Source organism: Dromiciops gliroides, chromosome 6 (assembly GCF_019393635.1).
Source record: "Dromiciops gliroides isolate mDroGli1 chromosome 6, mDroGli1.pri, whole genome shotgun sequence".
Lineage (NCBI taxonomy): Eukaryota > Metazoa > Chordata > Mammalia > Microbiotheria > Microbiotheriidae > Dromiciops > Dromiciops gliroides.
In genome coordinates, this window is record NC_057866.1 from 140,079,254 (window position 1) to 140,367,611 (window position 288,358).

At 37.8% G+C, this 288,358-nt stretch overlaps 1 protein-coding gene and 2 pseudogenes across 12 annotated transcripts; all 3 read right to left on the minus strand.

Annotated features, from left to right (window-relative positions):
- Positions 1–3,187: 3,187 nt before the first annotated feature.
- Positions 3,188–238,268, minus strand: LOC122730830 (UDP-glucuronosyltransferase 2A1-like). Of its 12 annotated transcripts, XM_043970314.1 has the most exons (8): positions 60,696–60,983; positions 54,014–54,019; positions 52,150–52,588; positions 26,954–27,102; positions 20,904–21,035; positions 13,412–13,499; positions 10,858–11,077; positions 3,188–6,541 (listed from the first exon to the last, which is right to left on the minus strand). In XM_043970314.1, the coding sequence occupies exons 1-8, from the start codon at positions 60,972–60,974 to the stop codon at positions 6,262–6,264; spliced, it is 1,593 nt and encodes a 530-aa protein (XP_043826249.1). In that variant the 5' UTR covers positions 60,975–60,983; the 3' UTR covers positions 3,188–6,261. The 12 variants fall into 12 exon arrangements, with proteins under 12 accessions (XP_043826249.1, XP_043826248.1, XP_043826247.1 ...); XM_043970313.1 differs by lacking the exons at positions 52,150–52,588; positions 54,014–54,019 and adding an exon at positions 37,264–37,867 and having other exon boundaries at positions 60,855–60,983; XM_043970312.1 differs by lacking the exon at positions 54,014–54,019 and having other exon boundaries at positions 52,150–52,753; positions 60,855–60,983.
- Positions 13,661–16,983, minus strand: LOC122730831 (annotated as a pseudogene).
- Positions 54,620–58,283, minus strand: LOC122730893 (annotated as a pseudogene).
- Positions 238,269–288,358: the final 50,090 nt, after the last annotated feature.

The following is a 288,358-nucleotide window of genomic DNA, read 5'->3' on the forward strand; positions in this document are numbered from 1 at the left end:
CTGAGGCTGGATTTGAACTTGGGTCCTCCTGAATCCAAGGCCAGTGCTTTATCCACTGCGCCACCTAGCTGCCCCACCTTATGATATTTTAACATTCTCCTGGCTGGCCTTCCTACCTCTAGGGTGGCAGTGTTGTGTGTATACTGGATAAAGTGCTGGGCTTGGCGTTAGGAAGACTTGTTCAAATCTTGCCTCAAGCACTCAGGGAAGCTAGGTGATATGCAGGGAGAGTTAGAGTTCTGGGCCTTGGAGTCAGGAAGATCTGAGTTCAGATTTGGCCATAGATTGCTCTGACCCTAGGCAAGTCACTTAAACTCTCTTCAAATGTAAAATGGAGATATTAAATATCAACCTTGCACCCCCCAGGTTGTGTGAAGATCAAATAAGATAATATTTGTAAAGATCTTAGCACAGTGTCTGGCAAATAGTCACTTAAGAGATACTTGTTTCCTTTATAGAGGATTCATGAAAAGGTATACATAAGAATGGCACAAGATGAGAAGGGTCTCAATTTTTTAATTCAAGTTTGAGGCAAGGTCTTAAGATGTGTAGATGGAGTGAAGGATGGGAGACTTGAGAGAAGAGAATTGGCATCCCCATGGTTACAGCTGTTAATGGTTAATATGCCATTAAGGCAGTGAATCAATGAGAGAAATGAAGGCCCAGTTGAGATTATTTAACAAATTTATAGTGGACAAATCAAAAGGATCTAATGATTTTCTCCAGCTCTTTGGCAGCATATGAATATGTGAAGGGGGCAGATGAGATTAATTCAAAATTGGGGTTTGGCAAGATAGGATCAGTCATTGGACAAGGGAGCAAGAGAGTTGAGAGCAGATAGGATGGAGGGGAACTGGTTCAAGTCAAATCAACAAGCATTAAGTGCCTACTATGTTCCAGACACTGCTAGATACAGGCGGTACAAAGGCAAAAACAAAACAAAGCCCAAGTCCTTGCTCTTAGGGAGCTGACACTCCAATGGGACAGGGAACTTGCAAACAACCATGTACAAAGAATATGTAAAGGATAAATTGAAGATAATCTCAGAGGGACGTTAGAATTAAGGAGGATCAGGAAAGGCTTCTTGCTGAAGGTGATTTTAGCTGAGAGGAAGAAAACTAGCAGGTAGCAATTAGGAGGGAGAGTTTAGGTATGGGAAATGTCCAGTAAAAATGCACAGAACGGGGGCAGCTAGATGGCACAGTGAATAAAGCACTGGCCCTGGATTCAGGAGGACCTGAGTTCAAATCCGACCTCAGACACTTGACTAGCTGTGTGACCCTGGGCAAGTCACAACCCTCATTGCCCCGCAAAAAAGAAAGAAAGAAAAATGCACAGAGCCCAGAGATGCAATGTTTTTTGGGAAGAACAGCAAGGAAGCCAGAGTGTATCAGAAAATATAGAGGCTGTAGAGATGACTGATAGTGTAGGAAGGGGCTAGGTAATGATCTTTGAAAGCCAAATAGGTCTGTCATCTATCTATCTGCCTGATCCTGCAGTAGGGAGCTACTAGAGTTTAACTGAATAGGGAGGTGACATGATTAGATCTTACCTTTTAAGATCAGTTTGACAGCTGTGTGAAGGATGGATTGAAGTAGAGAGACACAAGAACCATCATGCAATAGTCTACATGTGAGGGATGAGGGACTGCACCACAGTCAGTGGTGGTAGTGTCAGAGGAAAAAAAACAGCATATAAGATGTCTCCAAGGTAGAATTCACAGAACTAGGCAACAGATTGTATTATGGGGGTGAGAGAGTGAGGAATCAAGGATTCCACTTATGTTGTGAGCCTGAGTGACTGGGAGGATGATAGAGATAGATAAGGAAGAAAGGGTTTTAGGGGAAAGATACTTAAGGATATCTAAATGGTAGCTGGAGATTCAAGATTAGAAGTCAGGAGAGAGGTGGATAAATTGATCTGAAAAATATTTTCTTAGAGGTAATAATTAAATCCATGGGACCTGATTAGATAATACAGTGAAAGAGAGCTCAAGATCGATCCTTGTAAGACAGCCACTTTTAGCAGGCATGATCTGGATGAAGATCCAGCAAAGGGAATGGAAAATAAAATGGCCAGACAGAAGGAGAACCTGGAGAGAAGTGTGAAAATCCAGAGAGAAGAGTATCAAGAAGTGGGTGATATATCATGCAGAGAGGTCGATAAGGATGAGGATTGAAAAAAGTCCACTAGATGTGTCAAGGAAGAGATCATTGGTAATTTAGAGAGAACATTATCAATTGACTCAGATGGGAAGCAAGCCTGCACAGAGTTTAGAAGAGAGGAAGGGAAGTATTACAGGCATTTTTGATTATTATAGACAACTTTCTCAAGAAGTGTAAGCAAAAAGCAAAAAAAAAAAAAAGTGGGATGATAACAGAGATAGATGGATCAAGTGAGGGTTTTTTGAGGGTAGAGGAGACATGGTCTTGTTTATAGGCAGTAGGTATCCAGTATACAGGGAAAGATTAAAGATAGAGAAGACAGAATGGATTAGGATTTCTTGTGTATATAGAGGACCATAAGAAGGGCCATCTCTGTGAGATGGGTGGAGAAAATAGTGGGGGAAGGCATCTGAGTGATGGGAAATGAGGGGAAAAAAAGGAGCTCTGCTATTGGCCTCATTTCTTCCAGTGAAATGTAAAGTAAGATTCTCATCTTGGGGAGAGGAAGAGACAACTATGGAAGTTTTATGAGGGAAGAAAAGCTTTGGAAGGTCTGCTGTCGGGAGTGGCTAGATTAGGGAAGTATAAAAGGATTGTCTTGCCACAGAGGGACCAAATTTGATCTATGTCAAACACGTTTGATGTCTGTGTCAATCTGATAGTGGAAGTTCTGAAAACCAGGATGTTTTCTGGTATGAATCTATTTTCCACTGGATTTAGGTAGAAACGCATTAGCAAAAGAGGCAGAAATTTAGGCCATTGACTTTTTTTTTTAGTGAGGCAATTGGGGTTAAGTGACTTCCCCAGGGTCACACAGCTAGTAAGTGTTAAGTGTCTGAGGCCAGATTTGAACTCAGGTCCTCCCGACTCCAGGGCCGGTGCTTTATTCACTGTGCCACCTAGCCGCCCTGGGCTAGATAGTCTTAAAGTCACTTCTAAGTTGAATAAGACACATAGGATATCAAAATGTAACATCAATACAAATAACAAAATACAAAAAGCAAAAAAAATAAACACACCACTTAATCAATTTTTTTTTATTTAAAAATCATTGGAAAATGAACATATAGTGCTTATTTGCATATCATCCTAAAATCAGTATACAAAGGATTTGCAGTCATATGTTGCTATTTTCAGTCAAGTTCAAGAAGTAACATTAGCAGTGCCACAATCAAATCAATCATATGAATTGTATGTATGCACTTCAAAAATGAACTTGAAAGTTATGTAGGAATTTACAGTTTTTAACTAAGCCAATAGAGGGCACTTGTCCTCAAAATGTATCATGTGTAGATCTTGAACCCCTACTAGGTAGACATACATATTACAATGGTAAGAATTCCAGTAGCTTGCTCGCTCTCTCTCTCTCTCTCTCTCATATATATATATATATATATATATATATATATATATATATATATATATATATATATATATATATATATATTGGCCCAAGACCTAAATCATATTATCCTTAATTAACATAACATTGATTTACAATCTAAGGAGCATTGTGTAAATATCTGTCCATAAGTAGGAACTGAGTCTCAAAAAAAGCAATATACTTCATTCTTGGTCAGGTATGTTCTGAATGATACTTAAAAATCTACAATGAGATAAAATGCCTTAGACCACATTCATCTTTAACTCTTTCAAAACTCTTTCAAAATTAAGAGAAAATATAAAAGATTTAACTTAGCTAAGGACACTATCAAAAGATTAAACTATAATTTTATCACACCCCATTATTTTTAAGAGACAGGATTTATAGAGCACTAAACCCTAGCTTTCTTGTTTAGATAGGACAGCAATGGCTTAATTTTTAAATAACTAAATTCAATGCTTCCTTACCGGGGTTTATTACTTTGATTATAGTCTAGGAATTGATCAGTACTCATGAGATTTTTATTCTGGTACTATTTTGTTTTACTGAACAATAACTTTTCCTCCTATATTTCTTTATAGTTTCCCCTACTCTAAGACATCCACACTTTTCCCATTAGTGTATTGGAAACAATCTCTCTCCTTGAGAAAAGAAAAGCATTCTGTGTGATTCTTGTTCTTATAAGGTATAGGAGTAATTTTCTTTGAGAAAGCATTCTGTGTGATTCTTGTTCTTATAAGGTATAGGAGTAATTTTCTTTGCTCTAAATTTATGTATTAGTAGTAGAGATGAAATGGGAAAGAAATCCTTTAATAATTCTTAACAGGGACTATGGTCACCACTTATTCTAAGAACATCCCATGAGCTTAGAAATATTTGGTTGGTAATAATTTTGAATGGATGCTCTCTAGAAAGAGAAGTTTTAGATTTTTTTGAAGCACAGAACTACTGAAATGCAGAGCCTTGGAAGTCCTAATTAATTGAATTCTTCAGTGCATTTCAGTTTTTTATTCTGCTAAGTTTGGTGGGTAAGGCCAGTTGGTCTGATGACTGAGTGAGTGCATTGAGGTATTCAGTGTCACTGGTTCCAAGATCTTGTGCTTGTCAGGAAGATGGAGTTGAGAAGAGAACAGGGAAGGGCAGGGTAAGCTCAAACAGTTTACAATTAGGTGAAACTATGCTTATTTTCCAGTCAACTGTACTTGGAGTCTCCAACAAGTTCCTCACTTTTCAGAGAAGATCTGTAAGGTGGGAGTATGCCTTCTTTTCAGGTAGATAAACGAAAGCATATTTCTAGGACAAATGAAAATTCCACTACTCCTTTGGGAAGAAGATAACAAGGAGCTCTGATTAGAGAAATGCTGAACCAAAGCGTTGATGCACATAGGCAAATACAGATGAAGGATGCTTAAGGCTACATGTGAATAGCAATTTGGTTAGTAAAAACTGGGCATGAGCCATTGTAAGTTTCCAGATCTAAGGCACATAATACAAAGAAATGTTTGATGATAAAAGGACAAAGTGTTTTTATGCCCTGCCTTGGTATTAGCTGACAATCACAAAGCTTCTGTAGGAACCTAGAAAAATCTCTGCATATTCTGGATATCCACAAACCGAATAAATACCAAGCTATGCTGAGTGTACAATTCTGGTCCTTTTTTCTTCAGTGAAGGCTGAGATTCAGTAGTATATTGCAAAGTAAACAGACCTTTGGGTCTAAAAATGGGGAGTTAAGACCCTTTGATCTTTTACACTGATGTCATACTATAAGGTGAACATTTTAAGTAGTATGTAAGGACTTTGGTTATAAAAGTAACTCTCCAGTAAGTTTCAACCATGAGCCACTTTGTGTCTTCACAGCCCTAACCCAGCAATGTCATAGAGGTTTTATTGAATCAGTGCCCACACCGAATTCTGAATCATAGCACCAGTTTCACTTTTAGAGCTACAAGGAACCTTTGAGGTTATCTTATCAAACCAGCCCCACTCCCTTCTCATTTTGCAAATGAGTAAACAACCCTAAAACATACAGTCTAATGGTCATTTAGCAAAGTTAGTAGTAGAGCTCGGGTCTCTGAATTAGCAGTCCTAAAGCATCAAACTATGGTCACAAACCATTTGACGCAAGTTGCACTCTTAGATAGACATTACTTCAATGACTTGGAAATTATATTCTAGGGTATAAAATCATAATTTTGAATATGGAAGGGACAGACAGAAGATCAAAATAAAGCAGGCAAACAAGACCAAGTGGAAGATTGAGGAATAATTCCATTCAAATGTTGTTTTTTCCTCCTCAATGTTATTTTCCAATGACTTAGATAATGTAGTTTTCCAAATCTACCTGGGAAAAACTTTAATATCACAAACTAGAGAATGAAAAAGAGAAATTCTTACTGTGCTTCTTTGGGTATGTCTCTTATCATATAATTACCACTCCAATTTTTTTTTTGCACATGTATCTTATCTTTCTAAATTGGTTGTAAACTCATCAAGGACAAGAACTATCTTATTTATCTTTGCCTCTCCTTCCAGACTTACTTACTTTGCAATGCTTTGCACATAATAGTTACATAAATATTGTCGAATTGGGAAAATGAGGAATTTGTCTCAAATCTCATAGTAGCTAGACTAAATTATACTAAGGTAGAGATCTTCCAGGCTCCTTCACCATCTCAATCCCTCATTCTCAGCCTCAGGTATCAGATGAAATTATGCACTCTTTTGTTTCTTTCCTGATTTACCCAACTTCCGGCAGCAAAACAAACAGCATTTGGTGACTATGAAGACAAAAGCTGCCACACAGGCAAGTAGGAAGCCAATCACATCCAAGGAGTGGTACTGGTACCAGGTAAGGTCATGGGCGGCAGGTCTGAGGTGTTTAGCACCTTTGTGACGCATCACAAACTCAATCCAGAAGACAGCTCGGTCTAAGGGTTTCACAGGTTGGTCATGGTGAATTCTTGATAATCTCATAGCATTCTCTTTATATCTAATATGGAAACACATAAACAAAGCAGAAGAGAATAAATCAGTTTTCTCCCCTTAGAATATCTACAAAAGTTTCATCCAGCAGATAATCTTATTTGAAGCTGGTTAAGGCAACTGAGCATCTTTTTAACCTGTCTGATTCTAGTCACATAGTTATCTATCCTTCATTAAAAAGAAACAAGGAAGATGAACTGTGAGCCATATGACTTACTATCTGAAACTCTGAAAGAATTTATTCTTCTCCATCAAATTTTGCAAAACAGAAAATAGAATTCTTAGTGTTTATTGATAAAGTTTTTCTAGGGCATCTGTTATATGAATCACATGTGAAAAACCATCATGGACACAGAACTGGCCAATTTCCTTTTCTAATCATGTGGGAACCATTATGAGAGTTAAGAGGACCAGGCAACAGAGGGACAGCTTCAGGTCTGCATTAGTATTCACAAAATGTCAAAAGATCTAGTAGGACTCTTCCATTGGGTTGAATAGATCCTCTGTGGATGATGTATATGGAAAGATATGAATAGAAGGCTAAGAAGTTGTTGATGTTATGAGTTGTACTTGTGAAGAGATGATAAGGTCATGGCTTACCGAAGTACTAAAGCTGTGATTATATTTGTAAACCTTTGTTTCAAAGGGTAGTTTTAAAAAATTTCTGACCCACAAATATGTTCATTAATTCAATTCATCAAACACTTATTAAGTGACTATTAAGTGTAATATTCTGTGAGTGTCTTATAGAAAGATTCAGTAGCACATTGTATAGGGAAGTAGGAGCCTGAATGCAATAGCTACCTTTCAGATGTCACATTACTTCATTGAAAATAAATGGGTTTTTAGGTTACATATGTACAATCATGTTAAACATATTTTCACATTAGACATGTTGTGAAAGAAGAATCAGAACAAAAGAGGAAAACCACAAGAAAGAAAAAAAAAGTGAAGATAGTATGCTTCAATCTGCATTCAGACTCCATAGTTCTTTTTCTGGATGTGGAGAGCATTTTCCATCGTGAGTCTTTTGGAATTGTGAAGAGCTAAGTCTATCCAGTTGATCATTGTACAATATTGCTGTTACTTTTTATAATGTTCTCCTAAGTCTGCTCGCTTTACTCAGAATCAATTCATCTAAGTCCAAGTTTTTTTCTGAAATCTGCCTTCTCATCATTTCTTATAACACAATAGTATTCCATTACATTCATATATTACAACTTGCTTGGCCATTCCCCAATTGATGACCATCCCCTCAGTTTCCAATTCTTTGCCACCACAAAAAGAGCTGCTATAAATATTTTTGAACATGTGGGTTCTTTTCCCTTTGTTTTTTATGATCTCCTTGGGATACAGACCTAGTAGTAGGTGAAAAGGTATGCACAGTTTTATAGCCCTTTGCACATAGTTCCAAATTGTTCTCCAGAATGGTTGGATCAGTTCACAACTCTACCAACAATGCATTAGTGTTTCAATTTGCCCACATCTTCAACATTTATCATTTTCTGTTTTTCTCATATTATCCAGATAGGTGTGAGATGGTACTTCAGAGTTGTTTTAATCTGCATTATTATTATTATTTTTTTTTTAGTGAGGCAATTGGGGTTAAGTGACTTGCCCAGGGTCACACAGCTAGTAAGTGTTAAGTGTCTGAGGCCGGATGTGAACTCAGGTACTCCTGACTCCAGGGCCGGTGCTCTATCCACTACGCCACCTAGCCGCCCCAATCTGCATTATTCTAATCAATAGTGATTGAGAACATTTTTCTTATGACTACAGATAGCTTTAATTTCTTCATCTGAAAACTACCCACTCATATCTTTTGAAAATTTCTGGACTGGAGAATGATTTGTGTTTTTATAAATTTGATTCAGTTCTCTCTCTATTTTTTTAGTTTTCTATATATTGAGAAATGAGTCCTTTATCAGAAACAGACTGTAAAAATTATTTACTAGCTTTCTGCTTTCCCTTGTGTAATTTAAGATTCTAAATGTGGATTCTAATCTGTTCCCCCAGTTTTGGGGGAAACTGACTAAAATCACTGATAAAACGAGTTTAGGTTTTTAAGGGTTTATTGGAAAATAGAAAAAGATTGAGAACAGAATTCCAACAGCCTGGCATTCCTATCTTTCCTCAAATTTCCTGTGAAGTCCTCTGCCACCACCACCACCATCAAGTCAGGAACCCAAAAGAGTGAGAGCTCTCTGCGCAGGCTCTCTTTCCTCCTTCCTGTCTCCTCCCAGAAAATAGGAGGCTCCTCAAGTTGATTGGCTGGTAGCCTTTATAGACAGCACCCATGAGCAAACGTCATTTCCTGACGCCAAGGAAAAGCCACATGGCCTTGTCCTCTGAGGCATTTTCCTCATGGCGGAGCTTTCCCACAGCAAGTCTCCAGTAGGTGGCATCATTCCAATCATTACACCCTCTAATCTTGGTTGCATTGGTTTTGTTTGTCCAAAACCTTTTTGATTTAATGTAATCAAAATAATCCATTTTGCATTTTATAATGTTCTCTATCTCTTGTCTGGTCATAAATTCTTCCCTTATCCATTGATCTGACAAGTAAACTTTTCCTTCCTTTCCTAATTTGCCTATGGTATTATCGTTTATGGACCCATTTTGACCTTATTTTGGTATATGGTGTCAGGTGTTGGTCTACGTCTAGTTTCTGCCATATTATTTTCCAGTTTTCCCAGCAGTTTTTGTCATACAATGAGTTTTTATCCCAGAAGCTGGAGTCTTTGGGTTTATCAAACAGTAGATTACTATAGTCATTTGCTACTATGTCTTGTGTGCCTAACCTATTCCACTGATCCACCACTCTATTTGTTAGCTAGTACCAAATAATTTTGATGATTGCTGCTTTATAATTTAGGTTTATATGTGGTGTAGCTGGGCCACCTTCCCTTGCATTTTTTTTATTAATTCCCTTGATATTCTTGACCTTTTGTTCCTCCAGATGAACTGTTATTATTTTGTCTAGCTCTATAAAATTTTTTTTGATAGTTTGATTGGTATAGCACTGAATAAGTAAATTAATTTAGGTAGACTTGTCATTTTTATTATATTAGCTCAGTATGCCCAGGAGCAATTGATATTTTCCTAGTTGTTTAGATCTGATTTTATTTGTGTGAAAAGTGCTTTGTAATTATGTTTATATGGTTCCTGGGTTTGCCTTGGCAGGTAGACTCCCAAATAGGAAATAAATTCTTTTAAGCCAGGTATAGCAGGGCACACCTATAGTCCCTGCTGCTACAGAGGCTTAGGCTGGTGGATCATTTGAGTTTGGGAATTCTGAGCTACAAGAGGGTTGAAGCCAATCAGGTATATGCATTAAATATTAGAGGAATTGTGCCCTCTTTTGTTTCTTTCCTATTTTGCCCAACTTCTGGCAGCAAAACAGGCAACATTTAGGGACTATGAAGACAACAGCTGCCATATAGGCAAGTAGGATGCCAACCATGTACAAGGAATAAGATCATGGGTGGCAGATATAAAGTGCTTAGCACCTTTGTGATGCATCAAAAACTCAATCCAGAAGACAGCCGTCTTGGAGTTTTGTGGGTTGGTAAGCATCAATATGGTAAGACATTGGGAAAAGGGGGCCACCAAGCTGTTTAAGAAGAGAAAAACTGAACAAGGGTGGAAATAGACTGTGTCAAACTTTCATGCTAATTAGCAATAGGGCTGATCCTTGAGTGGCCACTGTAATTCTAGCCTGAGCAAGATAGGGAGACAGTCGAGAGAGAGAGAGAGAGAGAGAGAGAGAGAGAGAGAGAGAGAGAGAGAGAGAGAGAGAGAGAGAGAGAGAGAGAGAGAGAGAAGTAAGAAAAGAAAAAGGAAATAAGTGCTTTAAAACGTGACATTTAATTTATAGGATTATATGATCATAAATTTAGGCAGTCCCTCCACACTCCCACACCCCCCCCAAAAATCTTAGAGGCTATCTAATCCAACCTCAGAGAGGTGAAATGATTTACCCCAACATTAAACAAGTTGTCGTTCAGTCATTTTGGTCATGTCCAACTCTTTATGACCCCCATCTGGGGTTTTCTTGCCTAAGATACTGGAGGGGTTTGCCATTTCCTTCTCCAGCTCATTTTACAGATGAAGAAACAGAGGCAAACAGGGTAAAGTGACCTGCCCAAGGTCACATAGCTAGTATTGAACTTATGAAGGCAAGATTTGAACTTATGAAGATAAGTTTTCCTAACTTCAGGCCTGGCATTCTACCAGGATTCAAATTTTGTCTCACTATACCAATTGTGGATACTGATAGGTCAGATTATCAATGGTAAGAAAGCAGTGAATTATGATGCTTACGAGGGGTTATTGATGACTGTCTTCAAAGCATTGAGCATATCTTTAGTTGTCATTGAATTAAAGTCCACCTCAACAGCTGCTCCCTTGGCCTTCATGTGAGCAATGTTATCAGGCTGATCAGCAAACATGGGCACACCTATCATTGGAACTCCATGATAGATAGCTTCGTAGATTCCATTGGTTCCACCGTGAGTGATAAAAGCCTTGGTTTTGGGGTGGCCTAGGATAGAAATGTAAGGAAAAGTAAGTTATGATGGACTTAGAAAGAACAAAAGAAATGGACAGTATAAGTCATTGAATGAGGCAGTAATAGTAACAAATTAGTATAAAAATGGGATCACTTGGAACTTTGACTATGTTAGGAAAGAACATGAAGTAGTGTCCACACAATGATCTCTGCCTAAGGAACTGAAGGTGGACCACAAAAAAATCTTTCATTACATCATTTAATTAACATCTAAAAAGTTTGTACATAGAGAATCAAAGAAGAAAGAGGCCTCTTTTTCAGGAAAGCCACCAAACAATTGCAGTTCCTTTTCATGGACTTGCCTGATAGAATAGTTCTGTAGAAACCCACTCCACTCTGTTTCTTTGATTGCAACAAGAACACACAAAGCAAGTCACTTTCAACTTTCTCTCACTTTAATCAACTGAATTCTCAGTTGTCATCTCAAACCTATGTAAGTAGCCAAATGAGACTTTACTAGATCTGTTTCCCCTCCCTTTTAGTTGTGAATCTCTCATACTTTATTTCTTTCTTCCCCCATTTGAGATGACTGAGAATGTTGAAAGAACCCACAGACTTAATCCTTAGAGTTATGTTTCTAGAAGGAATTGAACCCCCATCTTTTTTGCACCATGGATCTCTTTGGCAGTCTAGTTAAGCTTATAGCTTCCTTATCAGAATAATGTTTCCAAAAGCATAAAATATCAGGCAGAAGATTAGGAAGGAAACTAATTAGATTTAATTACAGTTATCAGATATTAAAAAATGAGTTAAGGGCAGCTAGGTGGCACAGTGGATAAAGCACCAGTCCTGGATTCAGGAGGACCTGAGCTCAAATCCAGCACTTGACCCTTATTAGCTGTGTGTCTCCCCCCCCCCCCCCCCCCCCCCCCCCCCCCCCCCCCCCCCCCCCCCCCCCGCCCCCGACAAACAACAACAAAAATGCTCCTTGAAGGCAGAAGTTTGGGGCAGCTAGGTGATACAGGGGATAAAAGCACTGGCCCTGGATTCAGGATGAACTGAGTTCAAATTCGGCCTCAGACACGACATTTACCAGCTGGTGACACTGGGCAAATCACTTAACCCCAATTGCCTCACCAAAAACAAACAACCCAAATTAGTTAAAGGACACTGTGTCCTTTAACTCTTTACCAAAATGCTCTACCATTTTGACCTGTCCATAGGATCACTGGAAGGGATCTCAGAACTCATTTAGTACAATTCTCTCTCATTTAACACATAAGGAAGAAGAGGCCCAAAGAGCTTAAATGACTTAGAAAGGTCAAAAATCTAGTATATAGGAAGTCAGAATTTAAACCCAGATCCCTTAACCCCAAATTCAGCATGTTTTCTACTGTAAATGCTGTCTTTAGTGCAATCTTCTGTCAGCCTGATCAATTTATTCAGTTCTTTAGAGTGCCCTGGGCTTTTTAGGTGTTACTGATAAATTTGATTAAGAATGAATATATGGGGCAGCTGGGTGGTACAGTGGATAAAGCACTGGCCCTGGATTCAGGAGGATGTTAGTTCAAAGCCGGTCTCAGACACTTGACACTTACTAGCTGTGTGACCCTGGGCAAGTCACTTAACTCTCATTGCTCCACCCCCCAAAAATGAATATAAATTCAAAATTTTTTCATAATCCCTTAGGACAATGCACTGTGTTTAACCTACATATAATATCCAAGACCTATGTTTTCTTAGGTATAAGAATTTCTTCCACCAAAGCAGATGACAGACTTTTTTGTTATTGCTTAGTTATAGAGTTGCTTAAGGTTCATAATGGTAAGTCAGTGGTCCAGAGACACAAAACCAATGTGTTCAGAGGCTGAATTTGAACCCAAATGTCCCTGATTCCAAATCTCTCCACTATGCATTGCCTCTTCTATCAAGGTTTCTTATTAATTGGAAATATTTCATAAAATGAGCCACTTATTTTCTTGCATCAGAGAATATTCATCAATACTTCACTTAGAAAAATGTTCTAGTACTGACAAAAAAGACATTTGTATAAAAGATGGACAACTCCCTAAAATGCCATATCTTTTTCCCCCCATGGAAGATAACCAAGAAGATACGATTTAGGTTTTTTTTTTTTGTTTGTTTGTTTTGTTTTGTTTTGTTTTTTGCAGGACAATGAGGGTTAAGTGACTTGCCCAAGGTCACGCAGCTCATTAAGTGTCAAGTGTCCGAGGCTGGTTTTGAACTTGGGTCCTTCTGAATCTAGGGTCAGTGCTTTACCCACTGTGCCACCTAGCTGCCCCTATTATTTAGTTTTGTACATAAATTTTCAAAAATATCCTCAATATTTCTAGCTTATAGTCTTACCAAGAAGATCATTCTGGGGAATCCAGTCATAGGTTCTGGTATTTGGACCTAATGTGTCTGGCTTCTTTCCTTTGTATCGCCATAGAACCTTTCAAAAGAAAAGGAAAAAAAAAATCATAATGTGAGAATCATAAAACTCTAAAATCAGAAGGACCTTTAATGAGAATCTAGTTCAACCCTCTCATTTTATTTTTTTAATTTTTGCTGTTTTTCTGATTTATTAATACATATTCCACAAGATTTCTTCAATTAGAAATTCTTTGAAACAATACCATCATTTTTTGCCAGTCAGAGAATAGTCATCAGATTCTCCCATTCTACAAATTGCTCCACAAATTGCATAAGTTTTAAATTGACCATTGAATTTGCCTGTGACTTTGTCAACCTCAGCCACGTCCATCATGGATGGATGCGTGGTCCTTGGTCCCATTGATCCTGTTGCTCACGGAGCATTTCCACAGCACGTACAGGTCCACGAACTCGCTGGCGTTATTTTGCATGTTGGCAGCTGAGGGAAACTAGTGCAAACTCAAAAGCAGCAGAAGAGAAAAAGTCCTCTCATTTTTTATAATTGAAGAAAATGAGGCCCAGAGAAATTATGTGATGAGTAGTACTTTTAAATATCAAATAGCACTGCTACTGTGTATCTATCCTTTTCAAGAATTTTTATAGATATCCTATTAAGAATGTCATTATTGCCATTCCCATTCCCACTTAATACATGAGAAAACTAATAACAGATGGGGTAGGGGCGAGGGTGCAGAACCAACACAGAATTTAAGGCATCTTTCTAGAGTCTATTGATAGAACTGGATTAGAATATACAGTACGAATATAAAATATATAGAAATATATTCTCTGGGTCATTCTTCCTCTCAACTTTAAAATTCAGCATTGCCTAGGAAATGGATTTGCTTTAATGTTTGTTAAGAAAAGTTTATTCATATTCACTTTCTTCAGAAAATGTCATTTTTAAACTTATCCAATTCAGCAGGTGTATCCTCTATGTGCAAAACACTGTTTAGGTGCTGTTGAATGAAAAGGAAAAATAGTCTCTGTCCCCAAGGAGACTACAGAAATCTACTGATGGATGGAATGCATATCCAAATTAATAAAAACAAGGAATTAGAGGAAGAAGATAGAAATAACACACTACTAAGGGAGATCAGGGAAGGCCACAGAGGAGGTAGGCCCTGAGCTGAGCCCTGAAAGAAGATAAGGATTCAAAAAGGAGATGATGAAAAGGCATAGGAGATGGCTTGTCCAAAGTCATAAAGGGGCAAGACAGAATGTCAAATTCAGCAGAAAGCTAGAAATTTAATGTGGCTAAAATTTAGCATGTGGGAAGGTAGAAAAGCAGGTTATAACTAAATTATGGGCAGTTTTAAATACCAGGTTGAGGAGTTGGTATTATATCTTAGAAGCAATAGGGAGCTAGTTAAGAATTTTGATCAGAAATGTGCCTTCAGAAGATTATTTTGGTAGCTGTGTGGGTGATGAAGAAGGATAAACTGGAAACAAAAATATAGAGCTAGAATGTGGCACAATGGAAAACTGTTGTACTTGAGCTAGTCAAATACTAGCTCTGACACTAGTTGTGTGACTGCAGGAAAGTCTGAGTCATTTTATTCTATGCAATGAGGGTAATACTTGCACTTTCTATTGGGAAATACCAGAATGAAATTCATCCTGTATAGAAAGATAAGATAACTTTATTCAAAATTACATTATATCTGACAGCATCAGGATTCTTTTTACAATGCTAAAAGGAATCACAAAATTCTACAATCTCATATTTAGAAGGCAATTCAGTGGTCATTTAGTCCAACTTTTACCTGTCTGTCTTCTCTCCAATATACCTGACAATGGCCAGCCCACTTGTGTCTGAAGAACTCTGGTTCTTCAGCAAGCCACCCTCCAAGAAAGCTCATTCAAATTTTGGATAGCTCTTGTTAAGAACTAGTAAAAGAAAAAAAAAATCTTACTTTAAGCACCCATTTGCCTTTTTGCATCTTAGTCTTATCCTCTGGGTTCAGACGGAATGAAGATTTAGCTATGTCATAAGACCCTAAAATTTTAGATCTGGAAAGAATCTTTGAGATTATATAGTCCAACACTCTCATTTTACAGAGGGAGAAAATGAGGTCTAGGTTCTTAAGATCACTCATGTATTAAGTGGCAGAGCCATGATTCAAGTCCCCATAATTTGAATGAGAATCCAGGGCACCATACTGTCTCCTCCCTACTATTTTTTACTTATCATACTGCCTCCAGTGACTAAGCTTGAAAAGAGGGAATCCAAAAGGAAAGACCAAGTAGAATGTAGCTGACATTGGAAAAAGTATAATGTGAATCAGACTCAAGTTAGCTACTGCCCTTTACAGGTTCCATGTCAATGGAATAAAACTGTACCAAAAGCCTAAGCTTTCAAAATCCTTAACACCCAACATCACCTTCTTTTCACTCCTTAAAATATATTTAGTTCTCTACTCTATGCAGAGGTAAAAGTTATATTTGGTAGATTTGGAACACATAAGAAGTCGATTCAGCAATTTCCCCACTCAGTCAAATTTTATTACAATGGAAATCTAAAAGGCCAAAAATTCCCAATGGCCAATATAAAGTAATATTGGAAAAGTAAGTTGGACCTAAATTTTGGACAGCTTTAAATGCTCAGTCTGAGTATGAGGAGGCTGTATTTTATCTTAGAGGCAATAGGGAACTAGTGAAGAATTTTAAGCAGGGGAAATTCCATGACAATAAAATTCTGTGACAACAAAAATATTGAGATAGCTCCTTGGAGACTGTTGTAATAGAATTTATGCTCACCTGCCTTGTTCATTACCCCCAACTAGTGGTAGATTCCAGGAACATTGGAGCTGGAGGGGACCTCATTTTACAGATAAGGTTACTGAGTCAATAGGTTCATTCAGTTGATAATGATGATTAGTTGGTAAAAAAAAAAATCCTTAATTTTTCCAGAGGAACTATATGAAAACCTGGCTGAACAATTCAAAGTTCCCTTATGGTAACAGAGTTTGAACCTGGCTGATATGCAAATAATCAGACATTTCTGAGAACAATAAAAGCACAAACCAGTAAGCTTCTCTTGAGTCTTCTGGGGACATGATTGTCTACTGTCTCAGCTCTCCTAACATCCCTGAGCCAATTGGAGGGTTACATGGATCTTTCTTATCTGTAAAGATACCCAGGGGCTTCTTTTTCATATCCATGTTGTTTTTTGACAATTCCTTGCCATCCCCATTTTTCTTTCCAGTGAGATCCTAGTCACCAAACCTTGAGTTTTCTTCTCCATCTTTATAGGCTTGGAATTCTCTGTGCCATTGCAACACTAGTGGCCCACCCAGTTTCTGTATTCTCTATTCACCCTCAGCATCAGGGGACACCAAACTATTAGTTATGTGACCCTGAGTTCCCAATTTTCCCTAATCTCAGTACCTTCCTTTTGAGATTATCCATAATTTATTATATTTATGTACATAGCATTTGGATGGCACAGTGGATAGACCACTGGGCTTGGAATCAGGAAGACTCATCTTCATGAATTCAAATTTGACCTCAGACACTTAGCTGTGTGACCCTGTGCAAGTCACCTAACCCTGTTTGCCCTACTTCTTCATGTATAAAATGAGCTGGAGAAGAAAACTGCAATCACTCCAGTATCTTTGCTAAGAAAACCCCCAAATGGGGTCACAAAGAGTCAGATATAACTGAAAAAAATAGATACATATAATGTACATATATGTGTATATATCATGTGTATGTGCATATTTATCTGGTTTGTACATAGGTATTTGAATGTTGTGTTTCCCAAAAGACTATGAGTTCCTTGACAGCAGGGCCTGTTTTTTGTGTTTTTTGGTATCCTTAGCACAGTGCCTGACACATAGTAGGTACTTGGGCAACTTTATTTTATTATAACAAAATAACTATTGACTGACTGAGAAAAGGAAAGAACCAAGAAGAGTAAGTTTTAAAGACAGACTTAAAATCCCCTTAGGATTTTCCCTAGTAAACTAGGAGGCTATGTCACTGACTAGTCTGAATTTAAAAATAACCTATTGCTTTGAGAGCTGACAACCTAGCAGCTATATGTAGTCATCGTGCCAGCGAAGAACAGGCCTTATTTCCTACTCCAAAGAGTAGGAAAGAGCACCCAGGGTTCTGTGGAGAGTCAGAAAAGAGCCACAGAGACTCTACTTCATAGCATCATAGATCTAGAGCTAACAGCCTGGCTCATTTTGCAGATGAGGCAACTGAGGCCCAGGGTGTGGTCAAATGTCTTGGCTAAGTCACAGTGTTAAGTAAATGACAGAACAAGGATCTGAACTCACATCTGAGGACTCAAGGATATTTCCACCATGATTGTACTACAATAAAGACTGTTTAACATAGAGACAAGACCTAGGAGAATAGTATGGTGGTGCCTATCAGAGAGTAAAATATATATATATATATATACTTATTTATTTTTTATTTTTGCGGGGCAATGAGGGTTAAGTGACTTGCCCAGGGTCACACAGCTAGTAAGTATCAAGTGTCTGAGGTCAAATTTAAACTCAGGTTCTCCTGAATCCAGGGCCAGTGCTTTATCCACTGTGACACTTAGCTGCCCCCAGAGAGTAGTATTATAGAGAGATTAGAGCAACAAAGAATCCCAACTCAGTGGAGAAACTTATCTGACGACATCCTCAGGTGAAATCACTGGCTCTGCAGAGTTGTAGCTATGAGTTGCTTCAGCTACTCATGTGATTTGGCTACACAATTTCTAACCCTTCATGCAGGATGAAGATGCAGCAGGCAAATAGTGTTGGGTTTGGATGCAGAGAATCTGGCTTCACTTCTGCAGCCTGCTACTTGTTTGACCTTGGGCAAGAAATGTAACTTCTCCAAGTCTCAGTTACCTCATGTATAAAATGAGAATATTGGACCAGATAGCTTCTTAGGTTCCCTCTCACTTAAAACCTTTGTATCCTTTAATTTGTTCCTTATGTTTGTTCTCTCTTCACTTATTTACTGGGTATATGCTCCCTATGTGTATACTCTGTCATCCATATTTCCCTGGTCATACAAGTTCCTGGCATGGGTCCCATTCCCTACTAGTTATATGGTAGACAGTGGAAAGTATACGCCTCTGTAGAGGAGAAATTATTCTTATCACTTATCTTTCTATGCTATTTAACAATTCTATTTACTTAGGTTGTTTTTTTTTTTAAACTTTGAACTATAGTCCTTGGGTTGGGTGGCAAAAAGGAATATGTTGACTGAGGCTCATGAACCATGATTTTTAGCAAATGCTCACTCATTGTGACCTAGAAAGCCACCTATACTCTCTCTGGCATATTATATTATGTATTCAGTAGTACCTGTGTGATGGAGATCTTTGGTACAACCCTGAATATGAGAAAATGATTTGTGAAAACTCTTGGAATGGCACAGAGTCAAACAAAATTTAAGAAAATTTATTATTGTTTTCAGTAAAGGAAACAGTTTCTAAGAATCCTATTAGGAAGAAATTTTTGGCACAAATCTAAGGTGTTATCACAACATCTTAGAACAAGAAGAATGCCCCTGGAATGTAGGGAGTAGATTATGGAAATGAGAAGAGATGGACAGGAATCCTACAGATGAGAAATCCTGGAAGGGCCATTATCTACACCAGTGGATAGAGCAGTCACACTGATGAGATCACAAATTATCAACAAATTAAAGTGCAAATACTATCAGTCAATGAGCATTATTTAAGCATCTATTATGTTACATTATACTATGTTACATATACAAATAAAACGAATGAAACAACCCTCATGCCCAAGAAACTTGCATTTTAATGGGGTGGGGGAAACAACAAGATTATAAAATAAATGCATGCAGAATTAATATACAGAGAATAAATATGAATAGATTAAAAATAGTTAACATAAGGTAATTAGGAAGAGAGGATAATGGGGGGATAATGCAGAAGGTAGAAGGCAGAAAAGAGGGACAAGGAGAGGTAGAAGCAAGTAAGAAGAGCATGCTAGACTTGAAAGACAGCCAATGTGAAGGAATGGAAATAGAAGATGGAGTGTTATGTGTTAGGGGCAGAGAAAAGACCAATTTGGCTCGATTGTAGGGTGTGGGATGCAGACTGATATATAATGAGGATGCAAAGATAGGTTGGAGGCAGATCGTGAAGGGCTTTAAAAACCAAATAAATTAAAAAAAATAAATAAATTTATATTTTATTTTAGAGATGATAGGGAGTCAATGGAGTTTAATGATCAAAGGACTTATATGATCGGATCTACAGTTAAGGAAAATCACTTTTGGTAGCAAGAAAGAATGGAAAGAGATGTGAGCAAGAGAGACTAATGAGGAGACTACTGTAGTGCTCTAAGAGAGGTGATAGGGTCTGAAATAAGATGGTAGTTACATGAGTAGAGAGGTGGAGGCTTGAAGAAAGAAAAGAACATTTGTAATACTTTCTGTGGGCAATGAGACTGGGAATTAATTAGGGAGGAATAAAAGAATTGATTTGCTGTAGTGGAAGCACATTTGAATTTGGATAGCATAAATGTATTCTGTCCCCAGTCCGAATGGTTGTATGGTTTTCCCAAGTGCTATTATTGAGCATCATATAAGTAATAGAGGAAAGAGACAACGAGACTAAGTGAGGCAAAAGGAAAAGATATTCAAGAGTAGTTGACAATGAAATGTAGATTGGTTATCTATATGATCAGTCCTCAGAAGGGAGTCATCACAACACTTACCTTTAACAGTTTTGTGCATATTAAGAGCAGGAGAAATATTTCAAGTCTGAAAACTTTGAAATCTACTTTTTGAGTAATTCCAAAAGCTATTTTGTATTATATTATTCAAAGACAGAATTGTGGTGATGCCAGCATTACAGAATCAGAGTACATTAGCTAATATGCAAATTACTTGATCATGACAATGGGAAGAAACTAAAGGGCAAAAGCTGCTGCTTAGAAAATCCTGATACCAGTCTGAGCCTAGTTACTTCTAGATCCTGAGACCCCATGATACATGGGGGCGAGGTGCCAGTGGGCCCTAGGGATCTGGACCATTTTTCTATGATCAGATCCTATTTTTACTACCTGCTGTGTCAGCACCAGTTTGTTTACAGGTTCTGTGAACTAAAAATAGTCCAGGATCCTTGGAGAAAATACAGCTGTCTGGAACATGATAAATACTCTAAATCAGCTATATGGGTTCGATTTCTTTCTTTTAACCATTAATAATCCTTTGAAAGAGCAGAACAAGAGCTAAATTAAATAAATAATCATATCTCCCACCCTGTTTTCCTAAGGTTTAACACTTAAGAAAATATTTAAGAACTTAGTCTACTAGAACTAAGTTCTATTATAAAGTTGCGCCTGAATTTTTTTTTTTTAGAAAATCTTGATAAGCAAGCCCTCTTTCTAAATTTCAAATAGGCAACAGAAGATGTTTATTCCCTTTTTCTTACCTTCTGTGGAATCTGGGCAAGAGCTGCAGCAATCAGGTTACTCTTTTCATCAGTTAGGTTTTTGACCATTGACCCGAGAGAAAACACCACAATACCATGTTCCCCAGAGCTCTGGACAAATTTTTCCATTTCCTGTAGAGAAGAGATTTATTATCTATTAGATGGAGATCAACAGCATGTGTCACAATACCCAGCTAATACCTGTATTTCAATAAAATTGTTTCCTTTGTAAATCTATGTATTTTATTTTATGTATTTAAAAACATTATCTGAGAAGGGATCGATCCATTGGCTTCACCAGGCTGCCAAAAAAACCTTTACAACATCAAAAAAGGTTCCTAACTCCTGCTATGTAGTTATTTTGTGTGAAGAACTGCAGACTGAAGGGAGTATACATCAGTTGGGGAAATAGCAGAACAAATGATGCCATATTAACATAAAGGAATATTATTGTTCCATAAGAAATTACGAAGTTTCAGAGAAATTTGAGGACATTTGGAAGAACTGATGCAGAATAAAGTGGGACAGGAAAGCAATTTATGCCATAACAACCTCGTAAAGACAATTTTGAAAAACAAGTCTTCTGATCAATGCAATAACCAATCAGGATTCCAGAGGACAAGTGATTAGACATACTACCAACCCCCTGCCACAGAGATGGTTGACACTGACAGAAGAGAAAATAGATTTTTGTTAATTTTAAAAATATATTTTAAAAAGTTAAAGAACTCTTCTTACAGAAATTTATTTGTGGCCAGTAAATTAATTAATCTTTTTACTTTATAGTTGCACTGCATACATACTGAAGTGGCCAGGAATTAAAAATCACCAGTGATTAGAATGTTAACTTTCTGTTTGGTCTCTCTGGTTTGCATTATGTTTGAGATAATTTACCTTTGAATATATTCTATGCATACCCATTCTATATATGATATATAGTTCTATGTCAGGCAAGGTCAAAAGGTCAGGTTTATGAGTAGCAGAGTCAAATGAACTAGGATATTATCAGGATCATGGTGGAGAGTCTCCACTTATGTGAAAATTTCTCAGAGTTCAAAACTAGGTAAAGTTACTTTCATTTCAGCATAGTTTAGTAAAACGAATATAATAGGAGTCACCATTTAAAGAGTTAAGACTTCAGCTTAAATTCTGTCTTTGATATTTCCTAACTGTGTTACCCTCAAAAAATAATTTACCTCATCATCTCTTACCCTGTGGGATGAACCTATTGCTTATGTTTTGTGCTTTTAAAAAGTGCATAGATCATTCTTGGCAGAGAAAATAGGAGCAAAATAAAAACTAAACAATTGTCTTCTCTCTTTGGTCAGTCATCGTTGTCCTATCTATCCACTATAAGCAGTAGTCTATCCCTCTTTATATTCTTTCTATTTTTCCAATATGTGTAAGTACATCTTTTTGTTAACTTTGAGAATTCACTTCTGACATTATTCTTACATGAATTATATATATGTATATATATATACTATGTATATATATACATATTATATATACACACATATACACATATGTGTGTGTGTGTGTGTGTGTGTATATATATATACTATTACCTTCTTTTCTTCTACATTTTGTACATTTTTTTTTAGGTTGGGGGCAATGAGGGTTAAGTGACTTGCCCAGGGTCACACAGCTAGTAAGTGTCAAGTGTGTGAGGCCGAATTTGAACTCAGGTCCTATTGAATACAGGGCTGGTGTTTTATCCACTGCACCACCTAGCTGTCCCGTTTTGTACATCTTTTTAAAAAATCTAAGTTGGTTGGTGCATATGTTACTTTAAATGGCTTCCCCTTTTCCTTGATTTCTCACCATCCCTCATATTCAATTAGTTGCCTAGTCTCATCAATTCTACCTTCACATATTTTTTATTTGTCCCTTTTATCCCCTTTTAGATCCATCAGTCTAGTTCAGATCCTTATTACCCCCTACTTTAACTACTGCAATTGGTGTTCCCTTTTCTAGTCTCTCTCATCTCTAATTAATCACTTTTCCACAAAAGGAAGTGATATTCCTAAAACAGAGATCTGAATATGTCATTCCCCTGTTAAAAAGTGGCTTCCTAGTACCTCTAAAATAAAATAAAGGTTTTGTATTTTGATATTCAAAGTCTTTTACAATCTAGCCTCAGTCTGCTGTTCCAAATTTCATTTCTATCCCTCATATACTTTATAATTTAGCAAGGGTGTTATAGAAGCTGTTTTGAGTTTGAGTTTGAGATCTCCTATCTCCAAGCCTTTGCCTAGAATGTACTCCTTCTATACCTCTTAGAATGTCTTCTTTCTTTCAAAATTCATCTTAAACATCACCTCCTATATAATACTCCAACTCCTAGTGCCTTCCCCCCACCCATTACCTTGCAATACTTTACATGCTTGAATTTAAAGGGTATGCATGTTATTCTCCTGATAGAATATAAACTCTGAAGGCAAGGGTTGTCTAATTTTTGTCTCTGTATCCCCAGCATGTAGCTTAGTGCCTGACACTTAGTAGGCATTTACTTAATAAGTGCCTATTTATTAATTACTCCTTATTGTTTCTCTTTGTGGTTTCAGAATGTCATGGAGGGTTTCCTTTCTCTCTTTGACTAACTGTAGAATTTTAGTCCTTGGGATCTTACCTATCTTTCCCTAAATTCTTTGAAATTTATCCACCCTAAATCTAGAATGCATGCTAGTCTGTTCCTGGATTTCCTTTCCTATATAACAAATCTTAAGATGAAGTATTCATTTTATCTCCAGGTTCCCATGATTTCTATCCCAGAAACCAATTCTTCCTTATTAGTAAGAATGAGATCCAAAATAAGATATCCCATTGTCGGTTTCTCTACTTTTTGAAAGAGGAAATTATCATTAAGATAAGTCAAGAAATTATTAGTTGTTTTGCTTTTTCCTGAGAATGAGAGCTCCAGTAGACATTTGGAAAATTCAAATGTTCCATTACTATTATGTGCCAGCCTGGTGTTTATCATATGAATATACCTTATCTCTCCTTTTACCTAGGCTATTCATTCAGAATAAATCTTTTCTTTTAGAGCCTTTCTGGTCATAGGCTTCATCTCCCTATGCTTCAGAGTTAGTTATGTGGTCAAATTTGCCTTCTTGAATTAGGTCCTTCTTCCTTTTTCCTTTGTGTGACATACCTACACACTCCAAACTTCTTACAGGGGTCAAGATTTATACCTGCCTCTTCAGGTTATTTGTTTGTTTGTTTTTTTAAGGCAATTGGGGTTAAGTGACTTGCCCAGGGTCACACAGCTAGTAAGTGTCAAGTGTCAGAGACTGGATTTGAACTCAGGTACTCCTGAATCCAGGGCAGGTGCTTTATCCACTGCACCACCTACCTGCTCCTCTATTGTTTGTTTTTTTTTTTTTAAAGAACACTTTACTGTCCCTAATTATAGGGGGGGACATAGAGACATTTCTTGTTGTTGTTGTTTTTTTTGTTTTTTTAGTGAGGCAATTGGGGTTAAGTGACTTGCCCAGGGTCACACAGCTAGTAAGTGTTAAGTGTCTGAGGCCGGATTTGAACTCAGGTACTCCTGACTCCAGGACCGGTGCTCTATCCACAATAGAGACATTTCTTGAGTCTTTTCACCCTTTCTTCCAAGAGGGAGATCAGCATGTAATTAAAGAACAGATAGCAGTCACTTAGTTGTGGCAAAAATACAAACACCTCACACAAATCCTCTCTGTTTATTATTCTTTCTGGCATTGAAAAATGAGTTTGAGTTTATTTGGGTATATTCTCAGGTTTCCTCCTTTTCTCTTACCTTTCTCCAAACATTCAGATACCTATGACTTTGCCGAAATAGTCAATCTATAAAATTTAAGTGACAGGCGCTTGCTAGTATGTGCCAGGGTCTGTGCTAAGCACTAGAAACATAAAGCCTTCTCATCATCTAAACATCATTGTGATCCCCGTCCCAAGTTCATTGGTGTGGGAAGATTTCCTTATGAGTAGAGCTGAGGGTCTTTCCCAAGGTGAAGGGTGGGGCAGAGTTGGTGAGAAGATAGCTTCAGTTCTCAGCAACTATGCCTGGGGACTCTCCACATGAGAGTCTTCTTACAGTTAAGTAAGTTTTCGGCAACCTGAAATGCAGTTGGCCTCTTCCATCTTTCCTCTGGAAGATATGAAAGGATCTGGCAGTCTCCAATGTGTTCCTATTCCTAGTTTGCTATTATAGAGATGTTGGGGTGAGATCCAGGACCCTCTCTCTTGGCTGAACTTCTTTTCTCACTCCCAATGTAAGAGCTCCTTCACTCCGTATTGTCTGATATGCATTCTCCTATGTATATGTTTTTTGATTTCTGTTTTCCTTTGATTTCTAAATGCCTTTCTTTACTATTCATTTATGTGTGTTCATTGTGGAATTGGTATTGGTTGGGACTTCATTAGCTTTTAGAAAGGGGGATTTACTAAGACGATGTAGTAAGAACAGTTGCCACAGCCCATTCCCTCCAAAGTCTATGGAATACTCGCTGGCAATTATATCCAAAGTCCAAGAGACAGTGGTCTAAAGTTTAAAGAGCACATGTATCCACAGTTCCTGAAAATCCCTTATGCTGGAGCCCTTGAGACTGTTTCCCTTAGATATGGTATAGATTTTTGTTTGTTTGTTTTTCTCCTGAGCTTTTTGGAGAGCCTTTCAATCTCTGTCAAGTCTGTCCTTGACTCCCAATGTAGACACTGACAGCAGATGTTCTGGGAATCACTGAAAGAAGTTCAAAATCCTTTGAACCCTCTGAGACTCATAAAATACATTACTAGCCTAAAATAGTGAGATCTATGGCAAGGCTTTCTCTTCTTCAAGAGATTATTTCTCAAATGTTGCTCTTCCTCCTCTCTACCACCACTTAGGTCTTGGCTTCTGAACTGGTTTTCTATTTTATAGAAGTTCCACATGGTGTGACCAAGTCTCTGAGCCAATCAAAACAAGTGGTGGAGTGGGTACAGAAATGGGCCTGAAGTCAGAAGGACCTAAGTTCAAATCCAATCTCAGACATTTACTAGCTGTGTGACCTTGGGCAAATCACTTAGCCACTGTGTGCCTCAGTTTCCTCATCTAAAAAATGGGGATGATAATAGCATCTACCTTCCAGGTTTGTTGTGAGGATCCAATGAGATAATATTTTTAAGCACTTAGCATAGATCCTGGCATATAGTAGATGTGATATTTTTATACATCATGATTATTAATAAGTCCTTGTCACACTTAATAAATACTTTAAAAATGTGTCAGAGTATAGCATCTTATCATTTGGTTTAAATGAAGATGATTTAAATGTATCAGAGTTTAACACCTCAGCACAGTTAAATGGCGAAGGATAATTTGATTGATTTCTTAACTTAAAGCTCAGCCGTTGCACTTATTTTATCGCTTTTTAAAAAAACAACATAATTCTGATACAATCTTCCACTTTCCACCTACACCAAAATCCTTTAAAACCTCCTTTGTTATGAAAACAAGCAATCAAAATGCTATGTCTGTACACATTAGCCACATCTAGAATCCAAAACCCTCCCTTTTCTATTTAGGAGAAGGGAGGAAGTAAACTTTGAACTGTGTATGCATATACACAGTACAAAGAAAATCAGAAATATGTGCCTGAAAGTATATAGTGAGGTAGTGACAAAGGAAGAACTAAAACAAGGGTCTTCAGAGTCCCAGCTCAGTACCATTGCCCTTGAGGCATCTGATGGTGCATAGATAGAAAGTTGGGCCTTGAGTCAGGAAGTCCTGAGTTCAAATTTGATCTTAGACACTTGCTAGCTGTGTGACCCTGGGCAAGTCATTTTACCTCAATCCACTTTAGTTTCTTCCATTGTAAAATAGGAATAATACTGGCACCTACCTCCCAGAGTTGTTGTGAGGATAAAATGAGATATTATTTGTAAAGCACTTAGCATAGTATCTGGCACATAGTAGGTACTTAATAAATGCTTGTTATCTCTCTCCACCCCTTGCCTTTGTGCACAGAAAAAAAAGGACATCTTTGTAGAAGACTAAAACTTGGGAAACCACATGATAAATTTACCTCAGGAAGAGGTTTGGCAGGTTTGCAGTGGAGTCCTCCAACAAACTCAAAATTTGGCAAGTATGGCCGAGGAAATTCGAAATCCCAGTATGTTCGGATCAGCCACATCTCAGCTTTTCCCATGGTTTCACATAACGTAGTAGGTCTTCCTAAGGGAAAAAGAAAAAAGGACTTAGCTCTGTCATGGACAGCTCAAAGTTCTAAGTTGAGGATTCTTAGCCTTTTATGGATCATAAACTCCTTTTGGCAGTCTGGTGAAATATTGTATGCATCCCTTCTCAGAAGAATGTTTTTTAATGCGTAAAACGAAATACATAGGATAATAAAGGAAACCAATCATTGAAAAAAATGCTATCAAAATTGGGTTAAGAATACTTGCTCTAAGCTTAATGAAGGCTCTTGAGTTCCTAGGAAGACTTCTGAACTCCTAGGGATTCATGGTGCTCAATAGAAACTTTTCTCATCCTTCTTAAGGCTAGTGCCTCCCTCTGAGATAATGCCTAATCTATCCTGCATATATTTTGTTTGAACACAGTTGTTTGCTTGCTGTATCTTCCCAATTAAACTGTGAGATCCTTGAATGCTGGGACTGCTTTTGCCTTTCTTTTTATCCCTGGTCCTTAGAATACTGCCTGGTATATAATAGACCCTTAATAAATGGTTATTGACTTGACTTGGGGAAAAAAACAAAGCACTCATCCAAGCAATTTTTATCAGAGTGCTATGCACTATTGCTTTTGCTCATTAAGATGATGAGCTTTCACTCGTGCTATTCCTGTCACCTAGAAATAATAGGGTAATCCATCTATAGCTCCAGAGCTAGAAGGGACCTCAGAAGCCATCTTGTCCAACATCTCCACTTTATAAGTGAAGAAACTAAGGCCAGAGAAGTGTCAACTTTCCTGAAGTCAGAGAAATAGTAAGAATCAGAGGTGGATTGGACAATGGTCCTCTGAGATCACTAAGCACTTCATTGATGTGATTGTAATCTAGTGGAGTAGGTAGTACAAATATTTTTATATTAATTTTATTGATGAGTTGAAGTGATTTGCACAAGGCATACAGCTTATAATGTCAAGGATAGGGCTCAAACCTAGGTACTTATTCCGATCTCCCATTTTTCATCAATCTATATCTTACAATTCTACTTAGGGCCCAATTAAGGAATGCTTTCTTTTATGTACCCTAATCTGACTAGCTCTATTTCGTCATTATCATCTCCTCTTATTAGATCTTCTAGGTATTTGTTATCCAACAATAAGTATCAGGCACTTGATTTTAAGGTATCTTGGAGTTATTCTTTGGTTTTTCAGTTATTTGTTACTACCTTTTTTGTAAAGCATACATATTTGAAAGTGATGTGATCAGCCTGAAATTACCATCTAATCAAATCATCCATTTAATCAAACTCACAAATCTCCTGAGTGGGGCCAGAACAGATTAAAAGTAATTGGTAGGGGGGCGGCTAGGTGGCACAGTGGATAAAGCACCGGCCCTGGATTCAGGAGTACCTGAGTTCAAATCCGGCCTCAGACACTTGACACTTACTAGCTGTGTGACCTTGGGCAAGTCACTTAACTTCCACTGGCCCACAAAAAAAAAAGTAATTGGTAACTATTTAACAAAACACATGAAAATCTTATATAACATAGATAATGCTAATTTGTGATTTTCTAAGTTCTCATAGGGGCCTATTTCTATTTGAGTTTGACACTGTTGAAATCTAATGTTCTCATATTACAGCTAAAAAAATTATCTATGCCTGGATAAAAAATGTAGCTGGGCATTAGCAGCCTGCCCATCTGTGACCTAATTTCCTATTGCCTATAGGCAATGATCAGAAGACTATAGGAGCAAAACATGAAGCCTAGAATAGACATCAAGACTTAGAGAAAAATGAGAGATGAAGTTCATAAAAGGATTCCTAGTGATTGTCCTAACAAGAATCTAGTCACATGGATGGGATTAACTACTCACAGGAAATATTTCTAGATGTAACAAAGCTAGATGGTACAGTGGACAGAGCACCTGAGTAAGAAAGACTCCAGTTCAAATCCAGCCTCAAACACTTACTAAGTGTGTATGAGTCCCTGGGCAAGTCACTTAACTTTTGTTGGCCTCAGTTTCCTCATCTGTAAAAAAGGGGATAATAAAAACACCTACAACACAGGGTTGTTGTGAGGATAAAAATAAGATAATATTTGTAAAGTGCTAATATAAAACAAAGCATTATGTGAATGCTAACTATTATTATTATGTAACCCATCTTAACTTATTATTTAAAGACAGTACCAATGATGTTGAGTGAGGTCTACCTAGATGTCATTGTGGAATAGTCCACATTTTTAATTAATCAATCCATTCAATAGACTATTATGCACGTGAGAGGTATGTACTGAAGAAATACATTTGGGAGGGATTATTAGCATAGAAGGGACAGTTGAAGCCATACTATTATTCAAAAAACTTCTGAGTGATTGAATTTAACAAGAGAAAAGCAGAAACTTGAGGACAAAGCAGAATAAATCATGGAAGAGAAAGAAGCCAGTAAAGGAATGACAGAAGATGAAAAAGATGTAAGAGGAAAACTAGGATTGTATACTGCCCTTGAAGGTAAGGCAGGAGAAAGTGTCAAGAAGTGTATGCAATAATGTCAAAGGCTATTGAGAGGATAAGGATAATACTTGGCAAGACAAAGATTTTCATAGGTCAATTTTATTGGAAAGGTGGGAGTAAAAATAGCTCAGATGGAATTCCAGCACCTTCACTAGCTTTAGTGTTAGCAATACTCCAAGAACCACTTGACTTCATTCTCCAGTATAGCTAGCTCTAAATCAGTAGCCACACCATCATGATTGTTGGTGATGTTGAGATCTTTCTTGTATAGTTCTTCTGTATATTCTTGCCACCTCTTCTTAATCTTTTTAAATTCCTTACTATTTTTGTCTTTTATCATGCCCATTTTCACATGAAATGTTCCCTTGATGTCTCTAATTTCCTTAAAGAGATATCTTTTCTTTCCCATTCTATTGTTTTCTTCTATTTCTTTGCATTGCTCATTCCACAACAAGTCAGTGATCAAGGAGGGGAAGTAAGATATATACAAGATAAATAGGAAATAATTAATAGAGGGAAGGCATTATACTTGTGAGGAGTTGGGGAAAGCTTCAGGTAAAACATGGGATTTTAATTGGAACATAAAGGAAGAAGCTAGGGAAGTCAGTAGTCATTGTAGAGGAAGGAGAATATTTCAGGCATGGGTATAGATAAAAGACTCAGAGCTGAGAGATAGTTGTTCATGAACAGCCAGGAGGCCAGTGTCACTGAATTTTAGAGTAATGAGTGAGGGAATAAAATGTAAGAAAACTAGAAAGGTAGGAATGAGCTAGGTTATAAAGGGCATTGAATACCAAACAGAAAAATTTGTATCTGATTTTGGAGGTAATAAGAAGACAGTGAAGTTTATTGAGTAAGGTGGTCACATGATTGGACCTGTGTTTCAGGGAATAAAACCCTTTAGTGGCTGAATGGAGCTTAGATTGGCATGGGGAAAGATATGAGGTAAACAGACCCACCAGAGGGTTATTGAAATAATCCAGATGTGAGGTGCTAAGGTCTTCTATTAGAGTGGTGAGTGTCAAAGGAAAGAATATTTGAGAGGTGAAATCTATAGGCTGTAGCAATATATTGGATATGGGTGGAGAGATATAGGAGTCCAAGATGACTACTAAATTGGGAGCCTGAGCAACTAGGAGGATGGTGTTACCTTCCACAGTAACAGGGAAGGTAATAGTGGAGATGGGGGAGTATTTAGGGAGAAAGTGTGTTCTATTTTAGAAATACTGAGTTTGAGAGGTCTACTGGATATCTAGCAAAAGAGAAAGAAAAGGAAGCAAAGAAGCCATTTAAGTGCCTACTATGTGCCAGGCACTACGCACATTGTCTTAAAAATATTTCATTTTATTTTTCACAACATTCCTGTGAAGTAGGTGTTATTAATATCCCCATTTTACAGTTAAAGAAACCAAGGTAGACAGAGATGAAGTGACTTTCCCAGATAGTATGTGTCTGTATGAATTTGAATTCAGGTCTTCCTGGGCCCAGGCCTAGACCTCTATCCACTGTGCCACCTAGCTCTTTCAGGAGAGATGAATATGTGGTATATATGGTGAGTGTGTGTGTGTGCCTTTATGTGTATACAATATATGTGTCTGTATACAAAAAATAGATATAGGATAATTTTGAGGGTTGGGAGTAGGAATTGTAAGAATCATGAAACACTTCATGTAAAACATTGCCCATGAGATTGAGTCTTAGAGAAAATTAGAGATTCCTAGGCAAAAATGAGGAAAAAGATCATTCTTGGCATGGGGATTAATGAAAAAACAACATGAGGAATGTATCTTCACCAGTGAGGAGAGTCTCATAACATGCCCATGTTTTCTCTATCCTTAAAAAACCCCTTCACTTCGAGTCAGGAGGACCTGAGTTCAAATCTGGCCTCAGACACTTGACACTAGGTGTGTGACCCTGGGCAAGTCACTTACCCCATTTGCCTCACAAAAAACCAAACAAAACTCCCTCACTTGATTCTTCTAATGCTAGTAACTATTTTCTTATATTTATTCTATTTTTTGTACAAACAACATCAAAAAAGATGCCTCCCACAATAAGTGCCTCAACTTTCCTCATTCTCTTTTTAACCCCTTACCATCTGACTTTCAACTTCATTCCACCAAAAGTGCTCTATCCAAAGTCACTAATGATCTTTTGCTTGTCAAATTCAATGACTTTTCCTCAATCTTCATTTACCTTAACGTCTCTATGGACTTTGACACTATCGATCACTCTCTCCTCCTTAATATTCTCCTTTCTAGGTTTTCAGCACACCACTCTCTCCTGATTTTTCTTCTACCTATATCACTATTCCTTCTCTGTCTTCTCTGATGGATCCTTCTTTTTAAAATCTCTTCTAGGAATTCATGTTGGGCTTCTGTCCAATTCACATTTTTCTTTTAGGCTTTGCTTTTATCCATTTTGAAATCAACATCTTTTGAGTTTATGTTTTAATCTTTCCCTGTCACCATAGCAGCTATTTAGTCATATTCTTTTATTTTATTTTTTGTCATTTGCTAAATAATATCATTCTAAAGAATGAATGGGCCAAACAACAAATCATAGAAACAATCAATAACTATATCCAAGAGAATGACAATAATGAGACAACATACCAAAATCTATGGGATGCAGCCAAAGCAGTGCTTATGGGAAAATTTATAGCTCTAAATGCTTACATGAATAAAAAAGAGAAAGAGGAGATTAATGAATTGGGCATGCACCTTAAAAAGTTAGAAAAAGAACAAATTAGAAATCCCCAATTAGATACTAAACTAGAGATCCTGAAAATTAAAGAAGAAATTAATAAGATTGAAAGCAAAAAACCATAGAATTAATCAATAAAACTAAGAGCTGGTTTTATGAAAAAAACAATAAAAGATAAAATTGGTTAATTTGATAAAAAAAAGAAAGAAGAAAACCAAATTACCAGTATCAAAAATGAAAAGGGTGATGTTACCACTAATGAAGTGGAAATTAAATCAATAATTAGGAATTATTTTACCCAACTGTATGCCAATAAATTGGACAATCTAAATGAAATGGATTAATATTTTCAAAAATACAAACTGCCCAGGTTAACTGAAGAGAAAATAAAATCCTTAAATAAACCCATATTAGAAAAAGAAATTGAACAAGCCATTAATGAACTCCCTAAGAAAAAATCCCCAGGGCCAGATGGCTTTAAGGGTGAATTTTACCAAACATTTAAAGAACAATTAATTCCAAAATTATACAAATTATTTGGAAAAATAGGTGAAGAAGGAGTTCTACCAAATTCGTTTTATGACACAAATATGGTGGTGATACCAAAACCAGGCAAAGCAAAAACAGAGAAAGAAAATTATAGACCAATTTCCCTAATGAATATTGATGCTAAAATCTTAAATAAGATATTAGCAAGGAGATTACAGCAAGTAATCACCAGGATAATACACTATGACCTCGTGGGATTTATACCAGGAATGCAAGGCTGGTTCAACATTATAAAATCTATTAACATAATCAACCACATCAATAAGAAAACCCTCCAAAATCATATGATTATCTCAATAGATGCAAAAAAAGCTTTTGACAAAATACAACACCCATTCCTAATAAAAACACTAGAGAGTTTAGGAATAGGTGGAGCTTTCCTTAAAATAATAAACAGTATCTACCTAAAGCCATCAGCACATATTATATGCAATGGAGATAAATTAGAGGCCTTTCCAATAAGATCAGGGGTGAAACAGGGATGTCCATTATCACCCCATTATTTAATATTGTCCTAGAAATGTTAGCTTTAGCAATCAGAGAAGAGAAAGGAATTAAAGGAATTAGAATAGGCAAGGAGGAAACAAAACTATCACTCTTTGCAGATGATATGATGATATACTTAAAGAATCCTCGAGAATCAACTCAAAAATTACTTCAAACAATTAACAACTTTAGCAAAGTAGCAGGATATAAATCCACATAAATCATCAGCATTTCTATACATGACCAACAAAGTCCAGCAGCAAGAGATAGAAAGAGAAATTCCATTTAAAGCAACGGTAGATAATATAAAATACTTGGGAGTCTACTTGCCAAGACAAACTCAGGAACTCTATGAACACAACTACCAAACACTCTTCACACAAATCAAATCAGATCTAAATAATTGGAAAGATATCAATTGCTCATGGATATGCAGAGCTAATATAGTAAAAATGACAATATTGCCTAAATTAATTTACTTATTCAGTGCCATACCAATCAGACTACCTAAAATAACAAAATTCATCTGGAAAAACAAAAAATCAAGACTATCCAGGGAAATAATGAAAAAAAATTCACAGGAAGGAGGGTTAGTGGTACCAAACCTGGAGCTTTACTATAAAGTGGCAGTCATCAAAACTATCTGGTACTGGCTAAAAAATAGAGTGGTAGATCAATGGAATAGGCTAGGCACAGGAAAAGCAATAGTAAATGACACTAGTAATGTAGTGTTTGATAAACCCAAAGACTCCAGCTTCTGGGATAGGAACTCAGTATTTTATAAAAACTGCTGGGAAAACTGGAAGATAGTATGGCAGAAATTAGGCATAGACCAACATCTTACACCTTATACTAAAATAAAGTCAAAATGGATACACGATTAGATATAACAGGTGATACCAGAGGTAAATTAGGAGAGAAAGGATTAGTCTACCTATCAGATCTTTGGAAAGGAAAACAGTTTATGACCAAACAAGAGATAGAGTATATTATAAAATGCAAAATGGATGATTTTGATTACATTAAATTAAATTTTTTTTTGTACAAACAGAAGCAATGATAGTCACATGACTGCACTCACTAGGCTTCCAATCATTATAATTTTGCCAGGCCCATGTAGGGGTCAGTGAGTGGTGATGACATGAGGTGCCAGCGCCATGGCAATGGTTATAACCAGTGGGTGGAGAGACTGAGGTTTACAGAGGCCCAGGCCAGTGCATGCCCCAAGGCATAAAACCTCAAATAACAATTAAGAAGGGAAGCAGAAAGCTGGGAAACAATTTTTGTAGCCAGTACTTCTGATAAAGGCCTCATCTCTAAAATATATAGGGAACTAAATCAAATTTATAAGAATCCAAGTCATTCCCCAATTGAGAAATGGTCAAAGGATATGAACAGGCAGTTTTCTGATGAAGAAACCAAAGCCATCTATTCCCATATGAAAAAATGCTCTAAATCTCTAATGATTAGAGAGATGCAAATTAAACCAACTCTGAGGTATCATCTGATACCTATCAGATTGGCTAAAATGACAAAAAAGGAAATTGGAACACTAATGCATTGTTGGTGGAGCTGTGAACTGATCCAACCATTCTGGAGAGCAATTTGGAAATATGCCCAAAGGGCGATATAGCTGTGCATACCCTTTGACCCAGCAATACCACTTTTGGGTCTTTTTCCCAAAGAAATCATGGAAAGGGACCCACATGTACAAAAATATTTATAGCTGCTCTTTATGTGGTAGCAAGGAATGGGAAGTTGAGGGGATACCGATCAATTGGGGAATGGCTGGACAAGTTGTGGCATATGAATACAATGGAATACTATTGTGGTGTAAGAAACGATGAGCAGGAGGAGTTCAGAGAAACCTGGAGGGTCTTGCATGGGCTGATGATGAGTGAGGTGAGCAGAACCAGGAGAACATTGTACACAGTATCATCAACATTGAGTGTTGATCTGCTGTGATGGACTATATTCTTCTCACCAATGCAATGGTACAGAAGAGTCCCAGGGAGAGGGCAGCTAGGTGGCACAGTGGATGGAGCATTGGCCCTGGATTGAGGAGGACCTGAGTTCAAATCCGACCTCAGACACTTGACACTAGCTGTGTAACCCTGGGCAAATCACTTAACCCTCATTGCCCCACCAAAAAAAAAAAAAAGAAAAGAAAAAGAAAAAGAAGAGTCCCAGGGAACTCATGATAGAAGAGGATCTCCAAATCAAAGAAAAAAAAAAAAGAACTGTGGGGTATAGATGCTGAATGAACTATACTATTTCTTTTGTTTTTGGTGCTGTTGTTTTTTCTATTTTGAGGTTTTTCATCATTGCTCTGATTTTTCTCTTATAACATGACTAATGCAGAAATAGGATTAATGATATTATGTGTATAAATATATATATACATATATATTTATACACACAATAACATATATATCTATATCTATATCTATATATATCAGATTACCTGCTGTCTAGGGGAGGGGGGAGGGAGGGGAGGGAGAGAGAAAAATCTGAAATTGGAAAGCCTGTATAAACAAAAGTTGAGAACTATCTTTACATGTAACGGGAAAAAAATAAAATACTTTATTAATTAAAAAAATGTTTTACCTTTGAGAACCATGATATGGGTTGTCAGCTAACATGCGCTTCATCAAAGTTGATGAAATTCTGAGTCTATACTTCCTCCTTCAACAAGTACTTTTCTTTTTGCTTTTTGATGGTAGTGTCTTGCTCCAAAATCCTAATTTATTCCTTCAGGTGAGAAAGCTGAGCAACTAGCTTCTCCCAGGCAAGGAATCTCTCCTAGCTTCATGGCCTTCAACAACCATCACACTTTCCCAACTGGTTAGGAGCTATTTTTGCATAGAACTCTAAAAATAACCAAGACAACCTGATCCTGTAACTTGTAGAATCATTTCCTCATTCTTTTTTTGTGGTTTTCAAGGACTGACAAATGCCAGATCTTCCTACTTTACTGTCTAGGCAGAGTTTCATGGTATGGAGAGAGTCAGTCTTGAAGAGAAGAAGATGGATGTGCCTCTGGTCCATATAGCATGCACATTCCAGGCTGCTTCAGCCTGGAAAAGTCAGTTTATTCTAGGTGACTCTACCTCTTTAATTTCCAGAGAAGGGGCATTGCTAGAAGGGGTTTACTCATTCTGGAGTTTCCTATAGTAGTGAAGTCACATAAGAGGCACCTCAGTGGGGCAGTACATAGAGCACTGGCCCTGAAGTCAGGATGACCTGACTTCAAATGTCACCTCAGACACTTACTAGTTGTGTAACCCTAGGCAAGTCACTTAACCCCAATTGCCTGAAAACATCCAGGGCCATCTCCAGTTCTCCTGATATATGTCCTGCCACTTGACCCAGATGCCTCTGGAGGAGAGAGGGAGGTTGGTGACCTTACACAGTCCTCCTCACTTAAATCCAATTCATTGCAAGTCATGACATCTGCCACAGTCCTCTTCAGTGCTGAAGGACAAACAACAACTAAGTCAAAGGTCCTGCCACTATTCCCTGCTTTCTGCAGGTACAAGCTGAATCTGTAAAAAAACTGAGAAACTCAGTTTCCATGGGAGTCAGCTGAGGCACTGGCTCATGAGTAGCTACTGTACCTTCAGCTTAGGCTACATACATTAAAAGAGCCTATATCAAATTAGAAAAAAAAATCCTCCCCTCCCCCAATAAGGGTATTTAGCTCTTATTTCTATGAACCTATTTTTTTCCTTTAATGATTTAAATATTAGCTCATAAAAGTACCAGTAACAGGGCACTTGCATATATTTCATAGTTAACAAAGTCATAGTGTAAAAGAAAATTTCCAATTCTCAGAAATACCAACAAAGAGTCCTTATAACTTTAAACACCAACCTGTCTACCTTGAAATATATAAGAAATTGTGGATTGGCTGTATCCTTGTGACATAAACCAAAAAGGAAGCACAAACTTACCTAACACATCACTGTAAAACTGATTCCAATCCTTCACATCAAAATTCTGAAACCAAAAGTCAAAGTAAATGGAGAAAACCATATTTTTCACCCGTTCCATAAATGTCATCTTGCCCGTCAATCCAGTCAAAGGTACAGGCACATAGGAAGGGGGGGATGGGAGTCCTCCACAGTATTTTTCATATGTATTGCCAGTAGTGAACCTAAGAGTATAGACAATAGGTATTCCAAGGATCTCAGCTATGAGCTCACCACAAGGACCAAGAGCATCTGCAACAACAACCTCATATCTGGCTCCCTTCAATTTCTTCATAAGTTTCTTGTTCAAAACAACACTCTCACAATGCTGTTTGACAAGCTTTGAGTAATCATAATATATGGCTTGTATCTTTGTAGCATACTCCCAAGCTGAAACTCTTGGTAGGTCATATATCCATTCCTTAATCCATTTATCAAAAGAACCAACAATAACTTCTTTAGTCAATGACACAGGATAAACTTCAAAGTTGAGAAGAGATGATTTGGTAGGATCAATAAGAATGGAGGCTGTGGATGTGAGCACAGTGACTTCATGGCCCCTCTGGGCAAGCTCATCCAGGATGGTCTTAATATTTATCCAGTGACTATACTCTGTAGGCCACACTAGGATTTTCCCACAGAATCCACAGCTAAAACAACACAGGTGTAGAAGCACAAGAGTTGCATGCCACTTCTCAGATCTCATGGTTGTGCCTTTTAGGAACCACTAGCTTCCTCCTATCATGTGCTACAGTTATATTTTGGAATGGATTGCAAAAGAAGTTAAAATGTAACTGAAATTTCTCAAGTCCATACCTATAAAGAAAACACTGAGTGATAGTTGCTGATGGTAAAAGAGGAGGCTGATTTGGCAAGAGGTCAATGCATGTCATGAACTTTTGTGTCACTGTAGGACAATTAGGTAATTTCACAAAGTTCTTCAGTCCAAACCAATGTGTACAATCACTTTCTTTATTGCCTTTCTAATCACGAATCTTCTTTAGGAACTGTGGAATGGTTTAAATTACTAAGATTTTGAAAGATAAGTGCACCCCCTACCCTTTTCTTTAATAAGAATACCTCTCATAGTGAAAGGGCATGACTGATGAATGAGTTTTGATGCTCCTTTTCCTAGACTGAGCTGATGGAGTAATTGACTAGCAATGACTCTTTGGTATGCCAGAGAATAATTGATGATGAATTCTTTAAGACAACCTTCTGTAGTTCTTATTGGAATAGAGCATTTTGGGATCCAGGGAAGGCGAATTTCTGATTCTAATGGGGATGCTCTTTATGGAAACTCTTTATTTCTTTTTCTCTATTACTTGTGGTCTTTAAGACCTGGTTCTCATAGCCTTCCCATGATTATAATGTGCTCCAATTCATGGACTGTGACCTGACATATAATAGGTTCAAGGACTGAAAGCATTGGGTACAATCGCTTAAAAACATCCCAAGTGATCTTGTTAATAATAATCTCTTATGGTCGCAGCTAGGTGGCCCACTGAATAAAGCACCAGACCTGGATTCAGGAGAACATGAGTTCAAATCCATCTTCAGACACTTGACATTTAACTAGAAGTGTGTTCCTAGACAAGTTACTTAACACTCATTGCCCTAACAACAAAAAAATAATCTTTTCTTCTAGCAGAATATCAGAATATCCATTTCTGCTACAAGTGTTTGCAGTCTAGTTTGGTGTTACTGGGCTTTCAGATAATTTCCCGTCATTCCAAAGGGCATCTGGCCTCACTTACACATAGGGTGGTCTCTGTAGTTATTGCTCATGTTGTTGGAAATATTCTTACTGGCATATTCATTCTTGTTCCACTGGGTCTACCAATACCCTTTATTGTAGGTAATATGTCAGGCACACCCTTTGGGACTGCATCTCATAAGATTTGGAGTCTTGTAGGAACTACAAAATGACAGGCAATCTAAGAAAGACTCTTATGCATGCACACACATGTATGAGATGATTATGGATTTGAGTCAGATTAAACTCTGAGAATGGGGTCTGGAAGATACCCAGCTCCGCCCCAGTATAGTTAGTTTAAAAGTGTATTGCTTGTCAAATTCTCACTGTCTCCTTTAAGTTTTATTGCCAATTAACAGGATTTTTACTTCTGCTCAGTCTCCCCACTTGTCAGCTACATCTTAGTTTTATCTGGAATCCATCATGTGTCAGAAGCCCAGTCCCTGTTGAGTGGGTTGGGGAGTTCACCCACCAATTCAATACTCAGGACTCAAGAAGAAAGGGCAGGCGATCATGGGGCTCAGCACAGGATGCGGCAATTAAGTTGAGACCAGATGTTAAGTGACATTTTTCTTTTTCTCAGAACAGAATCCCCTTGACCCTAGGATCCCAACAATGGATTGTTCTTTTATTCTTTATTCTATTTCTTTGATTTCCCAACATAGCTGAAGATAAATTTTAACCCTGTCATTCTTCTAAAATTAACACGACTACAAAACAATACTGAAACACCTGAGTGACTCTTCCTGTTATTCAAGTTGAATATCTTTAGAGATAGGGGCCGGGAGAGAGGGCGGGGAGTCAGTGGGAACTGTGATTCCTCTCACTGTCACTCCCCCGTTCCCTCCTCCTTTGGTTTGACCTTGTTCCCCTCCCCTTTCCCCCCTTGTTCCTGGAACATGTATGCATGTCTCCATACATTGATCACAAGCTAAATACACACCCTGGGTGAGACATGATTGGATGTTAGATTGTGAACTCACCCTAGTGTGTGTGGGGACTTTCTCCCCACCAACATTACTATAAAAGCTCAAGGCATGTATTGGTTATTGCAACTCAGTTATTGAGTTTGTCCATTCTTGCAAGAATGTAATAAATCTGTCTCTGCTTGACTTGGTGGTCTCCTTGAGTTATTTGGGTAAACTGAGGCAGCTTGCCCCAAACACACAGAAGGGCCTTAAGTATTTGGCTGAACCGTTAATTCCACAGCATCTGTTTGTGAATTGCAGATGGAAGTATAGTAACACTAGAATTTGAAGATCTGCAATAAGTGCTTAAGAGGTGAGAAAAAAAAAATTACCTTTGAGAACCATGATCTGGGTTGTCACCTCACATGCCCTTCATCAAAGTTTATGAAATTGTGACTCTATACTTCTTCCACCAAGAAGTACTTTTTGCTTTTTGATGGTGTATTTTTGCTCCAAAATCATGATCTATTCCTTCAGGTGAGAAAGCTGAGCAACTAACTTCTTCCAAGCAAGGAATCTCTCCTAGCTTCATGGCTTTCAACCACATTCATACTTTTGCATAGAACTCTAAAAAATAACAAAGACAACCTGACCCTGCAACTTGTAGAATCATTTCCTCACTGCTTTTCCTAGTTTTTGAGGACTGACAAGTGCTAGATTTCCCTAGTTTACTGTGTAGGCAAGTTTTACATAGTATTTAGACAGTCAGCCTTAGAGAAGAGGCATTGCTAGAGGGAGTTTCTTCATCCTGGAGTTTCCTCTACTGAAGTCACAGGTCCTGCCACTATTTCCATTCATTATGCAGGTACTGTCTGAAACATATTCTGAAGGATATCCTTTAAATAGACATACTGTCTAGCCTGGTCTATTCCATTTCCCCCAGGACACATTTAGACTCCACAAACATGCTATGCCTTCACTGATGACCTGGAAAGCATGGGTGGACTACTGCTGAGAAAATAGTAGAAGGAATATTGGTTTGATATCCTAGGGACACTGTACCAGCTTTAACAATGAACTGATTTGACATTAAGCAAGGCAATATTTCTAAGGATTAAATTTTCTCAAAAATTAATAGTGGATAATGATTGACATAAATGTCCACCACTATTACATATTTCCATAGCAGCTGATGAATGGCTCTATTCCCCATATACATATAGAAACTCACACACACACAAAACCACATATCCTATATATATATATATATATATATATATATATATATATATATATATATATATATATATATAAATGCATATACATTATAGATATACATATCTTTTATACATCTGTATGTGTATATAGATATCTCCTGAAATTTTAAATAAAATGCTACATATGTATACGTATATATGTACATGAACATAGGTTTTCTAACTAACAAATATGTCCATATATAAAAAGTGTCTCAAAAGTCTTAGTGCAGGTTTAAGCTTTGATAGTTGTTAAATCAAATTTTAAATATTAATAGTTTAAACTTCACTAAGACTTTCAGGACAAGCTATATATAAACATTTACATACAATACCTAAATATCAAACATATCCACATATGTGTGTGTGTACCTCCATAGATTAATATATGGATATGTTTGTTCTTTACATTTTGTTTCCAGTTGTTTTTTCAGCCCTTCTAATGATAATCTAAATGAATTGACGCTTCTTCTTGGAAAAGAATACTCATAAACATCCATTCATATCTATATTGTTATGGATATGCTTTTTCCTTAATTTTTATAGCCTGAAATTATTGGCCTTCCCTTAATCTTGGATAGAATTACTGTGCAGACTTTTAAGAAAAAGGCTCTGGGGGTGGCTAGGTGGCTCAGTGGATAAAGCACCAGCCCTGGATTCAGGAGTACCTGAGTTCAAATCCAGCCTCAGACACTTGACCCTTACTAGCTGGGCAAGTCACTTAACCCCCATTGCCCTGCAAAAAAAAAAAAAAGGCTCTATTTTATGTCGGGGTAAATGCCTTTTCTTACCATAATGCTCAGATACTTTGTTATCTTGTCACAATTCCATCAAGACCACAGGCTCATAGGAAGGGGAGGAGAATGGGAGTCCTCCACAGTATTTTTCATAAGTATTTCCAGCAGTGAACCAAAAAGCATAGATAATAGTATTCCAAGGATCTCAGCTATGAGCTCACCACAAGGACAAATAGCATCTGAAACAACAACATTATATCTGGCTCCCTTCAATTTCTTCATAAGTTTCCTGTTCAAAACAGCACACTCACAATGCTGTTTCTTAACCCTTGAAGATTCAAAACCAATGGCTTGCATCTTTGTAGTATACTCCCAAGCTGAAAGTCTTGGCAGCATATATGTCCATTCCTCAATCCATTTATCAAAACAGCCAACAACATCTTCTTTAGTCAATGACACAGAATAAACCTCAAAGTTGAGAATAGATGATTTGGTAGGATCAATAAGAATGGAGGCTGTGGATGTGAGCACAGTGACTTCATGGACTCTGGGCAAGCTCATCCAGGATGGTCTTAATATTCATCCAGTCACTATGCTCTGTGGGCCACACTAGGATCTTCCCACAGGATCCACAGCTAAAGCAACATAGCTGCAGCAGCAAAACATTTGCAACCCACTTCTCAGATAACATGGGTGTGCCTTTTAAGAACCACGAGCTTCCTCCTATGATGTGCTGTGCTTATATCACGAAGGGAACTGACACAGAAGTTAAAATATAATTGAGATCAACCAAATACTTAACTACAAAGAAATCCTTAGTCATAGCTTCTCATGGTAAAAAAATGGAGGCTGATTTGGTAATTCATGGCATGGATTTTAGTGTCAAAGGAGGACATTTAGCCACATTCACAAAAGTCTTCATTTCAAACAAAGGTGAACATTCACTCTCTTTATTGCCTTTCTAATCAAGGGGTTTCTTTGGGAACTGTGGAATGGTTTAAATTACTCAGGTTTTAAAAGATAACTCCATTCCCTTTTTTAAAAAATAGCAAATTGCATAGTTATTGAGCAAGATAAGTGAATGAGTAGATTGTTTTTGTCCTTGAATGTTCTAATGGAGTAATTGACTAGCAATGGCTCCTTGGTATGCCACAGAAAAATTGCTGATGGATTTTTAAGACATCATTCTATAGTTATTATTGGGTTAGAGTGGGTTGTCATCCAGTGAAGACCAATATCTGATCCCACTGGGGGTGCTCTTCTTGGAAATTCTATATTGCTCCAATGCTTGGGGCCTTAAGACCAGGGCCTGATAGTCTTTCCATGATGATCATGAGTTTGAGTTCATGGACTGTGATTTGGCGTATAATAAGTTCGAGGACTAAAAAATGAGGTCCAACCTCTTCCAAACATTTCAAGTAATCTCATTAATAATAAACCATTTCATCAAATCTGGATATTCTGCTAGAAATGGGTGCAGTTTGGCTTCGTGTTACTGGGGTTTAAGATAATTTCCCATGATTCCTAAGGGCATCTGGCCTCCCTTACATATAGGTTGGCCTATGGAGTTGCTCTTCATGTTGATGGAAATATTCATACTAACTCCTATTTCTCGTTCCACTGGGTCTCTCCATGCCCTTCCCATGAGCTAATACATAAGGCACCCCCTTAGGACTGCATCACATAAGAGTGGGAATCATTTTTTGTAGGAACTACAAAATAACAGGGCACCTAAAAAAGACATTCTACTAAAGTATGCAGAAACAGAATGGCCTTAGGTATTTAGTTGAACCATTCCACATCCTCTGTGAACTGTAGTTGGAAGTATGGCAACACTAGAATTTGAACATCTGCAATACATGCTTAAGAGGTGGGACAAAAAATGTTTTACCTTTGAAAACCATGATATGGGTTGTCAGCTAACATGCGCTTCATCGAAGTTGATGAAATTTTGAGTCTATACTTCCTCCTTCAACAAGTACTTTTCTTTTTGCTTTTTGATGGTAGTGTCTTGCTCCAAAATCCTAATTTATTCCTTCAGGTGAGAAAGCTGAGCAACTAGCTTCTCCCAGGCAAGGAATCTCTCCTAGCTTCATGGCCTTCAACAACCATCACACTTTCCCAACTGGTTAGGAGCTATTTTTGCATAGAACTCTAAAAATAACCAAGACAACCTGACCCTGTAACTTGTAGAATCATTTCCTCATTCTTTTTTGTGGTTTTCAAGGACTGACAAATGCCAGATCTTCCTACTTTACTGTCTATGCAGAGTTTCATGGTATGGAGAGAGTCAGTCTTGAAGAGAGGAAGATTGATGTGCCTCTGACCCATATAGGATGCAAATTCCAGGCTGCTTCAGCCTGGAAAAGTCACTTTGTTCTAGGTGACTCTATCTCTTTAATTTCTAGAGAAGGGGCATTGCTAGATGGGGTTTCCTCACTCTGGAGTTTCCTATAGTAATGAAGTCACATAAGAGGCACCTCAGTGGGGCAGTACATAGAGCACTGGCCCTGAAGTCAGGATGACCTGACTTCAAATATCTCCTCAGGCACTTACTAGTTGTGTAACCCTAGGCAAGTCACTTAACCTCAATTGCCTCAAAACATCTAGAGTGATGTCCAATCTTCCTTATATCTTGTATCTTGACCCAGATGGCTATAGAGGACAGAGAGGGATGTTGGTGACTTTACACAGCCCTCCTCACTTAAATCCAATTCTTTGGAAGTCATGGCATCTGTCATGGTCCTCTTCAATACTGAATGACAAACAACACAACTTAGTCACAGGTGCTGCCACTATCCCCACCCATTCTGCAACCTGAGGCTATAAAGAAATTGAGAAGTTCAAAGTTTCCACACCAGACAGCTGAGTAATCACTAACTTCCTCCTAAAATGCATTTTGATTATATCATGAAAGGAATTGATAAAGAAGTTAAAATGTAACTGAAATCTGTCAAGTTCTTATCTAAAAAGAAAACCCTTAGTCATAGTTGTTGATCTTAAAAGAGGAGGCTGATTTGGTAAGAGGTCATATGCAAGCCATGGAAGTTGGTGTCAAAGGAGGGCATTTAACTAATTTAATAAAAGTCTTCAGTCCAACCAAAGGTGAACATTGATTTTCTTTGTGGTCCCAAATCAAAGTTTGTGAAAGTCGAAGTCTACTTTTTCCTTCAAGAAGCACTTTCCTTTTTGCTTTTTGATGGGGGATTCTTGCTCCAAAATCCTGATCTATTCCTTCAGGTGAGAAAGCTGAGCAACTAGCTTCTCCCAACTGGTTGGTAGGCTTTTTTTTTTTTTTTGCATAGTACTCTAAAAAAGAACCAAGATATCCTGACTCTGTAGCTTATAGAATCAGTTCCTCATTCTTTATCCTGATTTTCAAGAACTGACAAATACCAGATCTTCCTACTTCACTGTCTAGGCAGTGTTACATGGTGTGGAGAGAGTCAGTCTTGAAGAGAGGAGGACTGATGTGCCTCTGGCCCATATAGGATGCACATTCCAGGCTTCTTCAGTCTGGAAAAGTCACTTTATTCTAGCTGACATTGCCTCTTTAAGTTCCAGAGAAAGGGCATTGCTAGAGGGTTTTTTCTCACCCTGGAGTTTCCTCTACTAGTGAAGTCACAGGTCCTGCCACTATCTCCATCCATCAGGAGGTACTGTAAAAAAGTGTGAATCTCAAAGCTTTCAGGCTAGTTTGCTGAGCCATTGGCTCTTGAGTGCCCACTGTACTTTTAGTTTAGGCTACATACATAATAAGAGTCTATACAAGAATTTTAAAAAAATTTCCCCTTTCTCAAATAAGGATATTTAGTTCTTACTTTTATGAACCTATTTTTTGTTTTTTGCTTTAAAGGGTCACAGTTTAGCTCATAAAGTACCAATTACAGGGCACTTACATATATTTCATAGTTATCTAAGTCATATTGTTAAAGGAAATTTCCATTTCTTTTCAGAAATCTCAACAAAGTAACCACATAATTTTAAACACCTACCCATCAATCTTGAGATATATAAGAAAGTGTGGAATGACTGTGTACTCCAGATATAAAACCATAAAAGAACCACAGGCTTACCTAACACATCACTATAAAACTGATTCTAATCCTTCATATCAAAATTCTGGACTCAAAAGTCAAACTAAAGGAAGAAAACCATATTTTTACCCCCTCCATGGATGTCATCTTGTCACTTAATTCTGTAAAGACCACAGGCACATAGGAAGGGGGAGGATGGGAGTCCTCCACAGTGTTTTTCATGTGTATTGCTAGCAGTGAACCAAAGAGTATAGACAATAGGTATTCCAAGGATCTCAGCTACGAGTTCACACAAGGACACATAGCATCTGAAACAGCAACTTCATATCTGGCTGCCTTCAATTTCTTCATAAATTTCCTGTTCAAAACAACACTCTCACAAATCTGTTTGACAACCTTTGAATATTTAAAAATATTGGCTTGCAACTTTGTAGCACCCTCCCAAGGCGAAAGTTTTGGCAACACATATGCCCACTCCCCAATCCATTTGTCCAAATAACCAGCAACATCTTCTTTAGTCAGTGATACAGGATAAACCTCAAAGCTGAGAACAGCTGATTTAGTAGGATCAATAAGAATGGAGGCTGTGGATGTGAGCACAGTGACTTCATGGCCCATCTGGGCAAGCTCATTCAGGATGGTCTTAATATTTATCCAGTAACTATACTCTGCAGGCCACACTAGCATCTTTACATAGGATCCACACCTAAGGTTACACAGCTGCAGCAGCCAAAGATTTGCCACTCATTCCTCAGATTTCATGGTTTTGCCTTTTAAGAACCACTAGCTTCCTCCTATCATGTGCTATGGCTATATCATGAAAGAAATTGATAAATGCATTAAATTGAAATCTGTCAAGTCCTTATCTGAAACGAAAACACTTTGTCATCCTTTCTCAGGGTACAAAAGGAGGCTGATTTGCTAAGAGGTCATTGCATGGCACAGAATGTAGTGTCAATGGAAGACATTTAGCTACTTTCACAAAAGTCCTTAATTTCAAACAAAGGTGAACATTCACTTTCTTTAGTGCCTCCCTAATCCAAGGGGCTACTTGGGTAACTGTGGAATGGTTTTAATAACTCAAGTTTTATAAGATAACTATATTTCTTTTTTAAACAGGAGATTCATAGTGAAGGGGCACGAATGATGAATGTGTCTTTTGTCCTTGAATGTCCAGCTCGAGTAAATGATCCAGTGAAGGGCAATTTCTGATCCCACTGGAAATGCAGTACTTGGAACCTCTTTCTCTATTGCTCCAATCGTTGTGCCCTTTAGAACCTGGGCCTGATCATCTTCCCATGATTATCATGGATCTGAATTCATGGACTGTGACCCAGCATAAAAGTTGAAGGACTGAAATAATTTGGAACAACCTCTTTTGAACATCCCAAGGGATCTCATTAATAATGATCTATTGCCTCTTCTAGAGGTACTTAACATTCTGCAAAAATGTTTGCAATTTGGCTTTGAGTTACTGGGCTTTCAGATAACTTTCCATGATTCCAAAGGTCATCTTTGCTCACATATACATAGGGTGGTCTCTATAGTTGTTCCTCATGTTGCTGAAAATATACTAACTCCTCTTTCTTGTTCCACTGGGTCTCGACATGCCCTTTACAGGAGATAATGCATCAGGCACCCCTTTGGAACTGCAGGCCACAAGGGTGGGAGTCATTTTTTGTAGGAACTACAAAATAACAGGGCATCTAAAAAGGACATTCTACTAAAGTATGGAGAAACAGAATGGCCTTAAGTATTTGGTTGAACCATTCCACATCCTCTGTGAATTGTAGTTGGAAGTATGGCAACACTAGAATGTGAACATCTGCAAAACATGCTTAAGAGGTGGGACAAAAATGTTTTACCTTTGAGAACCATGATATGGGTTGTCAGCTAATATGCGCTTCATCAAAGTTGATGAAATTCTGAGTCTATACTTCTTCCACCAAGAAGTCCTTTTTGCTTTTTGATGGTGTATTCTTGTTCCAAAATCCTGATCTATGCCTTCAGGTGAGAAAGCTGAGTAACTAGCTTCTCCCAGGCAAGGAATCTCTCCTAGCTTCATGGCCTTCAACAACCATCTTTTTTTTTTTTCCATAGAACTCTAAAAAATAACCAAGACATCCTGACCCTATAACTTGTAGAATCATTTCTTCATCTTTTTTTTGTGTTTTTCAAGGACTGACAAATGACAGATTTTCCTACTTTACTATCTAGGCAGAGTTTCATGGTATGGAGAGAGTCAGTCTTGAAGAGAGGAAGATGGATGTGCCTCTGGTCCATATAACATGCACATTCCAGGCTGCTTCAGCCTGGAAAAGTCAGTTTATTCTAGGTGACTCTACCTCTTTAATTTCCAGAGAAGGGGCATTGCTAGAAGGGGTTTACTCATTCTGGAGTTTCCTATAGTAGTGAAGTCACATAAGAGGCACCTCAGTGGGGCAGTACATAGAGCACTGGCCCTGAAGTCAGGATGACCTGACTTCAAATGTCACCTCAGACACTTACTAGTTGTGTAACCCTAGGCAAGTCACTTAACCCCAATTGCCTGAAAACATCCAGGGCCATCTCCAGTCCTCCTGATATATGTCCTGCCACTTGACCCAGATGCCTCTGGAGGAGAGAGGGAGGTTGGTGACCTTACACAGTCCTCCTCACTTAAATCCAATTCATTGCAAGTCATGACATCTGCCACAGTCCTCTTCAGTGCTGAAGGACAAACAACAACTAAGTCAAAGGTCCTGCCACTATTCCCTGCTTTCTGCAGGTACAAGCTGAATCTGTAAAAAAACTGAGAAACTCAGTTTCCATGGGAGTCAGCTGAGGCACTGGCTCATGAGTAGCTACTGTACCTTCAGCTTAGGCTATATACATTAAAAGATCCTATATCAAATTAGAAAAAAAATCCTTCCCTCCCCCAATAAGGGTATTTAGCTCTTATTTCTATGAACCTATTTTTTTCCTTTAATGATTTAAATATTAGCTCATAAAAGTACCAGTAACAGGGCACTTGCATATATTTCATAGTTAACAAAGTCATAGTGTAAAAGAAAATTTCCAATTCTCAGAAATACCAACAAAGAGTCCTTATAACTTTAAACACCAACCTGTCTACCTTGAAATATATAAGAAATTGTGGATTGGCTGTATCCTTGTGACATAAACCAAAAAGGAAGCACAAACTTACCTAACACATCACTGTAAAACTGATTCCAATCCTTCACATCAAAATTCTGAAACCAAAAGTCAAAGTAAATGGAGAAAAGCACATTTTCCACCCGTTCCATAAATGTCATCTTGCCCGTCAATCCAGTCAAAGGTACAGGCACATAGGAAGGGGGGGATGGGAGTCCTCCACAGTATTTTTCATATGTATTGCCAGTAGTGAGCCTAAGAGTATAGACAATAGGTATTCCAAGGATCTCAGCTATGAGCTCACCACAAGGACCAAGAGCATCTGCAACAACAACCTCATATCTGGCTCCCTTCAATTTCTTCATAAGTTTCTTGTTCAAAACAACACTCTCACAATGCTGTTTGACAAGCTTTGAGTATTCATAATACATGGCTTGCATCTTTGTAGCATACTCCCAAGCTGAAACTCTTGGTAGGTCATATATCCATTCCTCAATCCATTTATCAAAAGAACCAACAATAACTTCTTTGATTTTTTTTTTTTTTGGTGAGGCAATTGGGGTTAAGTGACTTGCCCACAGCCACACAGCTAGTAATTGTTCAGTGTCTGAGGCCATATTTGAACTCAGGTCCTCCCGAATCCAAGACCGGCACTTTATCCACTGAGCCCCCTAGCTGGCCCCAACAATAACTTCTTTAGGCAATGACCCAGTATAAACCTCCAAGTTGAGAATAGATGATTTGGTAGGATCAATAAGAATGGAGGCTGTGGATGTGAGCACAGTGACTTCATGGTCCCTCTGGCAAACTCATCCAGGATGGTCTTAATATTTTCCAGTGACTATACTCTGTAGGACACACTAGGATCTTCCCACAGAACCCACAGCTAAAATAACACAGGTATAGCAGCAAACGTGTTGAAACTCATTCCTCAGATCTCATGGTTGTGCCTTTGAGGTACTAACTACCACCTTCTTCCTATCATGTGCTGTGCTTATATCAAGAGGGGAACTGATAAAGAACTGATAAAGAAGTGAAATTGTAATTGAAATCTATCAAGTCCTTAACCACAAAGAAAACCCTTAGTCATAGTTACTCATGGTCAACAAAGCAGGATAATTTGGTAAGAGATATTGATGCTTTAACGTGGCCTCTCATGTCAAAGGAGGACATTTACCTAATTTCACAAAAGTCTTCAATCTAAACACAGGTGAACCTTGTTTTTCTTTGTTGCCACTCTAATGAAGGGCCTTCTTTAGGAAGTGGTGAAGATCAGCAAAATGCCTAGGTATTACCCTACTGAGGATGTGCTTAGAAAGCTGCTAAGTCACTGCAAAAAGCCCTTCAGCCAGGACGTGAAGAGACTGTGATCTAGAATCACCCCAGGCAGGGTTCTGATCATTGGCACTGGCCACCACAGAAGCAAGTGAGTTGTTTCCCTGAAGCAGCTGGCTAGTGGCTTGCTACTGGTGACTGGACCTCTGACCATCAACCGTGTTCCCCTGCGAAGAACCCATCAGAAATTTGTCATTTCCACCTCTACGAGGGTTAAGCTTTCACCTCCATTCTTATCCCCACCGACTGGCTCTGAGATGGTAGCAGGCACCTTCTCTTTCTTTTTCCTCTCAATCCAGGTTTTGGGTGCAGCGTACCTCACTGGGAATACATGTCAGACCTTGAGTATCTGCCGATCCCTCTGTCCAGGACCAGGTTGTGGCTGCAATGCTTTTGAGGCTTTTTCACCACCTTCTAGGCTACATCTTCCCTTTTGGCCTTCTTTTCCTTTTTTGACCTTTTTTTCATTTGGTTCCTTTTGGGTTTTTTTTTTTCTGCCATCTTGAGAGAAGGGAAAGAGCTTTTTTTTTTCCTTAAGTATTTGCTTAAACCATTCCATACCCTCTGTTTGTGAATTTTCGACAGAAGTATGGCAACACTAGAATTTGAAGATTTGTAACAAATTCTTAACAGGTGGGATAAAACAAAGTTCTATCTTTCAGAATCAGATTCTGGGTTTTCAGCTAACATGTCCGCAAAGTTTATGAAATTCTGAGAGTTTACTTCTTCACTCAAGAAGTACTTTTCATTTTACTTTTTGATTGTGGATTCTTGCTCCAATATCCTGATCTATTCCTTCAGGTAAGAAAGCTGAGCAACTAGCTTCTTCCAGGCAAGGAATCTCTCCTAGCTTCATGGCCTTCAACAACTAGCATACTTTCCCAATTGGTTGGGAGTTATATTTGCATAAGCCATACCACAACCTGACCCTGTAACTTGGAGAATCATTTCTGCATTCTTTTTCCTGATTTTCAAGGACTGACAAATACCAGATTTTCCTGTTTTACTATCTAGGCCATGTTACATGGTATGGAGAGAGTCAGCCTTGAAGAGAGGAAAATGGATGTGTCTCTGGCCCATACAGGATGTACACTCCAGGCTGCTTCAGCATGGAAAAGTCACTTTGTTCTAGGTGACTCTACCTCTTTGAGTTCCAGAGAAGGGGCATTGCTAGAGGAGCTTTCCTCACCCTGGAGCTTCTTCTACTAGTGAAGTAACCAGTTCTGCCACTGTCCCCATCCATTCTTCAGGTACTGCTTGAGGCCAGAAAAAACTGAGAAGCTCAAAGTTTCCATGCCAGTCAACTAAGGCATTGGTTCATGAGTGGCCACGTACCTTTAGCTTAGTCTACGTTCATAAAAAAAGTCAATAAAAAATTTTCAAAAATCCTCCCCTCCCCCAAATAAGCATATTTAGCTCTTATTATTATGAACCTCTTTTTTTTTTTTTGGTTTGTTTTAAAGATTCAAATGTTAGGTCATAAAGTGCCAGCAATAGGACACACACACACACACACACACACACACACACACACTGCATGGTTAACTAAGTCATTCTGTTAAAGAAAAGTTCCTATTCTTATCAGAAATACCAACAAAGAGACCTTATAATTTTAAATACCAACCCATTTATCTTGAGATACATAAGAAATTGTAGTGGTTGTATATTTGTGATATATAAAGAAAAAAGGAAGCACAAACTTACCTAACACATCACTGTAAAACTGATTCCAATCCTTCACATCAAAATTTTGAAACCAAAAGTCAAAGTAAATGGAGAAAACCATATTTTTCACCCTCTCCATGAATGTCATCTTGCCCGTCAATCCAGTCAAAGGTACAGGCACATAGGAAGGGGGGGATGGGAGTCCTCCACAGTATTTTTCATATGTATTGCCAGTAGTGAACCTAAGAGTATAGACAATAGGTATTCCAAGGATCTCAGCTATGAGCTCACCACAAGGACTAATAGTATCTGCAACAACAACCTCATATCTGGCTCCCTTCAATTTCTTCATAAGCTTCTTGTTCAAAACAACACTCTCACAAAGCTGTTTGATCAGCTTTGAGTATTCATAACCCATGGCTTGCATCTTTGTAGCATACTCCCAAGCTGAAACTCTTGGTAGGTCATATATCCATTCCTTAATCCATTTATCAAAAGAACCAACAATAACTTCTTTAGTCAATGACACAGGATAAACTTCAAAGTTGAGAAGAGATGATTTGGTAGGATCAATAAGAATGAAGGCTGTGGATGTGAGCACAGTGACTTCATGGCCCCTCTGGGCAAGCTCATCCAGGATGGTCTTAATATTTATCCAGTGACTATACTCTGTAGGCCACACTAGGATTTTCCCACAGAATCCACAGCTAAAACAACACAGGTGTAGAAGCACAAGAGTTGCATGCCACTTCTCAGATCTCATGGTTGTGCCTTTTAGGAACCACTAGCTTCCTCCTATCATGTGCTACAGTTATATTTTGGAATGGATTGCAAAAGAAGTTAAAATGTAACTGAAATCTCTCAAATCCTTACCTAAAAAGAAAATATTTATACGTAGTCTGTTGCTGATGGCAAAAGAGGAGGCTGATTTGGCAAGAAGTCAATGCATGTCATACACGTTAGTGTCAAAGTAGGATATTTATGTAATTTCACATGTTTTCAGTCCAAAGATGGATATTTACTTTCTTTATTGCCTGTCTAGTCAAAAGGTTTCTTTAGGTAATATGGAATGGTTTAAATTACTAAGTTTTTGTTTTGTTTTGTTTTGTTTTTTCCTTTTTTTTAGTTTCTGTAAAGTGTTTATTTTGGGGTTTTGTGAATAGTTGGTTTTGTAGTATTCCAAAGGAAATAAATTTTACAATTTTTAGAATATGCTTGTCTGAATCAGTGCTATAATATTACAAATGTTTTCCCAGAAGGACATCCTGGAAATGAAAAGATGTCACATACCAAAATCCTATGATACAAATGTTGCCAAACTGATATTTCTGTGTACAAGAATCAGTAATAATAAATTTTAGTATTTAGAAATCCTAATACAATTTCAGACTTTCTTTACTTTTACTAGTGGCTTGTGTCTCCCTATATGGGGAATAGTAAGTTCTTTAAAGTCAGGATTACATTGTAATAATTGCCTTTTGAAATTCATGAAGGCTACCCCATATTTTTTTTCTTTTTATCAACCTACCCCCTTTATATTTTATGTAATATATAAAAGACAACCCATTTCCTTAGACTTCAATTCTTTTGCTTTTTGTGTCTTGTTGACTAATTTTTTTTTAGTGAGGCAATTGGGGTTAAGTGACTTGCCCAGGGTCACACAGCTAGTGCGTGTTAAGTGTCTGAGGCCAAATTTGAACTCAGGTACTCCTGACTCCAGGGCTGGTGCTTTATCCACTGCACCACCTAGCCGCCCCTCTTGCTGACTATTAAAGGTGTTAAACTAGGTAGATCTGACCTGGCAAATAATGAAGACTCCCCAAATTTTGTAACTGGTAACAAGAAAAACAACTGCATTTAAGTACTTTATGGAATAAAGTTTGTCAGAATGATTCTGAAGGACTTTTAACTGGTAGTTGTTGTTTTTTTTTTAAATGAAGGTATGGAAACTGTTGCCTATATAGAAAACCAAGAGAAAGTGATAGAGGTTTTTGGAAATTGTCATATTTATCTGTGATATGACATCTGAAAGATAGTTTTCAAGATAATTATTTAAACAAATACTATAACTTTGGGTAAAAGAATGGAATTAATAGTATGTTTTAAATTTTATTTTAGCTACTTAATTTTGGGGCCTCAGAAATTTACTTTTATCACATTCCATTCTGAGGATAATTCCTCAAAAGCCATTAACATTTTTTGGGGGGTGAGGCAATTGGAGTTAAGTGACTTGCCCAGGGTCACACAGCTAGTAAGTGTCAAGTGTCTGAAGCCGGATTTGACCTCAGGTCCTCCTGACTCCAGGGCCGGTGCTCTATCCACTGCGCCACCTAGCTGCCCCAGTCATTAACTTAAAAACTTTAGGTTCTTGGAAATATTTGTTAATGGTATATATATATATATATGTATGTATGTATGTATGTATGTATGTATGTATGTATGTATGTATATGCATGTGTTGTTTTAAAATTTTAACAATTGATCTAAACTTTTAAAAGCACATATAAAATTAATTTTCTTCCTCTGTAACTTCTTATTCATCATCACCCTCTTCAACATCTTGTTGATCTTTTCTTATCCACTGGTAGGAATCTGCTTTCCTGTTCCAGATATACACTTGGCAGAAATAGATCTCTGAAGAGGGGATTTTGAGTTTGCTTGAACAATACCTAAACCAGATGAATAGTCAGATCTTCGTCTTCATCAATTTTCTGTATATTTTGATAGGCAGCAGTGTAGCCTTCTAAAGCTTTGCTATGGAATAGCATTTCAATTGTTATAAATTATGAAAATATATTCTTTAGATCCTTTATTTTTTGCTTTTCAAAATTGTCAATAGTTTCTTCTAGAAGCCGACTCGTTCTGGTGACATCCATTGTAGCTCTCTGTAGTTCGGTTTCTACCTGTGATATAACATGCCGATCTGATGGATTCCGTTGACGTGTCCTTTCTAGTTGAGTTAGCTGCTTAGCTTCTCGATTCTTTGCTGTTAGGGTTGCTTTGAGATCCTCCCGTTTCATTTTCACAATAGTTCCATAAGTATTCAAAGGTTCAACTACTTTGGCTTCAAGTCTTTCAACCTCCGCCTGCCGGTAGTCCTGAAGTTTGGCAAACTCGTCTGCGAAGTTATTGAGGCCATGTTTGAGGTTGGACGTCTCAGTGGAGGCATAGGCGTTGATCTTTCTCACCAGGAGGTGGTTTTGTCCCGCAGCCAGACCGTTTTGCGCTCGTACGCCGCAAAGATCTGGCACAGCTCCCCTAAGTGCTTCTCCCCTTTGGAGACGGCATAGTGCAGGTGTCTGGTCTGGGCGTCCAGGCTTTCCAGACTCCGCCTCAGTCTGTCGCCTCGCAAGAGGCCCGGGACCCCCGGGAAGGAGTCCGCAACGGGCCCTGAGGTGGAGCCGCCGCGGCATGCACCGGGACTGGAGCCCGCGTACCCGCCCGCGGGAGGGAAGGAGAAATTATTAAGCTTTTAAAAGATAACTGCATTTCCCCCACCCTTTTCTTTAATAAGAACACCTTTCATAGTGAAAGGGCATGACTGATGAATGAGTTTTGATGCTCCTTTTCCTAGACTGAGTTGATGGAGTAATTGACTAGCAATGGCCCCTTGGTATGCCAGAGAACAATTGATGATGAATTCTTTAAGATAACTTTCTATAGTTCTTATTGGATTAGAGCAGGTTGGGATCCAGGGAAAACCAATTTCTGATCCCAATGAGGGTGCTCTTCATGGAAATTCTTTATTTTTCTTTCTCTATCACTTGTGGTCTTTAAGACCTGGGTCTGATAGCCTTCCCATGATTATAATGGGCTTGAATTCTTGCACTGTGACCTGACATATAATAAGTTCAAGGACTGAAAGAATTGGGCACATACTCTTCCAAACATCCCAAGTGATCTCGTTAATAATAATCTTGTATGGGGGCAGCTAGGTGGCCCACTGGATAAAGCACCAGACCTGGATTCAGGAGGACCCTGAGTTCAAATCTGTCCTCAGACACTTGACACTTACTAGCTGTGTGACCCTGGGCAAGTCACTTAACCCTCATTGACCCACCAAAACAACAACAACAATAATCATCAATTATGGATATTCTGCTAGAACTGTTGGCAGTTTGTCTTGGTTTTACTGGGCTTTAAGATAATTTTCCATCACTCCAAAGGGCATCTGGCCTCACTTACACATAGGGTGGTCTCTGTAGTTATTCCTCATGTTGTTGGATATATTCTTACTGGCATATTCATTCTTGTTCCACTGGGTCTACCAACACCTTTTATTGTAGGTAATATGTCAGGCACACCCTTTGGGACTGCATCTCATAAGATTTGGAGTCTTGTTTTGTAGGAACTACAAAATGACAGGCAGTCTAAGAAAGACTCTAATGCATGCACACACAGAAGGGTCTTAAGTATTTGGTTGAACCATTCATTCCATACCATCTGTTTGTGAATTGCAGATGGAAGTACAGTAACACTAGAATTTGAAAATCTGCAATAAATGCTTGAGAGGTGAGAAAAAAAAATTTTACCTTTGAGAACCATGATCTGGGTTGTCACCTCACATGCCCTTCATCAAAGTTTATGAAATTGTGACTCTATACTTCTTCCACCAAGAAGTACTTTTTGCTTTTTGATGGTGTATTCTTGCTCCAAAATCCTGATCTATTTCTTCAGGTGAGAAAGCTGAGCAACTAACCTCTTCCAAGCCAGGAATTTCTTCTAGCTTCGTGGCTTTCAACCACCCTCATTCTTTTGTTTGGTTTTTGTTTTGTTGTTTTTTTGTTTTTTGCGGGGCAATGGGGGTTAAGTGACTTGCCCAGGGTCACACAGCTAGTAAGTATCAAGTGTCTGAGGCCGGATTTGAACTCAGGTACTCCTGAATTCAGGGCCAGTGCTTTATCCATCGCGCTACCTAGCCGCCCCATTCTTTTGCATAGAACTCTAAAAAATAACTAAAACAACTGACCCTGTAACTTGTAGAATCATTTCCTCATTCCTTTTCCTGGTTTCTGAGAACTGACAAGTGCTATTTCCCTAGTTTACTGTGTAGGCAAGTTTTATATCATGTTTAGAGAGTCAGCCTTAGAGAAGAGGCATTGCTAGAGGGGGTTTCTTCACCCTGGAGTTTCCTCTAGTGAAGTCATAGGTCCTGCCACTATTCCCATCCATTCTGCAGGTACTGTCTGAAACACATTCTGAAGGATATTCTTTAAATAGAAGTACAGTGTTGCCTGGTCTATTCCATTTCCCCCAGGACACATTTAGACTCCACAAACATGCTATGCCTCCACAGATGACCTGGAAAGCATGGGTGGACTACTGCTGAGAAAATAGTAGAAAGAATATTGGTTTGATAGTCTAGGGACACTGTACCAGCTTTAACAATGAACTGATTTGACATTAAGCAAAGAAATATTTCTAAGGCTTAAATTTTCTGGAAAATGAGTAGTGGACAATATGTTTGATATAAATGTCCACTGCTATTTTGTATTTCCATAATAGCTGATGAAATGTTCTGTTCCTCATACACACATACAAACTCATCCATATACAGACACATAAAACTACATATCCTATGTATACAAACATACATGCATATACATTATATATAGCCATATCTTTTATATATCTGTATGTGTATTTATATATCTCCTGAAATTTTAAATAGAAAACTATATATGTATTTATGTACCTAAACATAGGTTTTCTTTTTTTTTTCTTTTTTCTTTTTCTTTTTCTTGGGGGGGGTGGGGCAATGAGGGTTAAGTGACTTGCCCAGGGTGACACAGCTAGTAAGTATCAAGTGCCTGAGGCTGGATTTGAACTCAGGTCCTCCTGAATCCAGGACCACTGCTTTATCCACTGAGTCACCTAGCTGCCCCCAAACATAGGTTTTCTAACTAACAAATATGTCCATATATATACAGAGTGTCTCAAAAGTCTTAGTGCAAGTTTAAGCTTTGATAGTTATAAACTCATATTTTAAATATTAATCGCTTAAAACTTCACTAAGACTTTCAGAATAACCTGTATGTAAACATATACATACAATTCCTAAATAACAGACACCCACATATGGATATGTGGATATGTTTGCTTCCATATATAATAAATACATGGATATGTTTACTCTTTACATCTTCTTCCAGTTGCTTCTTCAGTCCTTCCATTGCTAATTTAAGTGAATTGACACTTCTTGGAAGAGAACACTCATAAACCTCCATTCATATCTATATTGCTATGGATAGGTCTTTTTTCCTTAATTTTTATATCCTGAATTCCTTGGCCTTCCCTTCATCTTGGGTAGAATGAATATTCAGACTTTCAAGAAAAAGGCTCTATTGTACTCCAGGGTGAATACATTAAACCTTTTCCCATGATAATGTTCAGATACTTTGTCTTCCCTACCTCCCCATTCCCCCTGCCACTGATGCAACTTTTTTTTTTTCCAGTTTCAGTATTATTTAACCTTATGCCCATAAACTACTAGGAAGATCTTTTCTTCTTCCAAAATGATGATGATAATTATCCTAGCCTGAATGAAAATTGTTGTTATTTTTTCAATGATTCTAATTCCTGTAAAGAAGATGTTTTATGCATCATAAGCAGAAAGAGGAAGATCAGGTACCGGATTCTACAGTGGCTCTACTGTACTGTCAGCCATTTAACTTAAAAGTCTGGGCACAAGAAAATTTAAATATCCTGATATTTGTCAGAGATGGAAGCTTCTCTGTATAAAATGCAAAAGTTGGGGAGCCATCTTTGAGGATTCAAACCTCTTGTCCATCATGGATTTGTCATCTCTCACTAGCTGCTGTGAATAAGACCACAAGCCTTTGTTATGTTGAGAGAGCTGTTGTAGAAAGTCGAACTGAGATGAGCCTGCAGAACAACTCACATTATCTCCTCTTCTCTAAGAACTCTGCTCATTGCAAAGGAAGTGTCTGACAATAGATATGAACTCAGGTTTTCATGACTCCAGGCTGAGGGAGCTACACACTGTACCACCTAGCTGCCTCAAAGTTTAGGGGCATCTAGGTGTTGCAGTTGATAAAGCACCTGCCCTGGATTCAGGAGGACCTGAGCTCAAATCCAGCCTCAGGCACTTGACACTTACTAGCTGTGTGACCCTAGGCAAGTCACTTAACCCTCATTGCCCCCTTCCCCGCACCAAATAATTCATTTAGAGTAGGGATTCTTAACCTGAAATTCATGGGCCCCCACAGATTTCAGGGGCTGGCCTATGAACCTGGATGGGAAAAATGCATCTTTATTTCACTAACCCCTAACTGAAATGTAGCATTTTCTTCAGTTATGAATTTGAAAACAGTGCCTACCTCATTCTGAGAAGTACATGGTTTTCACTAGATTTGTCCAGAATCCAAGGCAAAAAATGGTTAAGAATCTCTAATTTGAAGGCCACTGCTGGTTAATGTAAGGAAGCAGTGTAGGCAGAAGAACCTATTTCCCTTTTATCAATTATTTCTTCAAATAATCCTAACTAAAAGTGAGAAGGAGTAAGAAGCTAAAATCATATCTATGGCTCCTACCAGGACCTTGACTTTTCAGATTGGATTAGTACTATTGGAGTCAGCATCCAGCTACTGGTAGTCACCTCCATAGACCTATTAGAAATCACTATGGAATGAACTTGCACTGGTCAGGGAAAAGGGAAATAGTCCACAATAGGTATGCAAGAATATTGGTTAAGAATATTTCCATAAGGATACACAAAACAAGATCAATTCTTCTTTTTAAGAAAAGGCACACTCAAAACAAGGTCATCCTCCATTTAAACAAGACAAGGTAAATTCCCTTCAAATAAAACTAACAAGACTAAGTAGATTCTGGAAACACCATCCAGAACAACAGTAACTCAGACTATAGAAACCTTTTCTCATGTAGTTCTTGTAAACCTGCTTTTCCCCATTTTATATTAATTGAAATTTAAGATCATGAGCAAAAGTTAGACAGATTTCATGGATAACTAAGTCATATTGACTCAAATTTTCCATATCTGATTGACTGCTGACCAACATGATTGCCTCAGGACATTAAACTCCTGCTCTTTTACAACCTTACACAAAAGCCACTGAACAGGTTTGACATGTAAACCATAAAGGGACCACAGACTTACCTAACACATCACTGTAAAACTGATCCCAGTCCTTCGTATCAAAATTCTGAAACCAAAAGTCATAGTAAATGAAGAAAAGCATATTTTTCACCCGCTCCATAAATGTCATCTTGTCAGTCAATACTGTCAAGGGTACAGGCACATAGGAAGGAGGGGATGGGAGTCCACCACAGTATTTTTCATATGTATTGCCTATGCTGAATCGTAGACTATAGATAAAGGGTACCCCAAGTATCTCTGCTATGAGCTCACCACAAGGACATATAGCATCTGAAATAACAACTTCATATCTGCCTTTCTTCAATGTCTTCATAAGGTCTTTGTTCAAAACAGCACTTTCACATTGCTCCTTCACAAGCTTTGAATAACTGAAAAACAGATCTTGCATGGCTGCACCATATTCTAATAATGAAAGTTTTTTCATCTCATAACTCCAAAATTCAACCCAGTCTTCAAAAAATGAAGCCAACTCCTCTGGACTTTTTGTTACAGGAAAAGTCTCAAAATGGAGAGCTGATGAATTACCAGCATCGACAAAAACAGTAGCTGAGGGTGTCACCACAGTCACCTGATGGCCCCTCTGTATGAGCCCATCCAGGATGGCCTTTAAGTTGATCCAGTGACTATACTCCATGGGCCATACCAGGACCTTCCCACAGGACCCACAGCTAAAGCAACACAGCTGCAGCAGCAAAAGAGCCGAAACCCATTTCTTGGGCTCCATGGCTATTCCTGCTTTACAAACTACTAGGTTCTCTCCATCATGAGTTCCTGATTATATTACCAAAGGAATCAATAAAGGTTAAAATGTAACTTGATAGATCTAAATTCCTTATCTGAATAAGGAAACTTTAATCTTGAGACTAGGTTCAAGGAAACCTTAACTAGGCAAAGAGTCAATATGTGGCTTAGCTTTAGTGGCAATGGAGGATACTTAGTTGGTATTAAAAGATGCTGGTTTCCACAAAATGTTAACATTCCTACAATCATACTTTTTGTTTTTTTTGCAGGCAATGGGGGTTAAGTGACTTGCCCAGGGTCACACAGCTAGTAAGTGTCAAGTGTCTGAGGCCGGATCTGAACCCAGGTACTCCTAAATCCAGGGCTGGTGCTTTAACCACTGCGCCATCTAGCTGCCCCCCCCATCATACTTTAACCAGGGATTGTAAAAGAGTTTAATTGCTCTGAGTTTAAATAATTCCACTGTTTAATATTTACACTATTTCATTCTTTGAAGGCATACAGATTTTGTTCTGAAATGAATTCCAAGATCTCTTAACTGTCATTGCTATTAGATTTCAGGGTCGGATCTAACAAGCATTGTCCTCCCAGAAGTAACTGAGAAAGTTGAGTCAATGATTGCTAGTTCATCTCAGCTGGTCTTGTTGAGTTGAGTGTGGTTGGGATCTTTAAGGGTTCAATTTCTGATCCTACTCAAGGAGCTCCTTTTGGAAGATCATCTTCAACCCCTTCAATTCTTGTGGCTTTTTAGACCAGGGTCTGATATTCTTCCCGGTGATTAGTATGGTGCATAAGGTCTTGGGTTCATGGACAATTGACTGTGACCTGGCATATAATATAATAGGTTCAGTGATGAGAAGAAATAGGAATAGACGCTTGTAAGGATCCCAAATGATCTCTTTAATAATTTCTCTTGTTGTATCAGTACTTGATATTCTGCCTGCAATTTGTCTTAATGTTACTAAACTTGAAGATACTTTTCAATCATCTCAAAAGGCATCTGGCCTGTATTCATACTGGCTCACTTTTCTAGTTCCGCTGGGTTTAACCCTGGCCTGAAGCCAGTTCATCCAGAACCCCTTTTGACTTGCATGCCTAAAGAGTTGACCTGATATTTCTAGGTACTACAAAATGAAAAGAGTCTGAAAAAGACATTCTGCTAAGGTATGCACACACAGAATGGCCTGAAGTGCTTGGCTGAACCATTCCACACCTTCTATTTGTGAGTTGTAGATGGAAGTATGGCAAATCTAGATTTTTGTGAATTTGAAATAAAGACTTAAAAGGTGGGATAAAACAGAGTTTTTTCTTTATTTGCTAACTTCTGGGTTGTCAGCAAACATGCTCCACATAAAAGGTTATGAAATTCTGATTCTATACTTTTTTCACCAAGAAGTAGTTTTCTTTTTCCGGTTTGATATTGGAGTCTTGCTCCAAAATCCTAATCTACTCCTTCGTGTGAGAAAGCTGAGCAACTAGATCTTCTCCCAGCTAAGGAATCCCTCATGACCTTCAACAGTCATCACACTTTCCCAACAGGTTTGGGGCATTTTTGCATAGAACTCTAAAAAATAACCAAGACAACCTGACCCTGTAACTTGTAGAATCATTTCCTCATTCTTTTTCCTGATTTCCAAGGACTAACAAATGCCAGATTTTCTTACTTTACTCTTTAGGCCGTGTTACATGGTATGGAGAGACTCAGCCTTGAAGAAAGGAAGATTGATGTGCCTCTGGCTCATATAGGATGCATATTCCAGGCTGCTTCAGCCTGGAAAAGTCACTTTGTTCTAGGTGACTACATCTTTAAGTTCTAAAGAAGGGGTGTTGCTAGAGGGGCTTTCCTCAACCTGGGGTTCTCTATCCTAATGAAGTCACAGATGCTGACACTATCCCTATCCAATTCTTCAGGTACTGCCTGAGGCTGTAAAAAATTGAGGAGCTCAAAGTTTCCAGTCCAGTCAACTGAGAAATTGGCTCATGAGTGGTCAGTGTACCTTCAGCTTAGGCTATATATTAAAAAGTGCCAATATCAAAATTTTACAAATGCCCCTCTCTCCCAAATAAGGGAATTTAGCTCTTATTTTCATGAACTTATTTTTTTTTTGCTTTAAGAATTCAAACTTTAGCTCATAAAGTACCAGTTATAGGGCACTTACATATATTTCATAGTTAACTAAGTCATATTGTTAAAAATTTTACATTTCTTATAAGAAATCTCAGGAAAGCAACCTCATAACTTTAAACACCAACCTATTTTTCTTGAAATACATAAGAAATTGTGGAGTGCCTGTATACTCCTGACATATAAACCATGAAGGAACCACAAGGTTACCCAACAAATCACTGAAACTCCAGGGTGAGGAAATCCCCTGTGCCTTTTCCTTATACATTATGCCACATGTACCTACATAATAAACTAGGAAAACTGTCACTTGTCATTCCTCAAAATCCAGGAAAAAGAATAAGCAAATGATTCTACGAGTTTCATGGTCAGGTTTTCTTCATTATTTTGGGGGGTCCTATTCAAAAAATACCTCCCAAGCAGCTGGGAAAGTATGAGAACCATTGAAGGACATGAAGATAGCAGATAGTCCTTGCTGGGAGAATTGCTCAGCTTTCTTACTGAAGGAATAGATCAAGATTTTGGAGCAAGAATCTACCATAAAAAAAGAAAAAAAACTACTTCTCTATGAAAGAAGTATAGACTCAAAATTTCTTTCTTTTTTTTGTGGGGCAATGAGGGTGAAGTGACTTGCCCAGAGTCACACAGCTAGTACGTGTCAAGTATTTGAGGCCAGATTTGAACTCAGGTCCTCCTGAATCCAGGGCCAGTGCTCTATCCACTGTGCTACCCAGCTGCCCCCAGACTCACAATTTCATAACCTGGGATGAAGGGCATGTTATCTGACAAACCAGGACATGGTTGTCAAAGATAAAATTTATTTTTAATCCTACCATTTAAGCATTTATTGGAGGTCTTCTAATTCTGGTGTTGCCATACTTCTATCTACAGTTCACAAACAGAGGGTATAGAATGGTTCAAGCAAATACTTGAGAACATTATCTGTGTGTACACATCAGCAAAATAGATTTTTCTGATGCCCTGCTGCTTTGCAGTCCCTACAAAATATGGCTCCACCAAAGGGGTGCCTGAGGTGTTAGCTCCTGTGAAGAGCATGGGTAGACCCAGTGGGACAAGAATGAATATGCCAGTATGAATATTTCCAGTGACATGAAGAACAACTACAGAGACCACCCTATGTGTAAGTGAAGCCAGATGCCCTTTGGAATCATGGAAAATCATCTGAAAGCCCAGTAACATAAAGAAAAACTGCAAATAGTTCTACCAGAATATCCAAGACTACTAGTATTGGAGGTTATTATGAATGAGATCCCTTGGTATGTTTGGAACACATTGTTTATATGTCAGGTCACAGTGTATGAACTGAAGCCCATGATAATCATGGGAAGACTATCAGGTCCAGATTCTAAAGGCTCCAAGGATCAGAACAGTAGAGAGTTTCCAAGAAGAGCACCCCCAGTGGGATCAGAAATTGGCCTTTACTGGATCAGTTCCTGCATCTGTACTTTCAAGGACAAAGACATTCATCAGTCATGCCCTTGCACTATGAATTCCCCTATTTACAAATATACATATATATATATATACATACATGCATAAATACATATACATATATATTTCTTTTAAAACCTAAGTAATCAAAACTATTCCACAGTTCCTAAAGAAGCTTCTTTATTAGAGGGCAATAAAGTAAATGTACTCCTTTGAACTGCAGACTTTTGTGAGATTAGTTAAATGTCCTCGTTTGACACTGAGTTCCATGACGTGCATTGAGCTCTTGCCAAATCAGCCTCCTCTTTGACTTTAACCATCAGCAACTATGACTAAGGGTTTTCTTTTTAGATAAGGACTTGAGAGATTTCAATTCAGTTTATTTATCAATTTCTTTCATGATATAACCATAGCACACGATAGGCTCATGGTTCCTAAAAGTCACAACCACGAGATTTGAGAGGTAGGTTGAAATTCTTTTGCTTTTGCAGATGTCTTGCTTTGGCTGTGGGTCCTGCGGGAAGATCCTAGTGTGGATTACAGAATATAGTCACTGGATAATTATTAAGACAATCCTTGAATGAGCTTACACATGGGGACTATGAAGTCACTGTGCTGACATCCATAGCCTCCACTCTTATTGATCTTATGAAATCATCTGTTCTCAACTTTAAGGTTTCTTCTGTCACTGTCTAAAGAATATGTTATTTATTTAAAAAAATATTTTAGGTAATGGTTGTATGTGATGCCAAGACAAGGACATATAGCATCAGAAATAACACCTTCATATTGGCCTTTCTTCAATGTCTTCATAAGGTCTTTGTTCAGAATAGCACTCTCATACTGCCGTTTTATAAGCCTTGAATACTTGAGAAGCAGGTCTTCCACAGCTGCACCACATTCTAATGGTGAAAGGTTTTGCAACTCATTAATCTCAGTCTTTAAAAATGAAGCCAAATCCCCTGGGCTTGTCTCCACAGGAATTACCTCAAAATGGAGAGCTGATGAATTATTGGCAGTAACAAAAAGAGTAGCTAAGGGTCTCAGCATTCACCTCATGGCCTCTCTGTATGTACCCATCCAGGATGGACTTTCAGTTGATCTAGTATCTATACTCCATGGGCCATAAATCCCCAATGGATAGAATTTTTCTTTTTCCTGTTTGATGATGGAGTCTTGCTCCAAAATCCTGATCTCTTCCTTGTGGTGGGATAGTTGAAGGACCAACTTTTCCCAGATAAGGAATCTCTCCTAGCTTCTTGCTCTTTAACAACCTTTCTACTTTCCCAACTGGTTGGCAGGTATTTTTGTACAGAACTCTAAAAATAACCAAGACAGCCTGGCTTTCTAGCTTATAAAATAATTTCCTCATCCTTTCTCTTGATTTTCAGGTGCTAAAAAAGGACCAAAACTTTCCTGTGAATGGTTGGAGAGCTTGTCTAAAGAAGTACGTTTTAGGTCTTTTGCCCAAAGAAATCATGGAAGGGGGAAAGGGACCCACATGTACAAAAATATTTATAGCTGCTCTTTACGTGGTAGCAAGGAATTGGAAGTTGAGGGGGTGCCCATCAATTGGGGAATGGCTGGACAAGTTGTGGTATATGAATACAATGGAATACTATTGTGCTGTAAGAAATGATGAGCAGGAAGAGTTCAGAGAAACCTGGAGGGTCTTACGTGAGCTGATGATGAGTGAGATGAGCAGAACCAGAAGAACATTGTACACAGTATCATCAACATTGAGTGTTGACCTACTGTGATGGACTATATTCTTCTCACCAATGCAATGGTACAGAAGAGTTCCAGGGAACTCATGATAGAAGAGGATCTCCAAATCCAAGAAAAAAAAAAAAAGAAAGAAAGAACTGTGGAGTATAGATGCTGATTGAACCATATTATTTCTTTTGTTTTGGGTGCTGTTGTGTTTTTTTTTTTTCTATTTTGAGGTTTTGCATCACTGCTCTGATTCTTTCTCTTGTAACAGGATTAATGCAGAAATAGGATTAATGTTATTATGTGTATATATATGTGTGTGTGTGTATATATATATCTATATGTATATGTATAGAGATATATAGATATAACCTATATCAGATTACCTGCTGTCTAGGGGAGGGGGGAGGGAGGGGAGGGAGGGAGAAAAATCTGAAATTGTAAAGCATGTATAAACAAAAGTTGAGAACTATCTTTACATGTAACGGAAAAAAACAAAATATCTCATAAGAAAAAAAAAATAAATAAATAAATTAATTAATTAAAAAAAAAAAAAAAGAAGTACGTGCAACAAGAATTCTGTAATCTGGAGTATCCTCAGTACCTGTATCTGCATCTGTAGTCTGAGATACCCTGCCCCCCTCTATCAGCAGCAATATGAGATACCTCATGAACAACATATATGTCTCCACAGATGCTTAGCATAGCATAGTCTAACTCTGCCTGATAGCTTGACCACCCATTGTGAAGTGATAAGGTCTCCCAGTTCCTGCCCCCACCTCCCCATTGCTAGTTATATTAAGTTAAAGGATTGATCATCTTCTTTGGCCTTGAGAAAATATGCCTTTTAAAACCTCTCTTGACTGACTTATTTTTGTTCTATCGTTTCCAGGATGGGCTAAATTCTAGCAGTATATATGGGACCCTCACCAGTCATTGTGTGAAGCTTTTAAAATTATACTCCCTCTTGGAGTCCATTAAATTATACTCCCTCTTGGAGGTGCAGTGAACAGAATGCTAAATGTGATCACAGAAGACCTGGGTTTGGACCCTGAATCTACACTTCAGTAGGAATAGAATGAGCAGGTCAGATCAGATTCTTTTAAAGGCCTCTCTTCATTTTCCCAATGACCCTCATCAAGATAGTTCAAGACTAGAGAATACAAATAAAACAAACAAGCAAAAAATCTAGAAGGGATAATGAGGAAAACTGGAGGGCACCATCAGACATGATCTAGTCTAACCCTCCCTCCTTCTATAAGAGAGGAAAGAGAGAACATGGTAGGTCCAAGGTGACACAGTAGTGAGCATCAGCCATGGAATTCAAACCACGTCATCTGACTCCACAACCTATATGCTTTCCCCTTCAGCAGGCTGCCAGCATGGTAGCCTGAGAAGCCAGGGGATTTTGGATTTAGGACTGGACCATGCTTTATAGGGATTGAGCTAAGATGTGAACCATATCCACTTCCCCTATCAAGAGACTGAGGCAATGCAGGCCAGAGGAGGATTATGCTTCCTAAGTGTTGATGGAGTAAGTTTGCTTATTTGTGATTATACCTTGCAAAGTAAATATTGCTGAGTAAAAGCTAATCTGACTATTTGTAGCCAATAGAAATGGGCTGCAAGGGAAACCTCTTAAAATTGAATGAATGACATCGGTGAGGGCTGGAGTCACTTGCCAATGGGTATAGATACCTTTTTAGTACCCTTATGGATATTGGAGTACCCTGGGGAAGGAGTGAAATCTAATACACCAAGACTTCAGGTGGTGGGGGCAGTGTTAGTTTGTGTTACCATTACATTATTTATTTATTTTTTTTGCAGGGCAATGGGGGTTAAGTGACTTGCCCAGGGTAACACAGCTAGCAAGTGTCAAGTGTCTGAGGTCGGATTTGAACTCAGGTCCTCCTGAATCCAGGGCTGGTGCTTTATCCACTGCGCCACCTAGCCGCCCCCATTACCATTACATTTTAAAGCTAAGTCAAGCACATTAATTTCTTTTGTAGGAAACACACTACCCTATAAATAATACATGTGTATTTGTGTATATATATATATATATGTATGTGGCATGAATCTAATGTAGATTATGTGTGTATGTATGTATGTGTACTGTGAGATTTAAAATTGGATATTAGATCATAAATCTCCCCTACTTAACCCTTCCCTTAATTCATCTCCCAGACTAGTAAATGGAAGAAGCTTCTGGTTTTCTAGATAGAGCCTTTATTGTATATAAGGTGTTGTTGATTAGAAGGATAGGAAAACAGAAATACAGTACAAATCGTCTTAAATCTAGGCTGTCTATATTCCTTATAAAAACTCACCAAACCGATTTAGGCCACCTTTGGAGTGAGTCAGACTGTCTGTGCCGCGCCGCCCGGAGTCCCGCCAAGCCGGCAAAAAAGGCTACTCCCGTTCTCTCCCCCCGGAAGTCAAAAAAACCCGGCAGGCAGTCTGACATGCGCAGCAGGCGCACTGTACCTGGCAGGCAGTCTGACATGCGCAGCAGGCGGACTGTACCCGGCAGGCAGTCTGACATGCGCAGCAGGCAGACTGTTCATCTCCTCCCCAAAAGGGTGGTCCTTGAAAAACTGGCGTCTTTCACTTATCCTAACCGACTGTTAAAAACTTTCATATTTTACCACATTTCCCCCCTTTGCTTCCTCAAGAAACGGAATGTTTCCTTGATGGAACAGTAAAAAGAATATAATAACTTTTGCTGACTAATAATATGCGAACAACAATACAGAAAAGGAAGAGAGGAAAGTTTTGTCCAGAGGGGCGATTTTTTTTTTTTCCTCATGAACCGACGCTTTGACATTAGTCTTGCAAAGGGAGAGCCTCTGCAGAGAGTACATGTTACAGATAGTATATAACAGAAAGGAGATAGTAAAAGCTAATAAAGCAAAACAGTTCATATAAAGTCTCTGAGTTCTCTTGTCTTCTTGAAGTGGTAAGATGTCATCAGGAGGAAACTGGATTCTGGTCTGGAAAACTGGATTCTGGACTCTGGTCTGGAAAGCTGGATTATCTTCTTTAACTGTTTGAATTGCTGTATTTTTAAAACCTTAGCATAGCATTGTCAATGATCAAATTAATAAATTCCATTACATTCCCTCCTTTATATGGTTAGACTTGTAATAGAGGGTTGAGGTAGTTATGCAATGTGTAACACTTTTTACCACCATGTGTCTGGATCAAAGCCAAATTTAGTATGTGTTCATGACACCTGAAAATGTTATGGAAAGGTTATCATACCATATCTCATGGTTCTGAGACAGCCAGTGATTGTGCTAGGCCACAGGTGAATTCAACTGAGTGAGATAAAAAGATAAATAAGTTCAGTTAAATTAGGTTAAATTAGGAGGGAGAGAGGATGAATACTGGACTGTGCCTAGTAATTGTGCTCTACATAGTCACCATCATAAGCAAACCATGGACTTACGTATACCTGTCTCTCCTTTTGTTGCACATATATTCTCTCCAGGGCCTGCGTCAGAGTTCACAGCAAGTTAGTCTCTGAAATGATAAGTTTCCATATTTCTGAAATCTCATTAATTTCACCAAAGACAATATGATGGTAAAAATGTGTGCTATGCTGCATAACTGAGAATATATTAGTGATATATACAATAATTCCAAACCATACCCAGAGTATAATGACATATAAATAATAAACGAATGTAAATAGCTGATTATATTAGACATTGTTACATAATCTTCTTTTAGACATTATTACATAATCTTCTTTTAGCAAGTAGACCACATCATCTTATACATGAATTCTCTGGTATAACAGTAGCAGATACTTAAAGTGGTGATTAATTCATCAAAAAGAAATAAGACTTCAATTAGCAAGATTCAATATTCAATGTTTTCAGTGAGGTATCAAGCAATTTCTGGTACTTTTTAGTTAAACAGAACAACATACAAGAGAAAGGAGAAAAATAAATAAATAAAACAAAACTCATTAGAACTCATGGTTCTCTCAAAAAGAAAGAGTAAATAAAAAAAAAGAAGAATTCTGGTAGCTTCTGAGGCCCGATAGCCTCACCCACAGCATATACTTAAAATGTCTTTGAATAATCACTTAGTTTACAAAATTTAGTTTTAAAGAAAAGCAAAAGAAACAAAAGTAAAAAAAAAAACCAAAGCAAAACCAAAAATAAAAAATAAAAAGCAAAAGATTCGCTAAGCACCCTTTTGTGCTCTTAAAGAACTTAAAGGTGCAGTCAATTCCAGGTCTTTTCAGTGCCTTTCAAAAGTCAAAACAAAAACAAAAAAACCCAAAAATTAATAAAATAAAAAAAAAAAAATAGTTGAGGTAGGCCAGAAAACTAGGCCATGTACTTCAGTGCTTTTGCCTGTAGAAGGAAATGCTTGTTAAATTATAAGGTATTTAAGCTGCTAGAGTTTGGGGTATGCCACATTGTTTTAACTGGTTCCCCAATTCTCTGCATGCCAAAGTGGCAGGGGTTTCTGAATTGTCATTGATCTTTCTAATGCTGTCATAATGTTCTTTATGGTAGAAAATGTGGAGTTCTGTAGCATCAGTTTTGTCTGTGCCACTGATTTTCAATAAAGGCTGATTTAATTGATGAACCACAACATTCAGCTGATGCTGCTTAGCAAATGCTACAATTGTATCATTTCCTCCCCACTTTCCAAATTTCTTTAATTCATCAACATATTCTTCAAAAGGGGAGTCATTTACTATAAAAGACTCAAACTCTTGTCTATGGTTAATCATATAAGAAGCAGCTTCTTGTCTGTGTCTGAGATGATTTCTACAGTGACCTTCTAGCTGGTCTGCTAAAGCCCTAAAAAGGCAATTTCCGTCTCCTGATACTTTACGAAGACTGAGTCCCAAAGCATTTAACTGATCAGTGGGATTCTTAAATGGGAACTTCCTGTTTCCTCTGAACTTTCTTTGCTCTTTAACAGTTGCTATCGTTAGGGTTTTTACCTCTTTAGCGTCTACCTCAGGTCTATCTGAAATCTCTTCACCTATGAATGGTGCAGGCTTTATATGAGAGCAATGAATCCATGAGTCTTTTTCACCAATTTTAATGGCGGTAGGAGTTGTCAATAATACCTGAAAAGGTCCTTCCCAGGCAGGTTGAGTTCCACTGGTTCTCTGAAAATTCTTTACATATATTTTATCTCCTGGGTTGAAGTTATGCAATGAAAAGTCTAATGGTCCTGCCTGGACCACAGCTCCTGCCTCATGGAGTTCACGTAGCCTGGTCTGTAATTCCTGTATATAGGAAGCAACAGAAGTATCACCTCCCACCAGTGATGTATAAACTGGGGAAAAAGTTTTAGCTTGGATAGGAGGGTGACCAAAAAGCATTTCATAAGGAGATATATGAAGTTCTCCTCTTGGTCTACTTCGTAGATAGAATAATGCCAATGGTAGAACATCAGGCCATTTCAAATGGGTTTCAGTACATAATTTGCCAATCATACTCTTAAGCTCTTTATTCATACGTTCGACTTGGCCTGAACTTTGTGGATGGTAGGGCGTGTGGAATTTTGGAGTCACTCCCAAGAAAGAGTAGATTTGGGATAAAATCGAATCAGTGAAATGTGTGCCTTTGTCAGAATCGATGCGGGCTGGTGGGCCAAAACGAGGTACTATCTCTTTAAGAAGAATTTTGGCAACAAAGGCAGCTGTGGCTCGGGGGCTGGGAAAGGCCTCCACCCACCGAGTGAGCTGATCAACTATAACAAGGCAAAATTTATAATGTCCTGCTTTTGGCATAGTAATATAATCAATTTGTAAGTGCTCAAAAGGTGTATATGCTAGAGGACGCCCTCCATAAGCTTTGACCTTAAAAGCATACTGATTATAAGACTGACATGTGGAGCAGCCCGAGCAGATTCGAGATGCTGTATTAGTCACACCTGGTGCTATCCAGGTTCTCTTAATAGAGTCTACAATGCCTTGTGTACCAAAATGGCCTTTTCTGTGAACAGAGAGGCATACCTGGTGGTAGAATTTCCGGGGAAGAAATGGCTTACCTTCCGGAGACACCCAGATGCCATTGATCTGTTTCGCCTTAAATTTCTTTTTCCACTTTTCTACTTCAGAATCGTCATAGGTTAGGTTGGAAGGAATATCCTCAGAAGGTGAAAGGTTAAATACATGTTCAGGAGCTTCTAATGCAGCAAGCTTGGCTGCAGAATCGGCTCGTGCATTTCCCTTTGAAACAGGATCACTATTCCCTGTGTGGGCAGGGCAATGTACAACGGCTAGGGAAGAAGGCAGTTTTAGGGCATCTAAGAGGTCCTTGATAAGGTCCCCATTGGCAATAGCCTTGCCCGAGGATGTTAGAAAGCCTCGTTGACGCCAAATCATACCAATAAAGTGGCATATGCCAAAGCCATATTTCGAGTCAGTAAAAATGGTGGCACTCTTATCTTTAGCTATATTACAGGCCTGTGTAAGAGCCACAAGTTCAGCAGCCTGTGCACTAAAATGGGAAGGCAGAGAAGCTGCCCAGAGGGTGTCATAATCAGAAACTACAGCAGCTCCAGTAAAACGGGTTCCCTCTCTCATAAATGAGGAACCATCTGTATAGAGGACAAGATCAGGATTTTCTAAAGGTGTATCAAAAAGATCATCACGGGGTTTTTCAGCCATATCAACTAAAGAAGCACAGTCATGCAACGGTTCCCCCGAGAATGGTAAGTTAGGGAGTAGTGTTGCTGGATTAAGAACTGTGCAGCGTTTTAAAGTGATATTCTCATTACCTAACAGGGTTATTTCATACTTAGCCAGCCTTTGATCTGAAAAGGCTTGTGTCCTGTGACGTAGTAAGAGAGCCTCCACTTCGTGAGGGCATTGCACAGTTAGAGGGTTACCTAGGACCAAATCAGAGGCTTTTTCTACCAAAAGCGCTGTGGCCGCCACTGCTCTAAGGCAAGGTGGCGCTCCAGCCGCTACAGGGTCCAGCTGAATTGAATAGTAGGCTATAGGACGTTGGTTAGGCCCCAGTGACTGAGTCAGGACTCCAGAAGCCACCCCCCTTTGTTCATGCACAAAGAGAGTGAAAGGCTTACTATAATCTGGCAGTCCTAGGGCAGGTGCTGATAACAAGGCCCGTTTTAATTCTTTTATGGCTGAGAGATGCTGGGGATCCAACTGTAAACTGTCTGGAACAGAACTTTTTGTAAGAGCTATGAGGGGTTTAGTAATTTCACCAAAAGAGGGTATCCATTGTCTACAGTACCCAGCTGCTCCCAGAATGGCTCTCAACTGCCTCTTAGTAGTGGGGGCAGAGAGTTGTTGAATGGCCTGGACTCTCTTAGAAGAGACAGAGCGAGTTCCAGCAGCCAAAATAAATCCTAAATATTCTACCTGGGGCAAACACCATTGTACCTTTGTCTTGGAAACCTTGTGTCCTCTCTTGTGCAGCTCCAGCAGTAAGTGACGGCTATCTTCCTGACAAATTTCAGCATTAGGAGAGGCCAAAAGTAAGTCATCTACATATTGTACTAGTGTGGAGCCCTTAAAGGTAATAGAGGCCAGATCCTGCTGTAAAATTTGGGAAAATAATGTGGGACTGTCTACAAATCCCTGTGGGAGTCTAGTCCAGGTCCACTGTCTATTTTTCCAGGTAAAAGCAAATAAATATTGGAAGTCCTCATGTACTGGTATGGAGAAAAAGGCAGAGCAAAGGTCTACCACTGTGAAACATGTAGATTCATAGGGAATTGAGGAAATTATCATAGCCGGATTTGCGACTATAGAATGTCTAGGAATAACATAATTATTAATCGCTCTAAGATCTTGCACAAAGCGATAAACAGGTTTACCATCTGGCCCAGGCTTGGGTTTTTTAACTGGCAAAATGGGAGTATTGCATGGAGAGTGATGACATGGAATAATAATACCCTGGCTTTTCAAAGCCTCAATTATAGGGGTGATCCCTTCTATTGCTTCCCTAGACAATGGATACTGTGGAATGGAGGGGGGTGGTCCCCCCTTAACTTTAAAGGTAACAGGCATGGCAGACTTAAGGAGCCCCACCTCATTAGGGGATGAGGCCCATAAAGACTCAGGAATGTCAGAGGGGATTTTGGATACCTCCCCTGCTGTTCCTTGAGCTTCTGTAAGTAAAATTGGTAATAAATGAACAGTATCCTCTGGCAATTGTAAGGAGACAGCCCCATCTGGAGCACAAGATATGGTTGCTCTAAGCTTGCAAAGGAGATCACGACCTAATAAATTTACAGGGGCATCAGGCATGAGTAAAAATGAATGTTCCACTGTTAAGGGCCCCATAGATACCATGCGAGGATTCAATTTTGCCACTCTCTGGCTCTTTCCTGAGACTCCCACTACATTCAAAAATCCTACAGGTCTACACCCAGCATCTGGTTTGCTTACTAATACTGATTTAGAGGCTCCTGTGTCTAGCAGACAATCATAATAAGTCTCCCCCACTTTTAAGGTGACATGTGGTTCATTACTCTGGGGAGGTGAATGGACTGGCACAAGTGCATTCAAAAAATCTGGATCTGGGAATATATGGCTTTCATTATCTATGTTCCATTCCTCCCCAAGACACCATCATTCCTGTGTCCTCTTCTGAGGGGGGTCTTGGTTACCATTATTCTGGTACTGCCTTTCTGTATTCCTCCAAAAAGATCTATTTCTATTTTGATTTCGCCTGTAATTAGAATTAGAATTTCTTCTCCAAGTCCTACATTCTCTCAATTCATGCCCCTCCTTACGACAGTAACAACACACCTTAGTGTCCTTGTTCCGGTGTCCACATGGCTGACTAGGAATCGCTGGTGCCAGAATGCTCTGTTTAGGGTGATCTGGATCTTCCTCACGTGAGTCAAAGACATAATTTGCAAGTTCCTTAATTCTATCTACTGAGAGATTTCTCCAGTCTGGACATTGTTTCAGAAAGTATCTGCGTATTTCTGGCAGTGAATTATAAACAAATGTGTTGAGAATGATACAGGAATCTCTTAAATCTACTGGATCCAATCTGGTGTACTGTCTAGCGGCCTCACAAAGTCTATCATAAAATCTGTTTGGTCTTTCATTAGCCTCCTGAGGTAGGCTTAAAAATTTCTGCCAGTTTTCCGGTTTTCTAGAGCAAGATTCCATTCCCTTCAGAAGTGTTTCTCTAGCATCTTTTAATCTTTGGAAATCCCTATCATCATTATAATTCCACTCTGGATCCTTTAGAGGCCATTCCACATCGGCCTTACCTTTCGCAACAAGGGCATTTCCTGCTGAGATAATATCTGTAATCTCAGTTGGGGACAGTAAAGTTTCCAAAAGGCAAGTAACATCAGCCCAACTGGGTTGATATGCATTAAATATAGTCCTTAACTGTGAAATTACAGTGTTTGGATTTTTCTCAAAACTAGGGATGATTGATTTCCATGCGCTCAAGTCACTTGGTCTAAAGGGGCTATATTTTCTGACTTGAATTGGCACTCCCTTCTTACTATGTTCTATAGCTTCCTGCAGAGGGAGTAGTTTCTGCTGATCTGATTCTGAACTTGGATCATCTCTAGTAGAAACAGCCATTTTGAGGTCTCTCTCCATATGTGAGAGTTTCCCCCACATCATAACAATGATAATAACAAAAACAATGATAATAACAAAAACAACAAAAAAACAACAAAAAAAAATAAAATCCTTAGTCGTATGAACTATGGATGTGGTATTAAAAGGTATTTCAATTGCAGGCATAAAATTTCTACTTATATTAAACGTATTTTCCCAAAGATTCTCACGTATACTATTATACAAAAAACTTTTTGCTGCCTGAATGAGGAAAAAACCAATAATGTTATGAAGGACCATTGAATAAACTATTCCTCTAAGTCGGGATGTTATGCTGTCCCAATACATTCCGATGAGAAAAATCAAAGGGATGGTAGAATATTCGAGCATCTTGCCCTTTAAACTGGGCTGGCTTTTCTGTTTAAAGCAAGACTTTTAGAGGCTTAAAGTCTTTAAGGGAGATTAGACAAAGGGAAAGTCCGCGGGGGGGGGGGGGGGGTATTTGGAAAAACCACCGAATTAGCCGGCTTATGGCCAAACTAGGGAGGGTGGGAGGGTCCTTAAGGTCCCTTCGGGGTCGCCAAACTGTGAGATTTAAATTGGATATTAGATCATAAATCTCCCCTACTTAACCCTTCCCTTAATTCATCTCCCAGACTAGTAAATGGAAGAAGCTTCTGGTTTTCTAGATAGAGCCTTTATTGTATATAAGGTGTTGTTGATTAGAAGGATAGGAAAACAGAAATACAGTACAAATCGTCTTAAATCTAGGCTGTCTATATTCCTTATAAAAACTCACCAAACCGATTTAGGCCACCTTTGGAGTGAGTCAGACTGTCTGTGCCGCGCCGCCCGGAGTCCCGCCAAGCCGGCAAAAAAGGCTACTCCCGTTCTCTCCCCCCGGAAGTCAAAAAAACCCGGCAGGCAGTCTGACATGCGCAGCAGGCGCACTGTACCTGGCAGGCAGTCTGACATGCGCAGCAGGCGGACTGTACCCGGCAGGCAGTCTGACATGCGCAGCAGGCAGACTGTTCATCTCCTCCCCAAAAGGGTGGTCCTTGAAAAACTGGCGTCTTTCACTTATCCTAACCGACTGTTAAAAACTTTCATATTTTACCACAGTACATGTAGTATATGTGTATATATGTATATTTACATTGAACAGGCCTCTGTCCAACCGGGAATGCAGATAGATGTCATCGGTTGATGAACCAAAAGCATGACACAACAGCATGGAGAAGAAAATTCCAAATAGCGTGGGAGCAAGCATGCATCCTTGCTTGACTCCGCTGTTTATGCTGAATGCTTCTGAGGTGTTGCCTTCAAACCGTACGACACCCTGCATGTTTCAATGAAAGGAGCGAATGAGGCTATGGAGTTTAGGAGGGCAACCAATTCTTTTTTTTTTAGTGAGGCAATTGGGGTTAAGTGACTTGCCCAGGGTCACACAGCTATTAAGTGTGTGTTAAGTATCCGAGGCTGGATTTGAACTTAGGTACTCCTGACTCCAGGGCCGGTGCTCTATCCACTGTGCCACCTAGCAGCCCCGAGGGCAACCAATTCTCGAGAGAATTTCTAAAAGAAATTTCCAAAACTTCCAAAAGTTTCCAAACTTTAGGCCTTAAATATCCCTAGACCCACAGCCTCCTAGAGTCCAGTTGTGATTTGGCCCATACATTTTAGACTACTTTAGTCCATTTTACCAATTGATAAGAATTATTTGACATCTCCCTGCTCTCCCTCAACTCCAGCCTTCACTGAAGGTAAGAACCCTTGGGAAGAAGAGACCCACCATTCTTGCCATCATCAACATCAATAGATGCTCAATTGCCAACAACAGACAGATGAAGACAGCCCAAGAACTCATAGAGCAACAAAGCCTACCACACTGAATTTACTTCCATTCTAGCTCCCATAGCCATTGTCAAGGAAACTGATTTTTGTGTAGATGCAACCATTTGAGGGGTGATAGCTTGGTGGTGCAATGGATGGAGTACCAGGCCTGAAGTCAGAAACACTCTTCTTCCTGAGTTCAAATCTGGCCTCGGACACTTAATAGCTGTGTGACCCTGGGTAAATCACTTAACCATGTTTGCCTCAGTTTCCTTATCTGTAAGATGAGCTGGTGAAGAAAATGGCAAACCACTCTAGTATCTTTGTTAAGAAAACTTCAGATTGGGTCATGACACGTCCATGGGGATATGATGGAAATGATTCAACAACAACCATACCAAACCTGGTGACTGCTTCTGCAGGTTCAATAAGCCAATTAATAATTATTAAAATTAAAGACTGAGTGGAGGTGTTGGAGTCAGTGCTGCCACTGACACATTATGGCTACATGACTCTGGACAAGGCTTTTTAATGTCTGTATCCCATAGACAATTCTCTAAGACTGGGAGTTACAGACAACTTACCCATTTGCACCAGTAGGAAGAGCTCTCAACATGGATGAAATCACAGGTGTGAACCCCATGAAGAACATGCAGGGCTTTCCAAAAACTTTTAGTTTACTCGCTAAAAAGTGCACAAAGACTCTTTGCACACTTTCTGTGTGTGTGTGTGTGCCTGTGTGCCTGTGTGTCTGTGTGTCAGTGTTTATGGGTTGAGCCAAGTTAATAACTTCTGCTCTGTATGCCTATATGTTTATGTGTATGTATACATGTGTGTATGAATAAGTATCTGTGTAATCATATTTAAACACTATCTTGAAGTTTACTGAGCATTTTCCTTAGAACTATCTTGCATGTATTATAGAGGATAGTAGTATAATCATTATCCTCATTTTATAGATTAAAAAACCAAGGCCCAGGGAGATGAAGTGATTTGGTCATGCAGCAAGTTAGCATTGAATAGAGTGTCTAGCAAATAAAAGGGGGGTGGGGGAGAAATGGTTTTACTGTACTGGTCAGACCTCATCCAGAGTATGATGTTTGAGATGAGAAGTGATGGACAAGGTGTACTCCAACACCTGGAATGTGACCAGGACAAAGACAGTACTGGAAAGTATTGTGTGAGAAATGGCTGAATGATTTTGCTGTGGTCAAGCTGTAAAAGAGAATTCTTAGACTACTGAGTTGTCAAATCCCTATGAAGTCATTAGGCAGAGGGAGAAGATTTACTTGGCGTGGCTCTGGAATAGGGCAGAGATAGGACCAATGGCTGGAAGTTATGGGAATATATTTTCAGGCTCAATAAAAGGAAGAACTGTGTAGCAAAATTACAGGATATAAAATAAATCCACACAAGTTATTAGCATTTCTATACATTTCCAATGTAACAACTGGAATGACGCTATGTGCTGGAGACTTACTGTAGCAAAGCTCCGCCATGAGGTGAAGGCCTCTGAGGGCAAGCCATGTGGTCAAGGTCCTTAGCATCAGGAAGTGAAGTTTGCTCATGGGTACTGTCTATCAAGGCTACCAGCCAATCAACTTGAGGAGCCTCCCATTTCTGGGAGGAGGACACGAAGTAGGAAGCAGACTCTGGTGGAGGGGTTCTGTCTCTCTTTTGGTTCCTGACCTTGCCATGGTGGGTCAGATGATAGGGTCTCTTAAAAATAGTTAGATTTTTAACTTTCTCTCTGATCCTAATACTCTGTAATAAATACTTAAACACTTAAATACTCTTGATAAACTTTATAATTTATTGGCGACCACTCATTAGATTTTAGATATTATAGCTAGAATTTTAGCCCCTTACACCAAGAAACATAGCAGGAAGAGATAGAAAGAGAAATTCTCTTCAAAATAAATGGAAACATTAGAAAATACTTGGGAGTTAACAAGATACACTCAGGAACTATAGGAACACAATTATTAAATACTCTTTCTACAAATAAAGACCTAAATAATTGGGGAAATATTATTTATGGGTAGGTGGAACCACTGTAAAAGGACAATACTATATACTATATTGATGCACTTATTCAGTGCTATACCAATCAAACCACCAAAGAATTACTTTAGATAGATAGAAAAAACAATAACAACCTTCATGTGTAGGAAAAAAAAGATTAAGACTAGCAAGGGAATCAAGGAACAAAACTATGAAGGAAGTGGGGTTAATGGTTCCAGATCTCAAACTATATTACAAAGTGGTAATCATCAAAGCAATTTGGTACTGGATAAGAAAAAGAGCGGTTGATCAATGGAATAGACTATGTTTATAATAAATAGAGGCAAATGAAAATAGTAACCTAGCGTTTTATCAACACAAAGATGCCAGCTATTGGAACAAGAACTTACTATTTGACAAAAACTGCTGGGAAAACTGTAAAATAGTCCATTAGAAAAGAGCCACATGGCAATATCTCATGCCACATGGCAAGGGGTCCAAATGAACACATGATTTAGACATAAAGGCTGAAATAAACAAAGTAGGAGAGGAGGGAAGAAATAACCTTTTAGACCTATGAATAGGGCAAGAGTGTAGGACCAAAGCAGAGACAGAGAAGTTCACAGGAAGTAAAATGGATAGTTTTCATTATATAAAATTAAAAAGGTTTTCACACAAATAAAATCAATGAAGCCAAAATGAGAAGAAAACCAGAACCCTGAGGAGAAATTTTGCAAAACATTCTCTGATAAAAGTCTTCTTTCTCAAATATAGAGAGACCTTAGCAGTATTCTAAATAGAATAAACTGTGAAAGATTTAGTAACACTGATCATTACATTGATCCATCATAATCTCATAGAACTTATAGTATAAAATGTTTTCTATCACCAGAGAGGAAAATGATGGGTTAAGAGTATAAATTAAAGCATTTCCCCCTTTTTTCTTCCTTTTTTCAAAGAAGATGACTAATAGAAAAATTCATTTTGCATGATGTCATAAGTATAATGAATATTGAATTTCTTGCCTTTTCTTTTCTTTTCTTTTCTTTTGTTTTTTGGTGAGGCAAATGGGGTTAAGTGACTTGCCAAGGGTCACACAGCTAGTAAGTGTCAAATGTCTGAGGCCAGATTTGAACTCAGGTACTACTGACTCCAGGGCCAGTGCTCCATCCACTGCGCCACCTAGCTACCCCAAATTTCTTGCCTCTTCAAAAGGCAGGGATGAAAATTAGAATTTGGAACTGAAAATAAAAACCATGTTTTAAAAAAAGAGTTTTCAGTATTAAAAATGAAATAGAAATTTTCTTATTCACCAAGTTTTAGAAAGCCATTCAACATCTGAAGAAACTATTTGAAATACTGGGATACTTTATTCAGAAATGGCCTTTATCAGTCCCTACATTCTAAGGATTCAGACCCATTTTCTCACTAAAGGACCATAGCAACAAAGACTTGAGAGCTGAAAAGGACTTTAGAAATTGTCTAGTCTGACCCCCTAACTGAACACATATGAAAGATGGGAAAACCGACGCTCAAAGTAATGATTTGTTCAGGGTTACTCTGAAGTCCTTACTTTTCACTCTATCTAAAGTGATGTGGCCTTCCCCTAAAATCCTATAGCTTTTGCATATATCTACCACACAGTCAAATGAAATTTCTTTAATTTCTTTATTTCTTACATATTTATTTTTTCTTTCCTTACATTGGTTACAAATCCCCCCCCCCTTTTTTTTGGTCTCTTTTAGGGCTTTGGCATTTACTTAAATTGAGACCATCTTCTTTGATGTTCCTCATCACTCTTCCTCCACAGCTGAAAATTTAGCATATTATTGACCAGTCTCTCCAATCCTCTAAGAATAAATCACTTGAGATCAAGTGATTGATTCTTTCACCAATCATCTCCTTTTTTTCTTTCATTTTCCATTTCTTCTGCTTTACTAGATTGTCCCATGAAGTTAGCTATTTCATTTTTTTTGCTTTTTGTAAATAAACTCTTAGAACAGTTAGCATACATGAGATGATTCTGCTTCTTGCAGTCTCCACTTCATTTCCCATTTCTTCCTCACCTTGCTCTTTTTCCTTAACTCCCTGAAATCTGACTTTTTTCTCTGTTGCTCAATTACATTGATCTTTCCACAGTCACAAAAACTTCCTAAGCTATTTTCACAATGTATTTTAAATTCAATTTTACTCTTATTTTTAGCTCAGAATTCTCTCCTCCCCTGCTCACCCTCCCCTGTTCACCCTCCCCTCCATGCAGAAAGTAAGAAAAACAAAAGCCATTAAACTTGTATATGACATCAACAAAAATTCTTACATTAGCCTTGTCTTCTCCTCACCACCCCACTGGAAAAAAAAATGCTTCAGTCTACACTTTGAGTCAATTTACTCTCTGTCTCCTGGTGTGTAGCATGTTTCATCATGAGTCCACTAGAATGGTGGCTGGGCCTAAGTTTTTCAAAGTTGTTCATCTTTAAAATATTGCTGTTAGGGGCAGCTAGGTGGTGCAGTGGATAAACCACTGGCCCTGGATTCAGGTGTCACTGAGTTCAAATCCAGCCTCAGACACTTGACACTTACTAGCTGTGTGACCCTGGGCAAGTCACTTAACACCCATTGCCCTGCCCCCCCAAAAAACCCCAAAAATATTGCTGTTAGAGCATAAATATAAATTTCCCATTTCTGCTCACTTCCCTTTGCAACATTTCATTAAAGATTTCTTAATTTCCAGATAGAATAGACCTTTCCCAGTTCTTAATCATTTTTATTTCTTCACTGATTTCTTGTCTCTGACTGATTCTTTCTATTTCTGAGGTATGTGTTTTAGGGAATTACAATGAGCAAAACCTTCCCACCAGCCTTTCTAAGCATTCAAGAACCCCTGTTGGAAGGAATCAAAGGGAGAGCACAAAGGGAGATTAATGAGAAATTCCAGTGGCTAAGCTAAAATTTATACAAGTGTAAAAAATAGGTCAGGAGAATCTATTCTGTTCTAGTAACCAGATCTTGGGCCTGGTCTGGGGGCTTTGAAGCTATATTATTGTTATATTAATACTTAGACATATCTTCCAGGAAGAAGACTTTAAACTAGAGTTCTTCATAAGTGAGTCATTCATTTGTTGTTCATAGCTAAAGCAGGTCATTTTAAAGTGCATCCTGATAAGGGGTCCCTTGAACTTGCCCTTTTGAGTTGCCATACTTTCCGCGAACCCTGGACACAGAGCATGAGTCAAAGATGAAACTCCCCATGAGCTCACAAAATTTGTTTTTCTACCTCAAGCTGGACTCCCAGTGTGTCCTTTGGAGGCAAGATGGGTTCCAGCTAGTCTGTGCCAGGCTGGGATAATTCTTGTGCAACTCGGGTCTTTGGCAGATAAGAAGACCCTCCTCTCTTCATAGTCTAGCTGTTCCCAAGGGAACACAATGAGGCTTTTGCCAACACTGTGTTCCTCCCTGTGGGCCGTGGTCTCGTTCTTTTTCATCTCTTTGCTGCACCCGATGTCCTCTCCCCTGTCAGGCCCATTCCTGTTATCCCCTCCTCCCTTTGACCTGGTATCATCGAATTATAAACAGTAAAATTGGGGAACCATTTTGGATCCACGTCCATGTTCATTTCTCAGACAATAAACCTGGATTTCCCATAAGACGGGTGATGTTGTGATTGCCATTTGACAATACCCAGACCTCGGGGTAGCTTGTTGGTGCACTGGATGGAGGGCCAGCCCTGAAGACAGGAAGACTCCTCTTCATGAAATCAAAAAGGGCCTCAGGACCTTATTAGCTGTGTGACCCTGGGTAAGTCACTTAACCATGCTTGTCTTGGTTTCCTCATCTGTGAGATGAGGTGGAGAAGGAAATGGCAAATCACTCTGGTATCTTCGCCAAGGCAACTCCAAATGGGGTCAACAGGGTTGGACATGACAGAAATGACTCAAGAACAACAACCACCCCAAGCCTGGGGACTGCTTCTGCAGGAGCAATAGTCCCTGCTTCCTCAATGGCCAGAGTTATTGAGGACCCTTAGAAGGCAGTTCTCACCAGCAAAGTCCTGCCAGCTTGGTCACCATCACAGAGGCATCTGTTTTTATCATCAGTGGTCGGGACAATAAAGAGGATGCATTGTCATCTGCTTTACCTCTTTGGCCCCACCTCCATCCCACGAAGACTATGAGGCCTCTCTGTTGGATTAGCAGCTGAATCTTTCTCTGTGTATCATCTCCCCCATTAAAATGCTCCTTGAGTGCTAAGGGCTCTCTTGGTTTTCTATTTATACCCTGAGAACACGGCACAGTGTTTCACGTGTAATAGATGCTTAATAAAAGCCTTTACACTCCCTCCTTGATTCATTGTTACTCTGCTTTTCTGTCTTGACTAGATTCTAATTTAAGTCTATTTCACAACCTCTTGATGGCAGTGTTCATGTTTTATGGAAAAGTGAATTATTTTGTCACAAAACTTTCCCTGTCAGTTTGCAATTAAGAACAGGGAGTGTGATTGTTTTTTGACATGAAACTCCTGCCCATTCATACTAAGATTCATCAGGAGGTCAGCAAATTACTGCAATTTGGATATGTAAACCATAAATTGACAAGAGACTTACCTAACACATCACTATAAAACTGATCCCAGTCCTTCGTATGAAAATTCTGAAACCAAAAGTCAAAGTAGGGGCAGCTAAGTGGCGCAGTGGTAAAGCACTGGCCCTGGACTCAGGAGTACCTGAGTTCAAATCCGGCCTCAGACACTTGACATTTACTAGCTGTGTGACCCTGGGCAAGTCACTTAACCCCTATTGCCCCACCAAAAAAAAAAAACCAAAAAACAAAAGTCAAAGTAAATGTAGAAAAGCACATTTTTCACCTGTTCCATAAATGTCATGTTGTCAGTCAATATTGTCATGGGTACAGGAACATAGGAAGGGGGGGGATTGGAGTCCTCCACAGTATTTTTCATATATATTGCCCATGGAGAATCACAGACTATAGACAAAGGGAATTCCAAGTATCTCTGCTATGAGCTCACCACAAAGACACACGGCATCTGAAATAACAATGTCATGTCTGCCTTTTTTCAATGTCTTCATAAGATCTTTGTTTGAAATAGCACTTTCACACTGCTGTTTCACAAGTCTTGAATACTTGAAAAGCAGTGCTTGCAAGGCTGGTACATGTTCTAATGGTGAAAATATTTGCTACTCATTACTCCAAAGTGTGATGAAATTTTCAAAGAATGAAGCCAACTCCTCTGGACTTATTGCCACAGGAAAAACCTCAAAATGGAGAGCTGATGAATTACTGGCATCAACAAAAACAGTAGCTGAGGGTGTCAGCACAGTCACCTCATGGCCCCTCTCTATGAGCCCATCCGGGATGGTCTTTAAGTTGATCCAGTGACTATACTCCATGGGCCATACCAGGACCTTGCCACAGGACCCACAGCTAAAGCAACACAGCTGCAGCAGCAAAAGAGCTAAAACCCCTTTCTCAGACCTCATGGCTATTCCTGCTTTACAAACTACTAGGTTCTTCCCATCCTGAGCTCCTGCTTATATCACCAATAAGGAGGTTAAAATATAACTATTATTTCTAAATTCCTCATCCAAATAATCATAGTGATACCCAAAATGACACCTGAATCAATTTGGCAAGAAGTTAATATGTCACATGGATTTCTGTTCAGGGACAAACAATTACCTGGAGTAGCATCAAAGTCTCTGGTTTCCACAAAGTCTATAGTCTTATCTCTTACTAGCATTGTAACAAGGGGAATTCTTCTGGGACCAGAGAATCATTTTAATCACTCTGAGTTTAAATTTTAATGCTATTTCATTTTCTTTAAGGCATAAAGATTTTATAGCAAAATGGTCTCCTTTCCGTCTTTCTCACTTGTGCCTCAAGCTCCCTGGTCCTTAGATTTCAGGTTGAAGGACCTGGAATAGATCAAGGAAGCCTCGAATTTGAGCGCTGAGAGGGACCTCAGTAGCAATCTATTACAACTTAGGCACAAAAGGAATCTCCAGCATAACATAGGCAAGGAGTTATCCCCCAGCCTCTCCTTTAAGACATCCAAGGAGAGGAAACCCACTACCTCTTAAGGCTGCTTCTCCACTTTGGGGCACCTCTAAGTGTTAGGAAGCTTTCCTGACACCAAGACTTACTTTTCCTCCTTATAATTTTGAGCTCCTTAGGATCAAACAGAACTGTCCAATTCCTCATCCATGTTACCCCTCAAATACACGGACAAAGCTTTTGGGGCCTACAACGTGTGCCTGTACCCCCTATCCCACCCATGCTCCCCAGGCCTAAGTCTTCTTTGCTCCAGGACAAATAGGCCCAGTTACTTCCACTCCTCCATATGTGTCAAGGACCCAAGGCTCTTCCCCATCCTGGTTTCCTTCCTCTGAGCATTCTCTGGTTTCTCAGTGTACCTATGGAAGCACAAGATCAAGTAGATGAGTTTGATTCTAGAGAATTATAAGGCTTTTCCATAAACAAACCTAATGTAGTAACAAATAGAAGAGAAACAGTTGAAAAGTCAGAGAAGCAACAGGTGCAGCCCAGACCTGCATTTTTCAGTCAAGGTATCTGCATGTTTGTATATTTTTATCTATAACACTTTGCCCTGCTCATTAATAGCAAATGGATATCAATAAATAAAAATTAATTTCCACTTAACAATCACCTGACAGGCATAGAGAATGTGTCCTGTCATTGTGGTAATTGTGTTTGAAAAAATCCCTCCCAAAGTAGTTAATTCCATAGAACAAAAACCCGATAGATCAAACATAATTAGGATTCTTTGAAAGACATAAACAAGAGATAGAAAGGAACATAGAAGATTAAATGGACAATTTTAGTTACAAAAAAATGTAAAAGTTTTTTCACAACCAAATCCAACGTAGCTAAGATCAGAAAGGAAATATACCTGGGGGAAGACATTTTTATCCTTTCTCTGACAAGAGTTCCAACATACATAAGGAACTGATTCACATTTTCAAGAATGTGAGCCATTCTTTAGTTGATAGATAAATGGTATAATTCTCAAAGAAAGAAACGTAAGCTACCTATAGCCATATGTACCAAAATGACTCCAAATCGCCCAACAAGTACCAAAGGAAAATTAAACACACTAGCTCTACCCCACGACCCTGACATTGGCATAGATGACAAAAACAGAAAAGGACAATTGTTGGAAAGGTTGTGGGAAAGCATGCCACTCGTGTATTTTTGGTGGAGTGATGAATTGGCCTAGCCATTTGGGTGTGAGAAAATAATAGGGTGTTTTGGGGACTCAGAGACCCGCCCCTCCAGCACACACACAGGAAATCTGCCTGGTTTTGCAGGGCCAGCCCAGAGTTAGGAGAATTTCAAAGGAAATATAGAATGACCTTGCTGACTACCTACAGGAAGTTACCTCACTGAAACCACACCTAAATGAAGGCTTTTCCCCCTCTGAGGGCTCCACAGTCTGACATCAGCACAAACTGCTCCTTACCACCCTCAAATCCAGTGACCCAATAGATTTGAATGATTCTAGCCAATTAGCTTTGAGCATCATAATCCTGTAAGGGTGAGCTCTCCTCCAGCCCACAGGGAGCTTACACAGACACTTGCTCTCTTGGCCCAGACTCTTGGGAGAGAGTAGACACAGCCCATTTTCTCTCTCCTCCCCCAGATACTAGCTAGGCTTTCCTAACTTTCAGAGCCACGTGTGCTCTCTTTACTTATATTTAATATGCTTTAATAAATGCTTAATGCTCCAAAACAGGTACAGTAGCCTCTAATTTCTAAGTCATAAATATATTATAAACCCCAGCTACATTCCAAAAACTTGGGACAATTATAAGGCAACCACATTTAATTTTGCTTGCCATACTGGAAAAAAAAAGCTGCATGGGAGTATGCCCCTAAAATTAACAAATTATGCCTGATAGTTGAACTAGATTAACCATTAACCCCCAAAGAAAGAATAGAAAGAGGGAATATAACTCTACATCCAACAATATTTATAGGAATTCTTTTGGAGGTAGCCCCAAACTGGAAACTAAGGAGCTATCCTATTATGAAATGATTAAACACCTTTGGCTATAGAAATGATATGGAATATTATTGGCTTATGAGACATCATGAAATGCCCCTATTGACAACTGTTGAAAGGATATGAACAGGTAGTTTCCAGAAGAAGAAAGCAAAACTATCTATAGTCATATGAAAAAATGCTTAAAATCCTAACTGATCAGAGAAATACAAATTAAAACAACCCTGTGGTAGCACCTAACAGCCACCAGATTGGCTAAGGTGCTGCTTTTCTTTGTTTCAGCTGTGTCTGATTCTTTGTCACCCCATTTGGGGTTTTCTTGGCAAAGATGCTAGAGTGGTTTGCCATTTCTCCAACTCATTTTCCAGGTGAGAAAACTGAACCAAGCAGGGTTAAGTGACTTGCCCAGGGCCACACAACTAGCAAGTGTATGGAGCCAGATGTGAACTCATGTGAACAAAACTTACTGACTCCAGGGTCAGCACTGTGCCCTATAGGTTCCCTTGGCTATCATAATATAAAAGAAAAATGACAAATTTTCAAGGAGATATAGTAAAATAGGGACACTATTGCATGGTTGGTAGAATTAGACACTGATCCAATCATTCTGAAGAACAATTTGGAACTATGCCAAGGGGCAACAAATTAAAAGTGCCCTTTGTGCAATACCACTACCCTAGTAGAGTATCTCAAAGAGGTCGAAGGAAAAGCAAAAGGAAAAGGACTTATATTCACAGAAATATTTTTAGCAGTTCTTTTCAGGGTGGCAAAGAATTGGAAATTCAGGGGATGCCCATCAGTTGGGGAATGGCTAAACAAGATGTGGTATGTAAGGATAATGGAATAATACTATTTTGGTATAAGAAATGAGAAAAGCACCTTCAGAAAAATCTAGGTAGACCTGTATAAACTGAAATAAAATGAAGTGAGCAGCACCAGAATTTTGGACACATTAAAAGCTATATTGTATGATGATCAACTTTGAATTACTTAGGTATTCTGAGCAGTGAAATGATCCTAAAGAATGTGGAAGGAGTTGTCATGAAAAGTGGTAATCCCCTTCAGACAGAGAACTGATAGTGTCCTTTTATTTTATTTTATTTTATTTTTTTTGTTGACACAATCGGGGTTAAGTGATTTGCCCAGGGTCACACAGTCAGTAGGTGTAAAATTTCTGAAGCCAGATTTTACCTCATGTTCTCCTGAGTTTAGGGCCAGTGCTCTATCCACTGTGCCACCTAGCTGCCCCATAGTCGCCTCTTGTATTCTTGGAAATACTTTTTTTTTCATGGGCCAATGAGGGTTAAATGACTTGGCCAGTGTCACACATAAAGTTAATGTCAAATGTCTGAGGTTGGATTTGAACTCAGGTCCTCCTGAATGCAGAAGTGGTGCTTTAACCACTGTGCCACCTAGCTGTTCAGATGGAGTCTTAATAAAGACCAAAGCACATTTTTTCACTTTCTTTTTCTTTTAAAAGTTAAAAAAGATTGCCAAATAAATAAATAATAAATTAAACAGAACTATGAAATTCACAATTTCAGAGGAAACTGGGAAGGCCTCTATGAAACAATTCATAGTGAAGAAAGCAGAATAATGTGTACAATGATTACATTTTAGAGAAAAATAACTTTAAAAGATTTTTGAACTATGGTCAATGCAACAAGTCCAAAAGAATGAAGAATAAAACACCCCTTGCCTTCTGACAAAGGGGGTGATATATTTAAAAGGAAGAAAGAAACATACATTTTTGGATCAGGCTAATATGGGGATTTATTTTTCCAGACTATGGAGATTTGTACTGAGGATTATTTTTTACAGATTTCTCAGAGTGGATGTGGAAGTGACGGCAGTGGGAGGGATCGATGAATAATTTTTAAAACGTACTTGAAAAATAAAATAAAATTCTAAGTAACTCAGCACAACAATATCACTGAATGAGATGTATTAGGCTCCTTAGAGTTTATTTAGTTCAACTCTCAGATTTTGGAGATGATGATAATGTGACTTGTTCAAGGTCACACAGAGAGTAAATTGCAGAAATAAACCCATGATCTTTCCAGTTGTCCTTTTCTAAATGAGGGAGAGAGTATGAGTGCAGTTTCTGGACATGCTGAGTTTAGGTGCCTAGAGGAAGTAAGGTGCATGTGGAACAGCTAATTGAAAGTAAAGGAATGAAGTTCCAGAAACAAGTTAGATGAAGGCTGGAGAGACCAGTTTGGAAGTCATCTATGTAATGGAAATAGATGAAATTTCAGCCAAGGGAAAGAACACAGAGAAAAAAAAAATTGCCAAGTACAGAAGCTTGGGGAATGTTTCAATTAATGTAACTAAACTTAGAAGAATCAGAGAAGGAGCAGGTAGCAAGGCAGGTACAGAACCAAGAGTGTAGCAATAGTTTGTCCAGAGTTAAAATATCTATTGGTAAGGAATAACATTTATAATTAAAGACTGAGTGGAAGTCCTGCCTCTGACACCTTTTGGCTATATGCCATAGGACAAATCTTAATGTCTACATGCCAGACAATTCTCTAGGACTAGGAATTACAGACAATTTACTCATTTGCACCAGTAGGAGGGGCTCCCAAAACTGATGGAATCACAGGTGTGAACCCCAGTGATATCAATAGCATTCAGGGTCTTCCAAAACCCTTAATCTGTAGTAGCTAAAAGTGCTCAAAGGCTGTTAGGACACTGTGAGTGTGTGCGTGTTTGTGAGTGTGTGTGTGTATGTGTTGCTGTGGGTTTGTCTTTGTATTTGTATGTGTCTGTATGTGTTTATGGTTTCAGTCAGTTTAATGACTTCTGCTCTATAATTTTATATGTATCTGCATAGGTATACATGTGTGTATGAATATGTAGGTTTGTAATCATATTTACATACCATCTTGAAGTTTACTGACCACTTTTCTTAAAAAGTATCTTGCATATATTGTAGAGGATAATAGTATAAACGTTATCCTCATTTTATTGATTAAGACACCAAAGCCCAGGGAGATGAAGTGATTTGGTCATGCAGCACATGAATATTGAATAGAGTGTCTAGCACAAAAAAACTGGTGGGTGAAGAAATGGTTTTACTACACTTGTCTAATCTGATCCAGAGCATGATGTTTCGGATGAGAAGTGATGAACAATTTGGCCTCCAGCATCAGTAATGTGCCTATGACAAGGAAAGTACTGGAAACAATGTGTGACAAAGGGATGATTGATCTAGATGTTTTCCAGGTATCAAAGGGAATTCTTACACTAATAAGGTGTCAGATCCCTAGGAAGCTATTAGGCAAAAGGGGGAGATTTATGTGGGGGTGTCTTCTGCAAAGAAATGAGGCAGACCCAATAGCTAGAAGTTATGGGGAAGTAAATTTGGCCCAAACAAAGGAAGAACTAACTGTGTTGAGTTACTGGTATTCACAACAAAATTGCAGGATATAAAATAAATCCCCAAAAGTCATTAGGTATCCCTTTGTATTACTAAGAAACATAGTAGGAAGAGATAAAAAGAGAAATTCCCTTCAAAATAAATGCAGATATTAGAAAATATTTGGGAGCCAGCAAGACACACAAGAACTATAGGAACATAATTATGGAATGCTCATCTCACAAAGACAGATCTAAATAATTGGAGATATATTAATTATTAATGGATAGGTAGAGACACTGTAAAATTAACAATACTTCCTAAGACACTGATTCATTGATTCAGTGCTATACCAATCACATCATTTCCATATGGGGTCAAGCAGAGTTGGACATGACAGAAATGACTCAAGAACAGCCACCACAAGCCAGGGGACTGCTTCTGCAGGAGCAATAATCCCTGCTTCCTCAATGGCCAGAGTTACTGAGGACTCCTAGAAGGCAGTTCTCACCAGCAAAGTCCTGCCAGCTTGGTCACCATCACAGAGGCATCTGTTTTTATCAGTGGTCCGGACAATAAAGAGGATGCATTGTAATCTGCTTTACCTCTATGCACCCCCCCTCCATCCCACCTAGACTATGAGGCCTCTGTTGGATTAGCAGCTCAATCTTTCTCTGTGTATTATCTTCCCCATTAAAACGCTCCTTGAGAACAAAGGGCTTTCTTGCTTTTCTCTTTACACCCCAGAACATGTCAGAGTGTTTCACTTGTAGTATGTGCTTAATAAAAGCCTTTATACTCATTCCTTGATTCATTGTTACTCTGCTTTTCTGTTTTGACAAAATTCAAATTTGAGTCTATTTCACAACCTCTTGATGGCAGTGTTCACGTTTTACAGAAAAGTGAATTTTTTTGTCACAAAACTTTCCATGTCAGATTGCAATTAAGAAAAGAGACTATGATTATTTTCATGATATTAAATTCCTGCCCATTCATACTGATACATAAGGAGGTCAGGGAATCATTGTATAGTTTTGACATGTAAACCATAAAGTGACAAGAGACTTACCTAACACATCACTGTAAAACTGATCCCAGTCCTTCATATCAAAATTCTGAAACCAATAGTCAAAGTAAATGGAGAAAAGCACATTTTTCACCTGTTCCATAAATGTCATCTTGTCAGTCAATCATGTCCAAGGTACAGGCACATAGGAAGGAGGGGATGGGAGTCCTCCACAGTATTTTTCAAATGTATTGCCCATGGTGAATCGTAGACTATAGACAAAGGGAATTCCAAGTATCTCTGCTATGAGCTCACCACAAGGACACACAGCATCTGAGATAACAACTTCATATCTGCTTTTCTTCAATGTCTTCATAAGGTCTTTGTTCAAAACAGCACTTTCACAATGCTGTTTCACAAGCCTTGAAGCCTTCAAAAATATTTCTTGCAAGGCTGCACCATATTCTAATGGTGAAAGTTTTCACCACTCATTACTCCAAAGTGTGATCAAGTTTTCAAAGAATAAAGCCAAGTCCTCTGGACTTATAGCCACAGGAAAAACCTCAAAATGGAGAGCTGATGAATTACTGGCATCAATAAAAATAGTAGCTGAGGATGTCAGCACAGTCACCTCATGGCCCCTCTCTATGAGCCCATCCAGGATGGTCTTTAAGTTGATCCAGTGACCATACTCCATGGGCCATTCCAGGACCTTCCCACAGGAACCACAGCTACAGCAACACAGCTGCAAAAGCAAAAGAGCTGAAACCCATTTCTCAGACCTCATGGCTATTCCTGCTTCACAAACTACTAGGTTCTTCCCATCCTGAGCTCCTGCTTATATCTCCAATAAGGAGTTTAAATATAAATGATATTCATAAATTCCTCATCCACATAGACATAGTTAGTGATGTACAAAATGACGTCTGAGTCAACTTGGCAAGAAGCTAATATATGACATGGCTTTCAGGCCAGGGAAAAATAATTACTTATTGCATCATCAAAGTCCTTCGTTGTCACAAATTGTATATAGTCTTTTCTTTTATGGTTCCTGTAAAAAAGGGAATTCTTCAGGGACCAGAGAATCATTTTAATCACTCTGAGTTTAAATTTTAATGCTATTTCATTTTCTTTAAGGCATAAAGATTTTATAGCAAAATGGTCTCCTTCCCTCTATCTCACTTGTACCTCAAGCTCCTTGGCCCTTAGATTTCAAGTTGAAAGACCTGGAATAGGCCAAGGAAGCCTGGAATTTGAGAGCTGAGTGGGACCTCAGTAACAATCTATTACAACTTATGCACAAAAGGATTCTCCAGTGTAACATAGGCAAGAAGATATCCCACAGCCTCTCCTTTAAGACATCCAAGGAGAGGAAACCCACTACCTCTTAAGGCTGCTTCTCCACTTTGGGGCACCTCTGACTGTTAGGAAGTTATTCCTGACACCAAGCCTAAGTTTTCCTCCTTATAATTTCTGCCCATGGGTTCTCTCATTTCTCCTCTTTAGGATCAAACAGAACTGTCCAATCCCTCATCCATGTTACCCCTCAAATATAGGGAGAGAAAGCTTTTGGCTCCTGCAATATGTGCCTGCACCCCCTCTCTCACCCACGCTCCCCAGCCCTAAGCCTCCCTTGCTCAGGACAAATAGACCCAGTTACTTCAACTGGTACTTGTGTCAATCAGTTAAGTCTCTTCTCTATATTGGTTTACTTCTTCTGAGTATTCTCTGGTTTTCAATGTACTTATGGAAGCACAAGATCAAGTAGATGAGTTTGATTCTAGAGAATTATAAGGCTTTTCCATAAACAAACCTAATGTAGTAACAAATAGAAGAAAAACAGGTAAAGAGTCAGAGCAGCAACAGGTGCAGACCAGACCTGCATTTTTCACACAAGCTGTCTGCATTTTTGTATATTTTTGTCTATAGTATTTTACCTTGTTTACTAGTACCAAATGTGTATCAATAAGTAAAGATTAATGTCCATTTAACAATCACCTGAAAGGCATAGAAAATATGTGCTGTCACTGTGGTTATTGGGTTTTAAAAATTCCCCCCACAGCACTTAATTTCATAGGACAAAAATATCCCTTCACAAGCTTTTTTTGTAATACGGTTTCTACTGTGATAGATCAAACATAATTAGGATTATTTGGATGACAGAAACAAGTGATGGAAAGGACCATAGAATATTAAAATGACCATTTTAGTTGCATAAAATGTGAAAGTTTTTTCCATAACAAAATCCAATGTAGCTGAAATCAGATGGGGAATATACTTGGAGGAATAAATTTTCATAATTTCTCTGATAAGATCTCCAACCTATATAAGGAACTGATTCATGATGTAAAGAATATGAATCATTCTTCAATTGATACATGGTGTAAGGAAAGAAACACAAGTCTCTAAGAAAGAAACGTAAGCTATCTTTAGCCATATGGAACAAGATTACTCCAAATCTCTAACAAGTACACCAAAGAAATTTTTTTAAAAAATAGCTCTAGTTCTCAACCCTGACATTAGCATAGATGACAAAAAAGGAAAGGAAGAATATTGGAAAGGTTGTGGAAAAGCAGGTAAACTAGTGTATTGTTGGTGGATTAATGAATTGGCTTAGTCATTCTGTAAAGAAAGAAGCATGGGAGTATGCCCCCCAAATTAAAAAATTATGCCTAATGGTTGAACTAGATATACCATTGTTATGCCTTTATGACCAAAGAAAGCAAAGAAAGAGCGAATATATCTCGATGACCAGCAATATTTATACGAATTCTTTTGGAGGTAGCCCCAAATTGGAAAATAAGGAGCTATCCTGTTGTGAAATGATTAAAAACCTTTTGCTATATAAATAAACTGGAATATTATTGGTTCATGAGACATTGTGAAATGCCTCAATTGACAACTGTTGAAAGGATATGACCAGGCAGTTTCTAAAAGAAGAAAGCAAAGCTATCTATAGTCATATGAAAAAAATGATCAAATCATGATTGATTAGAGAAACACAAATTAAAACAACCCTGAGGTAGCACCTAACAGCCACCAGATTGGCTAAGGTGCTGCTCTTCCTCTGTTTCAATTGTGTCTGATTCTTAGTGACCCCATTTGGGGTTTTCTTGGCAAAGATGCTAGAATTATTTGCCATTGCTTTGTCCAACTCATTTTCCAGATGAGAAAACTGAACCAAGCGGGGTCAAGTGACTTGCCCAGGGCCACACAACTATCAAGTGTATGGGGCCAGATGTGAACTCATGAGGACAAATCTTCCTGAGTCTAGGGACAGCACTGTATCCTCTGTGCCCTCTAGTTGCCCTGGGTTACCATGATAGTAAAGAAAAATGACAAATTTTGAAGGAGACATGGAAAAATTGGGACATTAATGCATTGTTGGTAGAATTACAAACAGATACAACCATTCTTGAGAACAAGTTGGAACTATGCCAAGGGTCGATAAAATTGTAAGTGCCCTTTGACCCTGCAATACCACTGCTAGGAGTGTATCTCAAAGTGGTCAAAGGAAAAGGAAAAGGACTCAGGTAGAGAAATATTTTTAGCAGTTCTTTTTGTGGTGGCAAAGAATTGGAAATTGACAGGATGTCCATCAATTGGAGAATGGCTAAACAAGATGTGATATGCAATGGGGATGGAATAATACTGTTGTGTTTTAAGAAGTGATGAGAAGAATGGCTGCAGAAAAACCTAGGGGGACTTGTATGAACTGAAGGAAAGTGAAGTGAACAGAACCAGAACTTTGGACACATTAACAGCAATATTTTATGATGATCATCTTTGAATTGCTTAGGTATTCTGATCAGTGAAATGTTTCTAAAGAATTTCGCAGGATCTATGATAAAAAATGCTAATTACCTTCAGAGAGAGAACTGATGGAGTCTGAATATAGACTGAAGCACATTTTTTCACTTTCTTTTCCTTTAAAGATTGAAAAAAAGATTGCTGAAAATAAATAAATAATAAATTAAAAGAGAACTATGAAATGCACAATTTCAGAGGAAATTGGGAAGGCCTCTATGAATCAGTTCAAAGTGAAGAAAACAGAATAATGTGTACAATGATTAAATTTTAGAGAAAAATAACTTTGAAAGATTTTAAAACTATGATGAATGCAACAAGTCCAAAAGAATGAAGAGTTAAACATCCCTCACCCCCTGACAAAGTGGTGATAAATTTAAAATGAAGAAAGAAATACATTTTTGGATATGGTTAATATTGGAATATATATTTCCAGACTAAAGAGATATGTATTGAGGAATATTTTTTTACACATTTCTCAAGAGTGATGTGGAAGGGAAGGCAGTGAGGGGGATCAATTAATAATTAAAAACTCACTTGAAAAATAAAAGAAAATTATAAGTAACTCAGAACAACAATATCACTGAATGAGAAGTATTAGGCTCCTTACAGTTTATTTAGTTGAGCTTTCAGATTTCAGAGATGATGATAATGTGACTTGTTCAAGGTCACACAGAGAGTAAATAGCAGAAAGGTATAAACCTATGATCTTTCCAGTTGTCCTTTCCTAAATGAGGGAGAGAGTATGAGTGCAGTTTCTGGACGTGCTATGTTTAGGTGCGTAGAGGAATAAGCATGTGGAACTACTGAGCCCATTGAAAGTACAAGAATGAAGTTCCAGGAACAATCTAGATGAAGGCTGGACATATCAGTTTAGGAATCATCTATATAATGTAAATAGATGAGATTTCAGTTAACTGAAAGAACAAAGAGAAAAAGAAAAATTGCCAAGGACAGAGGGTTGGGGAACGTTTCAATTAAGGTAACCAAACTTAGAAGTATCAGAGAAGGAACAGGTAGCAAGGCAGGTACACAACTAAGAGTGTAGCACCAGTTTGGCAATTAATACTAATTATAGTTAAAGCCTGAGTGGAGGTCCTGCCTCTGACTCCTACTGGCTACATGCCACTGGGAAAGGCTTCTTAATGTCTCTATGCCAGACAATTCTCTAAGACTAGGAGTTATAGACAACCTACTCATTTACAACAGTAGGAGAAGCTCCCAACACTGATGGAATCACAGGTATGAACCCCAATGATATCAATAGCATGCAGGGTCTTCAAAAAACTTTAATCTGTAGTAGTTAACAAGTGCTCAAAGACTGTTAGGATACTGTCTGGGAGTGTGTGTGTGTGTGTGTGTGTGTGTATTTGTATATTTATGTTTGTATATGTGTGAGGGTGCGTCTTTATGGGTTCAGTCAGGTTAATAAGTTCTGCTCTGTATGTGTAAATGTATCTGTGTATGTATACATGTGTGGATAAATATGTAGGTTTGTAATCATATTTACATACCACATTGAAGTTTACTGACCACTTTTCTTAAAAAGTATCTCGCATGTATTATAGAGGATAATAGTATAAACGTTATCCTCATTTTATAGATTAAGACACCAAGGCCCAGGGAAATGAAGTGATTTGGTCATGCAGCACGTGAATACTGAATAGAGTGGCTAGCAAAAGAGGGGGTGGGTGAAGAAACGGTTTTCCTACACTTGTCTAATTTCACCTAGAGCATGATATTTGGGATGAGAAGTGATGGACAATTTGGACTCCAACATCAGGAATGTGCCTCCAACAATGAAAGTACTGGAAAGAATTGTGTGAGAAATGACTGAATGATCTAGATGTTTTCCAGGGATGAAGGAGAATTCTTAGGCTAATAAGGTGTCAGATCCCTATGAAGTTATTAGGCAAAAGGGGAAGATTTACTTGGGGTATCTTCTGCAAAAGAATGAGGCAGGTCCAATAGCTAGAAATTATGGGGAAGTAAATGTGAGCTCAATAAAAAAAGAACTGTGTTAAGAGTCACCAGTATTCATAGCAAAATTGCAGGATATTAAATAAATCCCCACAAGTCATTAGGTATTCCTTTGTCTTACCAAGGAACAGTAGGAAGAGATAAAAAGAGAGATTCCCTTCAGAAAAATGTAGACCATAGAAAATACTTGGGAGTCAACAAGGCACACAGGAACTGTAGGAACATATTAATGGAATGCTCATCTCACAAAGAAAGACATCTAAATTATTGGAGAAATATTAATTAGTAATGGATAGGTGCAACCACTGTAAAAACAACAGCACATTTAAGAAACTGATGCATTTAATCAGTGCTATACCAATGAAATTAATTTCCTATGTGGTCAAGTAGTTGGCTGTGACAGAAATGACTCAAGAACAACCACCACCCCAAGCGGGGGACTGCTTCTGTAGGAGCAATAGTCCCTGCTTCCTCAATGGCCAGAGTTACTGAGGACCCCTAGAAGGCAGTTCTCACCAGCAAAGTCCTGCCAGCTTGGTCACCATCACAGAGGCATCTGTTTTTATCATCAGTGGTCGGGACGTTAAAGAGGACACATTGTCATCTGCTTTACCTCTATACCCCCACCTCCATCCCAGGAGGACAATGAGGCCTTTCTGTTGGATTAGCAGCTCAAACTTTCTATGTGTATTATCTTCCCCATTAAAATGCTCCTTGAGAGCAAAGGGTTCTCTTGGTTTTCTATTTATACCCTGAGAACATGGCACAGTGTTTCACGTGTAATAGGTGCTTAATAAAAGCCTTTACACTCATTCCTTAATTTCTTGTTACTCTGCTTTTCTGTTTTGACTAGATTCAAATTGGAGTCTATTTTACAACCATTAGATGGCAGTTTTCATGTTTTATGGAAAAGTGAGTTATTTTGTCACAAACTTTCTGTCTCAGATTGCAATTAAGAAAAGAGACCATGATTCTTTTCATGACATTAAATTACTGCCCATTCATACTGAGATGCATGAAGAGGTCAGGGAATCATTGTATAGTTTTGACATGTAAACTATAAAGTGACAAGAGACTTACCTAACACTTCACTATAAAACTGATCCCAGTCCTTTATATCAAAATTTTGAAACCAATAGTCAAAGTAAATGAAGAAAAGCATATTTTTCACCCGCTCCATAAATGTCATCTTGTCAGTCAGTATTGTCATGGCTACAGGCACATAGGAAGGAGGGGATGGGAGTCCTCCACAGTATTTTTCAAATGTATTGCCCATGGTGAATTGTAGACTATAGACAAAGGGAATTCCAAGTATCTCTGCTATGAGCTCACCACAAGGACACACAGCATCTGAGATAACAACTTCATATCTGCTTTTCTTCAATGTCTTCATAAGGTCTTTGTTCAAAACAGCACTTTCACAATGCTGTTTCACAAGCCTTGAAGCCTTCAAAAATATTTCTTGCAAGGCTGCACCATATTCTAATGGTGAAAGTTTTCACCACTCATTACTCCAAAGTGTGATCAAGTTTTCAAAGAATAAAGCCAAGTCCTCTGGACTTATAGCCACAGGAAAAACCTCAAAATGGAGAGCTGATGAATTACTGGCATCAACAAAAACAGTAGCTGAGGGTGTCAGCACAGTCACCTCATGGCCCCTCTCTATGAGCCCATCCAGGATGGTCTTTAAGTTGATCCAGTGACCATACTCCATGGGCCATTCCAGGACCTTCCCACAGGAACCACAGCTAAAGCAACACAGCTGCAGCAGCAAAAGAGCTGAAACCCATTTCTCAGACCTCATGGCTATTCCTGCTTTACAAACTATTAGGTTCTTCCCATCCTGAGCTCCTGCTTGTATCAACAACAAGGATTTAAAAATATAACTGATATTTCTAAATTCCTCATCCAAATAGTCATAGTTAGTGAAATCCAAAATGACGTCTGAGTCAATTTGGCAAGAAGCTAATATGTCGCATTGCTTTCAGGTTAGGGAAAAATAATTATTTGTTGCATCACCAAAGTCTTTGGTTGTCACAAACTGTATAGTCTTTTCCCTTACTGGCCCTGTAAAGAGGGGAATTCTTCAGAGATCAAAGAATCATTTTAATCACTCTGAGTTTAAATTTTAATGCTATTTCATTTTCTTTAAGGCATAAAGTTTCTATTACAAAATGGTCTCCTTTCCCTCTATCTTACTTGTACCTCAAATCTCCCTGGTCCTTAGATTTCAAGTTGAAGGACCTGAAACATATCAAGGAAGCTTGGAATTTGAGCGCTGAGAGGGACCTCAGTAACAATCTATGGCAACTTAGGCCCAAAAGGAATCTCCACTGTAACATAGGCAAGGAGTTATCCCACAGCCTCTCCTTTAAGACATCCAAGGAGAGGGAACCCACTACCTCTTTTTTTTTTGTTTTTGTTTTTTTAAGTGAGGCAATTGGGGTTAAGTGACTTGCCCAGGGTCACACAGCTAGTATGTGTTAAGTGTCTGAGGCCGGATTTGAACTCAGGTATTCTTGACTCCAAGGCTGGTGCTCTATCCACTGCGCCACCTAGCTGCCCCGGGAACCCACTACCTCTTAAGGCTGCTTCTACACTTTGGGGCACCTCTAACTGTTAAGAAGCTTTCCTGACACCAAACCTAAGTTTTCCTCCTTATAATTTCTGCCCATGGGTTCTCTCAGTTCTCCTCTTTAGGATCAAACAGAACAGGCCAATTTCTCATCCATGTTACCCCTCAAATACACGGACAAAGCTTGTGGGTCCTGCAACATGTGCCTGCACTCTCTCTCTCTCCTCCCCATGCTGCCCAGGCCTAAGCCTCCTTTGCTCCAGGATAAATAGGCCCAGTTACTTCAACCTGTCCTTATGTGTCAAGGACCCAAGGCTCTTCCCCATATTGATTTCCTCTCTATGAGCATTCTCTGGTTTCTCAATGTACTTATGGAAGCACGAGATCAAGTAGATGAGTTTGATTCTAGAGAATTATAAGGTTTTTCCATAAACAAACCTAATGTAGTAACAAATAGAAGAAAAACAGGTGAAGAATCAGAGCAGCAACAGGTGCAAACCAGACCTGCATTTTTCACACAAGCTGTCTGCATTTTTGTGTATTTTTGTCTATAGTGTTTTATCCTGTTTTCTAGTACCAAATGGATATCAATAAGTAAAGATTAATGTCCTCTTAACAATTACCTGACAGGTATAGAAAATGTGTCCTGTCATTGTGGTTATTGGGTTTGAAAAAATCCCTCCCAAAGTAGTCAATTCTATAGAACAAAAATTCCCCTTCACAAGCTTTTTTGTAATGAGGTTTCTACTGTGATAGATGAAACATAGTTTAGGGATATAAAGGATCCTAGAAGATTAAATGTACAATTTTAGTTACATAAAATGTAAAAGTTTTTTTTTTTCACAATCAAATCCAATGTAGCTGAGATCAGATGGGGAATATACTTGGGGAAAACATTTTCATAATTTCTCTGATAAGAGTTACAACATATATAAAGAATTGATTCATATTGTAAAGAATATGAACTATTTTCCATTTGATGAATGGTATAAGGATATAAATACAATTCTCAAGGAAAGAACAAGATATAGCAATATAGAACAAAATTACTCCAAATAACTTTAAGTACACAAAAGAAAATGAAAACAAAATAGCTCTACCTCATAACCATGATGTTGGCACAGATGACAAGAAAGGAAACAAGACAAATATTGGAAAGGTTATGGGAAAGCAGGTACACTAATTTATTGTTGGTGGAGTGATGAATTGGCTTAACCATTCTGGAAAGAAAGATGCATGGGCCTATGCCTCCAAAATTAACAAATTATGCCTAGTGGTTAACCTAGCTACACCCCTGCTACACCTTTACCCCCAAAGAAAGCAAAGAAAGAGAGAGTATATCTCTACATCCAAAAATATTTATAGGAATTCTTTTGGAGGTAGCCCCAAACTGGAAAATAAGGAGCTATCTTATTGTGAAATGTTTAAACACTTTTTACCATATAAATGAAACTGAATATCACTGGTTCATAAGACATCTTGAAATGCCCCAATTGACAACTGTTGAAGGGATATGAATAGGCAGTTTACAAAAGAAGCAAAGCTATCTATAGTCATATGAAAAAATGATCAAATCATGATTGATTAGAGAAATACAAATTAAAACAACCCGAGGTAGCACCTCACACCCACCAGACTGGCTAAGGTGCTACTCTTCCTCTGTTTCAATTGTGTCTGATTCTTTGTAACCCCATTTGGGGTTTTCTTGGCAAAGATGCTAGAATTGTTTGCCATTGCTTTGTCCAACTCATTTTCCAGATGAGAAAACTGAACCAAGCGGGGTCAAGTGACTTGCCCAGGGCCACACAACTATCAAGTGTATGGGGCCAAATGTGAAGTCATGAGGACGAATTGTCCTGACTCTAGGGACAGCACTGTATCCTCTGTGCCCTCTAGTTGCCCTGGGTTACCATGATAGTAAAGAAAAATGACAAATTTTGAAGGAGACATGGAAAAATTGGGACACTAATGCACTGTTGGTAGAATTACAAACAGATACAACCATTCTTGAGAACAAGTTGGAACTATGCCAAGGGTCGATAAAATTGTAAGTGCCCTTTGACCCTGCAATACCACTGCTAGGAGTGTATCTCAAAGTGGTCAAAGGAAAAGTAAAAGGACTCATAGGTAGAGAAATATTTTTAGCAGTTCTTTTTGTGGTGGCAAAGAATTGGAAACTTGGGGGATGCCCATCAATTGAGGAATGGATAAACAAGATGTGGTATGTAATGTGATGGAATAATTCTGTTTTGCTGTAAGAATGTGAAGAATAGCTTCAGAAAAACCTAGGGGGACTTGTATGAACTGAAGGAAAGTGAAGTGAATAGAACCAGAACTTTGGACATATTAACAGCTATATTTTCTGATGATCATCTTTGAATTACTTAGGTATTCTGATCAGTGAAATGTTCCTAAAGTGTTAGGCAGGACTTATTATGAAAAATGATAATCACCTTCAGAGAGAGAACTGATGGAGTCTAAATATAGACTGAAGCACATTTTTTCACTTTCTTTTCCTTTTAAAGGTTAAAAAATTGAGGAAAATAAACAAATAATAAATTAAAAGAGAACTATAAAATGCACAATTTCAGAGGAAAATGGGAAGGTCTCTATGAATCAATTCATAGTGATGAAAGCAGAATACTGTGTGCAATGATTAAATTTTAGAGAAAAATAACTTTGAAAGATATTTTAACTATGATCAATGCAACAAGTCCAAAAGAATGAAGGGCAAAACATCCCTCACCTCTTGACAAAGTGATGATAAACTTAAATGAAGAAAGAAACATACATTTTTGGATAAGGTTAATATGGGAATTTTTTTCCAGACTGTCGAGATATGTACTGAGGAATTTTTTTTTTTTTTACAAATTTCTCAGGGTGGATGTGGAAGTGAGGGAATGGGAGGGATCAATTAATAATTTAAAAAGACTCACTTGACAAATTAAAGAAAATTATAAGTAACTCAGAACAACAATATCACTGAATGAGAAGTTTAAGGGAACTTAGAGTTCAACTCCCAGATTCCAGAGATGAGGACAATAAGACCCAGATAATGTGACTTATTCCAGGTCATAGAGAGAGTAAATAGCAGAAATAAACCTATGATCTTTCCAGTTGTCCTTTCCTAATGAGGGAGAGAGTATGAGTGCAGTTTCTGGACGTGCTGAGTTTAGGTGTCTAGAGGAATAAGCATGTGGAACTACTGAGCCCATTGAAAGTACAAGAATGAAGTTTCAGAAACAATCTAATTGAAGGTTGGATATATCAGTTTGGGAATCATCTATATAATGTAATTAGATGAAATTTCAGTCAGTAGGAGGAGCTCCCAACACTGATGGAATCACAGGTGTGAACCCCAGTGATACCAATAGCATGCAGGGTCTTCCAAAAACTTTAATATATAGTAGCTAAAAGGTGCTCAAAGACTGTTAGAACACTGTCTGTGAGTGTGTGCGTGTTTGTCTTTGTACATGTATGTTTGTATATTGTGAAGATGTGTCTTTGTTTATAGGTGCAGTAATGTTAATAACTTCTGCTCTGTATATGTATATGTATCTGTGATGTCCACATGTGTGTATGAATATGTAGGTCTGTCATCATATTTACATACCACCTTGAAGTTTACTGACCACTTGAAAGTATGTTGCGTGTATTATAGAGGACAATAGTGTTATCATTATCCTCATTTTATAGATTAAGACACCAAGGCCCAGGGAGATGAAGTGATTTGGTCATGCAGCATGTGAATATTGAATAGTGTCTAGCACATAAAAGGGGTGGGTGAAGAAATGGTTTTACTACAATTGTCTAATCTCATCTAGAACATGCTGTTTGAGATGAGAAGTGATGGACAATTTGGACTCCAACATCAGGAATGTGCCTACAACAATGAATGTAATGGAAACAATGTGTGAGAAATGGTTGATTGATCTAGATGTTTTCCAGGTATCAAAGAGGATTCTTAGGCTAATAAGCTATCAGATCCCTATGAAGATATTAGGCAAAAGAGGGAGATTTATTTATTTGGGGGTGTCTTCTGCAAAAAAATGAGGCAGGCCCAATAGCTAGAAGTTATGGGGAAGTAAATTTGGCCTCAATAAAAGGAAGAACTAACTGTGTTAAGAGTCACCAGTATTCATAGCAAAATTGCAGGATATTAAATAAATCCCCACAAGTCATTTGGTATTCCTTTGTCTTACCAAGGAACATAGTAGGAAGAGATAAAAAGAGAAATTCCCATCAAAGTAAATGCAGACAATAGAAAACACTTGGGAGTCAACAAGACACACGAACATAATTATGGAATCCTCATCTCAAAAACAAAGACATCTAAATGATTGGAGAAATATTAATCAGTAATAGATAGGTGCAACCACTGTAAAAATAACAACACTAAAGAGGACGCATTATCATCTGTTTTGCTACTCTGCCACCACACTCCATTCCAGGAGGACCATGAGGACTCTGTTGGATTAACAATAGAATCTTTCTACGTGTATTATATCCCCCATTAAAATGCTCCTTCAGAGCAAAGGGTTCTCTTGCTTTTCTCTTTATACTACAGAACATGGCACAGTGTTTCACGTGTAATAGATGCTTAATAAAAGCCTTTACACTTGTTCCTTGATTCATTGTTACTCTGCTTTTCTGTTTTGACTAGATTCTAATTTGAGTCTATTTCATAAGCACTTGATGGCAGTGTTCATATTTTATGGATAAGTGAATTATTTTGTCACAAAACTTTCCATGTCAGACTCCAATAAAGAAAAGAGACCATGATTCCTTTCATGACATGAAACACCTGCCCATTTACACTAATATACATAAGGAGGTTAGGAAATCACTAAATAAGTTTGACATGTAAACCATAAAGTGACAAGAGACTTACCTAACACATCACTGTAAAACTGATCCCAGTCCTTCATATCAAAATTCTGAAACCAAAAGTCAAAGTAAATGAAGAAAAGCATATTTTTCACCCGTTCCATAAATGTCATCTTGTCAGTCAATATTGTCATGGCTACAGGTATATAGGAAGGGGGAGATGGGAGTCCTCCACAGTATTTTTCAAATGTATTGCCCATGCTGAATCGTAGACTGTATACAAAGGGTATCCCAAGTATCTCTGCTATGAGCTCACCACAAGGGCACATAGCATCTGAAATAACAATTTCATATCTGCTTTTCTTCAGTGTCTTCATAAGATCTTTGTTCAAAACAGCACTTTCACACTGCTGTTTCACAAGTCTTGAATACTTGAAAAACATTCCTTGCATGGCTGCTCCATATTCTAATGGTGAAAGTTTTCGCCACTCATTACTCCAAAGTGTGATCCAGTTTTCAAAGAATGAAGCCAAGTCCTCTGGACGTGTCTCCACAGGAAAAACCTCAAAATGGAGAGCTGATGAATTACTGGCATCAACAAAAACAGTAGCTGAGGGTGCCACCACAGTCACCTCATGGCCCCTCTCTATGAGCCCATCCAGGATGTTCTTTAAGTTGATCCAGTGACTATACTCCATGGGCCATACCAGGACCTTCCCACAGGACCCACAACTAAAGCAACACAGCTGCAGCAGCAAAAGAGCTAAAACCCATTTCTCAGACCTCATGGCTATTCCTGCTTTACAAACTACTAGGGTCTTCCCATCATGAGCTCCTGCTTATATCACCAACAAGGAGGTTAAAATATAACTGATATTTCTAAATTCCTCATCCAAATAATCATAGTGATAGCCAAAGTGACGTCTGATTCAATTTTGCAAGAAGTTAACATCTGGCACAGCTTTCAGGGAAAAACAATTACCTGGTGCCTGATAAATATCTCTGGTTTCCACAAAGTCTATTGTCTTATCTCTTATTAGTCCTTTAACAAGGGGGATTCTTCAGGGACCAAAGAATCATTTTAATCACTCTGAGTTTAAATTTTAATGCTATTTCATTCCTTTAAGGGAAAAGTTTTCATAGCAAAATGGTCTCCTTTCCCTCTATCTCACTTTTATCTCAAGCTCCTTTGCCCTTAGATTTCAAGTTGAAGGACCTGGAATAGATCAAGGAAGCCTGGAATTTGAGTGCTGAGAGACCTCAATAACAATCTACTGCAACTTAGGCAAAAAGGAATCTGCAGTATAACATTGCCAAGGAGTTAATACACAGCCTCTCCTTTAAGACATCCAAGGACAGGGAACTCACTTCCTCTTAAGGCTGCTTCTCCATTTTGGTGCAGCTCTAATGGTTAGGAAGCTTTTCCTGACACCAAGACTTACTTTTTCTCTTTATAATTTCCACCCATGGGTTCTCCCAGTTCTCCTCTTTGGGAACAAATAGAACAGTCCAATCCCTCATCCATGTTACCCCTCCAATACATGGACAAACTATGGTGTCATGCAACACGTGTCTGTCTCCCCACACACACACCCCAAATCTGTTTTGCTCTAGGAACAAGGGTCACAAAGAGTCAAAAACAACTCAACAACAACAACAATAATGATCTAAATATAAGAAATTTCTATTCTAAATCTTCAGATTGAGAGTTAAAGGAGAAGGGTGTGATCAAAGGGAACAATCTACCCAAAATCAAGTCTTATAGGCATGGAGCCCCATGGTGTGGGAGAATTCACCTCCATCACTGCCTGAAGAGAGGAAGGCATAGAAAGGAATTTGTTGTTGTCTTGTCACTTAGTTTTGACCCTTTGTGATCCCATTTGGGTTATTCTTGGCAAAGATAGGGAAGTGGTTTGTCATTTCCTCCTTCAACTCATTCTATTCATGAGAAAACTGAGGCAAATGGGGTCAAGTGACTTGCCCAAGGTCACATGGATAGTAAGTGATTGAGGCTGCATTTGAATTCAGGTCCTCCTGACACTGACAGCTAGGTGGCACACTGGAGAGAATGCTGAGCCTGGAGTCAGGAAAACTTATCTCCTTGAAGTCAAATGCAGCTTAGGCATTTATTGGCTACGTAACTCTGGTCAAGTCACTTAACCCTGTTTGCCTCAGTTTCCTCATCTATAAAACCAGCTGGAGAAGGAAATGCCAAACCACTCCAGTGTCTTTGCAAAGAAAACCCCAAATGAGGTCATAAAGAGCTGGACATGACAGAAAAACCACAATCTCCCCACTCCTGAGTCTATCTGCTGAAACTCCCTATAGACACATAGAAAGGAATACCAACCAGCTGTCTTTTCTCTCCACATTTCCACCAGGTAGTTACAATGGGAAAGTGACTAGAATAGGCATTTGGTCCATGTTGTTTCTCTTATCCCAGTTCTGCAAAGTAATTTGGGAAGCATCCCAGAAACAGGAAGTTGGCATTAGCCCCAATAACAGCCAGAGGGGAGTTCTGGAAAGACCACTGGGATATATAGTTAGAGAACCTATGCCAAAATCCTGGCTCTCCTGCGTACTCCTCCTGTGGCCTTAGGAAAGACTCCAACTTCTCCGGGTCTGAGTTTCCTCATCTACCAAATAAATGGATTGGGGTAGATGTGCTCTACAGTTGTCTTACAGTCCTGGATCTGGGGAGGAGAGGACAGATCTTGAATGGGAAAAGAAGTTTAGTTTGTAGTAGGAGAACTTGTAGAAAACAGGCAAGAAGAAATAATCAGGTTCAAGGATCATGAAGGCCTAGAACTCATAAGCTTGTGCCACCTTACTTTCAGAGACAGGCCCAGATGCAGACTGGGATGATAGATGGAAGAATCAATTTTTACACCAAGGACAGAACCAGCCTCAACATTTGCTAATGATTTGCTTCAGAAAAAGTCCTCAAGACACAAAGGAATGGGTCAAAAATAAGTGAAAGCTTGCATCAGCCAGAATTATTGAAATATACCTGACTGTCAGATCAACACAGGAGGCCTGAAGCATGGAGAAGATCTTTAGACACTTGGTACTGAAAGTTCTTATTCGAGAAGCCAAGGCAAAGGGAAGGCTAAAAAGGGGCAGGACCACTGAGAACTTCACAGAAGCCAAAGGGAGGCATCTGTGAGGGTCCTTATGGCTGAATAGTAAGTGAAACATCAGTGGATTTGAAGTCAAAGGATTCATATTCATATTCTGTTACTTGTGTGACCTTAGGCAATTGACCTCACTTCTCTGGGTCTCAGTTTCCTTATCTGAAAAAAAAAAGGAAGGTGTTGGGATCAGAGAAATAAATAAGAGCACCAGGGATCCAAACCCTTGAAATAGCTAATGGAAGAAAAAAAATGGAGGTCATAAAAGTGTGTATGGAGGAGTCATAAAGCTGAAAGTTAGGACAGGTCAGAACAGGTGATTTACATCCATGTTTTTTTTTTTGGGGGGGGCAATGAGGGTTAAGTGACTTGCTCAGGGTCACACAGCTAGTAAGTGTCTAGTGTCTGAGGTCGGATTTGAATTCAGGTCCTCCTGAATCCAGGGCCAGTGCTTTATGCACTGTGCCACCTAGCTGCCACTCCATGGTTTTTCTAATGAAAATTACTTGTTCTCAACTGGTAAATAAGTTGCTCAGTTCTGCTAGAACGGCTAGGTAAAGTAAATACATGCCAAGATTTTGCTTCTCTACACTAAGCAAGTCTTCAGTGAAAACTTCCCCAAGTCGCTCTCTCTCTTTTTTTTTTTTTTTTAGTGAGGCAATTGGGGTTAAGTGACTTGCCCAGGGTCACACAGCTAGTAAGTGTTAAGTGTCTGAGGCCAGATTTGAACCCAGGTACTCCTGACTCCAGGGCTGGTGCTCTATCCACTGCGCCACCTAGCTGTCCCCCCAAGTCTCTTTATATTCTAACGCGAGAAGGTCATAACATGGGGTAGTAAACAGTAATTCCCTTGACAGCCAGAGCAGAAAGAAGCATTACTTGGTGCAAAACCCCTCTGAAAACCATCACTCTTACCTAATACTTCAGTGAAAAGCTGGTCCCATGATTTATCTAATGACTGGAATCCAAAATCAAAGACAAAGGAAAGAAGCATATTCTTCACCCTCTCCATAAAAGTCATCTTGTCTGTCAGTCTGCTATAGGTAATAGGCACATAGGAAAGTGGAAGTGGAAGTCTTCCACAATACTTCTCCAACTTGCTCCCCAAACTGAACCGGAGACTATACATTGAAGGAATTTGAAGCTTCTCAGCTATCAGACCCCCACAAGGAAATGCAGCATCTGAGATCATCAAATCATAACCAGTTTCTTGGAGCTTCTGCATGAGTTTCTCATTAAAGACAGCACTCTCACATATTGATTTCAAAATCTGGTCAACAAAGCTTTTATATTCCTGAAGTTTTATCATTGATTTCCAGTACGTACTATTTGGTATCTCATAAAGCAAGTCATTCAGAGCCCTTTTTATCTGATATTCTACTTCTTCTTTGGTTTGTGGTCCAGGAAAAACCTCATAGTTCAGCCCTGAAGATGTGGAATCAATGAGAATGGTAACAGAAGGCACCAACACAGTCACCGCATGTCCTCTCTGTACCAGTTCATTCAAAATGGTCTTTAAATTATTCCAGTGACTACCCTCCATAGGCCACACCAGCACTTTCCCACAAGATGAAAAGCTGAAGCAACAGATATTGAAGAGCAGCAGAACAAAAACCCACTTTTCAGACATGAATCTTGCATGTTTGCCCATTTCGTCTTGGTCTATGCCATTCAGTCACTTGGTGAAAATCTAGTTTAGATCTAAAATAAGTTAAAAATTAACCTTTATTTAATAGTTAACTGAAAGTCATGGAGAATGAATGATGTCATTGTACTTATCTTATCACCCTCCCCAATATAAAAATATTTCAAGTTCCCTTAGAAAATATAACATTTGATAGATAGGATCACAAAGGCTTAAAAGGACAATTTTATTATATAAAATTAAACCATTTTTTCCATTAGCAAACAATATAAATTAGATTATAAGGGAGACATATTAGAAGGGAAATATCAGGGATATAATTTCTCTGATAAAGTTTCCAAGATATATAAGGACATGATTAATCTTTTTAAAAATATGAGCCATTTATCATATGATAAATTATTAAATGATATGAACTGCCATTTTTTAATTTCAATTTTATTTTCTGCAGCAAATTAACTAATTCAGTTCTATTTCCAAATTAGCTATGAAAACAGACATTTTTTGAAGAAATGAAAGTTTTCAATTTTTCCCCAAATCCAACCATAAAACAATATGCTCCAAAACTAACCATAATTGAAATTCAAATTTAATCAAAACTGAGGTTCCACCTCATATCCATCAAATTGACATAGAAAAGAAAGAGAGAAATGTGACAAATGTGGGAAGGTCTGTTGCAAAAGAGGGAGGAGCTGTTAATTGTTCTAGTCACTTTGGAACACATTTTGGAAATAGGCCCCAAATGTCATAAAACTGTGCATACCCTTCATACTTTAGTGATACCAGTATTTGAAGGAAAATAAGATTCATCCCCACAAAACTTTTAAAATCAGCTTTCTTTGTAGTGGCAAAGAACTGGCAACTGAGGAGGCTCCCATAACTTGGAGTGTAGCTGAAGAAATCAGTATATAAGTGTAATGGAAGACTATTGTACTATAAAATGAAGAATCTCATAGATGCTTGTATCTATGAATTGATGCAGAATAAAGTGGGCCAAATTAGGGGGACAATTCATGTGACAAAAAGTGTAATAATATAAAGACAAACAACATTGAAAATCACTAATTATAATAACTAAAATGGGCAACCATAATTCAGAGGATGAATGGAGTATGCGACTTATCTCCTGCCAAAGCGGTGACAGTAATTTGTTTTTCTTGATTTTGAATATTTGTTATAAGGGCTTGGTTTACATCTTTTTCTTTCTTTTTTCAATAAGCAGGTAGTAAAAAAAAAGAGAAAAAAAATTTCTTCATTAAAAAAAAGTTGTAAAAAGATTCAACATGGGGCAGCTAGGTGGCGCAGTGGATAGAGCACTGGCCCTGGAGTCAGGAGTACATTGAGTTCAAATCCGGCCTCAGACACTTAACACTTACTAGCTGTGTGACCCTGGGAAAGTCACTTAACCCCAATTTCCTCACTAAAACAAAAATAATAATAATATAAAAAAGATTTCAACATCATAAACAGCTTCAATCATCCTCTGATAATGAAAATCAATTGAAGCATAAAACATAAGGAGAAATAGTTCCCCAAAGGAATCACTTTCCAAAAGTCCCAGCATAGTTTCCAAGTAAGAACTGTCATATTCCTGATTTCATTAACCTAGAAGATATGTAGAACATCCTGCAGGAAACCTATAATAACTCAAAGGAATTTAGACAATCCAATCACACAGGAAACACCAAATGGATGAAGATGTTGACTGCCTAGATATCAACATGCATGTGCATGGATAGTCTATAGAGCTTGTCCATTAGCATATAAATTGGGGACAGAATTTTTCAGTTGATTCAGTTGTGTCCATTCTTCATGTCCCCATTTGAAGTTTTCTTGGCAAAGACATGAGAATGTTTTCCCATTAACTTTTCCAGTTCATTTTACAGATGAGGAAACTGAGGCAAATAGGACTAAGTAACTTGCTCAAGGTAATACAGCTAATAAGCGTCTGATGTTGTATTCACTCTATTGTTTCAGCAGACTACAGATGACCACTGAGTTGGTCTCAGACAATAAGAGGAAGAAGAGAGAAGTCCAGATGGCTTTAGAGAAATGCTAGAACTACTCTAGTGACTAAAAGTTTCCTGTGACAACAGTGGCCAATTTTGTCAATACTGACATTCTACTAATTTTGCTCCATGGCAGAGAAATTCAGAATTCAACTGCCTGCAAAGAAGTTAAGATGAGTATCTCATATGGTAAAGGACACACTTAAGGCAGATGTGAGTAGACTGCAACCCGTAGCCAGCAAGGTACTCTCAAGAAGAACAGAAGTAAATTACATTATCAGGGAAATGGTGTGAAAAGATTAGATGATGGGCTGGTCATGAAACAAGAATGGAGAATGACAGGTAGACAGCTAGCATGCTTCCTCTACCAAAATAGATCAGCAGGTTTTGGGAGCTTAGACTAGATGGCCTCTGAGGTCTCTTACAGCCCTGGATCTCTGTTCTTATGGATTGTAAAGTTGGCTGAGCACACTGAAAAGTTAAATGTCTTGCCCAAAGTACCACAGCAAGTCTGTTTCTGAGGCAGAATTGGACTCCAATTATGCTTGCTCTTTATCATTTGTTTATCAATAAACATTTATTATTAGCATCTGCTAAGTGCAAGACACTAGGCTAAGTGTTGGGGATACAAAAAGAGGCAAATCACAGTCTCTGCCCTCAAGGAACTTACGATCTATTTTGGGATCCCTTTCAAGCAAATATATACAAAGCTAGCTATATACAGGAAACATAGGAAATAATTAAGAAGGGAAAGTATTGGAATTAAGAGGGATCATAGTGGAGGTAGGAGAATGAATATTCTAGGCATGGGGTCAGCCAGAGAAAAATCCCTGAGCCAAGAGATAGAGTGTCTTGGTTGTGGAAGAATCAAGAGACCAGTGTCATTAGATCACAGTGTACATGTCAGGGTGTAAGCTGTAAGTGGACTGGAAAGGTAAGAGTATCATGACATGCTTAGAATGACAAACAGAACATTTTGTATTTGATCCTGGAGACAATAGGAAGCTACTGAGGTTACTGAGTAGAGGATGTCATGATCAGAGCTTCCATGGAATGGAATGGGTTGGAGTAGGGAGAGACTTGAGGTAGGCACACCCACCAGTAAGCTATGAGGAACTTCAAAAGAGTGGTGTCAGTGTTAGAGGAGAGAGAGGGGCATATTCAAACAGCATGGAAATGGAGGGCAAGAGATAATGAGGAAATCGGGATGTCTCCTACATTGTGAGCATTAGGACCTTGGAAGATTGTGTTGTCCTGTACATTAATAGGGAAGCTTGGAGTAGGGGAGGGGGAAGGGGGAAAGCTAATGAGTTTGATTATGGACATACTGAATATAAGATGTCTACGATATATGCAGTTCAAGGTGTCTGAAAGGCCATTGGAGATATGAGATTGGAAGTCAGCAGCAAGACTGGGGTAGGATACAGAAATTTGAGAATCATCAGTTTAGTGATGGTAAATAAATCCATGGGAGCTGATGAAGTCACCAATCGAAGTAGTAAAGAGGGAGGAGAGAAGAGGACTAAGAACAGAACCCTGAGGGAAATTTATGGTTATAGGGCACAATGTAGCAGAGCATTAAGCTAAGGACACAGGGAAGAAGTAATCAGATAGGTAGGAGGAAAACCAGGAGAGAGTGGTATCCTGAAATCCTAGAGAGGAAAGAGTATCAAGGAGGAAAGAGAGATATCAGCGGTGTCCAAGGCTGCAGAGAAGTTAAGAAGAATGAGCACTGAGAAAAGACCATTGGAATTGGAAACTGAGAGATAATTAATAACTTTGGAGAGAGTAGATTGGGTGGAATGATAAAATCAGAAGCCAGATTGTAAGAGATTAAGAAGACAGTGAGAGCAGAGAAAGTGAAGGCCTCCAACTAGACAGGCTTTTCAAGGAGTTTAGCTACCAAGAGTGACCATTAGCAGGGACATAAGGATCAAGGGAGGGATTTTTTTTCAGGACAGGGTTGTCATGGACATGTTTGTAGGAAATGATCCAGTAGAGAGACAGAGATTGGAAATAAATGAAAGACGGGATCAAAGAGGAGCATTCTGTTGGAAGAGACGGGATGAAATGGGATCACTTGAACAAGTAGAGAGGGGTTAGCTTTGGCAAGGAGTAAGGGCAGTTACCTGAAACAGGGGTAAAGGAGGAGAAAGAGGCAGAAGTCACCCTAGTGACAGGAGATGAAGAAGAGGGGAGAAGAGGGAGCTTATGGCAAATGGACTCCATTTTTTCCTGTAAAATATAATAAAAGGTTCTCAGCTAAAGGAGAAGAGGCAAGGGGTGATATGGAAGTTTGGAGGAAGTTTGGAAAAGCTGCTGAGGAGAATAGGATAGTGAGCTGAGAAGGGAGTTAGATTACCTAGCAATGGCGAGGCCCCTGTTGAGGTTAGGCAACATAAATTTGCAATGGCCTCATCCAGAACAATTGTGTGATTTTCTCCATCTTTGCTCAGCACTTTGTGTGGGTGAGAAGGTGATGAATAGTGGGAGCGACCTAAGGTTGAGACCTGGCTGGGCATAATAGATGATATGATAGAGGGGCTGAGGTTTCAAGAGAGGAGGACAGTGTAGAGTTGAAATGTCTCAACAAGGAGTCAAGAGAAGGAGCAGAGGTGAGAATGCCTAGTGCAGAAGAGATGACCTCAAAGGGTATTGAGGGATCAAGCCATTAGATCAGGGAGTAGAACAAAGAGTAGAGTTTTGAAAGGAAAAGCAGAGGCAGAGGTGAAAAGCCTATGGATTATGGTCAGATAAGGGTTTTTCAGAATTCTCGAATCTTGAAGTGATGCATTTGTGGATTGATGGCAAACTTGAGAGTATGACCATCATTGTGTGTGGCTGAGGTAGGGTGGAATAGGGCTATCCACTCTGCCAAAGTGAGGAAATTCATCAACCCCCAAGAGTTTTGCCAAGAAAATGTTAACGGCTTGAGAGCAACACATGGGATAACCTTGAGTAAGGTCGTTCTGGGAATACTATTTAAGAGAAGATGGGGTTCTGCCAGAGATTCTGGAGATGGGATTTTGAAGGAAGAAATTTGTGGAGTTTAAATAGGAAATTACTATTGAATGAAAAGATATATACAATTGTTAAGTTCCCCTCTTTAATTGCTATTACATCCTTCACCTCTCCCCATTTCCCATGTAGTGCTTTTAACATAGTTTGATGGAAAGAGCAATAGGACTGGAGTCAGAGGACCTAGATTCTTATCTGAGCTCTAACACTCCCTGCATGACTTTGAGTAATGAAATAATCACATTGATTCTATATCATCTTTTAACTGAGCCTAGTTAGGCTTTTTGTTTTTGTTTTTGTGAAGCAATTGGGGTTAAGTGAGTTGTCCAGGGTCACACATCTGTAAATGTCAAGTGTCTGAGGCTGGATTTCAATTCGGGTCCTCCTGACTCCAAGACTAGTGCTCTATCTATTGTACCACCTAGCTGCACCAATCCTATTTACAGTTGATTTATTTTGTCCTGTGACTTCCTAAGTCATGGTTGTTTGCCTCTGTACTTAGTTCAAAAATTCAGCTGGCTTCCAAAGAATTAAGTTTAGAAATTCAGTTTTCCTGTTAATCATTGTCCTATTCTTGCATCAAGAAAATCTGCTGTCCTTGAGGAATGTGGGTGGACACCAGGGAGTCTGGCTTAGCATCCTTACATCACCAAGCCATCCTTCAAGGATATATGGTTTGTTTTTCAAAGAAGTTTGGTCCACTAACTCCACTAACTCTGAAATGGACTCAGACATTGAACTTATCTTAGTTGCAGGAGGAGAGGGGTTGTTGCTAGCCTCTCATTACAAACCAATCATATTGTCCCTTATACCTCAGCTCTGTGACCAATCATATTGATCTTACCATTCATGGTGTTGAGGTCTTGTAACCAATCATACCTTGTTCCCCATCGACAAAGTCCTGTTCTTTTTTCTGTACTCCCAAAATGTATAAAAGAGAGTAGTCCCCCTCATTCAGAGTCTTAGCTTCACTGAAGAAACTGGGATCCTATTTACTGGTAAATTCCTGCTTTACTAATAAATTAATCATCTTCAGAACTTTGTACCTTATCTTAATTTTAACTGTAACAATCAGTTACTCTCTAGTTTTCTCTAGTATTTTGGCCAAGGAAATTCCAAATGGAGTCACACAAAGTTGTACATGAGACAACAACAACCACCATACCAGACCTGCTGACTGCTCCTACTGGAGCCATAGTCCCTGCCTCCTCTATGGTCACAGTTAATAAAAGTGAGTTCTCCCCACCAAGTCCTGTCAGATGGTTCAGCACCACAGATGTATTTGTTTTTTGTCAGTGGTAGTATCATGGAAAAAGAGTTGTCATCTGCTTTGCCAATATATCCTCTACCTACTAGGACCATGAGACCTCTCTATTGGATGAACAACTGAAACTTTCTTTGTGCATTATCTTCCCCATCAAAATGCTCCTTGACAGCAAAGGGCTGTCTTGCATTTCTTTTTATGCTGTATAACATAGTACAGTGCTTTTCATGTAATAGGTGCATACACTCCTTCATTTATTTATTAGTCTTTTTACCCCACTTCTTGGTTTTTACTAAAGATTCATACAAGAGTACTTAGCAACCACTAGATAGCAGTTCTCTGTATTTCTATTTTTCTATTTCCTTATCTTTGATTTTTATTAGTTTCACCTTTGTTGTTTAATTAATTACCAAATAATAAAATCTGATCCTTTTGTGAACTAAAGCTTAGAGACTCCTTTCTTATTGGCCTGGGAGAAATATCTAAAAAGGGCAGTTCAGAGGGGAGGGAGAACCTAAAAGGTCCCTCATATTTCTGGGACCCCAATATTAAGGTGAGTCACCCAAATAACACTCCAAATATCAAATTTTGGCCCTCACAGTTCTCATGTTTTATGAATCAGTGAATTATTTTGTCACAAAATTTCCATATCAGATTGTAATTAAAAAAACAACATGATTTGTTTTTTCCATTAAACTCCTGCCGATTCACACTGAGATGCACGTGGTCTCTTTATGGGGGACTGACATGAAATAGGTCTGACATGTAAACTATAAAGGGACCACAGGCTTACCTAATACATCACCGTAAAACTGATTCTAATCTTTCATATCAAAATTCTGAAAACAAAATTGAAAGTAAATGGAGAAAAGCATATTTTTCACCTGCTCTGTAACTTGCCAGTAATATTATCATGGCTACATAGAAAGGAGGGGATGAGAGTCCTCCACAGTATTTTTCCTAGGTGTTACCCATGCTGAATCATAGACTATAATAGACAAAGGGTTATTCCAAGTATCTCTGCTATGTGCTCACCACAAAGACACATAACATCTGAAAAAAAAATCATATCTGCCTTTCTTCAATGTCTTCATAATATCTTCATTCAAAATTAGAGTTCTGAAACTGCTGTTTCACAAGCTTTGAATACTTGAAAAACCTTTCTTGCACAGCTGAAGCATATTCTAGTAGTGAACGTATTTGTCACTTATAACTCCAAAGTGTGATCCGATTTTCAACAAATGAAGCCAAATCCTCTGGACTTGTCACCACAGGAAAATCCTCAAAATGCAGAACTAATGAATTACTGGAACTAACAAATTTCCCAACTATGGAGATATATATTGAGGAATATCTTTTACAAATTTCTCATGTTGGATGTGGAAGTAAGGGCAGTGATAGGGACAAATTAATAATTTAGAAAAACACTTAAAAATAAAAAAAAATCATAAGTAACTCAAAATCATAGTACCACAGAATGAGAAGTATAAGGGTCCTTAGAGTTCATTTAGTCCAAGTCTCGGATTTCAGAGACCCAGATAATGTGACTTGTTCAAGGTCACAAAGAGAGTAAATAGAAGAAACAAACTTATCACCTTCCTAGTTGTCCTTTTCTAAATGAGGGAGAGAATATGAGTGCAGTTTCGGGACATGCTAAATTTAGGTGCCTAGAGGAATAAGCATGTGGAACTACTGAGCCCATTGAAAGAACAGGAATGAAGTTCCAGAAAGTTTTGATGAAGGCTGGATATATCAGTTTGAGAATCATCTATATAATGTAAATAGATGAAATTTCAATCAAGGGAAAAACACAGAAAAAAAAAGAAAATTGCTAAAGACAGAGGCTTGGGGAATGTTTCGATTAAGGGAACCAAACTTAGAAGAGTCAGAGAAGGAGCAGGTAGCAAGGCAGGTACAGAACCAAGAGTGTAGCACCAGTTTGGCCAGGGTTAAAATATTTATTGGCAATGAATAATAATTATGATTAAAGACTCACTGCAGGTCCTGACTCTGACAACTTCTGCTATATGACACTGGGCAAGGCTTCTTAATGTCTATATGCCTGACAGTTCTCTAAGACTAGGAATTACAATTTACTCATTTGCACCAGTAGGAGGAGTGACCAACACTGATGAAATCACAAATGTGAACAGCAATGGTATCAATAATAATGTTCTCCTTGTTCTGCTCACTTAAGTCAGCATAAGTTCATATGTCTTTCCATGTTTTTCAGAAATCTTCCTACTCTTCATTTCTTTTGTTTATTTTGCTTTGTAAGGCAATTGGGGTTAAGTGACTTACTTGCCCAGGGTCACACAGCCAGTAAGTGTCAAGTGTCTGAGGCTGGATTTGAACTCAGGTCCTCCTGACTCCAGGGCCAGTGCTCTATTCACTGTACCACCTAAGTGCCCATTCATCATTTCTCATAGCACAAAATTATTCCTCACATTCATATACCACAACTTGTTCAGGCATCTCCCAGTTGATGGGCATCCCCTCAATTTCCAATTCTTTCCCACCACAAGGAAACACAACATCTGAGATCATCAAATCATAACCAATTTCTTGGAGCTTCTGCATAAGTTTCTCATTAAATATAGCACTCTCACATTGATTTCATAAGCCAATTAATAAAGATTTCATTTTTATGAAGTTTTATCAATGCTTTCCAGTATTTACTATTTGGTATCATATAAAGCAAATCTTTCAAATGCCTTTCTAGGAAGTATTTTATTTCTTCTTCAGAATATGGTCCAGGAAAAACCTCATAGTTCAGCTGTGAAGATGTGGAATTAATGAGAATGGTAACAGAAGGCACCAACACAGTCACCACATGTCCTCTCTATACTAGTTCAGTCAAAATGGTCTTTAAATTAATCCAATGACTACCCTCTATCCATAGGCTACACCAGCACTTTCTCACAAGATGAAAAGTTGAAGCAATAGATATTGAACAGCAGCAGAACAGAAACCCATTTTTATGACATGAGGCTTGCATGTGTGCTCATTTTATCTTGGTCTATGCTGTTCAGTTACTTGGCAAAAATCTAGAGTTAAGGCAATACACAGGTTAAAAATTGACCTTACTTCAACAGTTAGCTGAGGAATGTGAAGAATGAGTGATCTTGTGCTTATTTTTTTTGTTCTTGTTCTTAGAATTATTTGCTTTAGTAAAACAAAAACACAACCTTTCTGGTTTTCTAATAACAAGATGTCTACTACCCATATATCAAAATAGTTCAAGTTTCCTTAGAAAATATAACAAGGGATAGATAGGGTCACAGAGAATTAAAAAGACAATTACATTATATAAAATTAAAGCATTTTTCTGTGAGCAAAATTAATATAGATAAGGTTATAAGGGAGACATATTAGAAGGGAAATATTAGAGATGTCATTTCTCCAAGATACATAAGAAAATGAATAACCTTTTAAAAATATGAGCCATTTCCCAAATGATATGAATTGCCATTTTTCTTTTTAAAAAATTCCTTCTTTTCTCTTACAAATTAATTACTTCCTTTCCAATTCCATATTAGCTATGTAAGCAGATAGTTTCCAAAGGAAGAAATCAGAGCTTTCAAATTTTTTCCCAAATGAAACCATATGAAAAAATGCTCCAAAACATAAACTATAAGAGAAATTCAAATTTAACTAGACCTGATGTTCCACTGCACATCTATCAAATTGACATAGAAGACAAAAAAGAAAAAATGACAAATGTTAGAAGGTCTGTGGGAAAAGAAGCAGGAGCTGTTAATTGTTCTAATAACTTTGGAAAATATTTTGGAAGTATGCCCCTAAAGTTACAAAACTATGAATACCCTTTCCATTTCAGTGGTATCATTATTTGAAAAAAAAAAGATTCATATCTACAAAATTATTTAGAGCAGCTTTCTTTGTAGTGGCAAAAAACCCCAAAACCTGGCAACTGAAGGGGCTCCCATCAATATGAATGTAATGCAAAGCTATTGTGCCATAAACAGAATAAAAGTGAGAATTTCATAGAAACCCACATCTATGAATTGATGCAGAATAAAGTGATCCAAATCAGGGGAACAATTCATATGACAAAAACAACAACATTATAAAGACAAACAACTTTGAAAATGACTAATTATAATCACTAATATGGCCAATCATAATTGAGAGGATAAATAAAGCATACAACGCACCTCCTGCCCAAAAAAGATGATAGACTCAAGATGCAGAATATATTTTTGGACAGGGCCAATGTGGGAATTTGTTTCCCTTGTATATTTGTTACAAAAGTTTTGTTTATCTTTTTTTCTTTTTCAAGGCAGGTAGTGAGAAAAGAAGAAAAACATATTTGTTCATTGAAAACAAATTGTAAAAATATTCAACAACAAAAATAGCTTTTTCTATGATCTCCTGATAATGAAAGTTAATTGAAGCATAAAATAAGGAGATACGTGCTCCCCAAAAGTATTTATCTCACTTTTAAAAAGTCCCAGCATAATTTCTAAATAAGAGGAATTGTCATTTTCCTTATTGCATTAACCTATAGGATATGTATATCCCCCTAGAAGAAACCTATAATGACTCAAAGGCATTTGGACATTCCAGTCACAAAGGAAACACCAAATGGGTGTAGAATTTCTATTACTTAGATATCAACATGCTTTTGGATGGACAATCTATAGAGTTTGTCCATTAGTCTGTATATTTGGGATGGAATTTTGCAGTTGTTTCAGTCATTTCCAACATTTCATGACCTCATTTGGAGCTTTCTTGGCAAAGATATGCTAATGGTTTTTCATTACCTTTTCCAGCTAATTTTATAGATGAGAAAACTGAGGCAAGCAGGGCTAAGTGACTTTCCCAGGGTCACACAGCTAATAAGTGTCTGAAGCTGGATTCACTCTATCCACTTTCCCACAAGAGAACAGATAGCTATTGAGATGGGCTCAGAAATTAAGAGAAGGAAGAGAGAAGTCTAAATGGCTTTAGAAAAATGCTAAGACTGCTTTAGTGACTAAAAAGCTTCCTGTGACAACAGTGGTCAATTTTGTCAATACTAACATTCTACCAGTTTTGCTGCATGGCAGAGAGATTCGGAATTCAACTGCCTGCAAAGCAGTTAAAATGAGTATCTCATATGATAAAGGACACACAAAAGGTACATGTGAGCAGACTGCAACCTTGAACCAGCAAAGTACTCCCCAGAAGAACAGAAGTAAAATACATTATCAGGGGAATGGTATGAAAAGATTAGATGATGGGCTGCTCATGAAAAAAGAATGGAGGATGACAGGCGGACAGCTAGCATGCTTCCTCTACCAAAGTAGATCAGCAGCTTTGGGGAGGTTAGACTAGATGTCCTCTGACGTCTCTGATTTTATAAACCATAGCTGCCTGAGGATGTTGAAAGGATAAATGTCTTGCTCAAAGTATCACAGCAAGTATGTTTCAGAGGCAGAATTTGACTCCAATTTATGCTTGCTCTTTACCATGTTTTATTCATTTATCCAATAAACATTTATTATTAACATCTACTAAGTCCCAGACACTAGGCTAAGTGTTGGGGGTACAAAAAGAGGCGAATCAGAGTCTCTGCCCTCAAGGAACTTACAATCAATTTTGGGAGGCCACATTCAAGTGAATATATACAAAACCAGCTATATACAGGATAAATAGGAAATAACTTGCCCAGTGTCACACATCTGTAAATGTCAAGTGTCTGAGATGGGATTTGAACTCAGGTCCTCCTGACTCCAAGACTGGTGCTCTATCTATTGTACCACCTAGCTGCACCAATCCTATTTACAGTTGATTTATTTTGTCCTGTGACTTCCTAAGTCATGGTTGTTTGTCTCTGAACTTAGTTCAGAAATTCAGCTGGCCTCCAAAGAGTTGAGTTTAGAAATTCAGTTTTCCTGTTAATCACTGTCCTATTCTTGCATCAAGAAAATCTGCTGTCCTTGAGGAATGTGGGTGGACACCAGGGAGTCTGGCATAGCATCATTACATCACCAAGCCATCCTTCAAGGATATATGGTTTGTTTTTCAAAGAAGTTTGGTCCACTAACTCCACTAACTCTGAAATGGACTCAGACATTGAACTTATCTTAGTTGCAGGAGGAAAGAAAGGGGTTGTTGCTAGCCTCTCATTCCAAACCAATCATATTGTCCTTTATACCTCAGCTCTGTGACCAATCATACTGATCTTACCATTCGTGGTGGTGAGCTCTTGTAACCAATCATAATTTGTTCCCCTTTCTACAAAGTTCTGTTCTTTTTCTGTACTCCCAAAATGTATAAAAGAGAGTTGTCCCCCTCATTCAGAGTCTTAGCTTCACTGAAGAAACTGGGATCCTATTTAATGGTACATTCATGCTTTACTGATAAATTAACCATCTTCAGAACTTTGTGCCTCAGTTTATCTTAATTTTAACTGTAACGATAAATTATTCTCAATCTCCTCATCTATGAAAGTGGGATTTAATATGGGGTTTCATAATCTCTCTGAAAATGTGATGAAGTATGATCTCTCTCCTTAGGGAGAAAAGCAGGAAGGGTAAAATATGAGAGTCATAATTCTTCCTTACAAGCCCTAGGTGGTGACAGATGCCCCAGTATCAGTACAAGTATCTAGTAGAGGACACCATTGAGCTGGGTCCTGAATTGTTGGTATAATGAAGAAAAATATCAAAACCTGTTGGTGACCTGCTGTTTCTGTACCCCATCCCAACCCCCTTAGCCCTATTGTACAACATCACATTTCATCTACCTATAGCATTTGTTCATGCAACAATTGACTAACTGGGGTCCTTCTTGAATCAATCAGTAAATTGTTTGGGGATTGATCACTATAGAAAAGAAGCTTTAAAAACTGGTAAGCTTTGGCTAATCAGAAGAATGTGCCATCAAGAAGCAGTCTGCAACCCTTGCTTGGAAACTCGTAATAAGGGGAGCCCAAAAAAAAGAAAAAGAAGAAGAAGCAGTCTGGGACCAGTGAACAGAAAAGCTAACTAAAGCAAGCCTTATCTTCATTTTGTCCATAGTTCATTCACCTTTTTATGGTACCACATGACATTTATCTGACAGTAATCCCAGACATCTTTTCCTTGCTTTCCACAAGGCCAGATACAGGACAATGTATCATTTATTGTGGGTTGTGTGCATGTGACAGCGATGACCCTAATGAAGCTCTGGTGTAAAATGAAAGGAAAACATGTAGCCAAACTGTGCCAGGATGGGAGGGAGAAGGGAGTAGCAAGAGAGCTTGGGAACATTGAACCTTGGGTGGAGGATGTTCTGCTGATCTGATAGGACCCTAACTACCTAAATGGTTTATCAGTCTAGGCATACTATTCAGAGCCTCAGCTTGAGGGACGTTTAAAAGAGTTCACTTGCAAAACATTTCTCTGATGTTAGTTTCAGGGACTTCATCTCTAGAAAATAGGGCAAGTCAAGAAAACAACTTCAGGGGGCTCCTCCACCCTTACCTGAAGGAAGCAAGACCACTGAAAGAACAAGGCAGACCCTCCCTGACCTAATCTTACTTCTGTTTCCTTAACCTTATTCTATTAAAGAAGCCATTTGATGGATTAAATATTATTTATTATAAATACCTATGGTAAATCCAGTCCTTATGTTTCCACATGACCTTTTGGCTGTGGCAGTAGGACACCCTGGGAGTCACATAGTAGAGAAGGACCTTTCCTAGCTCAGGGTTGGGAGTCTTTGTTAGAGAGCTGTGCTCTTTACCTGAAGGAATAGGAAGGAGCCATTTTGTGCCTCCTGTCTAAATGGTGAATGACTAATGAAGCAGCTTTATTTTATAAATCTGCCCTGTAGATGCCTGCCGCATTATTAACTTGGTAAGGATTGTGAAGGGGAACCCTAAACTTGTCTTTTGGATTTGCCATATTTTCTGGAAACACTGGAACCAGAGCATGCAGGAGGTCTTCCACGCTGCCCCACCCTGCTGCCAGCTGACATAATTTGTTGTTTGCACCCCAAATTGGATTCCCTATGTGTCACTGGGAGTCAAGACAGTCACCAGCCAGTCTGTGAGAAGCTGGGATAATACTTGTGCTACTGCAGTTCTTGGCAGATAAGCATACCCTCTTCTCTTCATAGTCTAGCTGCTCCCAAGGGAACACAATGAGGCTTTTGCCAACACTGTGTTCCTCCCTGTGGGCAGTGGTGGTCTCATTCTTTTTCATCCCTTTGCTGTACCTGATGTCCTCTCCCCTGTCAGGCCCGTACCTGTTATCCCCTCCTCCCTTTGACCTGTTATCATTGAATTATAAACAGTAAAATTGGGGAACCATTTTGGTTCCATATGCATGTTCATTTGTCACATAATAAACCTGGTTTTCAAATAAGACTGGTGATGTTGTGATTGCCATTTGACAATACCCAGACCTCGGGGCAGCTTGGTGGTGCACTGGATGGAGGGCCAGACCTGAAGACAAGGAAGAGTCCTCTTCATGAAATCAAAAAGGGCCTCAAGACCTTATTAGCTGTGTGACCCTGGGTAAGTCCCTTTTTTCACTGAATAGAATTTTATTTTCCAATATATATATATAAACAAATTTTGACATCCATTTTTAAAAAACGTTGTGTCCCAACTTCTCTTCCTCCCTCCCTTCCCACCCCCCACCCACAAGAACTCAAGCAATTCAAAATAAGTTATACATGAGTAGTCATGGAAAACATTCCCACATTAGCTAGGTTGAGAGAGGAAACAGTCAAAAAACAAAACCTCAGATTAAGGAATTGTCAAAAATTTTTAAAAATAAAAAAAAATATGTTTCCATCTGTTTTCAGATACTATCCATTCTTTCTCTGTAGATGGATTGCAATTTTCATAAGTCCTTCAGGATTATATTGGATCACTGCCTTGCTGAAAATACCTATGTGCTTCCCAGCAGATCATCTAACACTATTACTGTTATTTTATATACAGTACATTTCACTCTGCTTCAGTTCATTTAGGTCTTTCCAGGTTTTTTCTTATAGAATCTTGTTCATCATAACCTGTATATAGTACCTTAAATTTGACAAAGAATTTTCTTCATATTAGCCCAGCAAAGTAGGTACCATACGTTTTGCCATTATCATCAATCATCATAACTATTTCCCTCCATCCTATTCCCTTCCAGTGATATTTACTCTATTTTCTATCTTCTTTTAACCTATTCCTCATCAAAAATGTTTTACTTCTGACTATCCCCTCCCCTGCTCTGCACTCCCATTTTTTACCCTTCCCTCCTTATCTTCTTCCCTTCCTACTTTCCTGTAGGGTTAAATAGATTACTCCTCCCAATTGGGTGTGAATGTTATTCCCTCCTTGAGTCCACTCTGATGAGATTAAGGTCTTTGAGCTAATTCTGTGTTCTAAATTTTTCTTCCCTCCCTCCCTCCTCAACCCTCCCTATAAAATCAAGCAATTCAATATGTCATACTTGTGCAATAATGCAGAACATCTTCACCTTAATTTAAAGTGTTTTGCTTCTTACTGCTTTCTCCCCCAATCTGCCCTTCAATCCTTCATCTCTTCTCCCCCACCCCTTATTTCCCTCCCCTCCCTCAGGGAAAAATATATTACTATACCTACTTGAGTATGTATGTTTTTCCTTTTTTGAGCCAATTCTGATGATATTAAGGTTCACTCACTCCCTCACTCCTTCCCCCTCTTCCCCTACCCTCTATAATCTTTTTTCTTGTTTCCTTCATGTGAACTATTTCTCTCCTGACTATCTCTCCCCTTCCTCTTCCCCCAGTCTATTCCTCCTACAGCTTAACCCTATTTTAAAGATGCCATCATAGATCAGCTAGGTGGCACCGTGGACAAAGCACCAGCTCTGGACCCAGGAGGCCCCAGGCCCAAATCTGGTCCCAGACACAAGACATCCCACCCTGTTTGCCTCACAAAGAACAAAATATAAATGCTTTACGGGTATCATCCCTTCATATTCAATTCAGACCTGTGTCTTCTGTGATTTCCTTATTGAGAAAGTTCTTATGAGTTCAAAGTACTATCTTTCCATGTAGGAATGTAAACAGTTTGATGTTCTAATATCCCTCATGAAGTCTTTTTCCTTTTTACCTTTTTATGCTGCTCCAGGGTCTTGTATTTGAAAGTTAAATTTTCTATTCACTTCAGGTTTTTTCATCACAAATGCCTGAAAGTCCTCCTTATCATTGAAGTCCCACTTTTTCCTCTGAAAGAGTATAGTCAATTTTTCTGGGTACATGATTCTTGGCTGTAGTCCCAGTTCTTTTGCCCTCTGGAATATCATATTCCATGCCCTCTGGTCCTTTAATGTTTATGCTGCTAGATCCTGTTTTGGCCTTATTGGAGCTCCACAGTATTTTAATTCCTTTTTTTCTAGCTGCTTGCTATATTTTCTCCTTGAGCTGGGAGATCTGGAATTTGGCTATGATGTTCCTGGAGGTTTTCCTTTTGGGATATCTTTCAGGAGGTAATTGGCGGATTCTTTCAATTTCTATTTTGCCTTCTGCTTCTAGAATATCAGGGCAATTTTCCCTAACAATCTCTCAGAGGATGGTTTCTAAGCTCTTATTTTGGTCATGGTTTTCAGGTAGTCCAGTGATTTTCAAATTCTGTCTCCTGGATCTGTGTTCCAGGTCAACTGTTTTTCCAAGGAGATATTTCATATCACCCTCTATTTTTTTATTCAGTTGGATTTGCTTTACTATGTCTTGATTTCTCATAAGGTCACTAGCTTCCATTTGTTCAATCCTAATTCTTAGGCAATTATTTTATTGAGAGAGCCTTTCTATTTTTTTTCCCATTTGGCTTTTCAAACTGTTGATTTTTTTCTCATGACTTTCCTTCATTGCTCTCATTTCTCTTTCCATTCTTTCCTGCATCTCTCTAAATCTTCCTTCTATCTCTCCTACTTTCTCTTCAAAGTCTCTTTTGAGTGCTTCCATGGCCTGAGACCAATTCATATTTTTCTTGGAAGCTTTGAATGTTAGAGCTTTGACCCTGTTATTATCTTCTTCTTCTGAGGGTGTATTGTGGTCTACCTTTCCCCCAAAGAAGTTTTTGATGGTCTGCTGCTTTCTTTGCCTACTCATCTTGGCTGCCTATTTCTTGGCTTTTAACTCCTTCTTAAAGTGTAGCGCTGCTTCCAGGACACACTGTTTGAGCTACAGTGTGGCCCAGGGGGTTATTGGGCTTCTTCTCAGCCTGCCTAGCCTGTGTGTAACCATGGCCACTTTCTCTTTGACCCAGAAACAGAAGTGTGATTGAACACTGATTCTCTATGGCTGGAAGCTTGGTGTACCTGTGCCCCTTCCCCACTGGGCCACCACCACTAAATTGAGCCCACTGGTTCAGAACCAGGTCACTTTGCCCCAACTCCAGCAGAGACTGCCTCCACTTCACCCCAGCCTATAGCCAAACCCCTCACCAGTCTATGATCAGAGCCTCAGAAGTTGTTGTAACTGAAGGCTCTGATGGGTTCTGGAGGCACTGCCTGTTACTGGCTGGGTCCAGACTGCACTCTGAGCTGTTCAGCCTGGTCAGTAGGTGATCACAATTGTCCTCTTTTGCTGAAAAATAGTCTCACTCTGTTCCTATGTGCATTAGGCTGCCCTGGGTTGTTGGGTTTTGTTGTTGTTGTTTTTGTTTGTTTGTTTATTTGGGGTTTTTTTACCGCATTATTTGGGAGTGAGTGGATGGGTTTTTCTGGAGCTTCTGAGAATCACAGCCTCTCCTCTGTCATATTGGCTCTACCTTGCTCATGGCCCCTCTTTATGCGCCCATCCAGGATGGTCTTTAAGTTGATTCAGTGACTATATGCCATGGGCCATACCAGGAACTTTCCACAGGACTCACAGCTAAAGTAACACAGCTCCAGCAGCAAAAAAGCTAATACCCATTTCTCAGACTTCATGGCTATTCCTGCTTTACAAACTACTAGGTTCTTCCCATTAATAGTTCTTGCTTATATCACCAATAATGGTGTTAAAATATAAGTGATATTTCTAAATTCTTCACCAAATAGTCATAGTTTGTGATAACCAAAATGATGTCTTACTCAATTTGGCAAGAAGTTAATATGTTGCATGGCTTTCATGTCAGAGAAAAATAATTAGCTGATATATCTTCTAAATCTATGGTTTGCACAGTCTATAGTCTTATTCATTATTATTCCTTTAACAAGGGGAATTCTTCAGTGACCAGAGAATCACTTTAATCACTCTGAGTTTAAATATTAATACTATTTCATTTCTTTAAGGGATACAAGTTTTATAGCAAAATTTGCTCCTTTCATTTTATCTGACATATATCTCAAACTTCCTTGCCCTTACATATCAAGTTGAGGAAATTTGAATAGATCAAGGAAGCATGAAATTTGAGAGATTAGAGGGAACTCAATAACAATCTAGTCCAACTTAGACACAAAAGGAATCTCCAGTATAACATTGTCTTTAAGATATCCAAGGAGAGGGAATCCATTACCTCCTATCACTGGTTCTCAACTTTAGGACATCATTTCTCTAATCTGAGTTCCAAGACATTTCAGGAACTGGTTTGCATGCGGTGAGGCTGCTTGACCATAGAAAGTTACTATGTTGATAGGGAGGATCAAGACAGGAACTTAGAGGAGAACAATCATGTCTAAATGGCTACATGTAAAGCCTCAAAGAAAAATTAATTTTGTCTCAGGCCGAAAAAGAGCTTAAATTTTTTTTTAAAGCAAATTAGAAACTTGAGTTCAAATCTGGCCTCAGACATTTGACACTTACTAGCTGTGTGACCCTGGGGCAAGTCACAATCCTCATTGCCCTGCACAAAAACAAAAAAAAGCTAATAAGAGAAGTAGAAGCAAAATTGGGAAAAGAAATTATAGTAATACAAAAGAATAATGAAAAAAAAGAGTAAATGGCATGGTAAAAGATATACCAAAATTTACAAGATAAAATAACTCCCTAAAATAGCATTGCTAAATATAAAAGGAAGTACAAATGCTTGCTGAAGAAAATAATTCCTTAAAAATTAGGACTGAGAAAATGGACACTAGTGAGTCTATGAGACATCAAGATATCAAAAAATAAAAGAAAAAAGTTTTAAAATAGGAGAAAATGTAAAATTTCTCACTGGAAAAGCAACTGACTTATAAAATAGATCCAAGAGGAATAAGATAAGAATTATTGGGCTACCTGAAAAGCATGGACAACATCTTCCAAGAAATTATGAAAGAAAAGAGCCAGAGGACAAAATAGAAAATGTTCACTGATCACCACCTGAAAGAGTTCCCAAAATGAAAACTCCAAGAGCATGATAGCCAAGTTCCAGATAAAAGAGAACATATTGAAAGCAGTCTAAAAGAAATAGTTCAAATATGGAGCTACAGCCAAGATTACACAGGATTTGGCAGTTTCTAAATTAAAGAACTGGAGTACTTGGAATATGATAAAACAGAAGGCAAAGGAACTAGGATTACAATCAAGAATCACCTACCCAGCAAAACTATGTAATCTTTCAGGGGGAAAAATGGATATTTGATGAGCTAGAGGAGTTTCAAACATTCCTAATTAAAAGACCAGATATAGAAAAAAAAATGTGACCTCCTAATACAAGACCCAAGAAACATAAGAAATTCAGGAAGGCTAAATGGTTTATATTTCTATATGGCAAGATAATATGTGTAACCCATAAGAACTTTATTATTATAAGAACAATTAGAAGGAGTATATGTAGACAGAGGACATGGCAGTTTTCAGACAAAAATCCAGGCTATCTATAGTCATATGAAAAAATGTTCTAAATCAATATTAATGGATAAATGCAAATTAAAACAAATCTGAGATACCACCTCACAACTATCAGATTGGCTTATATGACAAAAAAGGAAAATGGAGAATATGTGCGCAAACTGGAGCACTAGTGTATTGTTGATGGAGTCAAACTGATCCAATCATTCTGGAGGGCAATTTGGAACTATGCCCAAAGGGCTATAAAACTGTGCATATGGGGGTAGCTAGGTGGCGCAGTGGATAGAGCACTGGCCCCGAATTCAGGAGGACCTGAGTGCAAATCTAGCCCCATACACTTGATACTTACTAGCTGTGTGTCCTTCGGCAAGTCACTTAACCCTCATTGTCCAACAGCAAAACAAACAAAAAGAACTGTGCAAACCCTTTGATCCAGCATACCACTGCGAGGGCTACATCCCCAAAACATCCAAAAACGGAAAAAGGACCTATTTGTACAGAAATTTTTATAGCAGCTTTTTTTTTTTATGGTGGCTAAGAATTGGAAATCAAAGGGATGTCCATCAATTGGGGAATGACTGAGCAAGTAGGGGTATATGACTGTAATAAAATATTACTGTGCTATAAGAAATGACAACCAGAATCATTTCATAAAAATCTGGAAAAAGATTTACATGAACTGATGTACACTGAAATGAACAAAACCAGAAGAATGTTGTACATAATAACAGCTATATTGTTTGATAAAGAACTGTGAATGACTTAGCTGTCCTCAGCAATACAATGATCCAAGACAATCCCAGAAGAGTAATGATAAAGCATGTCTGCCTCCAGAGAAGGAACTGATACCGTTTGAACAGATATTTTCTTTTTTTCATTCTTTTGTCTTTTATTTGTCTTTGTGTACAAAATGACTTATATGGAAATGTTTGACACAATTGCAAATGTATAACCTGCAGCTGATTGCTTAACCATCTCAAGGAGAGATAGAATTTAGAACTTAAAACTTAAAAGAAAAAGCTTAAAAAATTATTTTAGCCTGTAATTGGGGGGAGGGAAATATATACATACATACAATATATATACATATTTGTGTGTGTATGTGTGAGGCAATTGGGGTTAAGTGACTAGCCCAGGGTCACACAGCTAGTAAGTGTCAAGTGTCTGAGGCCAGATTTGAACTCAGGTCCTCCTGAATCCAGGGCCGGTGCTCTATCCATTGTGCCACCTAGCTGCCCCAAAATATGTATTTAAAATATATATAAAATAAGTTGGAAAGAGACTGGCAAAGACGATAAAAGAGCTCATCATTGTTAGAGGGGTTTTGGGAGAACATGTACACTTGTGGATTATCAGTGCATTTGTTGAACCATTTTGCATAAGTTTGGAATTATGTACACAAAAGTCACCACATTGTTTATACCTTTTAATATAGTAATACTACTATTAGTTTAATACCCTCAAGAAGGTCAAGAATATAGAGAAAGGATCCATCTATAAAAATATATTTACCATACCTGTTTTTGTTGTAGTAAAGAACTAAAAACAACAAAGATTTCCAATTACTTAAGCAAGTGCTAAAGATATTATGGTATATGAATATAATGGAAGTTTATTTTCCCAGAAGGATAAGGACCATAATAGTTCAGAGAAATATGAATATATGGATACAAAGGGAATGATATGAATTTAATCTGAATGAAGTGGGCAGAATTAGAACAATTTACATAATTAACATAATAATAATCTGAAGGGAATAAACTTTGAAGAATTTCAGAACTTTGACCAAAAGCTGTTTTGGTCATATTAAACATTCATAATTTCACAGGACTGATGATGAAATGTCTCTTCCATTTCTTGGAAGTCTCAGATATGGCCAGTTGATTTATTTATTTTGTTTGATTATACAAATCTGTTACAAAAGAGACCTTCAACTTTGGTTTGGGCGGGTGGGTTGGTTGTGTAATGATAGATGTGACAAGAGAGATAATATATCTAATTGAAAGAGATAAGGAAGGAAACTTCATCTTGCTAAAAGGTATGATAGATAATGAAGTAATATAAATACTAAATAGGTATTCACCAAGTGGTATAGAATCCAAATTCTGAGGAGAGAAGTTAAATGAGCTACAAGAGGAAATAGAGAGCAAAACTATACTAGTGGGGGATCTGAACCTTCCCTTCTCAGAATTAGATAAATCTAACCACAAAATAAATAAGAAAGAAGTTAAAGAGGTGAATAGAATATTAGACAAGTTAGATATGATAGATATCTGGAGAAAATTAAATGGGGATAGAAAGGAATATACCTTTTTTCTCACCAGTACATGGCACATACTCAAAAACTTATCATGTATTAGGGCACAAAAACCTCATAGTCAAATGTAGAAAGGCAGAAATAGTAAATGCATCCTTCTCAGATCATGATGCAATAAAAATTTCATGTAATAAAGAACCCTGGAAAGGTAGAATGAAGATCAATTGGAAACTAAATTTCATTCTAAAGAATGAATGGGTCAAACAACAAATCATAGAAACAATCAATAACTTTATCCAAGAAAATGACAATAATGAGACAACATACCAAAATCTATGGGATGCAGCCAAAGCAGTGCTTAGGGGAAAATTTATAGCTCTAACTGCTTACATGAATGAAAAAGAGAAAGAGGAGATCAATGATTGGGCATGCAACTTAGAAAGGTAGGAAAAGAACAAATTAGAAATCCCCAATTAGATACTAAACTACAAATCCTGAAAATTAAAGGAGAAATTAATAAAATTGAAAGCAAGAAAACTATAGAATTAATCAATAAAACTAAGAGCTGGTTTTAGTAAAAAACCAATAAAAAAGAAAAAAATATTGGTTAATTTGATTTTTAAAAAAAGAAAGAAGAAAACCAAACTACCAGTATCAAAAATGAAAGGGGTGATGTTACCACCAATGAAGTGGAAATTAAATCAATAATTAGGAATTATTTTGCCCAACTGTATGTCAATAAATTTGACAATCTAAATGAAATGGATGAATATTTACAAAAATACAAACTGCCCAGGTTAACTGAAGAAGAAATAAAATCCTTAAATAAGCCCATATTAGAAAAAGAAATTGAACAAGCCATTAATGAACTCCCTAAGAAAAATCCCCAGGGCCAAATGGGTTTACAGGTGAATTTTACCAAACATTTAAAGAACAATTAATTCCAATATTAAACAAATTATTTGGAAAAACAGGTGAAGAAGGAGTTCTACCAAATTCATTTATGACACAAATATGGTGGGGAGCAAAAACAGAGAAAGAAAATTATAGACCAATTTCTCTAATGAATATTAATTCAAAAAATCTTAAATAAGATATTAGCAAGGAGATTCCAGCAAATGATCACTATGACCAGGTGGGATTTATACTAGGAATGCAGGGCTGGTTCAACATTAGGAAAACTATTAACATAATCAACCATATCAATAAGAAAACTAACCAAAATCATATGATTATGTCAATAGATGCAGAGAAAACTTTTGACAAAATACAGCACCCATTCCTAATAAAAACACTAGAGAGCTTAGGAATAGGTGGAGCTTTCCTTAAAATAATAAGCAGTATCTACCTAAAATCATCAGCAAGCATTATATGTAATGGAGATAAGTTAGAGGCCTTCCCAATAAGATCAGGGGTGAAACAGGGATGTCCATTATCACCTCTACTATTTAATATTGTACTAGAAATGTTAGTGTTAGCAATCAGAGAAGAAAAGGGAATTCAAGGAATTAGAACAGGCAAGGAGGAAACAAAACTATCACTCTTTGCAGATGATATGATGGTATACTTAGAGAATCCTAGAGAATCAACTCAAAAATTACTTGAAACAATTAACAACTTTAGCAAAGTAACAGGATATAAAATAAATCCACATAAATCATCAGCATTTCTATACATGACCAACAAAGTCCAGCAGCAAGAGATAGAAAGAGAAATTCCATTTAAAGTAACGGTAGATAATATAAAATACTTGGGAGTCTACTTGTCAAGACAAACCCAGGAACTCTATGAACACAATTATAAAACATTTTTCACACAAATCAAATCAGATCTAAATAATTGGAAAGATTATTTATTTGGTGAAAAATTTCTCATGGATAGGCAGAGCTAATATAGTAAAAAAGACAATTCTACCTAAATTAATTTACTTATTCCGTGCCATACCAATCAGATTACCTAAAAATTATTTTATAGAGCTAGAAAAAATAATAACAAAATTCATCTGGAAAAACAAAAAAAATCAAGAATATCCAGGGAAATAATGAAAAAAAATTCACAGGAAGAGGGGTTAAGCAGTACCAAACCTGGAGCTTTACTATAAAGCAGCAGTCATCAAAACTATCTGGTACTGGCTAAAAAATAGAGTGGTAGATCAATGGAATAGTCTAGGCACAGGAGACACAGTAGTAAGTACAATTAGTAATGTACTGTTTGATAAACCCAAAGACTCCAGCTTCTGGGATAGGAATTCAGTATTTGACAAAAACCATAGGGAAAACTGGAAGATAATATGGCAGAAATTAAGCATAGACCAACATTTTACATCTTATACTAAAATAAGGTCAAAATGTGTACATGATTTAGACATAAGAAGTGATACCATAGGTAAATTAGGAAAGGAAGGAATAGTCTAACTTTCAGATCTTTGGAAAGGAGAACCGTTTATGACCAAACAAGAGATAGAGAATATTATGAAATGCAGAATGGATGATTTTGCTTACATTAAATTGAAAAGGTTTTGTACAAATAGAAGCAATGCATCCAAAATTAGAAGGGATGCAGAAAGCTGGGAAACAATTTTTATGGCTAGTACTTCTGATAAAGGTCTCATTTATAAAATATATAGGGAACTAAATCAAATTTATATGAATCCAAGTCATTCCCCAATTGAGAAATGGTCAAAGGATATGAACAGGCAGTTTTCTGATGAAGAAATCAAAGCTATCTATTCCCATATGAAAAAATGCTCTAAATCACTATTGATTAGAGAGATGCAAAATAAAACAACTCTGAGATACCACCTGACAACTGTCAGATTGGCTAAAATAACAAAAAAAGAAAATAATAAATGTTGGAGAAGCTGTGGGAAAATTGGAACACTAATGCATTGTTGGTGGAGCTGTGAACTGATCCAATCATTCTGGAGAGCAGTTTGGAACTATGCCTAAAGGGCTATAAAGCTCTGCATACCCTTTGACTCAGCAATGCCACTTTGGGGTCTTTTTCCCAAGGAGATCATAGAAAAGGGAAAAGGACCCATATGTTCAAAAATATTTATAGCTGCTCTTTATGTGGTGGCAAGGAATTGGAAATTATGGGGTTGCCCATCACTTGGGGAATGGCTGAAAAAGTTGTGGTATACGAATGTAATGGAATTCTATTGTGCTGTAAGAAACAATGAGCAGGAGGAGTTTAGAGAAACCTGGAAGGACTTTCATGAACTGATGATGAGTGAGATGAGCAGAACCAGAAGAATATTATACACAGTATTATCAACATTATGTGTTGATCAACTGTGATAGACTAGATTCTTTTCACCAAAACAATGTTACAAGAAAGTTCCAGGGGACTCATGATGGAAAAGCCTCTCCAAATCCAGAAAAAAAAAGAACTGTGGAATATGGATACTGATTGAACCATACTACTTCTTTGGTTTTTGATGCTGTTGTTTTTCAATTTTGAGATTTTTCCTTATTGCTCTTATTCTTCTCTTATAGCATGACTGATGCAGAAATGTTTAATGTTTAATACATATACCTATATGGGATTACCTGATGTCTAGGGGAGGGGGGGAGGGAGAAAAATTTGAAATTGATAATCTTATATAAACAAATGTTGAAAACCACATGCAACTGGAAAATAATAGAATACTTTTATTTTTAAAAAACCAATTAAATGTTTATGGATTCTACTTAATTGACTGTGTCCAGAAAATGCTAGGTTGCTTAAGGGTAACATTGTGCCTTTGGAGAGAAAAGCCATGCATAGCTAAGTCTCTGGGAACTAAGAGATTTCTTTCCTTATAGAACAAGGGTTCTTAGTTTTCAGTGGCAAGGACTTCTGGCAACTGGGGTAGCCTAGGGACCCCTTCTCAGAACAAACCTTCCTACTCCAATCTATCCTTCAATCAGCTGTGAAAGTGATCTTCCAAAATCAAAGGTCTAACCTTGTGACCACTCTGCCCACTCCGTATAATAAATTACCATGGTCTCTTATTAACAAATGGATAAAATGTTAAATCTCTTATCTGTTCTTAGCTCTTCATAACTTGTTGATTTTTCCAGTCTTTTTATACTTTATCCTTCTCCCTCCACCCACCCCCATATATCCCAGTAATCTTGACTCATTACCACTGGCCTCCTTGATGTGGTTTAAACAAGACTCTCACCTTCTGACTCTGGGCCTTTTTATCCTTTAAACTGATTGTCCTCCATGCAAGAAGTGGTCTCCATCCTGACCTCTGCCTTCTGGATTCCCTAGTTTCCTTCAAGTTCCAGATAAAATCCCACTTTTTAAAGCTCTACCTCTGCTGATTAATTCTTATTTAACTAATACACAATTCATGTGTACATTGCTATTGGCATGCTGTTTCTCCCACCAGATTGTGAATTTGTCAACAACAAAATCTGTCTTTTACTTCCCTTTATATTCCCATTCCTTAGCATAGTCCCTGGAACAGAGTGAGTGCTTAACAAATGTTAATTGACAGATTGATTGACTCAAATGCAAAGTATAAAATACATATCATTACAAAGGAAATGACTTATTTTGGTACAAAGATTCAATTTTTTTCTCCATTCAAGTTTTTGAGTTCCTGATATCTTAGGGGTCTCTGAACCCCTTCTCCGACATGATAGCTATTCAGAATTACTGCATGTCTATTATCTTCTCTTCTCCCAGCTAACTGTTTCTAGTTCAAGGAATTCTTGATCTGGGCCCATGAATTTGTTGTTGTTTTACATTTTGATAACTGTTTCATTGTGAATGGTTTCTTTTGTAACTGTTTATTATCTTACGTATTTAAAAACATCATTCTGAGAAGGGCTCCATAGACTTCATTACACTGTCAAAGCCATCCATGACACCAAAAAGGTTAAGAACTCCTGCCCTAGTTTCTTTAATAAATCCTCAAAGACCCTGAACATAGAGTCTTTTTCACCAATTTTAATGGCAGTAGGAGTTGTCAATAATACTTGAAAAGGTCCTTCCCAAACAGGCTGTGTTCCACTGGTTCTCTGAAAATTCTTTACATATATTTTGTGTCCTGGATTTAAATCATGCAAGGAAAAATCTAAAGGACCAGCCTGGACCACAGCTCCTGCCTCATGGAGTTCACATAGTCTAGTCTGTAATTCCTGTATATAGGAGGCAACAGAAGTATCACCTCCCACCAGTGATGTATAAACTGGGGAAAAAGTTTCATCTTGGATAGGAGGGTGACCAAAAAGCATTTCATAAGGAGATATATGAAGTTTTCCTCTTGGTCTACTGCGTAGATAGAATAATGCCAAAGGTAGAACATCAGGCCATTTCAAATGGGTTTCAGTACATAATTTGCCAATCATACTCTTAAGCTCTTTATTCATACATTCAACTTGGCCTGAACTTTGTGGATGGTAGGGCATGTGGAATTTTGGAGTCACTCCCAAGAAAGAGTAGATTTGGGATAAAATTGAATCAGTAAAATGTGTACCTTTGTCAGAATCAATGCGTGCTGGTGGGCCAAAATGAGGTACTATCTCTTTAAGAAGAATATTGGCAACAAAGACAGTTGTGGCTCGGGGGCTGGGAAATGTCTCCACCCACCAAGTGAGTTGATCAACTATAACAAGGCAAAATTTATAATGTCCTGCTTTTGGCATTGTAATATAGTCAATTTGTAAGTGCTTAAAGGGAGTATATGCTAGAGGACGTCCTCCATAAGCTTTGGCCTTGAAAGCATGCTGATTATAAGATTGAAATGTGGAGCAGCCTGAGCAGATTTGAGATGCTGTGTTAGTCACACCTGGTGCTATCCAGGTTCTCTTAATAGAGTCTACAATGCCTCATGTACCAAAATGGCCTTTTCTATGAACAGAGACACCCAGACACTATTGATCTGTTTCGCCTTAAATTTCTTTTTCCACTTTTCTACTTCAGAATCATCATAGGTTAGGTTGGAAGGAATATCCTCAGAAGGTGAAAGGTTAAATACATGTTCAGGAGCTTCTAATGCAGCGAGCTTGGCTGCAGAATCAGCTCATACATTCCCCTTTGAAACAGAATCACTATTCCTTGTGTGGGCAGGGCAATGTACAATGGCTAGGGAAGAAGGCAGTTTCAGGGCATCCAAGAGGTCCTTGATAAGGTCCCCATTGGTAATAACCTTGCCCGAGGATGTTAAAAAGCCTCTTTGTAACCAAAGCATGCCAATCGAGTGGCATATACCAAAGCCATATTTCGAGTCAGTAAAAATGGTGGCACTCTTCCCTTTGGCTATGTTACAGGCTTGTGTAAGAGCCACAAGTTCAGCAGCCTGAGTACTAAAATGGGAAGGCAGGGAAGCTGCACAGAGGGTATCATAATCAGAAACTACAGCAGCTCCAGTGAAACGGGTTCCCTCTCTCATAAATGAGGAACCATCTGTATAGAGGACAAGATCAGGGTTTTCTAAAGGTGTATGAAAAAAGATCATCCCGGGGTTTCTCAGCCATATCAACTAAAGAAGCACAGTCATGCAATGGCTCCCCCAAGAATGGTAAGTTAGGGAGCAGTGTGGCTGGGTTGAGAACTGTACAGCGTTTCAGAGCGATATTCTCATTGCCTAACAGGGTTATTTCATACTTAGCCAGCCTTTGATCTGAAAAGGCTTGTATCCTGTGATGTAGTAACAGAGCCTCCACTTCGTGAGGGCATTGCACAGTTAGAGGGTTACCTAGGAACAAATCAGAGGCTTTTTCTACCAAAAGGGCTGTGGCTGCCACTGTTTTAAGGCAAGGTGGTGCTCCAGCTGCTACAAGGTCCAGCTGGGTTGAATAGTAGGCTATGGGGCGTTGGTTAGACCCCAGTGATTGAGTCAGAACTCCAGAAGCCACCCCCCTTTGTTCATGCACAAAGAGAGTGAAAGGCTTACTGTAATCTGGTAGTCCTAGGGCAGGTGCTGATAAGAAGGCCTGTTTTAATTCTTTTATGGCTGAGAGATGCTGGGAATCCAACTGTAAAATGTCATCAACATAGTGTACTAGTGTGGAGCCTTTAAAGGTAATGGAGGCCAAATCCTGTTGTAAAATTTGGGAAAATAATGTGGGACTGTCTACAAATCCCTGTGGGAGTCTAGTCCAGGTCCACTGTGTATTTTTCCAGGTAAAAGCAAATAAATATTGGAAGTCCTCATGTACTGGTATGGAGAAAAAGGCAGAGCAGAGGTCTACCACTATGAAGCATGTAGATTAACAAGGAATTGAAGAAATTATCGTAGCCGGATTTGGGACTATAGAGTATCTAGGAATAACAATTATTAATTGCTCTAAGATCTTGCACAAAACAATAAACAGTTTTACCATCTGGCCCAGACTTGGGTTTTTTAACTGGCAAAATGGGAGTATTGCATGGAGAGTGATGACATGGAATAATAATACCCTGGCTTTTCAAAGCCTTGATTATAGGGGTGATCCCTTCTATTTCTTCCCTAGACAATGGATACTGTGGAATGGAGGGGGGTGGTCCTCCCTTAACTTTAAAGGTAACAGGCATGGCAGACTTAAGGAGCCCCACCTCATTAGGGGATGAGGCCCATAAAGACTCAGGAATGTCTGAGGGAATTTTGGATACTTCCCCTACTGTTCCTTGAGCTTCTCTAAGTAAAATTGTTAATAAATGAACAGTATCCTCTGGCAATTGTAGGGAGACAGCCCCATCTGGAGCACAAGATATGGTTGCTCTAAGCTTGCAAAGGAGATCATGACCTAATAAATTTACAGGGGCACCAGGCATGAGTAAGAATGAATGTTCCACTGTTAAGGGCCCCATAGATACCATGCGAGGGGTTAATTTCTCCACTCTTTGGGTTTTTCCTGAGACTCCTACTACATTCAAAAATCCTACAGGTCTACACCCAGGGTCTGGTTTGCTTACTAATACTGATTTAGAAGTTCCTATGTCTAGCAGACAATCATAATAAGTCTCCCCCACTTTTAGGGTGACATGTGGTTCTTTACTCTGGGGAGGTGAATGGACTGGTACAAGGGCATTCAAAAAATCTGAATCTGGGAATATGTTACTTTCATTATCTATGTTCCATTCCTCCCCAAGACCCCGTCATTCCTGTGCCCTCCTCTGAGGGGGACTTTGGTTACCCTTATTCTGGTCTTTCTGTATTCCTCTGATAGGGTCTATTTCTGGTATTCTGATACTCTCCCTCTGTATTCCTTCAAAAAGATCTATTTCTATTTTGATTTCGCCTGTAATTAGAATTTCTTCTCCAAGTCCTACATTCCCTCAATGTATGCCCTTCCTTACGACAGTAACAACACATCTTAGTGCCCTTATTCCAGTGTTCACATGGCTGACTAGGAATTGCCGGCGCCAGAATGCTCTGTTTAGTGTGATCTGGACTTTCCTCATGTAAGTCAAAGACATAATTCGCAAGGTCCTTAATTCTATCAGCTGTGAAGCTCCTCCGATCTGGACATTGAGTCAGAAAATATTTGCGTACTTCTGGCATTGAATTACAAACAAACATGTTTAGGATAATATAAGAATCTTTTAAATCAATTGGATTCAATCTGGTATATTGCCTGGCGGTCTCACAAAGCCTATCGTAAAATCTGCTTGGTCTTTTGTTAACCTCCTGAAATGTGCTCATAAATTTCATCCAGTTTTCGGGGTTTTTTTTAGAGCATAATTCCATTCCCTTCAGAAGTGTTTCCCTAGCGTCTTTTAATTTTTGGAATTCCCTGTCGTTATTATAATTCCACTCTGGATCCTTTACAGGCCATTCCATATCAGCCTGACCCTTTGCAACAAGGGCATTTCCTGCTGAGATAATATCTATAATCTCAGTTGGGGACAGTAAAGTTTCCATAAGGCAAGTAACATCAGCCCAAGTGGGTTGATATGCATTAAATATAGTCCTTAACTATGAAATTACAGTGTTTGGATTTTTCTCAAAACTAGGGATGACTGATTTCCATGCGCTCAAGTCACTTGGTCTAAAGGGGTTATATTTTCTAACCTGAATTGGCACTCCCTTTTTACTATGTTCTATAGCTTCCTGCAGGGGGAGTAGTTTCTGCTGATCTGATTCTAAAGACTGGCCAATATCTGTTTCTGAAGCTGGGTTACCTCCAGCAGAGGGAGCTATCTTACCGTCTCCCTTGCCATGTGGTCTACCTTTAATCTCTTTCCACATTACAACCATGATAATACCCATAACGAGAGTTATAGTCATGTGAACTATCATAAGCATGGTATTAAAATTTATTTCAACTGCAGGCATAAAATTCCTACTAATATTAAACACATTTTCAGTGGAGACAGTTACACTCATACCATTATACCAAAAAGATTTTGCTATGTGAGTGAGGAGGAGACTGATAACACAATGAAGGAATATCGAATAAGTTAGATGTCTAAATTTGGACAGTATGGTACCCCAACATGCTCCAATGAAAAAAATTGAAAAAAGCAAAGGGAAAACAAGAAATTTAATCATATTTTGCCCTTTAAACTGGACTGGCTTTTTCTCTTTAAAGCAAGGCTTTTAGAGGCTTAAAGGTTTTAAGGGAGATTAGGCAAAGGGAAAGTCTGGGGGGGGTATTTGGAAAATCCACCAAATTAGCTGATTTGTGGCCAAACTAGGGAGGGTGGGAGGGTCCTTAAGGTCCCTTCGTGGTCACCAAACCGTGATGTATAAAATCTTAATTGTGGTCGCCAAAAATTAAAAAGCTTCAGTACCAGTCTTTGGGCATTAAACATTTATTAAAGCATACAGATATTTACAAAGAGTTCAGAAGGTTATGAAAAAGAAGTCCTACCTAGATTAGAGTTCCAGCCTGGTTGGGTTCTTCCTGAAGTCCTCCTCCACAAGCCTGCTTTAATCAGGAATTCTCCCACCAGCCTGTTTTAATCAGGAATTCCTTCTAAGATTACTATGGAAGCTTTTTTATAGTTCTGGAACAGAGGTGGTCCTTACACACTGCTTCAAGGTGATTGGTTGGCATCATCCAAATCCATTGGCTTTGAAGGTGTTCTTAAGTTGAGTTCACAGTCTAGTTTCTGAGAACAATACCTTCTTAAGGGCTAGCCAGGTGTGATTACAATTCAATTAACTTGAAGTAGGCTTAATCAACAGTCAATCACTCTCACTTGATTCAATCAGTCTCAATTAATCTCCAGGTGGGTCTTTGAGTATCTGCTAAATCCCATTATTTCATCACAAATGACAGTAACTTTCAAAGAGATTTTTACCCCCACAGGATTTAGTCTTTGGCAAGAAAAGGAAGTGACTTTAAAAAATGATTAAATGTTTGTGGATCCTACTTAGTTGGCTGTGTCCTGAAAATGCTGGGATGTTACAGGGTAACACTTGGCCCTCAGAGAGAAAAGCCACACATTGCTAAGTCTGGAAATTGAGAGATTTCTTTCCTTATATTAGAACAAGGGTTCTTAAAGTTTTCAGTGTCAAAGATGTCTGGCAATTGGGGTGACACATGTACCCCTTCTCACAACAAATCTCTCTATACTCCAATCCATCCTTCAATCAGCTGTAAAAGTGATCTTCCTAAAACACTGCTCTAAGGTCATGACCTATTCCCCAAACTCCTGCAATAAATTACCATGGCTTCTTATTTGTTTTTTGTTTTGTTTTGTTTTGTTTTGTTTTTGCGGGGCAATGGGGCTTAAGTGACTTGCCCAAGGTCAGACAGCTAGTAAGTGTCAAGTGTCTGAGGCCGGATTTGAACTCAGGAACTCCTGAATCCAGGGCTGGTGCTTTATCCACTGCGCTACCTAGCCGCCCCACCATGGCTTCTTATTAACCCAATGGATCAAATATTAAATCCCTTGTTTGTTCATAGCCCTTCATAACATATAGACATTTTCTGTCTTTGTACACTTGATACCTCTCCTCCCCCTCCATCCCCACATACCCCAGTAATCTTGATCCCCCTAATACTGGCCTCCTTGATGTCATTCAAACAAGACTTTCATGTTCTGACTCTGGGTCTTTTCATCCTTTGCACTGATTATTTTCCTTGCAAGAAATAATCTCCATGGAAGTAGAAAAAAATTGACTAACAATGTGTTCTCTTCATCATCAATACCATAGTCCCATCTATCCACCATAGACCTCCTATCCCTTTTCCCTATGGTAGCTTTAAAAGAAAAATAAAACAATTCTTTTTGTTATCATTACCAATCCTTGCCAGCTTCTGCTTATTCTGAAATTTAGCAATTTCTGACGCTATTTTTTTAGAATCATGATATATTTTTAAACTTTCCCCATTTTCTGTTTTTCTTTTTATAGTTTCAATATATTTGACTTTTTAGAAAACTAACTCATGAGTGCGTTTTCTGTTTACTCACTTTAGTCACTTTGTACAATTGCCCTTTTTTCCTCATCAAAATTATTATTCTTGGAATTATCAAAAATTTCATTTCAATGATTACCATTCTTCTTAGGGCTATTTTTTCCTATCAAATTTCAGTTCATGACATCCCATTTCCCCCCATAATCATTTAAAATTTGCTTTCATATAATCAAGGCATATGCCAGAGTATTTCTGACTTTCTGTCTTTCTCTATCAAATACTCAGAGTCAAGAAGAATCACTTCCCAATATGTCCACCCCACCAAAATGTTATTCCCTGCTGTTATGAATCACAGCCACAATTGAATTTCTCCTGGCTGTTCCTTCTATCTTTTGAAGGATGAAGTTAAGATCAGATAAGATCTTACTAGCTATTCTACATTTGACAGAAGAGAGGTAACAAGAGATGTCTGAATAATGAAAGTTAAAATATTTATAAACTTTCAAAACTGTGAACTCATTCTTGCCTCTATTGTTTCTCCCTGATTTTTCCCATTAGGTAATTGACAAATAGTTATTTTAGCAAAAAGTTACTGATCCAAATACATAGATATATTTCTATTATAATATTTCCTTGATTACTGCTATAAGTCAAGCTTAATGGAGTCTGATTGTGCATTGAGCCTAGGCTGTTCAAACACATTTATCCAGGCATGGACATGGAGCAGGGAATGTTAAGGGAAGGAATCTTCCTTGCCTTGAATTGTATATGAGTATTCTATTTTTGGAAGAGTTATTTTTTGAATCTATTGAAGTAATGTGGTTTTGAATATTATTCTCCTTTATATCAGGAATTATGATGATTGTTTCCTTGATGTTGAACCATTTTTGAATTTCAGGTATAAATCAAACTTATCATCATGAATGATGTCTTGGATGAATTGGGTTTTTTTGTTTGTTTGTTTGTTTGTTTTTGGTGAGGCAATTGTGGGGTTAAGTGACCTGCCCAAGGTCACACAGGTAGTGTGTTAAGTGTCTGAAGCCGGATTTGAACTCAGGTACTCCTGAATCCAGGGCCGGTGCTCTAACCATTGCACCACCTAGCTGCCCTTGGATGAATTGTTGACAAGATTTCATTTAAAATTTTTGAACTTATATAAGTTAATGATACTAGTTTATTCTCCTCTGCTTTTTACTTCCCCAGTTTTAGTACTAGGTTTATATTTGTAATAGCAATTAGATAAGAGAAAGAAAGAAAACTTGTAATGATAGGAAAAGAGGAATCAAAACTATCCCTATACTTGTTGATTGATAATCCCTGTACTTGAGGATTGACAAAGAAACTTATTGAGACTATTAATGGCTTCATCAAAATTCCAGGATGCAAAATAAAGTCACACAAATAAAAGCAAAATCCAAGAGACAATAATGGAAGAGAAATCCAATTCACAATAAGTAATATATAGGCATATATTTTTCCATATGTATGCATATATAATTGGATAAATTAAAAAACCAGCCTAGATGAACTTGCACAAAGAGCCCAGGAGGTTACTATGTTCAGATTCACACCCTTCATTCATTTCCCCCCCACCAAAATCAGGAAGTTGAGACATATCTAGCAAAAGTCTAAAATTCATCACGATAAATTTACTTTAGTTCAAGTAACTAAATTAGATAAAAGTATAAGTAAAAAGTTCCTTGGCAAAGAATAGATGACTCTTTTATGGTCAAAATTTAGGAATGCCTCAGGTTAGGTTAATTTTTACAGAATGATTGCAACCAAATTTCTCTGTGCCTACCCGAACACTTCTATGGTTTCAGCTTCTCCTTCTTGCTACAGGACCATAGGAGCAAAGACTTTAGAGCTAGAAAATAATTTAGAAATAGTCTTGTTTGATTTATTAATTTTATATATATTCACAAATGAGAAAACTGGGGCCCAGTGTGATCACTGGATCACAACACTCAGGTAATGTACCTGATACAATTTTATTTAACTTGAAGATACTTCTTTTCATATTTCTCAATTCTTTTCTTCCATATCTGAAAAGTATGCTTTATCAGTGTACTCTTAGAACACTTAGCACACACAGGTTGTCTCTGCCTTCTCACCTACAGTTTCATCTTCAATTCCTTGAAATCTGACTTCTTTCTCCAAAGTCCAAATAAAATTGTCCCCAATCGTTACATACAATGATGCTTTTCTCAAGCCAGGACTGAAAAGTTAAGCTTCCCCAGTGCTTCAATGATTGCTTGGCTTGCACTGGAAACTTTTATCCTTAGAATCTATGTTTTAGGATTTTTCAGTCATTAAAATCTTTTGACTAACTTCACCAAACACTCAAGTACCCCCATGGGAAGGAGCTTTTCCCTCCACAGTGCCACAGTGCTGGGAAAGTGGAAAAGTGACCAGAATAGGCATTTGCTCCATGGCATAGCACTTATTTTAGTTCTGCAAATAATTTGGTAGCCAGAGGCATCCCAGAAACAAGAAGTTATTGTTCCAATAACAGCCAGAGTGGTGTTCTGGAAAGACACTTGGTATACAGTAAGAGAACTTGGGTCAAAATCCTAACTGCTATGTAACACTTCTGTGACCCTTTTCTTTAGTCATTTCTCAGCCATGTCTAACTCTTTGTGATCTCTTGGATTTTCTTGGCAAAGATCCTGGAGTGGTTTGTCATTTCCTTCACCAGTTCATTTTACCAGTGAGGAAACTGAGACAAACAGGGTTAAGAGACTTGCCGAGGGTTACACAGCTAATAAGTGTCTGAGGCTAGATTTGAAATCAGGGAGAGGAGTTTACCTGATTTTAAACCTGGTCCTATCCCCGCAGCAAATATCCATTCCAAAACAGGGAAACTGTACCACTTTATCTCTTCACTAAAAAGGTGGGTGAGGGGGCAGCTAGATGGAGCAGTGGATAAAGCACCGGCACTGGATTCAGAAGTACCTGAGTTCAAATCTGGTCTCAGACACTTGACACTTACTAGATGTGTGACCCTGGGCAAGTAACTTAACCATCATTGCCCCTTCAAAAAACCCAAAAACCAAAAACCAAAACAAAACCAACAAAAGGTGGGCAAACAGATTCTTGACCTTTGTCATTGTGTAATTTAAGATTCTAAATGTGGGCTCTAATCTGTTCCCCCAGTTTTGGGGGAAACTGAATAAAATCACTGATAAAACGAATTTAGGTTTTTAAGGGTTTATTGAAAGATAGAAAGAGAAAGATTGAGAACAGAATTCCAACAGTCTGGCATTCCTATCTTTCCTCAAATTTCCTGTGAAGTCCTCTACCACCACCACCACCATCAAGTCAGGAACCAAAAAGAGACAGACCTCTCCAAGAATGTGCAGCTCTGAATATTTGGGTCTGTATCAGGTAATTTAAAAGTTTCCCTTTTTACTGTGTAAGGGAAGACCTTTTTATTATCCCCAGTCTTTCTAAATCAGCACCTCTTTGAGAGTGCCTGTAACGGTTTTCATTCTGCCCACCTGTGTCTCTCTGAAAAGGTCTGTTTTGTCTTTGTCCTGCACCCCCATGAAAAGATCTATATCTGTTTTGGTTCTGCCCATCTGTATTCCTCTGATAGGAATTTTATCTATTTTCGTTTATGTCTCATTTCAAAATTTTACAGAATCATATAAAATGTCCATGTTTATGGCAGTACTGACAAAATTTAGGGGTTTGATATTGATTCTAGGGTTGGTAATGATTCTGGGGTTGGCAGTGATTTGGGGGTTGGTAGTGATTCTCAACTGCCCAGCTTCGCTGCTTTGTTATTTCCTGTACTGGAGCTAAAATGCCTTGTCTGTTCTTTTCCTCCCTCTCATTTCCTTCATAAATATATGTTGCTATTTCTTTAAGTCTGTCACGACTCAACCTATTCCAATCTGGACACTGCCTTTTAAAGTATTTTTGAATTTCTGGTAAGGACTGGTATACAAAATAAGAGCAGATAATATGGGAATCTCTAGGATTCAATGGGTCTAGCCCAGCATGTTGCTTAGCATGCTTACATAACCTATCATAGAATCTATCAGGTCTCTCATCAGGACTCTGAACTGTATCTATAAATTTTTCCCAATTATCAGTCCTTCTAGCACAGGATTCCATTGCCTTCAGGAATGTGTCTCTTGCCTCTTTTAACAGTTCAAAATGCCTAGGGTTATTGGGATTCCATTCAGGGTCTTCAATAGGCCACCCAATGTCAACCTTTCCTGTGGCTTCCAGGCCATTGGCTGCAGCTATTATGTCTGCTCTTTCCCCTGGGGATAATATTGCTTCCATAAGCTCATTAACTCATCAAATTTAGGAATTTCTCGTTTCCATATACCTAAATCTTTGGGGCTGAATGGTATATATCTTCTAAGACTTACTACAGCATCATCATTACCATGGGAGGGGATCTCGTGAAGAGGGAAGATTTCTATCCTTTTTGTTTCCTCTAAATATGAATTTTCCCTTTTTTTCTTTTTTGTTTCCTTTATTGATGTGTCAGCCTGAGAGGCAGATTTACATTCACATTCAGGCCCAAAGCCGTCCTCCTTTTCTCCCTTTTCAGTCAATTTCTCACTTGCTATATTTCAGAGGTTCCAATAAGTTACATCTTTGGGGGACTCAAAATGAAGGATCATTTGTAGAGTTTTCAGTGTTAAGTGATCAAAAGATCCATTCTCTAACCATTTGTTTCCCAGTAAGCTAGAATATTTCTTATGCCACATAAAACACAGTTTGATAAGCCTTGCTTTTGTCATGCCTGGCTGAATTGGTAGTTTGTAAGTGTCTCAAGCTGAAATTATTTTCCCAAGGGGGGAGTCATGAATGATATAAAATATACTATCTTCCACCCCCTTTATACCAAGTATACAATTACTTTTGTTAAAAATTGGAACATATTTAAATACAAGTTAAAGCACAACACAATCTCAAAGAAAACTTTTTTTTTTGAAAAAAGAAAACTTTTACAAATGTTCCCCTCTTTTTTATTTTTTGGAAAATGCTTATCAAAAATAATACCTCTAGAATAAATTTACACTTGCCATGGCAACCAATTTGCCAAGCTCACTGCATTAGAAGCTCCTGAACATGTATTTAACCTTTCACCTTCTGAGGATATTCCTTCCAACCTAACCTATGATGATTCTGAAGTAGAAAGGTGGAAAAAAGAGATTTAAGGCGAAACAGATTACTGGAGTCTGGATGTCTTCGGAGGGAAAACCACTTCTTCCCCAGAAGTTCTATCACCAGGTATGTCTCCCTATTCACAGAAAAGGTCATTTTGGCACACAAGGCATTGTGGACTCTATTAAGAGAACCTGGATAGCACCAGGTGTGACTAACACAGCATCTCGAATCTGCTCAGGCTGCTCCACATGTCAATCTCATAATCAGCATGCTTTCAAGGCCAAAGCTTATGGAAGTCGTCCTCTAGCATATACACCCTTTGAGCACTTGCAAATTGACTATATTACAATGCCAAAAGCAGGACATTATAAATTTTGCCTTTTTATAGTTGATCAACTCACTCAGTGGGTGGAGTCATTTCCTAGCCCCCGAGCCACAGCTGCCTTTGTTGCCAAAATTCTTCTTAAAGAGATAGTCCCTTCGTGGTCACCATCTGTTAAGGGCTAAAATTCTAGCTAAACTGTCTCAAACATCTAATGAGTGGTCGCCAATAAATTATAAGCTTTAGCAAGAGTTAGACTTTTAAGCATTTATTAAGGAGAATAAGAATTTGGTAAAGAGAAAAAGAAGGGCCTACATTCATCTATCTATTAAAGGGAGAGCGCATTTCTAGCTCCCTTCTCCACCAGAGTCCTCAGGAAAAAGCCCCAGTCAGAGTGCCAGGCTCCCCCCTTCTTCCTCCCACAAGCAAATGTCACTTCCTGATGCCAAAGAAAAGACTCCTGGTCTTGCCCTCAAAGACCTTCACTTCATGGCGGAGCTTTTCTACAGTAAGTCTCCAGCAGGTGGCATCATTCCAATCATTACATCATCAAAGGTCACAAAAAGGGGCAGCTAGGTGGCACAGTGGATAGAGCACCAGCCCTGGAGTCAGGAGTACCTGAGTTCAAATCTGGCCTCAGACACTTAACACTTACTAGCTGTGTGACCTGGGCAAGTCACTTAACCCCAATTGCCTCACTTAAAAAAAAAAAAAAAGGTCATAAGAAGACTTCTTGTCCATCAGCCCCGAAGTACTGGCAGGAAGAAGGGTGTTGTCACCAGAACAGATTGGCTAGTTAGAAAGAAGCCATAGAAGACATAGCATGTAGTTCAGCAACCAGTTTCATTTTCATTACTGGCAAGGTGAGCACTTCAACCTTAAAAGGAAGGTGAGTAGGATCAAGGAGAATATTTAGTGAAAGCAGTAGGACAGTGATTTCATGTCTTGGCAGCTTTAGTTTTCCAGAATGATATTGATATGGATCTAGGAATTAAAAACCACGGGCCTGATAAGCACTGAAGGAAGAAAAGACTAAAGAATCAGTTCTGAGTCCTTGTGTGTTTCTGCTTTATTTCCATTACACCAAGAATGAAGTGAATGTTCAGAATATGTGAGAGAAGTGTTTAGCTCACACTTTTGAGTGTATACATACCCCAAGACAATGACTATAATATTTCATCCATCATTAATTCAATATCTAAAGAATAAATACTAGGTGGCAACATAGTTCTGGGTACTGTGAGTTGTATTCGAAGTAGTAAGATAATTCTCTTTTCACTGCAAAGTTAGCACATATGGTAATAATTGACACAGGAATTCAGAAAAGGCAGAATAGTTTGGATACTTTTTGCATCCTTTGATCCATTGATTTGATCAGGTTTGACCTGGTCTTTGCAGCATGAATGATGTTTAAATTGGAAAAGAGAACTAAAGGTAAGAGGACATTAATGACAGGCACTGGTGATGAATAGGCATGTTGGGGAAAGAGCAGTGTGTCAGAGAGGATAATGAGTTCAGTTTGAGAAATGGTAAGTGTGAGGCAATTGGGGTTAAGTGACTTGCCCAGGGTCACACAGCTAGTAAATGTTAAGTGTCTAGGCCAGATTTGAACTCAGGTACTCCTGACTCCAGGGCCGGTGCTCTATCCACTGTGCCACCTAGCTGCCCCAAGCCAACTAATTATTAAACTACTTTTATACATTTATATATCACTTACCTTTATGAATTTTCTAATTTAATTTATCAATTCAAAGTGTTTTGTTTTAGATTTTATTGATCTCATCTTTGGTTATCAGAATTTCTATTTTGGTGTTTAATTAGGGGTTTCTTTTAAAATTTTATATGCCAAATTTGTTGATTTTGACCTTTTACTTTTTGTTTTCAAAAGTGTTTAAAGATATAGTTTCCTGCAAAGATTGATTTAGTTGAATCCCCCAAATTTTGGTAGGTTGGCTTATTATTGTCTTTGTCTTTAATGAAATTATCTATTGTTTCTGTGTTGTTCTTTGACCCACTAATTCTTTTGGATTAAGCTCTAAAGTCTATTATTATTATTATTATTATTATTATTATTATTATTATTATTATTATTATTGTGGGGCAATGAAGTTTAAGTGGCTTGCCCAAGGTCACACAGCTAATGTCAAGTGTCTGAGGCTGGATTTGAACTCAGGTCCTTCTGAATCCAGGGCCGGTGCTTTATCCACTGCGCCACCTAGCTGCCCCTCCCCCCAATTAGTTTTTAATCTTTTCTTACTTTCACAAATTCTTAGTCTGCATTTTTACTGATTTCAACCAATCTTCTTTCACCTTTGAGGTTCATCCCATGTCAGTAATCAAGAGGATTCTATTACATAGAATGATGACTTGAACACACTATGGAGTTCTTAGATTTTAAACACTTGACTTTGGTAGCACAGTATAAAGATGACAGAAATTTTCTTGAGTTATTCAAAATAAAATAAAGAGCTGCATCATACATATTGTATTTCAAGTAATATGAGTATATGTATATTCACACATATAAAGAAGAGAAAGGGATGAACCATAAGTCATCAGATGATAGATGGTTTGTTTGTTTTTCTGAAAAGGGGCATCAGTGGTCAGAGTCATGCCCCTCATCTTGCCATTAAGCAAATTCATGACACAAGGAAATTGACCTGCCTAAGGATGCCCAGGTAGCAAGTGGAAGTTAGGATTGATGTCTAAGTCTTCAGATTCCAAGTGTATATCTCTTTCCACTACAATAGGCTGTCACTAGATAATAAAAAGGTATTTATGAACTTCCTCTTGTCCTCATGCCCATTCAAATACCCATTTAAAAATACACAAACCCAAAAAAGTTCACCAGATGACAATGGACTGATGTGAGAACTTTGACTGCCCAAAAAGATGCGCTACTTTTATAGAAGTTTGCTCTTTCATTCTCTTTCACATAATGAGAATTTCTGGATTGGGGGAAATGCAGAGCTTAGGCCCACAACTACACACCTCAGGGAAGACAAATTCCTTGAATAATTGTAACTGAGTTACAGTCCATTTTCACTAAGGAAGTAGGAAATCCTCATAACTCCCAAGGAACATAAGTTCAGTTTAAGAGGCACTGACTAGTCAATGAAGAGTCACAAAATAAATAAATCTATAAGGCTCCACATAAGGCAATAAAATTTGTCCCCAAACTTGAAAAAAAAAGCATCCAGCAAAAAGTCAGAGGGAATGACAATGAGACTATTGAACACCTCCATAAATGTCACCTTGTCTTTCCATTTTGACCAGGAAAGAAGCACATATAAATGAAGAGATGAAAATCCTCCATAGTAATGGTGAATGGAATTGAACAGAGAATACACTATAGTTTCCCCCAGAATTCTGCTAGTAGTTCCCACAAAGCCTTGCTACTTGAGCAAAAGCAACTTCAGGTCTGGCATCTTTATGTTTATTCTTAAGTTTCTTATTGAAAACAAGTCTATTCACAGAGTTTTTTATTTTAATTTGAATAAGTCAAGAATATTTCTGTTATCTCTGTGTAATGCTACCAAAGGGAAGTGGCAGCTAGACCTGAACCTGGAGTCAGAAAGTTCTGAGTTCAAATCCAGACTCAGACATTTACTCACTGTCGGACCCTGAGCAAGTCACTTAATCACTATTTTCTCAATTCCTCATCTATAAAATGTGGACATATTGGAGAAGGAAATAGCAAACTACTCCCATACCTTTACCAAGAAAACTCCATGAACATAGACAATGGGTCCACAAAAATCAGACATTATTGTATGAGTGAACAACACCAAAGGGAAATATTTGAAATCTCAGGAGTCCACAGTTTGAATCAATGAAAATGAAGGCTGGGGGCAGCTAGGTGGCGCAGTGGATAGAGCACCGGCCCTGGAGTCAGGAGTACCTGAGTTCAAATCCGGCCTCAGACACTTAACACTTACTAGCTGTGTGACCCCGGGCAAGTCACTTAACCCCAATTGCCTCACTAAAAAACAAACAAACAAACAAAAAAGAAAATGAAGGCTGAACATGTGAGCAGTGACCTAATAGGCCCTCTCTGCAAGCTCACCCAAGATGGCCTTTAAATTTGTTCAATAAACATACTCTCGGGGCAGCTAGATGGTGCAGTGGATAAAGCATCAGCTCTGGATTCAGGAGGGCCTGAGTTCAAATCTGGCCTCAGACACTTGACACTTACTAGCTGTGTGACCCTGGGCAAGTCACTTAACCCTCATTGCCCTGCAAAAAACAAAAACAAAAGCAAAACAATAAACATACTCTTAGGCCAGCCCAGCACCTTCCTCCAAGACCAATAACCAAAGCATCATAACTGTAGCATCATAAGAGCTGAAACCTATTTCTCATCTTATTATTCCACTCTTTTTAGCAACTGCTATCTCCCTTTTCTGATAAGCTCTTGGTTATTTCAGAGAGAAAAAAATCATAAAGTTGAGTCATATCTGACAAGTGTCTAAAATATATCTTAATTGTTCAAACAACTAAATTAGAGAAAAGAGTAAAATAAAACACAAAAAAGTAAAGATAAAAATATAAGGTAGCCCAATCATTCTAGATAGGAATGCCATATTTAAGGCAGTCTTCTTTATACTTTCTACACACCTGCTTCTTTATCATGAAAAAGACTTCGCTTCAAGCTTTCTCAGTCTCTTTAACATATACAAGGGAGACAAACTTAAGCAAGTGTAGTGAAGTCCATGATAATCAGCTTGACAGACCAAACTGAAAGTAAAATGGCTTAGTCCAAAACACTCCTGAAAACAACCCCTCTTACCTAATGCACTGCTGTAAAACTGCTCCCACTCTTTCTCCAGCGAATGGAACCAGAAATAGTCAAGGAAGAGAGACAGTAACATATTCTCCACTCTTTCCATAAAAGACATCTTGTCAGTCAGCCCTCCCGGTACCACAGGCACATAGGAAAGAGGGGACAGAAGCAGCCCACAGTATTTCTCATAGACATTCCCCATGGTCCACCTGACACTATTTATGAAAGGGATTTCAAGCATCTCAGCTATCAGATCTCCACATGGCAATACAGCGTCTGTAAATAGCACATCATAGCCAGTTGTGTGCAGTTTTTCCATGAATGTCTGGTTGAAGACTACATTTTCACACCTTGATTTTCCAAAAAGAATGAAATAGTTGAAAAATCCAAGTAAATCCCACAATCTTTCCCAGTGGGACAAACTGTTTATTTTGTTAATAATCTTGCCCAAAGAGGTTTCTACTCTGCTCATTGTTTCTTCTCTTGTTTGTGGTACAGGAAAATTCTCATAGTTCAGTTCGGAAGTTTCAGTGGGGCCAACGAGAGGTAAATCAGAAGGCATCAACACAGTCACCGTGTGACCCCTTTTTGACAACTCTTCAAGAATTATCTTCATATTCATCCAGTGGCTGTATGCCATGGGCCATACTAGGACTTTGCCACAGGACCCAAATCCAAAGGAGCAGAGCTGCAGCAGCAGCAGAATAGAAACCTGCTTTTTAGGCATAGTGCCTGAGCCTGGTGCCTTTCTATGACACTGTCCTCCTGCTCTTTGTGTGTCCTGGATGAAGATACACAGGTAAGCCAAGGGACAAGTTAAAGATTAATTTTTACAGGAAGTTCTCTCCAATCCTATTCTACCCCATGCCTCAATGCTTAAACATTTCTTCCAGGGAATTCTTTATTTCATCCAATACAAGTTAGGTAGAATGCACAAATTCAGAACATGAAAAGTACTGTACTTACTTTTCATAAATCTTACTACTGAAATGAAAAATGCAAAATAAGCAACACAATACAGGAAATCAATGCCTGTTACATAATTCAATTCATGAACAAATCTTGAAGCACTCAAGTTATGAAAGGCATATGAAACCATGAAAAACAATCCCCCTGCTCTAGGAACTTACAATCTAGTAGCAGAGACAAAAACAAGTCTGCAAATCAATACACATGAGGCAGAATGAGGTAAATACTCTGAGTTTTATAAGGTGTGATGTTTAAAATGTAAATGTGTAGTCACCTAAAATTAGAGGCTTTAGCACCAGTCTTTGGGCATTAAGCATTTACTAAAGCATACTAGGTATTAGAAAAAAAGAACACATGGAGTTCAGAAAGTTAAGATAAGGCCTATCTAGCCTAGAGTTCCAGTCTGGTCTGGTTCTTCCTCAAGTCCTCCACCATGAGCCTGCTTCAACCATAAACTCCCCTCAATCTGAGTGTGGAAGCTTTTTATAGGTCTGGAGCAGAGGTGGTCCTTACACACTGCTTCAAGCTGATTGGTAGGTGTCATCCAAATCCATTGGTTCACTGGACTTGAAGGTGGTCTCCAGTTAAATTCAAAGTCTAGCTTCTGAGAACAATGCCTCCTTAAGGGCCAGCCAGGTGTGGTTACAATCTAATCAGCAAAGTCAATCACTCTTAATTCAATCAGTTTAGATTAATCTCCAGGTGGGCCTCTGAGTATCTGCCAAATCCCATTATTTTCTCACAAAGGGTGGCATGACTAAAAGGTTCAGAGGTTTATTATTAACAACAAGCATTTAAAAATAAGTAACATATGTTACATATATATGATGTAGAAAAAATATGTAAAAGAAGATAAAAATGGTCTCATTTGTATGCATGTATGTATATATGCATATATGTATGTATGTGCATGTGTATACATATGTGTGCATATGTATATCTGTTCAATGTATATACTCATTCTGGGAAATTTAAATGAAAAATTAAAGTAGAAGGAGGTGTTTTATGGGGGCTCTTTAACTTTCATTGGTTATTTACCTTCCTCTGCCCCAGTTGCTTGCTTGGGATACCAAAAGGACCTTGGAAGGCTGAAGGGATGATGGAAATTAATTGTACTTCACCTACAATTCCCGTGGGATTTTTTGGCAAAAATCTTGACACTGGTTTGGAGCATGAGATTTTCCCTATAGGGAAATTAAACAGGAGGTATAATGACAATAACTTTCAGAGATATTTTTAGCTCAGAGCATTTAGTCTTCGGTAAGAAGAGGAAGTGGCTCAAACAATCCATTACATACTTGTGGATTCTACTTAGCTGGCTGTGTCTGGAAAATGCTAGGATGCCAAAGGTTAAGGTTCTGCCTTTGGAGAGAAGCCACACATAGCTAAGCCTCTGTCACCTGGTAGATTTCTTTCCTTATAGCTGAACAAGGGTTCTTAAAGTTTTCAGTGTCAAGGACCTCTGACAACTGGGAAAGTCTATGAACCCCTTCTCAGAGCAAATATCTCTCTACTCCAATCTATCCTTCAATCGGCTGTAAAAGTGATCTTCCTAAAACACAGTCTAAGCTTGTGACCTATTCCCCCAGACTCATGCAATAGATTACCACAGCTTCTTATTGAGAGATGGATCAAAGGTTTAATCTCTTGTTTGTTCATAGCTTTTCATAACCTGTTGACCTTTTAAGTCTCCGCACACCTGATCCCTCTGGCCTCCATATATCCTCACATGTCCCAGTAATATTGACCCAACAATACTGGCCTCCTTGATGTTATTCAAATATTAATCTCATGTTCTGATGCTGGGTCTTTTCATCCTTTCCACTGATTTTTCCCCTTGCAAAAAAATGGTGCCCATCTTGATCTCTGCGTCCTAGCCTCTCTGGTTTTCATAGTCCCAGCTAAAATCCCAATTTTTAGTGCCCTCCCTCTGCTGATTATTTCTAATTTATTTTGTATGTAGTTTTCTGTAGATAATTATTTGCATGCTGTTTCTCCCACCAGATTGGAAACTAGTCAACAACAAAGACTGTCTTTTACTTTTCTTTGTATTCCCTTTCTTTAGCTCAGTACCTGGCACAGAGTGAGTGCTTAATAAATGTATATTGACTGCTTGATTGACTATAAACAAAACATAAAATATATGTGATTGAAAAAGAAACCAATTACACTGAAATCAAGATTATTTTTTTCTCCATTCAAGTTTCTGGGTTCATGAAATCTGAGGAGTCTCTAGACCCTTCTTGCACAAGAGGTATTCTCACCTATTTCATGTCCACTATTTTATCTTCTCACAGATAATTGTTTCTAGTTCAGGGGGATCTTAATCTGGACCTATGACTTTCTTGTTGTTTTACATTTTGATAACTCTTATTTTTGTGTAATTTAAATTTTTAAACATAGGTTCTAATCTGTCCCCCCAGTTTTGGGGAGAAAATGACTAAAATCACTGATAAACAAGTTTAGGTTTTTAAGGGTTTATTGAAAGAGAGTAAAAGAAAGAGAAAGATTGAGAACAGAATTCCTATAACCTGGCAATCCTAGCTTTCCTAATCTCTTCCTTCTGAAGTCTTGTCTCCACCACTGCTATGTCTCACAGCCAAAAAGACCGACCTCCCTGCACAGCCTCTGCTTCTTCCTTTCTGTTCTCCTCCCAGAAATGGGAGATTCTTCAAGCTGATTGGTTGACTGGGCCCAAAGGTGGTCAAAGTTCAAAGCTGCTAGCTTCTGAGAACCATGCTTTCTTAAGTACCCCTAAGTACCAGCAAAATGTGCTTAGAACCTAGTTAACTAGAAGTCAGCTAGTAATCCAGTCAGCAGTCAAGTCCAATTCAATCAGTTTAAATCAATCTCCAGGTGGGACCCTGAGTATCTGCTAAATCTCATCTATCACATTCCATTATCTTGACACATTTTTATAATGCTGAGTTTTGCTGCATAGGTGATTATTGGTTGTAATCCCATTTCCTTTGCCCTTTGGAATATCATATTCCATGCCCTCCGGTTCTTTAGTATAAAAGCTGCTAGATTTTGTGCTATCCTGACTGGGGCTCCACAGTACTTCAATTCTTTCTTTTTGGCAGCTTACAATATTTTCTCCTTGACCTGAGAGCTCTGGAATTTGGCTATAATATTCCTAGGAGTTTTCTTTTTGGGATCTCTTTCTGGACTTGATCAGTGGATTCTTTCAATTTCTATTTTAGCTCCTTATTCTATAATTTCAGGACAATTTTCCCTGAGAATATCTTGGAAGATGGTGTCTAAGCTCTTTCCTTGATCATGGATTTCAGGTAGACCAATAATTTTCAAATTATCTCTCCTGGACCTATTTTCCAGGTGGGCAGTTTTTCCCAGAAGATATTTCACATTGCCCTCTATTTTTTTATTCATTTGGATTTGCTTTATTGTGTCTTAGTTTCTCAAAAAGTCACTGGCTTCCATTTGTTCAATCCTAATTCTTAGGCAATTATTTTCATCAGAGAGCTTTTGTACCTCCTTTTCCATTTGACTTTTCAAGCTGTTGACTTTTTTCTCATGTCTTTCCTGCACCACCCTCTTTGCTCTTTCCATTTTTTCCTCTACCTCTCTAATTTTATCTTCAAAGTCCTTTTTGAGCACCTCTGTGGCCTGAGACCAATTAATATTTTTCTTGGAAGCTTTAGATGTAGGGACCCTGATGTTGACATCTTCCTCTGAGGGTGCCCCTTGGTCTTCCTTGTTACTGAAGAAACTTTCTATGGTCCTCACCTTTCTCTGTCTACTCATCTTGCCTTTCTTTTACTAGACTTTTAGCTCCTTAAAGTGGGGCACTGTTTCCAGGCTGCAGTATCCCAAGCTTAATAAGTCCCAGGTGGTATGATTTAAGGAGAATCAGGTTCTTCCTTTGCCTAGCCTGTTTCCTGGTCCTAGATGACCCCAGACCAACTTGCTAATCAACCAGCTCTGTGTGTTGTGGTCGTTAGCTCTGAGGAACCTGTGCCCCTCCCCAACCTGGGCCACTTCTACTCGAGCCTACCACCTGGTTCTCAGTAGGGGTGTAAAATCCAAGTTCTGTCTTAGCACCAGCATAGACCCCTGTAGTCTCCCCCTGCCCAGGGCTCAGCCCACTCACAAGACTGTGAGCTTAGTTCCAGACAACACTGGTGCTTCAGCTGATTCAGAGGCTCTGGGGGTCTCCTTCTCTGGTGAGGACTTCCTGAGACTGGATCTGTGTCAGGGTGACTATGGGGTTGGGCCCGACTCCTGTATCAGCACAGCAGCTCCCTCCTTCTGACCTTCCAAGCCATTCTTGGTTAGATGATTTCAGCACATTCTTCTGTGAGTTTTGCTGCTCCGGGCATTTTCCTATGACCTTATTTGGATGTTTTTTGGAACGTGTCATGAGTTCAGGAGCTCACTGCCTTTTTCCTTGACATGTTTTTAAATGCTTGTTGTTAATAATAAGCCTCTGAACCTTTTAGTAATGTAACCTTATAAAACTCACAGGGCATTTACCTCATTCTGCCTCATGTATATTGATTGGTTTCTTTTTAAACTATGTATATTACCTTAGGTATTCAAAAACATTATTCTGAGAAGGGCTCCATAGGTTTCAACAGACTTCCAAAGGGATCCATGACACCAAAAAGGTTAAGAACTCCTACCCTAGTTCATTTAATAAATCCTCATAGAACATGAACACGAGACCCTTCCCCATTCTGGCCACAGTCTTATTAAAGCTTTCTAGTTAGTTTTTTTCCTTTCTAAAATATGGAGTCCCAAATGGAACAGTCCTCTAGATGTTATTAGACCAAGGCAGATGATAATGGAAAAGTCATTCCTAGATGCTGTGACTTTCTTAATACAGTCCCCAAATACCAATGGTTTTCCTGGATGCTGTCTCACACATGTTGACCTTGCTCCACTAAAAATCTCAGTTCCCAAAATTGGGAAGTTGACATATGGAGCCCAAGTATAAGACTTTAAATTTCATTGTATTTCATTTAACCCAATTATTTACCCCATTAAGAACTGTTGTTTTTTTTAAATTCTTACTATTCAAGCTCTCGTGTTATTCCTAGATTTCTTCATTCAACAGATTTGATTAGAATGTGTGAATAATTTCTATACATGTTAAACAGCATAATGCTGAGTATAGATCCCTGAGCATTCTAGAGAATGCTTTCCAAGTGGTGTTGAAACCATCAATTATTAAGCTGTGAGTGTAGCCATTAAACCAGTTCCCACTACATCTAATGTTACTTATTGCCTAGTACACATCTATTCATCTCTTCTACAAGAGTAGCTTGAGAGACTTCAGGAATTGCTTTGCTAAAATCTAGCTTAAACTCTATCACATTGCTTTGATCTACTAGTTTAACAAATCTATCAAAAAAGTAAAATAAACTGATCTGGTATGATTTTTGTTTAATGAAGCCATAAGCACTGTTTGTGATCATTTAGCTTCACTGATCTTTATAGTATGTCATATATATAAATATATATATATATATATATATATATATAAATGTAGGCATATGTATAATATTGTATATTACATACAGTGAATAAATATATTGGACATATATAATTGGATAAATTTAAAGTCCACAAAGCACAAAGCGCTTAGGAGTTTACTATGCTCATTCTCAGTCTTCATTTTCAAATCATTCCTCCCAAAATCAGGAAGTTGAAACATATCTAGCAAATGTCTGAAATTCATCTCAATAAACTTACTTTCATTCAAACAACTAAATTAGATAAAAATATAAGTAAAGAGTTCCTTAGAAGAGAATAGATGACTCTTTTATGGTGAAAATTTAGGAATGCCTTGGGTTAGGTTAATTATTACAGAATGATTGCAACCATGACCATGCTTTCCAATTTCTCTGTGGCTACCCGAAAACTTCTATGGTTTCATCCTTTCCTTCCTGTCACAGGACCATAGGAGCAAAGACTTTAGAGCAAGAAGAGAATTTAGAAATAGTCTTGTTTGATTTATTAATTCTACATATATTTACAAATGAGAAAACTGGGGCCCAGTGTGATCACTTGACCAGATCACTCAGGTAATATACCTGATATACTGTGTACCTCATGGAAACCTTTACTTTCACTCTATCCAAACTGATCTGTCCTTCTACATTCCTAAAGCATTTTCATGTATATCCTACATAGCTCCAGGGAAATTATTTTATGAATTTCTTATATACTCCTTTTTTCTTTACCATCATGAGTGCTAAAACTTCCTTCCACCCTTTTGAAGGCTCCAAATCTAAAGCTGGGTCACTCATCCTCAGCATCCTCATCTTACTATTTTATTTAATTTGAAGATAATTCTTTTTAGATTTCTCAACTCTCCTTTTTTATTATCATAAAATTATTTTATTATTTTCCAGTTATACATAAAGATAGCTTAACATTTGTTTTCATAGGATTTTTAGTTCCAAATTTTTCCCCCTCCCTCCATTCCCTCCCCACTCCCCAAGATAGCAAGTACTCTGATATAGGTTATATATGTACAATCACAATTTTCTGTCCTCTTGTGAAAGAAGAAGCAGAACACAAAGGATAAACCTCAAAAAAGAAAAAAAAGCCAAAAAGTAGAAACGGTATGGTTCAATCTGTGTTCTCCTGGTTCTGTTCATCTCACTTAGCACAGGTCATGTAAGTTCTTCCAAGTTTCTCTGAAATCCTCCAGCTCATCATTTCTTATAGCACAATAGTATTCCATTACGTTCATATACCACAACTTGTTTAGCCATTCCCCAATTGATGGGCATTCCCTTGATTTCTAATTCTTTGCCACAACAAAGAGAGCTGCTAAAAATATTTTTGTACTTGTGGGCCCTTTTCCCTCTTCTATGATCACTTTGGGATACAGACCTAGTAGTTGTATTACTGGGCCAAAGGGTATGAACAGCCCCATAGACCCTTGGGCATAGTTCCAAATTGCTCTCCACAATGGTGGGATCAGTTCACAGTTCCACCAACAATGCATTAGATTTCTCAATACTTTTCTTCCATATCTGAAAAGTATACTCTATCATTGTCCATTGCCTCCAACTCCCCAAGATTAAACTTCCCTTTATGCCCCTGAGACTACCCTTTCTGACCTCTAGAATGTAGTTTCATGGACACTTTTCTTTTATTTACCATTTCTTCTACTTTACTGGACCATTCAATAGTTACCCATTTTATCTATTTTTCCCTTTTGCTTTTTATTAAAAAACTCTTGGGAAAGGTTGTTTCTGCCTTCTCACCTACCATTTCATCCTCAAGTTCTTGAAACCTGACTTCTTTCTCCAATGTTCAAATAAAACTGTCTCTAATCATTACATACAATGGTGCTTTTCTCAAGCCAAGACTGAAAAGTTAAGCTCCCTCAGGGCTTCACTGATTACTTGGCTTGCAGCAGACATCTATTCTTGAAATATATGTTTTAGGATCTTGCAGTCCTCAAAATCTTTTGACTAACTTCACCAGTTATATATGAGGCAGAATGTGGTAAATGCCCTATGAATTTTATAAGTGTAGTATGGATAACAGGTTCAGAGACTTATTATTAATAATTCATATTTAACAAATATATGGCATATAATACATGCTATATATATATAAGGTGTATATAAAGATATATAAATTGGGTGCATATGTATTTGAATGCTTGTATATATGAATATTCCATGTATACTTTCATTTGAGGAAACTGGAATAAAAAATTAAAGTGAAGAGAGAAATCTTATTGGGGTTCCCTTTCTTTTGTTCTTTATCATTCCCTCCTCCCATTTATTTTCTTGGGAGACCAAAAGGACCTTGGTGGACTGGAGGACTGATGGAAAACAATTGTATCTCAGATCCATACATTTCTTATGGAAGTGTTTGGCAGAAATCCTTGACACTGTATATAATGAGAATTTAACTTTCAGATTTTTAGTGCAGTGAATTTACTCTTAGGGAACAAGAGGAAGCGTTTTTTTAAAAACAGATTAAATGCTTCTGGGTTCTACTTAGTTTTCTGTGTCCTGAAAATAGTATATTATTAAAGGGTAAGACTGTGCCTTTGGAGAGAAAAACCACACATAGTTAAGTATCTGGAAACTGATTTGTTTTTTCCATATAGGAAAAGGGTTCTTAAAGTTTTCAGTATCAAGGTCCTCCAGCAACTGGGGAAGCCTATGGACCCCTTCTCAGAGAAAATCTTTCCTTACTCCAATGAGTTGTAAAAAAAAAAAGTGATCTTCCTAAATGAGAAGTTTAACCATGTCACTCTCCCAACCCTGGGGCTGCTAGATGGTGAAGTGGATAGAGTGTTGAGTATGGAGTCAAGAAAACTCAATATGGTCTCTAACACTTAGTAGCTGTGTGACCCAGGGCAAGTCATTTACCCAGTTTGCCTCAGTTTTCTCATCTGTAAAGTGAGCTGGAGAAGGAAATGACAAACCACTACAGTATCTTCATCAAGAAAACCCCAAATGGGATCACAAAAAGTCAGACATGACTGCAAAACTTCTAAATCACAAGAATAACAATCCCACGCGTAGTAGCAGCCTGGTAGGCCTGGGTCCAGTTAGGGATACTCTGGCTGTGAGGAAGACACTCTGACCATGAGAAATAATACAGTTGATCAGTTTGCTAGGATTAGTTAGAGATTACTCTTTCTTCGGAAAAGCAAAGTAATTAATCAACCAGATAGTGGTTAGTCAAACAGATAACAAAGCAGACATGTCACAGACACCTAGAAAGCTGGGCACCTTGAAATTTATAGCATGAGCCAGTCGTGTTTGCTAAGTGATTGGGATCAGGTAGTGAGAATAATCTCAAGTTAGAAATGGGGAAGTATTATTATTCATGTATCCCACTCCCCAAATAGCTAGCATCATCATTCCTCAAACAGCTGTAACTTTTCAGTCCTAAGTCTCTCCTACCCCCTTTCCTCTATAAAACTATCATCTTGTCTTTTGCTCGGGGAGTTGAAGTTTAGACTTCTTCTCCCGGCCATACCTCTGTGTGCCAAACAATAAAACTTTTACTTAAAATTTGGTTGGATCATGTGTGTGAATAATTCTTTGAAAGAGGAATATTTTCAGATCCAGTTTCATGGTAACACCACTCAAGCCCCATTCAACAAAGTAAAATGGCCTTTTCTTCACTACAGGAACAAATATTAAATCCCCCGTTTGTTGTTCAAAGCCCTTGATAACCTGTTGACCTTTTCTGTATTCTTATGCCCAATTCACTCTCCTTCTACTCACCCTAGTAATCTCTGATCCAATAATACTGGTCTAGTTGATGTTATTCAAACAAGACTCTCATCTTCTGATTCTGGGTCTATTCATCCTTTCCACTGATTGTCCTCCATACAAAAAAATGTCCTCTATCCTCATCTCTGCCACCTGGGTTTGCTAGTTTCCTTCAAGTCCTGGCTAAAATCCTACTTTTTATAGCTTTCCCTGTTCTGGTTATTTCCAATTCATTTCGTATGTAGCTCATTATTTGTATACTGTCCTTCTTACTAGATTATGAGCTCCTGAAGAGTAAAGACTGCTTTTTACTTTTCTTTGTATTCCTATTCCTTGGTCCAATGCCTGGCACAGAGTGAGTGCTTAATAAATGTTTATTGACCGATTGACTTAAAAGCAAAGTATAAAATATATATACATATATATAATTGCAAAGAAAAACAATTATATAAAATAAAGATTTGATATTTTCTCCATTCAAGTTTGTGGGTTCATAAAATCTATGGGATCTCTGCACTCCAATTTTGGGACTTCTTTCGTAGAGAAAAACCAAATAAAAGTTTTCTGTCTGGTTTCAGGATGAAATAAAGGAAACTTCTGCCTTTCTCCATGAAAGAGTTAAAGCCTCAATTTCTGAGCTGAGTGTTAACAGATACAATATAACAGCTTTTATAGGAAAGGGAGGGCACTTCTCCTGGGGACCCTGGCTAAAAATCAGGAGCTAGAAGCAGAGGGTTCTGTGACCACATACATCGGGGCGTGCCAGTGCCAAAGACTATGGGGCACTTCTCTCTACCCAATTTCTTTAGCAATTGCTGCAGCTAATAATCTCTCATAAACCTAATGACAGAATAACTGGAATTGGGAAGGTCCAAAGCAACAGGACAAGAACAAAAAAGCAAAAGCCTCCCCTGAACATCCCTCCTTGCCCCCTTCCCATTCTGGATCCCCCTGGCTCTCATCCCACCCCCTGCCATCCCTTCTCTCAGCTACTCACCCAAAGCTTACTTCCAAAAAGGTACAGAAAGGGGCAGCTAGGTGGTGCAGTGGATAGAGCACTGGCCCTGGAGTCAAGAGGACCTGAGTTCAAATCTGACCTCAGACACTTAACACTTACTAGCTGTGTGACCCTGGGCAAGTCACTTAACCCCAATTGCCTCACTAAAAAAAAAAAAAAGGTACAGAAAGCTATTAAGATAAACTCTGAGTGAGGCTCCTGAGTATCAGTCTTTTGTTCAGATTGCATATCTCTAGCTCTTAATATGCATTTGGATATATACATGCATGTATGTATGAAAGTGTATATGTGTAACCACATTTACATAACACCTGGAAGTTTACTGAGCATTTTTCTTAAAACTATCTCAAATGTATTATGGAGGATAATAGTGTAATCATTACCCACATTTTATAGATTAAGAAACCAAGGCTCAAGGAGATGAAATGCAGCCGGTAAATATTGAATAGAGTCTAGCACAAAAAAAGACAGATGGGGGGAAGAAGGCAGGGAAGAGATGATTCCACTTCACTGGTCAAACTTCATCTAGCGTATGATGTTTGGGATGAGAAGTGATGGACAGTTTGGACTCCAATGTCAGGAATGTAACCAGTATAACGAAAGTACTGGGAAGAATTGTGTGAGAAATGGCTACATGATCTCGGTGTTTTGCAGTGATAAAAGAGAATTCTTAGACTACTAAACTGTCAGATCACTATGAAGCTATTAGGCAGAAGGAGGAGATTTCTTTGGGGTGGCTCCTGCAAAGAGCTGAGGTAGGATCAATGGCAAGAAGTTATGGGGAAGTAAATTTGGGCTCAATAAAAGGAAGAACTGACTGTGTTATGAGTTATCAGTATTCATAGCAAAATTGCAAGATATAAAATAAATGCCCACAAATCATTATACATTCCTATACATTACCAAGAAACCTGGCAGGAAGAGATAGAGAAATTTTCATCAGAATAATTGCTGACAGTAGAAAATCCTTGGGAGTCAGCAAGACACACTCAGGAACTATAGGAACACAATTATAAAATACTAGTCCCAGAAATAGAGACAGATCTAAATAATAGGAGAAATATTAATTATTCATAGATAGGTGCAACCACTGGGGAATAACAATACTATCTAACAAGTTGATGTATTTATTCAGTATTATACCAAACAAACCACCAAAGTATTACTTTATACAGCTAGAAAAAACCAACAATATTCATATGGAAGAACAAAAGATGAAGACTAGCAAGGGAATCAATAACAAAAATTGAAGAAAAGGGGTCTAATGACACCAGATCTCAAAACTATATTACAAAGTGGTAATCACCAAAGCAATTTGGTACTGGATAAGAAATAGAGTGGTTGATCAATGGAGTAAATTAGGTATATAATAAACAAAAGCAAATGAACATAATAAGCTAGTGTTTAATCTACTCAAAGATCCCAGCTATTGGAACAAGAATTTACTATTTGAAAAAAACTGAGAAATGAGGCACATGCCAACATCTCATGTCATATGGGAAGAGCACAAAATGGGTACATGACTTAGACATAATGGGTGATGCAAACAAAGTAGGAGAAGATGGAAGAAATAACCTCTCAAAATGATGGATAGAGGAAGAGTTTAGGGCCAAAGCCAAGACAGAGAAGTTCACAGTAAACTGGATAATTTTTAATACACAAAATAAAAAAAGGTCTTCACACAAACAGAACCAATGAAGCCAAAATTAGAAGAAAACCAGAAACTTGGGGAGAAATTTTGCAAAAAATTCTATGATAAAAGTCTTCTTTCTCAGATATAGAGAGAAGTTAGCAATATTCTAAACAATCAACTGTGAAAGACTTAGTAACAGTGATCATTACAATGATCCACCATAAATCCAAAGGATTTCTGGCATGAAATTTTGTCTACCACCAGAGAGAAAAATGATAGATTAAGAGTATAAATTAAAGCATTTTTTTCCTTTTTTAAAGGAAGATAGCTAATAGATAAATCCATTTTACATTATTTCATATGTATATGAATATGTATAATATGAATATTGAATTTCTTGCCTCTTCGAGGAGTATGGGAGTTGTGAAAATCAGAATTTGGAACTGAGAATAAAAATCATATTTTAAAGAAGAGTTATCAGTATCAAAAATGAAATAGAAATTTTCTTATTGACCAACCTTTAGGAAGCCATTCAACATCTGAAGAAAGGATAACTGTACTTGAAGTACTGGGATACTTTAATCAGCAATGACCTTTTTCAGTCCTTAACTTCTATGGTTTCAGAATCTTTTATTCACCACAGGAACATAGGAACAAAGACTTTTGAGCTGGAAGGGGATATAGAATTCACCTACTCTGACCCCCTAATTGAACACATATTTGAAAGGTGAGAAAACTGAGGCTGAGAAAAATTTCTTGTCCATGGTCACTCTGAAGCCCTTACATTTCACTCTATCCTAAGTGATAAGGCCTTCTCCTAAAATCCTATAGCATTTGCATATACATACCACACAGGGACAGGAAAATTCTTTAATTAAATTCTTAATTGCTTACATATTTCCTTTTTCTTTCCTTACATTGGTTTTACAAACCTTTTTTTCTCCTTTTAGGCCTTGAAATCTATCCCTGCACCACTCATTCTCAACATGCTGATCTTGCCTTGGCAGTTACCTAAATTGAGACTATCTCATTTGATATTCCTCATTAGTATTCCTCCACAGCTGAAAATCTACCATGCTATTGACCATTCTCTCCAATCCTCCAAGATTAAACCTCTACCTATGCTCCTAAGATCAATTCATTGATTCTTCCATCAATCATCTCCTTTTTCATTTTCCATTTCTTCCACTTTGTTAGATCTTTCTACCCAGTTACCCATGTCATCTACTGTAATCATTTCTTCTGTTTTTTATCAATAAACTCTTAGAACAATTAGCCCACATGAGATGTCTCTGCTTCTTAAGTATTCTTTACTGTACTTTCTACTTCTTCCTCACCTTGCCCCTTTTCCTCAGCACCTGGAAATCTGACTTTTTTCTCTCTTGTTCAACTAAGCTCGTCTTTCTAGTCACAAAAGACTTCCTAATCTAATTTGACAATGCATTTTAAATTCAATTCTACTTTTATTTATAACTCTGTATTCTGTCTTTCCCACATTACCTCCCCCCCTTCCAGGGAAAAAGTAAGAAAAACAAAAGCCATTAAATATGTATAACCCAGCAACAAAATTCTTATGTTAGCCATGTCTCTTTCCTACTACCCACTACAAAAAAAATGTTTCAATCTGAACTCTGTCAATTAATTCTCTATCTACTGGTGAATAGCTTGTTTAATCATGAGTCCTCTGGAATTGTGGTTGGTCACTTTGTTAAAGTACCTAAGTTTTTCAAAGCCATTCATCATTTTTTTTTTTTGGTGAGGCAATTGGGGTTAAGTGACTTGCCCAGGGTCACACAGCTAGTAAGTGTCAACTGTCTGAGGCTGGATTTGAACTCAGGTCCTCCTGAATTCAAGGCCAGTGCTCTATCCTCTGCGCCACCTAGCTGCCCCGATTCATCTTTAAAATATTGTTAGAGCATAAATATAAATTTCCTATTTCTGCTCATTTCATTTTGAATCAGTTCATAAAAGACTTCTTAATTTCTAGACATATTGAACCATTAATCAAATCGCAAACATGTACTAGCTATGTGACTTTGGGTAAGTCACTTAGCCCTGTTTGCTGCATTTCCTCTTTTGTAAAATGACCTGGAATAGAAAATGGCAAACTACTCCAGTATTACCACTTCAGTATCTTTGCCAAGAAACACTGAAACAGGGTCACAAAGAATCAAAAAGAACTCAACAACAATCTAGACCGAGGCAATTTATATTCTAAATCTAGGGAGAGAGGTAAGGAAGAAGGGTGTGACCAGAAGGAACAATAGACCCCAAATCAAAATCTATAGGCAAAGAACCCCATGGTGTGGGAGGATTCTGCTCCATACTTGCCTGAAGAGAGGGTGGCATAGAAAGAAATCTGTTGTTGTTATGTCAATTAGTTTTGACCCTATAAAAAATTAGGTATTTTATTTTGTTTTCCAATTACATGTAAAGACTGTTTTCAACATACATATATGTGAGATTTTAAGTTGCAAATTTTTCTCCTCCTTTACTTCCCTCCTCCCTCCCCAAGATGGCAAACAGACATATGATATATTATATTATATATGTGTGTGTGTGTGTGTGTGTGTGTGTGTATGTATTTCCACATTAGTCATGTTGTAAAAGAAGAACCATCATCAGTCTTAAGGAATTGCCATGGATCATTGTATTGCTGAGAAGAGCCAAGTCTTTCACAGTTGGTCATCACACAATATTGCTGTTACTTTGTACAATGTTCTCCTGGTTCTACTCACTTCGGTCAGCATAAGTTCATGTAAGTTTTTCCAGGATTTTCATAAATCTGCATTCTCATCATTACTTATAACACAATAGTATTCCATTACATTCATATACCACAGCTTGTTCAGCCATTCCCCAGTTAATGGGTATTCTCCTCAATTTCCAAATCTTTGCCACCACAAAAAAACCCACCACATGTCGGTCCTTTCCCCATTTTTATGATCTCTTTCAGATATAAACCTAGCGGTGGTATTCCTGGGACAAAGGGTATGCACAGTTTTATAACCCTTTGGGCATAGTTCCAAATTGCTCTCCAGAATTGTTGGATCAGTTCACAATTCCACCAACAATGCATTAGTATTCCAATATTCCCACATTTTTTCCAAAATTTATCATTTTCCTTTTTTTGTCATATTAGCAAATCTGATAGGTGTGAGGTGGTACCTAAGAGTTGTTTTAGTTTGCATTTCTTTTAAAATTTTTTTTCTTAATGGTATTTTTTCCCCAATTACATATAAAGATAGTTTTCAACATTCATTTTTTGTAATATTTTGAGTTCTAGATTCTCCCTCCCTGCCTCTCTTCTGTGGTAAAAAAAAATATATGAAAGTTTTTTAACAGTCGGTTAAGATAACTGAAAGACGCCAGTTTTTGAAGGACCACCCTTTTGGGGAGGAGACCAACAGTCTGCCTGCTGCGCATGTCAGACTGCCTGCTACGCACGAGACTTCCGGGGTGGAGAGAACGGAAGTGGGGCTTTTTTCCTGCTCTGCTGGTCTCCTAACTGCACTGCACAGACGGTCTCTCTCTCTCCAAAGGTGGCCTTCGGTTTTAGTGAGTTTTTATAAGGAATATAGACTGAGCTTAGGCTTAAGACGATTTGTATTGTGTTTCTACTTTCCTATCCTTCTAATCAACATCACCTTGTGACTACCATAACAATAAAAGGTCTATCTAGAAAACCAAAAGCTTCTTCCATTTACTAGTCTGGGAGATAAATTAAGGGAAAGGTTAAGTAGGGGAGATTTATGATCTAATATCCAATTTTAAATCTCACACTTCCCTTAACCCTTCCCAAGACTTTAAACAATCTAATATAGTTTCAACAATACAATCATGTTAAACATATAAGTCATGTTGTGAAAAAAAAATCAGTACAAAAGGAAAAAACACAAGAATGAAAAAACAAACAACAACAAAAAACTCCAAAGGTGAAAAAAGTTTTTTGATCTACATTTTTTTTGATCCACATTCAGACTCCATAATTCTTTCTCCATCATGAGTCTTTTGTAACTGTCTTAGATCATTGTACTACTGAAAAAAGCTAATTCTATCACTTGATCATAACACAGTATTGGTGTTTCTGTTTACAATGTTCTCCTGGTTCTGCTCACTTCACTCAGCATCAGTTCATGTAAATCTTTCCAGGTTTTTCTGAAACCTAGTATCTCATCATTTTTCATAGCACAATAGTATTCAAATACATTTATAAACCACAACTTGTTCAGCCATTCTCCAATTGATGAGCATCCCCTCAATTTCCAACTCCTTGTTTGGGTGTTTTTTGTTTTTTTCTTGTATAAATATTTTATTATTTTCCAGTTTCATGTAGAGATAGTTTTCAACATTTGTTTTTATAAGATTTCTTGTTTCAAATTTTTCTCCCTCCCTCCTCTCCCTACCCCTCTCCCTAAGAAGCAAGCAATCTGATATAGGTTATAAATGTACAATCACATTAAACATATTTCTGCACTAGTCGTGTAATGAGGGAAGAATCAGAGCAAAAAGAAAAAAAACCTCAAAAAAGAAAAACAACAACAAAAACAATAGAAATAGCATGGTTTGATAGGGATCCAGATTCAACAGTTCTTTTTTTTTCTGGATTTGGAGATCATTTTCCATCATGAGTCCTTTGGAACTATCTTGGACCATTGTATAGCTGAGAAGAATCAAGTCTATCACAGTTGATCAACACACAATGTTGTTGATACTGTGTACAATGTTCTCCTAATTCTGCTCATTTCACTCATCATCAGTTCATGCAAGTCCTTCCAGGTTTCTCTGAAATCTGCCTGCTCATCGTTTCTTACAGCACGATAGTATCCCATTACATTCATATACTACAACTTGTTCAGCTATTCCCCACATGATGGGCATCCCCTAAATTTCCAATTCCTTACCACCACAAAAAGAACAGCTATAAATATTTTTGTACATGTGGGTCCTTTACCCTTTTTTATGATCACTTTGGGAAAAAGTCCTAATAATAGTATTTCTGGGTCAAAGGGTATGCAAAGCTTTATAGCCTTTTGGGCATAGCTCCAAACTGCTCTCCAGAATGATTGGATCAGTTCACAGCTCCACTAACAATGCATTAGTGTTCCAAGTTTTCCATAGCTTCTCCAACATTTATTATTTTCCTTTTTTGTCATATTAGCCAAGCTGATAGATGTCATGTGGTACCTAGAGTTGTTTTAATTTGCATCTCTCTAATCAATAGTGGTTTAGAGCATTTTTTCATATGGCAATAGATAGCTTTGATTTCTTCATCAGAAAAGTGTCTGTTGCTATCCTTTCACAATTTCTCAGTTGGGGAATGACTTGTATTCTTATAAATTTGATTCAGTTCTCTATATATTTGAAAAATGAGGCCTTTATCAGAAACCCTGGCTGTTAAAATTGTTTCCCAGAGTTCTGCTTTCCTTCTAATTTTGGTCACATTGGTTTTATTTGTGCAAACCCTTTTTAATTTAATGTAATTAAATTGATCCATTTTGTATTTCATCGTGTTCTCTATCTCTTGTTTGGTCATAAATTCTTCCCCTCTCCATACCTCTGACAGATAAACTATTCCTTCATCTCCTAAATTGCCTATGGTATCACTTTTTATGCCTCAATCATATACTCATTTTGACCTTATTTTGGTATATGGTGTCAGGTATTGGTCTATGCTTAGTTTCTGCCATACTATTTTCCAGTTTTTCTCAAATAGTGAGTTCTTATCTGAGAAGCTAGAGTCTTTGTGTTTATCAAACAGTAGATTACTATAATGATTTACTACTATGTCTCCTGTATCTGACCTATTCCACAGATCCACCTCTCTATTTCTTAGCTAGTACCAAATAGTTTTGATAATTGCTAATTTTTGAGATCTGGTATGCCTAGGCCATCATCCTTTGCATTTTTCATTAATTCCCTAGATATTTTTGTCCTTTTGTACTTCCAGATGAATTTCGTTATTATTTTTCTAGCTCTATAAAATAAGTTTTTGGTAGTTTGATTGGTATGGCACTGAATAAGTAAATTATTTAGGTAGAATTGTTGTTAGCTCAGCCTACCCATGAGCAATTGATATTTTTCCAGTTGCTTAGATCTAAATTTATATGTGTGAAAAAGTATTTGTAATTGTATTTGTATATCTCCTGGGTTTGTCTTGTCAAGCAGACTCCCAAACATTTTATATCATCTATAGTTATTTTGCATGGAATTTCTCTTCCTCTCTCTTGCTATTGCACTTTGTTGGCCATATATGAGAATGCTGGTGATTTATGTGGGTTTATTTTATATTCTGCAACTTTACTAAATTTTTTCATCATTTTAATCAGTTTTAATTGATTCTCTAGAATTCTATAACTACACAATCATATTATCTGCGAAGAGTGATAGTTCTGTTTCCTCTTTGCCTACTCTAATTCTTTCAACTTATTTTTCTTCTCTTATTGCTAAAGCTAACATTTCTAGTACATAATTGAATAATAGTGGTGATGATGAGCATCCTTGTTTCACCACTGATCTTAATGGAAATGTTTCTCATTTATCTCCATTACATAGAATGCTTGTTGATGGTTTTAAATAGATACTGTTTATAATTTTAAGGAAAGTTCCATTTATTCCTATGCTCGCTCATGTTTTTAATAGGAATGAGTGCTATATTTTGTGAAAAGCTTTCTCTGAATCTATTGAGATAATCATATGATTTCTGTTAGGTTTTTAATGTTGTGGTTGATTATGCTGATAGTATTCCTAATATTCAATCAGCCCTGCATTCCTGGTATAAATCCAACCAGGAGTTTTGCCCCTTTGTAATCCCACTTGCATTTTTCTAGGCAAAGATATCAGAATGGTTTGCCACTTCCTCCTCTAACTCATTTTATAGGTGAGGAAACTGAGGAAAATGGGATTAAGTGACTTTCCCAGGGTCACATGGCTAGTAAGTGTCTAAGGCTTGATTTGAACTCAGGTCCTCCTGACCCTGGCAGCTAGGTGGCACACCGGGTAGAATCCTGAGCCTGGAGTCAGGAAAACTCATCTTCTTGAGTTCAAATCTGGCTTAGGCACTTACTAACTGTGTGACTCTGGCAAGTCATTCAACCCTGTTTGTCTCAGTTTCCTCATCTGTAAAATGAGCTGGAGAAGGAAATGGCAAACCACTGCATTGTTTTTCTGAAGAAAACCCCAAATGAGGTCACAAAGATCTGGATGTGACAGAAAAACAACAATCTCCTGACTCTATCTGTTGAAACCCCCTCTAGACACATAGAAAGGAATACCAACCAGCTGTCTTTTCTCTCCACATTTCCACCAGGTAGTTACAATGGGAAAATGACTAGACAGGCATTTGGTCCATGGTATTTCTCTTATCCCAGTTTTGCAAAGTAATTTGGGAAGCATCCCAGAAACAGGAAGTTGGCATTAGCCCCAATAACAGCCAGAGGGGAGTTCTGGAAAGACCACTGGGATATATAGTTAGAGAACCTATGCCAAAATCCTGGCTCTCTTACGTACTCCTCCTGTGGCCTTAGGAAAGACTCCAACTTCTCCGGGTCTGAGTTTCCTCATCTACCAAATAAATGGATTGGGGTAGATGTGTTCTACAGTTGTCTTACAGTCCTGGATCTGGGGAGGAGAGGACAAATCTTGAATGGGAAAAGAAGTTTAGTTTGTAGTAGGAGAACTTGTAGAAAACAGGCAAGAAGAAATAATCAGGTTCAAGGATCATGAAGGCCTAGAACTCATAAACTTGTGCCACCTTACTTTCAGAGACAGGCCCAGATGCAGACTGGGATGATAGATGGAAGAGGCATTTTTTACACCAAGGATAGAACCAGCCTCAACACTTGCTAATGATTTACTTCAGAAAAAGTCCTCATGAAACAAAAGAATGGATCAAAAATAAGTGAAAGCTTGCATCAGTCAGAATTATTGAAATATACCTGACTGTCAGATCAACACAGGAGGCCTGAAGCATGGAGAAGACTTTTAGACACCTGGTACTGAAAGTTCCTATTTAAGAAAGCAAGGCAAAGAGAAGGCTAAAAAGGTGCAGGACTTTTTGGAACTTCATAGAGGCCAAAGGGAGGCAAAGGGTTTGAAGTCAATGAGTTCATGTCCATATTCTGCTGTTTGTGTGACTATAGGTAATTGGCTTCATTTCTCTGGGTCTCAGTTTCCTCATTGAAAAAAGGAGAGGGTTGGGGAGAGAGAAATCACTAAGAGAGGCAAGGAACCAAACCCTGGAATTAGCTAATGGAAGAAAAAAATGGACGTCATTAAAGTGTGTATGGAGGAGTCATAAAATTGAATATCAGGACAGGACTTAAGGATTTCCATCAACAGTTTTTCTAATGAAAATTACTTGTTCTTGACTGGTAAATAAGTTGCAAAGTTCTGCTAGAACTGCTAGATAGAGTAAATACATGCCAAGATTTTGCTGCTCTACACTAAGCAAGTCTTCATAAAAACTTCCCCAAGTCTCTTTATATTCTAACACGAGGTCATAACATGGGGTAGTAAACAGTAATTCCCTTGACAGCCAGAGCAGAAAGAAGCATTACTTGGTGCAAAAGAAGCAGAGCAGAAAGAAGCATTACTTGGTGCAAAACCCCTCTGAAAACCATCACTCTTACCTAATACTTCAGTGAAAAGCTGGTCCCATGATTTATCTAATGACTGGAATCCAAAATCAAAGACAAAGGAAAGAAGCATATTCTTCACCATCTCCATAAAAGTCATCTTGTCTGTCAGTCTGCTATAGGGAATAGGCACATAGGAAAGTGGAAGTGGAAGTCTTCCACAATACTTCTCCAACTTGCTCCCCAAACTGAACCGGAGACTATACATTGAAGGAATTTGAAGTTTCTCAGCTATCAGACCCCCACAAGGAAATGCAGCATCTGAGATCATCAAATCATAACCAGTTTCTTGGAGCTTCTGCATGAGTTTCTCATTAAAGACAGTGCTCTCACATATTGATTTCAAAATCTGGTTAAAAAGGCTTTTATATTCTTGAAGTTTTATTAATACTTTCCAGTATGTAATATCTGGTGTGCCATAAAGCAAATACTTCAAAATACTTTCTAGAACATATTTTAGTTCCTCTTCAGTATATGGTCCAGGAAAAACCTCATAGTTCAGCCCTGAAGATGTGAAATTAATGAAAAGCATAGCAGAAGGTACCAACACAGTCACCACATGTCCCCTCTGTGTAAGTTCATTCAAAATGTTCTTTAAATTAATCCAGTGACTACCATCCATAGGCCACACCAGCACTTTCCCACAAGATGAAAAGCTGAAGCAATAGATATTGAACAGCAACAGAACAGAAACCCACTTTTCGGACATGATGCTTGCATGTTTCCCCATTTTGTCTTGGTTCAGTTACTTGGTCAAAATCTAGTTAAGTCAAAAAATAAGTTAAAAATCAAACCAAATTCAACACTTAGCTGAGGGATGTGAAGAATGAGTGATCTCATTGTGCTTATCTTTTTTTTTTATCACTTAGAATCATTTACTTTAGTAGAACAAAAACACACCCTTACAGGCTTTCTAGTAACAAGATGTCTACTACCCATATATCAAAATAGTTCAAGTTTCCTTAGAAAATATAACAATGAATAGATAGGATCATACAAGATTAAAAGGACAATTTGATTAAATAAAGTTAAAATGTTTTTCCATGAGCAAATGTAATATAGATAAGATTATAAGAGAGACATATTAGAAGGGAGATATCAGAGATGTCATTTCTCTGATAAATTTTCCAAGATACATAAACAACTGATTGTGATAAAATAATGGGATTTAGCAGATACTCAAGGGACAACCTGGAGATTAATCTAAACTGATTGAATTAAGTGAGAGTGATTGACTGCTGATTAGCCTACTTCAAGTTAACTAGATTTTAAGCACACCTGGCTAGCCCTTAAGAAGGTATTGTTCTCAGAAGCTAGACTTTGAACTTAACTGGAGACCACCTTCAAGTCCAGTGAACAATGGATTTGGATGACGCTAACCAATCAGCTTGAAGCAGTGTGTAAGGACCACCTTTGCTCTGGACCTATAAAAATCTTCCTCCCTCAATTTGCTGGGGAGTTCATGATTGAAGCAGTGTAACGATTGGAATGACACCACCTGCTGGAGACTTACTGTAGAAAAGCTCCTCCATGAAAGGAAGGTCTTTGAGGGCTAGACCAGGAGTCTTTTCTTTGGCATCAGGAAGTGACGTTTGCTGGTAGGAGGAGGAAGGGGGAGCCGGGTGTTCTGTCTCTTTCCTTTTCCTGAGGACTCTGGTAGAGAAGGGAGCTAGAAATGTGCTCTCCCTTTAATAGATAGATGAATGTAGGCCTTTCTCTCTCTCTTTACCAAATTCTTATTCTCCTTAATAAATGCTTAAAAGTCTAACTCTTGCTAAAGCTTATAATTTATTGGTGACCACTCATTAGATATTTTAGACAGACTAGCTAGAATTTTAGCCCTTAACAGCAGGCTTGTGGCAGAGAACTTGAGGAAGAATCAAACCAGGCTGAAACTCTAGGCTAGATAGGCCTTTTCTTAACTTTCTGAACTCCATGTAAATACCTGGTATGCTTTAATAAATGCTTAATGCCCAAAGATTGGTGCTAAAGCTTCTAATTTAAGGCAACCACACATTAGATTTTTTAGGCAACACATTTAGATTTTAAACATCACATGATAAAGCTTTTTAAAAATATGAGCCATTTCCCAACTGATAAATTGTCAAATGATATGAACTGGCATTTTTCTTTTTAAAATACTCTTTATATTCTTTATTATTTTTTTGCAGGGCAATGAGAGTTAAGTGACTTGCCCAGGGTCACACAGCTAGTAAGTGTCAAGTGTCAGAGGCTGGATTTGAACTCAGGTCCTCCTGAATCCAGGGCTGGTGCTTTATCCACTGCACCACCTAGCTGCCCCTTATATTCTTTGTTTTCTGCTCCAAATTAATTACTTCTTTTCCAATTCCATATTATCTATGTAAGAAGATATTTTTCAAAGGAAGAAATTCGAGCTTTAAATTTTTTTCAAATCTTACCACACGAAAAAATGCCCCAAAACATTAACCATAAGAGAAATTCAAATTTAATTAAACCCAAGGTTCCACCTCACATCCATCAAATTGGCATTGAAGACAAAAAAGAAAAAGTACAAATTTTGGAAGGTCTGTAGGAAAAGAGGTAGAATCTGTTAATTGTTCTAGTCACTTTGGAAAACATTTTGGAATTATGCCCCTAAAGTAAAAAAATGATCATATCCTTTCCAATTCAGTGATACCACTATTTGAAGAAAAAATAAATAATTCATGTATAGAAAATTATTTAGAGCAGCTTTCTTTGTAGTGCCAAAGAACTGGCAACTGAGGGGGCTCCCATCAATAAGAATGTAATGGAAGGCTATTGTGCCATAAACAGGATAAAAGTGAGAATTTCACAGAAACCTGCATCTATGAATTGATGTAGAATAAAGTGACCTGAATCAGGAGAACAATTCATATGACAAAAACAACAACATTATAAATACAAACAACTTTGAAAATCACTAATTATAATCACTAATATGGTTAACCATTATTCAGAGAATGAATGTAGTATGCAATCTATATCATGTCTCCATTTGGGTTTTGTTTTGTTTTTTTTTTGGCAAAGACATGAGAATAATTTCCCATTACCTTTTCCAGCTTATTTTACAGATGAGGAAAATGAGGCTAAGGGCTAAGTGACTTGCCCAAGGTCATACTGCTAATAAGTGTCTGAGGCTGGATTCACTCTATCCACTGGGCCAGTTGACTACAGATGACCATTGAGTTGGGCTCAGACATTAAGAGGAGGAAGACAGAAGTCTAGATGACTTTTAGAGAAATGCTAGAAATATTCTAGCAACTAAAAGCTTCCTATGACAACAGTGGCCAATTTTGTCAATACTGACATTCTACCAATTCTGCTGCATGGCAGAGAGATTCAGAATTCAACTGCCTGCAAAGAAGTTGAGTATCTCATTTGATAAGTAGTGAGCAGTGAGCAGTGAGCAGACTACAACCTATAACCAGCAAGGTATTCCCAAGAAGAATAGAAGTAAAATATATCATCAGGGAAATAGTATGAAAAGATTAGATGATGGGCTGGTTATGAAAGAAGAATGGAGGATGACAGGTGGACAGCTAGCATGCTTCCTCTACCAAAATAGTTCAGAAGCTTTTGGGAGCTTGGACTAGATGACCTTTGAAGTCTTTTACAGCCCTTGATCTCTGATCTTATGGACTGTAAAGTTGCCTGAAGACATTGAAAGTTTAAATGTCTTGCCCAAAGCACCACTGCAAGTCTATTTCTGAGGCAGAATTTGACTCCAATTAATGCTTGCTCTTTATCATTCGTTTATTCATTCATTCAATAAACATTTATTATTAGCACCTACTAAGTGCAAGACACTAGGCTAAGTGTTGGGGATACAAAAAGAGGCAAATAACAGTCTCTTCCCTCAAGGAACTTACATTCTATTTTGGGATAACATTCAAACAAATATACACAAAGTTAGCTATATACAGGATAAATAGGAAATAATTAAGAGGGGAAAGTGTTGGAATTAAGAGAGATGGGAAAGATTTTCGTAGAAAGTGGAATTTTACCTGAGACTTAATGAAGCCAAGGTGATCAGTATTCAGAGTGGAAATAGGAGAATATTCCAGGCATGGTGGACACCCAGAGAAAAAAGCCCTGAGCCAAGAGATGGAGTGTCTTGTTTGTGGAAGGGTCAGGAGGCCTGTGTCATTGGATCAAAGTGCATGTCAGGGACTAAGCTATAAGAATAATAGAAAGGTAAGAGGGAGCTAGGTTATAAAGGGCACTGCACCACCTAGCTGCCCCTGAAGATTAATTTCTAAAGGAAATTTTCTCTAATTGTACTTCTAGCCCAATCCCCTCATATGTAAATATTTCTTTCAATGAACTTTTTGCATCATCGAACATATGTTATGTTAAGGCACCAATTCAGAATATCAAAAGTATTGGCCTTACTCTTCATAAATATACCAAACCACAATTATAACACCTCCCCCCAGGCCCATTCAATAAAGTAAAATGGTCTTTTCTTCACAACAGGAACAAATATTAAAGCTAACTAGAAAAGGGACTTTGACTATTAGATTACCTAGCAATGGTAAGGGTCCTGTTGATGTTATATAACATAAATTTTCAATGGCCTTAAACAGAACAATTGTGTGATTTTCTCCATCTTTGCTCAGCACTTTGTGTGGGTGGGAAGGTGTGACTGGGAGTGACCTAAGGTTGAGACCTGGCTGGGCATAATAGGTGATATGATAGAGGGGCTAGGGTTTCAAGAGAGGAGGACAGTGTAGAGTTGAATTGTTTCAACAAGCAGTCAAGATGAGAGGCAGAGATGAGAATGCCTAGTGCAGAAGAGATGACCTCGAAGAGTATTGAGGGATAAAGCCATTAAATCAGGGAATAGAAAAAGAGCAGAGTTTTGAAAGGGAAAGCAAAGGGGAAAAGTGAAAAGGCTATGGGTTATGGTCAGATAAGGGTTTTTCAGAATTCTTGAATCTTGAAGTGACGCATATGTGGATGTTGGCAAGCCTGAGAGTATGGCCATCTTTGTGTGTGGCTGAGGTAGGGTGGAATAGTGCTATCCACTCTGATTTTTAATCCACTCTTCTATTTGTTTCCATTTCATGGGAGAATTCATCCCATTCACATTCACAGTTAAGATTAACTGTTTATTTCCTTCCATCCTCTTTTCCCCTTTGTACTTTTTTCCCTTCTTTCACCCTATTCCTCTTGACCAGTGTTTTGCTTCTGACCACTGCCTCCCTCAATCTGCCCTCCCTTTTATTAGCTGCCCTTCTTTTTCTTGCCCCCCTTTTCCCCCCTGCTTCTGCCCTCCCTTCTATCAATACCACCCTTTTCCCTTTCCCCTTTTGTTTCCTTAAAAAGTAAGGTAAGTTCCATTATACAAATGTGAGTGTATTTTATTCCCTCCCTGAACCAAATCTGATGAGAGTAATGTTGAAACAATGCTCATCCCTTCCTTCTTTCCCTCTATTGTAATGGGTTCTTTTGTGCCTCTTCATATGATGTAATTAAAAAGACTTGAATAAAAGAATAAAAGAATGAAATAAAATGTAAAATGCCATGGTTCAGTCTGTATTCAATCAATATCAGTTCCTTCTCTGGAGGTGGATAATATGCTTCATCATTAGTCCTTTGGGATTGTCTTGGATCATTGCATTGCTGAGAATAGCTAAATAATTCACAATTCTTCATCAAACAATATTGCTGTTACTATGTAAAACATTCTCCTGATTCTGTTCACTTCACTATACATCAGTTCATGTATAGTGTTTACAAAAGAAAAGATAAATAAACTTAAAAAAAACCTTTATAATGATAAAATCATAGGTACATGTATGTTGTTTTAAAGACATGTACAAACATATATACATACATGTGTATAAATATTGTAACACTTTTCTGAATTTCTCTATCTAGTTAGTAGAAAAAAAAACAGAATTTAATTGAGGTTTTGTGAGGTTTTGTACTATGCCAAAGTATCAAAGATACATATAAGAGCATGTACATGTGTGTATACACATGTACACATACATATAGACACATATGCATATATACATGGTTGGTCATGTGTACATACCTAAGTATATATATATATCTTTAAAACCAGCTTATATGTATATGTATAAATGTATGTACATCTGCCATGCATAGTGATTTAAATTTGGTTGCTGTTCAGTTATGTCTGACTCTTTGTCACAAAATTTAGGGTTTTCTTGGCAAAGAAACTGAAGTGGTTTGCCATCTCCTTTTCCAGCCCATTTTACCTATGAGGAAACTGAGGCAAACAGGGTTAAGTGATTTGCCCAGGGTCACACAACTAGTAAATATTTAAAGCCATATCTGAACTCAGGTCTTCCTAACTCCAGGCCAGGCACTTTATTCACTGTGCCACCTAATTGCCTAGATGCCGTGTTTTATATAAATATACACATACACAGATACATACTTATAATAATAAAAGATATTTAAAGATAAAACCATCTTTAAGTTATATATAGGTATGTATACTTCTATATCTGTCTAAACAAAACACTGTACATGGCATATGTAAAAAGTTGGCTAAGTAGTCATAAATTACTTCTGCACTCCTGGTCCTTCCCTGACTTAATACTGTGTACCTTTTGAGATGGTATTTTTACTAATCTTTTATTGAAGTTTTCTCTCTTGTCACGTCTATCATTACACAACCAATCCACCAGCCCAAATCAAAGTTGAAGGTCTCTTTTGTAACAGATTTGTATAATCAAACAAAATAAATAAATCAATTGGCCATATCTGAGACTTCCAAGAAGTGGAAGAGACATTTCATCATCAGTCCTGTGAAATTATGAATGTTTAATATGACCAAAACAGCTATTGGTCAAAGTTCTGAAATTCTTCAAAGTTTATTCCCTTCAAATTATTATTGTGCTCATTATGTAAATTGTTCTGATTCTGCCCACTTCATTCTGATTAAATTCATAACATTCCCTTTGTATTCATATATTCATATTTCTGTGAACATTTATATCCTTATTCTTCTGGAAAAATAAACTTCCATTACATTCATACACCATAATATATTTACCACTTGCTTAAGTAATTAGAAATCTATGTTGTTTCTAGTTCTTTACTACAACAAAAACTGGTATTGTAAATATATTTTTACAGATGGATCCTTTCTCTATATCCTTGACCTCCTTGAGGGTATTAAACTAATAGTAGTATTACTAGATTAAAAGGTATAAAGAATGTGGTGACTTTTATGTACATAATTCCAAACTTATGCAAAATGGTTCAACAAATCCACAACTGCACTGATAATCCACAGATGTACATGTTCTCCCACAACCCCTCTAACAATGACTAGATCTTTTATCATCTTTGCCACTGTTTCCAACCTATTTTTATTTTTTTAAATATATATTTTATTCCTTCACACCAATTACATGCTAAAACAATTTTTTAACCTTTTTTAAAAAAAGTTTTGAGTTCTAAATTCTCTCCCTGAGATGGTAAGCAATCAGCTATAGATTATACATTTGCAATTATGTAAAACATTTCCATATTAATCATTTTGTACACAAAGACTCAAATAAAAGACAAAAAGAATGAACAAAAAGAAAGTGTCTATTCAAACAATATCAATTTGTATTAAAACGGTATCAGTTCCTTCTCTGGAGGCAGACAGTATGCTTTATCATTAGTCTTCTGGGATTGTCTTGGATCATTGTATTATAGCTAAGTCATTCACAATTCTTTATCAAACAATACAGCTGTTACTGTGTACAACATTCTCTTGGTTCTGTTCACTTCAGTGTACATCAATCCATGTAGGTCTTTTTCCAGATTTTTCTGAAATGATTCTGGTTGTCATTTCTTATAGCACAATAATATTCTATTACAATCATATACCCCCACTTGCTCAGCCATTCCCCAATTGATGGACCTTCCTTTGATTTCCAATTCTTAGCCACCACACAAAAAAAGCTGCTATAAAAATTTTTTACAAATAGGTCCTTTCTCCTTTTTTGGATGTGTTTGGGATGTATGCTGAATAAAAGGGTATGTACAGTTCTACAGCCCTTTGGGCATAGTTCCAAATTGCCCTCCAGAATGTTTGGATCGGTTTATGACTCCATCAACAATGCATTAGTGTCCCAGTTTTCCCACATCTTCTCCATTTTCCTTTTTTGTCATATTAGCCAATGTGATAGTTATGAGGTGGTACCTCAGAGTTGTGTTAATTTGCATTTATCTATTAATAGTTATTTAGAACATTTTTTAATCTGACTTTAGATAGCCCTGATTTCATTGTCTGAAAACTGCCATATCCTATTTTTACATATAATCCTTCTAATTGTTCGTAGAATAATAAAATTCTTATGAGTTATAAATAGTATTTTGCCATATAGAAATATAAACCATTTAACCTTCTGGAATTTCTTATGTTTTCTCTTTCTTGGATTTTTTTTTACCTTTACATGTTTCCCTTGGTTCTTGTATTAGGTCACATTTTTTCCATCTCTGGTCTTTTAATTAGGAATGCTTGAAACTCTTCTAGTTCATCAAATATCCATTTTTCCCCCTGAAAGATTATAGAGTTTTGCTGGGTAGGTGATTCTTGTTTGTAATCTTAATTCCTTTGCCTTCTGCTTTATCACATTCCAAGCACTCCAGTTCTTTAATTTGGAAGCTGCCAAATCCTGTATAATCCTGGCTGTTGCTCCATGATATTTGAACTATTTCTTTTTGGCTGCTTTGAATATGTTCTCCTTCATCGGGAACTTGGATATCATGATCTTGGAATTTTCATGTTGGGAATTCTTTCAGGTGGTGATCAGTGAACACTTTCAATTTCTATTTTGCCCTCTGGCTCTAATATATCATGGTAGTTTTCTTCTATAATTTCTTGGAAGATGTTGTCCATGCTTTTCTTTTTTTTGATCATGGTTTTCAGGTAGTCCAATAATTCTTATATTATTTCTCTTGGATCTATTTTCTAGGTCAGTTGCTTTTCCAGTGAGAAATTTTACATTTTCTCCTATTTTAAATTTTTTTCATTTATTTTATGATAGTTTTATGTCTCATAAACTCACTAGCTTCCATTTTCTCAATTCTAACAGATGCCCCACTAATATAGACAGTCACTGGTGTGACAAGTATCTAGTAGAGGACACCATTGAGCTAGGTGCTGAGTTGTTTGTATAATGGAGAAGAATATCAAAACCTAGCAGTGACCTGCTGTTTCTGTACCCCATCCCAACCCCCTTAGCCCTGCTGTACAACATCACATCTCATCTGCAAATAATTTGGGAGCCAGAGGCATCCCAGAAACAAGAAGTTATTGTTCCAATAACAGCCAGAGTGGTGTTCTGGAAAGAAACTTGGTATACAGAGAACCTGTGTCAAAGTCCTAACTGCTGAGTGGTGGAGCCAAGACGGTGGACAGTACCCAGCAAATCACTTAAGCTCTCCTTCTGTTCCCTCAAAAAGAACATTAAATAAAGCCTCTAGAGGGATTCTGAAACTACAGAACCTGCAAAGAGACAGAGCAACAATCTTCCAACCAGAGATAATTTAGAAGACTTCAGGAAAGGTCAGTCTCACTGGAGCAAAAGGGAGGCACAGTTCAGTGTAGTGGGGGTTGGGGCAAATCAGCAGGAAGCTGTGGGCCACAGCCGAGTAACTGAGGCCCTGGATCCCAGCTCAACAAGCTGGTGCAACAGGACAGTGGCGAAACCCACCTGCACCAGCTGAGAGGGCACGTTGCCAGCTGGATGGCCATGCATAGGACAGGCATGACCAGGCCTACCAATCCCAACACGCAGCTAGCAAGGCCAGGGTGGGGAGAAATCCAAAAGCCATAGAGACTTCAATGTAGAAAGCCAGTGACACAGCCCCTATACCCCAGGACAAGCAGCTTGAAACAGGGACCCTGGTGCCCCCAGAGCAGACCTCAACTTTAAAAAAAAAAACCTGCAGTATGAGTAAGAAACAAAAAAGATCTCCCACCACTGAGAGCTTCTGTATCAATAGGGAAGAGGCAAACACAAACTCAGATGAGGAAAATTGTCCCAAATTGCCTACATGTGAAACCTCAAGAGGGAAGATCAATTCGTCTCAAGAACAAAAAGCCTTCTTGGAAGGGTTCAAAAATGATTTTAAAAATCAATTGAGAGAAATGGGGAGAGAAAAGAAAGCAACACAAGAAAATTATGAAAAAAGAATCAGCAGCTTGGAAAAGGAAGCACAAAGAAACAGCATCTTAGAAAAGAAAGCACAAAAATTGACTGAAGAAAACATTTCCTTAAAAAATTCATAGGGGGCAGTTAGGTGGTGCAGTGAATAGAGCACCTGCCCTGGAGTCAGGTGTACCTGAGTTCAAATTCGGCCTCAGACACTTAACACTTACTAGTTGTATGACCCTGGGCAAGTCACTTAACCCCAATTAACTCAATAAAAAAAATTCATCTTGGTAAAATGGAAAAAAGGTACATAATTTCACTGAAGAAAACAATGCCTTAAAAAATTCATTTAGCTAAATGGAAAAAAAAAAGGTGCATAATCTCATTGAAGAAAATAATGCCTTAAAAATAAAAATTGGACAGTAGGAAGATAATGAATCCATGAGACACCAGGAATCAGTCAATCAGAATCAAAAGAATGAAAAAATAGAAGAAAATGTGACATACCTCATTGGAAAGACAAATGACCTGGAAAACAGATCCAGGAGAGACAATTTGAGAATCATTGGACTGCCTGAAAGCCATGATCAGAAAAAGAGTCTAGACACCATATTCCAGGAAATTATTAAGGAGAACTGCCCTGATATAGAATCAGAGGATAAAATCATCATTGAAAGAATCCATCAATCACCTCCTGAAAGAGATCCCAAAAGGAAAATTCCAAGGAATATTGTAGCCAAATTCCAGAATTATCATGTGAAGGAGAAAATACTCCAATCAGCCAGAAAGAAGCAATTTAAGTATCATGGAGCCACAGTCAGGATTGCTCAGGACCTGGCTGCTTCAACATTAAAGGATGGCAAGGCTTAGGATATGATATTCCAGAAGGCAAAGGAACTTGGATTGCAGCCAAGAATCTATTACCTAGAAAAACTGATCATTCTCTTTCAGGGGAAAAGATGGACATTCAATGACATTGGGGACTTTCAAGGTTTCCTGATGAAAAGACCAGATCTGAATACAAAATTCGATCTTAACATACAAGACTCAAGAGAAGGGGGGAGGTTACTCAATAAGGTTAAACTGTTTACATCCCTACACAGGAAGATAATACTTATAACTTTTGAGAATGGTATATGTATTTGGGCAGACAGAAGGATTATACACAGAGGGTATAAAAATAAGCTGTCACCGATGTGATGATATCAAGAAAATTAAGGGCTTAAAAGGGGAGTTTATGGAGAGAAGAGGAAAGGGGAGGTGGAATGGGGTGAATTACATCATATGAAGAGATTAAAAAAACCTATTACAATAGAGGGAAAGAAGGGAGGGGTGAACACTGTGTCAACCCTACTCTCAAAAGATTTGATTCAAAGAGGGAATAACATATACATTCTTTGGATAAAGAAACTTAGCTTATTCTTTAGGGAAGTAAAAGGGTAAGGGGAAAGGAGGGACTGATAGAAGGGAGGGCAAAAGCAAAGGAGAAAAGGGTAAAGAAAAGGGAGGGGAGTGATAAAAGGGGAGGGCAGATTAAGGGGAGGCAGGGATAAGAAGCAAGACATTGGTGAGGAGGAATAGGGTGAAAGAAGCGGGGGAAAGTACAAAGAGGGTAAATAGAATGGAGGGGAATAAAAAGCTAGTAATAACAACTGTGAATGTGAATGGGATGAACTCTGCCATAAAACAGAAGCGAATTGCAGAGTGGATTAAAAACCAGAATCCTACAATATGCTGTTTACAAGAAATATAATTGAAGCAAAGAGATACACACAGAGTAAAAGTAAAAGGCTGGAGCAAAATATATTATGCTTCAGCTAAAGTAAAAAGAGCAGGGGTAGCAATCCTTATCTCAGACAAACCAAAGGCAAAAATAGATCTAATTAAAAGAGATAAGGAAGAAAACTACATCTTGCTAAAAGGTACTATAGATAATGAAGTAATATCAATATTAAACAGGTATGGGGCAGCTAGGTGGCACAGTGGATAGAGCACCGGCCCTGGAGTCAGGAGGACCTGAGTTCAAATCCGGCCTCAGACACTTGACACTAGCTGTGTGACCCTGGGCAAGTCACTTAACCCTCATTGCCCCGCAAAAAAAAAAAAAATATATATATATATATATATATATATATATATTAAACAGGTATGCACCAATTGATATAGCATCCAAATTCTTAGAGGAGAAGTTAAATGAATTACAAGAGGAAATAGACAGTAATACTATACTAGTGGGGGATCTGAATCTTCCCCTCTCAGAATTAGATAAATCTAGCCACAAAATAAATAAGAAATAAGAGAAAGAGTTGAATACAATACTAGAAAAGTTAGACATGATAGATGTCTGGAAAAAACTGAATGAGGATACAAAGGAATATATCTTTTTCTCAGCAGTACATGGCACATTTTAAAAAATTCACCATGTATTAGGGCACAAAAACATCATAGTCAAATGCAGAAAGGCAGAAATAGTAAATTCATCCTTCTCAGATCATGATGCAATAAAAATTACATGTAATAAAGAGCCATGGAAAGGTAGCCTGAAAATCAATTGGAAACTAAAAAATTTCATTCTAAAGAATGAGTGGGTCAAACAACAAATCACAGAAACAATCAACAATTTTATCTAAGAGAGTGACAATAATGAGACAACATACCAAAATTTATGGGATATAGCCAAAGCAGTGCTTAGGGGAAATTTTATAGCTCTAACTGCTTACATGAATAAAAAAGAGAAAGAGGAGATCAATGAATTGGGCATGCAACTTAAAAAGCTAGAAAAAGAACGAATTAGAAATCTCCAATTAAATACTAATTGGAAATCCTGAAAATTAAAGGAGAAATTAATAAAATTGAAAGCAAGAAAACTATAGAATTAATCAATAAAACTAAGAGGTGGTTTTATGAAAAAAACAACAATAAAATAGATAAACCACTGGTTAATTTGATTTTTAAAAAGAAAGAAGAAAACCAAATTACCAGTATCAAAAATTAAAGGGGTGATGCTACCACCAATGAAGTGGAAATTAAGTCAATAATTAGGAACAATTTTGCCCAACTGTATGCCAATAAATTTGACAATCTAAATGAAATGGATGAATATTTACAAAAATACAAACTGCCAGGGTTAACTGAAGAGGAAATAAAATCCTTAAATAAGCCCATATTAGAAAAAGAAATTGAACAAGCCATTAATGAACTCCCTAAGAAAAAATCCCCAGGGCCAGATGGGTTTACAGGTGAATTCTACCAAGCTTTTAAAGAACAATTAATTCCAATATTAAACAAATTATTTGTAAAAACAGGTAAAGAAGGAGTTCTACCAAATTTGTTTTATGACACAAATATACTGGTGATACTAAAACCAGGCAGAGCAAAAACAGCAAAAGAAAATTATAGACCAATTTCCTGAATGAATATTGATGCAAAAATTTTAAATAAGATATTAGCAAGGAGATCACATCAAGTGATCACCAAGATAATACACTATGACCAGGTGGGATTTATACCAGGAATGCAGCATGGTTCGACATTAGGAAAACTATTAACATAATCAACCACATCAACAAGAAAACTAACAAAAATCATATGATTATCTCAATAGATGCAGAGAAAGCTTTTGACAAAATACAGCGCCCATTCCTAATAAAAACACTAGAGAGCTTAGGAATAGGTGGAGCTTTCCTTAAAATAATAAGCAGTATCTACCTAAAATCATCAGCAAGCATTATATGTAATGGAGATAAGTTAGAGGCCTTCCCAATAAGATCAGGGGTGAAACAGGGATGTCCATTATCACCTCTATTATTTAATATTGTACTAGAAATGTTATCTTTAGCAATCAGAGAAGAAAAAGGAATTAAAGGAATTAGAATAGGCAAGGAGGAAACAAAACTATCACTCTTTGCAGATGATATGATGGTATATTTAGAGAATCCTAGAGAATCAACTCAAAAATTACTTGAAACAATTAACAACTTTAGCAAAGTAACAGGATATAAAATAAATCCACATAAATCATCAGCATTTCTATACATGACCAACAAAGTCCAGCAGCAAGAGATAGAAATAGAAATTCCATTTAAAGTAACGGCAGATAATATAAAATACTTGGGAGTCTACTTGCCAAGACAAACTCAGGAACTCTATGAACACAATTACCAAACGCTTTTCACACAAATCAAATCAGATCTAAATAATTGGAAAGATATCAATTGCTCATGGATAGACAGAGCTAATATAGTAAAAATGACAATCCTACCTAAAATAATTTACTTTTTCAGTGCCATACCAATCAGACTAGCTGAAAATTATTTTATAGAACTAGAAAAAATAATAACAAAATTCATCTGGAAAAACAAAAAGTCAAGAATATCCAGGCAAATAATGAAAAAAATGCACAAGAAGGTGGATTAGCTGTACCAAATCTGAAGCAGTCATCAAAACGATCTGGTACTGGTTAAGAAATAGAGCGGAGGATCAATGGAGTAAGCTAGGCCCAGGAGACACAGTAGTAAATGACACTAGTAATGTAGTGTTTGATAAACCCAAAGACTCAAGCTTTTGGGATAGGAATTCAGTATTTGACAAAAGCTACAGGGAAAATTGGAAGATAGTATGGCAGAAATTAGGGATAGACCGACATCTTACACCTTATACTAAAGTAAAGTCAAAATGGATACATGATTTAGACATAAGAGGTGATACCATAGGTAAATTAGGAGAAGAAGGAATAGTCTACCTTTCAGATCTTTGGAAAGGAGGTTTATGACCAAACAAGAGATAGAGTATATTATAAAATGCAAAATGGATGATTTTGATTACATTAAATTAAAAAGGTTTCGTACAAACAGAAGCAATGCATACAAAATTAGAAGGGAGGCAGAAAGCTGGGAAACAATTTTTGTGGCCAGTACTTCTGATAAAGGCCTCATTTCTAAAATGTATAGGGAAATAAATAAAATTTATAAGAATCCAAGTCATTCCCCAATTGAGAAATGGTCAAAGGATATGAACAGGCAGTTTTCTGATGAAGAAATCAAAGCTATCTATTCCCATATGAAAAAAATGCTCTAAATCACTATTGATTAGAGAGATGCAAATTAAAATAACTCTGAGGTACCACCTGACACCTATCAGATTGGCTAAAATGACAAAAAAGGAAAAAAAATAAATGTTGGAGAAGCTGTGGAAAAATTGGAACACTAATGCATTGTTAGTGGAGCTGTGAACTGATCCAATCATTCTGGGGAGCAGTTTGGAACTATGCCCAAAGGGCTATAAAGCTTTGCATACCCTTTGACCCATCAATAGCACTTTTGGGTCTTTTTCCCAAAGAGATCATGGAAAAGGGAAAAGGACACACATATACATAAATATTTATAGCTGTTCTTTTTGTGGCGGCAAGGGATTGAAAATTGAGGGGATGCCCATAAATTGCAGAATGGCTGAACAAGTTGTCATATATGAATGTAATGGAATTCTATTGTGCTGTAAGAAATGATGAGCACGAGGAGTTCAGAGAAACCTGGAAGGACTTGCATGAACTGATGATGAGTGAAATGAGCAGAACCAGGAGAACATTGTACACAGTATCATCAACATTATGTGTTGATCAACTGTGATAGACTAGATTCTTCTCACCAATCCAATGGTACAAGGAAGTTCCAAAGGACTCATGATGGGAAAGGCTCTCCAAATCCAGAAACAAAAAAAAAAGGAACTGTTGAATAGAGATACTGATTGGGCCATACTATTTCTTTTGTTTTTGTTGCTGTTGTTTTTCTTTTCTGAAGTTTTTTCCTTTTTGCTCTGATTCTTCTTGTATAACATGACTAATGCAGGAATATGTTTAATGTTATTATATATATATATATGTATATACCTATATCAGATTACCTGCTGTGTAGGGGGGGTTGGGAGGGGAGGGAGGGAGAAGAGGGAGAAAAATTTGAAATTGGAGATATTATCTAAACAAATGTTGAAAACTGAAATAAATAAACAAATAGATAAATAATTTAATTAATTAATTAATTAAATGAGGGAAAAAAAATCCTAACTGCTATTTAGCACTTCTGTGACCTTTTTCTTTGTCTGGTTCCATTTATTGGAGAAATAGTCAAGGACGAAAGACAGTATCATATTTTGCATTCTTTCCATAAAGGTCAACTTATCAGTCATCCTTCCTAGTGCCATTAGCATATAAGAAAGAGGAGATGGAAGTAGACCACAATATTTCTCATAGGCATTCCCCATTATTCCCCTGAGACTATTCAAGAAAGAGATTTCAAGCATCTCGGCTATCATATCTCCACATTGAATAGCGCATCATAGTCAATTTTTTGCATTTTCTCCATAAGTGGCTGATTGAAGACTGCATTTTCACACTTTAATTTTCCAATAGAAATTAAATGGTTGAAAATTTCATGAAATTTTTCTCAGAGTAAAAAACTGGTGTTTTTATAAAATCACCTCACCCAAAGAGTATCCATTGTATTCAATATTTCCTCTTTTGTATATGGTACAGGTAAATCCTCAGATTTCAGCCCTGAAGAGTCAGTGGGATCAAGGAAATAGGTAGCAGAAGGCACTAACACAGTCACCATGTGACCTCTTTGTGCTGCCGCTTCAAGAATTGTCTTCAGACTTCTAGGGCAGAGCCAAGGTGGTGGAGGAAAGGCAGTGAGCTCTCAAATTCATGATATGATCACTCCAAAAAACATTGCAATAATGCCATAGGACATTGCCTGGAGCAGCAAAACCCACAGAAGAATGTACTGAAATTATCTTCTAAACCAAGAACAGCTTGGAATGTTGGAAGGAGGGAGCTGCTGTGCTGAAACAGAAGTGGAGAGCAAACCCACAATCACCCTGACACAGATCCATTCCCAGAAAAGCCTCACCCGAGGAGATACCCAGAGCCTCTGAATCAGCTGAACTGCCAGTGTCATCTGGAACTAAGTTCACAGTCTGGTGAGAGGGCTGAGCCCTTGGCAGGGGGGAGACTACAGGGGTCTATACTGGTGCTGAGGCAGAACTTAGGTTTTTCACCCCTGCTGAGAACCAGGAGGTAGGCTTGAGTAGCAGTGGCCCAGGTGGGGGACAGGCACAGGCTCCTCAGAGCTAACAACCACAACACACAAAGCTGGTTGATTAGCAGGTTGGTCTGGGGTCATCTAAGAACCAGGGAACAGGCCAGGCAAGTGAAGAACCTGATTCTCCTTAAATCATACCACCTGGAACTTCTGAAGCTTGAGATAGTACAGTCTGGAAACAGTGCCCCACTTTAGGGAGCTAAAAGTCAAGTAAAAGAAAGGCAAGATGAGCAGACAGAGAAAGGTGAGGACCACAGAAAGTTTCTTCAGTGACAAGGAAGATCGAGGTGCACCCTCAGAGGAAGATGTCAACATCAGGGCCCCTATATCTAAAGCTTCCAAGAAAAATACGAATTGGTCTCAGGCCATAGAGGTACTCAAAAAGGACTTTGAAGATAAAGTTAGAGAGGTAGAGGAAAAAATGGAAAGAGAAATGAGGGTGATTCAGGAAAGTCATGATAAAAAAGTCAACAGCTTGAAAAGTCAAATGGAAAAGGAGGTACAAAAGCTCTCTGATGAAAATAATTGCCTAAGAATTAGGATTGAACAAATGGAAGCCAGTGACTTTATGAGAAACCAAGACACAATTAAGCAAATCCAAATGAATAAAAAATAGAGGACAATGTGAAATATCTTCTGGGAAAAACTACTGACCTGGAAAATAGGTCCAGGAGAGATAATTTGAAAATTATTGTTCTACCTGAAAACCATGATCAAGGAAAGAACTTAGAAATCGTCTTCCAAGAAATTGTCAGGGAAAATTGCCCTGATATTCCAGAAGCAGAAGATAAAATAGAAATTGAAGGAATATACCAATGACCTCCAGAAAGAGACCCCAAAAGGAAAACTCCTAGGAATAATATAGCCAAATTCCAGAGCTCTCAGATCAAGGAGAAAATAATTCAAGCTGCCAAAAAGAAAGAATTCAAGTACTGTGGAGCCCCAGTCAGGATAGCACAAGATCTAGAAGCTTCTACATTAAAGGACCAGAGGGCATGGAATATGATATTCCAGAGGGCAAAGGAATTGGGATTACAACTAAGAATCACCTACCCAGCAAAACTGACCATAATCTTTCAGAGGAAAAAATGGGACTTTAATGAAAAAGAGTACTTTCAGGTATTTGTGATGAAATTACCTGAACTGAATGGCAAATTTGACTTTCAAATACAAGACCCTAGAGAACCATAAAAAATTGGCATTGGGGGACATACCTGGGATCATGCAGTGGGTTTTGGCTGGGATCCCCTTGGGTGGATGCTTTGTCCACTGGGTCACCTAGCTGCCCCATGATTACATCTTTAGAGTTAAATTGAGGGGTGAGGGGAATGCACTTGGGGAGGGGGAAGGACAGAGGTGAAATCCTACATGAAAGAAACAGGAAAAGGCTTATGAAGTGGGGGAAGAGATGGGGGAGGAGCAGAGCAGTAAATGAATTTCACACTCATCAGCGTTGCCTCAAGGAAGGATTAACACACACACCCAACTATGTGGAGTAATTTATTTAATCTGGGCAGTAAATGAGCCTAACACTCATCAGAATTGGCTCAAGGAGGGAATAACATATGCCCTCAATTGGGTGGAGTAATCACTCTAACTCTGCAGGAAAATAAGAGGGGAAGGGGATAAAGAGAGAGGGGCAAAAGAAGGGAGGGTAGATTGGGGGGAAGAAACAGACAGAAGCAAATCCCTTTTGAAGAGGGATAGGATGAAAGAAGATGGATAATAGAATAAATATCATGGGAAAGGGAATAGGATGGAAGGGAAATAGTTAACAATAGTAATCATGAAAAAGAGAAAAGGGGAAAATAGTACAAAAACTATTTATAGCAACTCTTTGTGGTGGCTAAGAACTGGGAATCAAGGGAATGTCCATCATTTGAGGAAAGATGGAAAAAGCTATACTATATGATTGTGGTGGAATGGTCTTGTGCTATAGGAAATGACAAACAGTATGATCCCAGAAAAACCTGGAAAGATCCATGAACTGACGTACAGTGAAGTGAGTAGAGCTGGGAGGACATTGTGCATAGTGACAGCAGTTATTGTTCAATGAGAAATTGTGAATGACTTGACTACTGTCAGCAATGCAGTGATCCAACACAACCCCAAGGGACTAATCACGAAGGTTACTATCCACCCCCATAGAAAGAACGGATAAAAAGAGAACTTGTAGATTGTACATATATAACCTGGTTGCTGTCTTGTGTAGGGAGGAGGAAAGGGAGGGAGAAAATTTTGAAACTCTAAATCTTATGAAAATGAATGTTGAAAACTACTCTTACATGTAACCGGAAAAAATAAATGTTTGTTGCTAAAATAAAATTTTTAAAAATTGTCTTGTGGAAATTTATTTTGATTTGGGGACCCTGCCTTTGGGCTGATATTAAAAAGCCTTAGGTTCTCAGGGTTTTTTCTGTGTGAGGGGCTGGTGCCCCTCCCCCTCTGCTTCAGCTGAGCCAAAAAGCCCTGTGGGCTTTTCAGGACACCAGGTCAGATGGCTGGGGGGAAAAAAAGGAAGCCCCAGCTCCCTACACCCTGAGGAGAGCTGCCCCTGAGATCCCAGGTTTGTCCTGCCAGGCTGTAGCATAGCCCATGCAGAGGTCCCAAGCATGTAGCAGGGGGCATGGGCCCCTCAAGCGCAGCTGGGCACAGCCCTAGTGTGGCTGGCAGATTAGCTTGGCATGTGAGGGGGTGCAGGGAGCCCAAGGTTTGAGGGGAGAGAAGGAACATATATACAGGGGTAGCTAGCGAGACAGGGAAGGGGGGACGCTGGAGGACTAGGAGGACGCAACAAAGCCAGAAGATTAAGAGGACAGACAGAAGGAGGACTGTTACAAGGATGCTAATGAGACTGAGGCTGTGTAAAGAGAAGGGCAGACATAGGGAGGTTGGGAGATGCCAAAAGATTAAGAGAACAGAAGGATGCTGGAGGATAGAGAAAGCGAGGAAGGGCTACAATACAGAGGCACAAGAGACGCCAGGGGGTTGGCAACAGAAGTGAGGATGCTAAGGGGCTTTTCAGGGGGGTTGACAAAGTGAAAGGGGCTTGGAGTTAGAAAAAAGGAGCTGAGAAGTGAAAGTGAAGCAGGGAAGCTAGAGTAAAGGAGAAAAAGAGTGAAAGTTAGAGAAAGCTGGAGCATACCCTAAGGCAAGAGGCAGCAATGGCCTTTATTGTATTAAAAACAGACAGTTTGTATAATTTGCATTTCTTAACCCTTATCATTTACATTGATTTTAATAAATAAACTCTGCTCTGGTTATTTAATTAAGAGGCTTCTTAATCTTTTGTTTGTCAATTTGGGAGCAGTGTGGAGAAATTTTTAAACAGCTCATATTAAATTAATAGCAGTCAGATAGCCAGACAGTCAAAAGTCCCTAGATTAGTCTTCCAATAAGATTAGGCCAAGTAGTTTAAAATATCTTTACAATCTTCATATTAATCCAGTGGCTTTATGCCAAAGGCCACACCAGGACCATCCTAGAGGACCCACATCCAAAATAGCAGAACTGAAGCAGCGGCAGAATAGAGACCCACTTTTCAGGCATAATGCCTGAGTCTGATGCCTTGTAACACACTGCACTATTGCTCTTTGTGTATCCTGCATGAAGACTCACAGGAAAGTCAAGGGGGAAGTTGAAGATTAATGTCTTTTTTTCTTTTTTTTGGTTAGGCAATTGGGGTTAAGTGATTTGCCCAGGGTCACACAGCTAGAAAGGGTTAAGTGTCTGAGGCCAGATTTGAACTCAGGTCTTCCTGAATCCAAGGCCGGTGCTCTATCCACTGCACCACCTAGCTGCCCCTGAAGATTAATTTCTAAAGGAAATTTTCTCTAATTGTACTTCTAGCCCAATCCCCTCATATGTAAATCTTTCTTTCAATGAACTTTTTGCATCATCGAACATATGTTATGTTAAGGCACCAATTCAGAATATCAAAAGTATTGGCCTTACTCTTCATAAATATACCAAACCACAATTATAACACCTCCCCCCAGGCCCATTCAATAAAGTAAAATGGTCTTTTCTTCACAACAGGAACAAATATTAAAGCTAACTAGAAAAGGGACTTTGACTATTAGAACCAACTGTCTAGAAAATGGTCCCATCACCTCTTCATTTTATGCAGGAGAGAAGCAGAAGGCAGAGTTAACTCATCTTTTCATGGTACCAAATCACTTATATCTGACAGCAATCCCAGACTTCTTTTTTCTGGCATTCAACCACACCAGATACAGGACAATGCATGAGTCATTTACTGTGGGCTGTATGCATATGACAGTCATGGCCCTAATGAAGCTTTCGAATAAAAGGGAAGGAAAACATGCTGACAAACTGCTGGGGAAAAGTGAATTTCCCTAATTCCCAGATATGGCAGTAATTGTGAGCCACGTGGGTGCAGATTCAGCATGCAAGGAACTTAGAATGCTTAAATTAAAGCCTCATAGCTGTTTTTGCATTGTGGAATTTAAGGTGCTTCTGAGTAATTTAAAATTTCTAATGTATCTTTCTTTTTTTTTTTTAAGTGAGGCAATTGGGGTTAAGTGACTTGCCCAAGGTCACACAGCTAGTAAGTGTTAAGTGTCTGAGGCCGGATTTGAACTCAGGTACTCCTGACTCCAGGGCCAGTGCTCTATCCACTGCCCCACCTAGCTGCCCTGTATCTTTCAATAAAGTTATCACACATGGACACACACACACAAAAAAACCCATCAGTCACTATTAGTTTAATATCCTTTAGTGACGAAGGCATACCTCTCAATTCAAGACAAAACCAGTTTGGAGTTGAACCAGCCTTGGATATTAGATGAAAAAAGGAAGACCCTGATCTGGAAATAAAGAGGAGGTGTTTTGCTTGTACTGTTGACACCAAAACCTTTCTAGCTGTTAAATGCTTCCTATGATTGGAAGGGTAAAAATGATGTTTGTTTCTAGGAAAATCCTTCCCACCACTCCTAACTCAATTTATCCATAAAAATCCAGTTTTTTGGCTTCTGTTTGCTGCTAAGGGATAGTTTGTGAAAGAAGAGAAAATCTGACTCATTGAAGTAGAATGAATGAATAAACAAGTAAATGTGAGAAATTATTAAATGAAGTTGTAATGTATGAAGTTTTAAAGTATGCAGGTCTTCACTGTTAAAGGGAGTTTCCTCAAGAGATAATGTCCTATGTCATTGAATCCATCATTCTAATTCCCATGACTATGGGACTAGAGGACAATGGCAGGCAAGGAAAGAAGAGACTTGACCTGAGTTAGGATTTCAACAAGCATCAATCAGGTGACTAGGACAGGATGGTTCCAATGTTCATTTGGAACAAAAAATGCAAGGGGTTGAGGCATTGAAGGGTGCGGGAGGGGGGAAGGCTGCAAAAGTAGGCATTTAGGTCAGTACTAAATTAGGTGGTAGATATAGGACATAATGAAAGGGCTGAATCATTTGTCTGGCTCCCCAGAGCTTCAGTTTTGTATGGTAAATGCTAGAATTTCTTGACCCCATCTAGTGATAACATACCATTGTGATTCCTGTTCTAATTCAGCTAAAAAAGGAACATGATATTTTCAGACCCTTCAAATCTTCTCCATCATTGTGGTGCCTGTGAAGATATAATACTATGACCTAAAGTTGTTTTTAAAAAATGTACAAAACCCCCCACATATTTCCTTCTCATGTTTGGTTGGTTGTTTTATGAAGGATTTCTTTGATACATATGTTGATCATTCTTATCAAAGGTTTATAGAAAGGAGAAAATAGGCATACCCAATAGTGATAGGAGTGCTTAAAGATATGCAAAGGGGTTTATGTACATTATCTCATTTAATCCCTCAGAACAACCCTGCAAGGTAGGTAATACAAGTATTATCTCATTTTGCAAGTGAGCAAAATGGATCTCAGAGAAGTTCAGTGAGTAGCCCATAGTCCATAAGTATATAGACTTATAACTCTTAGAAAGAGGAGCAAACACAGCTTTATCCTAATTCGAAACCCAGCATTCTCTCCACTGTACCATATAGCCTGTTGTCTTCCCAGTTACTTAAAAGAATACTGTCCATGATGTTTTCCTGTCCTTTTGGAGAGATCTTGACAAGTGTTCCCTGAGTCCCTTTAAAATTGCTTTACCTCCAACATAGATTTCTTCCATGTACTTAATTAGGAAGACCCACCTTTTTTTTCTGACTTCATCTTGGGATTTTTCCCCCACATAGATAATGATTACTAAAAGGATAGAGCCCCAAAGTATTCATTCATATCCCATAACTCCCGAGAAAAGATTGCTGTAGAAATCAACAGGTTTAATCTATTTTGTTTGTTTTCTTTGTTGTCCTCCTTCCAGAGTCATCTACAAATGGTCTCAGCAGGATCTGGTTCAGCAGGATCTCACACCAAGTTTGTCTTTTCCTCAACTGCTTTTTTGCCATTTTTGTTAAGAACTGGCAAAAATCTTTTATCTTCCTCTATGACATTTAACAAAAGAACTTTTACTCTTGACCCTTTCTCTTCACTGCCAGATTTCCCCACTTGGTAAGGAGATTATGTGTTTGCTGATAAATGTATTTTCTGAGCTGCTTTGGCACCTTTGCTGTGAGTTGTGCTCTGGTTAAACTTTCTCCAAGATTATGATGATCAGAGTTAATGACATGGATCTACCCAAATGGCAAACACAGTTCCTCCAAGAGCTGCTATTGTTAGCTGTTTGTTTGTTTGTTTGTTTCATGGACCCGTTTAACAGTACAGTGGAATCTATGGTCCTTTACATTATTCTCAAAATAATGTTTTTTACATTCACAATTAAAGTAATTGTTAAATTTTAATTAGGGGGTAATGAAAATAAAGATATATATTTTTCTGATCCAAGTTTCTACACCCCTGAAATCTATCCTTGGACTTTTTGGGGAATCTCTGATTCTCAGATGGAGATTGTAGAAAAAAAACAGGCTCAATGTAAGCAAAAGTTTCATGATAATACATGCAGAGGTTGTTCAACTTTAAGAGTATCATGGATCCCCCTAGCAGTCTAGGGAAGGTGCCAAAGAGGATGACAGTATAACAACTTGATGCTATTTGGCTAAGTTTATACATATGCCATATCCAATCTTCTTAAATACATATTAAATTGTTTCTTTAGAGATGCATTTTAAATATTATGTGTGTTTAAAGCACCATACATGGCAAATATATATATATATATACATAGTTTATATTTGTGTGAATGTGTCTTTGTGTACATATACATATATGTGTGTATACATATACATATATTTGTGTATGTATATGCACTTGGAACCTTGAGGTTCTTTTTGAAATACTATAAGGTGTTCTAATTTTAGTCATAAGCTCTATATTCAGTTCCCTGTTTTGCCACTTACGAGATGTGGAACTTCAAAGAATGATATATACTTATTTATCTTTCACAACACCATACATGGTACATGTGTACATTTTAATACATATAAATTATTTTAAGGATTACTTATCTTTTTAAAATTACTATATTTGGTACTTCAGTCTCTTGTACCTTCTTCTTCTCTATTCTCTTTCATGTTTTAACATGTTTGTGATTGCTATTGACTGTTGAATTCACAAAAAAAAGAAAAAATCTAATTCCCCAATTGATAAATGGTCAAAGGATATGAACAAACAGTTTTTCAATGAAGAAATCAAAACTATATATAGTCATATGAAAAAGTGCTCTAAATACTTATTGATTAGGAAAACACAAATTAAAACAACTTTGACATATCTTACACCTCTCAGATTCACTAAAACGGTAGAAGGGGAAAATGACAAATGTTGATGGGGATGTGGAAAAACTGGAACACTAATACACTGTTGGTAGAACTATAAACGTCCAACCATTTTGGAGAGCAATCTGGAATTATGCACAAAGAGTTATGAAATAGTGTATACCATCTGACCCAGCAATACCACTATTAGGTCTGTTTCCCAAGGTGATCAGGGAAAATGGTAAAGAACCTAAAATATTTATAGCAGCTCTCTTTCTGGTGGCAAAGAACTGGAAAATGAAGGGATGCCCATCAAATGAGGAATGGCTAAACAAGTTGTGGTATATGGTTGTGATGGTATAATACTGTGCTATAAGAAATGATGAGCTGGTTACCCTGGCACATTGCAGGGAAGCTCTGACATGAAAAGAAACCATGTGACTTTAGCGTCCGGAAGTTGCCTGGTGTCCAGAACTTACATCTATAGAACTGCCTGTTAGTTGTGTCAATCAAAGTTACCAGACAATTAGCTTGGAGCTGTGTGTATGGACAGCCCTGTTTCCTGTTGGACAGGAGGCTTCTGGGAGGAGGAAGGAGGAGCAAGGTCCCTTTCAGCCCAGACCTTGGCTTAGCTGGAGGAGAGATGCTGGCTACATTAGATAGATAGATGAAGGCATCTTGGCCTCTATCTCTCTGATCACTAGCTTCTAATGCACTTTAATAAATGCATAAAAGTCTAAACCCTTGCTAAAGCTTCTCATTTAAGGAGACCACTCATTAGATTTTAAACATTCTAGCTAGAATTTTAGCCCCTTACAGTAGGCAATCAATAAATGCTTATTTCCTTTCTTCTTCCATAAGAGAAAAGTAAATTACATAGACAGTCTAGAGGTAAATCTATTCTATTTTGACGGTAATAAGAGAAGGAAGAAGAGGAAGGGGAAAAGTTATATGTTTCAAAAAAAGGACATAGGTGGGTGGAAAACATAAACAAAAGAAAAAATATTAAACCTTCTTTATTGACCATAACAGAGGTTTAAGCCATAATGCCCAACTGGCTGTTCATCACAAACTGCACAATTTTCTGCACTCATTATCCTCTATGCATGGAATGCTCTTCTTCTTCACCTCCATCTCACTGAATCTCCAGTTTCCTTCAAAACTCACTTCAAACATCATTTTCCACAAGAGGCCTTTGCTGATTGTTCCAGCTCTTAGTGAATTCCCTTCTGGTGGTTTACCTTGTACAGACATTGCCATGCAGTTAGAATGTAAACTCCTTGATTGTGGGGACTAATTCACTCGTCTCTTTGAATTTCCAAGATTTAGCAGTGTCTGGCACAGTTGCTTAATGGATGGTTGATGGTTGGTGGCTGATTCATCAAATTATAAACTTGTTCTACCCTGGATACAATATCTAGAATTTGATACAGATAAGAACAGGCTAGCTAATTCAGGGGATTAACAAGGAGTCAGCCTTGTAAGAGATGGGGAAAGAAAAACTAAAAGTAATTTTCCTGCCTCTTTGCATGGGAGACTAGGAAAAAGTGAGATTTCTATAACTTTTCATTTTTCTTTGTTCATAATTTTAAAGTTTGCAGTTATTTGTATAAAGAGTCCCTTTAAAAATCAAGAAAAGATTTTGCATGTATTTCAGGGAGGTTATCCTCTGGAATCATGAGGAATTAAAAGCTCTATACTCTTGTATAAGCAAAGCTCAGTGGGGAGGAATGCCAAGTTGAAAGAAAAGTTGAAGCAAACCATAGGGCAATCTAGCCAACTAATTCGCTGGGCTTTGGGGAGAAGAGAAATAGGGAACATAGTCAGGAAGCAATAGATTTGAGGGACATGAAGCTTCCTCAAGAATGGGGAAATACAAAGAACAATTGACATTAAGAGCATTTTCCACTTCCAGGTCAGAGCCAAGATGGCGGAGGAAAGGCAGTGAGCTCTCAGACATTAAGAGAATTTATTTGGGTACATATTTCAGGGGATTTACTGTTCTTTATTGTTCAAAACATATTGCCCATAGCCCAGTCATTCCTAGAGATAGTACATTTAAGACAGTCAACTTGTTTGTCTACAACTGAGCAAGATCTGACTTAATAAAGGATAGTGTAGTGAAGTCCAAAATAATCATCTTAGCAGACAAAATGGAAAGTAAAACAATTCAGAGCAAAATACTTCAGAAAGCAACCCATCTTACTGAAAACCTCACTGTAAAACTGCTCCCAATTTTTGGTAAGAGTATCTTCAGAGCTAGTAAGTGTCAAGTGTCTGAGGCAGGATTTGAACTCAGGTGCTCCTGAATCCAGGGCCAGTGCTCTATCCACTGTGCCACCTAGCTGCCCCTACTCATTCTTTCAATTTAAAGACCATCCTGGAAAAAATGGCACAGAGGGGCATACGGTGACTGTTAATACCTACTGTCACAGTTTTTTTGTTGTTGTTGTTGGAAGGTATCTTCAGAGTAGTAGGCATCTAAGTTTAGAAAGGAGGATCAAGTAGTTGGGGGAGATAAGAAAGCAATTGGGGTTAAGTGACTTGCCCAGGGTCACACAGCTAGTATGTGTTAAGTGTCTGAGGTCTGATTTGAACTCAGGTCCTCCTGAATCCAGGGCCAGTGCTTAATCCACTGCACCACATAGCTGCCCCATAGAGTAGCATATTCTTCACCCTTTCCATAAAGGTCATCTTGTCAGTCAGTCTGCCCAGGAGGATCACAGGAAAGAGGTGATGGAAGTCCTCCACATTATTTCTCATAGACATTCCTCATGGTGAATTGGAGACTGTGTACCACAGGAATTGAAAGCATCTCAGCTATCAGTTCCCCACATGGAAGTACAGCATCTGAAAAAAGCATATGTAGCCAGCTTTTTGCAGCTTGTATATGAGTGTCTGATTGAAGATTAAAGCTTCACATGATAATTTTATCCTTTAAGAAAACTGAGTCAAGGACTCATCAAATTTCCTGATTACTTCCCAGTATGAAAGACTGGAGAACTCATAAATCAATTTTGAACAAAGTTTCTTCCACCTCTTCTAATGCTTTTTCTTGCTTAAATGGCACTGGAAAAACCTCATCGTTCAGGCCTGAAGAACTGGTAGTATCAATGAGAAATGTGACAGTAGGTATTAATAGTCACCATATGCCCCTCTGTGCCAGTTTTTCCAGGATGGTCTTTAAATGGAAAGAATGACTAGGGGCAGCTAAGTGGCACAGTGGATAGAGCACTGGCCCTGGAATCAGGAGGACCTGAGTTCAAATCCTGCCTCAGACACCTGACACTTACTAGCTGTGTGACCCTGAGCAAGTCACTTAACCCCAATTGCCTCATCAAAAAAATAAAAGAATGACTAAACTCCATAGGTCACAGCAAGCACTTTCCCACAGGACCCACAGTTGAAGCAACAGCTTCAGCAGCAAGAGAACAGAGACCCACTTCTGAAACATAATGTTTCACCTTTTATCACACATTGCTCTGTTTGTCTTTTAAATCAGAAAGTTGGTCCATTATCAAGGTAACTATTAATCCCCAAATGGTCACTCTTTTTTTCTAACAGGGAATTCAGGTCAACAGTATTCATCATACACATATTGCCTGCAGAATTATGCTTAATTGCAGTTAGAGGAAGAGGAAGAATTAAATAAATGGCCTTTCCCTTCATAAAGCTTATAAATAAGTGTATATATGAGTATATCTATGCATACACACACACACACACATATATATATCTATCTGTACATGCATACACATATAGGAAAGCAATTTAAACATATTGAGCTCTTATCTAAGTTCAAAAAATATTTCTGGGAAACTATTCTTTTTTTTCTAGGCTTTCTTATTTCCCCCAACTACTTGATCCTTCTTTCTAAGCTTAGATGCCTACTACTCTGAAGATACCTTCATGTACCTGTTTATTCCTATTAGCATGTAAGACTCTTAATAGTAGGGAATTTGAAAAAAATTTTTCTTCTTTTCTGCAACACTTAGCACAATGCCAGGCTCATTGTAAATGCTTAATAAATACCTATTCACTGACAGATTGATTTTTCTCCAGATACAAAACACTTGGAAAGATATTTTCTTTTGTATTATATACAAATATGCGGTAATGCACCTGGAGCCAGGAAGATCAGATTTCAAATATGCCCTCAGGTACTTAGCTGTATATCCTTGGACAAGTTACCATTGGTTTGCCTCAGTTTCCTCAAATGTAAAGTGGGGATAATAATAGCATCTGTATTTCAGGGCTGTCATCAAGATAGGAGATATTTGTAATCCATTTGGACATACCTTAAAGTGCTATATAAACAAAAGGCAGAAAATGGTAAGAACTTTATGAGTCTTCTAAATCAGGTGTTTTAGAGGCTCAGAGGAAACAGAGATCACGTTCTGAAGTAGAAATCAGGGTAAGTTCATTGGAAGTGATAGTACTTGGGGTCATTCCTCCCACCTCCTTTAAGACCTCACTCCAAAAATCATTGCCTCTGGCTTATGCACCCTTAATCTCTCATTCCTCATTAGTCTATCTTCTCCTTGCAAGAAACCTGAATTAGTCCCTCAGATGCAGAGGTTTTTAACATTTTTTTGTTTCATTGGTCCCTCTAGCAGTCTAGAGAATCTTATGGACTCCTTTTTCAAAACAATGTATTTAATTGTATAAAATACAATACATAGTATTCAAAAGAAAATAAATGGTATGCATACCTCTACTATCTATCTGCAATCTAATTTGATGGACTCATTCTGATCTATTATTTATGAAATCCCTTTTCTTTTTCTTTTTCTTTTTTGCATAGACTTTCTTTCAGATCAGAACCAATCAGTAAAACTTTTCCATTGACCCTTTTGCCAGGTTGAGAATTTTGACAGTAGAAGTTCCCAATATAGGAGCCATATTTGAAAAGGAGATAAGAAGTATTGGAAGGAGTGTAGCAGGGCAGCTAGGTGGCACAGTGGACAAGCCCTGGCCCTGGACTCAGGAGGACCTGAGTCCAAATCCAGCCTCAGACACTTGACACCCGCCAGCTGTGTGACCCTGGGCAAGTCACTTAACCCTCACTGCCCCACCAAAAAAGGGGGGAAAGGAGTGTAGCCCTGAGTAAAACGGCTTATCCTGTCCACTCTTGGCAATGCCAAACAGTATGCTTGTTGAGGTCACAGAAAGCCAAGAGAACCTCCCTCCAAACCCCATCCAATCCAGCTATCAGTTGTGAAAGGTCTATTATAAAGTTAGTTATTATCTTCCCTTCTTCCCACTGCCATCACACCATTCTATAGCCTTCTTTCATCTTCTTTATCTTTTGGTGATGAAATCCCTTTTTTTTCCTTATTCTACTATCCTGGAACACACTGCCTTTTTGTAAAGGCAGACTTCCATAATAGATTATTTGTGAGCTTCCAGAGACCCTAGGCAAGTCATTTAAGTTCTGTATCAATCAATTAATTCTCTAGGACTCATCTAGAAATGTCAACTCCTCATCAAGAAAAACTTTGCATTCACAGCTAATGAGTCTGCAGTCTTCAATCCCACCTTCCATACTCACTCTGCTAACAGAAGTGAGATATAATTCCTTATTAGAGTTCCTGTAGGAACAATAAATCAAAGTACTACAGGCTTTTTGTTATATCAGTTATATTATTATAGTCACTGTTTTCTACAATGGTTGGACAAATTCATAGCTTGACAGGTACTGTGTCAGTTTGACAGACTTCCCAAATCTTCAACACGAATTCTGTCAACTTTGCTCATCTAATAGCTATGAGGTGAAAGTTCAAAGATGTTTTCCAAAGTTTCCATTTTTATCACTGATGATATGAAGAAGATAGTGAAGAAGGAAAAAGATTATGAAGTAAGAAAGGTTAAGTTCTAATGTTCCATACCTTTGCATGTAAGATCTTCAGCTAACTCAAGTTATCTGCAATTTTTAACCTTCATGCTTTCAAATCTAAGCAGCTATTAAGAATAAAAATCCTTTAAAAATGATTAAAGTGGGTTTTGTGCTGATTTCAGAGAGTTATTTTGCTAAAAATTAAATAAATACTTTGCATTCTGTTGTAAGTAAATCACAGTGGAGAGGAATTCCAGGTTCCAAGACAAAGTTGGTGTCAGTAACTCACAGGGAGATCTAGCCACTCAAACCATAAGATTTGTTGGCAGACATAAAATGGAAACATAGGGTTAAAGGATGATAACAAAAGACATATGGGGGTTGCGGAAATGCATCAGAAGTTGAAAAACACATAATCATAAGAGAACTTATTAAGATGACTGTTTTCCTTTTCCTGTGAAAATTGCTTCTTTCTTACTACATAAAGTTTATTTATTACTAGTATGATATCCCAGGCATTCTAGATAGCAGTACTACATTTAAGGCAGTTAAAAAAACCCTGTTTCTTCATAATAAGAAGCTTTGTTCAAAGTTTTCTCAGTCTCTTGATGATCTACACAGGAGAAAAACTTAAGTTTGTGTAAAGAAGGGCAGTCAAAACTGAAGGCAATTCATACCAAAAGGCTTCTAAAAATTATTCCTCTTACCTAATGCTTCCTTGTAGAGCTGCTCCCAAATTATGTCAAATGAAGGGAGGTAGAAGTCACAAAGGAGAGAGATTAGCATATTCTTTACCCTTTCCATAAAGGTCATCTTGTCAGTCAGTCTGCTCAGGGACACAGGCACATAGGAAAGAGGAGTTGGAACACCCCCATAGTATTTCTCATAGGCATTCCCCAGACTGAATCGGAGACTATGTACCAAAGGAATTGCAAGCATCTCAGCTATCAGATCTCCACAAGGAAATGCAGCATCTGAAATGATCACATCATAGCCCGTTTTTTGTAGCTTCTCCATGAGTGTCTGATTTAAGACTAGATTTTCACATAATAATTTCATACCAGCAGAAAATTGCCTCATCATTTCATGAAATTTCCACAGGGTTTTCCAGTGTGAAAAACCATTGTCTTGGTAAATCATCTCATACAAAGCAATTTCCAAATTATTCAATTCTTGCTCTTTTGTAGTTGACAAAGGAAAAACCTCAAAGTTAAGGCCTGAAGAGTCAGTTGGATCAATTAAAAATGTAACAGAAGGTACTAACACTGTTATGAAGTGACCCCGTTGTACCAGCTCATCCAGAATTGTCTTCATATTAATCCAGTGGCTTTGTTCTAAGGGCCACACAAGGACCTTCCCAGAGGATGCACATCCAAAGCAGCATAGCTGCAGCAGGAGCAAAATAGAAATCCACTTCTCAGGCATAGTCTCTGAGCTTGATGCCTTCTATCACACTGCAGTACAGCAGTTTCAAAGACACAGGCAAATCAAGTGACAAGTTGAAGATTAATCTCTAAAGGAAATTTTCTCCACTGCTACTCCTCCCATTGACCACACACACAAACACACATCCATTTTCCTCAGTGAACTCTGTCCATCAATCAACAATATTTACAATGTCTTTGATAGGAAGGCTGTGCTAAGTGAACTTGTAGGTAGAAGCCACAAATTCAGAATACTAAAAGGTATGGTCCAATCCTTTATAAACCTTATAATTGAAATAGAAAGAGCCAATATATGTTCATGAAACAAACCAAGGAACTCAATGTAACATAACAAAACCTGCTAATTTATTCAACTCAATTCAAGAACTATCCATGAGGCACTCTGCTGAATTGTAAAAAGCACACAAAGCCATATAAAGCACAGTTCCTATATTCTAAGTATTTATAATCTAGTTTTGTTCAGTCATTTCAGTTGTGGCCAACACTTCATGACCCCATTTGGGATTTTCTTGGCAGAGATACTGAAATGGTTGGTTATTTCCTTCTCTAGCTCATTTTATAAATGAGAAAATTCAGGCAAACAGAATTAAGTGACTTGTCTAGAATCACACAGCTATTAAGTATCTGAGGCCAAGTTTAAAGTTAGATTTTCCTGATTCCAGCACCAGTGCTCTGCATGGCTGCCCTTTAAAAAAATAGGTATTGTGGGCAGCTAGGTGGCACAGTGAATAAAGCACCAGCCTTGGATTCAGGAGGACCTGAGTTCAAATCTGGTCTCAGACACTTGACACTTACTAGCTGTGTGACTCTGGGTGAGTCAACCCACATTGCCCCCCCAAAAAATAAGCATTGTATTTTGTTAAAAGCTTTTTCTGCATATATTGACATAATTATAAAATTGTTTTCAATGTGGTTAAGTTTAGCATTTTCCTTGTACTAAACAACCTTTCTTCCTGTTGTAAATCCAACCTGATAATAGTGTATAATCTTTGTGATGTAGTTTTCACTTCTTTACTAATATTTTATTTTTTTTTAATTGGGGCAGCTAGTTGGCACAGTGAATAGAGCACAGGTTCTGGAGTCAGGAGGACTTGAGTTCAAATCCAGCCTCAGACACACACTAACTGTATGACCCTGGGTAAGTCACAGGTTCATCTATCAAGATGTTGTTTAAAATCTAAATTGTGGGTTCTAATCTGCCCCACCCCAGTCTTGGGGGGAAGCTGGCCAAAATCCCTGATAAATTCAACAAGAGTTTAGGCCTTTAAAGATTTATTAAAATATATATTATAAGTTAGTGAAGAGAGAGAGATTGAGAACAGATTCCTTATAGCATGGAAATCCTAGCTCAGATCTAATCTGGTATAGCTAGAGCAAAAGAAAGCAATTTCCTTTCTTAGCAGCCCACGTGAAACCTCTCACCACCAAGCCAGTGGCTGAACAACTAAGAGGGTCCCACCCCCCACCCTGTTCTCCATCTGCCACCACGCTGGTTCCTCACCAAAAAAAAAAGTTCTTCTATGAGTGAGTGTCCACTTACTCCTTCCTCTTTCCCAGAAACCTCCCCAACAGGAAGCAGGGCCCTACACACACACACACACACACACACACACACACACACACACACACACTGCTCCAAGCTAATTGGCTAGTAGCTCTGATTGACAAGTCCCATAGGTGGTTCTATAAATGCAACTTCCAGATGCTAAAGTCACATGGTCTCTAAATCACATGCTTTCTCCTCATGGCTGAGCTTCCCTGTAGTATCTCTCCAGCAGGGGTGCCATTCCAATTCTCACAGTAGAAACTATTCTATCACTCTTTTTGCAAACAATTTACATAATACTGGAATAATTGTTATTTGAACATTTGATAGAATTTACTTGTGAATACATCTGGTACTTCCAACTTCCTTCAAAGTTCATTTATGAATTGTAAAATTCCTTCCTCTGAGATTGAATTATTATTATTTTTTTTTGATGAGGCAATTGGGGTTAAGTGACTTGCCCAGGGTCACACAGCTAGTAAGTGTTAAGGGTCTGAGGCCATATTTGAACTCAGGTACTCCTGACTCCTGGGCCAGTGCTCTATCCACTGCACCACCTAGCCGCCCCCTATATTAGTTTTACTTAACTATTTTACTTTGTTCCAAGGGACCTATCACAAAGCGAGTGTATTCTCTAAATATTTGTGATGTAAAAACAAAACATGACAATAAAACTTTTTATATAGTTTACTTTTCTTTAGAATATTAATTGAGATCCTATATATCCTTCTGCATAATCTTTTAAATTTTTTTCTTATCAAATCAAGAGTGTATATCAGAGAATTGCTAACTTTTCTCTATCACAAAATCAAAAACAGACAGTAAACACTTTCCCATCATTTCCACCTCAGTGACAAGTTCCTCTTTGATGTTTAGAATAACAACCAGAATTGAATTTCTCCTCATTGGTTCTGCTACCTTTTTTTTTTCTTAGTGAGGCAATTGGGGTTAAGTGACTTGCCCAGGGTCACACAGCTAATAAGTGTTAAGTGTCTGAGGCCGGATTTGAACTCAGGTACTCCGGACTCCAGGGCCGGTGCTCTATCCACTGTGCCACCTAACTGCCCAGTTCTGCTACCTTTTGAAGGCTGAAATTAACAGAAATCAAGACCTTGTCACTTTTGACAGAGAAGATATAGGAGATATATGAACAATTGAAGTTAATTTAAAATGAATCATTTATAAGTTTTCAAAACTGTCTAATACTTCTCCCCTCCAAAATTATGTAATAATTCTCCCCTGTACTTTCCTTTCCCCCTTATTTTCCTCAATTAGATCACTGACATTTTTTAGAAGAAAATACTCATCTGAACACATGGAGGGATTTATGGTGCAACATTCCTTTGAGCAGCAGTCTAACTCCCACACAATACAACCAGATTTTGCAAATTTTTGTGTCCAACATACTCTAAAAATACCCTCCATGTGCCCTCTGGTATGTATGTGGCTAGTGAGTGAGGGAGCCTTCTTTGCACTGAATTACAAGGCATGGCATTGAAGCAGATACATTTATGTATTTTTTTTGGTAGGAATCATATTCATAAATGAATTAAACAGGTTATACAAGAAGGTAATAAATATAATGAATACAGAGTAGAAAACAGGCCCATAAAAATGTCGAAATCACCTAAGTACAAGGATAAGGGTAATAAGGTTTCATGCGTCAATACGGTTCAAGGTTAACATGTGCTAGATAGATATGAAAGACAAACTACAACCAGTGAAATGATCTGTGGTAGTGTATAAAAAGCATTAAATTTATAGTCATTTCCGTCATCTATAAAAAGACGAAGGAATTGTACTGCATATGAGAAAAACTTCTAAGGTATTTTACAGTTCTAAAATCTGTGGGATAGGGATTTGTCTTGTGATTTCCTTGGCATAAAGTTTTTATTACATGAGTAAATACCCTCTACCAATTCATTTTGGTACCTTCTCTTCTTTAAGACTAAGAAAATTGGTGACAGCTAGGTGGTGCAGTGGATAAAGTACTGGCTCTGGATTCAGGGGGACCTGAGTTCAGATCTAGCCTCAAACACTTAATAGCTATGTGACCCTGGGCAAGTCACTTAACCCTCATTGCCCGGCCAAAAAAAAAAAAAAAGACTAAGAAAATTGTCTAGAACCCTGAGGGGTAAAATGATTTATAAAGAGTCACACAGTCAGTAATAATATTAATAATAATTAATAATTATAACAATGATAACAATAATAGCTAACATTTACATAGAGCCTACTATATGCCAGACACTGTGCTAAACACTATACAAATATTATCTCATTTGATCCTCATAACAACCTTGGGAGAATAGTGCTATTATTATCTCCATTTTATAGTTGAGGAAATTGAGTCAAGCAGAGTTTAAGTGACTTGCCCAATTCAAACAACTAGTAAGTGCCTGAGGCCAGATTTGAATTCACATTTTCCAGAATATAAGCCTAGAATTCTATCTGCTACCCCATGTAGCTGCCTCAGTATGTGCTAGTATTGTACCTGAACCACAGTCTTTCTGGCTTTGGCATCCTCACTTAATCCACCATGCCATATACTCCACAATCCTTTGAAATTTGAGTCTAAAGGGGCAAGAAGGGGTTTTTTTTTTCCCCACTCAGTATAAATTCAAGTCAAGTTCCCTGATGCCCTGCTCTTTATACAAAATCTCAATGAGTCATGGGACTGTGCCCAATGCCTCGAGGCTACTAAAGAATAAGAAACAGTTCTTATGTAAAATTCTGCAGTACTATTCATTCCAAAATGGGGGATACAATATATCATGATCATCAAATGTATTGTATTACTAAAAGCATAAGAGAGCCAATTCTTCACCCTCTCATCAAAGGATATCCTATCCATTAGCCCTGCTGTGCTGGCAGGAAAAATGAAAGAGGAGGGTCTCAGGGTGGATAGTCTCTCCAAAGGGTTTCCATAAGAAAATCGAATGGTGCGCACAAATGGAATATTGAATAGTTGGACCACTAGATCCACAAGGGAAATGGGGTTTGCCAGAAGCCCATCAAACCCAACTTCCTGAAGTTTTGTATGGTAAATGCTAGAATTTCTTGACCCCATCTAGTGATAACATACCATTGTGATTCCTGTTCTAATTCAGCTAAAAAAGGAACATGATATTTTCAGACCCTTCAAATCTTCTCCATCATTGTGGTGCCTGTGAAGATATAATACTATGACCTAAAGTTGTTTTTAAAAAATGTACAAAACCCCCCACATATTTCCTTCTCATGTTTGGTTGGTTGTTTTATGAAGGATTTCTTTGATACATATGTTGATCATTCTTATCAAAGGTTTATAGAAAGGAGAAAATAGGCATACCCAATAGTGATAGGAGTGCTTAAAGATATGCAAAGGGGTTTATGTACATTATCTCATTTAATCCCTCAGAACAACCCTGCAAGGTAGGTAATACAAGTATTATCTCATTTTGCAAGTGAGCAAAATGGATCTCAGAGAAGTTCAGTGAGTAGCCCATAGTCCATAAGTATATAGACTTATAACTCTTAGAAAGAGGAGCAAACACAGCTTTATCCTAATTCGAAACCCAGCATTCTCTCCACTGTACCATATAGCCTGTTGTCTTCCCAGTTACTTAAAAGAATACTGTCCATGATGTTTTCCTGTCCTTTTGGAGAGATCTTGACAAGTGTTCCCTGAGTCCCTTTAAAATTGCTTTACCTCCAACATAGATTTCTTCCATGTACTTAATTAGGAAGACCCACCTTTTTTTTCTGACTTCATCTTGGGATTTTTCCCCCACATAGATAATGATTACTAAAAGGATAGAGCCCCAAAGTATTCATTCATATCCCATAACTCCCGAGAAAAGATTGCTGTAGAAATCAACAGGTTTAATCTATTTTGTTTGTTTTCTTTGTTGTCCTCCTTCCAGAGTCATCTACAAATGGTCTCAGCAGGATCTGGTTCAGCAGGATCTCACACCAAGTTTGTCTTTTCCTCAACTGCTTTTTTGCCATTTTTGTTAAGAACTGGCAAAAATCTTTTATCTTCCTCTATGACATTTAACAAAAGAACTTTTACTCTTGACCCTTTCTCTTCACTGCCAGATTTCCCCACTTGGTAAGGAGATTATGTGTTTGCTGATAAATGTATTTTCTGAGCTGCTTTGGCACCTTTGCTGTGAGTTGTGCTCTGGTTAAACTTTCTCCAAGATTATGATGATCAGAGTTAATGACATGGATCTACCCAAATGGCAAACACAGTTCCTCCAAGAGCTGCTATTGTTAGCTGTTTGTTTGTTTGTTTGTTTCATGGACCCGTTTAACAGTACAGTGGAATCTATGGTCCTTTACATTATTCTCAAAATAATGTTTTTTACATTCACAATTAAAGTAATTGTTAAATTTTAATTAGGGGGTAATGAAAATAAAGATATATATTTTTCTGATCCAAGTTTCTACACCCCTGAAATATATCCTTGGACCTTTTGGGGAATCTCTGATTCCCAGATGGAGTTTGTAGGAAAAAAACAGGCTCAATGTAAGCAAAAGTTTCATGATAATACATGCAGAGGTTGTTCAACTTTATGAGTATCATGGATCCCCCTGGCAGTCTAGGGAAGGTGCCGAAGAGGATGACAGTATAACAACTTGATGCTATTTGGCTAAGTTTATACGTATGCCATATCCAATCTTCTTAAATACATATTAAATTGTTTCTTTAGAGATGCATTTTAAATATTATGTGTGTTTAAAGCACCATACATGGCAAATATATATATATATACACATACTTTATATTTGTGTGAATGTGTCTTTGTGTACATATACATATATGTGTGCATACATATACATATATTTGTGTATGTATATGCACTTGGAACCTTGAGGTTCTTTTTGAAATACTATAAGGTGTTCTAATTTTAGTCATAAGCTCTATATTCAGTTCCCTGTTTTGCCACTTACAAGATGTGGAACTTCAAAGAATGATATATACTTATTTATCTTTCACAACACCATACATGGTACATGTATACATTTTAATACATATAAATTATTTTAAGGATTACTTATCTTTTTAAAATTACTATATTTGGTACTTCAGTCTCTTGTACCTTCTTCTTCTCCATTCTCTTTCATGTTTTAACATGTTTGTGATTGCTATTGACTGTTGAATTCACAAAAAAAAGAAAAAATCTAATTCCCCAATTGATAAATGGTCAAAGGATATGAACAAACAGTTTTTCAATGAAGAAATCAAAACTATATATAGTCATATGAAAAAGTGCTCTAAATACTTATTGATTAGGAAAACACAAATTAAAACAACTTTGACATATCTTACACCTCTCAGATTCACTAAAACGGTAGAAGGGGAAAATGACAATGTTGATGGGGATGTGGAAAAACTGGAACACTAATACACTGTTGGTAGAACTATAAACTTCCAACCATTTTGGAGAGCAATCTGGAATTATGCGCAAAGAGTTATGAAATAGTGTATACCATCTGACCCAGCAATACCACTATTAGGTCTGTTTCCCAAGGTGATCAGGGAAAATGGTAAAGAACCTAAAATATTTATAGCAGCTCTCTTTCTGGTGGCAAAGAACTGGAAAATGAAGGGATGCCCATCAAATGAGGAATGGCTAAACAAGTTGTGGTATATGATTGTGATGGTATAATACTGTGCTATAAGAAATGATGAGCTGGTTACCCTGGCACATTGCAGGGAGCTCTGACATGAAAAGAAACCATGTGACTTTAGCGTCCGGAAGTTGCCTGGTGTCCAGAACTTACATCTATAGAACTGCCTGTTAGTTGTGTCAATCAAAGTTACCAGACAATTAGCTTGGAGCTGTGTGTATGGACAGCCCTGTTTCCTGTTGGACAGGAGGCTTCTGGGAGGAGGAAGGAGGAGCAAGGTCCCTTTTCAGCCCAGACCTTGGCTTGGCTGGAGGAGAGATGCTGGCTCCATTAGATAGATAGATGAAGGCATCTTGGCCTCTATCTCTCTGATCACTAGCTTCTAATGCACTTTAATAAATGCATAAAAGTCTAAACCCTTGCTAAAGCTTCTCATTTAAGGAGACCACTCATTAGATTTTAAACATTCTAGCTAGAATTTTAGCCCCTTACAGTAGGCAATCAAAAATGCTTATTTCCTTTCTTCTTCCATAAGAGAAAAGTAAATTACATAGACAGTCTAGAGGTAAATCTATTCTATTTTGACGGTAATAAGAGAAGGAAGAAGAGGAAGGCGAAAAGCTGTATGTTTCAAAGAAAGGACGTAGGTGTGTGGAAAACATAAACAAAAGAAAAAATATTAAACCTTCTTTATTGACCATAACAGAGGTTTAAGCCATAATGCCCAACTGGCTGTTCATCACAAACTGCACAATTTTCTGCACTCATTATCCTCTATGCATGGAATGCTCTTCTTCTTCACCTCCATCTCACTGAATCTCCAGTTTCCTTCAAAACTCACTTCAAACATCATTTCCACAAGAGGCCTTTGCTGATTGTTCCAGCTCTTAGTGAATTCCCTTCTGGTGATTTACCTTGTACAGACATTGCCATGCAGTTAGAATGTAAACTCCTTGATTGTGGGGACTAATTCACTCGTCTCTTTGAATTTCCAAGATTTAGCAGTGTCTGGCACAGTTGCTTAATGATGGTTGATGGTTGGTGGCTGATTCATCAAATTATAAACTTGTTCTACCCTGGATACAATATCTAGAATTTGATACAGATAAGAACAGGCTAGCTAATTCAGGGGATTAACAAGGAGTCAGCCTTGTAAGAGATGGGGAAAGAAAAACTAAAAGTAATTTTCCTGCCTCTTTGCATGGGAGACTAGGAAAAAGTGAGATTTCTATAACTTTTCATTTTTCTTTGTTCATAATTTTAAAGTTTGCAGTTATTTGTATAAAGAGTCCCTTTAAAAATCAAGAAAAGATTTTGCATGTATTTCAGGGAGGTTATCCTCTGGAATCATGAGGAATTAAAAGCTCTATACTCTTGTATAAGCAAAGCTCAGTGGGGAGGAATGCCAAGTTGAAAGAAAAGTTGAAGCAAACCATAGGGCAATCTAGCCAACTAATTCGCTGGGCTTTGGGGAGAAGAGAAATAGGGAACATAGTCAGGAAGCAATAGATTTGAGGGGACATGAAGCTTCCTCAAGAATGGGGAAATACAAAGAACAATTGACATTAAGAGCATTTTCCACTTCCAGGTCAGAGCCAAGATGGCGGAGGAAAGGCAGTGAGCTCTCAGACATTAAGAGAATTTATTTGGGTACATATTTCAGGGATTTACTGTTCTTTATTGTTCAAAACATATTGCCCATAGCCCAGTCATTCCTAGAGATAGTACATTTAAGACAGTCAACTTGTTTGTCTACAACTGAGCAAGATCTGACTTAATAAAGGATAGTGTAGTGAAGTCCAAAATAATCATCTTAGCAGACAAAATGGAAAGTAAAACAATTCAGAGCAAAATACTTCAGAAAGCAACCCATCTTACTGAAAACCTCACTGTAAAACTGCTCCCAATTTTTGGTAAGAGTATCTTCAGAGCTAGTAAGTGTCAAGTGTCTGAGGCAGGATTTGAACTCAGGTGCTCCTGAATCCAGGGCCAGTGCTCTATCCACTGTGCCACCTAGCTGCCCCTACTCATTCTTTCAATTTAAAGACCATCCTGGAAAAAATGGCACAGAGGGGCATACGGTGACTGTTAATACCTACTGTCACAGTTTTTTTGTTGTTGTTGTTGGAAGGTATCTTCAGAGTAGTAGGCATCTAAGTTTAGAAAGGAGGATCAAGTAGTTGGGGGAGGTAAGAAAGCAATTGGGGTTAAGTGACTTGCCCAGGGTCACACAGCTAGTATGTGTTAAGTGTCTGAGGTCTGATTTGAACTCAGGTCCTTCTGAATCCAGGGCCAGTGCTTAATCCACTGCACCACATAGCTGCCCCATAGAGTAGCATATTCTTCACCCTTTCCATAAAGGTCATCTTGTCAGTCAGTCTGCCCAGGAGGATCACAGGAAAGAGGTGATGGAAGTCCTCCACATTATTTCTCATAGACATTCCTCATGGTGAATTGGAGACTATGTACCACAGGAATTGAAAGCATCTCAGCTATCAGTTCCCCACATGGAAGTACAGCATCTGAAAAAAGCATATGTAGCCAGCTTTTTGCAGCTTGTATATGAGTGTCTGATTGAAGATTAAAGCTTCACATGATAATTTTATCCTTTAAGAAAACTGAGTCAAGGACTCATCAAATTTCCTGATTACTTCCCAGTATGAAAGACTGGGGAACTCATAAATCAATTTTGAACAAAGTTTCTTCCACCTCTTCTAATGCTTTTTCTTGCTTAAATGGCACTGGAAAAACCTCATCGTTCAGGCCTGAAGAACTGGTAGTATCAATGAGAAATGTGACAGTAGGTATTAATAGTCACCATATGCCCCTCTGTGCTAGTTTTTCCAGGATGGTCTTTAAATGGAAAGAATGACTAGGGGCAGCTAAGTGGCACAGTGGATAGAGCACTGGCCCTGGAATCAAGAGGACCTGAGTTCAAATCCTGCCTCAGACACCTGACACTTACTAGCTGTGTGACCCTGAGCAAGTCACTTAACCCCAATTGCCTCATCAAAAAAATAAAAGAATGACTAAACTCCATAGGTCACAGCAAGCACTTTCCCACAGGACCCCACAGTTGAAGCAACAGCTTCAGCAGCAAGAGAACAGAGACCCACTTCTGAAACATAATGTTTCACCTTTTATCACACATTGCTCTGTTTGTCTTTTAAATCAGAAAGTTGGTCCATTATCAAGGTAACTATTAATCCCCAAATGGTCACTCTTTTTTTCTAAGAGGGAATTCAGGTCAACAGTATTCATCATACACATATTGCCTGCAGAATTATACTTAATTGCAGTTAGAGGAAGAGGAAGAATTAAATAAATGGCCTTTCCCTTCATAAAGCTTATAAATAAGTGTATATATGAGTATATCTATGCATACACACACACACACATATATATCTATCTGTACATGCATACACATATAGGAAAGCAATTTAAACATATTGAGCTCTTATCTAAGTTCAAAAAATATTTCTGGGAAACTATTCTTTTTTTTCTAGGCTTTCTTATTTCCCCCAACTACTTGATCCTTCTTTCTAAGCTTAGATGCCTACTACTCTGAAGATACCTTCATGTACCTGTTTATTCCTATTAGCATGTAAGACTCTTAATAGTAGGGAATTTGAAAAAAATTTTTCTTCTTTTCTGCAACACTTAGCACAATGCCAGGCTCATTGTAAATGCTTAATAAATACCTATTCACTGACAGATTGATTTTTCTCCAGATACAAAACACTTGGAAAGATATTTTCTTTTGTATTATATACAAATATGCGGTAATGCACCTGGAGCCAGGAAGATCAGATTTCAAATATGCCCTCAGGTACTTAGCTGTATATCCTTGGACAAGTTACCATTGGTTTGCCTCAGTTTCCTCAAATGTAAAGTGGGGATAATAATAGCATCTGTATTTCAGGGCTGTCATCAAGATAGGAGATATTTGTAATCCATTTGGACATACCTTAAAGTGCTATATAAACAAAAGGCAGAAAATGGTAAGAACTTTATGAGTCTTCTAAATCAGGTGTTTTAGAGGCTCAGAGGAAACAGAGATCACGTTCTGAAGTAGAAATCAGGGTAAGTTCATTGGAAGTGATAGTACTTGGGGTCATTCCTCCCACCTCCTTTAAGACCTCACTCCAAAAATCATTGCCTCTGGCTTATGCACCCTTAATCTCTCATTCCTCATTAGTCTATCTTCTCCTTGCAAGAAACCTGAATTAGTCCCTCAGATGCAGAGGTTTTTAACATTTTTTTGTTTCATTGGTCCCTCTAGCAGTCTAGAGAATCTTATGGACTTCTTTTTCAAAACAATGTATTTAATTGTATAAAATATAATACATAGTATTCAAAAGAAAATAAATGGTATGCATACCTCTACTATCTATCTGCAATCTAATTTGATGGACTCATTCTGATCTATTATTTATGAAATCCCTTTTCTTTTTCTTTTTCTTTTTTGCATAGACTTTCTTTCAGATCAGAACCAATCAGTAAAACTTTTCCATTGACCCTTTTGCCAGGTTGAGAATTTTGACAGTAGAAGTTCCCAATATAGGAGCCATATTTGAAAAGGAGATAAGAAGTATTGGAAGGAGTGTAGCAGGGCAGCTAGGTGGCACAGTGGACAAGCCCTGGCCCTGGACTCAGGAGGACCTGAGTCCAAATCCAGCCTCAGACACTTGACACCCGCCAGCTGTGTGACCCTGGGCAAGTCACTTAACCCTCACTGCCCCACCAAAAAAGGGGGGAAAGGAGTGTAGCCCTGAGTAAAACGGCTTATCCTGTCCACTCTTGGCAATGCCAAACAGTATGCTTGTTGAGGTCACAGAAAGCCAAGAGAACCTCCCTCCAAACCCCATCCAATCCAGCTATCAGTTGTGAAAGGTCTATTATAAAGTTAGTTATTATCTTCCCTTCTTCCCACTGCCATCACACCATTCTATAGCCTTCTTTCATCTTCTTTATCTTTTGGTGATGAAATCCTTTTTTTTTTCCTTATTCTACTATCCTGGAACACACTGCCTTTTTGTAAAGGCAGACTTCCATAATAGATTATTTGTGAGCTTCCAGAGACCCTAGGCAAGTCATTTAAGTTCTGTATCAATCAATTAATTCTCTAGGACTCATCTAGAAATGTCAACTCCTCATAAAGAAAAACTTTGCATTCACAGCTAATGAGTCTGCAGTCTTCAATCCCACCTTCCATACTCACTCTGCTAACAGAAGTGAGATATAATTCCTTATTAGAGTTCCTGTAGGAACTCTAAGCATCACAATAAATCAAAGTACTACAGGCTTTTTGTTATATCAGTTATATTATTATAGTCACTGTTTTCTACAATGGTTGGACAAATTTATAGCTTGATGGGTACTATGTCAGCTTGACAGACTTCCCAAATCTTCAACACGAATTCTGTCAACTTTGCTCATCTAATAGCTATGAGGTAAAAGCTCAAAGATGTTTTCCAAAGTTTCCATTTTTATCACTGATGATATGAAGAAGATAGTGAAGAAGGAAAAAGATTATGAAGTAAGAAAGGTTAAGTTCTAATGTTCCATACCTTTGCATGTAAGATCTTCAGCTAACTCAAGTTATCTGCAATTTTTAACCTTCATGCTTTCAAATCTATGCAGCTATTAAGAATAAAAATCCTTTAAAAATGATTAAAGTGGGTTTTGTGCTGATTTCAGAGAGTTATTTTGCTAAAAATTAAATAAATACTTTGCATTCTGCTGTAAGTAAATCACAGTGGAGAGGAATTCCAGGTTCCAAGACAAAGTTGGTGTCAGTAACTCACAGGGAGATCTAGCCACTCAAACCATAAGATTTGTTGGCAGACATAAAATGGAAACATAGGGTTAAAGGATGATAACAAAAGACATATGGGGGTTGCGGAAATGCATCAGAAGTTGAAAAACACATAATCATAAGAGAACTTATTTAGATCACTGTTTTCCTTTTCCTGTGAAAATTGCTTCTTTCTTACTACATAAAGTTTATTTATTACTAGTATGATATCCCAGGCATTCTAGATAGCAGTACTACATTTAAGGCAGTTAAAAAAAGCCCTGTTTCTTCATAATAAGAAGCTTTGTTCAAAGTTTTCTCAGTCTCTTGATGATCTACACAGGAGAAAAACTTAAGTTTGTGTAAAGAAGGGCAGTCAAAACTGAAGGCAATTCATACCAAAAGGCTTCTAAAAATTATTCCTCTTACCTAATGCTTCCTTGTAGAGCTGCTCCCAAATTATGTCAAATGAAGGGAGGTAGAAGTCACAAAGGAGAGAGATTAGCATATTCTTTACCCTTTCCATAAAGGTCATCTTGTCAGTCAGTCTGCTCAGGGACACAGGCACATAGGAAAGAGGAGTTGGAACACCCCCATAGTATTTCTCATAGGCATTCCCCAGACTGAATCGGAGACTATGTACCAAAGGAATTGCAAGCATCTCAGCTATCAGATCTCCACAAGGAAATGCAGCATCTGAAATGATCACATCATAGCCCGTTTTTTGTAGCTTCTCCATGAGTGTCTGATTTAAGACTAGATTTTCACATAATATTTCATACAGCAGAAAATTGCCTCATCATTTCATGAAATTTCCACAAGGTTTTCCAGTGTGAAAAAACCATTGTCTTGGTAAATCATCTCATACAAGCAATTTCCAAATTATTCAATTCTTGCTCTTTTGTAGTTGACAAAGGAAAAACCTCAAAGTTAAGGCCTGAAGAGTCAGTTGGATCAATTAAAAATGTAACAGAAGGTACTAACACTGTTACGAAGTGACCCCGTTGTACCAGCTCATCCAGAATTGTCTTCATATTAATCCAGTGGCTTTGTTCTAAGGGCCACACAAGGACCTTCCCAGAGGATGCACATCCAAAGCAGCATAGCCTGCAGCAGGAGCAAAATAGAAATCCACTTCTCAAGCATAGTCTCTGAGCTTGATGCCTTCTATCACACTGCAGTACAGCACTTTGAAAGACACAGGCAAATCAAGTGACAAGTTGAAGATTAATCTATAAACACAAGCACACATCCATTTTCCTCAGTGAACTCTGTCCAACAATTAACAATATTTACAAAGTCTTTGAGAGAAAGGCTGTGCTAAGTGAACTTGTAGGTAGAAGCCACAAATTCAGAATATTAAAAAGTATGGTCCAGGGGGCAGCTAGGTGGCACAGTGGATAGAGCACCAGCCCTGGAGTCAGGAGTACCTGAGTTCAAATCCGGCCTCAGACACTTAACACTTACTAGCTCTGTGACCCTGGGCAAGTCACTTAACCCCAATTGCCTCACTAAAAAAAAAAAAAAAAAAAGGTATGGTCCAATCCTTTATAAACCTTATAATTGAAATAGAAAGAGCCCAATAATGTTCATGAAACAAACCAAAGGAACTCAATGTAACATAACAAAACCTGCTAATTATTCAACTCAATTCAAGAACTATCCATGAGGCACTCTGCTGACTTGTAAAAAGCACACAAAGCCATATAAAGCCACAGTTCCTATATTCTACGTATTTATAATCTAGTTTTGTTCAGTAATATCAGTTGTGGCCAACACTTCATGACCCCATTTGGGATTTTCTTGGCAGAGATACTGAAATGGTTGGTTTATTTCCTTCTCTAGCTCATTTTATAATGAGAAAATTCAGGCAAACAGAATTAAGTGACTTGTCTAGAATCACACAGGCTATTAAGTATCTGAGGCAAGTTTAAACTTTGTTTTTTTCTGATTCCAGCACCAGTGCTCTGCATGGCTGCCCTTTAAAAAAATAGGTATTGTGGGCAGCTAGGTGGCACAGTGAATAAAGCACCAGCCTTGGATTCAGGAGGACCTGAGTTCAAATCTGGCCTCAGACACTTGACACTTACTAGCTGTGTGACTCTGGGTGAGTCAACCCACATTGCCCCCCAAAAAATAAGCATTGTATTTTGTTTAAAAAGCTTTTTCTGCATATATTGACATAATTATAAATTGTTTTCAATGTGGTTAAGTTTAGCATTTTCCTTGTACTAAACAACCTTTCTTCCTGTTGTAAATCCAACCTGATAATAGTGTATAATCTTTGTGATGTGGTTTTCACTTCTTTACTAATATTTTATTTTTTTTAATTGGGGCAGCTAGTTGGCACAGTGAATAGAGCCAGGTTCTGGAGTCAGGAGGACTTGAGTTCAAATCCCGCCTCAGACACACACTAACTGTATGACCCTGGGTAAGTCACAGGTTCATCTATCAGATGTTGTTTAAAATCTAAAATGTGGGTTCTAATCTGCCCCACCCAGTCTTGGGGGGAAGCTGGCCAAAATCCCTGACTAAATTCAACAAGAGTTTAGGCCTTTAAAGATTTAAAATATATATTATAAGTTAGTGAAGAGAGAGAGATTGAGAACGATTCCTTATAGCATGGAAATCCTAGCTCAGATCTAATTGGTCTAGCTAGAGCAAAAGAAAGCAATTTCCTTTCTTAGCAGCCCATGTGAACCTCTCATCACCAAGCTGGTGGCTGAACAACTAAGAGGGTCCACACCCCCCACCCTGTTCTCCATCTGCCACCACACTGGCTTCCTCACCAAAAAAAAAAGTCTCTATGAGTGAGTGTCCACTTGTTCATTCTCTCTCCCAGAAACCTCCCCCACAGGAAGCAGGGCCCTCCACACACACACACACACACCACACCACACACACACACACCACACACACCACATCTACACACTGCTCCAAGCTAATTGGCTGGTAGCTCTGATTGACAAGTCCATAGGTGGTTCTACTAGATGTACCTTCCAGATGCTCAAGTCACATGGTCTCCTAAATCACATTCTTTCTCCCTCATGGCTGAGATTCCCTATTAGTATCTCTCCCAGCAGGGGTGCCATTCCAATTCTCACAGTAGAAACTATTCTATCACTCTTTTTGCAAACAATTTACATAATCCTGGAATAATTGTTATTTGAACATTGATAGAATTTACTTGTGAATACATCTGGTCTTCCAACTTCCTTCAAAGTTCATTTATGAATTGTTAAAAATTCCTTCCTCTGAGATTGAATTATTCTTTTTTTTTTTTTGGTTAGGCAATTGGGGTTAAGTGACTTGCCAGGGTCACACAGCTAGTAGTGTTAAGTGTCTGAGGCCATATTTGAACTCAGGTACTCCTGACTCCTGGGCCCAGTGCTCTATCCACTGCACCACCTATCTGCCCTGAGATTGAATTATTCTTTCTTTCTTGTTCTATTAATTTGAGTATTTTATATTTTGCTAAAGATACATTCATTTAATCTAAGTTGTCAGTTATAGTGGCATATTGCTGGGCAAAGTAGTTTCTAGGCCACTGGACCTGGATTCAAGAAGAACTGGAAATTAAGGAAGGAGCCATCAATTAAGGAAAGGCTGTACAAGTTATGGTATATTCTGGTGATGGCCTATCCTATATATTTTGCAATAAGAAATGAGGAAATAGGTTATTTCAAAAACGGTATGTAAAGACTATGAACTGATCCAGAGTGCTAATTTTCTGAATCAGAAGAATTATTTATCCTATATTAATATAAAAATGACGAATGAAATGAGGAAAACTAGGATAAATTTTATTAATTACAACACTGCAAACAACTTTAAAAGCTATAAGAATTATGGTAAATACAACGTTTCAGCCATTTTTCAGCTGTGTCTGACCCATTTGGTGTTTTCTTGACATGGCTACTGGAAGTAGTTTAACAGTTCTTCTCCAGATATCTTTACAGATGAAGAAACTGCGGTTAATAGGGTTAAATAACTTGCCCAAAGTCACATAGCTAGTAAGCAACTGATGCCAGATTATAATTCAGAAAGATGATTCTTCCTGACTCCAGGGTGGTGCTCTATCCATTGTGCCATCTAGCTGACCATTCATTATTCTCAGAGAACAGATGATGAAGCAAGTATCTGTCATAGAGAAGTGATGAATTAGGAGTACAGAATGAAACATATTTTTGCATACAGCCAATGATGGAATTTGTTTTTCCTTGATATTTTTTTTCTTTTTGTTTTTTTCCAATGGGCTTGTGGTTTAATGGGAGATAAAATAGATTTCTGCTAGTTTTTCTAATAGATAGATGGCATTATGCTATAGCTGTGAAATGTTACATGCGCATTTAAATGAAGTCACTCTATATTAGTTTTACTTAACTATTTTACTTTGTTCCAAGGGACCTATCACAAAGCGAGTGTATTCTCTAAATATTTGTGATGTAAAAACAAAACATGACAATAAAACTTTTCATATAGTTTACTTTTCCTATAGAATGTTAATTGAGATCCTATATATCCTTCTGCATAATCTTTTAAATTTTTCTTCTTATCAAATCAAGAGTGTATATCAGAGAATTGCTAACTTTTCTCTATCACAAAATCAAAAACAGACAGTAAACACTTTCCCATCATTTCCATCTCAGTGACAAGTTCCTTTTTGATGTTTAGAATCACAGCCAGAATTGAATTTCTCCTCATTGGTTCTGCTACCTTTTTTTTTCTTAGTGAGGCAATTGGGGTTAAGTGACTTGCCCAGGGTCACACCAGCTAATAAGTGTTAAGTGTCTGAGGCGGATTTGATTTGAACTCAGGTACTCCGGACTCCAGGGCCGGTGCTCTATCCACTGTGCCACCTAACTGCCCAGTTCTGCTACCTTTTGAAGGCTGAAACTTAACAGAAATCAAGACCTTGTCACTTTTGACAGAGAAGATAAAGGAGATATATGAACAATGAAGTTAATTTAAAATGAATCATTATAAGTTTTCAAAACTGTCTAATACTTCTCCCCTCCCAAAATATGTAATAATTCTCCCCTGTACTTTCCTTTCCCCCTTATTTTCCTCAATCTAGATCACTGACATTTTTTTAGAAGAAAATACTATCTGAACACATGGAGGGATTTATGGTGCAACATTCCTTTGAGCAGCAGTCTAACTCCCACACAATACAACCAGATTTTGCAAATTTTTGTCTGTCCAACATACTCTAAAAATACCCTCCATGTTGCCCTCTGGTATGTATGTGGCTAGTGAGTGAGGGAGCCTTCTTTGCACTGAATTACAAGGCCATGCATTGAAGCAGATACATTTATGTATTTTTTTTGGTAGGAATCATATTCATAAATGAATAAACAGGTAATCCAAGAAGGTAATAAATATAATGAATACAGAGTAGAAAACAGGCCCATAAAATGTCGAAATCACCTAAGTACAAGGATAAGGGTAATAAGGTTTTCATGCGTCATTATGGTTCAAGGTTAACATGTGCTAGATAGATATGAAAGACAAACTACAACCAGTGAAATGATCTGTGGTAGTGTATAAAAAGTGTTCTTATCTCGGATGTGGACAGTACACTTTATCATTAGTCCTTTGGGATTGTCTTGCATCCTTGTATTGCTAAGAATAGTCCAAGTCATTAACAGTTCTTCCATCAAACAATATTGCTGTTACTGTGCACAGCGTTCTTCGGTTCTGCTCACTTTCACTGCAGTTTCATACTAGTCTTTCCAGGACTTTCTAAAATCATCCTGCTTGTCATTTTTTTATAGCACAATAATATTCCATCACAATCATATAACACAGGCTTGTTTAGCATTCCCCAATTGATGGACAATTCCTTTGATTTCCATCTTAGCCACTACAAAAGAGCTGCCTACAAATAGATCCTTTTTTACTCTTTTTTGAGATGTCTTGGGATATAAATCTAATGGTGGTCCTTGCTGCTGTATCAAAGGGGTATGCACAGTTTTATAGTCCTTTGGACATAGTTCCAAATTCTCTTCAGAATGGTTGGATCTGTTCAAACCTCCACCAACAGTTGATTTAGTGTCCCAGTTTTCCCCCACAACCCCTCCAACAGCCAATATTTTCCTTTTTTTTGTTATATTTTCCCCTCTGATCCCTGTGAGGTGATACTTCAGAGTGTTTTAATTTGCATTTCTCTGCTAATAGTTATCTAGAACATTTTTTCATATGACTATAGATAGCTTGATGTCTTCATCAGAAAACTGTCTGTTCATATCCTTTGACCATTTATCAATTGATGAATGACTTCCTATTTTTATAAATTACACTCATTTCTCTACTAATTTGAGAAATGAGGCCTTTATCAAAGATATTTGTTTCAAAATGCTTTCCCAGTTTTCCTGCTTCCCTTACTATTCTTGGTTATATTTGTTTGTTTCTGCAAAAGCTTTTTTAATTTTGTAAAACTCAAAATTATCTATTTTACATTTTGTATTGTTTTCTAAATCTTCTTTGCCCCTAAATTCGTCCTCTGCCAATAAACTTGTACATCTTAAACTATTCCATGATCTCTTAATTTGCCTTATGGTATCACCCTTTATGTGTAACTCATGTACCCCATTTTTAACCTTATTTAAGTATATGGTATAAGATGTTAATCTATATCTAATTTCTGCCATGCTGTTTTCCAGTTTTCTCAGCAGTTTTTGTCAAACAATGAGTTTTTATTCCAAAAGCTTGGATCTTTGGGTTTATCATATACTATATTACTATAGTCATTTACTATAGTGTAATTTGTACAAGCAGCATACTTGACCTCCTGAAAGCCACATAAAACTTTCCCCTACCCTTGAAAGTATACTAGATGAAGTACATAGAAAAGAGAGTAAGAATCTGTCCTTCTGTCTACTACCAGCTTGGGAAAGAATACAGTGATTCCATACAAGTCCCCAGTTATATAATATTATATTAAGCAAAACAATCAATACATACGAGGAACCTACTATGTACAAAGCACAGTACTAGGTGTAATGGGAGATAGAAAACCATACAGGGACACAGTTGTAGTCTCTAAGGAACTTACAAAACTAGTAGTGGGGGTGTTGTGATAAGGGAGTGTATAGTTTCCATTTGCCAAAACAAGCACAAAATTATACTTTTAAGTGCATTCAGTTACACAATCAAGTGCTAGATGAGACCCTGACGGGGAAAACTTGTTACCAATAGAGGTGATAGGCTTTCTTGAGAATGGTGAGAAGTGAATAGGCTATAAAGTATAGGCAGGATAGCCACGATCCAAGAGTCAAGTGTGGGCATTCCAGGGATATGGAATGACAAAACATGGAGATGCAAAGGGCAAGTAGGAACAACATGTGGGAGATCCTGCCTTACCAGCCAGCTGGCTTGTCCCCTTTCTTGAAAGAACCAGTTTCTTTGTACCATAAGGCAGCTAGATAGTGGAATGGAAAGAGTGCTGGGCCTTGAGTCAGGAAGATCTGAATTCGAATCCAGCGACAGACACTTACCAACTATGTGACTCTGGGCAAGTCCTTTAACATCTCTACTGTGTCAGTTCACTCAAATATAAAATGAGGATTACAATAACACCTTCTCATAGGGTTGTTATGTTATGAGATAATATTTGTAAAGTGCTTAGCACAATGCTTAGTGGGCATTTAAAAATGCTTTTTCTTTTCTTCTTCCCTCTACCACTCTGGGACAATGACTGTAATACATTACAAATGATTCAGTGAATATTTAAAGAATAGTTACTAGGTGGCAGCATGGTTCTAGGCACTATGAGTACTATTAGAAGTAGTAATACATAATTCTATTCTCAAAGAACTTACAAAGGTAGTATAAATGGAACAGTCAGTAGTCATATGGTACTCACTGTTCCAGGATAGCAGAATTAAAAAGTAAGGCATAATAGATTAGATGCTTTTTTAAATTAATTTGATTGATTGACTTGGTCTGATCTAACCTGGAAGGATTACTTATATTTAAAAGAAAAAGGTCAGTAAGAAGGGCATGATAAGCAAAAGAATTTGAGTGAAGGCAGACTGATAATAAATAAGGATGTTAAGAAAAGATCACTAAGTCAGAGAGGACATTAAAGTCATTTGGGGAAATGTTGAGTTTGACATAATGTGATGGTGAAAAATCCAAGTAGAAAAGCTCTGTAGAAACCTGGGAATGTAGAATTCTAGCATAGATGAAAATGAGGAGTGGGAGATCAAGGTGAATATATAGATCTGAGAAGTCATTAATACAGAGATGATGACTGAAACAATGAGACTTTTGGTTCTATAAAGCAATGAGTCTAGAAAGGAATAGATACCCAAAGGCAAAGGATCTAAGTACTTGAAGGAAAGTTAAGGGAGTTATAAAATATAACAGGGAATTATAGAATATAAAACTATCATGGAGGTCTACATCAGTGTACCCCTTTCATATCTAGATAATTCTAGTAAAAAAGTAAGCAAAAATCAATTTAGGACATTCTATTGGAATGTTAGAAAGGTTAGATATGATAGTATTACAACAATTATTGAATAGTAATAGAAAAGAGTATGCAGGGTGTATGTGCGTGTGTGTGTACCCTAAAGGTTGCTGGGTGTTACAGGGCATAGAGTGCTGGACCTGAAGTCAGGAAGACCTGAATTCATATCTTTCCTCGGATACTTACTAGCTTTATAACTGTCAAGTTATTTAACATCTAACTCAGTTTACTCAAATGTACAATGGGAATAATAACAGCATATTCATTGGATTCTTTGCAAAGTTATAATGAGATAGTATTGCTGGACAAATTATTACTTGTTTTCAGACCTTATTTTTTGCCTTTTGGAATATGAAGTGGAAACGAAAAACTATATTTTTAATGAAAGAGAGGACTTGCAAACCTTCTGATTGGGTTAGGGGGCAGAAACATAGCATGAAAAAGAACTTTGAAATACAAATTCAGGAGTCAAAAGAAAAAAATCTAAGGTATATACAACAACAAAAAATAATTAAGGACCATGGTATTGATGAGCTGTCTACATTTCAATGGAGGGGGATGATAAAAGGGTCTTTCCATAATCCTGGACTTCATATATTGGAAGTACTCTCTGGTCTTGTGTACTTACCCTCTGATTGGCTGGTTCTTCTTACATTTAGGAGGGCAAAACTTGGCCATGCCTTAATTTTTTCTTCAGGTTTTATTCCCGTTTCTCCTGGACTTTTTTTATAATATAAATATCCCAACAGATACCTACCCCACTTTTCAGTTCCCTTTTATGTACTGTTTCCCCTCCATTGGAATATAATTCACTGAGGGCCAGGGCTTATCTTTCTGACTTGTATTTCTATTCCAGTACTTAGCACTGAGCTGGAATGTTGTAAGTGCTTAACAAAGGCGCCTTGCCTGGAACTTGAAACATTAATTCTTCATGAATAGAATGAGCAAATAAAATAAAAATGACAATACTACCTAAATTAATTGTATCAGATGTTTAGTGCTGGAAAATATTCCATTGAATGTCAGCAAAATTCTTATATGGAGATAGACACCATACTTGGTTTTTTTTACATATCCCTTCTTGTTCAATAAAATAACAAAAGGCTAAGTATCATAGTTTACTAACAATAGCAGAAAAAAGAGAATACCTCCAAGAGGAACACACATGTTATCAATGTACTATTGTGCATGTCGCAGAACCTCCTTATTCTCCTTAGATGGAAATAGGGGTGGTTGTGTGGGGAATTCTATTGTGTTTTTAAATGGAGATAATGTGAACTGAAGGGGACCACAGACAAGGAATCCCACCAATAGACACTGAAAAGTCCTGGATCCAAGAATCCTATAATCAGACATAATGTGTTTGCACTAAACTAAGGTCATATGTGGGGTAATCATATGCAAATCACATCTCAGGGAAGAAGAGGGAGGTGCTGACAGAGATCCAAACTCCACAAGCTGTCCCTGCCATTTTTTCTACTTCCACATAAACCCTATGTATTGCAAATGAGATATAAATGATCAGGGACCAAGTTCAATTGACAATGAATGAAGTAGGGAGGTGGTGTTTTCTAGGAGTTTGACTTAAAAAGAAATGAGAAATATTGGGTGATAGTTTGAGAAGATAAAAGTTGAGCTTTTTTAAAAAAGATTGGGGGGGGCAATGAAGGTTAAGTGACTTGCCCAAGGTCACACAGCTAGTAAATGTCAAGTGTCTGAGGCTGAATTTGAACTCAGGTCCCCCTGAATCCAGGGCCGGTACTCTATCCACTATGCCACCTACCTGCCCCCAAAGTTGAGCTTTTTAAATGGGGAAAATATGGGCATGTTTGTAGGCAACAGAGGATAAACTATTGGGTAAAAAGATTTACGATGGATAGAGGTCTATGGAAATTACCAAATAGGCAAGGATTTGGAGATGGGAAGGAGGGCATCAAGGCCACAAGGAGATCTGATTTCTCTTGGCAAGGAGAAGAAACACCTCTTTATCCAAGAATTTATCTGAAATGGAAGAGAGGAGGGCAGAATGGGGGGGGAGGAATGTGAAGAGGTTTTGAGTTTAGGACACTGGACAGCGAAGAAGACGGTAGCAGTGACACTAATTCTCTCTAGATTTCACTAGGTGGCAGCAGCATCTATCAACTGGAATTTTATCATAGTCATCAATGCCATTCTAGATGACTGTATGTTGTTTTTCTCTGTACCTAAAATCCTCTTATGGGCAATTTCACTAATATAAAGAAATAACTTAATCACGGTAATACGATAGCTTCCTCTAGTTTGTTTCTTCTAACCACAGGTCAGGCCGATGTATTTGTATTTCTATTACCAATGCCCTCTTATAGCTTTATTTCACCTTCGATTCTCCTATTCCATTTTATTTCTTCACACAAAACCTAAATACACCAGTTATTATGAATGGGTGTTGCAACTGTGAACATGTCATTTAATCCTGTTCCAATAACAGGAAATACAGAGCAATGTTAGAACTGAGAATGCCTTTTGCCTGATTAAATATTAGGTTACAGTGACAGGTGCTACCCAATACACAAGCTAATAAATAGCCAACACATAATAAATGACTTTTACTTAAGGCCTTCAGATAAAGGTCATGTGGTATCAAGTGATACCCATTATTGTAAAGCTTCAGTCACATGAGGCACATAGGGAATGTAAGCAAATCAGGAAGCTTAATTTTACAACAAAACTATGAGTTCGGAAACATTATGACTCCCTTCTATATACCTGTCAAGTTGGGGACTTTCTGATTTTCAAGAAAGAGACGTTTTATAATAAATTGTGGATATCAACTAGCTTTGGGATCTTAGGCAAATTACTGTACCTCTTTAAGCTTCCAACTCCTCATTTGTCAAATGAAGGTGTTGAGCTGTAAGGCCCCTTGTTCTAAGTATATGACTCTGATTAATTATACTTGGCAAGTGGGATGGATTTTTGACAACTATGCTACCCAAAGTAACCAAGAAGAAGGGAAAGCACAACTATGCTCTGACTTTAGACTTTAATTTCTTTAAAGCTTTGCTTGTAGTTGATACACCGAGTTATTCTCATCTTCTGGTATATTTCTTAAGTGTCTCTGGATCCATAAAATTTCTTTATTGTTGATGTTTTCTTGTGTTTGCTCATTTTTCCTGCTTTAATCCTGAATCAAGTTTATATGTCAGAAATAATTTTTTTTCATTTAAGAGGATTGAACTAAATGACCCACACGGTCTCTTCTTGATCTATTTTGAGGAACCGAGGTGCCACTTTATGGTGAGCTTAAGGAACAGGAAAATCTACAACTTCACGTTTTTATAACATCAACCCATATCTTTTCATAGTTTGTGTGCAGGTAGAGTGGGTGGGTTAGCCCATGCGAATGTTTGTGTGCACCTATAATATTTGGAAAACATCTAGCCTTTCTGTATTTTTAAATTTTGAGTGGAGGTTTGAGTATGGACATTTGGAAAAAGAATGATGGCACATCTTTTATGTTTGCTTGAGCAAAGTGATGGTATTTGCCACAGTCTAACTTGAGAAGTTTCTTCCAAGTTCTCATTAGTATTAAGCAACAAACCCATGGAAAAATGGGCTACTCTCAGGGCCAACATTTGAACCCAAGGTGTCATCGCTGACTAAAATGATAAAAATGTAAGGTGTAGAAAGAAGGAAAAAGTCAAAATCAAGCTTTTATTAAGCATCTACTACCAGGCCCTGTGCCAAGCACTAGGGGTAAAAATAAACACAAAGACAGTACCTGTTCTCACAGCTTCACTGGCAAACTGAAAAGATATATGCAAGATAAATTACAGATTATTTCAGAGGCAAAGTACTAGCTTTAAGTAGGACTAGGAAAAACAGAAGAAAAAATGAATTGGTATATATGGTGGCAGATGTTTGTGAATTTAAGAACTGCCCCCAGGAGCCACACAGTGAGATAAGTGGGTAGTGGCTGCAAACCCTTGGAACTTAAGAGATAAGTAATTCAACCACTTGATTCACATTAGGTCCTTACATCTTCTTCTTCATGTTGTTGTTGTGTTTTGTTTTGGTGAGGTAATTGGGGTTTAAGTGACTTGCCAGGGTCAGACAGCTATTAAATGTTAAGTGTCTGAGGCTGATTTGAACCTCAGGTCCTCCTGAATCCAGGGCGAGTGCTCTATCCACTGCGACACTAGCTGCCCCAAGTCTTTACATCTTAACCAGACATTATTTTCAGGGTTATCCCATTATCTTTCTTCTGAACACATCTTTTATTTTTTTACAGCTTGATTCTTAAAGTTTTATGGCAGAAGAACCTGTTAGGAGGCAACAACCCAAGTGTAACAGGTCAGCAAGGCTCTATGGGGTTTATCATGCAATATTTCTGCATTTCCCTTTTGGAACAGAACCACACCTTCTAGGCAGCCGATATTCCTGCCTGAACTTCTGAAACTTAATGCTATCAGACGTCCCCAGAAAATAAAGACACTGCCAATATCTGAAAAAAGGAAGTATAGGGCTTGTTCTACTAATTTAGTAACACCAAAATAGCCCATCCTTCCATAGCATTAAAGGATAGACAATCAGCCTGGAAGAAATGTCTGATCCAGGGACTAAGACAGAAACAGATAATAACCCAAAGGACACCTTTTCATGTTTTTTTAAAAGTTTTCAAGAACTTTCCTTGTGATGACTCTATTTGTAGAAGTATTATTAAAATATGCTTACAGATGAAGAAGCTGAGATGCAGGAATAATAAGTGACTTTTCCTTTTAGTAAGTCACTAAGGCAAGATTCAGTCCCAGATTTCCTCTTAAGTCTATTACACCACCCTGCCTTTGTAAATTAAAATCCAGCAAGCATATTCACTATAACTGGGCCTCTCGGTTTCTGCCCTTTCTACTCTTTCTTTCCCAGAAGAACCAAGATGGAGTTTGTAGAGGTGGTAAGGAAATTATATTCTACTCTTGATCTAAGCTCTTACAAACTTAAGGAAGGCTGTCTTCAGAAGGATTATACCAATATATGTTTTCCATTCTAAAGGCCAGGGGATTTGGCTTGGTGAGACTTTTTTTTTGTAGGGAAGACACTTTTCAAAGATGGCTGGACTCCGATATGTAGGATAAAGATTTTCACTTCTCTCAGACAATATAGCAGAGTCATCCTCTCAAACTAAAATCTATAATAATAATAATAAAAATAATAATAATAATAACAATAATAATCATATACATGATCAGAGTTCCACTAGACTGGCCTCTTCCCAGAGAGGAGAGACAGCCAAAATGATTGATGAGTTTATGAAGTACAGCCCCTAAGTCAATCAATTAATCAATCAACAAGTATTTATTAAGTGCCTACTGTGTGCAAGGTACTTTTCTAGGTACTGTACTTGTACAAATAATGAAATGATCCTCACTTACCTTATATTCCAATGAAGGAGACAAAAAGAACATATGAAATATATAGCATAAATATAAAGTGAATAAATATAACTATATACAAGGTAGTTAAATGCAAGGTAGTTGGGGATACAGTGCCAGCAGTTGGAGGAACTCTGGAAAACTTCATGGTATCTGTGCTACATCTTAAAGGAAGAGAAGGATTCTATGATGTGTAGATAAGAAGGGAGTACCTTCCATTCATGCGATATAGCTCAAAGAAATTCAACCAATCCATACGGCAAAGTGATGATTTGTGTAGTTAAAAGGTGGCCAAGGTTTTCTTACCTTATATGGATTCATCTTTAAAACAGGTTTCAAATCATTATTAAGTGTAATACAAATCAAAGCAGTTGAGATTTTGTCCAACAATGAAACAAACAGGCAGTGTTGGAAGCAGAAACTATCTTACCACCAGAGAGAGTAATGCGTTAATCCAAACATATGCACCTCAATACCCCTTGTTCACTAACTTGGTTTGCAAGCTATTAATAAACCCTCTATTTAGATATATCAGCTTAGTCTCTCTCTCCTCTCTCTCTCTCTCTCTCTCTGTCTCTCTCTCTCTCTCTCTGTCTCTCTCTCTCTGTCTCTCTGTCCCTCTCTGTCTCTCTGTCTTTCCTTCCCCTTCCCCTTCCCCTTCCCTGAAATCTGGGACTACACAAGTAGACAAAGAGAAATTGACCCCTAGGAAACTAAGAAAAACAATACCACAACCACCACTCCTAAACAATTAAAATCTTCCAATGATACATTTTTACAAGTCCTTGTATACAAGCATATAACAACAATAATAGCCAGCATTTATATAATGTTTTGCATATATTATCCTGCTTCAGCTTTGAAACAAACCTGTGAGGTAGGTTCTATTATTAGCTCCATTTTACAAAACAGAAAACTGAAGCTGAGACAAGCTAAGTAACTTGTCAAGGGTTATACAACATTAGCTATGTAGTGTCTAAGGCAGAATTTAAACTTAGGTCTTCTAGAGTTCATCTAGTTCATATATTCTGCATGTGATATAGCCTAGCACTTATGAAATGCAAGCATCTAATCCTCTGGCAATATCCTCAAATACTCTAATGAATTGATTATTAATAGCAAAAGCAATTCCCTTCTGTGATAAAGATCACAACCTATCAACATCTGTTCATCCCCCTCAACTCTTGTCCACACATCCTCATATAAGTTTGCCATGAGGGGTTCACCCAAAGTGTTGGAAGCCTTCCATTTTCTCCTGGCCTCAAGAGACAATATATTTTGCTTTTTTTTTTTTTTAAGTCTCAGTAAAGCACATTGTAGGAGCTTAGTTCATAGTCTGAAGGGTAAGGTCCAGGTAAATTAAAGAGATTCCCAAGTTAGACAAGTCATCACAATATGGATCATTTGTTGGAAAATAGGAGCAAAGTGGGTTAGGAAAGCAATCGTGTGCTCAGGCATTTAAGAGATTTTAAATCCCATGCCACTGGGCACAATTTTTCAAAAGGGTTCAAATATAGGCCACCACCTCAGAAACATTAAATCCTTGCAACCTCAAAGGTCTGCCTTTTTCTGCAGCTGCTTGGTTGGTAGGTTCATGTTTATGAGCTCTGGCATATATACGAACCTGTCAAACCAGGAAGCCAGTAGGTCTGGGAAAGGGAAGGGGGTAGAATATGGGATAGCAATTATGGCAATATAAGCACATATTTTTGAAATTTCAAAATTCTTTAAAATTTCTGAAATGGGCAAATAATTGCCCTCACTGGATGATCTTATGGTTTTTCTTGTTTATCACCAAGAAATGAAGCAGCTTTTGTTTTTCTAACATAAACCCAGGAGTACTAAATGCTTATTCAATCACTACTGGACTCAAACAGTGTTCAATTATGAGAAAATTGTCTTTTTTTTTTTACAATGAGATCTAAATATAGTAAAAATGTGAACAGCTATGAAGGTGACTAGGCAGTTAGGTGGTGCAGTGGATTTTGTGTTGGACTAGGGGTCTGAAAGATACCCAGTTCAACTCTAGCCTCAGATACTCACTAGCTATACACAGCCCCTGGGCAAGCCATTTAATTTCTCTTGGCCTCACTTTCCTCATATGTTTTATGGAGTTAATAATAACACCTGTCTCATAGGGTTGTTGTGAAGATCAAATGAAATATATATATATATATATATATATATATACACATATATACACACACACATACATATACAGCATTTTGCAGACCCTAAAGAACTATGTGAAAAAATAAATTCTTGTTAAAAAATAACTTGACACTTACTAGCTGTGTGACCCCGGGCAAGTTACTTAATCCTCATTGCCCCACAAAAACAAACAAACCAAAAAACACAACAGATGTTGAAAAATATCTTTGGGGCAGCTAGGTGACGCAGTGGATAGAGCACCGGCCCTGGAGTACCTGAGTTCAAATCTGGCCTCAGACACTTAACACTTATAGCTGTGTGACCTGGGCAAGTCACTTAACCCCACCTGCCTCACTTAAAAAAAATAACTAATGATTTTTAGTAATGATATTATCAATAACTATAATACTACTGAACTGAAAAATCAAGTATACTGTTTTGACATAAATAAAAATAAATAAACCATGTTTCACTGGGGAAGGCCCCTAGGAAATAAAAGAATAGCTATGAGTCATACTTTGTTGCTTTAAATCAGTGATATATATAAATTCCTGCAATAAAAGAAGGAAAACAATCTCCCATATTCCTTTCTTCAAATCCCAAACAACTTGCTGAGAAAAAACCCAAACCCAAACCAAAAAAAATTTCTACATGTAATAAAAAGAAAAAAAGAAGAAAGAAAAATTAAGCCTTGAACTTAGGTTTGGTCCAAAGAATTTAAATGCTAATAACAACAGTCCCACCCTCTTTCATTCCTTCCAAACACACTGGGGATTATGGGTGTACCTCTCTGCCCAGGGAGACATATCAATTTCTATATTTTATTAGGAAAGGAAGAAAGCCCTTGCCATGCAAACCTTATGGGAGTTCTCTTCCTTTTTTCTCTGTCAAATGTTTCATTTTAGTTCAGTCATTGTCTACCCTCAAGATCATAAGGTGTTTCCTTTGATTAGACTGATTCAGGACTTAAAACAGTCAACAGAAAGGAACATTTTGTAGATTAACTGAGACTTACCCAAAATTTTGCTGTAGTATAAATCCCATTCTCCCCAGTAGGATTGAAATATATAGTCTTGCAGCGGATAAGATAACATGTTTTTAATTCGCTCTCCAAAGGGCATCTGATCTGTGAGCTCTGACAAGGCAGCTGGTACATAGGAGACAGGTGCTGGGATTTTCCCACAGTGCCTCTCGACTGTGGAGGCAGGAGTGAACCTCAGGGTGTACATAAATGGAATGCCTAACTTGAGAGCAACGAGGTCCCCACAAATGGTTACTGGATCTGCTACTAACACATCAAACCTTGCCATTTGAAGCTTTGCCATTAACCCTTGGTTGTTTAGCACTCCATCACAGATTTGCATATTAATTTTAAAAATGGTCTCAAAGAATTTTCCCAGTTCCTGATAAAATGTCCAGAGTGTCAGAGGAGTCGGCCTGTGATCTAACCATAGCATAATCAAATCATGAATCAGGGAATCTATATCCTTCTTCCCAAAGGGAACAGGAAACACCTCAAAGTTCACCTGTAAATCAGGACTGGACTTAATGAAGAGAGCACTTGGTGATGTCAGCACGGTGACATTATGATTTCTTTGAATCAGTTCCTCTATAATGATCTTAATATTTAGCCAATGGCTGGCATCTGTAGGCCAAATCAGTATATTCCCACTGAAGACCGTTCCTGTTAGAGTCAAAGGAAGGATAAGTAACCAAACAGACTTCTTGGACATGATGATACTCACTATGGAAACCACTCAGATGGCTAGGATGACTTTCAAAATATATTTAAGCAGACATCTTTTTCCTCAAAGAAAGCAATAGCTTTATATGGTGTTTGTACCTGATTCACAAGTACAATTTGATTCTCTAGATTAAAAAGAAAAGGAAAAACATTTCAGATTTCTACAAATTAATGTGTCTTTTTGTTTTTTGTTTTTTGTTTTTTTCACCAAACAATCTGAGCTCATCCCCCTGTCTTTTGGTGATATGGGGGGGGGGATAAAGGATCAGTGATTTCATTAGGAAATCCCTCCATCTATTTAGCAACTTCTCTATAACTGTAGTCTATGTGAGTTTAGGCACTGAGAGGTTACTTATGTGCTCAAGATCACACAATTAGTATGTGTCAGAATGGTGACTTGAACCTACGTGTTTCTTACCTCAAGCCCAGACTTCTATCTATGCCATGCTGCCTCTCAGTCTGGGTCATATTATCAAAAAAGATGAAGACATATGCTATGCAGGAACTTGACTCTATAAATTGTACATAAAAGCTTTCATTCAGAAAACCGCTCTCCAATCAATCTAAGACATGTGTTTTTTTTTAATTAACATGTTCTGTATGTGTATGTGTGAATTTACAAATTACTCCCACTTTGTAAGAAGTCTCTGATAGCCAAGTAAGAGTTTAGTAAAAATAATACAGTGACCTCATCTGAAACTGCATACAAATCACATCTGTAACATCCTCCCACCTCTATTTTTTTAAATTAAAATGAATCTATTTCATCTCCCTCCCACCCCCAACATCCCTGGGGAAATAATTTCTCCAAATATTCATAGTCAAGCAAAAAAAATTCTCTCAATGGTTGTATAAAGTCTATATTATAGACATACATGTTTTCTGCCTCTCTGTCATGGAGAGCATGTTTGATCATTAGTCCTCTAGAGCCATAAATAGTCTTTAAATTGGTCATGGTTCTTACAGCTTTCAAAATTGTTGTCGTTTTAACAATTGTCATTGTCACTGGTATTGCCATTATTGCCCTCCCACCAGTGCTGCTGTGGATAGAACTCTGGGCCTGGAGTCAGTAAGATCTGAGTTTAAATCGAGCCTCGGACACTTACTAGCTATGTGACCCTGGACAAGTCATTTAACCTCTTTGCCTCAGTTTCCTTATCTGTAAAACGGTGCAATAAATAAAAGTACTTACTTCCCAAGGCTGTTGTGAGGATAAATGAGATAAAAATTGTAAATCACTTAAGAGCATAGTATCCAGCACATAATGAACATCATATAAATGTTTGATTATGATGATGATGGCATAAATTGCTCCTCTAGTTCTTCTCACTTCACTGTATCAATTCACAGTAGGCAAAACTACTAAATTAAAATACATCTTCAAGTTCAATAAATATTAACTGCCCCTCTACAATGTGAAATAAACTAAGCTAGTATTCTTCAGAGGTTATAAAAATGATGACAGACTGGACCTGTTCTCAGATATTACAAAATTATTCATTTTATTCATTTTTTAAAAAAGAACATTTATCAATACTTTTCATGTCTAAGAGCACTGGTAAAAAACTAAGTTCCTGACTCCCTGAGGAGGAGTGACGGGGTAGAAAGATGGGGTGCACTGGAGTCAGCTCCTTAGCAGACTATTGTTAAATTTTCAGTCTGAACTTTTACACCTCAGAAATCAGCAAGTGCTACAAATCATGGTTTAATTTATTGTTTTGTTGATTGTTTAGACATGAGAAAGTAATGGGGGAAATGTTAACAAGGTAGATTAAATTTAGAACAATTTCCCATGCACTTTTTTTTCTGGAGAGCTGGTTGTTAACCATTTATCAGAACACCCCTAGGCACACCTGTACACAAATAAGCAAATATAAACTTATTTGAGGAAGGAGAGATCACTGAAAATGTGTGTGGAAAGGTCTGAATGAAGTGCCCAGAGCACTAGATTGAAGTCAGGAAGACCTAATTCTGAATCCTTCCTCAGACACTCACTACAGCTGTGTGACCCTGTTAACCTCTCTGGGTCTCAGTTTATTCATCTATAAAATAAGGGAGGTTGGACTAGATGACCTCTCAGACCCTTTCCACCTCCAAATCTATGTTCCTCTAACCCTATGGTTTGGGACTGATTTGCTATTGGCAGGTGGGGGTATTTCTATTACTAGATATCTTCAAAAGGAAAACGATGACTAGTCAAGGTTATTTCAAAACAGATTTTATGTTTTCTTTGGGGTTCAACTAGCTGACCTCTGAGATCCCTTTCCACACTTTAATTCTAAGCATTCAAGTACTTGAAAATAGCTGCCATGCCCTTCAAATTAAATACCCCTAGATGTGACAACCAATATTCTATTGGCATTTCCCTTACCACCATGACTGTCCATTCTCTTAAAGCAGTACAGCTTGTCAATGCTTCTCCTTGTATCGTATAAATATAGAAGCTTCCAAAAAGAGTTCCAAACATTTTTTAAATATGTAAAGAGAAAAGATTATTTTATTTGGAATTACAAGTGACCTGAGTTGGAATTCCATTGCTGACATCTACTAGCTATGCCATTGTGGGAAAAATTACTGCTTTGAGCCTCAGCTTCATCATCTTGAAAATGGGAATAATAACCTCTTCTCTTCCTAATTTTGTGGTGAGGATCAAATAATTGATGAAATATTAGGAAATTCAAAGTAGATAACATGTAGGCAGAAGTTAACTTTTTAACGGTCTCATGGCAGTCTGATGAGATCTGTCTTCTCCCTTTCAGAATAAGACATTTAAGTACATAAAATAGACTGCTTTGGATTACAAAGGAAACTACTTATATGGAAATAGAATTATTAAATTTTTTTTAAAAAAACAAGTTCACAGGCCCCAGGGTTAAGAACCCTTGTGACTAAGGGATCATTCTTGGCTAACCATTTATCTGGAAGCCTTTTGCTAGTGGTTGAGAAAAATTAAGAATCAAAAAAAGGGGGCAGCTAGGTGGCGCAGTGGATAGAGCACCGGCCCTGGAGTCAGGAGCACCTGAGTTCAAATCCGGTCTCAGACACTTAATACTTACTAGCTGTGTGACGCTGGGCAAGTCACTTAACCCCAATTGCCTCACTAAAAAAAAAAAATCAAAAAAAGGAAACCACTTTTCACATGTGAAACAAGAAAGTTTCAATAATAAAAATAGTTCATGTTATTGGTCACTGCCACTTCTGAAAACAAATGAACAAGGAAACAGATACTCCATGCTTCATATTCCCTGGATGTTTATGTTTATAAGCATGGTCTACTTCCTTCAACACTCCAACCACCTATAATTTTGGTATCCAAATGGGTACTTCCTCTACACATTCAGATCACACAACTTCTCTCATCTTCCCATTAGAGGTTGAGCCTCTACAAAGTTATCTACACTGGTCCTTGGACAACAGCTATATTATCCATAGCCAGGCTCAAGCCTTTACAACTTGGTGAGACCTACCAAGCTATGCTCTACTAATACAGAGTTCAAGAACCCAAAGTCACCTTCATGTTCCAATGAGGCATATGCATAGGACTCAGTAGTAGATGGATTATTATCAAAAAGAAAAATTAGAAATATATTCCCAAATCTTGCCAAATGTAATCATTTGCTAGTATGAGCACTTGACACATTAACAACTGAAAACCCTCCATAAAGACGAAGAAAAATCACAAAGCTCCAACATGAAGTAAGATGACATCTATTTAAGAAGATATAAACTGACACGCATGGTAGCACAGAGTTATAGTTCCTGCTTCTGGGGAGGATGATTCTGGTGGATTGAGTTCTAGTTTGGAGCTTCAGTAAGACTAAAGTTCATTGAGTCTTAGCACTCCAATATTGTTAGCCCCCAAGGACAGAGGCCCACTAATCTGCCTAAGCAGGAATGAACTGTCCCAGGTTAGAAAAAAAATGGATCAGGTTAAAGTCTCCTTGCTGATCAGCAGTGAAATTGGACCTATGAATGACTGTTCTAGTTCCAGCCTTTACTCAAAATCTAAACTTGAAAAAAATTACATATCATTAAAAATATGTAAATCAATATCTAGGCTAATTTCAAATCTTTTTTGGTTTTTGGTTTTTGGGGTTTTTTGTGGGGCAATGGGGGTTAAGTGACTTGCCCAGGGTCACACAGCTAGTAAGTGTCAAGTGTCTGAGGCCGGATTTGAACTCAGGTCCTCCTGAATCCAGGGCCGGTGCTTATCCACTGTGCCACCTAGCTGCCCCTCAAATCTTTTTTAAAAGCATTAGAGTCAAATTCCCTTTCCTTGTACTCATTGTTTACTTTGAGGTAGAAGGCTCAGGAGATTAAAGGCCCCAGAGAAAACATCTCAAAGCTTTGTTTATTCCCTATTTGGGAATAGTTATTGAAGAATGTGTAATACCTCTGCCTGAATTTTATATAGATATCTCTGTTTTTCTAATTTTTTTAGGTGACAAATAAATTCTTAGTTCTCTACATAAAAATTTCCAAAGGCGTTCTGCCTCACAACCCAACATTCCATGGAATACCCTCACCTGGATGTCCCTTAACCTTTAAAGCTCCCCAGGTACTACAGATGTTATATTGCTTGGGCCCATACTTTTCAATCCTAGAACTGGAAGGCATCTTTAAGACATCATGGAGTCGAACCTCTATCCAAAGACAAAGACTCCCTTCTGTAGAAGCCTCTGCTTTTGCACCTTTTCCTCACCAGTGAAATGAGAGAGCTGGAGGAAGTTCCTTTCAGATCAGAATTCTAACAGTTCCAGGACCTAAGAGGCTCCTACCCTGAGGTAATTACTCTGTTCATTGGACAACACTAATCATAAGAAAATTCTTCCTTTTATTCAACTGAAATCTATGTGCTTGTATCTTCTATCTACTGGTCCTTTTTTTTTCTCTTGAAGCAACAGTGCATCACAGCCCTACTTTCTCTTTTACATAACAAATCCAAAGAGTTATGTTCTCCCCTTTATTTCATCAGACTGAAATGTCCTAATTCCCACAACAATGCCTCATGGGATAGACTCTGAATATCTCACCACCGTAGCTGCCATCTATTTAGCTTGACCATTATCTTTTAGGTTGGTGAAAATAACTAGACATATTACTCTAGCTGTGGTCTGATTGATGTAGAGCCTGCTCTGTTACCTCCCCTGGATAAGAGGCTATCTTTCTAAAATTGGATGAGTATTTTATTAGAAGCTAAGTAACATTGTTGGCTCATTTAGTGTTTGTGGTCACTTATAAATCCTATGAACTTCCATAAAGTGAAGTCATCTTCTAGTTATGTAATTGACTTTTTGTGGGACCTGTATGTAGTAAATGCTCAGTAAATATATGTTAAAGTAAATGCAGGACTTTGTGCTATTCCTTGTGAAATTTCATTTTATTTGTTTAAAACCATTTATTTCAATTTGTTTTTGACACATCTCGCCTGCATAACTTTGTGCAAGTCAATCTTTCAGACTTTAGTTTCCTTATTTGTAAAATGAAGGTAATTTAATTTTTACTACCTACTTGAAAGCGGGTAGTTAGGTGACACAATGGATAGACCACTGGGCTTAAAATCAGAAAGACTCCTCTTTATGAGTTCATATCTGGCCTCAGATACTTACTAGCTGTGTGATGCTAGGAAGTCACTTAACCCTGTTTGCCTCAATTCCTCATCTGTAAAATGAGCTGGAGAAGGAAATGGCAAACTAGTCCAGTATCTCTGCCAAAAAAACCCAAATAGGGTCACAGAGAGATGGACACAACTGAAAAACAACAATTTGAAAGTGCTATATAAATTAAAGCTTTTATTATTTTCATTCAAATCATGGGTTGGAAACCTTTTAAAAACAGGATGTTGAGATGGCAACCTCTGAACATCATTCCAAGGATAGGGAAAAGGACAGTGATAGTGGAGACCAAGGCCCAACTAAAATGAAGGCAGGATTTTGAAGAGTTAAGCTTCTGCCTCTACCTTGAAAAACAACAGGAAGAGGCAAGGTAGCATTAATCCACTATCATACCATATAAAATCTACTTGACTATCATCTTGGTAAAGTGGGCCACAGGGATTCTTAGCTTATGCTTTTAACCTGAGTCTTCTTTTACCTTTTAATATTTCACTTGATCCCATCCATTTGTCCTTTAATTTACCCTCAGACAAGCAACAGTATCCAGCACATTAAATTAAGGGGAAATATCCAATTTGGATGGCTATTTCTTATTCTCTCCACATTTTAGCAGTGTTGTGCAGAAACTAAGTCTCTGATTTTATTTTTCTTTTCAACATCACAGATGTGCACAGTGTCTGAGAGAGAAGATGATGGAGTTAATATTTTCTCCATTATTGACCCGTAGGGCAGCTGAACTCCAACCCACAGGGGGAGATGGATAGAATAGATGGATTTTCTGTTTCTCTCAGTTCATTGAATAACTACACAGAATTCCATATTGATGTGGTGGTATAGACCTGGGTCTGTGGTCCTCATTTCAGGAAACTACAAAATAATGCTATTCAAACAAATGCCCACAGAACAGAAGGTTCCAACTAGTGTTTTCTCATAACTGTTTAGCTGGATGCAGATGACACTGGGCTGAGTGTTGTCAATGACATATTCCATAGTTGTTTGATCTTTTAAAATGACTTATATTTAATCTATTAACCAAGATAGATATTTATTCGAGCACCAGCTATAAACAAAGCACTACCTGTAAACATAATGTCTCCATGTAGGGTTAAGCTTTAAGGGAATTTGCTAGTTAGGTGGTATAGTGGGTGAATTGCTGGACCTGGAGTCAGGAAGACCTGAGTTCAAATCTGACCTCAGATGTGTGCCCCAGGACAAGTCATTTCACCTCTGTCTACCTCAGTTTCCTCATCTGTAAAATGAGAATAATAATAATAATAGCACATATCTGCAAGGTTTGTTGTGAGGATCAAATGAGATAATAATTGCAAAGTACTTAGCACAGCACATGAATTATCATATGTACTGGTACATAGTTAGCTCTATATAAATTTTATTAGAGCTATTAATATAATAATTATTTATTCTAATTTAATCTAGCATATTTTCAAGATGTTTTAGTTTTATAAATTCCATGAAGCATGAATGAGAAGACTCATGGTTATTTATATACAAATCAGTTAAATGTTTTCTTTTCTTGGGGGTAGGGGAGAAACCTACAACTTCATTGGATTATAAGAGTGATGACCAATGCTAGAATGATGAAACACCCCCTCCCTGAACATCCCCATACTCTTGGTGATTTCTATTTGGAAAACTAAAAATTCAATTTACCTGCTCAGTTTTAAATTGGAAAGCATGGGATTCCAGAGAGACCATTTCTTGGTTACATTCAGAGGCTGCTTGTGGAAATTTGCTGATATTAAGAGCAGAAAGAAACTCCCAGCTAAGTAACTCAACATAACAGACATACGCACAGTCCCCAGCTGCAAGTTGATTCTCTTGGTACCTAGCTTCTGTGGAACAATAATTTACCCAAAGACATCTTAATCAGAACTACACAGTACATCCCGTCCTCCCGCTGGAAGATTGAACAAGTGAGTGTAGATCATGATTTTTTAAAAAATGATCAATTTTTCTTTGTTGTGGCTCCCTTATGTTTAAGTCTCTTTCCTTTTATCTTTCCTCAGTGGAAACTGGTGACAACTGGTTACATACAGTCTTTTATTTCTCCTCAGATATTTGAAAATAATTATAGACACAATTATATTATGTATAATGTATAAAATACTATTATATATGGTATGTTGTCTATTATATATCATATGTAATATAATATATAATTATATAATGGAAAGACTATTGGAATTATAATCAAAAGTCATGGGTTAGAATCCTAGCTCTTCAATATACTTCCAATGTGACCTCAGAGAAGTCACTCAACCTCTCTGGGCCTCAGTTTCCTCATCAATAAAATGGAGAAGAGAGAGGTTAGATAATCTCTAAGGATCTATCCAGCTCTGTATTTTATGATCTTATAATGTTTCCCAGAATGGATAACCTCACTTTCCTTAGTAACTCTTTATATATCTCTATAGCAAACAAAAGAGCATATTAATACAATCACCATCATAGCCTCCTCCCAGAGCAGTGTGACATAGGAGGTGATAATATCTTATCTCTCTAATGCTACATAATTAACATATTTCAAGTCTGCAAATATGAAAAGGAAGAAGGTAAAGTTAAAAGAGAGGTTCACATTTATAGTGATTCATAGAACTGTAGTTTCACCCTCCTGAAAATAAAAACGGAAGGTTTAAAATGAGGTTTAAAATGTTTCTAAGAACAATGAAGTTAAAGGGGGAAAAGTTTCAAAGATAATACATGAATATATCCAAAATGTTATACTGTGCTGTTGAGACTGCTAGCCAAAAGCAACATGCCCAAACCCTAGCGAGTAATAGAGATCAAGGGACTACGCTGTAGACAATCAGAAATCTCACAGCCAATATCCCTCCCTGTGTCCATCTAGTCAGTCACCATTCCAAACCTATGGTAGTTACATAAAATTCATTGTGAGCAATCCAAATCCATTGTGATCCATAAGGTCATTTAGAATCTTTAAGCAAGAAAAGTGAACACTACAAGTTCATACGATAATAGATTTGCAGCCAAAAGGGACCTCTGAGGTAATCAAGTGAACCCCATTCCACATATAATTTTCCACAGAGAAACTGAGGTCCAGAGAGTGAGTGACTTGCTTTAAGTCGCCCCTGTTAAGTGGCAAAGCTAGGTTTCAAAACCTTATTCCTCTGACTCCAAATCCAGTGAATATTCTTTCCACTATAGCACTATCTCCCCATTTTACAATTTTGTTTCATTTGTCCATTAAATTACCTCTATACAACATTGTACTTCTCTGTCCTTCTAGGACATCATTTCACTGGTTCTTACCTGAACTTTCCAGTAGAAGTTACCCTTTCTGTGGGGCATCAACAAGAAAATTGAGCTTTGGGAAGGTCAGCCTTAAATAGTGATACTAACTGGGAAGAGGGTAATTTGATAAGAAACATGATCTTAAATATATCAGAAACTAAGAAGATCATGGAAAAGGTTTACTGTTCTCTCATGATCAAATATCAAATTTTTTTTATCCAAATAACTTGAGCACAAGGGAAGCAATGTTTTTATTATTTGAATTTGCAGGAAGACCAAAAAAAAAAGAAATTAACTTTAAAAATTGTTTTGTTTTTCTATTTTTCAATTAACAAGTGTTTTAAAAAATAATCTCTTCTACTTCCTTTCCACTTTTGATCAAATTTTAAAAAAATACTTGAAAAACAAAATTCTCACTTCCACACTTAGCTGTATAGTCTAGCAAAATATATTTCCACATAAGCCATATCAGAAAATGTAGGTCTCTTTCTGCATGTCAATTTCATAACACCTCTGTCAGGAGGTGTCAGGTGTTTTATCTTCATCCTTTTGGAATGTTGGTTTTTCATTGCATTGATCAGAGTTCTAAAGTATTTTAAAGTTGTTTTTTTCTCTATACTGTTGTCATCATTGTGCAAATTGTTCTCCTAGTCCTGCTTACCTCTTTCCGAATAAGTTAATAGATGTATAGCAGTTTCCTCTGAAACTATCCATTTCCTCATTTCTTACGGAACAATAACATAGCATTACATTCAAATAACACAATTTATTTAGCTGTTCTGAAATAAGAAGACATTCCCTTGGTTTCCAATTCCTGGCTACTATGAAAAGAGCTGCTATAAAGCATTTTGTTCATATAGATCCATTTTCTCTTTCCTTGATTTCTTGGGCTATAGGACTAGTAGTGAAATAGCATGAATAACTTGGTAACTTTCAGGACATAGTGTCAAATTGCCTATCAGAACGGCTGGACTCATAGCTCTACCAATAGCACACCTGTGTACGTGTTTTCCCACAGTCCCTCCAGTATTTGTTACTTTCCTCTTTTATCATCTTTGTCAGTATGACAGGTGTGAAATGGAACCACAAAGTTGTTTTAAATTACTTTTCTCTAATTATTTGAGCATTTTATGTGATCATTATTAGCCTGAATTTCTTCCTTTGAAAACTGCCTGCTTGTATGGGAAGGAACTTCTTGATGAACCAAACAGTACTAAGTAAGCTTTTAATTCAGAAATTCAATTCAACCTTTATTAAAAATCCACTGTGTGCAATGTATTAAACCAGATCCAGCTTAGTGTCCATAGCCACCATCAAATAACCATAAAAAAACCATTTTGAAATTAAATTTGCATTCACTTTTTGCCCCCAACACCCTTTCACCTTCCCATAGGTTTTTCTTTTTCCTTATGAAAGCAAGATTCTTTCTGCTGCTCTGAACCACCCACTTATCAAAGCCACTGGCCAGTTCACAACTTCTGATTTAGTAGACAAGCACTTCGCCCCAGTTTTCCTCATCTATAAAATCTGTGTCAAGATTGTAGGTTACTCACAATCTTTTCTTCTTTTTTCGTATCTTTTTCCATCGAGGCTCAAGGATGCTGGCCACGACAACCTGATGACAATACCTCTCCCGAGCTTTTGAGTATGATCAATTACAAGTGAGAGGTCTATCGCCAATTTCAAGGAAATTATAAACACCTTGGGAGCTCAGTCCTTAACCAGAGAAGAGAGAGCTCTTTTGGCACCATCTTCATTGTTCTGTACAAAGAAAGAGCCTTCAGAGGACTGTATCTTACGCTCAGGTATTCCAGAAGCAGGCACGTAAAAATCCAACCCCTCTACAACTAAATAAAACATAGCCCAGTTACGATGGGGGATAAGCGCCGGGGTGATCAGTCAAGGTGGTGAACTCGACTCTGGCGGCCGCAGCACCGTGGTAGCTGAGCAGGGCCTCAGTGAAGCATCTCTGCACAGCAGCTGCGATCTTCAGCAGAAAGCTGACTGCAGAGCTCTCCATCTCGACTCCACACCTGCGGTGGGCTGAAAGAAAAAACGGAGCGCGCGCAGTATACTAGCAGCACCAGTAGCCCGTGCTTGTAAATTGTCGATGCAGAGTCTGCGCTTCCAGAGGGACCGCGGTGCCCCCCAGACGTGATGAGCACCGCCCACCCCGCCCTGCGTAGTGCAGCAATCTGTTCTGAATGAATAAGGATAATATATCCCTTAACCTTCTACTCCATCTCCCCATTTGCCACAATTCTGACTTCTTTTAACACTACTTAGGCTCAGTCATTCTGGAAAGTAATTCAGAACTGTGTCCCCAAAATTACCAAAATGTGCATACTCTTTGCTTCATGAATACCACAACGCCTCTACCCTCAAAGAGCTCCAAGAATACGGGAAAGCACCCATATGTACAAAACTTTTTACAACGGCTCTTTCGTAGTGACAAAGAACTGGTGCGGTCAATTGAAGAATGTCTATAATATAGTATATCTTTTTTTTTTTTTTTTTGGTGAGGCAATTGGGGTTAAGTGACTTGCCTAGGGTCACACCGCTAGTAAGTGTTAAGTTTCTGAGGTCGGATTTGAACTCAGGTCCTCCTGACTCCAAGGCCAGTGCCCTATCCACTGCGCCACTTAGCTGCCCCAATAGTATATCTTTTTAATGGAATGCACTGTGCCATAAAAATGGAAAATGGGACGGTTTCAGAGGGTGAACAGATACATTGTGAACTGAGGAGAACAAAGAATACACTTTATACTATAACAATAACACTGTGAAAAGGTACAAATTTGACAGACTTAGTAACTCCTATCAATTTTGATTTTGAGAACTGATGAAGAATGTTTATATTACCTCCTGACAGAGGGATGAGACATGCAGAAAGAGACATGTTTTTGGACATGGCAAACAAATATAAGAATTTGTTTTGTTTGATTATGCATATTTGTTACGAGTTTTCTTTTTCTTTTTTTTTTAAAGGGGGAAGTGGAGGGAAAATAAATGCTTCTTAATTGAAAAAATTAATGATACACAACCTAGGATTTTAGAATTGAGGGATATAAGGAAACAGAGATCATCTAGTCCTACCACCTCATTTTTCAAATGAAAAAAATTTCAAATGACCTAGAAAGGTCAAGTGATTTGCCCAAGATCTCATAGTAAATATTGCATGAATGCTTGAAGTCCTGAAAATATGTAAATTTGGATTCACTGTGACTATTCCCTACCTAGGAATATTACACCAAAAAATCAGTAACTCTCTCTCTCTCTCTCTCTCTGATTTGGTGACACATTGGATAGAGCATTCGCACCAGAGTCAGGAAGACCTAAATTCAAATCGGATCTCAGACACTTACTAGCTGTGTGATGCTGTGGGAAATCACTCAACCCTCTTTGCCTCAGTTCTTCACCTATAAAATAAACTGGAGAAGGAAATGGCAAACTACTCCAGTATCTTTGGCAACAAAACCCCAAATGTGATCACAAGAAGTTGGACGTGACTGCAATGACTCAACAACAATGAAAGTATGTTTTTTTAAAAAGAGGGATTTTAAAAAATAGAAATAATTATATCAGTATATTCCAATTGTCCACAATACAACAGATAAAAGCTGAATCACTTATGCAAAGAGAATTCCAAAAGTGTATTATGTACCATAAACTCACAAGACACTATTCAACAAACCAGAGATGAAACCACTATATGCAATGCATAACATAAATGTCAGAAAAGAAATTTGTTATAACCAATGACAAAGGCACGAAATGTGTAGAAATATGAGAGTAAACGTTTTTTTGTTTTTTTTTTTAATTATGCATCCTTATTTAATTTGCTTTTTCCCAGTGGGTATTTTTGGTTGGGGTGGGGGAGAGGGGTGATGTAGAGAGGATTTATTTTCTCAGTGGTATCTGTCTGTCTATCTGTTGCTATGGGTGCCCAGGGTTGGAGCTGGGTTATAACTATCCTGAAAAACTAATGCCCTGTTTAGAAGAGGAAGAGTTGGGAATTTGCACCGCAGTAGGAGGGATTGAAGTGAGGCAGGGTTAGGTTATCGTGAATTAAGAGCAGGTGTGGCTAAATGGAGACAAGCTTCATGATTAGTTATTGTGGGGAGAATAAGATATGACACAAATTCCCATCCTCTAACTGACTGATGAAAGACACCTCGGGGGTCAAACCATGGCCTGTCAGGCTTGTGCCACAGCCTCTAGGAGGCCATGCCTCCCATTTTGAATGAAATTTATGTAGATTGTGAAGGTATATGACTGAATATATCATGCTAGTAGCTGAATTTTTGTTCACAGTAACTATTCTCTTCATAAAGTCCTACTCCAGGGTATCTTGGAATTCACACCAATAACTAGGGGTACTAAAGGCTAAAATAAGATAATGGATAGAAAACACTTTGTAAACTTTAAAGTGCTATAAATGCCAGTTATAATTATGATTATTGACCTACACTTGCCACTCTGGTTAAGACTTTTCCTCAGCCTTCTACTGCACTCAAGCAATGTTGCTTAGCTCAAGCAATGTTGACAAAGCAATCTAGAGGTTTGCTTGGTAAATGTTTAACAACCAGGCTCTCCAGGGAAAAAAAAATGCACGTAGACTTTTTTTTGGTTGTTTGTTTTTGGTTTTGGGGTTTTGTTTTTGTTGTTGTTATTGTTGTTGTTTGTTTTTTGGTGAGGCAATTGGGGTTAAGTGACTTGCCCAGGTTCACACAGCTAGTAAGTGTCAAATGTCTGAGGTAGGATTTGTGCATGTAGACTTTTAAAATTTAAATAGGCAGCTAGGTAGAGCAATGACACAGCCAGACAGCACAGTGGACAGAGTACTGGGCCTGAAGTCAAGAAGACCTGAGTTCATATCTGCCCTAATACACTTAGCAGCTGTTGAGGAATTCACTTAACCTCTGTTTGCTTCTGGTTCCCCAAGTGTAAAATGGAGGTAATAATAGCATCTGCTTCCTAGGGTTGCTGTAAAAATCAAATGAGATAATATTTATAAACTCCCTGGCATATAGTAGGTGCTATAAAATATTAATCTGTATTATTAACACTTTCTTAAGTCTAGACACATAAAAAAAATCAAGCCCTGATTTGTACTAACTGCCAATTTCTGAGGTTTAAATGCTCATACTGAAAATTTAACAATCTGTTCCAAGTCAATCAGTGCTGGTTCCAACAAATTATGGAACAATAAAATCCCTAAAGAATCAAAATTATGGATAAGGTAATGAGTAAGTTGTCTTATATTACTATTATATTAGCAGCTATATTAAATTACCAGTAGCATTATAATACCAGTAATAATATATGAATAAGAAGAGGCAAAAAAAAAAAGATATCCAGCAGATTTGATTGGAAAAGCTCAAAGAGCAAGAATGAGAGATAATATCAACAAATGGAGGGGTCACAGGGAAAGAATATTATGTACATTGTTAGATATAGATTTTTGCTTGGCTGTATTTGTTATTAAGAAATGTTCAACTCTGAGAGTGAGAGGGTAGGGAAAGGTCAGTTGGCATTTACTATGTTTTTGGCTTTTTGCTATTCACTGGTGACACAAAGAAAGGCCGAAAGTCTCCCTGAGCAGTATACATTTACACTTTTTTTTTTTTGTGAGGCAATTGGGGGTAAGTGACTTGTGCAGGGGCAGCTAGGTGGCGCAGTGGATAGAGCAGTGGCCCTGGATTCAAGAGGACCTAAGTTCAAATCCGGCCTCGGACACAACAATTACTAGCTGTGTGACCCTAGGCAAGTCACTTAACCCCAATTGCCTCACATTCCTGGACCTACCCATTCCTGGTGAGATTGTATGTATGGTAGCAGCCTGGTTGGCCTGGGTCCAGTTAGGGATGCTCTGGCCCTGAGGGGGACACTATGGCCTTGGAGAAATCCGGTTAATCAGCTTGCTGGGGTCAGTTAGAGATTACTCTTTCCTTGGAAAAGCAAAGCAGTTGATTAACCAAGTAGTGGTTGGTTAAACAGATAATAAAGTAGACATGTCAGGGACACCCAGAAAGCTGGGTGCCTTGAATTTACAGCATGAGCTTAGTTGGGAGCCAGTCATGTTTGCTATGTGATTAGGACCAGGTAATGACAGTAATCTCAAGTTAGAAATGTAGAATTTATTATTCATATATCCAAATAGCCAACATCAACATTTTCCAGGCTGTTCTAACTTTTCAGTCTTAAGTCTCTTCCCCCACCCCCTTCTCACCTCTATAAAATTGTCATCTTCTTTGTTCTGGGAGTTGAAGTTAGACTTCTCCTCCCATCCATACCTCTATGGCTTCCTGATTAAGGAACATGCCATAAACCTGTACCTCCACAGGAGGTGAAGTCTAGGCTTCTTCTCCTGACCATACCTCTGTGTGGCAAATAATAAAAACAAAAACAAAAACAACAGAAAAAACCTTTTACTTGAATTTTGATTGGATCATGTGGGTGAGCAATTCTTTGAAAGAGGAATGTTTTTAAGAACCACATCTAGCAGTAACACATGGAAATCTGCATTGTCCTTTGCCATCCTTCTGCTATACCTACCTCCCTTTTACCGAACAACTGAATTGGTACGAAGCACAACAACACAGTATGAGCTTCTCCTGTTCAAACAAAAGATGGCACCACTGTGTTCTTGAAAAAAACTTTTTAAAGATTGATGTTCAATAAATATTTGTTGATCAATAGTGTTTGATCTGGTTTCTCAATCATTATTTGTTAATATAAATAAATGAGAGAACAGTCAAAGGAATGGATAATATGACAGGGTAAAAATAATGATAGAGTATTAAGAGTCCATGAAAATTCTGATTTTAACCATGATGTTTTTTCCAAAGCAAATTGGTCATGAATAGTATAGCCATATGCCTGCTTTATTTTTCATTATAGTGAAAAATGAGGAGAATAATACCACCTTCTAGTACTTCTTAGGATTTCTAATATGTTCCACAGCAACTGCTTGAAAATTCTAGATGTTTTATCTAAATTTTAATCATAGGGGGCAGCTAGGTGGCACAGTAGATAAAGCACTGACCCTGGATTCAGGAGGACCTGAGTTCAAATCCAGCCTCAGACACTTGGCACTTACTAGATGTGTGACCCTGGGCAAGTCACTTAACCCTCAGTACCCCACAAAAAAATTTTTAATCATTCAAAAATTAATCCACTGTTTATTCAATATCATAATCATTAATGTTAGATAACTGAAACACATTTTAAAATTCTCCTGTCTAAAGAAGAGTTAAGTTGTTCAGTCCATATCAAAATGCACATGGGCACTAACTTGTTATATTGTCTACTATGTTTTCCTTTGTTATGTAGCATCATGTGAGAGACTGGATAGTTTGAATACAGACTGGAATACTTTAGTTTTGTATTTTTCATGTTTATTGGTGCATTTAAACTATTGTAAACATATCTGTACAAGGGTAGGCCAGAGTGGAAAGGTGACCTATGACTCCACAGAAAAATGTAAACTATTCTGAGTAAATATAAATAGCAAAAAAAGCAACACTTACATGTGACCCTGGGACATTCTGGCACTTAGCCTTCTTTGTTTGGTTTCTATAAAATATCTTACCTGTCCTGGGGTCAGTGTGGGAATCCATAATGTTAGGTCCTGCTGCCACCTAGGATGACTAGCCTTTTGTGTGTAAACTCCCCCAATCAACCTAATTAACCCTAATAAAACATATTAATAATCAAGCTGGTATGAGCCCTTCTTTCTTTGGTATATCAGTATCTTTGATATCTCTTTTGGAGGGTATGCCCTTTACAATTGGCATAATTAGAGCAAAACAGATCTGCCCCCTTACATCAGGGATAGTTGGCAGTGTAGTTAACCCCCTTACAACATATAACACAACTGAATGATGGCTAGGTGGTGCAGTTGATAGAGTGCTAAGCCTGAAGTCAGAAAGACCTGAGTTAAATCTAGTCTCAGAAACTTACTAGCTGTGTGACCCTGGGTAAGTTATACAAAAAAACAACAACCAACCACTCCCCTTTTTTGCCTCAGTTTCTCCAATTATAAAATGGGGATAATAATAGCACCTATCCTGCAGAGTTGTTGTGAGGATCGATGAAATAATATTTATATAGCACTTAGAACAGTGCCTGGAATAGTTTAATAAATGCAAGCCATTATTATTATTATTATTAAACAGTGTTTTTTAAAAAGGTATAGAGCAATTTTAATAAAAAGTATTTTTATAGATTTATATCAAATATTGAAATGTAAGTTCCACCTAATTTCATTTTCTGAAGTTAAATTTTGATATATTTCATATATTTTTAAAAAGTGATTATTCTTTTAATTTTCAGGAAAAGTTACTGTATCAGAAAACAGGAAACCTAAAATGTGAAGATAATATAAACATTTCACTTGCTGGTTTATTTGTACTGACAACAAAAGTAATATTTAAAAATCACAAATTAAACCTTAGTGTAAGACAACAAAAAATATCTCTAAAATTATCTATTTCCTGAAAATGAATATCATTATTAGGGCTTTCTATGAAGGGTCTTTTTTCCCCCATAAGAAACATAGGGAAATAAAAATCCCGTCTATGATGAAGTTTTTATTCACTCTCTTATTCTTTGATATGTACTTTTACAAAAATAGCAATGTTTTCAGTTTTTCTTGGAATGTGTATTATTGGGGAATGATAATTCAGTATATTCTCACTTCTGGGTGTTAACTACACAATGGTGTGGAAAAAATTTTTCTGATAATGAAGCTATGGATATTTCTGGTGTGTTGAGAGACTGAAGGTAGCATTGGAGTAAGGTGTGTCATTACTTTATGGTATAAATTGTTTTTCCTGGAATATCCAAAGAAGAGAGTTTCTAATAGCTGGGAGAATGAGTGGAGGGAGGATTCATTCTTTAACCTTCAGTGACCATGGTAACATAGAAACACAAGGAGAGAAGTCAAATGATCTATAATTTTAGAGAGTTATTGCAGTAGGGTGTTTTGGGGTTTTTTTTTTGGTGAGGCAATTAGGGTTAAGTGACTTGCCCAGGGTCACACAGCTAGTAAGTGTTCAGTGTCTGAGGCCGAATTTGAACTCAGGTCCTCCTGACTCCAGGGCTGGTGCTCTATCCACTGTGCCACCTAGCTGCCCCTAAGTAGGGTGTTTTAAATTGTAATATTTATGAAAAGATAAATGATGTAAGCTAATTATTCTAAAGCATCATCAATAAATCCATATATGTCACATGGGCCCATGGATTTTGTAATATTTATTTTCATCAAATTGATTACATAGACAAAGGGTCCTGCAGGAAAAAAAAAATTGCCCAGGTCTCCAAACACTCTGTGGATGACTCTGTTCCTGGGTATCTGAAGAGAAGAAAGGTCAGACTTTGAACCCTCAGATCCAAGTTGGGATGGGTGGCCCCATAGATTATGTGTCCCAAGCTGTGGCTAATACTGGGGGGGGGGGGGACTCGATGTTTGCAGGAGCTCATAAATATTGAAATTGAAATTCAATATTGAAATATTGAATATTGAAAGCAACAGCAATAATAACAAAAACAACAATGAACTGGAAAAGGAAATGGCAAACCATTCGACTTATCTTTGCCAAGAAAACTCCAAGTGGGTTCATGGAGAGTTGGATATGACTGAAAGGAAACAACAAAATCTTTATATAGCGTTTTAAGGTTTGCAACGTTTTTACATATATCGTTTAAGCAAGACATAGGCCTCTATTTTGCCTACCTAGATTGGTCATGCAAAAACAAGCTAACTCCCACCACTTTGGGGGGTGGGGGGGGGGGATTCCAAAGAATTTCTGTCCGCAGTAGGACACAAATTGAAAAGAATCTTATCTTTAAAAAGTGGGCTGATGGTGCCACCTTCTGGCAAAGCAAAGAACTGCAAATAGAGGGAAGCTTGTATTTTATACAAAATTGTCAATAAAATGAAGAAGGAAAAAGACCGGAAAGGATGGCTCATACCAGTTGATAGGAGTCCAGGAAACCACATCCTGAGGCACATCTGGAGGCGGCATAAGATGCAGTATTTTCTGGGAACCTGAATTAGTATAAGGCTGTAAGTGAAGTCTCTAGGGGAGGGCCACCTATTGACAGGAGTTAATGGTTTCCATGTGCTCTGTTATGAGTTCTATTTTCTTCCTTCAACCTGTAAGTAAAACTTTTCACTTTTTGGTTTGGTGAACTGTTTGTTTGTGAGGTCACTACACAATGTCAAATCCTATAGGGATGTTTCCACATTTTCTGGGTATGGACAATGAGCCAGAGGGGTCAGAAATTCCCTCAAATGATATATCTGAGGCCCATGGACGTCTCAAACTAGGCAAGTCCAAAAGAGAACTCCCCAGCTCTTCCTCTACAGACAATTCTCCTCTAAATCTCTCTTTTCTGTCCACAGTGTGACCAGTCTTCCACTCATCCAAATTCACACCCTGGCAGAAATCAATCAGTTTTTATTAAGTACCAGGCACTGTTCCAAACATGCTGGAGATAAACAGATAAAGATAAAAACAGTCCCTGCTGTGACAGCTTACATTATAACAACTCTTCAAGTACATCTTTTAGTCTTTATTCCCCCATTCCCCTCTAGTTAGTTACCAGATATTTTAGACTGTGTCTTCCCAATATCCCCTTCTCTCTCCTCACTTACAACCAATTGATTTAGGACTCCATCACCTTTTTCCTGGGCTCCTGACATAGCCTCCTAATTGTTTTCCCTATATCCAGGCTTTCCCTTACCCATTCTCCATACAACTGTCAAATTCATATTCCCAAATAATAGATATGACCATGTGACTCCCCTATATAAGGAGATTCAGTGGCTTCTTATTGGCTCTCAAGAAAAAAAATACAAACTCTCATGTTGGCTTTTAAAGTTCCTTTAGATTTAATTAAAACCAAGGGGCATTCTGGAAAGATGGCAGAGTGACTCAGAAATTTCCAGTGTCTCCAGATTTCCTCCACAAACAGAAAATCACCCTAAAATGAATGTAGAGCAGCAAAAATAAAGGACCAAAGCAATTGTCCTCCTAAGACCACTTGAGAGGAGCTCAGAAAAGACAAGGCCTCCAGGAACTGAGATTTGGCATGTGTGAAGTGTAGACCCCTCCAGGGAAACTCCAGTCAATCAACAAATACTCTTTTTTTTTTTTTTTTTTTTGGCAGGGTAATGAGGATTAACTGACTTGCCCAGTATCACACAGCTAGTAAGTGTCAAAATGTCTGAGGCCAGATATGAACTCAGGTCCTCCTGAATCCAGGGCTAGTGAAACCTAACTGCCCTCAATCAACAAATAGTAGGCCCTGAGGGCAGCTCCATTGTGAAGCAGACTATGCCTCAAGAAATATCCCACACAAATTTTCACCTCAAAGCCTCAGGAACTTTTAATACCTCATAAAGAATTGTAGACAGCCCAAGTGGGGGAAGATTGAAGGACCCCTGCTTTTTCTGAAGCCTGGCCTAGCACTGCTGACCAGAACTGATCCTCCGCTGCAGTGTCCTCACACAGGTTACTCTTTAGTGAAGCCAGTCAAGTTTATGTTCTGTTGACTAAATATTCTATCCCTTCTCTCCTGAGATTTTTTTTTTTTGATTCCACAAGTTGTGAATGCTCTGTTCCCCATCCAAAAAAAATTTATTGGACATATATTTTATATTACTTGCCTATGAGATTAGATACCTGTAAAGTACTTTGCAAAACCTAAAGTGGTATACAAAGGCTAGCTATTGTTATGTTTGTTGTTATTATCCGAATGCCTGCTATTTCCTCTCTGATGAATGTAAGTTTCTAGAGTGCATTGACTTTCCATCTTTGAATCTCCTATACCATACACATCCTAGCCACTTAATAAATTCTTGTTGAATTAAACTAATAATGGCCACATTTTTTTCTCTTCCTCATCCAAACCTATAGTCTCTACTCAAGTTTTCTTTCAAAGTCTATCTTTCCTCCAAGAGCGAATTCCCCAAAGTTGGGAGAGTTCCCCAAAACTAAGGTGTAGTATAAGTTTTAATATGAAAATATTGTTGGGGCAGCTAGGTAGTACAGTGGATAAAGCACCGGCCCTGAATTCAGGAGAACCTGAGTTCAAATCTGACTTTAGACCCTTGACTCATACTTGCTGTGTGACCCAGAGCAAGTCACTTAACTCTCATTGCCTGTCCCCCCAAAAAATATTGTTAAAAGTTTTTTATCAATAAGTAAAATTCCTTCTATTTATTGAATATTAAAATACAGCTTTTGTATCTGCCTGTCTCCTACAAATTAGAGAAATAATCTTAACCTCTCCTACAAAATTAATAAACAGATCAGAGAAATTATAATGTCTTATATCTCCTACCAAAACCAGATCAGAGAACATATCTCCTATAAGACAACCTAGATCAGACACAGACAGAAAAAACATAATATAAATTTAATATTTTGTCCCAAGAAGAAATATATAACACATGATCATATGTGGAGATTCCCCTCCTAAGAGAAAAGCTCAGACCTCCCCTTCTTTTTCAGGGTTTTTAAGGTTTCTTGGCTCAGATTACAGAATAACTTTATTGGCATGATACAGATCAACCCATTTAGATCAGTTAAACAATACAAATCAGTTTAACAGTTCAACTTAAAGCAGATGCTATGGTTAGATTATGTAGAAACAGGAGGGGTATTATCAGGGACAAGGAGGTCTCTCTTTACTTCCTGGGGAAAGAAAATAGTGAATGGGAATTTCAAAGGGGCATTTGAGTTTGTTTATTCCCTTGGGGAAAGTATATAGGGGTTGTCTGGTTTCACTTTGAAGTTTTTGTCAAAAGGCATTTTCCTTTTATCCATCCAGGGTCTCACAGAATCTACCTGGATAATATGGTAGATTCAGATCAGATCCAGGTGATTCAAATATTCATTTACCATATATTCATATTAACTTATTTGATCACATACTAAGTGCTAGTTTTGATTTATTTCATATATTTTTGAAGTTATTTTAATTTTGAGAAAAGCTATTATATCTGCAGTTTCAAAAAAACAGGGAACCTTGAAATGTGAAGATAGCATCAACATTCCATTCTCTATTTTATTTGTACTAACAACACAACAAATCATATTTTAAAATCACAATTTAAACTTTAGTGTGAGATATGACAAAAATTATCTTTAGAATCATCTATGTCAAAAAAGGAATATCATTACCAGGTCCTTCTAAAAAGGGGATTTTTTTTTCATGAGAAACATGAGAAAATAATGCCCATCTATGATAAAGTTTTTGACACACATTTTTGCAAAAATGTCAACATTTTCAGTTTTTCTTGGGGTCTGTGAACTTGTCACTTCAAAGTGAGGACATCCCTGCTATACACTGTATAAAGGAGAAAATAGAACCTGAGCATTTCTAGCACTTTATGCCCAAAAAGGTGCATTGTTATAGCTAGGTCCTGACTACTTCAAATGATTCATCTTTTTAATGGGTCTCATTATTTGAATTCATCCTGCATATTGCTATTGGACTGTGTCACAGATGATAAGTGGTGGTCCTTAGATATTCCTCAATAAAGAATTATATTCTCAGGGCAGCTAGGTGGCACAACAGATAAAACACCAGTCCTGGATTCAGGAGGACCTGAGTTCAAATCTGGCCTCATACACTTGACACTTAGTAGCTGTGTAACCCTGCACAAGTTACTTAACCCTCATTGCCCCACGAAAAAAAAGAAAGAAAGAAAAGAATTATATTCTCGCACACAGTCCAATTAGAATTAAAGAAGGTTTTATTATTATTATTATTATTATTATTTGGCACTAGGAAAGGTGACTGAAAGTCAGAGACCTAGTCTTTCAGGGAGGAAAAAGAATTGAAAAGAATTTCCTCAGTGATCATACCTAGAATCAGACTCAGAATAACAACAGTTAACAGTTGCATAATGTCTTTAAATAGCAAGTTCCAATAATCAGTGCTACAAGTGAATTAACTTCTCAAGCATCACACATACTAGATAGCAAGCAAGCATTGACTATACTTTCACTTATGTTAAGAAGATGCTTTTCATCCCTAAGTTAGTATTACACAAATGAATTGGGATAAATGTAAATAATCTCAGATTGCATACAGAAAACAGACTAAAAAATGTTTCACTTAACAGTATAAGGTTTCAATTATTAACCATGTAAGCAAAAACATAGGATACTGGCCTCAGAGTTCCTTTAAACAATGGGAACATCTTTAAAGTGAATCAACTAGTTTGCATGTAGTTCCACACATGTTCTAAATCCAGATGAAATAAAATAGCTCATAAGTTACAATTGTTCATTAACATATCTTATACACATGACAAATTTTTTTTTGCCTGAAAGTCCCCTTTTTCATTGAAGTCCCATTTTCTCCCTGAAATAATATATTCAGTTTTGCTGGATAGGTGATTCTTGCTTGTAATTCCAGTTCCTTTGCCCTCCAGAATATCATATTCCATGCCCTCTAGTCCTTTAATGTAGAAGCTGCTAGCTCTTTTGTTACCCTGACTGTAGCTACACAGTATTTGAATTCCATTTTTTCTAGCTGCTTGAAAATGTATCCTACTGTTAAAAGGAATATTCACCATACCTTCATGAGATAAAATACTTTTAAAATGACAAATCTATCTTATTCAATCTTTATAGCACCCCCCCAAAAAAATCTTTAAAATCTTTAAAATTTAAAATTGGAATTTGTCAAGATTAAGTTGGTGGAAAGTTAATTTTAACCTAAATAAATCCTCCTAGTTACCATCCTCCTTCTCATCAAAACAGGTTTGCAGTGGAGAGGAATTTCAGGGTTGGAGGTTTGGGGGTTTTTGTTTGTTTTTTTAATAGGCTTGAAATTTCTCCTCCCATTCAGCCACACAGAAAAATTCTTGAGCAAGGTTGATAAGAATTTATACCTAAAAATACTTGTAGGTTTACAAAGGAGGTTTTACAAGATATTTCATTTATAATCATCAATTTTCCCTTTTTAAATATATATATATATATATATATATATATATATATATATATATATGTGTGTGTGTAGGGGGTGGAGCCAAGATGGCAGAGTAAAGGATGTGACTCCTCAAGCTCCTAACAAACTCATCCACACACTCCAAAAATAATGCTGTAAGACAACTCCCAGAACAGCCGAACTAAAAAAAGAACAGAGTGAGACTTTTTTCCAGCCAAAAACAGGCTTAATTAAGTAACTGGGATCACCTGCTGATCAGGCTTAAAGAGGAGCTCAGAACATGGTGCATGCCCAGCACAGGGACAGATCTTGGAGTCCTTGGCACAAATGGCTTCTTGTGAGGCTAGGCTCTTGAACCAGTGAGGGGGGTTGGTGCTTGGCCAAGGTGAAGTGGCTGTGGGCTCCTCTGGATTTGGGGCATAGTGCCCATGTTCTAAACCAGTGGGCTAACTTGAATGTCTGAGGCCCCAGTTGGAGAGGGGTACAGGCAAGCCAAGATTCTGACCATAATCAGATATCAATCAGACATCTGCTTCTGGATCGAGTTGAATAGGCAGAGAAAACATCAGACAATAAGTCCAATTTCCAAGAAATTGTCAGGGAAAATTACCGTTATTCTAGAAGCAGAAGGTAAAATAGAAATTGAGAGAACCCACTGATCACCTCATGAAAGAGATCCCAAAAGGAAAACTTCCAGGAATATTATAGCCAAATTCCAGAGATCCCAGGTCAAGGAAAAAATATTGCAAACAGCTAGAAAAGAGGAATTCAAATACTGTGGAACTACAATAAAGATAACACAAGATCCAGCAACATCTACAGTAAAGAACCAGAGGGCATGGAATATGATATTCTGGAAGGCAAAGGAACTGGGACTACAATAAAAAATCACCTACCCAGCAAAATGGTGTATGATCTTTCAGGGGAAAAAATGGGATTTCAATGAAAAAGAGGACTTTCAGGCTTTCATGATGAAAAGACCAGAACTGAATGGAAAATTTGACTTCAAATACAAGACCCTAGAGAAGCATAAAAAGGTAAACAGGAAAAAGAATTAATGAGGGATATTAAAACATTAAACTGTTTATATTCCTACATGGAAAGATAATACTTCTAACTCATAAGAAGTTTCCCAGGGGGCAGCTAGGTGGCACAGTGGATAAAACACCTGCCCTGGATTCAGGAGGACCTAAGTTCAAATCCAGCCTCGGTCACTTGACATTTACTAGCTATGTGACCCTGGGCAAGTCACTCAACCCTCATTTCCCCATAAAACAAAACAAAACCAAAAAAAAAGAAGTTTCTCAGTATTAGGGCAGCTGAGGAGAATATACTTATACAGAGGACACAGTTGTGAATTGAATATGAAGGAATGATATCTGTAAAGCAGTTATTTTTTTGTTTATCCTTGTTTTTTTGTGGGGCAGGCAGGGTGGGATGGCTTATATCTGGGTCTGGATTTGGGCTCAGGGCCTCCTGGTTCCAGGGCTGGTGCTTTGTCCACTGTGTCACCTAGCTGACCCATGATGATATGCACTAGATGAAAGGGAAAGGAGAGGTGGACTGGGGAAAAGTAGCTTATATAAAAGAAACAAGAAAAAGTTTATGGAGTGGAGGGGAAGATGGGGAAGGAGTGGGTAAGTGTGTAAATCTTACTATCATCAGAATTGACTCAAAGAGGGAATAACATACACATTTAAGTGGGTATAGTAATATATTTTGCCCTGAGGGAAAGTAGGAGGGAAAGGGGATAAGAGGAGTGAGGGCAGGGAGAGGCAAAGGAATGGAGGGCAGATTGGGGGAGTGGGCAGTAAAAAACAAAACACTTTCAAGGAGGGATAGAGTGAAGGAAGATAGAAAATAGAGTAAGTATCAAGGGGAGGGAATAGGATGGAGGGTAATACAGTTAGCAATAGTAACTGTGAAAGAACTGATGAGCAGGATGATATCAGAAGGATGTATGAAAAATGCAAACCATCAACAGAGGAAGAACTGATGGTATCTGAATACAGATTGAAGTATAATTGTATTTGTTAGCTCCTCTTTCTAAAGTTATTTTGTCTGTTTTCTTTCACAACCTGACTAATGTGAAGATGTTTTGCATAACTGCACATGTATGAATTATATTGAACTGCTTGATTTCATAGGGAAGATTGAGGAGGGAGGGAGGAAGAAAATTTAGAACACAAAGTTTTAAAAAATCAATGTGAAAGTTTAAAAAAAATTTTTTACATATAATGTGGCAAAAATTCTAAATAAAAATAAAAAATAAAATAAAATATCTATGTAAATACTTGATTAAATCAATAACTCCAAATAGCTCAGTTAACAGTATAAGTTCTTTATCACAAGTATTGCAGAACACATGGTCAGTGGACCAACAGCTTCCTTACCCATTCATTCCCTTTTTATCAGTAAAAATTTTTAGAATTTGACATGTAGATTACAAGAAAAAAATGTTTTTCTACCATAGCTGATAATAATTGTTGACCAATTTATATATTATAAAAAAATTTAGAAACATAATACCTTAAAACAATATTAGGAATTTTTAAAACTTGAAACAAAACCAGTTACCAATCAGGCATTCTTAATTCAGTTGCATGTGATTTTGCTCTGTACTTTATATAGAAAATTATTCCTACAGCATTTGCCCTATGCAAGGACCTTACAATCCTGTGATTCTCACAACAATCCTGGGAGGTAAGCTCTATCATCAAAGTAAACTGAGATAGAACTTTCTTGGGACCATATAACTAGTAGCTTTCAAGCTACAAAATTTTCATTCTCAGTCTTTCTTTTTCTTGGGGGGGGCCATGGGGGTTAAGTGACTTGCTCAGGGTCACACAAGTAGTAAGTGTAAAGTGTCTGAGGCTGAATTTGAACTCAGGTACTCCTGAATCCAGGGCCAGTGCTTTATCCACTGCACCACCTAGCTGCCCCCTCAGTCTTTCTACTTAAAACAGAATCGAACTTCCTCATTCCCTCTAGACATGCTTAAATCATTTGAAACTAGTACAATGGTGCGCTAACAACTATCTAGAAGGGGGTGGTGTGAGATCCTCACTACTACTCCTCTGCAGTGCAGCATGCAGGGTACATTCCCTGCTTGTCCCTAATCCTTCACCTTCCATATTTTCACTCAAGTCTTTATTTCTCCTTCCTAATCTTTCAAACACATTACTCAAACCAGTATACTTCACTTTACCTACACAACCATATCCTAGACTTCCCTTATCTGTCTCTGTATCTCTCTGTCTCTGTCTGTCTTTCTGTCTCTGTCTCTCAGTCTTTCTCTCTGTCTCTCTTTGTCTCTGTGTCTCTGTCTGTCTGTCTCACCCTCCCTTCCTCTCTCCCTCTTTTTAAGCAGTCTAATATTTAAAAGGTTACCTTTAAATTGATCAGTTCCCCAAATTTCTTAATGCCAAATAACAAATATTTTTAATGTAAGTCCCAATTTACCATAATAATTCTGTAAGAAGAGCACACATACAGACTATGTTATTTCCTTTAGGACAGATTTTGGCTTAAATCACATAAACTGTGGATTTAGAATAGCTAATGGTAACATTTTAATTTCTATGGCCTAATACTCTGCATTTATAAAAGAAAAATATTATCATTCATAAATTCATATAATACCTTTATTAACTGCACCTGGTGACATTATACCATATATGTAAAATTTTGTTTCCTCCTGTTCTCTAACAAGTTAGGACCTCTGCCCTTACCTTAGAAACTTTTAAGCTGACTCCTAGGTAAAACATGGCAGCTCTTTTTTCTTTCTGCTACAGCAACTTTTCTGTCAAGGTTTTTGTGGCCTGAAGATCAAAGAGACTAAAGGAATTTGGCTTAGCAACAGGGTGTGGTCCCAGAGTTAAATAATTAAATCAAAGCTAAAAGCTGTTCTTAGGAAGATATGGTCCAATGGTTAGAGAATTTTTAAAAATCTTGTTCTTTGCAACTTCTAGCTCTCAACTAAAACCAAATCACTGTACTTTGCTAAGAAACCAATGCTAGGCACTTTTACACATTACAAATAATTACTGATTTTAAACTATTCCACTACAAAAGATTCCCAAAGTGGCACTATGTAACAGATTTCATCCATACTAAATCCTTAGGCACTAATTGCTATCAGATAGCTCCCTTCCCCCATAGCAGAAACTGCCACATAGAAAGAGAGGGGCTTAGGACATGTGATGTCCTCCATTTTGATTCTAGCCCCCTGAAACAATTTTGAAAATTAAAAAATCAGTATAGTCACCCTTCTCATAGTCTTGTAGTGATTAACCTTGGAAGATTGGAAAGGTTAATTTACAGATTAAAAGAACCTTCACCAACATAAATGATTTAAAAAAAAAAACAGCTTCTACAAACTTCATCTAAGGCTATGAATGCCTAGCACGGAATTTATATTTCAATGCCAAATTCAAATTCTGAGCAGTTCACAATATAAAGACATCCTGTAGTCAGAGTCTGCTCTCCCCAAGCTTCCCCACCTGGTCACAGTTTGGGAAGCAAAGGAAATTTTAGATCAACTACAAGCAAAACTTTCTGTTCAGACACACAAGTACAGCACTTGATAGAAACATAAATGCACAGAAGACACACAAACAAACCAAGAACTGTGAGATAGTGAAAGGCTACTTCTTCCTGGCTACCTTACTAGAGCCCATTCTAGGTGTGGTAGGGGCTGATCTGGCTTAAGGCCACGAGGACTTTCCCTTGTGCCTGCAGAACAAGTCCAATTGCTTTTTCAAATTTGTAAGGTTGAATTTATCCCAGTTGTTCAGAATGCACCCCAAGGGGATTGCCTTGGAACATTCTCTCCCTGCCCCACGCCTAAGAGGAGTAGGGATGGCTAGGCTGCTACCTAGATATCATCCCTGCATCCAAGGAGATATTGAAACCAAGAGTTCAGATCCCATTGGGACATCTCCTAATACCCTCATTGGAGCATTGGAGTAGTCTTTCACAAAGGATGCACCACCCTCACGGCTCTGAAGATTAGCCTTCCTTCTGTTGGTGGGGCAACCTGCAAGGGACAGGGATCAGGTCTGAGGAAGAAAATACACAGAAAGGAGTCTTAACCTGAGGGTGTTGTGGTGAGAAAAGGAATTTCCCAGGCCCCATGTTGGGCACCAGAAATATGTCACAGGTGAGAGGTGGTGGTTTCTAGGTATTCCTCAGTAAAGAATTACGCTTGTACATTCCAATTAGAATTAAAGTGGTTTTTTATTTGGTACTAGGGAAAGTGACCAAGAGGGAAGTCAAAGACTTTGCCCCTGGGGAGGAGGGCTTAGAAACATTCTTCTCTTGGAACATAGGGAAGGCAAAACCTTTTATAGAGGATAGATGGGGTGACCACTTGAAAACTGGAAAGTTCCCTTTTGGGGTGGGGTGGGAAAAGTTTGTATGGGTGTCATATTCCTGAGAGTCGAGGGAGATTTTTGTTTTGTTTTGGTTTTTTGTAAGGCAATTGGGGCTAAGTGACTTGCCCAGGGTCACATAGCTAGTAAGTGTCAAGTGTCTGAGGCCGGATTTGAACTCAAGTACTCCTGAATCCAGGGCCAGTGACTTATCCATTGTGCCACCTAGCTTCCCCAGGATTTTTTTTTTAAATGATGCTCCTGGACTTTAGGGTTATCTCTGTCTCTTAGCTCTTGCCAGGTAATAGACACACATAATTGGCATTCCTGCTATAGAATTTTATCTCCCCATACTTCTTCAGTATGTCTGTCCTAATATCTAGTTGATCAATCTAAACTTTAATAGTCCCTTGATTCCCCAATATGTCTGTTCTGTTATCTGGTCATCTATGGTTTTGCTTCTCACAGGAGAAACCCCTTCTGATTGAGTCTAAGACCATGTTACCTCCCCTCTTTTTATATCTAAGGGGAAAGGTTGTGAAGGTTCATCTTCTGTAACTTCTTCAGACTGAGCAGGGTTGTAGAGCTGTCCCTATATTGTAGGGGAAGGAGTAGTAAACTTCGTGGGCCTGATCCAGAGGGTGAGGTTTATAGGCAACCCTTGAGCCTAGGTGAAACTTTAATCAGAGATTAAAGAGACAAGGTGCAAAAATCAAAAGTATAAGAACCAATATCACTATAGGCAGAAAGGAGGTCCACCAAAAGAAAAACCAAGAATCCAACGATCTCATGTTAGGAGTGAAGAGCTATTCACAAGAGTCCTTCATCATAAAATATATATATATACACACACACACACATACATATACATATAAACATACACCAATATATACATACATATACAGATTTTCATATGTATGTATATGTGTGTGTGTGTGTGTGTGTATATATGTATATATATATATATATATATATATATATATATATATATCCCACTATGCATTGCCCAGGGGCTTTAGGGTATCTCTTCAGTAAATTTACTTCACTGGTTCCAGACTACTTGTACAGATTCCTCAGATGTTACTTTGCAAACAGATTTCAATACAAATTAATACAGTCTCTCAAATTTTACTTAATCCTTTACTTGAAGTATTTTGGAAGTTCAAATCTAAATATCCCTTGATTTAAAGTAATTGTGGGGGGGGTGGAGTCACAAGCCCTGGATTCAGGAGGACCTGAGTTCAAACCCGACCTCAGACATTTGACACTTACTAGCTGTGTGACCCTGGACAGATTTCTTAACCCTCATTTTCCCACAAAAAATAAATAAGTAAATAAAGTAATTGCTATTTTAATTCACTTAATGCCATCCTCAGGAGGATCAAAGATAGATAAGGATCTAATTCTTGCATAAAACTTAGATTACAGAATACTTTTATAAGAAGATGACCACAAATGAACTTACAAAAAAGTTACCAAGTTAACTTCAGTTGTAGTAAAGAACTTAAGGAGACACTTAGGTAATTAATTTCAAAACAGTGCATGTCAAATAAGTTGTCCATAATAAAGCTTTTTTGTATTATAGGACATGCTCTACAGATAGGTGTTATTTCCATATTACATAATAAGCTCAAATAGAATTGACTTTTCCTTAGGTTAACAAAATATTCTATGTTACCTCCCTGTAAGAATACTGGTTACATTACAATTCTTTTCTTAAAAACAAACTTAAGATGTTTCTGATTCAGTTTTAAAATGCATAACTAATAACAGAGATGACAAAGGCAGATGCTTATACACTTTAGTTGTTCAGAATATAAAAAGGACTAGAATTTCTAGGTTAAATAATTTAAACCCTATACCTGCATTTCACTATAGTAACCCATTTACAGTATGAACCTAAGGGATGAAGATCCAATATTGTGTTCATGCTCATCACATGACATGATTATAGAATTTGGCAAAAAAGAAGAGGTACAAAGCTCTCAGGGAATAATACTTCCCTAAGATTTATATTCACTCTAGGGAGAAGTTGTCTAGATAGCCATTTGCAATGAGCCAGGCTTAAAATCATCCAGGTGGGATAGTTTCCATTCGATGTGTCATATTGGGGAAATTGAGTCAGGAGAATCCTACATCAGTCTCTTGCCAAATGCCATTCTTCCAGTCTTTCCCATGACAATTCCATCACCTGAAATGAGAAACCCCTTAAGGTTGCATGGCTCATTGGCTCAGTAAAATTCCTTGATATGTCAGTTCTATTATCTGGTCCTCTTTGGTTTTGTTTCTCACAGGAGAAACCCCTTTTGATTGATTCTAAGTCCATGTCATTCTAAGCCCATGTCATTCAAAACCAATTATCAGTCCTATATAACATATAATTATCATTTCAAATTGAGAAAATTCAGATAAGCAGTCACTTCCACTGAATTAAGTGTTGGCATTAATAGGAACTTAGCTATGGCCGATATACAAGATTTTTTGTTTGTTTGTTTTATTTGTGGGTTTTTCTTTTGTTGTTGTTGTTTTGGGGTTTTTTGGAGGGAAATGAGGGTTAAGTGACTTGCCTAGGATCACACCGGTAATAAGTGTCAAGTTTCTGAGGCCAGATTTGAACTAAGGTGCTCCTGAATCCAGAGCCAATATTTATCTGCTGTACCATCTAGCTGCCCCTACAAAAAGTTTTAAGAATAGAACTGAATCACAAAACCTAGAAGAGAACCCAGAAGCCATCTAGTTGAACCTCTGTTTGAATGATAATCCCCTTTACCGACTACGGGCCTTCTAATTATTGTTAGATGACGTCTAGAGAGCTTCTGAGATAGCCCATTCTACTTTAGAATAATTCAGTGCTTCTTAGTCTGGGGTCCATAAGCTTGTTGTTTTAAGATTTTGATAAATGTATTTTAATGTAATCGGCTTCTTTTATGTTCCCATGTGTTTTACTTTATGCATTTAAAAAATATTGTTTTGAAAATGGGTCAGGGGAATCTCAGTGGCACAGTGAATAGAGCACAGGTCCTGGAGTCAGGAGGACCTGAGTTCAAATCCAGCCTCAAACACTTACTAGCTATGTGACTCTGGGCAAGTCACTTAACCCTGATTGCCTAAGTGGAAAAAAAGAAAGAAAATGGGTCCATAGGTTTCACCAGACTGCCAAAGGATTCCACAACACAAAAGAGGTTAAGAAATCCTGTTCTAATTACCATGAAACTTTTGCTTACATTGAACCTAAATCTATTTTTCTGCTCCTACTTAGGATCCAGGCAGAACAAATGGAATTCCTTTTTCACATGGCTGACAACCCTTCAAAAACAGCAACCTTGTGCATTATGGATGCACATTGGACTGAAAGTCAGGAAGAATTTGACAGAAATCATTCACATGACTTCTTAGCTCTGTGATCATTGATAAGTCACTTCACTTTTCTGAACCTCAGTTTTCTTATATGTAAAATAGGACAATAATATCTATAGCACTGACCTCACAGGGCTATTGTGAGGCTCAAGTGAACTGATATAGATGAGACACTTCACAAATCTTAAAATGTGCAAAAGAAAACTAAGCTCCCCCCACCCTTTTTATAAATATTAAGAAAGCATTTCATTATTATCCTAGTCTGAAACCTTTGGATTAAAATGAAAGAAAAAAGAACACCATTAGTCTTTCTTTAAATATTAATTTCAAAACAATGTCCTGCCTCTCATCAATGGTATACTAGTTTAATAATCAGCTTTTGGGCAAAACACAATGAAGGCAGAACATCACTTTCTCCATCATTTTCTTTAGACAATTTCCAAACAACAAATTAAGACCTGATTTCTATCACTTGCCAGTTTCTGAGGTGTAAATGCTTACACTGAAAGTTTAATAATAAACAGATCCCTCCCCCAACAGTTCCCTTAGAACTGGTTCCAGTACAACCCCAAGTCCAAGCCAAGAAATGACTCTTTCCTGAAATATAAGTCACAGGTGAGTAGCAGGGGGCAAAGCGTCCTTGGTTGATCTATCTTGATCAGATTAGGGTACTCATCAAATTAAGTGAAAAATTATTTCAGTTAATTTAGTTAATAAGGATATATCTTTAGTTTACCTTTGACCATCTGGAAGGAGAATAATGAATTGTTTGAGGAAAATGAGTCTCTAAGGGTTTGCTAAAAGTTAAGTGGTTTGAACTATTTGATGAAGAAAATAATTATCTTAATTAAATCCTATTTTTTAAATGAAGATCCATCTTCTTTTCCTCTCTTCTCCTCCTCCCCCAATTGAAAAAAACAAGAAAAACAAAACCCCTATAAAATTATGTATAATTAAGCAAAACAAATTTCCATATTGGCTACATGTATACACACACACACACACACACACACACACACACACACACACACAGGAAATCTTAATCTACTTTCTGAATCTATCACCTACCAGAAAGTGGTATTCTGTTTCATCATGAGTACTCTGGACTAAATCTTTCAGAGTTGATTATTTTCCAGTTTTCCTTTGCATTCATAAACCATAACTTGTTCAGTCATTCTTTAGTTGATGGTCATCCCCTCAGTTTCCAATTCTTTGCTATAGCAAACAGAGCTGTTTATATATATATATATATATATATATATATATATATATATATATAGTGTGTGTGTGTATACATATTTGTACATATGGATTGCTCTGATCTCATCAGGGTTATAGACCTAAGAGTAATATCATTAGGTTAAAGGACATGCAGATTTTAATATCTTAACTTTCCATAGTTCACAGTTCCACCAACAGGTGCACTAATATATCTGTTTTCCCACCTGTTGTCAACTCCCCTCCAAAGTTGTGGCACATGAAACTGAACACAATTCTCCAAATGACATTTACAATGGGATTATTACTTCCCTAATTCCATATAAAATCCCTTTTGTTCAAGAACCCATTTGTTTCATTAGCTCTCTAGGCTTCCATATCATACTCTTGAATTGCATTGAGCTTGTGCTCCCTAAAACTTTTGGGTCTTTCTTTGCCAAACTACCAACTAGGCACACTTATGCCATCTTGTATTTACAAAGCTATTAGAACAAATCATAGGACTATATATTTCATTGTATTGGATTTGACTAAACCTTCTACCTCATTAAGATTTTTTTAATACTGAATCTGCTGTCCAATGTGTTAGAAAGCCCCTCAAGTTTTGTGTGATTTGCAGATTTGAAAAGTGTGCCAACTGTCTTCTTCCAAATTATTGTTTAAAATGATCACTAATTACTACTCTTTGAATCTGACCATTTGACCAGTTCCAAATATACTTCATACTTTACAATTACCTAGCAGACACATCTCCATCTTGACCACAAAAACAGAATATGAGACTTTGTCAAAGGCTTAGCTAAAGTCTAGACAAATTCTATCCAAAACAATCTCTTTATCTACAAGCATAATGACCCTGTCAAAGAAGGAAATAGAGTTAGTCTGTAAGAGCTAGGCTGGCTCCTTGTTATTGTAGCTCTTTTCCACATCTTCACTGACCACCAGATTTATTTCAGAGAGCCAAAAGGCAGAAATCCAAAAGAATCTCACATCTTCTTGAATCAAGATACAAATATGAAAACTGAAAATTCAACTTACCCAAAATTTTGCTATAATAGGAATCCCATGGTGACCAAAGAGTATTAAACATGTAGTCTTGTAAACGGTAGGAGATGAAATTCCTTATTCTGTCACTAAAAGACATCTGGTCAGTGAGCTCTGATAAGACAGCAGGGACATAGGAAGGAGGATATGGCACTTTCCCACAGTGTTTTTCCACTGTGGAGGCTGGAGAGAATCTCAAGGAGTATATAAATGGTATTCCCAGCTTAAGAGCAATTAAGTCACCACAGGGGAATACTGGATCTGAGACCAAGATATCAAATTTACCCTTCTGCAGCTTCTCCATTAACTTCTGGTTGGTAAGCACACCATCACAGATTGCTCTTGATACCTCATGGAACTCATGAATGACTTTGGTCATTTCTGAGTAGAATCGCCAGATGGTTGCTGGGGAGGGTTTATTTTCCAGCCATGTGAGAACAAAATTTCTGATGACACCCTCTATTTTTTCCTTTCCAAAGGATACTTTATATACTTCAAACTTCAAAGGTGAATCAGTAGTAGGTGTGATGAAGAGTGCTCCAGAGGCAACCAAAACCGTGACGTTGTGCTGCTTTTCTATCAGTTTCCCTAAAATTATCTTGATATTAAGCCAGTGACTACCTTCCATTGGCCATATCAGGACATTTCCCCCTGAGACTGTTCCAAGTAGAGTCATATGGAGAGCTAGACACAGGATGGTTTTCCCCAACATGGTATACGTTGGTGTGGAAGACTTAATGGGATCCAAAGCAAACAGATTTTTTTCCCCTCAAGTCTAAAATATAAACAAAAAATAGGGCATTTTAAAAATACTTTTATTCTTAAATTTAATGAGAAAAATCAGATTCATTCAGAAACAACTAGAAAGCCATGTGAATGAAGCAATATTGTATACCTTAACATATATCTTTGAAAAAATCCCTTTTAATTCCATTCAAAAATCATTTATTTTCTATTTTAAGGACGTCTTAGAAATGTGATCTTAAAATATAATTCCAAAGATGAAGATCATTCTTCTAGGTGAAATTTTATCAAGACATTCTTAGTATTTTCTGTATCTATAATGGTTGGTTTTTGTTGTTTTTTGGTGAGGCAATTGGGGTTAAGTGACTTTCCCAGGGTCATACAGCTAGTAAGTGTCAAGTGTTTGAGGCTGGATTTGAACTGAGGTCCTCCTGAATCCAGGGGCGGTGCTCTATACACTGGGCCACCTAGCTGCCCCTATAATGGTTGTTTTAAAGTAATTTTGATAGTCACATAAATTTAACCATGGAGTCGGGTCTTATGCATACAATAAGGACTTAATAAATTATTTCAGTCTTTTAATCTTTTGTATTTTTCTTTCAATTGTCATCAGTAAATGTGACCACTGTTATCTCTCTTGTTGTACTGCCTCTCTCTATCTTGTGTTATAGTTATTTATGTATTTCTCTATCTCTCTCTCTCTCTTTCTCTCTCTCTCTCTCTCTGTCTGTCTGTCTAGTGGACCAGAGGCTCCTCCAGGGTAGGAACAGAGACTTCTTTGTGTAATTTGAAGCACCATACATAGTGTCTTATATACACAGTGTAAGAATAAAATTGGAAAGCCTTGGGTGTACCCCGGCTTCCTCTGCCCAGCCGAGCTATGCATGGGAAACCCGAGCACCAGATCCCTCTGGCCAAGCCGGGGTATGCAAGGAAATTCCATGGCCTGGCCAATCTTGGACGTCACCTCTAGGGGTGCCAGCGAATTAGCTTGGAGTGTGTGGGTAGTCAGCCCGGGTTTCCTGTGAGAAAAGAGTTTTTTATTCTGGGGGGTAGAGAAAAGTAGGGAGGAGAGTAGAGAGGAGGAGATGGGAGGAAACAAAAAGAGAGAGGAGAGAGAAAGAGAGGAGAGTTCACAATGGCAGGCGAGAAATTAAAACACAGATGCACGGGGACTAGAGAGAGTTGAACACGAAACATCTGAGTCTGGTGGGCAAGTTGACAGGTTGTATTTCCTGATTGTCTTTCTCCCTATTTCTAAATTTTTTCACACATCAATAAACCCTGTTATTTTTGTTTATCTGAAAAGAGGCCTTTTTAATCTCATTTCTTATCAGTCTGGGAGAATCAGTTGGGGAGGGGGCAGTGTGAAAGAGATCCCACATTAAATTTAGCCCTTACAGATTGGTGGCCCCTATAAGGCTTAACAAATCTGGGGGATCTTTTTTAAAAAAACCTTACGGCAGTAAGGGTTCAATTAATATTTGCTGAATAAATCAGTAAGTAAATGAATGAAGTAGGAGGAGGTAAGTGAGGAGCTAGGCTCAATGGTTTTCATTCATTCCATATTTAGTGTCTTTGATGACCTATCCTACTGTGGATACCTAACTACCAAGGAATTATTATTTTTTTAATTTTAAAAAGTTGCAAATGACAGATAATGGATCTACTAGAAAAGACATGCATATTGAAAGGGAGAAATTATAGTCTAAAGAAAACTCAAAAAAAACTATAATTTTTATCCATAAAGGAATGAAACTCTCTTTTTATGCAAAAAATACAATCTTATGACAAAACTGGAGGTGGGATTTTTGCATTTTAAAGCACATTCACTGGAAGTTTCTTTTAAGTAGTAAGTTCTGGGGTGGAGCCAAGATGGCAGAGAGGAATCAGCAAGCTGCCTGATCTCTCTTTCTGTTCCCTCAAAAAGAACATTAAATCAAGCCTCTGGACAGTTTCTGAAACTACAGAACCTGCAAATAGACAGAGAGACACAGTCTTCCAACCACAGATAATTTAGAAGACTTCAGGAAAGGTTGGTCTGACTCGGGCAAAAGTGAGGCACAGCACAGGGCAGCAGCGCAGCACAGAGGGGGTTGGGACAAGTCAGCAGGAAGCTGTGGGCTACAGCCGAGCAACTGAGGCCCCTGGATCCTGGCTCAAAAATCTGGTGGCTCAGCAGGACAGTGGAAAAACCCACCTGCACCAGCTGAGAGGGCAGGTTGCCAGCTGGAGGGCCACGAACAGGATAGGCACAACTAGGCCCACTGATCCCAGCACACTCAGACAGGAAGTGCTGGGCGGGGGAACTCCACACACCATAAAGGCCTCAGTGTAAAAAGCTGGTCACACAGCACCTATACCCCAGCACAAGAAGCTCAAAACAGGGACCCTGGTGCCCCCAGAGCAGACCTCAACTTAAAAAATAAATAAGCTGCAATATGAGTAAGAAGCAAAAAAGAGCCCTCTCCTTTGAGAGCTTCTGTATCAACAGGGAAGAGGCAAACACAAACTCAGATGAGGACAATACTGTCAAATTGCCTACATGTGAAGCCTCAAGAGGGAAGGTGAATTGGTCTCAAGAACAAAAAGCCTTCCTGGAAGAGCTCAAAAAGGATTTAAAAAATCAATTGAGAGAGGTAGAAGAAAAAATGGGGAGAGAAATGAAAGCAAAACAAGAAAACTATGAAAAAAGAATCAACAGCTTGGAAAGGGAAGCACAAAGATTGACTGAAGAAAACAATGCTTTAAAAATTAAAATTGGACATTTGGAAGATAAGGAATCAGTCGAGCAGAATCAAAAGAATGAAAAAATAGAAGAAAATGTGAAATACCTCATTGGAAAGACAACTGATCTGGAAAACAGATCCAGGAGAGACAATTTGAGAATCATTGGACTGCCTGAAAGCCATGATCAGAAAAAGAATCTAGACACCATATTCCAGGAAATTATTAAGGAGAACTACCCTGATATTATAGAATCAGAGGATAAAATCATCATTGAAAGAATCCACCAATCACCTCCTGAAAGAGACCCCAAAAGGAAAACTCCAAGGAATATTGTAGCCAAATTCCAGAATTATCAGGTGAAGGAGAAAATACTCCAAGCAGCCAGAAAGAAGCAATTTAAATATCATGGAGCCACAGTCAGGATTGCTCAGAACCTGGCAGCTTCAACATTAAAGGACCACAAGGCTTGGAATATGATATTCTGGAAGGCAAAGGAGCTTGGATTGCAGCCAAGAATCTATTACCCAGCAAAACTGATTATTCTCTTTCAGGGGAAAATATGGACATTCACTGACATTGGGGACTTTCAATCTTTCCTGATGAAAAGACCAGAACTGAATAGAAAATTTGATCTTAACATACAAGACTCAAGAAAAGTTTAAAAAGGTAAACAGAGGGAAAAAAAGTTACTCAATTAGGTTAAACTGTTTACATCCCTACACAGGAAGATAATACTCATAACTCTTAAGAACTGTAAATATATTTGGGCAGAGAGAAGGACTATACACAGAGGGTATAAATATAAATTATCTTTGATGTGATGATACAAAGAAAATTAAGGGATTAAAAAGGGAGTCTATGGGGAGGAGAGGAAAGGGGAGGTGGAATGGGGTGAATTACATCATATGAAGAGGTGAAAAAAAAACCTATTACAATAGAGGGAAAGAAAGGAGGGGTGAACATTGTTTCAACCCTACTCTCATCAGATTTGATTCAAAGAGGGAATAACATACATTCATTGGGATAAAGAAACTTAGTTCATTCTTTAGAGAAGTAAAAGAGGAAGGGAAAGGGTGGACTGACAGAAAGGAGGACAAAAGCAAGGGAAAAAAAGGTAAAGAAAAGGGAGGGGTGATAAAAAGGGAGGGCAGATTGGGGGAGGCAGGGGTAAGAAGCAAAATGTTGGTGAGGAGAAATAGGGTGAAAGAAGGGGGTAAAAGTACAAAGGGGGTAAATAGAATGGAGGGGAATAGACAGTTAGTAATAATAACTGAATGTGAATGGGATGAACTCTGCTATAAAACGGAAGCGAATTGCAGAGTGGATTAAAAACCAGAATCCTACAATATGCTGTTTACAAGAAACACATTTGAAGCAGAGAGATACACACAGAGTAAAGGTAAAAGGCTGAAGCAGAATATATTTGCTTCAGCTAAAGTAAAAAAAGGAGGAGTAGCAATCTTTATCTCAGACAAAGTGCAGGCAAAAATAGATCTCATTAAAAGAGATAAGGAAGGAAACTACATCTTGCTAAAAGGTACTATAGATAATGAAGTAATATCAATATTAAATATGTATGTGCCAAGTGGTATCCATCCAGATTCTTAGAGGAGAAGTTAAATGAGTTACAAAAGGAATCAGACAGTAATACTATACTAGTGGCGGATCTGAATCTCCCCCTCTCAGAATTAGATAAATCTAGCCGAAAAAAATATAAGAAAGAAGTGAAAGAGGTGAATAGATAACTAGAAAAGTTAGACATTATAGGTGTCTGGAGGAAATTGAATAGGGATAGAAAGGAATATACCTTTTTCTCAGCAGTACATGGCACATTTTCAAAAACTGACCATGTATTAGGGCACAAAAACATCATAGTCAAATGTAGAAAGGCAGAAATAGTAAATGCATCCTTCTCAGATCATGATGCAATAAAAATTACATGTAAGAAAGAGCCATGGAAAAGTAGACTGAAAATCAATTGGAAACTAAATAATTTCATTCTAAAAAACAACAAATCATAGAATCAATAACTTTATTCAAGAGAATGACAATAATGGGACAACATATCAAAACCTATGGGATGCAGCCAAAGCAGTGCTTGGGGAAATTTTATAACTCTAAATGCTTACATGAATAAAAAAGAGAAAGAGGAGATCAATGAATTGGGCATGCAACTTAAAAAGCTAGGAAAAAAAAACAAATTAGAAATCCCCAATTAGATACTAAACTAGAGATCCTCTAATTTAAAGGAGAAATTAATAAGGTTGAAAGCAAGAAAACTATAGAATTAATCAATAAAACTAATAGCTGGTTTTATGAAAAAACAATAAAATAGATAAAATATTGGTTAATTTGATTTAAAAAAAGGAAAGAAGAAAATCAAATTACCAGCATCAAAATGAAAAGGGTGATGTTACCACCAATGAAGTAGAAATTAAATCAATAATTAGGAATTATTTTGCCCAGCTGTGTGGCAATAAATTTGACAATCTAAATGAAATGGATAAATATTTACAAAAATACAAACTGACCTGGTTAACTGAAGAGGAAATAAAATCCTTAAATAAGCCCATATTAGAAAAAGAAATTGAACAAGCCATTAATGAACTCTCTAAGAAAAAATCCCCAGGGCCAGATGGGTTTACAGGTGAATTTTACCAAACATTTAAAGAACAATGAATTCCAATATTATACAGATTATTTTGAAAAATAGGTGAAGAAGTAGTTCTACCAAATTAGTTTTATGATACAAATATGGTGGTGATACCAAAACCAGGCAAAGCAAAAATAGAGAAAGACAATTATAGACCAATTTCTCTAATGAATATTGATACTAAAATCTTAAATAAGATATTAGGAAGGAGATTACAGCAAGTCATCACCAGGATAATACACTATGACCAGGTGGGATTTATACCAGGAATGCAGCATGGTTCGACATTAGGAAAACTATTAACATAATCAACCACATCAATAAGAAAACTAACAAAAATCATATGATTATCTCAATAGATGCAGAGAAAGCTTTTGACAAAATACAACACCCATTCCTAATAAAAACACTAGAGAGCTTAGGAATAGGTGGAGCTTTCCTTAAAATAATAAGCAGTATCTACCTAAAACCATCAGCAAGCATTATTTGCAATGGAGATAAGTTAGAGGTCTTCCCAATAAGATCAGGGGTGAAACAGGGATGTCCATTATCACCTCTACTATTTAATATTGTACTAGAAATGTTAGTGTTAGCAATCAGAGAAGAAAAAGGAATTAAAGGAATTAGAATACACAAGGAGGAAACAAAACTATCACTCTTTGCAGATGATATGATGGTATACTTAGAGAATCCTAGAGAATCAACTCAAAAATTACTTGAAACAATTAACAACTTTAGCAAAGTAGCACGTTATAAAATAAATCCACATAAATCATCAGCATTTCTATACAAGTCCAGCAGCAAGAGATAGAAAGAGAAATTCCATTTAAAGCAATGGTAGATAATATAAAATACTTGGGAGTCTACTTGCCAAGAGAAACCCAGGAACTCTATGAACACAATTACCAAACGCTTTTCACACAAATCAAATCAGATCTAAATAATTGGAAAGATATCAATAGCTCATGGATAGGCAGAGCTAATATAGTAAAAATGACAATTCTACCTAAATTAATTTGCTTATTCAGTGCCATACTAATCAGACTACCTAAAATTAATTCTATAGAGCTAGAAAAAATAATAACAAAATTCATCTGGAAAAACAAAAAAAATCAAGAATATCCAGGGAAATATTGAAAAAAACATGCACAGGAAGGTGGGTTAGCTGTACCAAATCTACCAAGCTCTACTATAAATTGGCAGTCATTCAAAACTATCTGGTACTGGATGAGAAATAGAGTGGAGGATGAATGGAATAGTCTAGGCACAGGAGACACGGTAGTAAATGACACGAGTAATGTAGTGTTTGATAAACCTAAAGACTCCAGCTTCTGGTATAGGAACTCAGTATTTGACAAAAGCTACTGGGAAAACCAGAAGATAGTATGGCAGAAATTAGGCATAGACCAACATCTTACACCTTATACTAAAATAAGGTCAAAATGGATACATGATTTAGACATAAGAGGTGATACCATAGGTAAATTAGGAGAGGAAGGAATAGTCTACCTTTCAGATCTTTGGAAAGGAGAACTGTTTATGACCAAACAAGAGATAGAGAATATTATGAAATTCAAAATGGATGATTTTGATTACATTAAATTAAAAAGTTTTGTACAAATAGAAGCAATGCATCCAAAATTAGAAGGGATGCAGAAAGCTTGGAAACTATTTTTATGGCCAATACTTCTGATAAAGGCCTCATTTCTAAAATATATTGAGAACAAAATCAAATTTATAAGAACCCAAGTCATTCCCCAACTGAGAAATGGTCAAAGGATAGGAACAGGCAGTTTTCTGATGAAGAAATCAAAGCTATCTATTCCCATATGAAAAAATGCTCTAAATCACTAATGATTAGAGAGATACAAATTAAAACAACTCTGAGGTACCACCTGACACCTATCAGATTGGCCAAAATTACAAAAAAGGAAAATAATAAATGTTGGAGAAGCTGTGGAAAAATTGGAACACTAATGCATTGTTGGTGGAGCTGTGAACTGATCCAACCATTCTGGAGAGCAATTTGGAATTATGCCCAAAGGACTATAAAGCTGTGCATACCCTTTGACCCAGCAATACTACTTTTGGGTCTTTTCCCCAAAGAGATCATGGAAAAGGGAAAAGGACCCACATGTTCAAAAATATTTATAGCTGCTCTTTCTGTGGTGGCAAGGAATTGGAAGTTGAGGGGATGCCCATCAATTGGGGAATGGCTGGACAAGTTGTGGTATATGAATGTAATGGAATACTATTGTGCTGTAAGAAAGGATGAGCAGGAGGAGTTCAGAGAAACCTGGAGGGTCTTGCATGAGATGATGATGAGTGAGATGAGCAGAACCAGAAGAACATTGTATACAGTATCATCAACATTGTGTGTTGATGTACTGTGATGGACTAGATTCTTCTCACCAATGCAATGGTGCAGAAGAGTTCCAGGGTACTCATGATGGAAGAGGATCTCCAAATCCAGGAAAAAAAAGAACTGTGGAGTATAGATGCTGATTGAAAGATACTATTTCTTTTGTTTTTGGTGCTGTTGTTTTTCTATTTTGAGGTTTTTCCTCATTGCTCTGATTTTTCTCTTATAATATGACTAATGCAGAAATAGGTTTAATGTTTTATATATATATATATGTATGTATATATATATATATATATATAACCTATATCAGATTACCTGCTGTCTAGGGGAGGGGGGAGGGAGGGAGAAAAATCTGAAATTGGAAAACTTGTATAAACAAATGGTGAGAACTATCTTTACATGTAACTGGAAAAAAATAAAATATTTTTATCAGGATAAATAGTAAGTTCTCTTGATACATTAACAAGAAGAAGAACAAGAAACTTCAGATACTTGATTTGTGCATAACTTTTCACAAGTTGGGGGTCTTCAAAGGAGTCTGTTAGAATTCACTTTCCCAGACAAATGAAACTCCAAAAGATAATACCATTTCTCTCAGGGACATCACACCTATTGTACCATTTGAGCAATTGCTTAGAATCCACTTTTGCCTTTCTAAGTGTTTTAGCCAAAGCCCTATCAGTTCTTTCCCCAGCCCTGCATCCTTGTGTAGGAGACTATTTTCTGCCACAGAAGGCAGCTAGGTGGTTCAGTGGATAGAGCAATGGGCCTGGAATCAGGAAAACCTGAATTCAAACATGTCCTCAGATACTTTCTAACTACGTGATCCTCAGGAAGTCACTTAACCTATGTTTCCTCAGTCATAAAGTGGGATAATATCCAAACCTAACTCTGAGGGTTGTTGTGAGGATCAAATGGAAAAAATATGTGTAAAGGGATCAAGTGAGAAAATATTTGTAAAGTTCTTTAATAAATGCTTTTTCACCCCCCCTTCCTTCCTTTCCAGCACATAGAGGTGAGAATTGTATGGGGGAGGGCAACTTTGAAAGGAGTTAGACTCTAATTTCTCAAAAATTAATTCACTTTTGACTTTGTATCCCTAGTCCCTAGCACAGAGCCTTGTGCATTAGAAGTGCTTAATAAAGGCTTGTTGATTGACAAGTCTACCAGTTCTCTAGCCTAAAAGGTAATTTTCTCAATTTATAAAGAGTTGATTTCAATTGGGAATCTGATCAACTCTTTAAAAAAAAGACCACCCCCCTCAAAAAGGGAGGCATCAATAAAAGGACCAAAGAAAAAACAGGAATCAAACAAAAGCCTCACCACAAATGTATCTTTTGAATTTTTTTCCTGTCTTAAGCACAAATTGTCTGTCAGCAACCAGCCCTCATTAATCCCTGACTTAACTTACTTGGCCTCTTTTCCTCAGTTTAACAAGTTGAATCTAAATGAGTCCTAAATGAGATAAGAGAAATATAAGGAATTTGGTCTAAAATGAAGAACAGATTATAAAGAATTTTTTAGATTAACTGCTTTCCAACTGATAAACAGGTCAGCTTTGTAAACCACCCCAGGAGAGGGATCAACAAATATTTTTACAAGAACTATTTTAAGTATAAGTTGGGAAGAAAGTATTTTACTAGCATGGATGCTCTGGAGTTAGAAGGGTCTTCAGAAGTCATCTAGTCCAAAGTCATCTTAGAGAGGAAGAAAAGGGAACCGGATGATGTTAAATCACTTGCTTTTAGGTGAGGCACACATGACAGGTGTGGTTTGAACTGAAGTTTTCTGACATCCAAACCAGAGTTCTTGCTACCATACCACCCTGCATGGAAATCATAGAACCTGGGAGGAACTATGGGTGCTTTCCTCATCCTCAAGCCGTTTGTACTCTCCCACTCCCTCCCCATCCCCAATTTCTTTGCTTTTACTTTTTATGTATTTTGTATTTATTTATTTATCTGCATACATATAGCTTTCTCCTCTGTGGGATATAAAGTATTTGAGAACAACATTCTGGCTAGTTTTTCTTTAAAAGTTTGTTAAATTTTAATTGAATTATCTTTTAATTGATAGATTACCTAGTCTTTCTGTATCCCCAACCCCATCTCCAGGCAGGATCACATCTAAACTCACTCAGTGGTATGAGAAAATGGGCCATTTTAAGTCCTTCTGAGTGGAATTTTTCACCATCATTTACACTAATTAAATTCTAGGATTTGATAAATGCACTAGGAGAAAATCCTTACACACAACTAACTCAATTTCCTAACACTGCAATTTAAACTGACTTCATGTTCTGTATTTGGTAGGGATGATCCCAAACTTTCATATAAAAGCCCTGTATTTATTTATTCATTCATTCATTCATTTATGTGTTTGTTTGTTTGTTTGTTTGTTTTTGCAGGGCAATGAGAGTTAAGTGACTTGCCCAGGGTCACACAGCTAGTAAGTGTCAAATGTCTGAGGTCAGATTTGAATTCAGGTAGGTCCTCCTGAATTCAGGGCTGGTGCTTTATCCACTGGTCCACCTAGCCCCCCCCCCCCCCATTCATTCTTAAAACCACTGTAACAATCTTAATCCCAAATATTTACTCAAGGAAATATTTTTCATCCTTTTAAGTAGACTAGTTAGGTGTTGTTGTTTTTTTTCCCCTCAAACTATCCCTTCATCTGAATTTCCCTGTTACAATTCAAAGCATCACTGTTATTGAGCCACTAAGGCCCAAGTGAATTGGTGATATCTTCACTCTCATTCACCCTACACATTCAGTCCTCTGCCAAATCTTGTTATTTCTACCTTCACAACATTTCTCATATATATCCCCTGCTCTCCACACAAACAGCTAATACTGTAATCTAGGTCCTCACCTCCTCTCACCTCCACTATTGCAGAGCCTTCTAAAAATCTCCCTTCCTCAAGTCTTCCCATTTCTCTGTTTCCACTGATCTGTCAAAGTGGTTTTCTAAAGTGCAGGTGTGCTCACATCCCAACCCACTCCTCTACTTGATAATCTCCAGGGGCTCTCTATTATCTCCAGGAGAAAATTTAAAAAGTGAAACCTTGCATAACTTGGTTCCTTCCTAACCTTTCCAATCTCCTTATAATTTACTTCCCTGGTACACTCCAAGATCCAGCTTCACTAAACTATTTACTGTTCCCTGAACATGCAACTCTATCCCTTATCTTTCTCTACTCAGGTTGCTCTCCTTGTCTAGAATGCTCTGTCCCCTCATCTCTACCTCATTCCTTCCTTCAAGTCTCAGCTCAAACTTCACATTCTTCTAGTGATCTTTCCTAGTCTTCTGAACTGTTAGTAACTTCCCTTCTCAGATAATCCTTTAATGTATGTCCCTAATTTTTATTTTATAAACCAGTTAGAACACAGACTCCTCAAGGGAAGGACTATTTTTTGCCTTGCTTTGTTTTCTAAAGGCTTAACTTAATGATTTAGAGTAAGCTTATAATAGTCTCATTAACTGATGGACTGATAGCTTTTCTCTTTCCCCTGAAGGGTTCTCTATTTCTTGTGAATTGTCAAGCCCTGACTTGGACAGTCTTTAAGTAAGGGTCTGACCAGTGTCAAATGGAATGGTAAGATTACTTTATGACCCTTGAATCCTATACTCTTAGTTATGTATCTCTAATATGGAGCTTGATCACTTATTTTATTTTTATTTTTATTTTTTTGCAGGGCAATGAGGGTTAAGTGACTTGTCCAGAGTCACACAGCCAGTACATGTCAAGTGCTTGAGGTACTTTTTTTTTTTTTTTTTAACTCAGGTCCTCCTGACTCTAGGGCCGGTGCTTTATCCACTGTGCCACCTAGCTGCCCCTTGATCACCTAATTTTAACAGTTGCTGAGAATCTCCACTTGGGTTATGGTGCCTCTCTGCCTCTTCCAAACATTATTGGTTGAACACATTAGATCATAAAGGATGAGTAGAATAAAAATTTCTTAAAGAGAAATCAGAGAACCTTTGAACTTGAAGAGATAATAAAGATCATCTTGGTTATGCCCACCCCTATTTTATAGATGACAAAACTGAGTCTGAATAAGTTAAATTTCTTGCCCAGATTATGCAGATGCTAAATCACTGACTGGCCAAGCTGAAATTGCATCACTAAAATTTGTTAAAGTTTCCCTTGTTTAATTAAGCTGTTGTTGTTTGTCCTTCGTTCTTGTAGTAGCAACCTGGTAGGCCTGGGTCCAGTTAGGGATGCTCTGGCCCTGAGGGGGACACTATGGCCTTGGAGAAATGCGGTTGATCAGCTTGCTGGGGTCAGTTAGAGATTACTCTTTCCTTGGAGAAGCAAAGTAGTTGTTTAACCAGATAGTGGTTGGTCAAACAGATAATAAAGTAGACAAGCCAGGGACACCCAGAAAGCTGGGCCCTTTGAATTTATAGCATGAGCTTAATTGGCAGCCAGTCATGATTGCTATGTGATTAGGACCAGGTAATGACAATAATCTCAACTTAGAAATGTGGAATTTTTATTATTCATATATCCAAATAGCTAACGTCATTATTTTCCAGGCTGTTGTAACTTTTCAGTCTTAGGTCTCTACCCCCACCCCCTTCTCACCTCTATAAAATTATCATCTTCTTTGTTCTGGAAGTTGAAGTTAGACTTCTCCTCCCAGCCATACCTGTATGTGCCGTCTAATTACAGAACATGCCATAAGCCTGTACCTCCCTGGGACTTGAGGCCTAGGCTTCTTCTCCCAGCCATACCTGTATGTGCTGTCTAATTACAGAACATGCCATAAGCCTGTACCTCCCCTGGACTTGAGGCCTAGGCTTCTTCTCCCAGCCATGCCTCTGTGTGCCAGATAATCAAAACTTTTACTTAAATTTTGATTGGATTGTGTGGGCAAGTAATTCTTTGAAAGAGGAATATTTTCAGAACCAATTTAGCGGTCACATAGCTCTGGTTCCCTGACCAGGGAAAACATGCCTCTTTTTTCTCGACACAAGGCCCTGATGTAAGACTCCTTTTTTTTGTATTTCTCCCTCATGCACTGAGCCCTCTCCCTTGTGGGGCAGCTACCAAAGAAAAAGGGAGGTTGGTCTTCTATGGACCAAAGGAGTGGCATCTCCTTTGAAAGGACCATATTGGACTTACTCTGCAGGAACAAGGAAAAATTCACAGAAATCCCATATATATTAGCTTTGTTGGCCTTAAGTTTGAATTCAGAGTTGAGAGAACCATGCAGAACAACAGGAAAAAAAAAGCCTCTCCCCTTCAGAAGATTTCTTCTGTTATCAGGAAACCTAGGCCTGTGGGACTGGCTGGTGGTAAATTCCATCTCTCCTCACTCCCTCTTCTCCTCCTTACCCCGTCTCACACCCAGAATGGGCTCTAATAAGGTAGACAGGAAAAAATCACCTAGACATTGAGAGTGCTATTTCACAGGTGTTTGTCTGTTTATGTACTTTAAAGTGTTCTGTGTATGTAAAGCATTGTTCTTGTTTTTGTTTTGTTTTGTTTTTCTTTTTCCTCGTAACTGATAAAGATAATTCTAAGATCCTCTTGCCTCCCATGCTCTGGCCAAGCTGGGAAGGTCAGAATCTGACTGCCAGATGTTTTTACATTGTGAACTACTCAGAGTTTGTATTTGGCATTAGAATGTGATTTCTTTTCTGTGCTGTAAATTAACCCTTCCAATCCTACAAGGTTAATAGCTGCAAAACATCGAGAAGGGTGAGTTTATGATTCCTTAATTTCCAAAACTGTTCAGTAAGCAGTCAAGGAGTTCCTAGGGACATATGAATTTTGTAATAAGCAGATTAATGAAGAGAATCCCATGGGTCTAGATTTGGGGAAAAAATGGTTTTAGTAAATGTTGGCTAAACTGCCATTTTGCTAGTTTCAAATGATTTAAACATGTTGAGAAAGTATAAGGAAGTTTGATTTTGTTTTAAGTAAGAAGGAGGAATGGATGCGTTAGGAAGCTTTTTGCTGACCGACATAGTCTGAAGTACTGTGATTAAGAGTTAAGAAAGTAGAAAGAAAAAAGTATGTAGGAATGAGAAGAGTGAAGGGCAAAAAATAAAGTTGTGCTCTGTTTCCATTGACAGTGTGAACAGCAATATGAGAGTAAACAGTTGGAAACTTTAGAGAGAGAAAAAAGGGGGGATATACTGTGGCTTAAAAAAAAAGAGAGGTTTGTGTGAGTCTGAAAGTAGTTAAGTTTGATTGGGAGATCTAGTTGGTTATGGAGTCTTGCGCATTATAAGTTAAGTAACTTTTAAATTAGTTTGTGTGTTAAAATTGGAAATAACTGTAAATCATATGCCATTCCTACCCGTTTTTGTTATAGACTATGTTAATGGATTTTGGAGATAAAGGGGAAAACTGGTAAATTATTTTATGAAAAGAAGAAAAAAATCACAGAAAAAGACCTTCTAGAGTCCCCTTAATTTGTAAATTTTCCATAAAAGAGCTTGTGAAATTCCTAGATAAGGAATGGCCTTTTCTTTTTTCTTTCTTTTTTTTTTTTTTTTTGCAGGGCAATGAAGATTAAATGACTTGCCCAGGGTCACACAGCTAATAAGTGTCATGTGTCTGAAGTTGGATTTGAACTCAGGTCCTCCTGAATCCAGGGCCGGTTCTCTATCCACTGTGCCACCTAGCTGCTCCTGATAAGGAATGGTCTTACGGAGAATTTATAAAGTTGCTTATTATATAGAAGTAATCTTTAATGATTGATCTTTGCACCAGAATAA

Coding starts and splice junctions, on each gene's coding strand:
- LOC122730830 (XM_043970306.1), bottom strand. CDS start 106,043: ATGAGGTCTGAGAAATGGGTTTTAGCTCTTTTGCTGCTGCAGCTGTGT. Junction 13,500..20,903: donor TTGCCCAGATTCCACAGAAG/GTAAGAAAAAGG, acceptor TTCTTTTGAAAG/GTTCTATGGCGATACAAAGG. Junction 11,078..13,411: donor TCCCCAGAATGATCTTCTTG/GTAAGACTATAA, acceptor TTTCTATCCTAG/GCCACCCCAAAACCAAGGCT.